The sequence below is a fragment of the Xenopus tropicalis genome, chromosome 4 (assembly GCF_000004195.4).
Source record: "Xenopus tropicalis strain Nigerian chromosome 4, UCB_Xtro_10.0, whole genome shotgun sequence".
In the NCBI taxonomy this organism is placed as follows: Eukaryota; Metazoa; Chordata; class Amphibia; order Anura; family Pipidae; genus Xenopus; species Xenopus tropicalis.
This window is the reverse complement of record NC_030680.2, coordinates 118,006,125-118,234,332: the sequence shown is the minus strand read 5'-3', so window position 1 is coordinate 118,234,332 and position 228,208 is coordinate 118,006,125. Positions and strand designations below refer to the sequence as shown.

Sequence of the window (228,208 nt, the reverse complement as noted above, 5' to 3'; positions counted from 1 at the left end):
ATCCACAGACCAGCAACCCAAGCAATACCACCAGGAAAACACATAATGCGAGAAACATTATTTGTAAATGACTTGCATCCTTCACACCAAGAACAAACCTACTAATGCATCAGTGAACACATTTGTACAATGTTTATTCTGGCTACGTTTCTCATGGAGGGCTTATGTGGTCCTACAAAGCACAGGCTGAAAGAAACAGTATAAAGTTTTGACTCTTCTTTAAATGAACGGCTGTAGACTTTTTGGGAATCACTCACTTTGGTCGGCATTTGTTCTTTCAAAATTCCTTGGGGCAGTTTGGGAAAGAGGGACACAGCTTTGTGTACATTTTTTCGTTTGAAGAAAAATTGAAAGAGTGGGAAAAGTCTATATTGGGCACATATTTTACACATGAGCGGAGTGTGTTCTCAGAGTCCTCACTGGGTCTGACCCTATGTGAACAATATGTTTGGATAACAGCGGGAGAGCTTTCAAAGACGTAATTTGAAACATATGCACGGTGTATGATGGTTTGGGAATCGCTCGCTGGTTCTGTACGGGAACACAAAAAAAAAACCTTTAAAGAGTTAAAAGGAAAATTATTTCATCAGCTCTTCTTCGTTACTCCTAAACTGGAATTACTTCTATTATAGCCATAAGTCTGCATTTTTCCTTCATTTTTATTCTTCTCTTGAAAAGTTGGCCTTAGGTTTATTTGCCTTTCTCTTGATCAAACAGAAGTTTGGTAGGATTTATTTGCGCAAAAGGCTGAACTTGGTAGATGTGAAGTGAGTCTATTTGAATTTCAACTACAAGGTAACAATAAAATCTGTCTGGGTGAAAATGCTTGAAAAATGCTTACAATTTTATTAAAAATATACAGTTTGGGACATTTTGGCCTAATCAAAGCCTAAATCACTGAAAGTACATTTCTGGCATGATAGAGTAAAACACCCATTTCTGGCATGATAGAGTAAAACACCCATTTCTGGCATGATAGAGTAAAACACCCATTTCTGGCATGATAGAGTAAAACACCCATTTCTGGCATGATAGAGTAAAACACCCATTTCTGGCATGATAGAGTAAAACACCCATTTCTGGCATGATAGAGTAAAACACCCATTTCTGGCATGATAGAGTAGAAATAAATTCCCTTTAAAAATAGGAAACATCTTCTATTGATTTTCTAAGTGAATAGACTGTTTTTAGGATCGGTGCTTTTATCTTTGATCCGCACATTCTGTCCTGCTCATGAACCGATCAGTTCCACCACTGGATTTAGTCTCAAGTATCCCATGGTGAGCTGGGGGTATTTTCTTTTTCATGCGCTTTTTTGTTTACCACATAGGCACCTGAGGACTCCCCCTGAAGCTGCTGTCCTAGGCAATGGACCTTGCTGACCTGTATGGTAAATACAGCCCCGGTAGGGATGGAATGGCATATGTGCACGCATTAAGGTGGCGATACACAGGCAGATAACAGCTATTGACATGGCAGCTTATTGGCCCCTGTATGGGGCCCTCAGAAGGGCATTCCATCTGGCGGATCAGATCAGCCCCATATCACCTACGTTAATGTGGCCAGCTTTAGCCGCATATTACAGCAAATGGGTTGTAATGTCTACTAGAAAGGAGGCTCAAAGCAATGAATGGTGGTCCAGCCTCACCCTGAGTTAGGTTGAGATTTGGGTTAACTGCTTATTTGATCTTCTAAAAATTTCTGTATTCCCGAAAGATTAGTTTCAAAGCCAGTTAGAGTGAGATTTGAAGTTGGACATGTATTGCTCTTCTGAGCATGCGGCCCGCAGGCCACCAGTTGGATGACTCTGCTATAGAGGATATTTCCATGATCTTAAAAGCTTCACATAAGTTCTACTACATTATTAATTGACAGAATGTGTAGGTTCATGTAGTGCAAGAACCTGATCATCAAAGTAACCACTACAGTTTTAAAATAGTTTTATTACAGTTTATTAATTATTTACCATTTAAGAGACGCACAGTAATAATGTAAAACCCTTTAATAGATAAAGTACTCTGTACGAATTTTACTCAATACCCAAGGAGTTAAAGATTACTCCATGTTTTATCACTGAATTTTCAGGAAAAACTACATTAGCCCTAATAATCTATTTTGTCTGCTGGATGGGTGACAGTTCTGTGCATTCCAACACTCTGCAGTATCTGTGCCACTTTACATCTAAAAGTGCAATGAGATGGTTTGGCTGAAGACTCGGAAACCTGATCCCAGAGCAAGTGTTCTTTGCTCTTTGTATTTCATCTGTTGACTTCAGTCATGAAACATCCATTCTCTTCAGAAATATGCACAGTGTGTAGTAGGAATGTATAATCTATGCACAATTTGTTTGGAGTTGTTGCCTATTTCTGGCTCAAAGTGCAGTTTTGGTTATTGCCCTCCTCATATTTTTCTTACTGTAAATATTAAGCCAAAAAGCCAGAAATCCCCCTCCTTTGGTCCCTGGGAACATTGTGTGAAGAAAAGCAATTGCCACCTAAAAACACGCTGAAATCACTCTGTGAGCCATTGCCCTGGCCTGGAGCAGTGCCAAGGGGGCTCAGACTGAAGGCCAGTTTTGATGAGTTTTGGGGAGAAATCGTACAGTATTTGCTCTACCACAAACACTTGAAAGTCCAGGCTGAAGGTCAAGTAAGGGGAGTTCTGGGACAAACATTCATTTACTGCCCTGGATATTCTTTGGTAAAGGTGGGCAATATTCATGACAATGCATGAAAATCTGGCCTAAGGGGCCAAGACAAGGTATTTATTTTTTAAATCCTTTAGCCACAGTCTATTATCCACACTGCTACTATAGGCATGATCTCTTCCTACTATACCTGTTATTCCACAGCCTTTCCCAGAGGCTATTATCCCGCTGCTACTATAGGCACCATCTCTCCCTACTATACCTGTTATCCCACAGCCACAGTCCCTTCCCAGAGGCTATTATCCCCCCACTGCTACTATAGGAACCATCTCTCCCTACTATACCTGCTATCCCACAGCCACAGTCCCTTCCCAGAGGCTATTATCCCCCCACTGCTACTATAGGCACCATCTCTCCCTACTATACCTGCTATCCCACAGCCACAGTCCCTTCCCAGAGGCTATTATCCCCCCCACTGTTACTATAGGCACCATCTCTCCCTACTATACCTGCTATTCCACAGCCACAGTCCCTTCCCAGAGGCTATTATCCCTCCACTCCTACTATAGGCACCATCTCTCTCTACTATACCTGCTATCCCACAGCCCCAGTCCCTTCCCAGAGGCTATTATCCCACTGCTACTATAGGCACCATCTCTCCCTACTATACCTGCTATCCCACAGCCCCAGTCCCTTCCCAGAGGCTATTATCCCACTGCTACTATAGGCACCATCTCTCCCTACTATACCTGCTATCCCACAGCCCCAGTCCCTTCCCAGAGGCTATTATCCCACTGCTACTATAGGCACCATCTTTCCCTACTATACCTGCTATCCCACAGCCACAGTCCCTTCCCAGAGGCTATTATCCCCCCACTGCTACTATAGGCACCATCTCTCCCTATTATACCTGCTATCCCACAGCCACAGTCCCTTCCCAGAGGCTATTATCCCCCCACTGCTACTATAGGCACCATCTTTCCCTACTATACCTGCTATTCCACAGCCACAGTCCCTTCCCAGAGTCTATTATCCCCCCACTGCTACTATAGGTACCATCTCTCCCTACTATACCTGCTATCCCACAGGCACAGTCCCTTTTCTGAGGCTTTTATCCCCCCACTGCTACTATAGGCACCATCTCTCCCTACTATACCTGCTATCCCACAGCCCCAGTCCCTTCCCAGAGGCTATTATCCCCCCACTGCTACTATAGGTATCATCTCTCCCTACTATACCTGCTACAGGCATTATCTCATCTGCTCAGGTATTCTACAGGCATTATCTCACCCTACTATACCGCTGAATCAGTTTGATAGTTCTTACTTATAGATTATTATCTCTACAGAGACAGCACATCATATTCTGTTATGATACAATTCTTTCCCAGAGGGTATTAACCCTGACATGTCATCCTACTATTGGTACCCCTACAGTCTCACGTATGCTTTTCATAGACACTGCTATGCTGGCAGCACAATCAAGATGTATGGTGCATTATTATTTGAGCTTTCTAACAGTCTCACCTACAACTGCTGCTCTGTGTGGTTCTGCTCGCACCCCCTAAAGACAACACTGCTTGTACTTAACAATCATCTTCTGTTGTAAATCACTGAAACTGTATAAAGGCATAATGCAATTCAACTGTTTACGAGACCTAATTAAAAGGGAAAAAAAAGATCATAAATAAATGATGTCTGCACTTTAAGATCCATAATGTCAGCCTGCACTTTAATCATTAAATCAGGGCAGGGAAACAGTCCAACAACTCAGCAGTTCCAAGATAGAGTTTCTGTTGTGGGCAGATCATTTTTTTTTACTTGGGAAACAATGACTTTCCATTCAAACACTTGCCAAGGGGATCTTAGTCTCCAGACATGGCAGCTTGGAATGAACATCTCTCGCAGATATGTCTTTAATTTGCCTTTTTCTGGCACATTTCCTCTGGCCAAAGTATCCCCATTACAGCTGCGTTGGAAGGAAAGCAGCTGTTGATTGGAAATAGGAGCTGGGACGTTTATTTTTTCTAATCATGGCATGGGCGAAAGTGATAAACTGAAGATAAAATATCTGTTGAAAGAGAACTGTAGCCCCACTTAGCTTAATACTCGATTGTAAATGGGTTTGGGTTAGAACAAGACAAATTCGATATCCATCATTGCTGCTATTATCTAATTAGTTGGACATTTTCTGACTGTGTAAACAAAGTGGAAGGCTTTTGATTCTGACAATGACATTTAGGCAGTAACTATTTCTATATCTCAGTTGATTACATTAAGCTCGGACAAAACATTGCTCTTAAAATAATATACAGTAATATCTTGTTAGGACTCTGAATTTAGACCAGATTATAGTGAATACATTACCAAAAAATGCATTCTTGAATGTAGATATGCATACCCAAGCAGCAGGGTTCCCCAAGGACCAAACAAAATAAAAGCTGGACACCCCACTTTGCAGTGACAAACTGAATATAGGAAGAAGGGGTTCAACCAGTGGTGGAATTTGGGAGGGATGCTCAGAGATGCCCTCCCTTCACTTCTGTATTTCTGTGAAATATTATCCCCTCAGGGGAATCCTGGAACTTTTTTTTGTAATACTGGAACTTTCTTTTGCTCCTCTTTACTTCTGTAAGCAAATAAAATTGAGAGGTGAAGAAGTGCATGGAAAAAGAACGTATTTACATACCTTCCAACTGTCCAGATTTTTGTGGGACAATCCAGATTTTAACAGCACAATCCGCAGTCTGTGATTCTTACTGAAAAGTCCCTTATTTCTCATTGATCTCCTGCACTGAACACTAAAAAAGATACAAAGTTTCTCAAACTTAATTAGATAAGTAGCTTTCGGCAGAAAGGCCAGAAAACTTAACAAGCTACACCTGCACTTAGATGCAATTGTAACTAATAAGCTAAAGCTAAACAGGTCTCTATTTGGCTATCAATGTGCCTATTTGGCTCAATATGTGGATTTGAAGTAGGGATGCACTGAACCAATAATATTAGGATATGTCCAAATACCAAATCTTCTACAAAGATTTGGTTGAATCCCTAACAGAATCAGACTTCCCATAGGGAACAACTAGAAGAAACTCAGCGCTGATGCTCAGGTACCCTGGGTACTGACACCCTTTGCAAATAAATGTGTCTGACTGCTCAAGGAGGCTAAACACATTCAGAAAAACTGACCCTTCAGTGGACTCTGCCCAAAGTGTCAAATTGTTAACACTTTCCTGACAGTTAATATTTTCCTGTCAGTAAAATTTTCAGGACAGTGTTGTTAGATAAGTAAGTAAAGTATACCCCCTATTGTAAAATATAAGGCAGTTGATGTAAGTGATATAGCACCAAGGAGATCCATGATTATATAAAGGAGTAAGGCTAAAGGCCAAGTGCTGTTTTACAGGTCATGAAACTTCGAAGTGATGCCTAAAGCTGGCTATACAAACAAAGTTTCTTACGATTTTCAGACCATATGTGGGCTCCACATAATCGCCCCAACAATTTTCACACCATGGCAATTGGACAGTTTAGAAAAAGCAGATCATGATAATATCTTTGTACAGTATGTATTGCCTGACTATATCCATGGGTGACCTATGTTGTATAAACAAAACGCACACACCCACAGCGCGTTCGTTTATATAAACACGTACAATATGCTTAGACAAGAACGTCATTCCCGGGATGATGGGTTTCATTACAGCACTACTATTTCCTGGACATAACTTTCATTCAATTTTTGTCTGTCAATTAAAGGCCACATCATTGCCCGAGCTTTTATTTTTCGAACTTTAATGCTCCAATTTTAATCTGAATGTTAGTTTTAGATTGTTACATTTAAACATTCAATCTATAGATGATCATTCGTCATACGACGACTAAAATCTGAACGTGCATGGCAAGCTTAACATTCTCATATTTTACAAAAGGAGGTACATTATTTATTATAATACACAAGTTTCAGTGAGTCATGTGACAGAAATTACATTACTGAGAATCAATTATAGCTGATCACATCACCAACCACCTTTTATAAGGATATAGTATACAGGATATTCATGGGTCTTGTGTATTATATCTTTATTATTGATATTATCACTCAGTTATTGTCAGGTGCTGTCTGTATTTTTCTATGTAGTGGGGTACTTGTACATCATATTTATGGGCCAGAAATCTATAAAACATCATATCAGTTGTACTGGCTGTACATTATATAGCTTCAAGAAGGGATTGGATGGCTTTTTAGCAAGTGAGGGAATGCAGGGTTATGGGAGATAGCTCTCAGTACAAGTGAGGGAATACAGGGTTATGGGAGATAGCTCTCAGTACAAGTGAGGGAATACAGGGGTATGGGAGATAGCTCTCAGTACAAGTGAGGGAATACAGGGTTATGGGGGATAGCTCTCAGTACAAGTGAGGGAATACAGGGTTATGGGAGATAGCTCTCAGTACAAGTGAGGGAATACAGGGTTATGGGAGATAGCTCTCAGTACAAGTGAGGGAATACAGGGTTATGGGAGATAGCTCTCAGTACAAGTGAGGGAATACAGGGTTATGGGAGATAGCTCTCAGTACAAGTGAGGGAATACAGGGTTATGGGAGATAGCTCTCAGTACAAGTGAGGGAATACAGGGTTATGGGAGATAGCTCTCAGTACAAGTGAGGGAATACAGGGTTATGGGAGATAGCTCTCAGTACAAGTGAGGGAATACAGGGTTATGGGAGATAGCTCTCAGTACAAGTGAGGGAATGCAGGGTTATGGGAGATAGCTCTTAGTACAATCTGATCCAGGGACTGGATTCAGATGGGTTTTTTTTCCTTCCTCTGGATCAACTAGTAGTTAGGCAGGTTATATATATATAGGCATTATGGTTGAACGTGATGGACGTATGCCTTTTTTCAATCCAACTAACTATGTTACCATGTAAAAAGACTGAAGAGTGGGGCAATAAAAGCCAAACAAATGCCAAATACCTGCTTTAATGGTCCTAGGTAGGGGTAATATGAACCAAAATCTGTCCATAAGAAATATTTACAGGATTCCACATATCATTAATACAGTGTTTATCTCATTGTAAATTAGAGCTATACAGTAGGCTCACTTGCAAATAAGTAAAAACACAATTTTTATAGCTAAGGGCTCTGGCACACGGGGGAGATTAGTCGCCCGCGATAAAACTCCCTGTTCGCGGGCGACTAATCTCCCCGAGTTGCCTACCCCTGCCATCCCACCGGCGAACATGTAAGTCGCCGGCGGGATGGCAGACGCGGCGGGGCGATTTCCGGAAATCGCCGAAAAAGACTCGCAAGTCTTTTTCGCCGATTTGCGCGAAATCGCGCCGCCGCGTCTGCCATCCCGCCGGCGACTTACATGTTCGCCGGTGGGATGGCAGGGGTAGGCAACTCGGGGAGATTAGTCGCCCGCGAACAGGGAGTTAATCGCGGGCGACTAATCTCCCCCGTGTGCCAGAGCCCTAAAAATACGTTTTCATCACTAACTGGCTCTTTTTGATCACTATCACACTGACTCCCCCAGAACAAATACAGTCACAACCATTTACAGTACAGGTATCGGACCCCTTATCCGGAAACCCGTTATCCAGAAAGCTCCGAATTACGGAAAGCCCGTCTCCCATAGACTCCATTTTAATTAAATAATTCAGAATTTTAAAACTGATTTCCTTTTTCTATGTAGAAATAAAACAGTACCTTGTAATTGATCCAAACTAAGATAGAAATAATCCTTATTGGATGCAAAAGATTCCTATTGGGTTTAATTAATGTTTTATTGATTTTTTAGTAGACTTAAGGTGTGAAGATCCAAATTACGGAAAGATCCCTTATCCGGAATGCCCTTGGTCCTGAGCATTCTGGATAATGGGTCCTATACCTGTATATGAATTCATTAAATGCCTTACCTTGTATAACCAAACAAATGCTGAAATCATGTCTTTAGGTTTAGGTTGGAAATACACTCTAGTTTTCTTTTTCTTTTGATGTGCGCGGCACAAAGCAGTGTATGGGGCATATAAACTTCATTGGAGCATGTTGTGGAAATCAAGGCAAACTAACCCCTTCACTTGGCCCTGGCACAAGACATGGCTCCCTATGAAACTGTGTTCTAAGGAAAGAATTTCCAGCGCAGCATGAATATCCTATCTTATAAATTACACAGTGATTATTCTGACAGTATGTGATTTATGTATAAAAAATAAAATCATATTTTTATCATTGTTAATGGTGTTTTTTTTCTAAAACTAAAATCCATACCAAAGTCTGTTTTTTGTTAAAATGCTTGTAACTGGTATACACATGGCACAATGTGTCAAACTGAATTTGATATCACACACGGTGCTTTGTACATTTAGAACTATGTTTTGGTTTCTTGATTTCTAAAGGATAAACATACAGCGAGTGGGAAAGAGACAGCAAGGCCAGTATGTCGGGGTGTGCTCCTCATTCTCCCTCAATAGCTCAGCAAATCCACTAACAGCTCGCTTAGTAACAAAGCAAGGAAACTGATATGGTATGTCGACCACAACCTCAAATAAACCATATTTATTAAACTCCAGATATGGGCAAAAAAATCTAAAACTAATTTCACTTCTTCTTTTCTGATTTCTACTGCATCTTGGGAGGAGTTATTTGATTTTATCATAGATTCATTTACATTTTTTGCTTTATTCTGATATATTTATATTTTTGGAGTACCAAAAGCCATTATGGTGAACACCCAACATATCCATGTTTTAGCCTGTTTATGAATTTCTGTCCTTGCATGGAATATCATACATCACTGAAGAACTTCTGCCGGTAGTTTGTGGTTATCAAACAGTCACTTTTAAAACTAAATATGAAAAGTATAGAAATTAAGCTCATAGAGATCAATTTTTTATTAAATGAAATAGTCTATGCTTGTCACTGCAGTTTTCTTACTGTACCTAAAGTGCATCTTATTGTACCTAAAGTGCATCTTATTGTACCTAAAGTGCATCTTATTGTACCTAAAGTGCATCTTATTGTACCTAAAGTGCAGGCAAATCTGCACTTTCCCTGCTCAACCATCAAATAATCTTCTTACATGCATTTATTTTTGTCATGATGACAAAATGATGACTTCAGTGAAGTGTATTAATAGTGTATGCTGATCAGATTCCCAACTACAGACCGGTTTCGCCATTCTTGGGGGCTCATCAGTGTAGTGTAGGGTTTTCTGATCAGCTTAGGTAGAGTCACCATGAGGCAGTCTCCTCAACCTAATTTATTTGTTTGTAGAACCACATGGTGACTCTACCTAAGCTGATCAGAAAACCCTACACTACACTGATGAGCTCCCAATAAGGGCGAAACCGGTCTGTAGTTGGGAATCTGATCAGCTATTGTCCTGGCTTCAGCTTCAAACCCAGTGGGTGAGCTGTAGCCTATAGGATAAACCCATGTAAATGGGATTTTTTTAAGAGTTTGGAATTCACTCTCAGAATTCCTTTTGTTTGCTTTTGTCTGTATGAGGCAGTCTCCTCAACCTAATTTATTTGTTTAGTAAAATATACATAAAAAGCTGCATTGTACAGGCTTGGCCATAGAAGACAAGTTGGCAATATAGATACTATGACTATGACTTTAGGCATTGACATCATACATTCTCCAAGGGATGACTAGTTTTGTACAGTGTTTCAAAGCCACAATAAAAACAGCTGAAACTCTCTGGGGCTACATGCTAGAGATAAACACCGGCTCTCAGACACCTGGAGAGAATTATTATGCCTTTTACTGAATGCATGGAAACCAAACAAACAACTATTTACATGGAACGGGACATTGAATATGGATTTCCTCTCAAAATCAAGGCAACGCCAAAAATTATAGTACAAAGATTGGATCATCACAGACTAAGATGTATTTCCAAGTTTGTGGTCCGGATTGGACAAGAAAGGTTACTCTGGGTAGTTGGCACAGCTACAAAAGGGCAATGAATTGGAATTACTGCTCAGCCGCAACATTCTGTAGTCACCGGTTAGAGAAAATGTAACATTTCAAAACAATTTTCCGGTCGTGAATTAACCAAGAATTTCGGCTCAGTCTAAACATGGTTTGGATACTCTTTGAAGAACAGAAAGGGACATGGTGGGGGGGGGGGGGGGCAAAAAACAAAAATCTAATGCCTTTGCAGCCTTATAAATTGACATTCCTTAACAGAAATGTAGGAAACACTATAATGATTGTAATATCTCCCTGTTTCACAAACTCAAAATGATTCATTTTTTAATGGATGTGCTAATTTTCTACCAAATCCTCAGTTTCAGATGTTATTCCCTACCCCCCCCCCCCATTACTTCACTTAGCTTGCTTCATCTTTTCAGCATGTGGCGCCTAATGCTTCATTAGTCCCCTGAGGGAAAGGTTTGTTAGTAGGAGGGCCTCCCAAATTCTTGTTATGCCACTGCAAGTACCTTAATGAATTGTATCAATAAGCAGTCTCCATTGCATCCATTTTGGAGCACCTGCACTTGTGGGTGCATTTGTAAATGACCCCTTTAAATAGCAGCAGTTGTGCTGGGTTAGTAAGTGAATGTCCCTAGTGTAAGACAAAATATTCAAAGGAAATGCAGTTGATGCAATCGCTGTGCACATTGACGCCATTCATTAAAGGTACTTACATCCAAACATGCTTCTTGCACTTCCGCATAGCTGCTCTTGGTGCCAGTGTGCCCACCCAAACTGTTTGCAATTGTAACACGGGGAACCCGTCAGCTACTGCTATAGAGCGAGTGTTCTGATTCCTGCTCAGCTTCCTGTGGATGCCTTTTGCCAGCCTTGTGTGTCCCCTGTGTGAGGACAGGTATTGATCATAAGACTGCTACATGGGACCATCTACTTTATCCAAGGGGAGGTACTTTGGGGCGCTTCTTAGGGTGTTAAAGAGCTCTTGGGGAAGGGACACATTGACAGGGACAGAACTGCACAAAATGCACTGTTCATCTAGAGTGGATTGTGGTACTGTGGCACTTGTGAGACTAGATTTAGACAGACCCCATGTGTCCCCAGTGCAGGGTTTATATTGTTTATAGTTGCATTTAAGATTTACTGCTTATTTCCCCATGAGTTATACTCCTTATGCCCACTAGGTGGAGGCACTGCTCTGTAAATCCCAGTTCCCAGTATCTTTCATAAGCAAAGAGGTTCAGGGCTGCTGGATTGTCATTGGTAACAGCGATTGCAAGTGATTGTGATCCTGTTCTATGGGGGTGTGCCAAGAAAGGGTTGCATTTCTATTAAACATAATAAACCACAACTCCTGAACGACAAAACCCATGATGTTAATGATCTTTAAGGGAAGAGTAAATTAGAGAAATATCAGCTTGCAAATCAGAGTACTCAAATAATATCATTGTTCAAGTTAAACTGTACTTTTCTATAGATATATAGAGAAGTATAAAACAGCTGCTCATCCATCTAGGATGTGTTCTATACCATGTAAACTGAATGGCAGTATATCATACTATAACCTTAAGTTCACAATGGTCTGTATTATTTCTGCTGCATCCATTGGTGCTTCACAGGTAACACAATACTTCCTTAGTCTCCTATCTACAAATCGTAGGGAACGGACTCCCTTTAATACATCATACAGAACCCAGCCACAATAATCAGACCTTATAACTTTTTGTTATTTTAATATTTTTAAACATCCAATCTAAAACTTCAGTAGAATACAAGGGGGCACCCTTGAAAATCCCAACTCCCCTATTTGGATACTATTTTTTACACAAGTAACACATAAAAACAGTTATTAACCATTACTTCTGATCAGCAGATGCCACAAATGTATAGCTAGGTTCCTCCAAGTATAACTGGTACAACCCCCAGGTTATATACAGTGTAGACTTTCAGTAATTTAAATGAAATGACTAAGCATGCTTTTCTTGGCCTGCATAACCTGGCAGTAAATAAACTATAATAGCACACATGTTCATGAACATAGATATTCAAATAAAGCCAAAAGAGGAAAAGCGATCACGTTGAGGGATCTCACCCAGCTTCTCTAAGCCTACAAAACAGAATAAGTGAAATTTACTATAAATACATGGCACCTATACAAGGTTTGTTGAGCCGTTACTCCAGCGGGCTTGTATAAGATACCTAACACTGCACACTTGGATATTGGACAATAAAGAGACCCTGTTGTTGTTGGCATTTCCCCGTTTTATTCTTGAAAAGACAGTTCTTTATTTTTGAGGCGTATATTCTCTGAAATAATGACACCATAGGGGGAAGGGAGGAACACAAATTTTGCATTTATTGGTGCCATTCATTAAAGGCACATTAGTCCAAACCTTAAGGGCACATGAGTCCAAAAATGGTCTTTGCACCCCACATAGTTGTACCACTGTATCATTGTGTCTGCCCTGCCTCTTTTGCAAAATCGTGCACAGGTGTGCCTACTGACACTGAGGAACCATGGAGCTGCTACCATCCTTAATGTGACAATAATGCCACATGTGGTTTTCTAATACCGGCTGGTCCAATAGGTGCCCAAAGAACCACAAATGTCATTTTAATGGCAAGCATAGGAAGTTACATCCCATTTCACTATGCCAACATAACTCCATGTTGATGGCAAAATAAATAGCATTAAATCATGGTGTACCACATGAAGGAAATATATCTTATATGTAAAATATATATGGAAAATTCAGTTCTAAACATTCTCGAGAACAGCAACAAAAACTAGGATTTTTTAAACAGAGATTTATCCAAAGTGACAAGGAATCTCAGAAGTATAAGGACACATTTAGCTGAGTGTAGAAGTATTAAAAATACACCTGTTATATTGCTGCTATAATTCTAATAATGCTGCAAGAGTCCCACCCTTCTAAGTGCTTATGAGTTACACTTGCTTAGTACCCTACTTTATGTGTTAAGCACAATCCTAACACCCTGTTGAATGTATTTTGGCTTTATCCACTATAAGACTCAATAAATGACATGTGGCTGCCAGAATGGTTGCTTCTTCTGGTGTCTGTGATTTTTTTTTCCAGTAAAAGCATTTTGAGAAGCTTGTAAAGGCTGCCGTACACCTCTTCTCCTGCTACTGGATACGACTGTGAGTGGTCATCATTTGTATGACTTTGGTCATTAGAATTAATGGGCACCCATACTGTATAATTTGACTCGACTAGAGAGACTGGCAACTAAAATAGACAATGCTGATCATTTACTGATAATTGTCTCTATGTGTGTTTTAGCAGAGGCAATTCTCATGTCTATGGCAGGGTATTCTCTGGAGTTTATTAGCCGTGAAAAAATAGCTGCAACTAGTAGCCAGCGTGTCTTCACCCAAACAAGTAAGAATCTGATGCAAATGTTGACCAATAAGGGCTCTGGCACACGGGAAGATTAGTCGGCCGCGACAAATCTCCCTGTTCGCGAGGCAACTTCTGCGATTTGCCGAAATTGCCTGTGCAGCGTGTGCCATCCCACCGGCAACTTACATTTTCGCTGGTGGGATGGCAATTCGGGGAGATTAGTCGCCCGTGAACAGGGAGATTTGTCGCGGGCGACTAATCTCCCCGTGTGCCAGAGCCCTAAAGGAACCGAGCTTGATGCCTGATTGCTGATTGAGAGACTGTCAAAAGACCATATATGAGCCTTGGCCTAAGATGTATTTTGGGTTTCAAGTACAACAAAGTATGTGACAATATGGGTCAAATTTATCAAAATGTGGGATTAGAGCTCAGTACAGAAAACCTTACCCATTTTCTATTCATTCCTAAGTGATTTTTACAAGCATATTTAACAAATGGTGATCTTTCACCCATTGATAAATATGTTTTTAAAATCCCCTATAGAAATAAAGTGGGTGAATTTTACTGTGGTGGGCTCTTGTCTCACATTTTAATACATTTGCCCCTTTAGGTCTGGTTTAATACAGTTTTAGAGATAAATGTCCTAGTACCAAGGGTTCTCCTGTGTAGGCTCCTCTCCATCCCAGCTCTGCTTTCACATTGTCTGAGAGAATTGCCTGCAAGGCCTGTGAGAACCACAAGTCTCTCTACGTTACAATCCTCTGGAGAGACGCCTTGCTGATGCCATTTGACTTTGTGAAACATTTTAGGTTTTACTGGTTTTCATTAATAAAACCAAAAAGAATGTCTGTGTTGTTGTGCTGAACATTTTGTGATCCATTTTTATATGCTCTGCTTCTGATTACCCGGCGTTCGCTTTGCCAATTTCTCTGGACCAGGGCATGAAGTCGAATGGATGTATAAAGCAGGCAATCATTTCACATATTTATAAATGAAATAGCCATTAAAATGTACAATGTGGTTCTTACAGTGAATATTAGCCTTCCAGACATGGTTAGGTGCAGTTGGGCATTTTGTGTGGTCCCATATGTTAAAAAAAAAATCATATAATCATGTGGCTTTATTAGGAAAGTATTATTCATAGACTGAATGTCTCCGTGGTGCCCTGAGATTGCAGTGGGAAGGCTATGGCACATTTGGGCATTTGGTAGATGCTTTTAGTAGAATGGCAGATACTCATCACACATAGGTCATTATCATAAAAAAGACATAACGAGACTCTCCGTGGTAAACAAGAAAACAAATATACATTGTTCATTGAGGGGTGTTATAAATTCTACATTGAGGGGTGTGATAAATCCACCATCTGCAGTGAAATCATGCCTGGCTAGCTCCTATGTACACATTACTGATTACAAGCTGACTTCTTTTTCAAACTTTTGTCACACTAGAGAGGTATGGCCTTTCACACATGTTGTCCTTGAATTGGTGGAACACATGGGTCAGAGCACTAGAGATAATAGGCAATAAGCATGACATATATGATTGTCTTATTTTGCATGAAGGTTAATATCTTATTTTAATGTACCATATATATTCGAGTATAAGCCGATCCGAATATAAGCCGAGGTACTTAATTTTACCTAAGAAAACTGGAAAAACTTATTGACTCAACTATAAGCCTAGGGTGGGAAATTATTTTACTATGGGGCTAGGTTAAATACATAAACAGCATGGAGTTGGAGAGAGAAAAGTTTGCCTCATAGTTTTCATTGTTTAACCTTTTATTATTTTTTTTTTTTTTAACTGTCAGTTTGGGAAGGCTAAGGAAGCTGCCATACTGAGTATCAAGTACTTGCCATGCTATGTGATATTTAAGTGAACAATGCCCACTTTTTACGTACAGCAAGAGAAGCAACAGTGTGCAGATCTATAAACCTGTTTTCTATGCATAACAGGTTCTTCAATAAAAGTGAACTGTATGGGATAACTAAAACTTTAAAAAAAGAAATGTCAAAATAAAAACATGTACCCAAACTGAATGTTTAATAAACTCAGTTACATACAGTCTTTATATTTTTTTCCTATCTTTTACTTATTTTTATTGTTGTTCTAATGCAAAATGATGGGGCATTCCAATTGGTGAATTATGCTGTAATAAACAATTTAGTCCAAGAAAGATAGCTGCAGCAAAATGAAGGTTTGGTTGCTCTTCCCAAAGATGATTACAACAGATATATTGACCTTGTTTGTTGATCAGAAGCTGGAGGAGAACTAGTAACTGCCTTCTTTTCTTTCTTTCACGTCTGAAAACGTGTAAGCGTCAATCCAACGCTGCTCCCTTTGTATGCAGACGTGCAAGCACGCACGTCCGCGGGGGGGGGGGGGGTGTAGTGCGCGTGCTTGCTGATGGATTTTTCTAGGTTTCAGCTAAACTTCAAAGTACCGTATATACTCGAGTATAAGCCGAGGGTGATTTTTTTCAGCACATTTTTGGTGCTGAAAAACTCGGGTTATACTCGAGTATATACGGTATATGTTCTGCCATCTCAGGGTTTCTGTCCCTGCGTTATGGCCCCGCTATTGACCAGAGGCTGCATGAAGCTGCTTGCGTGTCCACTGTACAAGACGCAATGTACTGTATGTCAGAAACTGACCAACTGCAGCTGTTAGCAGAATTTCCTACTTAGGTGAGTCTAAGACACAATCCCCGTAGGATTGAATGAAATGAGTTTTCCATACGGAAAAATGCAGAACAAGCAAGCGAATATGAGAGTGCAAGTTGAAAACTCACATGAAATAGAACAGAAGTTGACAGTTGCTGGGATCAGTTTTTAGCCTCTAAACTAGTGCTGTCAAAGTGGAGGCTTACAGCATCATCCAAGTGGCTATCCAAGTTATTTTTATGGACCCCAGCCTTCTCATCGGCTTCACAGACTGCTTTATGTTACATAGTTATTTAGGTTGAAATAAGACACATGTCCTTCAGGTTCAACCTTTTATGTCTATATGAAACCTGCCTAACCACTAGTTGACCCAAAGGAAGGAGAAAAAAAATTTCTTCCTGACTTCAAAATGGCAGTGGGACCAGTCCCTGGTTTAAGTTGTACTAAGAGCTTTCAGTAATTGTGTATTATTTTACTTGTTAAAAAGCCATGCACACTTTCTTAAAGCTATATAATGTATCTGCAAGTACAGCTGATTCAGGGAGAAAACTAACTCTTACTGTACAAAGCCCTTTCCTAATATTAAGATGGAACCTCCCTTCTTCTAATCAGAATGGGTGCCCTTGTGTCTGCTGGAAGGGCCTACTGGTAAATAAAGCATTAGACAGATTATTATATGATCCCCTTATATTTATACATAGTTGTCATATATCTCCTTAAGCACGATTTTCCATAAACCAACTTGTAAAGGGTTAAAATAAATAATTTATTTTATTAATGTAAATAATAATAATAATAATAATAAAGTCATGTGCAGGGCCAGCCAGAAGGTGGCATCAAGTCCACCAGAGAGCCTATATACTGTAAGGCACAGACTTGCACATTCTTTCTTCAGTTTATGTCATAACTGAGACTTTCTATATCTTTTACCAGCTTAGTTGCCCTTCTTTGTACCCTCTCTAACTCAATAATATCCAGATTGAGCACTAGAGACCAAAACTGCACAGCACATGTGACATCATTATTTTAATCTAGCCATTGAGCATGTGTCCAAAAAAGGGACCACTACATGGACGTTTTTGGACAGTGCTGCCTAAACCATCATTAAAGAGATACTGTCATGATTTTTATGGGGTACTTTTTATTTTTAAATTATCCTGTTTCCATAGCAAATACTTCACTCTACCATTTAAATTTTATTCTTGAACCAACAAATGTATTTTTTTAGCTGTAATAGTGGTGTGTAGGCGCCATCTCAGTGCTCAGTCTGAGCTTTCAGAAGGAGCCAGCGCTACACATTAGAACTGCTTTCAGGTAACATATTGTTTCTCCTACTCCCATGTAACTGGAGGAGTCCCAAGCCGGACTTGGATTTCTTACTATTGAGTGCTATTCTGATATGTACTTGGAGCTACTATCTTGTCCTATTGTTCTACTGATCGGCTGCTGGATGGGGCGGATATCACTCCAACTTGCAGCTCAACAGTAAAGTGTGACTGAAGTTTATCCGAGCACAGGTCACATGGCTGTGGCACCCTGGGAAATGAAGAATATGGCTGGCCCCATGTGACGGTTTAAAATTAAATATAAAAAAATCTGTTTGCTGTTTTGAAAAACAGATATCCATGCAGGATTCTACTGGAGAAGCTCTATTAACTGATGTGTTTTGAAAAAAACATGTTTTCCCATGACAGTATTACTTTAATTGTCCACCATTTTTATTATCACCCCAGAAAAAAACATAATAGAATAATGTAAAAAAAAAAGATTCTGCTTTCCTTTTATAGAACCATTCTGACTTTGTGTATCTCTTTACCCTCTCCCAAACCCAATACAGGGGTATGGCCGGCCAATTTAAAGGGATGGCCAGAACCGAATGACCCAGTATTAGTAAATATCAGACAAAGAAAATACCAACCACTCCAATTTTTTATTTTATTGTATTCACCTTCATAAAGAGTTGTTCAGCTAATGACCATACTGGAATTTTAATATAAGGAATTAATTCAGATTTTTACCTTTGTTAGAGTCTTCATGTTACACACATTTTAATGAAGAAAAAATAGTAAATGTTAAAAATGTATAAAGTAGTACAGTTACACAATAATAGATATGAGCAAGGCATCCATACTTTCATAATATCCTGTATTTATAAATGTTCCTACACACTGGCTGCTGCCTTATATTCCTGCACAGATAACTGGAGGAGAATTACCATTCACTTGCATTAGAAACAATGGAATGTAATATGCACACACATTAGTTTAGAGGGTGGGGTATAAGCTACTGTCGAACATACTGTACTATATTCTTTATTGGTGGTGCCTCCTTTTAATTCAGCTACAACTTTATCTAGTTTTGGAAACATGTATAGAGGTGGAAGAATAAGGAAGCTGCCACCACTGTTTCATAATCATAGAAAAACCACGCAAAGGGCTGATCACATATTGACTAATATATATACGTATATTAATGTTCATATTTTGGGTCTGGGCAATGTGAAGAAAAAGTGCACAAAATATTTTAATCTTGGAGTTTTCTTGCATCGATTGCTTTTCTCCCCCCAAGGTTTTAGAAGCATAGGGTATGTAATACACCTAGGGGCTGATTTACTTACCCACGAACGGGTCGAAATGAGTCAGATTGCGTTTTTTTCGTAATGATCGGTATTTTGCGATTTTTTCGTATTTTTTGCGATTTTTTCGGCTTCTTTACGAATTTTTCGTTACCAATACGATTTTTGCGTAAAAACGCAAGTTTTTCGTAGCCATTACGAAAGTTGCGTAAAATCTGGCGATTTTTCGTAGCGTTAAAACTTGCGCAAAAAGTTGCGCTTTTTTCGTAGCGTTAAAACTTACGCGAAACTTTGCACCTTTTAAGTTTTAACGCTACGAAAAAAGCGCAACTTTTTACGCAACTTTCGTAATGGCTACGAAAAACTCGCGTTTTTACGCAAAAATCGTATTGGTAACGAAAAATTCGTAAAGAAGCCGAAAAAATCACAACAAATACGAAAAAGTCGCAAAATGTTCGTTTTCAAGTCGGAACTTTTCCAATTCGGGTCGGATTCGTGGGTTAGTAAATCAGCCCCTTAGTCAAGTCACCGCAGTAGAATCCCATGATATTTATCTAATTGGCTTTGACCAATCTGAGGCAAATCCCAGTTGTATACAACACAATATACTCTCAGTTTTAGTTGAGTGGAACCCCCACCTTACTAATGCACAGGTAAGATTTACATGCAATTCAAGATTACATGCAATTGGCCTACATGTAAACGAGCAGGTCCATAGGTTTTGACTTGACCTACTCCATCATTAATTCCTATCCTATTTAACTGATGTCTTCCCCACCACTACCATCATGTCTTTAGTTCAGGGATTTGTAGCCTTGTGAATGGTATAAATTACAATTTCCAGCATTCCCTGACAGCCCTGCTTTAAATCTTGAGCATTCACCTTATTTTGTCTAGCTTTTGGCAATGACTAATATGTAGAATGAACTGCAGACAGATTTTTGGTGTACGTTTGATGTGCTTGGCACAGAGATGCTCATGGTATGCACCTACTTCATTGGAAAAAGTGTGGGGAAACAAACTGATGATAGTTTGTCAAATGTGTCCCCTCACTTTGCCTTGGCATGTAGCTTGGTACATAGTAGAGCTCAGAGAAATGTTTATATAATGTAATGTAAAATTCTACTCTCGTGCATGTTGCTATATTTATTTTGCAACTGCTTTTTTTCTGACTGATCTGTTGGTTTTAATCTGCTGGAAATAATACCTTACCTAAGGCCAGTAACCATCTTGCTCTGACAGTAAATGGCTATTCTCAAGCTCTTTCCTGCACGGATCCCCGACCCCTTCAATGTTGCTCCCAGCGGCCACAAAGCAGGTGCTTATTTTTTAATTCCTGGCTTGGAGGTATGTTCAGCTGTTCTGACAAACAGAACCTCTTGTAGGCTGCCAGTCCACATAGGGGCTACCAAATAGCCAATAACAGCCCTTATTTGACACCCCCAGAAACTTTTTTCATGCTTGTGTTGCTCCCCAACCCTTTTTAAACTTGAATGTGGCACACAGGTAAAAAAGGGTAGGGACCCCTGCTTAACTGTATATAGGATATAAACAAGAGATTGTGGCAGTCATGCTCAGGACACCATTCATATCACTGCTAGTCAGTGAACCATTTTCATATACGCTGATGGGACTGGTTATTTAGAAGTCAAACTGCGTAGCCTGCAGTATTTCCAATGATTTAATTTTTTATCTTTAAGCACCACTGGCAAAGTTGAATAACCCATAGCTACAAATAAATCCATTGCATTAAACATTCTAACTGCCCAGGACCAATCTGCACTAATAACTCTCTGACTACTGGACTTGGGCAAACTTTCCCCATATCTCTACATTAGCCTGTGTGTGTATTAAGATCAATTTCATTCAACTTGGGGCCCAGCCTTTTGTGAAAGCAGATACAAACTGTTTTGTTCATTTCTCTGCCAAAATAACCTTCCCCGGCACATTACTCCAGCATTCTGTTGTTTCACTGTGATGAACCTTTTCCACTGCAGATGTGAATCCCCCCTTCCTTGTCTTTTATCTTCAAATGTCTGTAAATATACAAATAAACAGCAATCTTTTCTCTATGTTTATTGACCTGTGAATACGGATCCAAGTCTGACACTTTAAGGGGCAGATCTATAAAGATGTGAGTTTAGAGCTCAATACATAAAAACTCCCCTACATTCTATTCATTCCTATGGCATTTTTAGAAGCGTATTTAGCAAATACACTTCTAAAAATCCCATAGAAATAAATGGAACATGGGTTAGTTTATATGTATTGAGCTCTAAACTTACATTTAGTAAATCTGCCCCTATGTTTTAAAAAATCACACCTAACCTTATTCATGTAGTTGTTTTTCAGGGTTTGGCAAACTTTTATAAAGAAGTGAAATTCTGATTCAGTGCTTAAGGCCAATGACACACAAGGAGATTAGTTGCCTTGCATGGAAACTTCAGAAAGCCAAAGCCACACGTATCTTCTCCTACCAGCGATTTACACTCTCGCCAGTAGGAAAGCATTCGAGGAGATTAGTCACAACCACTAGAGGAGATTAATTGTGGGGCGACTAATCTCATTGTGTCACAGCCCTTAGACCAGCGATCCCCAGCCAGTGGCTCATGAGAAACATGTTGCTCCCAGTGGACTTAAAGCAGGTGCTCATTTATAAATTTCTGACTTGGAGGCAAGTTTTGGAAGTATAAAGACCATGTGTACTGCCAAACAGAGTCTGCCAGTCCACATTGGGCTTTCTAATAGCCAATCACATCTCTAATTGGTCACCCCTAGGAAATGTTTTCATGCTAGTGTTGATCCCCAACTTTATATATTCAAATGTTGCACATAATTATTATTATTAATATTTATTTATAAAGCGCCAATATATTCCGCAGCGCTGTACAAAAAGGACATGGGTAAAAAAGGTTAGATTATTTCTCTCTTTCTCTTTTATTCATAATAACAAATTGTTGGCTTTTACTACCAATGACCCTAAGGGCAATAACAGACAGGGCACTTTGTTGGCCACTGGAAATTTCCTCTCCTTTTTTGAGCTTTTGCAGCTTTCTGCTGCGAAACCAACAAGGCACCTACATAGCCAAAAGTCAGGCTAAAACCATAAAGTAGCAATCGGTACAACAAATTAGGTGGGATCTAAACTGAGTAATATATTAGAGGCATGAAAGCTACCCTGTGTTATTGCTCAGACACCCCCTGATTTAATGATACATATCCCCACATAATGATGCTACTGTAAAATGTGTGTGACAGTGTTGTTGAATTATCCCAAAATGATACACTGTACAAGAACTTAAGCCCCTCCCTCTGACTGGTAAGAGCCGCTGTGCTGGCATACATGCTAGGTTACATTAGCCATGAATGGACTGAGCTGTGTCCTTTACTCCTACAATACTTCTTGATACAGTAAAACATATTTTTGTTGCACATTCCAGGTATTTTGTGGCCAAGCAAGCAGAAACCCATAAAATGGTGTCTCAAAGTAAAAGATGTACATTAAGGGGCTGATTTACTAACCCACGAATCCGACCCGAATTGGAAAAGTTCCGACTTGAAAACGAATATTTTGCGACTTTTTCGTATGTTTTGCGATTTTTTCGGATTCTGTACGAATTTTTCGGATCCAATACGATTTTTGCGTAAAAACGCGAGTTTTTCGTATCCATTACGAAAGTTGCGTAAAAAGTTGCGCATTTTGCGTAGCGTTAAAACTTACGCGAAAAGTTGCGCATTTTTCGTAGCGCTAAAACTTAACGCTACGAAAAATGCGCAACTTTTCGCGTAAGTTTTAACGCTACGCAAAATGCGCAACTTTTTACGCAACTTTCGTAATGGATAGGAAAACTCGCGTTTATACACAAAAATCGTATTGGATCCGAAAAATTCGTAAAGAATCCGAAAAAATCGCAAAACATACGAAAAAATCGCAAAGTACCGATCATTACGAAAAAAACGCAATCGGACTCCATTCGACCCGTTCGTGGGTAAGTAAATCAGCCCCTTAGCGTCTGTCTTTTTAAAGCTAGAATTCAAAAGCCTCAAATGAGATGTTATTGTACCTTCATAATTAACTATAAACAAATGTCTCTTTTATTGCTAAGCATTTACACAAACTCTTCAGTTGCTAATCTGGGACATTTTGAGAAATAACTTCCAGAAACATGGTGAGGCAATGTCTCTGAATCACTCTTTATACAATAAATGCTGGTATATTTCCCCAGAGAAGTTTGCAATTGGAAAGACTTTAAGAATGTTGAAAACTGTTAGCATGGAAATGAACATAGCCAAAATTCCCGTACTACTAGCTAAAATATGCCATTTCCCATGCCCTTAGAAGCATTTAGTAACCCTCACTGCAATGCCCTTTGGTCGTGTTCAAGTCAAGTGCAAAGGTACCATACAAGGTGTCTACAATTCCCATTCAGACCAGAATGGCTAAATTGCTGTTATATGAAAATAAAGCACTGCAGAAACACTGCTCAGGCATCTCTGTGTAAGTTATTGGAATGTTCTACAGTATATGCCTTCAAGATATAGGCAAAGCTCCATATATCTGTTCATTACTTGTGCACTCACGTATTCCAGCTTTTGTACAGATCAGTATCCCATGATGGATTGGCAAAGCCCCACTTCATATTACTGGTACAGTCCCATATGCCAAAATCTTATTGGCACAGTGCCACAATAAATCAAATTATTTCTGCAGTTCCAGAGTGCCAACATGTTAGTAGGGAGTCTTACATCCAGTCTTACATCAGAACAGTTTATTGCCTCAGTACCCTATCCAAACAACCAAGTAAGTTACTGGTGTGCTTATACATCCGAAGACATTATTGGCAAAGTACAAAGACACATCTAGTCAAGTTCTAGTGCAGTCCCAAAGCACAAGAAATCATTAATACAAACCCACATACAAAGCAAGTTATACTGCAGGGGTAATGATTTATTCCAGAAAGATAATGATGCATATGCAGAAGTTATTAGAGCCGTTCCATATCCCATGAAGTATTTAGTGCAGTCTAACATCCAAACAAGTTACCTGCCTATTCCCTTTGCACAACAAAATGAATGGTACTGTCCTATATTACGACATGCTATTGCTAGTCTGGTCTGCCAACGTAGGAAGTCCTACACCTCAACAAGTCATTGGTGCAGTCCAGTACTACATCAAGCTGTTGACGTAGCGCCTTATGACATATTGAGTGAGTTATATCTGTCCCGCACCTTAAAAATTTAATTGTACCTTCCTATATCTCAACAAGTTAAAGATGCAGTTTCATAGTGTAACTTCATATTGACGCTGTCCCAGTGAGTTATGGATGATGTCAAATATCCCAGAAAGTAGTTCCCTATCTCAAGAAGACATTGGTGTAGCCTCATATCCAAACAAGTTACTAGAGTAGCCTCCAGGTCTCTGCAAGTTAATGTTAAAGAAAAGAATATGTGCTACTATTAGTTTCTTTGTAAAAGGGTAAAGAAGCTAAGGATTTTAGACAGGTTCCTTCTAGAACAGAAGCTTTTTTTTTCCTGAGCTGACTATGAAAACCATGTAATAGATGGTATTTAAATCCCAATGCATATTTCTTTAATTATACCTCGTTTAGGCTGTTTCCACTGTAAGCAATTGAACGGTATCTGTTTCTACTTTTTGATAATATTAGAAACAGACAAGTCCTGAAATAGATTAAAGCTATAATTAGATAACATATTTCAGATACGGTCTTTCAGTGGTTTTTCTAAACATTGGATGCTGTGTGTGTTTTATAAGGAGCAGTTTATTGATCACGTAATAAAAGCGTGTAACGGCCCTTTCTCTGACAATGTAACAAAGACAGATGCAGCATCCTTATTCCCATGATACCATATTGTATCTCTGGCTGTTGTATTGTTGGGTCAGTTTAAACAAAACAAAAACAGATAATGTATACCTTTATAAATAACCTTTCAAAGAAATGTATCAAACTTGTATACATTTATCAGCAAATATTGCCATTTTTATATTACAGTTCTGTGATGTCCTGTATCACCTAACAGGAGAAATTGCAGGTTCTAACTTTAACAGGAAGTTGGAGTCGATGACACAGCTCTGTCCATTCATTGGCTGATGTGGCCTAGCATGTATGTGTGCTCTTGGTTTGTGTATGAGCACAAACCCCGCTATAAACACCTATAATAGCAGGGAAAACATGAAAAACATTACATTATCAACTTCCCAGAATTGTGGATGTAAAATCTCCCATTACAGAATATCATTATGGTTCCCTCCAGAGGTGCCCACTGCAGTTGTACAGGGAGGGCAGCCTGACATTTGTGGGATAATGTTTATTTACTAATATCTCTAGAAAAATAGCAGTGTGACTGATACACCCATGTTTTTAAAAATCTGTTATGAGATATTGTCAGCCTGATTAAATCTTGCCTCCTAAAGGGTTGCCTGAGCACATAACACATGAAGACCATCAATGTAAGCTGTTTATGCTGAGGTAATACTTACCCATGACCTCTATACTACAAGGGGGAACTGATCTATCAGTAGCTTGATACCCCATGTAAAAACTAAAATGACAAAATATGTGTAAATTGCAAGGAGTAAATTGGTAACTCCAGAATAGTAATGCCCTCAATCCTTGCTTCATCCTGAAAAATACATGAAATATAAAATCCATTACCTTAGGATAAATAGGAGATTTTGTAATGTGAATCTCGGGGACCTTTCCCATGGCCTCTTATAATTAGTGGATATATGCAAGTGTCTGACCAGAGGCAAGATAATAAAGCCAAATCCCATATATTGTTCAATAGAATAAAAGTTCTTTACAAGAACTGACTGTTACTTGGCTCCCAGGCTTTAGAATTTGGAATCTACACGCCATGGTGTATAAGCAGCTTCTCTATATATTTTGTTATCCTCATCCCCATCATCATAAAGCACTTGCAGATGCTACATGTCAGCAACACATGGGCTGGTACCTGTGCTTTGCTGCCTAGGTGTTTACAGGCCCGGATTTGTGGCGAGGCCACAAAGGCCCGGGCCTAGGGCGGCAAAAATTTAGGGGCGGCATGCCGCCCCGCCGCAATAAAATGTGTAAGTTTGCCTCCCTTACGGAGCAACGGGGACCTCTCCCCACTGCTCCGTATCGGACTTTAAATGCTTGCGCATGCGCGCTCGCAACCAGGGGGTGGTGGTTCAGAGTTTGCGCATGCGCACACGGGGCGGTGGTTCCGCGTTCGCGCATGCGCACATGGGGGCGGTGGTTCCGCATTCGCGCATGCGCACACGGGGGGGGGGGGGCTTAGGGGCGACCAACGGGGGTGGCCTAGGGGCGCCGAAAGGACGAATCCGGCGCTGGGTGTTTACATGTAAATAACTGGGGCCTGCTGAGGTGGAGGATCATTTGAGCATCCTTTTTAGGGTATTTCATTATGTATATACTTATTGAGTGAATTATTATGAAAATAATAGGTTTTTGGAAATTACTCTTATAAACCGCAAATTAATGTACCAGAGCTGCTCTAATAACTGGGCAAAAGGGGCATTTACCCAGGGCCCACCATCAGCCGTTAGGACTATCACTACAATTCATGTACAGTATCTGAGGCCGAGACACTAGGATCCTCCAGATGTTACAGATGGGATAATTTTAAGCAGGTTTCTATTTGAATCTCATTATTTTTAATGCATGTTGTTTGAATTGCTAGCCTTCCAAATTAGGGAAGCACCGGGATTTGGCTCGGGATTCGGCTAAGATTCAGATCCAGCCTCACCGAACCAAATTCTTCAAATCACGTGACTTTTTGTTCCTCTGTGGCCTAATTTGCAAAGGATTCAGGGTTCAGCCCTATTCCAAACAAGAGCCCGACTGTGTAGCTTTCATTTTATAATTATTTTTATTATTGATCCTGTTTCTTTTCGGGCCCTGTGCTTTTCATTTTCCATTTTGATTCCAGAACTGGCCCCTGGTTACTGGTGTCATTAACACCTTGCAATCGACTAGGTTTTAACCTTAAAGCCTTAAAGTTGAAAAAGAAAAATAGAAATAATTTAATAACCACAAATTCACTAATATCAGGGGAGGCTGGAAACATGTGAGGTGTGCTATTCATTTGTTCATAGGCAAAAAAGCAAAACCAACTACTTGTTCAATTGTGAGCAGTTTGGGGTTGGAAAATATAAATAAAACAGAATACATTTCTCTAAAGAGAACATATGTAAGTAAACACAATACAAAAAAGCCATTTATTATTTACTATGCGCATTTCTGGTTTGTCAGGAAGTTATTTAAAGAAATTATTCAGTTTGCCACAATCAAAAAATTTTGATTTGGACTGACTCAGGGGCTCTTTATTAACGATGGCTACTTGGTTTCTAATGTAAAATTGTCCAAATCCTTAATCTCCACTTGCAGTTTGCTAACGCTGCCACTGAGCTCTAACACCCATAAGAGCTAAAAGGTGTTTGACAGCTCAAAGCAGCAGAACATATTCTGCCAAATGGACACCAACCTACTTTGATAAATGGAACTGTGATTGGCTATTGGTAGCCCCTATGTGAACTGGCAGCCTACAGGAGGTTCTGTTTGGCAGAACACCTGTTTTTTAAGTCTTCCAAACTTGCCTCCAAACCAGGAATTCAAAAATAAGCACCTGCTTTGAGGCCACAGAACAACATCCAAGGGGTTGGGGAGCAACATTACTCGCGAGCCACTGCATTGATGCATATTAATGAACTGCCCACTACCATTTTAAGAAAACAAAATATGTGACTGTTTAAAGTGAAATATCATGCTTCATAGAAATTAGAGAATGTAACCTTTAGAAGGTTTACGTTATAGGGATCAAGCCTAATTGCAGCTGTAAATGAGCGGAGTGGCACATTTTAGTTGTGTAAGGCAGAAAATGGAATTTCCAATTAACAACTTTCCAATCTACAGGTACATTAATTTAACATTTTCTGTGGTTTTATAGTTACTTGTAATTGCTATTGAAACCATCTGTCCCTTTCTATTCTTTGCACTACTGCTTCTGACTCTTGAAACAATATAACATAAGCTAGCTTATTAACAGACCCGTGAAGAAGTATATAAATCAGGATAAAAACTGGAGTTTTAGCTTGAGGAGAGATAAGTGTGTTTAGGAGTCTGGGCCAGCAATGCTGGAATGGTCAAACGAATGCTGCTCTTTGTTGCAGTGTCCAATGTCTAAGGAATCCGTGGCTCAAAGCCAAGGAAGCCCTCTCCTCTATATTTTATGGTCATTTGGCCACTGGCTGTCACTTAAATTGATACCAGATTTTTGCAGCAACATGCCAGTATCCCTTTAACATAAGCATTTGAGTATTTATTGTATACCTCTGTTAGAGTATTTATATTTGTTAGAAAAAGAAGGAGGCAGTGGAATGGTGTTGTACATTGTACAGTAATTAGTTATATATAACATGGCCCAAGAGCTTTAAAAGGAGTGAGGGTGACTCCCCCATTACTGTACAGCACTACATACTAAATGGTACCCAGCAAATTTGCATTGGGGGTTCAGATACAGCTATATCACACTGATGGTTCAGAAATCAACAAGTTTGTAAAACTTGTAAAATATCCAATTCTATTTAAAATATCTTCCATGATGCACTGGTTTTAGCTCGGAACCATTGGTTGGTACATCACCTTGCATTCTCTTTATTAGAAATTGGATTAGAAAAAAGTTAAATGTTTCAAAATAATGTGCCCAACAATATACTTTTTAAAATGTTATGTGGCAGTGCCCCCTACTGCTCACAGTAAGTAGTCATTGTGCCTACACACAGTCATTTGTATAGGCACTTTCACTAAACGTCACTAATAGACAAATAGGCAAGAAAACCAGCGCCAATACTTTTGTGTTTGGGGATTATTATCTTATATATTCAAACTCATGAGAAACAATGTGGATGGTTAGTAACCCTGGTATCCCCCACTATTCAAACCTGCACTGCAAACATTGCTGAATATGAGCATTTTTCAGCAGGATTTGGCTGAATTCAAGTGCCTGGCCAAACCAAATCTTAAACTTTAAAATCATGTAATGTTAGGTTGCATGATTAGAATTGCAAATTGTTTTTACTTCCTTTCCATAATTTTCATATGCAAAAAGGGTTCAGGTTTGGCAACTTCTGTGCATTCCTAGTAAGTAATATTAATTAATAGTTACTAGAAACTGTGTAGTCATTGCTAATGCCCCATAATAAAGTTTGTGTTGCAAAATAAAGGATAATAATTATAAGAACAATGGCAAAAGAGAAATGTGCTGAAGGAGGGAAAAATAAAAATCCCTACACACTTTACTTTGAAAGTTTTACTAAAGTGTGTTCTATAAGCGCCCCCTAGTGGCACCAACGTGTATTTGTTTCAACTGCAGTCATTCATTCTAGGTAATAAAAATGTGCCACTTAAATCACCCCAAATCACCCAAGGTCAACCTGTGTACCATTACCTTAGAAGGGACCCTAACATTCAGGTAACAGTTTAAATCCCAGAGATTTAGAACAAAAAACTCCCCCTTTGTGAATTTATTACATGAAGACCAGTTGCAAGTTGTCTTAAAATTTCACAGTCTTAGGGCTAAACTCCTCAGGAGATTTTGTAGGACAGTGTCAGATCAACAAAGTGTATCCTACAAGTCCGATGTAGTCCCATGGGTTAAAATATAATGGGACTGATGTGTGAACTACATGAAAGATTTGCTATCTGGCATGATGAGCCTGTAGGAAGAGAACGCTACATGCTGCATCTTCATCCAACAAGATAAAATCTGATGGTGTCTGACAGACTTTTTTTTCTCACTGAAATACACTGATGGAGATGCAGGGACATAACATACCATCAGACTTTACATTACACCTGTTGGGAATCAGATTTTGTAGGATTTTACAAAATCTTGTGCTGCTAGGTGGTGTTGCATGGGAAGATTAGATAAAATCTGACCCACAAAATCTGTTCAAACTGTGGAGTTTAGCCCTTAGTGTAGCCACCTCACCCCTTTAATACTGGCCACATATTGAATCCACATCCTGCAGATTGGCTGTCAGGCAGGGAGGTGGGGTGTCACGTCACTGGGTGGGGCCTTGATGTCAGGGACGGCCACTGCCATCATGGGGGGGCTAAGACACAGCAAGTGGCGATTGCCCAATCACCTCATCGGTCTTCGAGGATCCTGGGAAAAAACAAATAGGGAAAACCGGCAGGCAATTTTGACCAGGTCAGCTCTACTGAAAACCGGGCTGTCTGGGTCAAAACCGGCAGGTAGCAACCCTACCTCAGGAGCCTCTCAGATGTTGGGGGCCCAGGGTAAATTACCAGAGAGCCATAGCCTCATACTATTTCTAGGTATATTTGCAAACTCACCCGTGTATGGAAACTTCTACACAGATCTCTGTAAAAACTAGATGTATCACAATATTATCTTTCATGTAAGGGGAGCAGTTATTTGGCCACTAAAATAATTAACTAAGAACAGATTATAACAAATATGGAAAAACAAACTCCAAACAGCATTTTTTAATTTTTCTTTTATTACAGGTCCACCATAAAGGAGAAAAATAATATTTTTTGCCATTTTTTTTCTCATTTTAATTAATAATCTTCCCACAATGTTTGGGAGGCAGGCACTTGCATCAATACATAATAAACTGCTAGGTATTGTCAGAGCTGTCTATACACATCACTTCCACACCATGTATTTACAGATATACACATAATGTACATATACCACTGGGCAGATTTACTAACCCACTCCCCCCCCCCCCAAGGTTCAGTAACATACAGATACATCTAGGTGTATTTTTACATCAAAACTCACCTTTAACACTGGTGAAATGGGTATGTCACCCCTATCAAAAAAAACCCGTAAATCTTGGAGCTGGGATGGGATCCCTTATGGCAAGAAATACTACTAAACTTGAACAAAACTACATGTTGCCTTTCAGTGTGGGGCCCATGGCAAGCAGTCAGTCAGGGGAGAAATGCTTGTCACAGTCTCAAGTACAAACTATCGGCCCAAAATCTGCCAGTGCCGTTCACTTTAATGGCAGACTGGGCTAATGTCAGGTATTTCTTTGCTGGCAGAACAAATGCCTGGTGTGCCATGGGCTTAATGGTCCAAGCCTCTAAACCAAGAGTATAAGGCTTACCTAGTGATTTGGGGTGTTTTCTCAACAATCTTTTTACCTAACTCTATTAGCAGTAGCAAAATTCCCCTAATTGCCCACAAGTATATTTGTTAGGTAGAAGCAGACAATTCCATAATTTTCTCATAATTCTACATTAAACACTATTCTGGGCATGAAAAAAATGTTGTTTCCTGCAACAATACATGTGCCATTAGCCTAATACTATCCCAGAAGAAAGGAACTATGTTCTTGGATTCGGCCATTACAACTGATCTACAGGTTTTACCCCAGAAGACATAGCTGAAGCCACCAGTAGCCCATGTAGTGTGATGCTTACATGGCTTCATACAAAGCTTCCATGCCTTATGGTGATACAGACAAGTCTGCAGGGCTCTGAACACTGAGGCAACAGGCTGGACAGATGATGTGTTCTGAGCCCAATGGGAGCACACAAAAGTATGACTTTCCCACTGTACTGAGAAGTATATGTTCTGAGAGCCAGAGCTATAAGGACATAGAATGTCAGCCAGCTCTACTTCTTAAGTTTTATGGTGCCTGGATAATGAATCCACTAATATTAGGAATTTTAGTGTAGAAATGCACCTAGATATATTTCAAGCTACTGAACCCAAATAATCTGGCACCAAATTCTTTCCTGGCATTAATGTTTCCTCCACAATACTGTCTATGAAGTACGGAGGAAGCCGTTTCATGATGCAACACTGCTGGCAAACTCAGGGGTACGAAAAAAAATTGTGTTATAAAGGAAAACAGCCAATAATGTAATTTCCCAAAATATTACTACTCCATAAATTAAACTAAAGCTGCTTATAAAAGATACTGTACACTCCGCAAATAAAATATGGCACACGGTCTAAATGTATTCATTAGCATTAGCAGCTGAGCCCTCCTGTCTCCAACTGCAGGGCTATCATACATAACTTAACAGCAAGAAAAAACAGCTAACACAACAAGCAAATAAAGGCATAAAATATACAAGTGCATCTGTTTGAAGGGAAGGAGGTATATATTAATTTACATAATAAAACGATGTAAGGCTTTTGCCCATTACATCACAGGTCATTTTACTTGAACATTTTGTAGATGTTTTCAGTCGTCGATTGTCACCCTGTGGCTTTCCACACGGGGCATTAACCCATCTCCCATTCTCTTTAGCCATTTGTTAAGCAGCCAAAGAGGCCGGTAGGTGCTATTACACTAAACCTGAAGAGCTGTAGGTTTGCTATCATTGTTTTAGAAATACGGAAGCAGCTAAACTTGTCTTGAATTGCAGGGTTAACTGAAAAATATCTTGAGCTTTTGTAGGTCAGTACCTTAAAAACTGCATTGGTAAGCCAAGAGCTAGCTGCTGTATTCCTTATGAATACTGCTGGCCTTTAGCCAAATAATGACTACTAATGACTCCCTAGTACCATAAGTAAACTTTGTTGGGTTCTTTATGGGTGTCAGGCAGACTCACTGTTCCCTGTAGAATATATTAATAAGCAAGAGAATAACTTCTATATTTTCTGCAGAGATAACAATGAAAAACCAACCCAGACATCCTAAATTGGATAGGAAAAACACTGCTAAATCCCATGTTGACTCTGCATGATGGAACTTCTTTCTGTATTGTGCAACTCTTCATATTCACAAGCCTTAAGAGGCTCTGATGTAGAGATAACATTTGCAGGAATCCATTTCATTAGGCTTACTAAACCTGCTCTGTGCTGGTTGGTGGTGCCAGTCCCATATATCCAGTGTTATAATCAAATCTGCTACTGGTTAGTTGGATTTCTAGAAGAAATACAACTAACCCTCCTTAACTCTCTGCAAGTCCATGTTTGCATAGTTTCAGTGATTTGTAAAAGTTCTGTAGAACATTCTGAACAATGCTAAAAAATATTTGTGTACTGTACAACCACTCCTGCTACGCTGTAATCATCAACTCAAGTCCATAGGAGCATTCTGTTGCAGGGAATTGTTTGAGCTTCTTCTGGACACACATGTACACATGGAAACCAGTTCCTCTCACCCACTGACACTGGAGGTTTATAAGTATCACATTTACTGATGCAGGTTGCTCAACCTGTTATAGTCTTAAGCTGGTCATTGTTGGTGTTACTTTGAGTGTCCATATACGCACAAATACGACTGCTGTAATTAAGAATTTATCCGGATGTCTCTTGAATAAAATAGATTTTTGAGTCCCATCATATTGCTACAAAATATTTGGATTTTCTCGTGAGGATTGTCCTGGAAGACATCTGCTCTGAAAATGATCTGTTACACGGGTAGATGGAGGATCATTCTAAAATGATCATTTTGTGGTAGTTATATCCATGTATAGTCCCATTGTGTTCACTTCTATTTTCAGCTGATAATTAACTCCCAATTCTGTTATCTGTAACCTCCATCATATTCTGTTATTATTTTGGTATTTGGTTCAAACAATGGCAGTCGTAGTGCTAAAGTCGTGAAAACAGAGCATTGGCTTTCTAATATTGCATCTTGTTATATAAAATCTACTCAATCACAGCAAAATCAGTAAAATCAGAGCCTTAGTAAAGGTTACTACCTGGCTGCTGGCTGATGGAGAACACCTTGACCCCGAGGTCCTCAGATTTTTTTGTTCGGCTTCCCATTTTTTGGATGAAATTTGGGAAGACCGCATTTGGTAGGGGGTTCCCCTGTTTGGTTGGGAAGACCCCATGATATGGATACATGGTCATAATGGTCACTTTCATTGTTGCAGGGATAACAAGCAGTGAAGAAACAATCACTGCTAAAACACTTGGGCCACCCCACCATTTTTACTGCATAGGAAGCTAGTCAGTCCAAAACGTTTGCAAACAAATGCATGCATCCATTCATATGAAATAGTTTTGACATAAATTCGGCATATTAGCAATCCTGCCAGAACAAAAACATTAATGCAATGTATCAGTAAACAGTACATAGGGACTATGGGCCTTTTGTGTTCTAGATTATTTCTTCTATTCTTCCAACCAGCACCCAGGGTGTAACCTTTAATGACTGACAGCCTCCTTCTGCACAAGGCTGCATTGTTACTGAGTAGCTTGGATCAATCTGTGGCAAGCCCAGTGATCCGGGCACTTTATGGATTTCAGCTGAGGTTTCTTTCGAGGAGGTTCTTGGAAGACGTCCATTACATGGCTTTGAAACTTTGCTGATCTCTGTTGCACCGGACCTGTAGTAGGGTAGGAGTACATTCAGAGAATTCTGGGAAGAGAGCTAGTGGCAAGAGAGTGATCTAAATGCAACTCATTGTATAATGTCAGTAAATTATGAATCTTTCTGCTAGTTCTCAAAGCTTATTTAGTCTCTGACAAACAAGCAAATAAGGAGGTTGCAATTAACAATTTAGGCTAATAGTAACATGCTTGCAAAGGAGCAATCATTGTCAAATGGCTTTGTTGTAAACTTAAAATGAATATAGGGTGAGGCATTCTGTGTAGCAGGGATGTCAGTAATAATGTCTTAAAATGTTTCATAATAATGACACTGTATATTATGCAACAAAACTGTTTAATCATACATGCTAACATTCTTTTAGTTGCAGACATTAGCCCCCAGCAGAAGCCATATCTGCACTGTGACAGAGACCGCCCGCACTTCCTCCATCTAATCCCACAACTGGAATTTGAAAATGGTACATTCATTCATTTATAGTTGGCTGAAGCCAAATCGAAGACTTAAAATGCTTCAAGAAAGTCTCTTAAAAAGAATATCCAGATCAGTAAGGTGCTTATGCCCATTGCTTGGCTTGAGCCAGTACTGGGCATTAACTGGAAAGGCAAGAAGTGGCACCATTATATCTAACTAGATAGACAAGGCAGCCAGTTAGGTCTAGCAGTGCAGCCTATTACAGTGGGCTCTTCTGGGACATCAGCAGGGGCAATTGGTTATATGGTATTCTATGTTTCTTATTTATTTATTTGTAGGGCCTTTGTTTACAACAATAGACCTGACTGAGGAGGAAGTACGCTCTCAAACAAAAGCCGGGGTCTCAGGATTGGGGGCTGATATCTAGACACACAAAGAAAGTCACACTTAAAGCACATGGATATTAATACATAATGGAAAGCTATGTTGAGAACCCGTCGGTAGAGAGTTGCCCATACAGCAGAGGCAGGCTGGCCATCTGTTACCTTTGCAAAGAGACTTTCCAGAAGAAACCTTGACACTATTCTTCTGAAGAGGCTCAGGAAATAAAAAAAGTACATCGATGAAACAAGGGCAAGTCAAAAATGTGCATTGTAAAAGATTTTATTAACTTTGAAATCACTGACTAATGAATCTGTTTCATTGCTTTGCTGGACAGACTTGTGGAAAGTCAGAATACTGTACCAGCAATCAGAATGAGCTGATCCAATGTCTTGTGCAACCCAGGACTCAGTCTGCCAAAGAGCTATTCATGGAATAGGCTTTAATACAGTTCAACAAGTAGATCCATCCTGCTAGTTGGATCTAACGCAATGCACTGTGGGTTATAATATACAAATGGTGTTTTAAACTAACATGGTCAGACTCACATGGCTGGAACAACATTCAGTGTTCAGCTGTTCTAGCTGGCACATATGGAAAGAGCCCTAAAGCAAAGATGGTCAAAGTGTGGCTACATGGTTGTTGCTGACCTACTACTCTTACCAAGGCAATCATCCTTAAGCTGGCCATACACGCATCGATAATATCGTACGAAACCTCGTTTCGTACGATATTCGGTGCGGGTATGGCAAGTTGGCGAGTCGACCGATATCGCAGGAGGCTGCTGATATCGGTCAACTCGCCGATCGGCTAGGTTAAAAGATTTTGATCGGGCGCCATAGAAGGCGCCTGATCAAAATCTGCCTTCAGGGCTGAAGCGGCAGAAGGAGGTAGAAATCCTATTGTTTTCCAAGGAGGTAGAAATCCTATTGTTGAATGTTAGTGGCCGATTGAACGATCTTTCGTGCGACCGATGGTCGCACGAAAGATCGGAAATCGCCACGTGTTGCCACCTTTAGAATGCCAGAGATATATCAGGATAAAGAACTCTGAAAAACAGTTGTAACTAATAATCTACTGCAAACATGAATTCAGACTGCTTTCCACTAAAAGGTCTACAGATATTTACATGCAGGGGCTGGAGTTTGCTCATCTTTTTTGTATTAAGTCTGAACGTATCTCTTACCTCTAAATTTGACCTTGTTTTCTTCAGCACATCATGTGTTCTGGTTACTGAAATGAGAAGATATATTCACTTGTACAACTAACATGAATATGCCCCATTCAGACCACATCAATCCAGTATCATCACAGACAGTGTTTAGAAGAGTTTTAAAGGGATAAAGATGCTAAAATGCAAGGGGCTCCTACACAGATGAACATTTTTCTCACAGCAAGAAAAAAAATGAGGACACTGTAATATAAGCTGTGCTGCAAGTGTCAGAACTGCATCAACAAGATCAGCTTCATGTGTATATAAATATGACAAATATATATATACTCCAACAAATAAACATACAGATAGAGGGAAACAGTGGAACTTGTTCTGTTGTTGAACTACTGCACATCCACATTATCCCAGCATGCCTAGCAGTTCATTAGAGTACTCGCCAGCCCATTGATTATATTGTGAGATAATTTTCCTTACTACTATATGAAAGCTTCTGCCTTTGGTTCTAGAACAACATTCCAAGTACTGTGCAGGGCCTGTGCACTACTAAGTAAATACATACGTTGGCTAACAATGAAGTGCTCCATGCTTTCCTTTGCACGGTTTGTGCTTTTCAGATGCTCCTTAGCCTCTTGTAATGCCACCTCCTGCTCCTTTAACTTGTTTTTCAGCTGACAAATTTCCTCTTTCATAGCCTGCTCCTGCCAAGCAAAGAAAAAAAAATCTGAATTAAAAAAGTATCCATTACCTAACTGGAGCAATAATAATTCCTCTAGATGGCATTTTTAGGGGAGTGGTGCATAATGACATGATTTGCAATACTCTTACCTCTTTCTTTTGCTGTGTGGCACTTTGTGTATTGGGAAGAGCTGCTCTCCAAAACATACCCAGCAGGGAAGCCGACTCCTTGAGAATTTGGTGTAAGGTGCTGGTAGTAGAGAAAAGTCTTTTGATGCTTCCATAATCCAGTGCCTGACAGAAAACAGGACAAAGCTATAGATATTATATGGGCATTATACTGCAATAATCCATTATTAAACCTAAGTTACTGCGGCCATACTTTGGCTGACCTTGATCATATAGGACCGACTGGCTTGTGGGTGGAATAGATCTATGATGTGTGACTTGGCCAAATAAAAATGTTTCATTTGTTTTGAGCTGACTGTTCATATGAGCAGATCACATAATGGTCTGTCAAGACTGTCTTCCCAAGGAGCCATACCTGCCTAGATGGTCAGGCAAAATAAATAAAGGCAAATAAAGTGCTGTCTTGTATAAAAAAGGGCATTGACTCAAGGGATGAGGACATATTTTTGCCGCTTTATAGGTCCCTGGTAAGGCCTCACCTTGAGTATGCGGTGCAGTTTTGGGCTCCAGTCCTTAAGAAGGATATTAATGAGCTGGAGAGAGTGCAGAGACGTGCAACTAAACTGGTAAAGGGGATGGAAGATTTAAGCTATGAGGTTAGACTGTCGAGGTTGGGGTTGTTTTCTCTGGAAAAGAGGCGCTTGCGAGGGGACATGATTACTCTGTACAAGTACATTAGAGGGGATTATAGGCAGTTGGGGGATGTTCTTTTTTCCCATAAAAACAATCAGCGCACCAGAGGTCACCCCTATAGATTAGAGGAAAGGAGCTTCCATTTGAAGCAGCGTAGGTGGTTTTTCACGGTGAGGGCAGTGAGGTTGGGGAATGCCCTTCCTAGAGATGTGGTAATGGCAGACTCTGTTAATGCCTTTAAGAGGGGCCTGGATGAGTTTTTGAACAAGCAGAATATCCAAGGCTATTGTGATACTAATATCTACAGTTAGTATTACTGGTTGTATATATATAGTTTATGTATGTGAGTGTATAGATTGGTTAGTATAGGTTGTGTGCTGGGTTTACTCGGATGGGTTGAACTTGATGGACAATGGTCTTTTTTCAACCCTATGTAACTATGTAACTATGTAACCTTTAGGCTCTATCCCCACAGCTGATTACATGAATCCATTCAAATTGATGGGAACTTGTTACCTTAGTCCCATGAATTTCTAGGAAGGCTATGTTTAAAGATGATTGCATGATTGTCTCCATCTTCTGAATTAACATCTTTCCTTCCAGTATTTGTTGCTTCAAGGCAGTAAAATCATCAATGTGACCAATGACATGACGTCCATTTTTGTTGGCAAAGGACCCATCGGGTGCATCACCTTCGAGCTTTTCCGACTTGCTCTCCCCTGATGCAGAATTGCAACTTGCTTCTAAAAATACAGTATTATATATGGATTAAAAAATTAAATAAGTATTATATAATACCCAAGTGTTGCTTAAAATATTTCTATCACAAAAGTGGTAAATAATAACATTTGAAGCACAACTGACCCATTAATGCTCTGGAGGCAGCTGAAGGAATCTTCACATCCAAAGCAAGCTGCATTTTGTGCTACTGCCCCTTTAATGCAAGCCAAATATATATATAATGATCTAACTTAGTTCTTTCTACAAAGAACATAAGCAGTACCTTAAGTAAATAACTAGAAGATCCCTTTTAATGGGCATATACAAGCATATATATATATATATATATATATATATATATATATATATATATATATATATATATATATATATATATATATATATATATATATATATATATATATATATATATATATATATATATATATATATATATATATATATATATATATATATTGGTTTTCATAAACTGACTGGCTGAAATCATGTATATTTCCAAAATGGTATGTAAGAGTGGGCTCATTAACAATAAAAGTTGGTTAAATAATTGACTGGTTTTGATGCATCTGGTGCCAAAGTGACAAATTAAGTAAAGGTATAAGGGCTAACTGGATGAGAGACCTAAGGTGCACATTAGGACAAGAGCCATAAAGAACCCACCGTTATTTAATATATACAAGGACACAAACATATACACAGATATATACTGTATATATATATATATATGTGTGTGTGTGTGTACAAACATATATATATATGTATTTACACCTATGGTGCGCTTGCAAATGCTACAGTATTGTAGAGTACAATACAGCCCCTTTAAAGTTCAGGTTATTAACTGAAATTTAACAACAAGTATACCCTCCCCAGTTAATTCTAGGCAGAAGAACCTGTGGTAATAGTGTAATTTATGAATGAGTTAAGCCTCAGCAACCTGTCCACTTCTAGGACGAGCAATATCTATCATGTATCCAAGCTCTGCCAAGTTCTATGGGAGAACTGAAGGACTGCTATCTTCAGGTTATAAAGTCAACAGACACAGATGTAAGGACACTCCTCATTCAGCTCTTTACATGCAGAATGCACACAGTCTTTTGGGTTAGTCAATAAAACAAACATGCACACAATAACGAGCTGGGAACTTCTGTAAAAACAGAAGTCAGCCAACAGTTGCATTCCCCTGAGTATGGCATCCCTGAATCAGCCACTATTCAGTATTATCAGTATTATTGTCTTATTTCCCTTCTGGTTAAGTCTGAACTCCTTGCTTAGAAGTCCATGATGCATTTACCTTGTGCCTTGTTGAGAAGGGACAGATCTAGGACTGGTGCTGTATGGGATGCATTAAGGAAAGAGCTTGAAGGGAAGAAGGTAGACGGGGAGTGCATGCCAACATCTCGCACAGGAGGAGAAGGGATCGGATCTACAAACCCAAGCAACCATTCAGTCATCTGTTATTTATTTAGCGACAACACAGCAAATACATTACACATATATGTGTTAGGCAATGTTTGGCTCTCCTGGTATTGGTGAAATAGAGCTCTCATCACCCTGATAGAAGACATCTCATAGAAGACAGGAATGTACCAATGTTTTTATTTACCTTGGGCAATATATCTACAGTCTCTTAAAAATAGGTTTGAGACATTTTGTGCGTTAGAATTCCAAGACCCCATGCCAGACCCATATGATGAGTAAATATAATACACACATAGTTCCTCTATGGAGATAGTTACAGAAATATTGATAGCTTCTTAATTCTTGGTCTAGGCACCCTTACAGTTTATTTGGTTTCTCATGGTATGGTTCCCTACATAAAATAAACTGTCAGTTCTAAACGTTCTACCTTGGAAAAGCTGCTTCTTTGCAGTGTGCTCACAAAGAGGAAAGATGTTGATGGATGAGGGCCGCATCTCATTTGCCCCAAAGCTTCCTTCTAGCTGTTTCTCTAAATTATGCCGTATAGAGGTGTTGACCTGAATGCTTTTCTCCATCTGGGACCTGAGACTCCGTACCTCTGATAGAAGTTCGCTAAAGTCATAGTTGGCTGGGAGGCTGTGATATGTTTCACCACTGAAAGCTGCACTCCAAAAAACACAAACAAAAAAATCATGGATTTATAAGAACCAAATAATATCTGTTGCCCTGTATAAAAGAAATGCACACTATGGCTAAACAGACACATCTGGCCACAGCAGCTTTGGCATTTGAGGCAAGATGTACCCCCCTCTATCATGTGGGCTTTATCTGGGCTTTATGATGCAACAGGGTCTATCAACAACACATACCTGAGAGTACGAGCTTGGAAGAACCATATAGCCTTTCATACACCTGCAGCTCAGATTGCATGCTGTTGACCAGTTGACAGTTTTCATTCAATTGCTGCTCCAGTAAAGTGGCTTGGTGCTGTAACCTTTATAAGTAAAGATATACTCCAGTCAATATAAAAAAAAATGGCAGATAATGTGTTTGATTACAAATTCAGATTTTCTGTTTTTTTATATTTTGTTTAATTTGTTTGCCCACTGAGTGATTTTCCATAGTTTTGTACATATAAAATGTATATAGCATTTCAGCACACTATCTTCCCTTACCTGTTACTCTTCTCCTGATTTGACTGTCGCTCCTTCTGAAGATGGAGAATCTCCTGTTGCTTTTGATCAAGTTCCTCTTGAAGTTTTTTGCTTTCCTGTGTCTTCTGCTCTAGATCTGTTTCAACATTCTTCAGCTGTGCCCTTGAAGAGCTTAACAATTTCTGCAAATTCTCCAGCTCCTTAAAGTAGTCTGCCAAGGACAGAGTGGGAGAAATAAGGATATGAAACAACAAATCTCTCAGGAAAATATCAAGACCAAGGCTTCTACTTTATACCTGCACAATTGTGCTGTTGTGCTCCATTATGCACACCTATTAAGAGACTGATATTTAGGGACGTTAAACTATATGTGCCCTAATGACAGTATTTAAATATAATGCTCTGATTCAGAATATATGTTGTTGTACCTACAGTTAGGGTACACAGCCGATACTCTGTATCAGCATAAATGTGCCTGCTACTATTGCTTTCATTTTTATTTTTCAAAGGATGTTGCCAGTTGTCCCCCCAAACACACAGGAAATCCCTTACCTCTGGAGATCTGATTGATTCGGACTTGTAAACTGAGGTTCTCTTCCCTGAGTGCTCTGTTCTCATTGGACAGTTGGGGCAGTGACTCCAAACCATGGATGTAAATATTAGTGGGGGGACCTGGAACATAAACAAAAGATTATGATGGAATGCAGGGGAAAATGCAGTTGTTTCTAATAAAAACCCTATCCACAACATGTAGCAAATGTGAATATATTGAAATAGAGTTAAAATTGGTTTATATTGTGCATATTCCTTTTTCAGCAGTTACTATTCAATTACAGGGGAGGTGTATTATATACTCCTATCTTCTGGAGCACTGTGCAGCCTCTAATTCACTCTTATACTCTAGCGGGAATCCCCAACCTTTTTCTTCGTTAGCCACATTAAAATGTAAATATTGGGGAGCAACACAAACATGAAAAATGTTCCTGGGGGTGCTAAATAAGGGCTGTGATTGGCTATTTGGTGGCCCCTATGAAGTCTGGCAGCCTACAGGAGGCTCTGTTTGGCAGTGTACCTATTTTTTAATGCAACCAAAATCCTCCTCCAAGCAAGGAAATCAAAAATAAGAACCTGCTTTGAGGCCACTGGGAGCAACATCCAAGGGGTTGGTGAGCAACATGTTGCTCCTGAGCCACTGGTTGGGGATGACTGCTTTAGAGTATTTAGAAAGCATATCAGCATAGCTATTGCATCCCGACTGAGATACATATAAGCCTCACAGCACACATGCAGTAACTGGGACACATATCATACAATTTGCCAAACATCACAGAATGTTTCCCTAGCAGAGACACAAGTGCTGTCTTCTCATTTCTTCCTTACCACTCCCTTTAGTTGCAGCTGTGAGCTTGTCTTCTAGCTGTGCCCTCAGGCGATCATTCATGTGGATGGATTCCTCCAGGCTTTGACGGAGGTTTCGGATTTCAGCAAGATGTTCCTCCAATAGATCCGAGCCTATTATCACCCAAAGAAGATGAGGAAATTTGGAAAATCAGCCATGTAAACTTACTACATAAGCATTGCTATCTTGATATATTTTCCTCGAAAGATTGTTAGCTTTATAATGAATCAGCTTTAAACAGGAATTAAAGGAAAACTATACCCCCAAAATGAATACTTAATTTTATATTGTGATAAGTGACCTATTAAAGAATCTCACCAAACTGGAATATAAATATATCAGTAAATAGTGCCCTTTTACATCCTTTCCTTGATCCACCATTTTGTGATGGGCTGTGTGTTCCCTCAGAGATCACATCACCAGAAATAACGCAGCTCTGACTGTAACAGGAAGAAGTGTGGGAGCAAAAGGCAGAACTCTGTCCATTCATTGGCTGATGGGGCCTAGCATGTATGTGTGCCTTGGCTTGTTTGTGTGCACTGTGAATCCTATGATCCCAGGAGGGGCCCTTAATTCCTAAAATGGCAATTTTCAATTTAGGATAACCCAATAGCACATGCTACTAAAAATTTATATTTTTCTGAAAATGGTTTATTTAGATGAAGCAGGGTTGTACATATGAGCTTGTTTATGCAATATATTTTTATAGAGACCTATATTGTTTGGTGGTATAGATTTCCTTTAAATCCCTGTGGACCCTGTTTGTTTTGTGGAGATAACTGTATATGAAGAATGATCAGAGAAAGCAACCAATCACATGTGCCATTACCTGTGAGTTTGCTAGCAGACTGGTACCCAGAAGATCCAGAGGAAGCATCTCCATGGACATTTCCATTCACAGGTCTGACCAAATGTTGCATGTCCCACAACCCACTGCTGTTTGAGAATCCTGTCTCTGCTGCCCTGAAACCTGGGGCATTCTGTGTTGCTGTTGTACTGGGTATGTCATGCAAAGGTTGGGGAAAATAAGATGGGAACACGGAGGAGGTGGTTGTGTCAAAAAAACTAGTAGAAGCATGGGCTGGTCTTATAGCTGATGATGCCATAGGCATACCTGCAGGGGGAAATGTAGATTATATCAATTTTACACTGATGAATTCTGAATATTTTTTTTAAGAATTCCTTTAAATCTGCAAACATATTAATCATTAATATATAACAGGTTAATATGCAACTCATCCCTGTAGATGTCTGTGTTATACATAGCACTGTTAATTCTTACCTTGCATGACCACTCTCAATAATTAATAGCCCTAGTCATGTTCTCATTTTCCATACTTAAGCATAAAATAGCCACAAATGATTTCATTACAAGCTGAAATAAAAATCATACTGGCCCTGTATTTAAGAAAATGACTCTTTACACTAAATACGTGTAAAACGCTATATATTACTGTCAGTAGTAGTTAGAAGGAGATTTTCCAGGCAGAGAACTATCACTAAAATTATGTTTCTATTTAAAAGGGCTGTTTACCTTTAAATTAACATTTAGTATGATGTAACAATAATATTCTGAGACAGTTTGCAATCTGTCTTCGTATTTATTTTTTCTTTAGCTTTAATTTCACACCTCTTCAGTTTGGTATTATAGCACCTTTCTGGTTGCTAGGGTCTTATTTTCCATAGCAACAGGGCAGTGGTTTAAAAAGAGATAATAGTATAATAGAGGGACTGAATAGGTAAGTAAATATATTCCTACTCAAACAATATGCATTTTTAATACAATCTGAGCCTGCCTTGTTATTGCTGTTATATTCTAGAAGCAAAAAGATAGTGAACAAACGGCTCATATACAAGAAAAAAGATAAAAAAAAACAAGCCAACACCATTTTAAGAACACATGTTAATACGTACAAAGTTAAGGCGTTAACTGACACAAAGCAGCAGACACAAACATTGGCAGCACTCCATGCTCCATACGGTATACATCATGCAGGTTTCCCAAACTTCTAAACACCTTAGGATGCCAGAGATGTCCCTCAAATCAGTAAAAGCTGTGGGAGGCTGGCTAAAGCTGCTGATTTGTGAATGATACAGTTGCGTGTGGTAGGGCAGATTCAGTTGTTTGCCATGGGTGTTGTCCGGTCAGTGTTGCTGACCCAATGCTTATTTGCGATTAGACACAGGGAGAACTGTGCTTCTAAAAATACCATACACCATGTACGTGATCCTACAGTTATACTAGCATTTTGGACCAATTTGCTCACCTTTGCTGCTGGAGGCATAAGCCTAACACTAGTGCAAGGGAGTCCATGTATTACTCACGTGCCACCTCTACCCTCACAGGCGCAACTTGAGCCCATATATGGCAGTTTACTATCTGGTGCTAATATCTGCCTATATGCAAGTGCACAGGAATTCTGGGAAGAGTCTTGGACTTGGTACACACTCAACAAGAAATATTTGGGAAACCTGTGTGAGATGTGTTGAGACTTAGTGATCTTCTAGCCATGCAAAAGCCAAGTGACAAAAACATGGTAGAATATGGCTCTCACTTTCTGCCAGCTGCTTTTGCAGTATGTGGAGTTCTTGCTGTACTTCTGCCAGAGAGAAGACTGGTGGGCCACTGACCATGGGAGGATGAGCACCAAAGGGTGGAAAAGGTGCACTGGGTGGAAGGGCAGCACTCAGCACATTAACTGAGCTAGGTGGAGGGATAAAATGTCCTGGAAGTGAAAGAAAGGGCAAGGCCGGACAATGTTGACATTGAAAGAAGAAACTAAAACAAAATGATATTTGGATACATATGAATCAATGTTGGCAGGCATGTGTAAAAAATTTCTCTCACATCCCAAAACTTTTTAAAATGTGTTCAGATAATGGTTTCAGACACTGCTCCTCATATCTGCCACAACATAAAGTAGCATGTTCCAGTCAGAGAGGAATCTGCACTATTCCCTTTGCGAGAGGAAAATGACACACCCGGGTATGATATAGTAATACACAATTGATCCCCGTACCTTGCAGAGTTTCTGCAGAGTGAGGCTGCGCTGATTTTACATGGAGCTTGGGCTGTTGCTGAACTTCATGAGAAGTGGAAAGTGATGGTTTTGCGGGGTGAGAAGCCACGTTATCGATATGAATGGCATCTATGGAAAGCAGATGGCAAATGAAAGATGACCATGATGGAGTTCAAGTGTCCCAAACAATCCACAAAATACTTATTGTCTTTAAGTTAGTTTGTAGGTTTAATGTATACTCTGCACACACACACATACTGTATATATATATACTATGTGTGTGTGTTTGTATTTATGCATATAAAGACTGTATCTTCAGTACAGTTCCTTACAGACCTAGCATCTTCCCTGAACTGTGCCATCTAAATCTATACAGGATATTACCTGCGACGTGGGTGCTTCTGGTATAGTCGCTGGCTGTGGCCACCTCTGAGCAGCCATCTAAATCATCATTGTTGGAAAGCTGGTCATCGGACACAAAAGAGGTCCTGTCAGATTGATCTGACTCAGAGATAGCATGGCTGCTGGATGGAGTAAGGGAATGGCCTTCGAGCTTGGACTGAAGAGACTCTATGATTTTGTCCTTTTGTTGAAGCTCTTTGCTAAGCCTGTCAAAAACCAAAGTGTAAGTCATGTAAGGAATGTGAATATGCACTAAATTGCTGAATTTGAATGGTTAAATAGATTTTCAGGACAGAGAGCATACAGGGAAAGGAAGCATGGAGCACATATTCCATATGGAAAGAAATGCAAAGGGTGTGCCAAAAAAGTAACAATGACTACCAAGGGTAGGACATTTGATTGTACAAGGTGAGAGTGACTGAACCATCTGATTAATAAGTCCATGCATGGCCCGGTGTGTGTGTGTGACTCGTGGCCACGCTGTGTGACATTATTGAAGGGGGCCCCAGAGTACAATATACAGTCAGTTGTGACAATTACCTGATGGCCAACAGCTCATGTCTGGATTTATCATCGACATCTGAACGTTCTTCTGAAAAAAGGGGAAAAAGAAAATATTAATTTTCAGCAGCTAAAATGTAATCATCGTAGGGAATCTACTTCCAATGAAACATACACCGGGAAGTGATCTCTTATTAAAAATCAAATTGGCAAATCCAGTGCTATGGGCAAATATGACAAAGCTGATAGGGTCCAAACTCGAAGTAATGACTTATACAGTACAACATATAGTTTAACAATTTAAACTACAAATGTGCATGAATCAAGTTGAAAAATTTAACAAATATTCATGGGCAATGTGTACTAATGAATCCATTACTGGCACTTATTCTTCTAAGTATAAAAAAAGGCTTACTGCTGTTGAGTTTATTGTTCAGTCTCTCTGCTAGCTGGGTCCCTTGAGTCAACTGTTCACGAAAGCCCTGGCCCATGTAATAGTCTATATCGTTGGCACGAAGAAGCTCCTCAAAGGATTTAATGGTGTCCCCTAGATGTTGAGTGAGTATATGGCAGACACTTCGGCCTTCTCGCAGTTTCTGCCTTAGAAGTGACAGCTCTCTAGCCTGAGCTTGAATTAGGGAGTCGTATTTCCTGTAAGGATGGACATATGTGTAACTAATTGGGATTTAAAAAAAAAAAAAACATGCAAAATATCATTATTGCAGACATTAGTGATTTTAGGCCCCTGACTTTTGCTTCATAAAAAAAAAAAAAAGCACGGCAGTTGGGGCCCGCTGGTCACCGTACAAGTCCTCCCCCGCCCCCAACCTCCAATGCCAGCTTCCCCTGTTGTTACACCCTAGTCTTAGATATTTTGTTTGTGCTAATGATCCACCTAGAACGCATCACAATAAAAATTTCAATCAGGTACTTTAATGTTCCAGCAGTCTGATAAAGTGAATATAAAACAAAGTGCAGTACAAAAAGTACCCATTTTTTAATCACATTTATTGTTGTGGAATGATAACTTACCCAGGCCATGTTGCAGATTTAATCTGATCCTGAGCACCAACATCTCTATGTGACTGATGGAGCTGAGCTTCTAGCATAGACACCCTTTGGACAAGCTGCTCTAAGTCTTTGGTAGAGTTAACACCAACTGTATCTGACTGCCAGCCTTCATCTTCATCTGTAATGCTGTGTGATGTGGAGCCATGAAAAGAGACGCTGTGCTTCAAGCGATGGTGGTTAGCATAGTCACTAGAAGCAGAGAATGAGCGTGCTCGGCTTTGTAGGTTACTTATCACCTTCTGTGCCTTCTGTAATTGTACTTTAAGGTTCTTGACATGTTGCTGAAGGACTGTGACATCCTCTGATTTCTCCCAGTCTAATGTCCAGTCATTCTGCCCACATTCATTGTTTTTCAAAGGTGAGCTAGTTACTAAGGGTGACCAGCCTTTATACGGAGAACTCGGCTCTTCCATAAGGCTGTTCTCACTAAACAATTCTTCATGCTCTTCATATTCTGCAGGCAAGAGACCAATTAGAAGGTTACAACATTAGAATGATGTGTAGATTTTATTTTTATAAAGTATTTCCTAACTCCTGAATTGTGTGGCATGGGATTATCAAAGGTTGGATGTATGTCCACTGATACCCAAGCAGCCTGCTTTTTCTTAAGCAAGTATTTGCTATAAAGTTGGCCTGCAAGCCCATAAGTAGACATGACCATTATGCTGGCTTAAGATTTAGGCTAAATGTAGAAGTTTAGTTCCTGACATTATTGTGCTATAAACACAATACAGAAATGCAGTAAAATAAACCTCCTGTGGGTGGAAAAATGTATGAAAATAATGACACAAAGAATTGTGCAATAACTACCATTATAATTTTGTTTGGAACAAGAAGGTTTCTGTTTACTTCTATCTCAAACAGGACTTTATAAATCATCAGAAAAACATACCTGGGCTGGTGCTTTCTTCCCGATCAACCTCATTCTCACTTCTTCCACATGTCTCATAGCCCAGATCCTGGAAGTCAACTTGTACTTGTTTGCTATCTTGTTCTACCAATGATTCATCTGAACGGAGAAAGAACACCCGGTGGATATCATTCTTTTGAACTTTGGGTTGAAAGAGGTCTGTCTTGAAGGCAAATTCTTTGATAATCCTGGTGGAACCAGTTTGTTTTTCCCCATGTCATATTTTATATAATGAACTTATTGAACCAGCCTAAAGGTTCAATATCTCTATAGTAGTAATGATCCAGTCCTTTAAAGTTGTCACAGGGGGTGACCATACTGGATACCTCTGTTAGAAGTGTCTGCGACACTCACATGCTCAGTGCGCTCTGAGCAGCTGTTGAGAAGATAAGCTTAGGGGTTGTCGGAAATTATCAAGCAAATAAAGTGATGTTTGTCTGTCATATAAGGCTCATGAACAGGCTGATGATTAAAGTATGATGCTAATATAGCCTTGTATTGTGACATTTATATCGTATATATAGTATATTGTGAGTGGGGCCCTAAGCTCAGGGAAGTGCCAGCAGCACAGAGCATGTGCAGTGAACCAGAAGAAAAGAAGATTGGGAGCTACTGGGGGTATCAGATCTTCATTGCTAAAGGGCTGGGGTTGCCTTGGGCTGGTACAAAAGCAGAAAACATAATGTACAACATTTCCAGCCTACGTCTTTAATTAAGCTTTAGCTCTCCTTTAAAATGAAACTGGAAAGCTTCCTTGTAAATGAGATGACTTTATTAAAAGTAGATTCTCTATCACTCTGCACACAAACCACTTACTAAGCAGGCCTCTGTATTGCTTCAGCTGATCAGTCTGTGCATGCACAGTGGCTTCTGACTTCACTAATTTGTCCTGTAGCTCCTGGTTTTGACGCACTCTTTGAGCAAGTTCCGAACGCAGTTGCATGGTCTGGACCTCCAGATTGGCTTCGTTTTCCTGCCAGTCACTGCCTAGCTCCTTTAATACACATTGGGAAGCAAAACAATGTTAAACACATCTTTGCACAAAATATATATGTTGTAAGGAGGAAATACTCTTTACACAGACAGCAAACCCTTTTTGCCACTATATCAGGGGTAGGGAACCTAAGGCTCGGGAGCCAGATGTAGCTCTTTTGATGGCTGCATCTGGCTCACTGCCAAATCTTAATAAAAAAATAACGGGGGCGTGGCCTGCGCTCGGCGGATAGAAGACGTGTTCTAAGGCATAGAACACGTCTTCTTTCGGCCGAGCGCAGGCCACACCCTCCTCTGCATCACATCCGGCAACCTTGGGACCCATCCTACCTTGCCCTGCAGCATCCCCGGCCGAACAGGCCTGAAGCCGCATCATCCTCCACAGGCAGTCGCAAATCGAGGCCCCGGCTTAAACATGTTGTATGGCTCTCATGGAATTACATTTCAAAATATGTGGTGTTTATGGCTCTCTCAGCCAAAAGTTTCCCGACCCCCTGCACTATATAACAGCTCAAAAGTACAAATGGGAGCTCTTGAGTCCATTTTGAGGGTTTGAGAACCCATCTCTGCTCAAGAAAACATCTGGGACATTGTTGTTTACACCTGCCTAAAGTGGTTACAGGGGTTCTTGATAAAGTCACCAAGCTGGGCTTCATTGAGCAAAACATTTGGCAACTTGTCCACAAGTTTAAGCATTTTTTTTAGTTGTTAATGACCCATTTGCATTACCTAGCCAAAAGACAAAAATTCACCTTTTGCACAACATGTGGCTTCTGTTTTGTGCCATGTTTTTCAGGTTCTCCAACATCCCCTGACGAATTCCAGTTGCAATGTCTCTTAGATGTTTCCTCCTCAGGCTGCTCATTTACCACAGCTGAACGTTTCATAGTGGCTGAAGCCTTCTCCGTCTTTAGGCGTTCTATTTCCACTGCCATACTGACAATGAGGTCTGGGTTAAATGTCCCCGCTCCATCTTGTGAATTCAGTGCCAACTGTTCCTTTAAATGCTTTATCACAGTCTCGGCCTGCCTCATCTTTCCTTGTAGCTTTCTCAGCTCCACTCTTAGGCCCTTATCTACTGATAAGCCCTCTTCCTCCATCTTTTCATCCTCCCATTGTCCTAACTTTTCACTTTCCATCTCCACATTCCATTCATTCCTTTTTTGGCATAAAATCTGTAGTGCATTTCTAAAATAAAGTGGAAGGGGTGAAAAATAGATTCCTATACAAATAGAATTAATAATGTCAGTTGAAACCAACTATAGGTAAATACAGCCCTTACAATAAAATATAATAAATTGCATTCATTATTTATACTCCCATATAGTGTTAACATAGTAACAAATTGAGCCCAACCTTTTATGTCTATATGAACCCTGCCTAACTGCAAGTTGATCCAAGGGAAAAAAAATGAAAAAAAAACCCTTCAAAAACCTTTCCAATTTGCCTCAGAGAAAGAAAAACAACTCCTTCCTGACTCCAAGATGGCAATTGGACCAGTCCCTGGATAAACTTTTTTTTAATATAATTTGTATGTTCAATACCAATACAAAAATTCCAACCAAAGAGTTTTGGAAGGATAATTTTATCACATAAGAGTGTTTGATAAAATGTATGAAGCTGGAGAAGCTACCTGAAATCTGCAGCATCGGATATTCCTGCCTCTTCCAATCTGGACTTCAGAATTCTAAGCTCCTCTTCTGTTTTAGTCTTTACTTCCATCACTTGTTGGAGTTCATTTCTTACACTGAGAAGTTCATTCTGCAGGTCCTTGTCCCCATTTGCAACAATTGGGGCTGAGTCCATTGAATCTGCCTACACAGATAAACAGAAAATACCTCATGCTTTGATTTAATAGGATACCTTTTAGGCAGAATGCATCATAAATGTAAGGCTAGCGTGTCAGCAACATATCCATCACTTTAGTGTTAAGCATGCCTAAATGAATGGAGAGGGAGATCTGCTTAGCTAATATTTATCAAATGTATGCCACACAAGAATGCTCATAGTTATAAACTAGAATTGAATTTACCTGTGGTTTTGGCCCTTGCCCATTACTCTGATAATCGGTGTCATCTTCTATGCTATCACTGAACTGTGAGCTGGAATCCTCATCCACATCATTATCCTCTTTTAGACCTGAAGAAGAAATGTTCATTTTCTCAGCATAAAAACTAGATCTTCCTCTGCAATTCTTTCTGAACAAATCAAGCACGTAAAAAGTCATGCAAGGAAAGGCTGCCAAGGTTCATTTATATTAGACTCACTTTTAGACAGGAAAGTCAACCAGAGAGGCCTACAGGGATGCTTGTTAAAGGGACATTGAACCCCCCTTATCAAAATTAGTTCAATGAATTGGGCTTGTGCTGAACATGCTACTGCCTTTTGTCATAATTAACAAAAATAACAAATTAACTAAACAAGGCAAAAACTAAAACTGAAAGTAACATTCCAACTTCCTGGGTGTTTATAACAAATTATCAGTCCACTGAGAAGCCCCTTGTATAAACAACTGCATTTCTTTCCCTTGCTGCAGCCTTTGGTAGGCTCAGAGATAAGGAGCAGCTTATTTCTTAATTAAAACACAGGTTTTAAACTCATGTTTAAGAGCATGGTATGTGGCCTCTTTAAGTCATCAGCATCCCTGGTCCCTATACAATTTTTAAGCAAAAAGTACATATATGTTTGATATGCCACCATACAGTGCTATATCTTTAGAGCGTTTCTCATCCCTTGCACAGTTTGCTGGTCTATACATGGTATGGTTTCATCATTTTGTAAAGCTTGTATAAAGATAGAAAAACCCTGCTTTTTAAAACTCCAGCACATTTCAGACTACACATTGGCTGTTTTGCCCAACATTCTAGGCATCCTTAATATGACAGGTTCCTAATTGGTTTTCCCAAGCATATACAGGATGAGCAGTTTGACTTGACTCTTCTCAGACAGGCAGACTTATTATTATTCCACCCCATGCCTATTCATCTGCGCTGACTCTTCTTACTGATTTCAACCATAAAAAATACGCAGATATGTGCATATGTGTAAAATTGGAATACATATTAAGAATTGGTTTGCATGGCCCATCAATCATTCTTCTTAAAAGAACCTGATTTACTGATCCCCTTAGAAAAGCTGGCGTGGGCGTTCTATTCTATAATGCCTCGGCTGTTCAGCGCTGGGCCATTGTCTCCTCTCTAGGTCACGTGCTACTCACTCATCTTGCAGTGCAGGGAAGGAGTACTTCAATAGGATTCTGTCTCTGCTTTGATCATTTTGTGAACAAACTCTAATATTAAATGCTTTAAATAAAGTGCCATAAAGCCCTTTGTTTGACAAATAAGCAGCTAATTTTTGCATGGTTTGATGCCGAGCTTATAATCTGTATCTATGATTAAATGTAAGCTTAGTGTTCCTGAGTTCTTGCAGGCGAATTACTGATAAAGCTTTCAGTATAAAGAAGCAGGTACACCTAGCATAGTCTGTAATATAGATGAAATAGCTATCTGTACACATATATCTATAGATATTCAGAAAGATAAGGCTCAAAACAAATCTAAATACCCTGTAGCATACAATGACTTGCCACTATTTTAGTTTTGTTAGAGCCCAATTCTCTAAGTGCTATTGCTTTCACAAACTTGGCCAAACACTAGAAGTTATTGTATCCAACTTCTACAAGTGTGCAAGGAATGCCTGGTGTGTGCATCTTATCTGATTTATATTGAATACAGTTATGCTGAACAGGAATATATGGGAGCGTGAGAAGTGATCAGCAACTTGGAGCACTTTGTACTCAGTTTCTCGCAAATGAATAGGGAACCTATAACCTAAACCTATTTGCTAGTTGCTGTCCAAACTTACTTATGTCAGCATAATGCTCAAATGTTGATAGGGAACAAGGCTCTGACAGCTGGACACACATAGGCCAATCACTGAGCTATTGAACACAACTAAACCAGTTTTTGCTGCAAGGAATTATTTAACACTTGATCACAAGAAAAGTGCTGTGGTTTCCATATCCAGGATGGGTAATCAACTATTAATTGGGTCAACATGGTTATGAGGCCAGCCTGAATTGCCATTTTGAGCAATTTCATCTTATGTGACTATTTTACAAAATGTACAACGGTTTTACAGAACTGTCATATGTGGTCCCTAAGTAAGAAGCAATGGATGGCCAATTTGATGGAAAGTGACTAAACTGTTTGATCACCATATGTATGGTATGTGTGTGGCTTCCTAGCCATCAGCCTACCAAATAGATCAGTATAAATTGTGACACATTAAGTCCCGATGCTTATGTTAACTACAAAAATAAAATTATTTCAAGCAGTACAGATCTGTAAGGGACTGCAGTTCAGTTAAGAAAAACCTTAGAGGAGTCGGTATTTGGGCAAATGAGGCAAGTGTAGCATTGGTGCATTCAATTTGTAATCTTGTATTTTATTCTTATGCCATGTAATGCTCATGGGAAATAGTTGGTTGTAAGAACGAATTTATGCTGCTTGGGTTAATAATCAATGTATTTTCCCATTAAATGTTCACTAAATCATATTGCTGCAGATGATTCGTTACAGGAGTCTTATATCTCAAAACATGGGAGCAGCTATGGTTGTCCTTGTAAAGATACAATCATTAAAGAGCCCTTAAGAAAACACATCCACAAGTAGCTGGTGTGGCCACCATTCTGTTGTCCCAAACATTTATGCAGAGTGCACAAAAAAAAAGAAAAGCAGGAAGCTGCACCTCCTTTTTACTTCCTTAACTGCACCATGAATATTGCTCGGGATTGGAAGACTAGATTACAAGCACAGTTGTGTTCATACGGGTTACTACACTGGAGTACAGCTGCACCTGTTTAAAGAACATCTGCTATCTGCTGTACAGCAGCTTGCACTCTATACTCAAATGCAGATATGCTTTCTAAGAAAGAACAGGGAATTTTGTGATTTGCACATAATATTACTATGCTGCATTATTGGGAAAGAGATTGAAATAATTTGGGAAAGGGCATCCCTGGAGGCAAAATCAGTAAGATACCCATTTATATGTTAAAAAATGATCTTCAAAAAATACCTCTCTGGCCTCAATGACAAACTGACTGGAGCTGTACTGTGCAGCACCAGGGTCACCAAGGGACATAAAAGAAGAAAAAAGTTATTGCAGAAAAGACTAATGGGAAAAATGTTTTGAGCGTGAGCTGGCGTACCCCCTTCTTACCTTCAATCCACAGGGATGCAAAATAATACGAGAACACCCCCTAAGTTAATAAAACCATTTTAGGAATACTAGCAGGTTGATGCGATTAAATGCCAAGAAACCATTGTATGACTCAAACAAAAATGTCATAGGCAGATAAAACAAACTGCACAAATGATGAGAAACGCAGAACAAAAAGGAATTGAAATAACAGGGATTTTTTAATGGGAGAGAATGCTGACTGTTTCCTTCTGTGCGTGCTGCTAAACCAACTAATTGTGATTTAACATCTCACAGAGAAATTATGAAAATATTGTTATATATATTGTATAAATATATAGTACATGGGGGAAAGTCTTCTTTACCCATAAAATCCACCAAGGCACGCGCACACACAAACACACAGATTCATGCAGTTTAAACACAATATCCGGACAATAAGAAATAATATGAGGAGGTAAAATAACTTTATTTGGCCTACGATGAAGGGAATGATAGGAAATAAATAAAAAGGAGGTGGATGGAATGTATCGATACAATATTTCACCTGTGGAATACAAAGAACAAGCAAAGATGTAGTGCAATCATATATCTAATGATCATCCGTCAGTTCTACAACTGCAGGGAAACTCTACTCCCGCCTCTCACACCCCACACCAACCGTTAGCAAGCAATTCTTGTTAGTGACAGCGCTCCTGGAAAAGTAACGTCTGTACCCCCACATCAAGGGGCTAGGCAGTGTTTGATTACCCTCCACAGTTCAGATTAGAAGGCATGCGTGTGCATGTGAGGAACGCTCAAACTCCCCCACTCCCCACCTCCAAAGGTGATGGCCGTCAGCCCCCGCTCTGAATCCAGCTGCCGAAGGCGCTCTGTTGCCATTTCTAGGGTGTCTTCCAATTGGCACGTCAATGTCTGTGCAGTTAGAAGTTCTTCCTGAAGTGCTGATGTGCGTTTTATGCTAAATAGATTTGTGCAGATAAAGGCAATTTGTTGTTAATATAAAAATCTACAGCACACACTCAACATACAGTAATGGATGTTCCTTATTCTTTCATTAAATACAGAATGGCTTTTTCCAGCTGTCTAGCAGATTTGGAAACCAATATTTTTATCAAAGAACACGCTCGTGTCATGTTTATTAAGTATTTCAGATAAGGAGTGCTCTTCACACTTGTACAGACAGCTTGAAGCCTATGAATAAAAGGACGCAGAATGAAAATGACCCCTTATGCAACTAGAAATAGTGGCCATGGGACTACCATTGCACACGTGCAGTTGCCGATAATCTAGAAGTTACTTTAATAGATTGATTCATTGGTGGATGCAAGGAAAATGACATGTAAGGGCTACTGTTTGTCTCCTGTGTATACAAACAGCATATATAGGTTTTGTTTAATTTTTTAAAAATGTCTGAAACCATAAAACAATGTCACATGAAACAATGTCAGCACCAAGTTTTAGTGCTTGGAAATAAAAATATGCTTGCTATGAATATGCAAAGGCATTAGTAAATATATAGTATACATATACATATAATATACATAACCCAACCAAATGGAATGAATAGTCAGCGCATCCTGCTGCACATTATACAAGACACACAATGAATTATGCATCAGAAGGAACTCTGCTCACCTGTCTGGGTCAGAGTGAAACTGCACCAGGCTGCTGTAAAGCTGTTTCTCTGCATGTAATGCATCATTCAGCCTGCTTCTGTCAGCAACAAGCTCCTCCAATAGCTTTGATAACTACAATAGGCAACAGAACAAAAGGGCATTGTATAACGCATGGCTTATTTGAAACCTGGAACACACAGCTCTACAAATAATGTTAATGTAAGAAAGCTGGCTAATACATTCACGGATGAATGCTGTACAATTCCCATATTTATGAAATCCGTTACACTGCTTTTAGAAAGTCTGAAATAGCACAACAGCTTTACATTATTACTACTGCGTCCTGCAATGTTGATTAAAAACACTTTTAAGCTTGCAGCATGGAACAACTTTTAGCTGATGGGGAACAGGGTGCACTGCAATTCTAAGATTAGCCTCTGTGAAATTATTATTGACATACTGGCAAAAGCCCTAATTGCTGTGTCTCAGTGTGGCTTGCAAGTGGTTGCTAAAAAGCAAGAAGACTAAGATACCTTCTGGTAATGATCTATTCCATGCTCTGGTTCTGGCACACCTGATATAGCCAATTTCTCCTTCAAGCTTAGGACTTCTTGGGTAAGATGCTCCACTGTAGGTACCTCCTCTGGATCTACCAATTGCATCTGCAGATCCTAAACACCCAAGACAAGTGGATCAGGCATTTGTAATATTCAACCATGCCAAAGAGAATGGGAACTATAGTAATATATAGGTACAGAAAGAGGATTAAACTTATTCTACCTCACAATGCAGGAAAACCTTACTATCTATATTACAACTGCCAACAGCTGATGTCCGTGTCCTTACAATTAACCTCCTTGTTAAGAAAGCATCATCAGATAAAGTGAATTAGCTCTCTAATGTTCATATAAAATTGACGACAAACACAGTTCATAAAAGCAAAGACAACAATAGTAAGGCATGCCTGCTTGTGAGTGGTTATTGGGATCAAAACAGAGACGCACATTTCCCTAGCATCTCTAGTTAAAAGCTAGTACTGGGTCAAATGAAAGGCTACAAAAGGTAAGGCAACACTTGTCATTTCTTGTTTCTCATGCACAGTTCACCTTGATTAGATCCTCTTTTATCTGAATACTCCTGTTCAAAGCATCCATGTCTGCTGCTTGCTCCTGCAGCTGCTCACTTTGCTCTCTGATAACAGACTGCAGAGCTGACACTTCAATCTGTTAACAAAAACAGATGAATTTACATCTCTGGCTTCAAGAAAATAGCAAAAATTATGGAGACTAAATGACAATAGTGGATAAGAGGGTAGCATTGAAAAGTCTCACTTGCAGCCTAGGATCCCTCAATAGGGTACATGGTATATTTCATGTCTGCTCAGGGGCTGATTATTTGACAAAAGGGATACATTTTCAGTTTAGGGTTCTATAAGTAATTTTCCTAAAGGAAAGACTATAGAGGCTTTATTCATGGAGAATTATATTTTAGCTAGCAATAAAACAATGTAAACATTTTATACATATATATATATATATATATATATACCTGATTTTCTCTTTCCTTTCTCAGAACAAGCTGCAGATCATCTTTGGCTTTGGCAAGTTCACTCTCCAATGCTTCAGTTTGGTTACTCTGTGCAACTGCTAAAGAAAAGTCAGCAATCATTAAATGCACCATGTCTTTCAGGTAATGCTTAACTGATAGGCCTTCTGAGAAAATATCTACTTCTATTGTAAAATAAGAAACTGTGTCCCAAATAAACAAATGCATTGCCACTACAAAAAAACATAATGGTTACTCATTCTAATGCAGTATGGTTACGAATGGTTAATCTTCCATGATTTGCTTGCCCATTATGCATATCTAATTACTGCAATGGATTTATGGACTTGCACCTATTTAATGCTATTTAATGGTACATAAGGGGGTGCAAATCAGTACTTTCAATTCAGTGGGAGATTTAAGGATGTTATTTCCCTCCAACTCACCTGGATCTTTCAGATCTGCAGACAAAGAAGTCACACATACTGAGATTGGATGATCAGAAAGTGGCTTGGCTTTCGCTAACTGCTGAAAACAATAATACATGTAAATGAATTATATTAGACATTAAAAGTCTAGAAACTGGTTGCTGATGATAATGGGTACAGCAGAAAGGTAGAGAGCAGTGTGTTTTAGTCATGATCCAGTGCCCTGTTCGTGCCAATAGGAGAGCTTTATTTTTTGTTGATCCTGTGTCCCCCAGAAGTTGCAATGAGGTAAAATATACACTTTCAATGTAACATACTTTGGCATAAAATTTATTGTGTACATATTTATGTGTAAAACTTTCCTGCCTCCTGGACGGTGAAGCATAATCCCCATTCGTTCCCTGTACCCCCTGATGTGAGAAAACTTGATTTGTGGTATACATCAGACAACTAGAACTACCTTATCAGTATATTGCAAATCCTAAATTAAATTATTTCTTGGATTTAAAACAAAAGACTCTGGTATAACCTTTTCAAATGCAGCAAGAGGAGCCCCACAAAGCAAAGGTATCGTCTGTGAATTTTGATGGCTTACGGCAGCCACACAAGGGCCAATTCTATGGCACATTGACAAACTGGACTAAGGGGTGTGTCTGCACGGGGGCGGATTCAATGCTTCCAGGTGCAGGCACAATGAGAAGAGTTTTCAGGCTTATGAGCAGATACTACTAAATCTGGTCATTTGGCATTGATTAGACCAGGAATGTCCAATAAAAAAAAAAAACACAGGTTTACCTTAACTGTTTTCTGGCATGCTGGAGACTGATCCATCTCTGAATTCTGTTTTTCTTTTAGAGCACAACTTTTACAGACAAACCACTGACCCATTTTTTCTGATGCCATCTATAATAATAAAATGAAAATAGAGTTAAAGCTAGAATTTTACTTTCATTATATTAATTAGAATGATATTGTAATTAATGTTAAAATCCTTAAAAAATCGCATTGCTGAAAAGTGCCCTTCCCTTATTCTTTTCAACCCATTGTTGACAAACAGCAATACCTTGGAGCAGATTGCCTCAAAAGTTATTTTAGGGCTGTGGCACACGGGGGAGTTTAGTCGCCTGCAACAAATCTCCCTTGTCACAGGCAACTAATCTCCCCGAAATGCCATCCCACCACCAGTGGGATGGCATACGCAGAGTCGCGATTTCCTGAAATCACGGAAGTTGCTTTGAGAGTAAACTTCCGCAATTTCAGGAAATCTTTTACAGATTATGCCGGTGGGATGGAATTTCGGGAAGATTAGTCGCCCGCGACAAGGGAGATTTGTCGTGGGCGACTAATCTCCCTGTGTGTCTGTGTGTCTTAAGGTTTGATCTGGACACAGGAAAATACAATTAAGACCTGCTGTGTTTACAAACAGCTGAGCAATTACATGGGAAAGCCCCCTGTAGTTTGAACATTCCTGTTTTCTAAGGCTCTCACACTGCACAACATGTAAGCAGGACACTTAGATAAGGAAGCATAGTGAGGGTTTCTCAAGCTGAAAACCGACCTCGGCTTTATGTGCCAGCTGTACTTTTAAGTACAGATCAACGGTGCTGGGAATGGAGCAGTTCCACTTTTCTCAGCCTCAAATAAATGCAGGCTGTGAGCAGTGGAGCCAACCCTCCTACAACTGCTGTTACACCAACCTCCCATAATCTTCCAGGAGACACTGACCTGTGGTTTGCCAGCTGTTCCTAAGCTACGATACCGAACAGCCTAAAGTTTCAATACATAGGAAATATTTGCAAGACAATTCATATCATAAGGACATGAATCTCCAACTCCAATCCCTCATTACTAATGTCTTCTCAAAAAATCTTTCCACCTCCATAAAATGCACTCTGTTGAGTGTGTATACCTGAAGCAGCAAAGTCAAAACAAGCCTACAAATGAAGAGTTGCTAGTTTACTTACGCTGGTAAGAAGTTCCTCCAATTCTCTCATGTGTTCATCAGCCTGTTGGCTTCTATTATGAAGAGCCTCCTGCAGCATTTTTTCCTTACATTCCAGACATGCTTGTAGTTCTTGTATCAAGTCAAAACTGCCCATCTCAGACTTCTGTAGGAAGGTTGCCATCATGTCCTGTAATATATATATATATATTATTGTCAATGCTAAATGGGTTATTTACAGTGTCAGCTACTACAGTAAATATTCAGATGCATTAAAGATGCATATGTTCATTAAAACCCCGCCACATGAACCTTAGGTGCCTTAGGTCGCAATGGGACAACGTGTTTGATGCTGGTGCTTTGCCACAACATACTTTGTTTTAGGTCTGGAAGGCCTCTGCAATACTTGCTCACCTGAATTTCTTTGCTCCGATCTTGCAGAGCTTGTTGCAGTTGCTGGATAATCGAGTCTCTCTCTTTCAGAGAACGTTGATTTTTCTCTTCCATTTCCTGTTTCAGCCATTCTAGGTTCTTATATGCTGCTGAAATGTGTTCCAACTCCAAGTCTTTAGACTTCATAAGGTTATCCAAGCTCTTAAATAGAAGTATTTTGATTATGAATATCATGATTTAAGAACATAGGTGCTAGAATGAACAAGTGCAGTTTTCAATAGCAACCAATCAGATCTTTGCTTTCATTTTCTAACTCTAAGGATAGCCCCCTCAAACCAGAAGTACACTAGATACAACTACATGCCTTTAACGGCTTTGAGAAGCACATTCAATATTTGTTATGTACAGTGAAATTAGAGATGAATGTAGGACCTTTAGGAATCAATAGATAATGAAAAACACACTGGGGGATTCAATTGGTACAGAAGAACAGATTTTCTGTACTGCTCACCCTCTGACTTTTATTCAGAGGCAAGGAATATGGGACAGAACAACTAAAATAGTGGCAACATTCTCTGCAGCTCTGACCCCAGGCCAGTGTGTTTTTTAATGAAGACTACCAGCCAAGGGTCCCAGATTAAAGATCAGAATCACTCGTGAGTGCCTTGGCAATTGGCAAGCCCACTGAAGTTGGGTCTCATTCCCCTATAAGTATACTTAGGAAATTTCTGACAGAAACAAAGTAGCTTATCTTGAGCAGCCTTTTCTTTTGAATCAGTTACTGCCAAATCTATATATAATCACTTACTGACATTACAGAGTACAGAGCAAATGCACTTATTCATAGATCTTACAGAACAAGTACGTTTGGGCTCTCAAAGACTGAGACAGACATGGGGTCCTTAACAAATAACAATACATGAAATTAGATTCCAGATCCAATTCCATAAAGGAACTAGGTAAAAACCTACATTTATGGTTTCCTCATTGCCAGAAAGAACACTTTGCAGACGTTCTAAGTCACGCTGTTTTTCTCGTATTATCATTTTTAACTGTTGGATCTCCTTTTCTTTCTCTTCCAGTGCACAGAATTTATCATCCACCGCTTGCTGGTGAAAAGGAGAAGCAACTTTATTAGGCATATGGAGTAGTAAGTAAGCCTGAAAATTCTGAAATTCTGAAACCTGAAATTCTGTACACTAATTAATGTTTGCATTCATCACATGACCATACAGATAGCAATGCAAACTGCTGTGTAGCTTTTAGCATATATTAAACCCATCTCTAATAAATACTTCACAAATCGGTCATTCTACATACTTCTAAAGCAGCATCTCTGTCCTTGATCCTCTGGCGTAATTTGTCCAGCATGTGCTCACTGCCTCCTGGGTGTTTCCCCAAGCTCTGTTGGTATTTCAAAAGGTCCATATACTCCTGTGGAAGAAAAATCATAGGGTATATTAACCTAAATGATCCAATAATAATCATATGTATTTTTACACTCAGGATAACATCAGAAATGCTCCCAGCTAATAACTTTGGCTTGAGCCAGATGAGAGACTTTTATGCAGCCAGCCAGATGGGTGGCAGAAGAAAAAACGCATAAAAAATTATGCTGTCCTTTAGGCAGTGAAGTTTACTGAACTATAACTCCAAAATATAGTCAAGCCATGCTGGACATTAGCTGTTCTGACACACAACTCCCTCTAGGTAGTGTTCTTGGAAGAAGATAATGAGCAGGAGCTGTTTAATGGCTATGACAGGTACTACAGTCATTCTAAATAATGCTTCCCGTTTATAGCAGACGTACCACACCCAGTGCACAATGCTCCACCAAATGACTTCATTGATACAAAAGCTCAAAAACAGATTAATAAGCCGCAAAAGCAAGGACTGAGCTCAGGCTACCCTGGGGTGCATTTAGTTATAGCGCATTAAAAGCTATGACTATATCTCATGGGTCAGTGTGACATTAAAAGTAGCAAATATTTTACCTAAGCTACATTAGTGTTCATTTCTTACCTGCTGCAGTTGCTCCTTCTGCGCCAAGGTTTGCTGAAGCTTCTGGATACAGTTCTCCTGGGCACGCAACTTTGTGCATTTCTCCTCTTCTGAGTTCTGAAGGAGCTGGCTTTTCTCCTGCAGCTCGGTCTGTAGCTTGTGCAGTACTCCATGCAACTCCTAACAACACATCACACAAGAAGTTTTCATTCCAGATTTAGCTTTATTTAATTTTACTGGTTTCTAATGGCAATAGAAATACCTTGTAGTTGACACTAATATAATCCAGGACTATATGCTTCTATAGGACACTGATCTGATTACATGCAATCTGGAACCCCCAAAATCATAAAATTAGACAATGTGCATGATCCTAATGCCTCACCATGTTTCATCTATGGCTTAAAGCAGTGTAGTTTTGTATGAAACTATATTGCCTGTAATTTACTTCTCACCTCACTTGATTATAAAAAGGAATTAGACACGATTATAAACAGCACTTCAACAAACAATCAAAGAAAGAATGATACATTTGCGACACAAAATGTTACGTCAAGCGCACCAGGCTTTGTACACCTGAAACCTGCATGTATATAGCACTGCTAAGCCATAACTGAAAGGATAATTTGATTTCTTGTAGAACATATAACCGCACTAGATCTAAAATTACCTGGTTGTGCTTCCAAGTAGTCTCCTTCTGCTGCTGTCCCTCAAGTAAATCAGCTTCCAGCAATCTCTGAGATTGCTCCAAGTCTGTGAGTTGACGCTCCTTCTGTCGGAGGGTCCTCTGTTGCTTCTGCAGTTCCCTCTGTGTACAGAACAAAGTGTTCTGGAGATCCAACAGCTGCAGCTGCTGCTGGGACGGGGTCACCTGGGAAGCCTGCAAAATCCATTCCCCATTTATTATATTACTACATTTCTTTCTAATGACCCAGGAGTCACTTTCACAAACTGATCTCTTGCCAATACTGCCTGTGTATAACAATTCATACCAATTGAAGGGGTGTCAATTTATGAAAAAGGGCAACATAAATTCATGATATATGTACTTTTACTTGGAGTTTTCAAGTGCATTCACCTGGCAACAGATACTTATGGTGCTATAAAAGAGACCGGTAGAAAGAGTGAGTTATGTATATGATGTTGTTTTATACTTAAAATGGAAGGTAGGTGTCTCTCCTTTCTATGCAACCTCATCCATAGTAACATAAGAGGTTCTACAAGTGAAAAATGATACAGCTACTTATCTATTCATAAACTACTCACCCACAGTAGCACAGAACATGTGAGCATTCTGAAATGAGTTAACCATTGTCCTGCGGTTAAATGCACACATAAGAAGTGTCCAGCCTGACCTATTTACAGAGTGTGGCATCTAACCATGTAGGTCCCCAAAAAAAACACCAAACTAGGCATTAATAATAACAAAAAATCATGTGAGATAATCAATTAGGTAACTCAGTTAAGAAGACATGTATATTTAAAGCACTTATGAATTTAGACATTTTAAAGGAGACATATCCTATAAAAATTATGAATGTGCCAGTGAATTATACTCCTCTAGATATAGAAGGATTGGGCTTAAAAAGTAGTGTTTCTGACTGATTTATTGAGAAATTCCGCAAAAACCCCACTAGCCCGGCCCACCTGTTCCACTTCCTGCTGGCTGAATTCTCTGGATGAGCTGGGGAGCCGGTGGCCCTCCATACCCTGCACTGTAGGATAGGAACCAATCAGCAGCTAGGCTGACCTGATAGGGAACTGAAGCCTGTCTGTGCTTGTGTGAGTGCAGGGCAGTGATTGGCTCTCCCCCTCCTACTGTACTTCTGGCAGGGACCGTTAGGACACGCCCACTCTTCATTTCAAACTGGGACAGAGAAGTGATAGGAGGATCTATAGGGAGCTCCAACAAAGGGGCCATTTTTACAAATAGGATTAATTTTAAGCACAAAGGGAAACCAGCACCGTATATTATTCATAATTGCCTACAAAATTAAGGTTTTTCCCATTTATCCAATATGTCTCCTTTAATTTATTTATTAGTAAGCTATGCTTCCTTATCTGAGAATAACAGAGGTACAGGTATGGGATCCCTTATCCGGAAACCCGTTATCCAGAAAGTTCCGAATTATGGAAAGTCCGTCTACCATAGACTCCATTATAAGCAAATAATTCTAATTTTAAAAAATGGTTTCCTTTTTCTCTGTTATAATAAAACTGTACCTTGTACTTGCTCCCAACTAAGATATAATTAATCCTTATTGGATTCAAAACAAGCCTATTGGGTTTATTTAATATTTAAATGATTTTTAGCAGACTTAAGTAACGGAGATCCAAATTATGGAAAGATCCCTTATCCAGAAAACCCCAGGTCCCAAGCATTCTGGATAACAGGTCCCATACCTGTATTTATAGTATGCTGGAAACCAGTGGCATAACTTGGTATCAGCAGGTTACAGGGGAAACTGAGGAAAGAGGGGCCGTGTAAGGATCCAGATCCCATCCACACACCTGACTTTACTGTGATACAGAATAAAGCAAAAACCAAATACTGTATATACTCGAGTATAAGCCTAGTTTTTCAGCACCCAAAATGTGCTGAAAAAGTCACCCTCGGCTTATACTCGAGTCGGGTCCCATGGGTCCCTCCAGACTAGCACCCCTCTCCTTTGTGTGCAAATTAGGCCCCCCGCAACCAGACCCTCCAGTGCCCTGGCCCGCTCTCAAATTCATCTTCATCTACCATCCTCACCTGTCCCATTCTGCAATAGACATTGCACTTTATTTTCTATATAAACTATATATAGTTTTGAAGGATTTTAACTCTTTGTGTTTTAGCTTGGTTGCTGATTGAGCTAAGTTATCATTGTTGATACCATATTGTTTTTGTTGACCCTCTTCTCCACATACAGAGCTTATTTACTGTTTTTCTTTGAATTAAATATTTAGTGTAATTTTATTGGTATTTATTTTGATTATTGAAACTTAGCAGTAGCTGCTGCTTTTCCCACCCTAGGCTTATACTCGAGTTAATAAGTTTTTCCAGTTTTCTTAGGTAAAATTAGGTACCTCGGCTTATATTCGGATCGGCTTATACTCGAGTATATACGGTATGTTGTTACCTGTAATTGTTCAGTTTGGCTTTTCTGTAGCATATTTTGAAGTTTCACTATGGTATCATTGTGTCCTTCAACTATATGGTACAAATCCGCAACCTAAAAGAAAACAAAAATGAATATGTTGATTGGCTAAAGCATACTACCTCTAAAAGACATTTATCGATACAGAGTCCTAATTAGATATTGGTTGTCAATGCAGTTGTTTTGACACCATACATGGGCCCGTAAGCTGCTGTCAAGAGTGGAGTATTATCATTTCAGTAAAAAATGTTATGATTATAATATGGCTTAATTTCTAGATAACATTGGTTATATACACATCCACAGTTGTCCAGATTTGAAGCTTATTGCTGATTGGTTGCTTTGGATTACTGTGCTCAGGGCCCAAAGTTCTTTCATTTGTTCACTGTTTCTGTCTGGGTACTTCAAGCTAAATAAAGTACATCTATTTGACCCATTATCCAGATTGCTCAGGGGATGTGGTTTTATATTATCTGGAGCGTCATGCCTTAAGGATACTAAATCATATATGAACATTGCAAAAAATCTAGTTTGATTGTTTTGTCATCATTCTGAATTCATTATTACAGAAAAAAACAATTACAAGTGAAAAATGTAAAACATATAATGTTAGAATATAGTGCAGAATTTCTATGATAAAAAGACAGATGTAGCCAGCTGTCAATGCCTTACCTCACTGTCTCTGCTCTGCAGAGTTTCTCTTAGGCTTTGGATAATGCGCTCTTGATTGCAAGATAGTTCTCGTGCAGAGTTCAACTCTGCTGTCACCTGATGCAAACTCTCCTGCAGCATCTAGTGTAATTGCAGACATGTCAGACACCCACGCTATGGTAATATGGGACAAACCATTTTTTGCTTAAAGGACAAGGAAAGGCTAAGTCACTTGGGGGTGCCAAAATCTTAGGCACCCCCAATTGACGTTAATCGCTTACCTTGTACCCCGGGCTGGTGCCCCTGTTAGGAGAAAACAGCACCAGCTGGGGGTACCTGTAGCGAGCGCTTCCTCCTTCCTGCATTGTTTTGCCGGGACCCCACCACAGGCACATGCGCAGTAGAGTGAAAAGCCGACTTCTCTGTTAAAGTTCAGCTTTTTCACTCGACTGCGCATGCGCGCACGTGCAGGAAGGAGGAAGCACTGCAGCTACCCCAGGCTGGTGCTGTTCTCTCCGAACAGGGGCACCAGCCCGGGGTAAAAGGTAAGCGATTTAAGTCACTTGGGGGTGCCTAACATTTTGGCAACCCCAAGTGACTTTGCCTTTCCTTCTCCTTTAAAGGGGTTATTCACCTTTAAAACAAACTGTTATTATTATAGAGAAAATTTGCAATTAGTCTTTATTTTTTATTGCTTGCGATTTCTACAGCTATCAGGTTGCTAAGGTCCAATTTAACTTTACAACCAGGCACTGGTTTGAAAGACAGACAAAAATATAAATAGAGTAGGACCTAAATACAAAACATAAGTAATATATAAGTACGAATAACAATAAAACTGTAGCCTCACAGGGCAACAGTTTTTTGGCTGGTGGGGTCATTTAAAGGCTTCAAAGAGTCAGACGAGGAAGGCAAACATTCAAAAACTATATAAAAAAAACAAAAAAACTAAATACCAGTTGAAAAGTTGCTTAGCAGAGGACATTCTAAAACATACTAAAAATTAACCTGAAGCTGAACCACCCCTTTAAAAAAATCACTATTCTAAACTATGTGGCTTCTTGGTGCAGCACCATAAATGTACAGTACCTTGCACTAAATGGTTCTGATTTGTTTTTATTGCAATTAACTCGAAATCTGGATGTATTTGTTATAGGGGATAAATGAAAATTTTAATTTGGAAAAGACTGAAGGTTAACATTGCTGTTTCTGTGTTTAGAAAAAAGACTGTATTCCAATAGATACATAATATAACTTAGAATGTCCCATGTAATGGATACCTTATTGGAGGCCTCTGTTTCCTGGAGTCTTCCTTGGAGGGTCTGCAGGTCTGACACATGCTGAGCAGATAATGCCTCATACTGAGATACATTCTGATGTTGCTTCTCAAGCAAATTCTGCAAAAGGTAACAACATATTTAACATGTGCACTACCTACAGAATGTAACAGCATGCAATATAGGGCAGCCACTCCATGTTAAAAGATACATTTTGTTTATTAGTTACTTATGTTTATATGCGTGACTCAACTAGTGTTGATTGCATAAAACCAGTGTAAAGCCGAACAGAGTCTTCTAAATGCTGCCAGTCTGCATAGGGGCTACCAAATAGCCAATTATAGCTCTTATTTCACCCCCAGGAACTTTGTCCATGCTTGTGTTGCTCCCTGACACTTTTTCCCTTTGAATGTGGCTCACACAAATAAAAGGTTGGGGATCCCTGCCCTACCCTATGCCTACAAACTACCTCCAATGTTAAAACTGGCTGCTCCTCTTGTTTTTCTACATAATAATTCTAAATAATCCTAAACCAATCTTCAAAGTATTCATATAGCTATTCATTATGCATCCTTACACTAATGAAAGAACACATTTGTTGAAAAGAAGGTTTTGAAAGTTGGTTTAAATCAGAAAATGGTACTGATTGGCTATTCTGGGCAAACAACCAACAGTAACAAAAATATTTTAAAGTTTCAGGAGCTGCTGCGCTTTTAGACTGCACAATGTCTGCCTTGTAATGAGTCAGGGGTGTGACGAAAGGCCTCTTTATTATGATCTCCCTGGGGGCATGGTGTACTGCCTAGGAGACCGAATGCTGTTTTCCAGCAATGTTAATGGGGAATTAAATGATGCAACATATTTCTTAGAATGCTTTTTGGTAATGGAGAAACTGAAGTAAACATAAGGGATCCTAATATTACCCACAAAAACAGACGGCCATCACTATTGCAAAGGTGTAGCTCAGTGGAAAGTGAGTGGCACAGCCTTTGTTACACAAACAGGAGTTGATTTGATACAAACACTAGCCAACAAAATCTTTGTTAATTAAGAATTTGCCATATTCCATTCACTTCTAACAAAAACTTCCCATTACAGCCTAAATAGCAATACAAAAAAAGAAGAGAACCTGATGATATGCTGGCTTTGAAAGTTTTATGGGTCAGTCCTTTTCATTCACAAAACGATATTACCTAATTAAAATGCCTATATACAGGAGTTTGGTTGAGAGGTGTTTGGTAAGGGAAGTTGTGTGTTTCTTTATAGAGGCCATTCAGAACTGCTTGAAGCTAAATGCTTTTTTACCTGTTATATAATACAGAGCAGTGGGTCTCCATGGGGCCCTATAGAATCTGCTACAGACAGGCCAGAACAAGGTAATCCAAGACTCTGTGATTTTAAACAGTCTAAGGGCAATGGCTCACAAAGAGATTCATCAAGGAAAAGAGTTGAACCAAATAATGCTAACAAATAGTAGAAATCTTTTTTAGGGTAAGGGCTCTGGCACATGGGAGATTAGTTGCCTGGTGGCATGATTTCAGTGAAATCGCGGAAGTTTCCTCTCAAGGCAACTTCCACGATTTCACTGAAATCGCGCCGCCGCATATGCCATCCCACCGGCGATTTACATTTTCGCCAGTGGGATGGCATTTCGGGGAGATTAGTCGCCTGCGAACAGGGAGATTTGTCACGGGCGACTAATCTCCCCGTGTGCCAGAACCCTAAGGCAGATGACAGATGAGAAAATTAGTCGCCCCATGATTACTCTCCTCTAGGAGTGGCGACTAATCTTCTCTAATGCTTTCCTATTAACAAAAATGTAAGTGGCAATGTAAATCGCTCATTGTTGCATTTTATTGATCAACATCTACATTCCTTACTTGCTAATAAGCGCAGCTCTTGTGTAATTGCAGTTCATTTGCAACATCAAAGGCAAAAATGTTGTGTTGTAAAGCTTAAAGTACTGGTAAGCTTTTTGCCTTGTTATTTTTGTTGCAAATTTACTTAACGTTCACATACAAGCAATATTTGTCTTTAAATAGGGCAACAAATAAAAAATATCTTTTGCAAAACTGTTATCTATTTATGAAGCTGAGGCCAAGTGCTTTTATGGTAGATGACATACAATTCCTAAAGAGAGTGACAACATCTGTGATGTCACTGTTATCTGATTTCCAGGACGTTAGGCCACTAGGAATTGGTGTATTCATGTTGTGGCTGATTTCTGCAAAGTTTAGGATGTAGCCAATATACATATGCTCAAAGGGGACGCCAAAATGTAAAAAGTGATTTGTGGGCCACAAAATGGGCAGGGTTTGTGTAGGAGTGGCAAGATTTGGCTGGATTGTGGGTGGGCTTTGCCATAGCTAGGAAGTGGCCATGGATGTCGCTGTTCATGCAAGGGGCATATTTTTTACCTTGGGGCTCCATTTTTCTTGTTGGCAGGGCACAAATCCCAGGGGGCCAAGGTAGACAGTGGGTTAATAACTGGGGCGCCGTAGGGAAACGACCTGCTAATTTAGTAGTATGGGAACTCATAATTACCAATAGCAGATCCTAGTGAGTTTAGGATGCAGCCAATGTACACACAGCAATCTAAATACTAGTGGGAACATAGCAAGGCATGTAAGTAAGCCTGTTATGCTTAAAAAGTTGGACTCTATTGGGAAGAAGGATAAAGCCAAGTAAAGTAAATTTAGGATAGAATTCAGCCTAACCATTACCCTAATAATAAACCCAATGCTGCTTTATAATATATATTATATTATATATATATATTATATATATATATATAGAATCAGAATCTAGCCCGTTATGACAGACCTCTAGTAAGGATATATTAATCTTAAATGGATATATTAATGCATAAATAATGCATATAACTGTCTGGTGTAGAAATTGTTCTACGAGAAGGTGCTTGGGAAGGAAAAGCGGAGGACTTCAGTGGACTGCAGGAGCATGACATACTTTCAGGCAGCTGAAGGGCCTAAATGAGAGTTTCAGGCTGATCAAACTGAGGCGATCCTCCACTGATGAGAAAAAATGCCTGTGACCACCGAAACGAACCCTGCAACTTACTGCAATTGTCTGTCCCCATGCACATGGGGCAGATTTTGGACAAAAAAAAGGAACATTTGAAACAGATATCTGGCTATAGAACAGGAGCTTTACAATTTTGCACATTTGCCAGTATATATACCTGTGTGTGAAGCGGTATATACTCTTCATAGACATCTTGCCATAGGTCTTGCACATCATAAAGTTCAGGCACAAAGTCCTGAGCATTACTGGGAGGGGATTCTGCAATGATGCCCAGGAACCCAAGCCCAGGCGAGGGGGTGGCAGACAGGCCACTGGCCACCATGATGTTTGGTTTGAAGTCATGTAGCCTAGACTTTACAGGTATCCTGCAACCACGAGGGATTTGTACAGGCTTGTAGTTAAACACTTTAGCCAAAAGAAAGGCAAATTCACTTCTACTACCATTGACGGGGGAGTGGGCAACATGATTAATGGAGCAGTAGTCACATTTAGCATCATCCCCAGGAGGCTTGCAGGGTTCCTCCTCTTTGTGAGAGGGAGTAGCAGCAGCATCCATGTGAGTAGCCAGGGATTCAGCAGAGGAACCAGAGGACAATCTGAGCCCATCTCCCTCTGGTGGTGCCTTGGCCTCTGGCAGTGGCTGAGGTGGCGGCTGGGTGACCATGGTCTCCTCAGTGCAAAAGCTGGCAGAGCCCTTGGTTGAAGGGCCACATGAGGGGCTCCGGGCCACTTTCCTGGGTACCTTACAGACTGCTTCATAGTCAGAATCTGCCACTCTCAGGCCGGAGCAGCCACGGCAGCGCCTGGGTCGGACTCCCCCGGTGTCAGTGTGCTGGCAGTGCTGCGGCTCCTGGCTCTGCTGGTCCAGCTCTGCCCAGTACTCATAGCCAGAATAGGCGAAGTCCTCCTGGAGCAGAGCCGAGTAGCGCACATCTGGCAGCTCGGATATGTCCACTGTGCCGCCCTCTGCCGCTGGTCTGCTGTCTGGCCCGGTGTCTGGCCCATCCTCCTCGCTGTTATGCTTCCTGTAGAGGCCGGCCAGGCAGTGCTTGAGGCGCTCCTTCTCGGAAATCAGCTTGTGCAGCCGCTCAATGGATAACGCCTCGATGCGGGCGATGACAGTGTCAAAGCGGCACATCCGCTCCAGCATGAAAGCGCACTTACTGCAGGCGAACTCGGCTCTGCCATCGCGGGGCACCTCCCTGCCCAGGACGTGACACAGCAGCACCTGCAGGTTGAGCTTCGAGGCGGTGTGAAAGATCCAGCGGCGCTGATTCCCGCACAGCTCCCGGCCGCAGATCCGGCAGGACTCCTTCATTATTACTCCGGCCTTTCCCACATGAACTCACTCACAGCCAGCCTGCCATTCCTGCAGCATGTACCGAGCCTGCGCAGCCAGCACTGTTGCCAGAGCAGCACCTAGCTGCCTCCATGTATAATGAATGGGGCAGTGCGGGGAGGGCACGGCAGCCAGGTTACATAGAGCTGTCACTGACGTGGCTCTTTACCAGCTGTTATTCCTGGGATTCCCGGGCTAGCGCTATCCCGAAGCCTTTCAGCCAAACACCCGCACAGAGAGCGCCTTCATTCCTCCCTGCCGAGCTGTCATCAGCCGCAGCATCTCAGGTCCCCACCCATCTGGTACCGCTAGCCGGCTAGAGCTGCTTCCCTGTCTCACTCGCAGGCAAGATGGAGGCTGCTACCCGCGCAAGGGGGGCCGGGAGATGTAGTTGTGAGGGGATCCAAATGCCGGGCATGCGCAGTGCCATTAGCACAGTTTCCCTTTTCCCCTAGTTATTTCATTAAAGCTGTGCGCCTTGACAGCGTATCTTACTTGCCCAGAAAAAATAGAATTATTTCATCAGACTAAATGACAAAGCTAAATGAAGTCTGGTAAAAAAACAAAACATTCTGTGCTATAAATCATGCCATATCCTTGTCTTGACTGCTAAGGTAACTCCAAAATGGAGAACTGCGGAACAAAAATTGAAACAATTGAAAAAAACTAAGATTATAAAAAATGAAGACCAATTGAAAATTGTCTCAGGATATTACTCTCTACATCATACAAAAAAGTTAACTCAGAGGTGAACAATACCATACCACCCCAAACTTTGGCATGGCCAGTCTTGTCCATGTGAGGGTCCCTGAGCAATGTGACCTATCAAACCTTGCAGAGGTTGTACAAAGATTGGGCAGGCTTGATAATGTAGGAATTAGTAAAACCAATCAAAACCCAAATTGCTTATAGAAGAAAAAACACAATTCATATCATGGTTCCACTAAAGTGAAATCATATAGAATTTAAGGTTGTTGTAAATACAAAAAAGCCCAAGGCCGGGTGGGGGGGGATTCATTTAATAGAGGCCTCTGTATTGTAATTTAACAGCATATTATCTACTGCTAAAAAGTACTTTTGTCCTAGTTCACAGGCGGGTGCATTTGATTTCTTTTTACATAAAGATATTTTTGTCTTTCCCAAGCGCTCAGTAAATGCCCTGAGAGGCTCTCATAAGCACTCATTCAGTGAACACCCTGAATTTGATTTTCTCTATGCAGGAATCTGGTTGGCACCAATTGTAAAGATGCAGTGCACCATGGCTGTGTTTAAAGATAAGTAGGTAAACCCACACAGTATCTAAAGTCTGCATTAGAGAATGTAGCTGGCTGCTTATGGCAATCACAACCACATGCAGCAGTCCGTAATACCACACACCCTTGCCCCTGGCAGAATAAGCTTTTATTAACAAATGTAGCAGAATGTAATGTTAGCTGTGCTTTAATCCTCTTAAATAACACACAGGGTCAAAAAAGGATAAGAAAGAAAAAATATACACTTTTAGCATGAAGGTTATTTGTGTTGGAAGCCCCACACACCACCAAATTGTATATCCAATAAACTGCTTTCTGGGATACTAATGTTCAAAAATATTATAACAACCACCAAAATACAAATATTAAGGGATTTTTGAAAAATGAAATAGAAGCCAATGTAATGTCCCTTTGATTGCAAGCTAGAAAAGCATATAGATTATTTCCTTGCTTATATAACATGCAGAAGAAAACATGCAGAAGATAACATGCAGAAGAAAAGCAATGTTCGCCTTCAAGGCGCAAGTGAATGGTGCCTCTGAGAGCAGCTGAGAATACAAAATAAGGGATTAAAAAAAAAAAAATCTAGACAATTTTTGTTGGACAAGCAGGATATTCATTGTCACAATGATACAGTAGTTGTGACAGAATACTGATCCACACTGACATCTAATTGTTATTTAGGGCACGGGGGGATGGTGACGGGGGATGTGTATGAAACTTAATGGGAACATATAGCCTAAAGCAGTGCTGTCCAACTTCTACGGTGCCGAGGGCCGGAATTTCTCTAGCATACATGGTGGAGGGCCGCTAATGGAAGCCAGTTTTGACCACTCCCCCTTTTGAAACCACACCCACTTCAAACCACACCTATTTTATCACAATGGTGGTAGCACAGCAAAATCCCAAATGCTTGGTCCTTACTGTGTGGATATCAACCATCATTCATATGTGAAAGAATTATGTCATATTAAGATATACCCTTAAATTCCATATGCCTCCTCCTCCCCTGTGGATAGCAGAGCAACCCCCAGTACATAATTACACACCTTAGGGACCATTTAATGGCTATTTCCAACTGCTAACAAACTCCCACAACAACCCCCTGCCAGGTTCACCTCCCACAAGCAGCATAGGGCAAGCAGAGTATGGCACACACAGGCAGCACTCTGCCTGTCCTATGCTGTCTGTGTGTGCCATACTCTGCCTGTCCTACCCTGCCTGGGTGTGCCATACTCTGCCTTCCCTATGCTGCCTCTGTGTGCCATACTCTGCCTGCCCTACCCTGCCTGTGTGTGCCATACTCTGCCTGCCCTACCCTGACTGTGTGCCATACTCTGCCTGCCCTACCCTTCCTGTGTGTGCCATACCCTCCCTGACCTATGCTGCCTGTGTGTGCCATACTCTACCTGCCCTATGCTGGCTGTATGTGCCATACTCTGCCTACAGTACCTATGTCTGAGGTGTGAAGAAGTGAACAATGGGAGTGATTACAGTCTGAGCCTGAGGTGTGAACACTGCAGGGGGTGAACAATGCAGAGATAAAAGGTGTGAAAAACACAGGGGATTACATGATTAAACAATACAGGAGGATTACAGCCTGAATCTGAGGTGAGAACCATGTAGGGGGGCAGTTAATCTCAATACTGATACCATTTAATGCTTACTCAAAGGTAAGCCATCAAAGCAGCCAGACAGGTGGGGGGCCACACAGAGGGGGGTCGCGGGCCGCATGCGGCCCGCGGGCCGCCAGTTGGACAGCACTGGCCTAAAGCATAACTGCTCTTAGGGCCGTGACAGACAGGGAGATTAGTCACCGCGCAACAAATCTCCCTTGTCTCCCCAAAATGCCATGAGAGGAAACTTCAACGACTTCGGTGCTGTGTATGCCATCCCACCGTCAATTTACATTATGGGCAACTATGCTATTTACATTATTATTATCTTACAGTGCTATTTGTAACCAGATCGCCCCCTGTGGTTTGTTCTGAGCAAGGGCTGAGCAGAAAAACAAAAAAGTTCATTTAATTGAAGTGGGAAGCTTCTCCTGACAATATCTGATCATTTTTAAAGCTCAAAGTTATAGGAGCAACAGAAAAAACCTGATATAAGCATCAAAAGATGCTTTGTTTTTCAGTGAAATTAGCTTTTGTGGTCCTTCCCAGCTGAACAGCAGAGGGCACTCAGGTTATGTTTCAGCTATTTTTTATTAAGTTCTAGTTATATGTGTGCTAGCATTTGTGCCTTGTTTAACTATATATTAGTACCTTGAGCAGCAGATCAATAAGGAAAGGATGCCAACCAATCATTACCTGCAGTTCCTGCTGAGCCTGCGTTTTCTCATCTTGTAGTTGCTGGAATAGGAAATGAACAAGGTATAAGGAATCCTGTGCTTGGTTATACTCGGCACCTAGTGTAGTGAAGGTTGCATTGTCCATTCCCTCACTGTGTGGCAATTCTCTGCAACATTTATTTTGAATCTGACAGAATAGGTTACATCTAGCAAACAGTTGCTTCTAGGGTTGCAGCCATGCAGCCTTCACAGTTTAATGAAAGAAAATGGGCACATATAAAAAAGATTTGCTAAACAATAAGCTGTAATTGCTATAGTAATAAGGGGGAGAGTAATATGGTTTTCATTTTGGTTTCATTTTTGGTTTTCATCAAGAAGTGAAACTGAAAGTTAGGCTCCTGAGCGTTTTGTTCTTTAGTTGGATCCATCTGTACAGTCATAATCCATAGATCTGGGAGCAGATTTACTAAAACCCCAAATGGGGAATCATAAAGGTTACCCAGCCATTGTCTGTTGCTAAAAACTTTCCTGACAACAGCACACAGCATTGCATTAAATTCAACACAATTCAAATGAATGGGGGGATTCTTAAATCAGTTCCAGTTCATATTATGAATGAAAACATCCTGTTCATAATATTAGCAGAAAGTTCCATATTCACCCTTGCTATGGTTGCACTGATTCAATGGCTGCTATGCTGTTGGGCAGCACCAGGTGGCATTACAGAATCATTTTCCTGCACATCTGCCCTGATTTTTTTTTTTACAAAGCACAAGGCCAGATCAATGGCAGCAGTTACTATATATGCAGGGAAAGAAGAGCATGGTGTGCTAGGCATGATATTTAACTTGCCTAAAAAGCATTCAGAACACGGGCAAATATAGTAAATAGTGCAATAAATATGAAATCATGGATTACAGTGGTGTGGCTGCAGTATATTGCCAGGTAATCAGCACATAAGGATCTCCACATATATTCATCCCAGTTCTGTCTAAGCCAGTTCTCCTCTCCCCACCAAAGCTAACTGACAAACATTTCACATTTTCTTTATCAAAATATGTTTAATCCTCCCATGCCCGAGACTCCTATACGTACCTTAAACTCACAATCCTTATGCTGCAAAGAAGCTTTTAGGTCCTGTACAGCCTGTTGTAGGCTTGGGTCCTGCTGATTCATTAGGCTGTCATTCTCTTCTTTAAGTTGGTTTATTAGGGAATCTTTGCTGTCGAGCAACAGTGTCAGCTGCTGGATCATCCTACAAAGGGACAATAAAGTCAATTGCAAGTGGTCCAAGATTCACAAAAGAAGAATCAGTCATCACACATATGAACTAAAAATCAGTTTTGTGGTTAAAAACAGATATTTAAAACAACTGGTTCTAATTGTGCCTGATGACTGTAACACTTAATTCACCCTGCTTTTCAATAAACGATCCCTCTTCTCTCATAGGCTATTCTTTCATATAATGATTATTGTCTTGATGTTGTTGCCTGTAATATGATTTCTGCATTTATTTTCGAAAATGCTTGACCTTTTTCCGATTCACTTTGCAGACTGTTTAGGAATTCATTGATTGATAGACAGTAAGCAAGTTCATATCTACCTGTCCTTCTCAGCCAGTGTGGTGCAGTAATTCTTTTGCAAGACCCTGGCTTCTTGCATCTCCATGGTGAATTCTTTTAAGGTAATCCTTAACTCCAGACATTTCTCCTTCTCAGCTTCGACCAAGGTTGACATTCGATCTGCTTCATTTTTTGCAAGTCTGGCTTCCTGGAGTTAGTAAAAATATATATCCATAAAATCACAACTAGGTGAAGCGATGGAAAATTAATATTTTTCTCTGTAAATCATATTAATCTGCATATTTGAGAGCTGCCACCTGGGTGTTCTAATGTGCATATTTGAAGCCTTGTCCATATCCTGTAATACAATAGTCCACTAGCTATGTGACTGGCCCAGCAAAACCAAGAAAAGTTGGTCAGTGCCCAGAGTGAAGGCCAGTTAAGGTGTGATTTGGGGTGAATGCCTATTTACTCCTGAAAATCTAACTTAATATTTATAGTAACTTTTAGGCTGAAAACCTTTTTTGTTTTAGATATTCATGGAATTGTAGCTGCAAGGGTAATGTTTTGAAATATCTGCCTGTTATATACCATGGGGGCCCTGATCAAATGTTGTCCCTCAAAGGTGGGCTGGAGTGGAAAGAGTCTGACAACTGCTGCTGTAATTAAACGGTGCCACTTGAATCTAAAATGTCCCACCTCTTGAAGAAGCTGGATCTTGTTCTCCAGGAGTTCCTGGACTTGCTCGGTCTCCTCTTGCTTCTGCTCATACTGCCGCCTCAACTCGGCTTCATTGTAGCTGGTCAAGTTTTCTGCAGCAGCCCTAAGAAGATACAAAGCAAGAGCATCAATATACCTTGTCCCATACCCTGGCTACAATCAGCTTGATTTGCCTGGGTGCAAGCTTTTTACCAGTCACCTTCTACCAAAAGACTCCTCTTAGGATTTGCTGTGGATTGCCCATGATGCTTAATTTATTGTTATCAAAAATCCATGGTTTTATGGATCACACAAACATTTTAATGGAAAACTTATTTATATAACATTATTATATAAACAGGAGCTATCACTAACCGCCTCTTTCTGAATTGATGTTAATGGTAATTTGGGTGCAGGCAGAAACACAGAATCTTCAATTCCCACAGCTTCATGATCTAATCAAAACTATAAATAGCAGAGCACTTGCGACCACCTAGTCTTTTATAGTTCCCACAAGCTTTAATAAGGCTTAACATTCCTGTTTCTGGGAAAACAACCTGATGGCATGAAGCTTTCCACTAGACTATTGCAGATAATCTGCTAGTGCTGTTCCATTACTGAGGTTGAAACTAGAGCCATTATTCATATAGGGAAATATAATATGTAGCTGGCATTGCATTTACTCTCCTTTAAAGCAGAAGGAAAGTCATAGTCACTAGGAGTTCACAAATGTATTTACTGGGGCGTCTAACAAATTGGTACCCCAAAATGACTATGAATTTCCTACTCCTTTAACCAATTATTATGGCATGGGAAGCTGTGCAAACACAATGCATCCTTCCATTTATTTATATTCATACATAAAATATGAGCTGACAAACTATCTTCCTCAGCTGGGATATTCTCTATAGACTACAAAAAAACCTCCACCTATATGTGACCTTCAGTCCCACTTTTGAAACTTTAAAAGAGTAGTCTACCTTTAAAAAAACATAATTTTTCAAACAGGAAATCACAAATAATGATGTTTTTTTCAATTGCTTTTAATGTGTAAACTTTTAAAACAACTGAATGTAAAATTGTTCTGAGTGCTTTTGAATGATTTTAGTTTTCAAGATAATAGCAGTTTTTAACATTTCTAAAAACTTTGGGCGACTTAGTGATGCATATACCTTCCCACTGACTGTTCACATTATTGCCAGAGGGAAGATATTTTGGGGAGATTTTTTTCCCCATGGTAGCAGAGATTTATAGCGGGCCACTAATCTCCCCATGGAACATTAGCCTTACAACTTGAAATTCATTTCTCGCATTTCTGTAGTGGAGCTGAGCAATGTGTTAAAGAGGTTGATCACCTTTAAATGAATTTTTGTATGATGTAGAGAGTGCTATTCTGAGACAATTTGCAGTTGGTCTTTATTTTTTTATTGGGTTATTTTTTTGTTTTTTAAATTATTTAGATTTTTGTTCAGCCGCTCTCCAGTTTGTAATTTCAGAAGCTTACCGGTTGCTAAGGTCCAATTTAACCTAGCAATCATGCAGTGGTTTGAAGAGACAAGAATATGAATATAGGATGGCTTAAATAGAAAGAGAAGTAATAAAAAGTAACAATAATAATAACATTGTAGCCTCACAGAGCAATATAAAAAACAAGGAACAATTTAAAATTTTCTAATAGAAAATACTATTCTATAACATACTAACGGTTAACCTAAAGGCTTTCTTAAAAAAAAAAGTAAAATACAAAAAGCCATTAAATAATTCATATGTTTGTGCTCTACAATTAAAAATACATTTTTTTAAGTGAAGAGTCCCAGGGGTATGTCTGAGGTTGTCTAGCATCAACAGGGTTGATGAACTTGTCCAACACAAACCACACCAAGGGCATAAGAAATGCTACAGAACACCAAAAGAATAACAAAGCATATCTGGGGGCTACAATAGGTATGTGCTATAAAACAGCTACCCTGCACTTACATCTTATCTGATCATTTACCCTAAGGTTTAAGCAGATGGAGGTGAGACCCATAATACTTCGCTCCTATCCTATTTCAAAAAATGGTTTTAATTCACCCCCTTTTATATAGCATTGCCCCCAAACATGTGTGTAAGGGCCAAATAGGGTTAATTGTCATACCAGAAGCTTGGCTAATAGTCTCCCAGTAAGTCATCTGATCCTTCTAAATATCAGCTCATGTGTTTCTCTTCTAACACATTTCCATGCTGGGCTTCCCCTCTCCTCTCACGTATTGCTGTAATCTGAGAGGATGCCAGGACAGTATTTTTAGACCAGTTACACCTTGGGTGCACCAGATAAACCAGTGGCACATAGCTGGAAAACTCAAACAACTCATGCTTGTTTGTGTGACTACAGATATACCATTGCAGATTGCAGAACTTCAAACTATGTATGAAAACAGTTTTCCAAAATACAAACATTCCATGAGCAAACTGTTACCTAATATTATAGCTGGTTGATTTGTTATAATACTCCAGAAAAAGGTTAACTTACTGTGTTTTTTATTTTTTGTTGTGTGATACATGACAATGATTTAGCTGACTGACTGGCACAGATAGATGAAGTTATTACCATTAGCCATCTTGGCCACACAAGTATTAGAGTGGATTTCAGGCAGAAGACTCCATTAATAAATAACTTACATCCAAGTAAAGGGAGCATGATCTGCACTGGAGCATGAGCTAGAGCAAAATTCTCTATATTCCAATATTTATTTTACAAATCTAAGCAAGGGTCAGTGCATCTTTCTACGATTAGAAATAATTTCTTAGGTGCATGACAGTCAGCTGAAGATTGGCAGAGCATAACTCATATCCACAACTAAAGGTTATCCTTTTTGCCAGTTTGTTACTGGCCTTACCAAGAAAAAGTTTGGCCTGCTGACAACCATACAAGAGAAATAAATACAGTATGTTCAGATAAGAGCAAAGGCAGGAGCCCAGATTCACATGCAGAGAAAACGTACCAGGTTTTATCCAGGAACTGCTGCTTCTCAAGAAGCTCTCGTTTTAGGCTTTCAACCTCCACCTTAAGTTCAATATTCTGTGGATAAAAAGAAAATTAGTGTTAATAAAACAACTTATAAAAGGCCTAATTATCATTGAGCAGCTACAAAGCTTTCTCTAGTCAAAACTCTAATTTTGCTATTTCATATCCTATAGTTTGTCAGCAGAAGCTTTCCTAAACTTTCAGCACAGTTGCAGCTGGGAGGAAGCATGTTTGGATGCAAAAGGCTCTAAATGTGTCCATTTTAGTGCAACTGCACTTGCACTTGTGGTTGTAAATGAGGCATTAAAACACTCAACATCCCTCCAATAGCCAGGTAGAATTGGGGTGCTTTCAGTTGTAGTCTAAAAACATCTATAAAGTTGCCCACCCAGACTCTTGGTACTTCTGATGAACCAGTTTTTTAATTATTGATCTAATTAGGTGTCCTCGCCATCCACCTTTTTTTTTACTTTTATCTAGTTTTTACATAAAATAAAGCCATAAAAATGTAGGGATCCATAGGGTTAAAATGCCCCTATGGCTTTAAACTCTACCACTTCCTAGTTTATGCTGTTACTGGGCAAAGACCCATGTGTCTAGTTTATAGTTTTGCATATGTGCCATATTGGTTTACAGGTTGACTCCACACTTTGCACTCCAATATAGTGTTTAGCAAACGGGTGGGTCTTCCTTTTTGGCTGCCTCAGATGTCTCAGGTGGAAGGTCCACTGAGCCTGAGATCAGAATAGGCCCCAGAGAATTACCATCCACCCTAGAGAAGTCGGGGACAGGGACCCCGGTATCGGTATCGGACCACTTATGCGGAGACCCATTAGCCAGAAAGTTCCAAATTACGGAAAGGTTATCTCCCATAGACTCCATTTTAATCAAATAATTCACATTTTTAAAAATGGTTTTCCTTTTTCTTTGTAATAATAAAACAGTACCTTGTACTTGATCCTTATTGGAGCTAAAACAATCCTATTGGGTTTAATTACTGTCTAAATAATTTTTTTTAACAGACTTAAGGTAGGAGATCCAAATTACAGAAAGACCCCTTATCCAGAAAACCCCAGCATTCTGGATAATGGGTCCTATACCTGTACTATGCTGTGCAGGCATAAAACTGATAAAGAACACTACGTCCTGTTCCCCTGCATTAATAAATACTGTATATCCTGAAAAGAGTATGGTAGCATGCACATTTACATGGCCGAAAACTCTTGTTTTCTAGGTCTTCACATTTTAAAGAAGTGACAGACGTCTGCCATTTGTTCTCCAGGCAGGCCGGGAGTTAGTCCAGCAGATGGGTCTATTACCCTCAGCTCACTGCACTCATTATTCTTATACAGAATTCAGAAAGCAGTGCCAGCACAGTACAAACGGTTCCTGTTTCACACAGACTTCTTATCATTCTAGAATGTCTTATATATTCACATTGCCAAAGATTTGTGCCACTAATGGCAACACAGTTACAAGTAGCTGATACTAAAAAAGGACCATTAAATCTTTTACTCAAATAATTTCTATTAAGATTGTGGTTAGCAGTAATGTTAGCTAATGTTAACCCACAGCCCTGCCCCTTCCCCCTGGCTCATACGTCTCATGGAAGGATCAGGAGAATCAGAATTACACAAGGCACATTGATGCTACTTTCCCTGGGCCCCTATCCCAAGAAGAGGCTCCTAAAAATAAATCATCCTTTGTATTATAGAACTGTCTAATAACTGTTAGACATTCAACACTACATACACTATCATTATTTATTAATATATATAATTGCTGCCCTCTAATGTGTGGTGAACTATAACTTACAACATCCCCTCCTACAGAAAAAGGAGGATTTTTGAGGCTGAATTTTAAAAAAAAGTATGAGGGTCATGGTCACAAGATGCCTGATCTGCAACACTTTTTATCAGAAGATGGGAGCTGAAATATCCTCCCCTTAAATATGTAAATAGTAAACCCTTTAGGATATGCAATGAGGGAAACAGTGAATGCAGTTTCTCCTCAGTAACTGTGCTAATTATATCAGTATGGAGCCCCACTCGGCCTTCTTACTGGCTGCACATAAGGGATCCTGTCTGCACTGCTTGTCACTCACTGTATAGATATGGGAGCAGCTGTCAGCATGTTCATCACTGTCACTCTCAGGCAGAGGGATCACACATTTGCTAAAATGCTGCTACCAATTCAGCACCTTTTGGTGTGACCATGCACAGGCTGCAGAGACATCAATAAACCTTGTTTTTTCACCACGGACCTAAGAGAAAGTAGACAGCAGGTGCCACCACATGTGTAAGGTTGCCACCCAGCCAGTATTTGACTGGCCTAACCGGCAAATTGCCAGTCACAATATATCCGCTGGTACATTTGCAAGGGAGGCAACCTTACCTGTAATCCCCTCCATGACAGATCACCTCCTTTTATATAGAGCCCAACCTCTACCTGCCCATTTCCCCTTCCCACCTGCCCATTCCTTCACCCCATCCACCCATTTCTCTATACCATCCACCAATTCCCCTACCAAGCATGCCGATTTCCCGCCCCCAAGTGACATCACTGCCCCCCCCCCAACTTAAAAACCAGTATTAAAAACAAAAAAGGGTGGCAAATGCTAGAGGGACTGCTGTAAGATGCCATATAGAAAGTCACTATTAAGTGGGCCTGTGGAGGAGCTGATTGGGCCTGTGGAGGAGCTACTATTTTGGCCTCTGCAGGGTCGGACTGGATGTTCGGGGCTGCAGCCTGGGCCCCCCCAACCTAGTGGCAAGAACCTACCGGCAGAGCGAGTGGGCCTGAGTCACCGGGGGATACAGTTTTTTTCCCCATGCCCTACCAGCCCCATCTGACCTTGGGCCTCTACGTACTTAAAATGCCAGGGCCTAATTTGAGTCCCAGAACAAACGTGAGGCAGTCACTTTGATCTTAGTTGTCCACTATACACAATTTTTTTTATAAATCACTCACACTTTCAAACCTGTATATGCCCCTATTGATGGTATCTGCCTAGTGTCTGCCGAGCTGTCAATTTTCAAATAACGATATAAGCGTGCTGCTAGAAGTGACGTTAGTGTTTGCACAAATGCCACATTGAAGCTGAAAACTGTTTCCCGCACATGTGCAACCGCTTCTGATGATGTCACTGAATGCTTCCTGTGCATACGCGAATTTAACGAGGAATACAGGAAATGGATATCTATTGTCCATTTTTGATTCTTTGCTTAATGTCCCTCAAGGATAAGAGGGGAGCAAGTCGCACACTATAATGGTGCAATCTCATATGTTCTATCATCTTGATTTTCATGTGACACTTGGCCTAGAAGTAAAGAAGATGGCCTGGGCAGACTGCCAGTGGTCTGGGTATATTGGGATGTGGCCTTGTTTAATCTGGGTCTTGGCGCATATTTCTCATTTTCTATGCTCACAACAATAAGAAGTGTGTCATGTTCTCTGATCAAGACAAAAGGACAGTTTCTGAATTTATTAAGATAATGCCAGATTGTGGGGAAAGTGATTGTCCTCAGATTGTTCCTCAGATTTATTTGGAGAGCAAAAATATTTGAATGCTTCCCCAAACCAAATGTTCCCATCCTGGAAGCTCTCGTGAGCATGGCGCGTATTCCTATTGTTTCTTCAATTATCATCAGCATTGTAATTGCTATAATTACATTTATGTACGCCTAATGCATTATTTAGAAAGATTTCAACATTTGCTCCAATTCTGTCTTCAGAAATAAGATACATTTATCATTCTCAGCACTGCTTAACATACAAACATGACATTGCGGCTTTCAAATGTCAGAATTAGTAGTGTTCTGTTTAGTAACATGGAGTGTTATTTCTCTGGCTAATGCTTTATCTCAGTTTTGTTCTATTGCAGAAACTACTGCAAGTGACAAGTACATTGTACCAGGTTTCAAGGAAACAGTTATGTATATCTGTGATATTTATTGTCAATGGAACATTTCAATGGAACGTAAAGAGTATTTTTATAATAGATAGATGTCTCAATCAAATACCTCCAGTCTCCACACTAATGTGGTACCAACCATTACTGGGAGGCCACTGTCAAATATAGTAAATATATATATACTGTATATATATATATATATATATACATACACACACACACACAAAACTGGGCACTAAGACAAGTATGAACAAGGTTACCTTGAGGCTTGGAATATGGCCCCGTTATTGTGCACTATTAATAGATTGCAACATCCAGTTTGTGGACTTTTCAAGAACACATTTAGAATGACTACCTGTTGCAGAGGGATTTTACATCTTATAACACTGCCAGCTAAACAGTGATTAAACTATTTTTAGCTTCTTGGTAATCCCAGACCATTTGTAAGGTTTAATATGTTGGCAATAATATAGTAATCTTATCCAAGTACAGTTGGTGTGAACTGCTAAGATGTATATCCACTGATCAGTTTCAATGGTCTAATTTTAAACTGATTTCACTTGTTGGGCCAAGGTGTAACAATATGGGTAGCAGACCCTGCAGCTGCTGGGGGTGAAATGTAAGGGACCCTGTTAGGGCCACATCTGATGCTAAATTGAAATATATGGACTATATGTAATAAAGAAAATTTTAGTAATATTCATTGCATTTTGATATGTTATCCCCTTCTTGGATGTCTATGTAGCAGAACAGAATTAAAAGGTACACCCCACCTAAAAATGATCTTAAGCTCTTTAACCTAGAGTTATGGACCTTTATTAAAATGTAGATTTACTGAGGCTTTTTAACAGGGTGTCTCCACCCACATATTTGTATATCTGGTATCAGATCCTTACCCCAGTGTACAAAAGTGGGGTGACTTGGGAGAAACATCTGGTAGGAGATCCAAGATCAACTGTGTATAAAAGAGAGCTCACAGTGGCTACCATATATAAATCATTAATAATTGTATTGTATCTGTTGCTATGTCCTGCATCTCTGCAATACTCTCTTACACAAAAGCATTGGCTTGAACCTTTATTGTACTGCATGTGTAAATGCACCTAACAGAACAAACTTCCACTTATCGCACAAGTATTCTGATTCCACTACACTGATTTATTTCAGGCTTACAGGCCTCATGTTATACGCAGCAATTCACAGCCCTTCTATTAACCCTATTGATGCCTATAAACACAATGCACACTGCAAGCTTTGCCGGGGCTAAATGCCCTACAGCACCTTTTTGCTTTAATGAAAAATGACATCCCTGAGAAAAGATAGAGGCCACGTCTGCAGGAATAAATCCAGCTATCAAAAATACAATCGCTCTGAAGTCTCCATAAACGTGCACAAACCTAACTGTCCCACTATTCAGGTTTACTCAGCATCAGAGGAGGCACATTAGAATATGCGTTCTACATGCTGTATTGTACCCAAGTAATGGACAGATAGATGTTACATTTTTCTACATTTTCTTATGTAAATTATATACTATATTGGTAACTCTCCATAACACCATTCACAGTTTATATGTATTTAAACTATGCAAATATTTTGATGGCAAAGATATTTGGGATATTCAAAATGGTTTGGTGCAAGTGCAAAAAGCAGAGAGCTGTACCACGTTAGTCATAGTTCGGAAAGAGGGTCTATTCTAATAAACAGATGCAGTTTATTGGCTAATTTATTTTAAAAAAAAACATTTGCCAGCTTGAGATTTTAAAGCAAAAGTGACATTGTTTTCTCAGGCACAATATGTTAATAAGGCTGAAATACAAACAAAGAGACAAAGTACATATATATCATAGTGCATATACATCAAAGTAGCATTATTACACTACAGGTGGCCATACACAGGAAGAGTCGCTTGTTTGGCAAGGTCGCTAAACAAGAGGATCTTCTTCTGGTATACCGACCTATGCGTAATATAGGGCTAATCCGATCGTTTAGCCCTAGGGCGGGCATAGGCGTCATTGGACCGAGAACCGCATCCCCAATCTGATGTTAAATCAAACAATCAAGATCTGGCCAATTTTAGGCCAGATATTGGTTGGGCAGGCCTGTCAGGGGTGGCCATACATGGGCAGATAAGCATGCCAAATCTGAAGGACTAGAATCAGCAGCTGAAATCTACCTGTGTATGGCCACCTTAATTTAAGATGGTGATACACTGTAAAGGTGGCCATACACATAGCAATCTGGTCTTTTGTTCTCACCCTCCGTGCATGGCTGGCTTTAGATCCACTCTTGCTAATTGTTTCGCCCTAGGCCCAATTATAATTACAGGAATAGGAGCCATCAAAGCAAGGACTACATCAATGAGCTGATGTGGTCCTCGATGCGATGGGAATATCAAATCTGCCCGATCAACATCTGGCCGATTTTCACCCAGGTATCAGATAACGTAGGACCATAAGAGGGTCTATACATGGGCAGATAATCTGCCAAATTGGTCTGAAGGCCCATGTGTGGCTGCCTTTATGAAATGAAAAGTAGATAACAGAAAATGGAATAAGGTTGAGCTAAGGATCTGTTAATGTCCTTAAAGCTTAAACCCCAAACACAAAAACCCCTCAACTGTTTATAGCAAAGGTAAAAGATAGAGCAATTTCTGTTTTGAAAACACAGAAAGAAGCATAAACCATATTCAAGTAAACTTTTAACCAGGGATACAGAGCCAAGTCAGAACAACCAACCTGCATTCCCAGCGCTAACCTTCTGAATTACAAGGAGAGACAAAGGGATAGATTTGTACTCTTAGTGGCAGGGCCATATTAATATAAAGGCACCCAAGGGCGTGTTCTTAGTGTGACAGCTTTTGGGGGACGCCTATATGTAAGAATTTTATTTTTATTTTTTAATAAAAATATATACTCCCCCAGCCTCTGCCACAGAATTCCTAAGGAAATGGAGCTGGGGGGTGAGTGGCATCAGCTGCCACCAGAAGAGACATCACACGGATGCTGCGTGTTACATCAGTTCCTCAACGTATGGGGCGCATTTAGGTCCAGTGCCTAGGTTCCAAAAAACATTACAAAGGAGTTGCAACCAAGTCTCTATAAAGATGAGATTGTAAAATCTATTCTCAGACCTGCCCATGCTCATACAAACAACCCCCAAATATTTATCAGCTTATTGTGTAAAGTTCACTGTAAACCCCAAATGATTGTGATCCTTGTCGGCACATTGCCAGAACTGTACCCCCATACAGATACCACATTCCCAGGGTACAGATACCATATTCCCAAATGGAACACTGAATACAGGGTGCATCCTCTTGTCATTTGAATCTAAGTATGTCTCACTAACTGTTAGGAAAACATAATTTATGCTTCAGGAGAGAATGGAAAGTGAAGATTCACTGTAACCATCAGGAGAACAGAATGTCCTCTGGGAGCATATGTATCATCAACAACCACAGTATGAGTGACCTGCACTCATGGAAATAGAGAAGTGTGGGGATATAAATTCAGAGAAAGTAGCAAAACAGAAATAAAAGTTTCTTGTGCAATTATGAGCTATAGCCCTCCAGGCTTTATGTATCCTAGTTATATCGCTTTCACGAAAACCATAGTCATTGCCAAGCCTAGCCAGCCACCTTGCATGCAAAATGACAACACAGCAGGGGACAAGCATCACTAATGAGCAGCCAGTGGGGGGAAGAGGGCCTGGAGCAGGGGTAGGAAGACAGAAGAGCTATATGCCTGACCCCCCTATAATTGCGCTCTAGGCACATGCCTCTTCTACCTACAGCTAGTTCCAGCCCTGCATACAGTACTGTAGGGCACGGATACCCAAACAGCCTGACAGAATTAAATGTCTCTTCACTGTGCCTACTTAATATTCATACTGCTTGTATCAGTACAACCAACAAATACTTATCCTTTGTTTTGTGTTATGTACTTTTCAGTAGACGTGTCCAGGTCAAGTTGCTCCTTTGAGGTAAATTGCTTTCTACTGTGTGTCTGTGTGTTTTCATAAGTAACATGCCTAATGAAGAGATGTTATTCCAAATCTTATAAGCTTGCATTTTCTTTTTTAGAATCAGTTAGAAATCAGTATTTTTAGGTGGACATTACCTTTATAGGATAATTAAAGTTAACATTACAAATATCCCCAAAGTGTATTTACCCTATCTCTTGAAATGCTGTTTTATATTTTATATAGGCACCTTTATAGCGCCTTAAGAAATTATGCCAAATATGCCAATTTAATGACCTAATGACATCTTATTTAATCTTATTTCAATTTTATTTAATGTAATCTTATTTAATTAATTGCATTTATTTCATTATTTAAGTTAATCTTATTTAATGACATCTTCCCTTGTTGTGCACCTCAGTAATAATTCCACCATGACCTGACCATCACAACTTGCATTATACAGCATTTATTTCAAAGGCAATTACAAATGCATATCTGATAGCCATATATTGAAGTTTTTAAGGAGACAGCGGAAAGAGGAAACTGACAGGGCATGGTCTTTTAATTTTGTAATAAGACAATGAAAACACACTTTTCCGAATCCTTGTTTCAGGCAATCTACATCAACTGGGACACAAACCTTGTAACATATACTAAAGGGAAATTTGCAGTTAAAAGGAGACTGACATCTTTTCAGTATATGTCACTGTCTCTTTCTTTGGATTTCACCTTCCTGTAAGGTGTGTGCAGGTTAATATCTCACTTCAGGAGTGAGAGATAGGATCAGGTTAGTTAGTGATCACCCTGACGCTCCACCAAGAAGATTAGAAGCATTAGAGTCCTGTACCACCCACAGAGTAGGGATTCAAGTGTACAGACTTAGGGCACTGCCACACAGGAGGACTTGCTCACGTACGCAGTTTCATGCTGAAATCTGCTCCAAGTGCCTCCACTCGAGCCGATGCAATAGCTCCAGGTACAGGCACATCAGATTTTTAGAGCGTAGGGGTGGATCCTCAGCCTCAATTTATCCTCAGGCCGAGAACCCACCCCATGTTGCAGTGCTCTTACGGACGACTGTAGCTCAGCTAGGATTCACTTGAAGAGCCTGATACTTGGGGGCACATTTACTAACCCACGAACGGGCCGATTACGTTTTTTTCGTAATGATCGGTAATTTTGCGATTTTTTTCGGCGTCTTTACGATTTTTGCGTAAAAACACAAGTTTTTCGGCGTCTTTACGATTTTTGCGTAAAAACGCGAGTTTTTCGGCGTCATTACGAAAGTTACGCGATTTTTTTGTAGCGTTAAAACTTACGCGAAACGTCGCGCCTTTTAAGTTTTAACACTACGAAAAAGGCGCGACTTTGCGCAACTTTCGTAATGACGCCGAAAAACTCGCGTTTTTACACAAAAATCGTAAAGACGCCGAAAAACTCGCGTTTTTACGCAAAAATCGTAAAGATGCCGAAAAAATCGCAAAAAATACAAAAAAGTCGCAAAATGTTCCAATCGAAATTTTTCCAATTCGGATTCGAAATCGTGTCTTAGTAAATCAGCCCCTTGGAATGGACACCTTTTAGATAACTAAATCCACTTTAATTACTGACCCCTAATGGGTAAAGCACTGGCTGTGCATGTAGGTTACTGCTGAATATATACTATCCTTCTGGAGGTTGTGCTACATTTCTGTCATTAAAAAGTTATAAGAACGACTGATGCTGAATTTATTTGTTCAACCCGAGGGTTGTAGTTCTGTGATACCTTTCCTCCATCAATATACAAGAGCCCATATCCAAAGATATAGAGTCACATGTTCATTGATTTTTGTGGTACAGCTAGTTTTCTGGATCAAAGCACCTCCATTTAACTATCATGTTACAACTGTTTGGCCCAGTAAGCTGAAAGGAGGCCCGTAAAGCTTACAGTAATATCAAAACTTTGCAGTTTACTGGCAGACAAGGCAGGAGTGGGAGAAAGTATCCATCTCACTGAGGGAAGTGGTAACCTGAGATTCAACCTGAAGACCCAACCAAAGCCTAAAGATTATTTCTGACCTTGGTAAGTGCTGACCCACTCTGATTCCCATCAGGACCTATCCATTGGAGCCACAGGGGAAATTATTAATTAAACAGCATGTAGTCCATATGAAAATCTCTAGGGATCTCTAAAGATGATTTTGATGTCAGGAAGCATATTGGCAGCTGCCAAATGGACAGACATACAGTAGTTTTCTTTAATACATATAGTTTAAGCCTGCAATTATTTGACCAACTGGCAAGCATGTAATACACATTTTTTTAAAGCGTCATTTGAATCACTTGATATAAGAGTGCTTTAAACTGGTTTGCATTTCTACCCTATATCAAAAACATGATAGGTATCCCTTACAGGGCTTGATGGTGCTAATCGGCCTTTCTCCTGACTGTGTTGCAACTGTGCAGGTTCTGTAGACATTTCCACCAACAGATCCTCCCTGGCAGGTTTAATGGAATTCATACGTGACAGCTGCTGTAGAAATCCATAATCTGGAATGTGAGCAGTGCCTGAGCAACTGGTAAGGTGCTGACCACAGAGAAGGGACATGGCACAGGTGCACATTACTGAGGCTCAGAGCTACTATACTGTACTGTAACTCTGTATAAATACTCTATTATATGTTCATGTCTCCATGCTATCAATAAAAAAATCAAAACTTTGATATAAAAGGAGAAGTCAAGCAATTCTTAGGTGCACCTTAATTAAAAAAACATGTATGAGTTTGTGCTTTATGTGCACACGCTAAAACTGTGGGGGTAATTTAAAATGTTGTTATAACTACTTATATTTATGAGTATTTATATACGGGGTAGGTCACCTACTGTATAATGTAGGCAATATTCTAAGTCAATTTCCAAGTAGTCTTTATTTTTTTGTGTTTTTTTTTTAAATATTTCCATTTTAATTCTGCAAATTTCAGGCTGGTAATTTCAACTATCTGGTTGCTAAAGCTTATTTACCCTAGCAACCAGGCAGCAGTATGGAAGTTACAATGTAAGATCAATAGGAGACAAAAAAACAATAATAATAAATGAATTTTGCATTTTCAGGTGCTAAATTAAATATGTAAATAGGGTAGGACATGAAAATCTCAAATTTTTCTGAGTTTACAAAAAAATGAAAAAAAAAAAAAAACAAAGGAACCTCTAAAACCATGAAATAAGCCAGGGGGCTCAAACTCAATTTACCTGGGGGCCGCAGGAGGCAAAGTCAGGATGAGGCTGGGCCGCATAAGGGATTTCACAAAAAATTGGCTTTCAAGGGATAATGCAAGGCACGGCGGGCGGGAGCTGCTGATTGCGGAAATGACGTTATGCCATCATAACAGTTATTATGGGAAGACGTTCTGTGTGCACAATTAGCTCCTTAGCAGCTAATTGTGCACACAGAACGTCTTCCCACAATAACTGTTATGATGGCATAACGTCATTTCCGCAATCAGCAGCTCCCGCCCGCCGTGCCTTGCATTATCCCTTGAATCGCAATAAAAATCGCGATCCATTCATTGCTTTTGAGAAGGCGTTGGTGCGGGCCACAAAATATTGTACCGAGGGCCGCAAATGGCCCGCGGGCCGCGAGTTTGAGACCCCTGAAATAAGCAAAGATTGTTACAATTTGCCTTGGACAACTTCCATTGACTTCTACATGACCTTGACAGGTTTTAAATGGCATATTTTTACTTTTGGATTTGCCAGTTTTGACACATATAATAAAACAATAAATGGCGAAAAAAATATATTTGGTGAAACATTTGAGTTTTAGAGCAAAAATAAAATGCACTCTTAATAATTAAAAAAACACATAAAAAATATATAGGTCTATAAAGATTTTTATTCATCTAAAGCAGGAGTCGGGAACCTTTTTGGCTGAGAGAGCCATAAACACCACATATTTTAAAATGTAATTACATGAGAGCCATACAATATGTTTGGCCGCGGATTATGCGGGGCAAGGTAGGGTGGGTCCCAAGTGGAGGAGGGCGTGGCCTGCGCTCGGCAGATAGAAGACGTGTTCTAAGGCTTAGAATATGTCTTCTATCCGCCGAGCACAGGGGCAAGGTAGGGTGGGTCCCAAGGATGCCGGATGCGGAGGAGGGCGTGGCCTGCGCTCGGCGGATAGAAGACGTGTTCTAAGGCTTAGAACACGTCTTCTATCCATCAAGCGCAGGGGCAAGGTAGGGTGGGTGCCGAGGATGTGATGCAGAGGAGGGCGTGGCCTGCGCGCCACGGATAGAAGATGTGTTATAAGGCTTAGAACATGTCTTCTATCCGCCGAGCGAAGGGGCAAGGTAGGGTGGGTGCCGAGGATGCCAGATGCAATGCGGAGGAGGGCGTGGCCTGCGCTCGGCGGATAAAAGACGTGTTCTAAGGCTTAGAACGCGTCTTCTATCCGCCGAGCGCAGGGGCAAGGTAGGGTGGGTGCCAAGGATGCCGGATGCGATGCGGAGGAGGGCGTGGCCTGCGCTCGGCGAATAGAAGACGTGTTCTAAGGCTTAGAACATGTCTTCTATCTGCCGAGTGCAGGGCACACCCCCCATTTTTATTTTTTTATTAAAGATTTGGCAGCGAGCCAGATGCAGCCATCAAAAGAGCCACATCTGGCTCCCGAGCCATAGGTTCCCTACCCCTGAACTAAAGCAACTAGACTGAGTTCTCCTACTTTCAGGGTTCACTGTAAATATTTGTGATCATGGATAGAATCTCACCTATATAAGCACTGATTTTAGCTAATATCCCACAAGCTCTGCTAAGGACCTTTTTATATTAGCAGGAAGCCAATATCCCAAGAGTGTTTATAGATTTCACAGGCAGTTATTTGCAGTCTAACAAATCCACATCATGTGATGACACGAATAACACATCAACAAAAATACTGCTGGTAGTAATTACCAGGATATGCATCAGACACAGCTAGTCACCCACCCTCGCTAGTGAGAACTATTTCCAAAAATGTACCCTGTACCTCACTTATACCCTTTCAGTATTGCTCTCTGTCACGGATCCAGCTTCTATTGTTAGAGAAAGTGGAACAACATGTACTGTCTGTTCTGCATAAATTCCAGTTTGAATTCTCCTTGGTCAGGATTGGGCATCCTAGCACTTTCAAAGGCACAAAGTTTGGCCATATAAACTGGTATATACTATCTGCTAACTGGTTGCTATTAGTTACTAGACCCATAGCAAACTTTTATAATATCAAACCAGATCAATTTCAGATAGGCATGCACCTATAAAGGTATGGGACCTGCTATCCAGGGTGTTAGGGACCTGTGGTTTTCCAGATAACACTTTCTGTTATTAGGAACTCCATACCTTAATCAAATAAAAAATAATTAAAACATTAATTAAACCTAGTGGGATTATTTTGGCCCCAATAAGAACTAATTATGTCTTAGTTGGCACGTTTTATTGTTACAAAGAAAAAGAATAAAAATTTCATTAAAATGGAGTCTATGGGTGATGGACGGGTTTTAACAGATCTTGTACTAGGTGATGGCTGGCACTTGGGCAGGCAACTGCTAAGACACAATGGGTTTAGGATATCAGGAGCCAAGTATGCCAATGCCTTTTCCAATCTTATTTGTCCCAATTATTGAGGGGGTGCTAATAAGCAATATTAAATACTGGTCAGTATAACACGAACTCTAAATTTTATAATTGTACTGGGGCCCCAATCGAAAGGTTGGGTTTCTGATAATAGCCCTGATCACAAGCACAAAAAAGAATATATTAAGAATAGCAGAAGAGAACAACATGTCCTGCTCTGAACAGATTAGCCCATGTAGATATGACTTGGCTTTCTCATGTCAAACAAGGTGATCTCATGGCCATGGCATGCTCCGTTAGTTAAAAGTGGATGGGAGACACAGCGTTTAACAGTAAAGCGACATTATGGGCGAAGGGACATCTTTGGAAATAAATGAGGTAATAGAGATAAATGTCTGCTCAGGGGGCTTGCAGCATCTCCTATATATGATTATATATATATATACACTGCATATTCACCAAAGAAAAGTGTCACTGCTGTTTTCTTGCAGGATGTTTTTGCCAATATCATATATCTTTATATTGCACCATCACATTACAATAATAATATAAAATGCAGGGCACCTGAAATAAATTAATAAGGTTTACAGAGCAAGACAGAGTGTTTAGCACACTGTGTTAAAGAGCTTATTATCTAAATGGATAGGGAACAACTGCACAAAACGTTGCTGAACGGAAATGCTTGATGATACTTTATGATATGCTGATTTCTGATCATTTATGGTGCAACAAATGCCCTAATCAGATGGGTCTGTAACAACCATTTATAAATATGGCCCCTACATTTATTATTTCTCTTGTGCTTGACTAATCCAAGCTAACTAGTTAATATGGATTACTACACTTGAACAAATTAATTCATATTTGTACTAGTACAGCAACCAATAACAACCAATGAAAAATCTGCTTTATTTAAGATGTTTTGTATTAAGCCCAGCTAAATGTAGTTGCTCATAGGTTACTAATGATCACCATAGTAGTAACTGGAACCTAGGGGATCACTTACTAACATTGGGAATATCAGCAGCAGGTGGGGCCCACGGGGTCTTTCCCGGTGTACTGCCAGCCCAGTCCAGCCCTGACGCAAGCGCCTAGGGTAGCACAATTTTGGGGGCGGCAATTCTTTGTTTCAACTCCCAGAGCACTGGGCAAACAGGGGAATTTCACAATTGTGTAAACCACCTGCGCACCCTGTCCTCCAGGTGTCAGTAGAAAAAAATAATTAAGCAATAGTGCGTTTATATGCCCCCCTGTACTGGAAATCTGGCAAACGTTGTGGTCCTCTTGATATATTCTTGCAAAGGGTACAATTGTGCATAACACTTTTACGGCTACTTGGTTAAATAAAGTGAAAGTACATGGCCCACAGACACAATGGAGCCCCAAGTGGGTAACACTTACAAGGTTTCATTTGCTATGGGTTACTGCTGCTGGGCACACGTAGTGCAATTTATTACATAACCATTTATGAACTGCATGCCAACATTGTCGCTGGTGCTTCCAGCATCATCACGTGGGAAATGATATAATTTGCACCCACACCGAAGTCAGCAAAGCACGTAACTTGCACATATTTTACCCAAGCAGATGCACTACATCTATAGGCAGTCATTGTGGGAGTTGTGGGAAATAATGCTACATTGAGGGTACAAAATCATGGCATTTGCATCTGTTAGAGTGTTACACTCATGTAAATAAATGAGCCCAAGAAAATTGCTCAGAAACAGAACATGCAGATTAATATAGCTAGTGCAGTTTGTTTTTCTGGCCTCAGATATAGATGTAGTCATGCACTTACCCTTTTGTAGACATCCTCACTGCTGTCATCGTACTTCTGCTGGATACGCTCCTCCAGGAAGTAGATTCGCAGCTTGAGGCTGAAGTTCTCCTTTTTCAAGTCATTGAGGTGCTGTGACAAAGTTCGGTAGCCGTTAGACATGATATGTGGTCCATAGGGGCGCTTGCACCCCTGACTTGTTCACACCCACAACATAATATACAAATAAAAAAAAGCTATAAAAAAAATCAACTAATCTACAAAAACACACTACAAAAAGTGCACATCAACGACTATGAAATCATTGTTTTGTTAGTGGGGGAAAGTTGTCAGCTCACAGAGAGCTGAGACTTTCCTACACTCTTCCTCAGTCGATACGACCGGAGTGTGGCGAGATAGCTCAAAAGCTTTTCTTTTTTTACCCCTGGAGATATTTGTGGAATCTCCAGCAGACGACTGTCCCAACTCCATGACAGGCACAAGTGCTGTAAGCTGACACCATGGCCACAGCAAGGGCTGTTAGACCTACATTGGCATTTAGTGGATCAGCTGTTCTGCACAAGTGAACGTTCCATTAACAACAAGTGCTGGTCATGCAGGAAAGCCTTAGTTGCCTGTCCCTTGTCTGATATTGATGGCTTCAGTGTGAACATTCTCATTTTCATGCTCATATTATATGGAACTTTCAAAGGTAGCAACAAAAACATTACTGGTTTTACTACTGTGTGTGTTTTATGCTTAACTCAGGGTTCCTTAACAACTTTTGAATGAGACCCAAATTAATTCTGTGATTGCACCTCTGTACCCAAAATTCAGTGTAAAATGAATTACAGGTATAGGACCCGTTATCTAGAATGCTCGGGACCAGGGGTATTCTGGATAAGGGGCCTTTCTGTAATTTGGATCACCATACCTTAAGTCTACAAAAAAATCAATAAAACATTAATTTAACCCAATAGGATTGTTTTGCATTCAACAAGGATTATTTATATCTTATTTGGGATCAATTACAAGGTACCGTTTTATTACAACAGAGAAAAAGGAAATCAGTTTTAAAAATCTGTACTATTTGATTAAAATGGAGTCTATGGGAGACAGGCTTTCTGTAATTCGGAGCTTTCTGGATAATGGGTTTCCGGATAAGGGATCCCATACCTTTATCTATCACCACTGAACTACTATTGCGTTTGAATTACTGCAGAAGAAATTGTCACTCCCTATAATAAAGAATGCCCATACCTGGTGCATTTTTACCTTCCAGTTTGTGCCTGTATGTTACCCAACCACTTAGATTGTAAGCTCTACGGGGCAGGGACCTCCTTCCTACTGTGTCTCATACCACATGGCACTTATATATATATACATATATATATATTTATTGTATTTATTTATTATATCACTTGTCCTCCCTGTGTGTAATTTTGTATTCTGTAAGATTGTACAGCGCTGTGTACCCTTGTGGCGCTTTATAAATAAAGTAAAATTTAAAAATAAAAAAAGTAAATTAAACAGTTTTAAGTATTGATTCTTAGGTTTCCCTAGCAATTTGACCATGAATGAGAACCTGGAGGGTGAATAGAAAGGGGCTGGAAGAGAGCGATAAAGCAATAAAACCTAACCTGACCCTGTGAGCACACAGTGTTTGGAAATACAGGGTAGAGAAAACAGGACAGAATGCTGATTATCTATATCATATCAAGGTGAACTTCACCATGACTTATTTAGAATCTTTCTGTTTTTTACATGAGAGGTGCATCATTGTTTTAGATTTTAATTTTGGGTGGATGTTGGCATTATTCCTATCTAACGTAATTTTCATAGGTTTGATTTTTAGACATTCTATATAAAATTAGCTGCAGTTTGTAATAATTACAACCATTACAAGTACTGACCATTAAAATGGACAAAAAGCTGTGTGTATATTCCCACCATTCATAAAATATACCTCCTGGTCTAATAACTTGTGCACAAGTGCATTCACTGACACCAGGGGACCCTGAAATTACCACCACCCTAGCAGTAAGCTCAAGGCTCCCAAAGCAGGTTGTGTCAATAGCCATAAAAGACTTGTGCCATGGGGATCCCACAATGAATGCTGTTATTATTGGCACACACGTCGGTGCACTGAAAGTGAGTTGTGTCTTAAAAATTGCACTGCAGTTGAAAATGAAGCTTCGGAAGTCACATTGCTATGATCATAAAAGTAAAAGTAACACAAGAAAATTAAAGTATTTTAAATGAATTAAAATATAATGTGCTGTTGCCCTACACTGGTAAAGACTGCTATAGTTTATATAAATAAGCTTCTGTGTAGCCATGTGGTAGGCATTCAAGCTGGAAAAAATGAGAAAAAGCCCAGGTTGTATTGCTGATAACAAATAAGTTTTGCAGAATACAATGGTGCTCTATAGAGCTTATCTGCTATGTAACCTGTGTAGCCCTACAATTTGAATAGCTACCCCCATGGCTACACAACAGCTTTGCTTATATAAAATATTATAGTGTCTCTGAAGCAAACAGACCAGTTTTATCAAAGCAGGGCAATACTATATTATATTGTAATTCATTTGATTAATTTTTTGGTGTTTATGTGCCTTTAATAAAAGCTCCTGAGACCGTATGCACAATGTATTCCATTGGGTGAGTGAAATGATGCAGATTGAGACTGAAATAGTATATCCAAAATTGAGCAGCAGTGGTGCAAGGCTCAATGCCATCCGCAGGGATTATCTGCAAGGATTTTGTATGTTCTTCTGTTGCTTACGTGGGTTTCCTTCAGGTACTCAGGTTTCTGCCCACACTCGAACAAACTGGAAGGTTAACTGGCTCCTGACCATAACGAATGCAATAGGGACATGAGATTGTATGCTCCATTGGGACAGGGAATTATTTATAATATCTGTGGAATAAGTTGGTGCAATATCAATAAAAATAATAATATTGCAGTTTTTTTTTTAGCTCCATCCCCTTACAGTGTGAAGGCCAGAGGGCATGTGTTAAGATGCAAACATAACCTAGAGCTACATTATAGACAGGCTGATGACTGGGTGTTTATACTCTCACAGATTGCAAACAGAAAGCTGCACTCACTATATCCTTATATTGTATACATATATTGTATATATTTCTGCAATGATTACGTTTTTAAAGGGTAACTTTGCCACACAGATGCCACCAGATGTATCAGATAAACAATATATGCAGAAAATGTTTCCTCGGTGATGTATCATCACCTCTAGGATCACCTAAGGATTGTTGCTAATCAACTAAGACATACTGGCAAATGCCTTTACGTTCAGTTAAGACCGCAAATTGGTCACACTAAAACAGACAGAAATGTTGCATGTATTGAAACCATTAATTAATGGCACTTGCATCCCAACATGCTACTTGCACTTCCATATAATTGCTCTGTGCATTCTGCAACTGTTTTGCCTCTTTTGATGAATTATGTGCAAGTGTGCCTATTGACACTAGGGAACTCTGGAGCTTCTGTCACCCTGGACATGGCGGTAGTTTCAGGGTCCCTACAGAATATTGCTTTAATAGGTGCACTTGACCTGCACTCCATGAATAAAACGCTAATGCAGGCATAAATGCCTGCTCCATAAGTGACACAATACACACTCTGAAGACTCTGAAAACATGCAACCTTCTAAATTGCAAATATGTTGAAATTCTAGGGAAAAAAACAACACAGCCGTTTGTATTAACTTGAATTTTGTACACTGTGTCTAATAATTCCCCTTCCTGTGTTTACCATTCTACCCCTGGAAATTTGTATCCCTGACATTTCCCTGGTTTTCAAACTCACCACCTGCAAAATGATATATGTTTTCTCTATGTTCTTACTCTCTAAGAATTAGTTCTGTAAAATGACACTATATTATGAAGCAAATATGATACAAGTACGGAATCCCTTATCCAAAAACCTGTTATCCAGAAACCTCTGAATTATGGGAAGGCCATCTCCCATAGACTCCATTTTAAGCAAATAATTCTATTTTTAAAAATTATTTCCTTTTTCTTTGTAATAAACAGTACCTTGTACTAGTTGGTTCTAACTATGCTACATGAATTCATATTGGAGGCAAAACAGTCCTAATGGGTTTATTTAATGTTTAAATTTTTTTAAGCAGGCTTAAAGGAGAAGGAAAGTTACAATCACTGGGGGTGCCAACGTTAGGCACCCCAAGTTATTGTAATCACTTAGCTGATACCCCGGGCCAGTGCAGTTTTCTGCTAAAAGGTGCACCGGCCCAGGGTATCAGGTAAGCAATTAAAATCACTGGGGGGTACCTAACATTTTGGAACCCCTCAGATGTAACTTTCTTTCTCCTTTAAGGAGATCCAAATTATGGAAAGATACCTTACCCAGAAAAATCCAGGTCCCAAGCATTCTAGATAAGAGATCTTATACCTGTATATTAAAACCCGTCAGTATATTTAAAACAAAACAAATTACATAAATACAAATAGTATCACATCTCATGATTTCTCTAGTCTGTGCCATCTTCTTAAAATCAGTCCTAAAGAATTAAAAGGTTTTTTCCTTCCCGGAACACTATCCTCTGAGATTAAGGGAGCTGGGATTAGTTTTCACTGCATCCCGCTGGGATCCTCTGCAGGATCTGTACAGTAACCATGTTTTATTAATGAATGAGGTCACTGGCAGATCTGAAAACCTCAGCTTTCTCTCACTCATAAATATCATTTTTCAGTCAACATGTTTCATTGACGCCATATGGGAAGGAAGTGGTATTAATGTAATAATAATTAGAGATAACTAATGCATACCCATCGGAGAGTAACAGACAGGATCAGCTTGTATTGTTCCATTAGCTTATATTGATTTTATCACTGAGCCTATTTTTTTATTTAAAATAAACCTTTATATATATTTTCAGAACAAGAACTGGTTAGCAACTGGGTCTGAATGGCCACAGCCATTGCTGAAGTCTGAAAGTCTTGCCTCACATGATGCCCTGATTGGTACCCAGTAAAACCATTTGTGCTGGTGATCCAGCATACTCTGGTAGCGGTCAGACTGGGGGTAGTTTACATTTCATAAACTGGTATATAATACTCATATAAAACTGTACACAGGGTGACTTATGCTATTGGAAGCGCCACAGTACACAACTTACTGCTATTAGTCCATACTTCCCAGTGGTCTAGTTTAGATTTTTACAATGGTCTTTCCATTTACAATGTTCTCTCCCAGAAAAAAAAAATTGCTGGGTGGGAAGAAATTGGGCAGGGTAGGAGACAAATAATTAAAAAATTCCCCAACCTCTCCTGCTGTACAATAGTTTTTACAAATTCCATTAGGATTGTGGACTTCAGCAAATAAAACGCACTGTCCAAATTGCTTATATATAAAAATGTCTCTTCGGCACGTGATGTGGGGGCGGAGCTGGAACTGCTTTTAATATCTTATGTTGTCCTTATGTCAATGTCTAGGGAAGACATTGATCCTTTTTGGGTTAATGCAGAAAAGATGCATAAACACTTGCTAAACTTTCAAAAATACATATAAATGTATTTTATTTTACACATATGCCTGATTTCACAGACTGAAGAAAGTGATTTTATTTTGATGGGCTGACAGTGTAATGAGACCCCTCCCTTTAACTGTTTCACTGTGAAGTCCTTCTTTTATACTGGGTGGTAGTCTCTCGAAAGCAGAGGGACTTCAAGTCCCAGAATCAATCACTTCCCAATGGAACAAGGCAAGGAAGGGGTTGGAACACTCTGTGAGTCAAGGGGAACATTTCTCATGGCAATGCTTTCTGATATACCTAGTACAGCTCCACCTCTGGGACTCCCCTATTTCTGGCTCTGTACACATGCTGGTAATAAAAGTTTTATTCCACCTTCACAAACGGAAGAGCAAGTCTGATGGCTCTTTGGTCAGCGTTAGGGGAGAGGCAAAGTGGTGTAGCTCTCCTGCTCTGAGGCCACTCACCCTAACAATGTGACCTCGGGAGGCTCTCTAGACTCAGCACTGGCTGTCCTGTGCAGGGAGTTTCCATTTTGGCCCATTTGTTGGATATGCAACAAAGCTAGATAGTTAAGGAAACGTATTTAACATTAGTCTAAAACAAAGTGTAAAAGTGTTTTAAAAATACAGGTATAGGACCCATTATCCAGAATGCTCGGGACCAAGGGTATTCCGGATAAGGGGTCTTTCCGTAATTTGGATCTCAATACCTTAAGTCTACTAAAAAATCAATAAAACATTAATTAAACCCAATAGGATTGTTTTGCATCCAATAAGGATTACTTATATCTTAGTTGGAATCAGTTACAAGGTACTGTTTTATTTCTACATAGAAAAAGGAAATCAGTTTTAAAATTCTGAATTATTTGATTAAAATGGAGTCTATGGGAGACAGGCATTCCGTAATTCGGAGCTTTCTGGATAACGGGTTTCCGGATAAGGGATCCCATACCTGTATATATATATATATATCTAAAGCCTTTAAAAGGGAACTTCAGCTTCAATACCAAATGTTAAATACACATAGTAATACCTATCATAGTAATCTGTTCTTTCGAAAATTATGAATAAATATAATTTTTATATGCTGAAATCCAGCTGCAAAACAGTTCTGCTCTTTCTGCATTATTTGAAATCCTGGTAGGGGAGGAGGGACTAAAACACTGATGTTACAGTTTGTAACAACTGCTCTACAGCTTGCAGAAAGCATGCAGGAACTACATAACCCATAATGCACTGCACTGTAATATTACTTTCCTTATTGACATTACGTGTGCAGGGGATAGTAAGTAGACAGCAGGAGAAAAGCTGAAGTCATAAGCTGAAGTCCTTTATTCAAATGGATGTGATTAGACTTTTCTTTCCTTTATACTTAATGCATATTGGGTAATTTCTCTGCTCACACTGAAGCTGTGCCTTTTATGCAGCTGTCACCCAAATAATAGTGTGTGACTATTGCGCACAGACATAATTGTGCCTCTCAGAGAACTGACACATGAAGCAGACTGCATCTGGGGATGGGGACAATAGGGAAATCACGATGTGAATCAGCAGCACGTTAGGGCGTTCTCTTGCAAAGAAAACATTTTTTTAAGCAGGCGTCTGTTAAAACAAGCAGGGCCCACCTCAGCTTGCTGCTCACAATAGATCAAAAAAACATTTGATAGATTCAGTTGAAGCAACCAAGCGGAATTTTTTCTTTTCAGGAAAGGAGGTCTCATTAGTAACATATTTTGGAACAAAGATATGATGGTAAAAATGCTCTCACGTATTTCATGGTCATAATAAAGGAAATGTTAAAAAAAAAGGGAAACAAAGAGTCGCTTTAAGTAACATTTGGGGCTGTGGAGACAGTGCCAATGGGGATGTGATTCCAACCTTGTGAGCGGTTTCAGAGAGAAGCAGTCACATAAGGACGGTATGAGTCTAACATAGGATATGATTTAATTCTATTTTGGAGAATATCTGTAAAACCCTGCTTATGTAAAATGTTAATCAGGGACAATACAGGGGTAAAACACCCAATAAGGTACAATATTAGAAGCTCCTTAACAATGCAGTCATGCCAAGAACTACAGATAACAGATAACTATCTCTTAAAATACCCAAGTGTCAGTTTTAGACATAATTAACTGAATATGTTTTGGTAATAGTTCTCTGTGTTTTAATTAACATGTAGGCCTGGGACTGGATGTCTTTAGGCACTTTTTTATATAAGGAACCTCTCCAGTTATTGATAAACCAACTAAAAACATCCCAGGCTGCCTTCACTGTACTTAAATGGAAAATATAATCATATGAACACATTCAGCTGGGTTTTACGAAATAAATTCAATGTACTTTTTAACACACAGACATACATGATTCCACAGATTAAAAGAAAACCATTATAGTCTCTCTGCGTTCACTGGGACCAGTTCCCCACACCCATAGGCTCACAGTGTAATGTACCTCCCACTATGGAAAGCAGAGGGATTTCAAGTCCCAGAATCCATCACTTTACAATGGAACAAAATGAGGGAGGGGTTGCATTACACTATGCTGAGGAGGGTGGGTAGGGTTGTCATCTAGCAGGTGTCATTTAAAAATGATACTTAATGCCAATGTTTCTAGTAGGGAAGATAGAGATGAATATAGGAATGACCCACTAGGCAAACATATGGGTGGGGGGAAATAAATTAACTGTTACAGATTTATGGGCATATTTATTATGCTGTGTAAAAAACGGCGAGAAAATTCACCACACATCGCCGGGCTTCGCCGTGTAAAAACGGCGTAATTTTTTTAAGTGTTTTTTCTTCCACCGGAACTTATGGAAAATAATGGCGTAATATCCGCCGTTCAGACGGCGATCTTTTCCATTTATTTTACACAGCTTTTTACTCCGTTTTTTCGGTGAATTCATTTTACACAGCATTATAAATACGCCCCTTAGTTTGAAATTATAAGAAGGCTATTCATGATCACTACTGACCAAATTGGCAGTCTAATGGCCATACATGGGCCTCTCTAAGTATACTTTGGTTATCTGACCTCTTGTTCCCCAGCAACAAGATCACAGGAAGGTCTGTAAATGTTGTCCCCAGTGGTACCCACTGCAGCAGTGAGGCTGGAATGATGGAATCTGCTCAGACATATCAGTCATTTTCTTTTGGAAGGGAGTGGTTTTCACTACTTGCCTTTTTAGCTGAGGTCAATCTAGCATTAAAAGTATTATCTGATTGCACCCTAGCAACCAGCCATTGCCTAATGCAAGATGAACATTGATGAGTCTGCACAGACACATGTTTCATAATAAAAAGGAAAAGGGCCAGGGCACTTGTATAAGTCTTTGTTAGATTTTACTGCCACAATAACCACAAAAATAAAACATAAAGACCACCAGTTACTGGACAACTGGAGCAGCATACCTTCTCAAAGTCCCTCAGGGTATGAGCCTGTAATGGAGGTCCCTTTTCTTTGGTGTCAGTGAGAAAAGCTATAAAGGGAAGATAGATCACATATTAAACATTCTTCTCCTTTTGTGAGTAGAGAGGTTTTACTTGTGATTATTCTGCTGTTTGTTTTACTATGGCCTCACAACAAGAAGACAGAAGCAGTCTCCAAATCACTTAGATGGTGATGTTTTAAAGAGGTCTATATGCCTCAGAGCAGAAAATTGCCCTTCTCATGTATGAACTATAAAAACGAAGGTATAAAGACAGGGCATAATAGGTGGTAGTGCTGATTTAGGGGCTAAATTGTATCAGTGCAGTTACCAGTAGCAACCAATCTGAAATCAGCCCACTAAAAATTAGAATATTAAACCAAAGATGATATTATTGCTAAGGGTAAATGCAACAGTGGCATGTAGCACCTGTGTTAGTAAATCAGCCCTGGTATGTACAAAATAAACTATACAAACAATAGAAGATAAACTAAGTGTCAGCCTTTAGTGTTATGAATGCATATGGATTAGCGCTAGATATGCTGCAATTGCAAAGAAACAAAGCTTATGAATTACCTGCCATGTGACTGCTTCCCTGCAAATACAGGTTACCCTTTTCCCGACAGCTCCTGCAATATAAATGAGACAAGGCATATCATGAGTGCAGTCTGCATAACTACCGTGATGTTTTCTTAACTGTCTCAATGCAAAACAATGACAAGTCGCTGGTGTAACAAAGAAAGTTAAATCTTATACTGTGTATATGTGTAGGTGTAAAACCAGATTTGGTCAAAGTAATAATTAAAGAGCTTGTTCATCTTTAACATTTAGGGGCACATTTACTATGGGTCGAATCCGAGTCCGAATTGGAAAAATCCGATTTGAAAACGAACATTTTGCGACTTTTTCGTATTTTTTGCGATTTTTTCGGCACCTTTACGACTTTTCGGAAATTATCGCGACTTTTTCGTTACCAATACGATTTTTGCAAAAAAACTCGAGTTTTTCGTAGCCATTCCGAAAGTTGCGATTTTTTCGTAGCGTTAAAACTTGCGCAAAAAGTTGTGATTTTTTCGTAGTGTTAAAACTTGCGCGAAGCATCGCGCCTTTTAAGTTTTAACGCTACGAAAAAAGCGCAACTTTTCGCGCAAGTTTTAACGCTACGAAAAAATCGCAACTTTCGGAATGGCTACGAAAAACTCGCGTTTTTTCGCAAAAATCGTATTGGTAACGAAAAAGTCACGTCAATTTTCCGAAAAAATCGCAAAATACCGATCATTACGAAAAAAACGCAATCGGACGCATTCGGCCCGTTCGTGGCTTAGTAAATGTGCCCCTTAGTTTGATGCAGAGAGTGCTATTCTGAGACAAATTGAAATTGAACTTCATTTATTATTATTTGCAGATTGGAATTTCAGCAGCTATCTGGGTACTAGGGTCCAGGAAAGGGAGGAGACAGGAATATGAATAGAGGAGGGCCTATATAGAAAGATAATTACTTAAAAGTAACAATTACATTAACATTTTAGCCTCACAGAGCAATAGTTTTTGGCTGTTGGGATAAGTCACCCCTCTTTAAAAGCTGGAAAGAATCAAAAGAGGAAGGCAAATCATTTCAAAACTATAGAAAAATAAAGATGAACTGAAAAGTTGCCAAGAACAGCTTTTTTTTGCAGCATGAATTTTTGGGAAGGCACCCATTAAAGCTCATGTACGATTGTAAGTGGCCAGTGCTTGTTTGAATGCCAAATTTACTGAGCTTTGATGTTATTTTGAAAAGTACTTGCCTCCACACATGCAAGCGCCAATGTGTACCTTCAACCAGCTCTAAGCAGTTACTCTTAAGGTCCCCATACAAGGGCCGATTCTAGCTGCTGATATCGGTCCCTTAGACCGATTCGGCAGCTCATCGGCCCACTACCGACAGGCCTGCCTGACCAATATCTGTCCTGAAATCGGCCAGATCTCGATCGGGCATGTTAAAAAATCTAGTCGGATCAACGAGCCGATGCGGTCCCCGAACCGACTTTGCCTATACCCAGGGCCAAACGATCGAATTAGCCTCCTTTGGCGGTGTATGGGCACCTTAAGACATGGCCATTTGCATCTGAATTGTGCATTGTGTTATAAATAAGGCCTCACCAGAAGTATGGCGATTGTACAAAAAGGCAGAAAGCATTTCCTACATACCCTCTTTGTTGGAGTTATGGTGAACATAGGTGTATATTTCCCCATTAAACCTTTGGCTTTCAACCCTGGCTCTAAGTGAGCATCTCTTTAAAGACTAAGCAATAATATGGACAGTTGGACTGACTAGTACTAATCATTCAGTTACTGGTTTCCAAAAGAGTGCACTGTGGATTATGGGGACCAAGTTATAAAATGCACTTTTGGTCATCACATGGTGCAAAAATGCCTTAAAAACCTTATTAACTACAGGAAGCATAATGAATGAAATAGCAGCCCAACAAATGATATCACTTCTGTTTAAGGGTAGAAAAGACATAAGGAAGGAGCCAGTGTTTCCTTTAATGAAACTGTAGGTTTATTGAAGATCCCAAGGGACAAAGTGAGTGCCTTACAGTGATCAAGCACCAGCTGCCACTTGTCTCAGTACTATGACAGCATTGCTCCATTGTATAAAGTGCTAACTGCCATTCATTGATAACCTTTTACTGGAGACCAGCAGTGGCGGCTGAATCAGTCTGTAACACACCCAACAGCAATAAATTCCTCTGACTGTATAAATTACCTAAATAAATGTTTAAAATGGGAAGAGTATCTAAACTGAGGCCACAGTCTGCATTACAGGAAATCTTGAAGCTCCATCATGTACAGCTCACAGAGTGATAGGCTGATAAACTGATCTTTTATTTATATGGCAGGAAACAATTTTTGCATTTTCATGCAAGCAATATCTGAAAGAAGTGTGGGCTGCCCATCATATTGCCAACATATTAATGCTAGCAAAGCCTAGGCCAGGGCCCGTTCTACAAAGTTACTGTCAAGTAAGTCAATGATAAATTTGTTATCGCTAATCTTTCTACCCCTCTGATTTGCCTCAATCCCTTCATTCAGATAACCTCTGTCCCATAGACGCCTATAAAACAAAGAGCTCAAAACAAAGAGCCAGCAGGATTGGTGGGTATAGACCAGATCTATGATATGGCCTGAATGATGCCATTTTCCAACTGGAAATATTAACTTAACATTTGCAGTTGAAATAAATGGTATAATAAAGGCTATGTCATAGATATGGCCCAGGAGCATAAACTCTCTAGAGGAAATTACAATACCCATAAAATACATACAAACACAGTTACAGCATAAAATCTCTATGCAAAGAGCTCATCACAAAGTGAATTCTTGTTTCAGTGCATCCACATGGGCCTTGCAATGAGAGGCTGCCACTAGCAGCTAGTGATTTCAGGGTCCCCTGTGTAGGCGCTGATATGTTCAACAATAATTTTAGGGTTCTTCATTCAGGTAGCTGGAAATGCAGATATAGGGGATCATTTATGAAGCAAGTGCATAATGCAAAATCTGCACACAATCCGCTATGTTTTTCCAGGATTCCAATTATAAAGAAGCATGTCTGAGAGCGGTAAACTGTATGCAGGTGTCATTTGCATTTGCTTACATCAGTAGGGATTTAAATGGATTCATTTATGAGCATTCCACTTCTGTGGATTAGTGCACAATTTATCATGTGCAAGTCAGTTGTCTGTGTAGGCAGTGCCAGTGTTAATTCCAGAGCTACATTGCATCATGCCCCTATACCTACTTTGATCTTGCACTTCAGTCAGGTGCAACTGTTAGTGCAATGCACAAATATAGAAGAACTTGTACTGACACATGCACCATTGTGAACAGCACTCCTCTCCTTAAGAACGCATGTTATAAAGTTTTTTTCAGAACATAAGCTCTTTCAAAGATGGAAATAGATTAATTCCAAAGGGCATGAAGGAATAAACATTTATCGCTCTTTGAAACGACTTTTTTTAAATTTAAAAAAAATGCATGAAATTAAGTTTTGCTTTAATTCAACACAATAGCAAATTACAGCAAATACAATACTGTGACACAATCAGTCTTTGTCTATAGACATTTTGGCTCTGCTGGTGCTAAGTATTCCCAGAGTGCAATATATCTGCCTGGCTGCTGTCTCCTTGACCTTGTATCCGTTCACAAATTGTTCATTAAAATTTAATTAAACCATATGGAGTGATCTTGCGCAAACTGTATACTCTGCATTAGGCAAATGTCCAGTAATCACTTTGGGCCAAGAGGAAATGCAATTCTCCCCACTGGTGGCCTTGGGCAAGTCCCTTAACCTTTGAGTGCCTCAGGCACAAATCTAAGCTGCAAGCTAGCCAAAGTAGGGACTCACTGTGCCAAATTATCTCAGTACAGCTCTGTGTATTAGTTATGGTTTATTTACAATAAACTGTATCATAATCATTTGTATTTTACAGATGCAGTCTCATGTGTACATGTGAAATCACCCACGGAGCATCAAAAATTTAATAATTAATAGTTCATCTGTCACAATTGCTTTCCCCAAATGAAGGCGAGTTATTTATTTTGTGTTATTTATATAGCGCAGACACATTTCATTTCTGCGGCATTTTACAGAGATAATTCATATCAGTCCCTGCCCCAGAGGAGCTTACAATCTAAGGTCCCTATCACATTCACACATACTATGGTCAATTTAGTCAGAAGCCAATTAACCTGCCTGTATGTTTTTGGAGTGTTGGAGGAAACCAGAGTACCTAGAGAAACTCAGGCACAGGGAGAACATACAACTCCTTGCAGATAGTGCCCTGGCTGGGATTGAACCTAGGCCACCAGCGCTCCAAGGCAGAAGTGCTATCCAGTACTTTAAATAAACCTCCAGGGGACAACCATAGGCCCAGTGAGGTAACTAACAAACATAAGACAGGCATCCATTATGAATGGGGATTATCTGTACACTGGGTTTATAATTATCTAACTCACAAGAATACAACATGAAGTAGCTTCAATTTCCATTAAAATAAAAAAATAAAACCCATAGATTTTGTTTCATTAAAACAACAGGCAAAAATAATAATATAAGCCCTATTCATAGAATTTATGCTGAACAAGGGGATATATTGTGCCTTTAACTAATGCTGAAAGTGGTTATTAGTGTGTTTTTTTAAGACATTTTACCACTTGCCTGCTATAGATCATACTGGAACCTGACTGAGGACACACTAGGTTTTCCATTTCTGGGTTGTAATTTAATCTAAACCTGCGGAGTCTACAAACCCAAAAGGCAAGGGGTTGGAACTTTCAACCAAACTGGACTGGTTCATATTCAGTCTGTGTTTTTCTGCGGTGGACTTTAAACACCTTTTAAAATGTAAAGCCAGTCGCAGGATGAATAAGTACTGAGCTTGTGATTGGCTGCAGGAAAACCCTAACTCTGACTCACTTCACTGTTCAACATTACACGGGAGATAGGATTGTTTAATATACATGTATATTGGTGAACTGACCCTTTTGTGCAAAGCTGCAATACTGAGAAATCAAAGAAGGACAGAGGCAGCTCTCAGCAAGGATAGAATGAGTCATTAGAAGATTTACATCTGAAAATGAAAATGTGACGCACTTATGTACAATTCCACAGATGTATGTACAACTGTCTAGAGAAGAAGCTGACTTCTTCCCTTCTTCTGTTTATTTATTATTCTTCTGTTTTATTTATCAGCTCATTTTTATATAGTAACAATGTTTCCAAAACTCTGTCGTTAAAAAAATAAATAATCACACCTATTCCTATGCCTGTGGATACTCTCCAGTGGTCCCCAACCTCTTACAGCTGGATGGAGGGTAACCAGAAAGGATTCAGTTCTGTTTAGGAAACATAATGCAGGGTGACAGACACACAGACACGGTTGTTCCACTTTGTGAGTTGACACATACAGAATGCTGCCAGCACAGTGTGCTATTACTCTCAGTACTGGCAAGTATTAATGCCATGTGAACACACAGCGTTGCTATAAAGAAGATATTTGTGCTCCCACCTAGCTTGTTCCGAAAACCACTGACGTGGCTGCTCCAGCTGAGGAAAGGGAAGGGCTGGAAGTTATACTGATTGCCTTGTCAAATGTCTGCAGCACCATTTTTCCACTGCCTGAGGCATTCTGGGCAGTGACACATGGGTAAAGGCAAATGGGCAATCTAAACCCCCACAAACGTTGCTGAACTACAAATTCCATCACCCCTAATAGCCTTCAGCTAGCTGTGCATATCTGGGAGCTATAGGATAAGAGGGATTCCAGTCACCCCTTTTGTGGGTAAATGATGGAAGATAAAAATGATGCTAATGAGGAGCAGAGAGCACAGTGCAGAATGCTCACAGAGAAACTTTCCTGTATCTTCAGAACCAGTAAAAATCATTATATATATAATAATTCATTACCATTAATAGAAAGTACCAGAGCAATTTATAGTTTACCTTGTTATTTGTCATATTGGAAATATTGTGGAACATGACTTATATACAGCTGATGCACAGTTATTATAGTTATACATTATGAGAATATTAGTGTAATGCACATATAAGGCCACAGGTGTTGGAGTGCAGGGAAGGGTAGCCCATATATGTTTGTGTCAGCCAATAATAATAATCATCTAAAGGACACATACACACATTATAGATGTGAAATAATACAAACACATATAATAATATACAGGAATGAGACCTTTTATCCAGAAACTCATTATCCAAAAAGCTCCAAATGATGGGAAGGCCATCTCCCATAGACTTCATTTTTCCTTATCTGAAAAATCCCAGGTTCCGAGTATTCTGAATAACAGGTCTGATACCTGTAATAACATGAGTGCCAGTTACAAACGACCTCACCCTATACTCGGGTTCACCCTGCAGCTAAATGTAGCAATTACCCTGTGTAATATATTGGGAGTGTATTTAGATCACATGCTGGATAATGTTTCCGTGCCTATGGTCCATAATAGCTGACATCGATATCAGTATATACCAAGGTGAGGGTCCCAGTGTCCTCCAGTTCCTTTATCTAAATCCATTAAATTTAAGAGTTATTTCTCATTCCAAATACTATTTTTCAGTCAAAATATTATTAAATACTACACCAAGAAAAGTTCAGTGAAGCTGCTACTGTTACAAAATGTATAAAATAATGTTATAAATTATCAACCAAACCACTAGAGACACCCCCCCCTACTGAACTGCTCCTAGGACAAAAATACAAAACAAAAAGCAGTTGAAAAAGGTTATTGTTTCTGGCGTAGTATTGGCCACAAAGTACTAATAGAACTCAAGAACCTAAATTATATATTCTGTTCATACCTTCCAGGGTTTAAATCAATATTACTTGATTCAAAGCACAAGCATAGTGAAATTATTAAGTACAGGTATGAGAATAAATGAAAACTCAATTTTAATCAAATAATTTAATTTTTTAAAAATATTTTCTTTACCACTGTAATAATAAAACAGTACAAATTACAGAAAGACTCCTTATCCTGAAAACTCCAGGTCCCAAGCATTCTGGATAACAGGGCCATAGCAGTATTAAGTGTTTTTCCAACCCTGCTCATAATATCCCCCCTTTACCTGGGGTCACTTAATAAAGAAGCACTCTCAGAATGAGTACAGAATGTCCAAATATAACCAACATTTCTAACTGGCTTTCCAGCAACAATAAGTCCCTGTGTCAATTCCCACCCCCCCCCAAGTAATGTTCCGTGTTGCAGTTCATATGTACTGTATGTGTCAGCCGTGTTCTTCTTCATTAATCCTTAATTTATCAAGAAACTGAAGTGAATCCGAAGCCTTCTGCCAATAATATGCCTCATAGTATGAGCCTGGAGATTGTTAACATGTACAAGTGTGATTATTATAGCTTATTATAGATGAATCTGCCCTTGTCTGCGCTTACTAAAAGCAATGTAAATTTTACTTCTCCCTACACCCATTTACACTAACAAAAGTGCATTTGTACTCACTTACCGAGTCTGCTCTGTATGAAAAGGTTGTTTGAACTGGACACGTAAAGGAGCCCAGCAATCCTGCAGGTCCAGCGTCTGAGTGAAAAGGAGGTGAACTGTTTCCCTGCGCAGGAGGATCAGACACAGCCACAGCCAAGGTGGAGCAGTGATGAAACAACACAGACAGAAAAATCCAGCCTGTGATCATCTAAACATGCTGGGACCTGCGTGCCCATAATACTGAATGATCCATGTACAGGTACTCCACTGGTTTGTGTCTCCGTTACTTTAAACCAAACAAGCAAACACCCTATTCCTATCACTGGAAAGATACAGAATACTAACTGTAAAGCTAAATATCTGCACTCAGCTATGTTTTTTCCCCAGTGTCAGTGATCTTTCCTCACAAAATTCCAGTCTTGTTGCTCCTGCTAAAAAATTCTGAAAAATACTGATGTGCCAATATAAGACTCAACTTTTGTGCCCTCTGTCAGCTCCTCTGCCCACCATAGCACCTAATGCTAGCCAGTGAAAAGCCTGCTACAGCATCTGTAACAGCATCTGGGAGCCAAAGGTCCTGTCGCTGCTTCCTGCACATCTGACACGACACTTTCCATTCACTACTATTAGAAACAATAACAGATAGGTAGGGGTGTTTTCTACTTTTGGCACAAGTAAGACAAATACCCTGTGTGATATAGCCCTAAAGGTTACAAAGGCATCTGATCAAATTAAAAGTGAAAATGTAGCTTTTTTATGTTTTTTTACATTTTATTAAAGGGGTTGTTCACCTTTAAATTAACTTTTAGTAAGATGTAGAGAGTAATATTCTGAGATCATTTGAAATTGGTCTTTTTTTTATTATTTATGGTTATGTCTTTTTTTTATTATTTATGGTTATGTAGCTTTTGGTTTAGGCGCTCTCTAGTTTGGGATTTCCAAATTACTATAGCTACCAAGGCAAGTGGTTTGAATTAGAGACTAGGATATTAACAGGAAAGAAAAGTAATTAAAAATGACAAAAACAATACAATTGTAGCCTCAGGGAACTGTTGTTTATGGGGTGCTGGGGTCAGTGATCCCCATTTGAGTCAAAAAGCAAGAGGCCAATAACTGAAAGATTATAACAAAAAAATGAAGACAAATTGAAAAGTTTCTAAGAATTGGCCATTCTATGACATACTAAAAGTTAACTTGAAAGTCAACTACCCCTTTAAGCTCCCAAACATTTATCTGAAAGTCAGAATGTATTATGAATAGAAAGTGGGTTAAAGGGCAAGGAAAGACAAAGTCACTTGGGGGTTCCAAAATGTTAGGCACCCCCAAGTGACTTTAATCGCTTACCTTGTACCCCGGGGTGGTGCCCCTGTTAGGAGAAAACAGCACCAGCCCGGGGTACTTGTAGCGGAGCGCTTCTTCCTTCCGGCTTCGTTCTTGGAACGACTAAGGACAGGCGCATGCGCAGTAGAGTGAAAGCCGACTTCTCTGTTAAAGTTCAGCTTTTCACTCTACTGCGCATGCGCGAGCGAACCCGGAAAGGAGGAAGCGCTACAGGTGCCCTGGGCTGGTGCTGTTCTCTCCTAACAGGGGCACCAGCCCAGGGTAAAAGGTAGGCGATTTAAGTCACTTGGGGGTGCCTAACATTTTGGCACCCCAAGTGACTTTGCCTTTCCTTCTCCTTTAAAGAAAGTATTAAAATAACCACAACACTACATTTCTAGCCCTACAGTCCTTCTGCTGTCCTGTTCCTAGTGTCACTACCCCTTGCAAAAGGAAAGTAAGGTCAAATATAATATATATATATATATATATAATATATATTCATATATTAGCATTTGCTATGTGTTGCTGCCTGATGATGGTGGCATTAGCAGTAATTAAGACGCTAACGCCCCAAATGATGATGCACTATTTGCACAATATATAAAGAAGAGCACAAATGCAATGCAGTGTGAATTCAGGTTATTTCAGCATAAAAAGCCTGCAAGCATATAAAGAGAATGTCCAAGAATGTTTAGCATGTAAGAGCAGAAAATATTTGACTATTGACTCATTCTCACCGGTTATGTGCTAGGTTCACGGAAGAGGGACTTGCACTGAGATACTGCTATGGATCTGTAATGCTTTCTTTTCAGTGGAAATGTCACACCGATGTGACAGAATCTGCACCATTACTGTAAGGAACCAGTTTTATCAAGTGGACAGAAACCTCCCTGCCCCCCAAAAAATATAAGTACCTCAAGCCCTCCTTATCTCTATATTGTAAAGGGTGAGGGCACAGCTCAATCCACAGGTCTGCATTAATATATATAGAGGAGCTGCCACATTGATTGCTGTGGCATATGTATATTCTACAGAAGCAACATCATTTTGTCTTTTGAGAAAAAAAAAGTGAAAGAGGAACTTTGGAAAGTGTACTGGAGGAAACCAGATGCCAAAATGCACCCCCCCAGTGATTGTAATCCCTTACCTTATACCCCGGACTGGTGTTTTGGCATATGGTTTAGAACAGTTACCTAAGCCTGGCTCCCTGTTCTACTGCTGATCTGGCTGACTACTTTGAGACTCAAAAAAAAAAACAGTAACAGTAGTCGCCTGTCTTCAGCCTGCCTTTTCAGCCTGCATCCTCCAATACCAAAATTCCCTACACACGTGATGTCAATAAGTAAAGGAACAGTGCAGTGTATTGTGGGTTATGTAGTTCCTGCATGCTGTTTGTAAGCTGTGGAGAAGTTGTTGCAATTTGTAACATCAATGTTTTAGTCTCTCCTCCCCTGCCAGGATTTCAAATGATGCAGAAAGAGAAGAAATGTTTTGCAGCTGGGTTTCAGCATATAGAAATGGTATTTATTCATACTTTTTGAAGGAACAGATTACAGTGATATTATATTGGGAGTTTCTGTGTTGTGTAGGGCTCCTTAAAAAATTTTGATTTGAAAGCCGGAGTTCCCCTTTAATATTATTCTCTTTCTGAGAATAAACGCCTAAACCTAAACATCACCTTTTATTTTTTTTTAAAAACAGCTGTTGTTGTCCCATTCATGTGGGATGCTGTTCACATGCCCTTTTGGATGGCAGTGGATAGTTATTTATGTTTGCTGCAATACTGTACTCTCTAATGTGTGCAGAGATGGCAAACTGGAAGTTTTATATATTGGGTTTTTTGGGTGATTAGTGGCTACGCAAACAGCAGTAGCTTTGCCCACAGCTGCCTGCTTCAAAGGATTTTCAGATACTTTTTTTCAATGTCAATGTTAATAAAAGTATATTGTAAAGTCGATTAGAATTTACATTTTCTTTGATCTGAAGAAACTTTATTTTTGGGTTTACATTCCCTTTAAGGTAAAGAGATTTTGGAAACTATTCTCAAGTTTCAAACAATGCTGTTCACCCAATACCAATTTATTATTGGGCCTTTAGCATTCAGGCGTCAAGAGGGGGAGGGGGGGTTCAACAAAACCAAAGTTTCCAGTGACATCCCAGCACCCCACAAAGCCATTATAAATGCACAACCAAGTAGAGGAGCAAGAGAGTGAAACAACCATATCATTGTATTTCAGTGGCCAGAGAACATTAGTGGGCAGTATTGCATGTTCTGTACATGGCAGTTTAATAACCCTTAGGGCAAAGCTTTATGCCAGCACCCCAGCAGTGGGCTGATTACATGTTTTGAAGGGCAGTATTGGTAGTGTACAGCAGCTCTAGTACCCAGTGACTAAAATATTCACATTACAGTGCACAGTGCATTTCTCACAAGAAATACATTTGTCACTTGTAAACGCCTGTCTTGAAGTCCACTGACTTAAATATACTTTAATGTTCTATCCGTGCTGCTGGGGGCACATGCTTCACATAACCTGTATGCCTGGCCACCCATGCAATGAACAGAGCCATCCTCTATGGGTATTGTTTATAGCAATACTAGCAACTAGAACATTCACAAATATTTGACCCCTCCTATATATACTGTTTCTATATGTACAGCATTGCTTGTCATTTACACTTATTTGCAGATTCCCATGTTTGGTCAAATGCTTTAATAGGGTGTTACTGTACTGTCCACAGATCAGAGCATGTCCATAGACTAGCAAAATGTACCAATGATCCAATGTTATATGTTCTATAATTTTGGATTTTATTGGACCCTATGGGAAAAATGCCTTGCCTTGTACCACAATTCCAGCCCTTTTTACTGGAGCCAGCACTTAATGGGATAATAATTGACGGTACCAATTTAAACCACTGAAACGCCATACTGACACTTTTTAGTTTTATTACAGTATCCCTTTTAAAACTTCTCAGCCAATCAGAAGCCTGAAAATTAGTTTGGTAGCTGGGTTTTATCTCAGTCCATTCCAGAGTCAAGCCCAGGTAAACCTGGGTGGTTGACAGCCCTGGCTAATTATTTAAATGCAGCTTCCACACATGATAGGACAGGACTTGAAGATCAAAAATATTCATCTCTGAATATCAGAGCTGGGCCAAGGCATAAGGGCACCCAAAGCAAGCCCAAAGCACCACCCAACCCCCCCCCCCCCCATAGCCCCTCTCTCTTGGCAACTAATTCTTCCCTGACCCCCCATGCTCACTGCTCTGCAATTCTCCAACCCCTAATCCATTCTGCCCCTTACAGCCTTTCTTCTGCCGCCGCTTCCCCTGTCCCCTTTGCGATCCCCAAATAAGGGTTGGAGCTAGAAACAGAAGGGGCACATACCTAGGGTCCCAGTACCCCATGCTGTTAAGTCCTAGGCACAAGCCTCTTCTGCAATTTCCTAGTTCCAGCCCTGCTGCATATTAATATCTGAAGTTAGAAGTGAGAGCTGCCAGACTGCTAATTTTAACCTAAGAAAAGATTAATATTCTACCTGGGAATTATTCTTTTTTTTTTTTTTTTTTTAAACCATTACCAGTTAAGTGTTTCAGGCAGAACAAACAAGTTTACCAAGATAATGCATTTTTTTTTTCCAAAAATAATTTTGCCAGGTTGAGGCTTTCAAACTACAAAGATACAGCAGCCACTTTAGCACCTTGTTATTTACGCCAGTGCTGTCCAACTTATTACATGTAGTGGGCCAATTATTTCTCATATAGCATTTTCGAGTGCCCGATTTAATGAAAATGATGTCATACAATGAAGTCTATGGGCCCTTAAAGCAGACAAGAGACCATAAAAATCCTTTGGAGGGCCACATCCAGCCTGCAGGCCTCCAGTTGGACACATGACCTCCAAGCTAATATCCCATATACATCATTGATCAAACATCACTAGGGAATGTCACAAAGTAGTTGGTTTTATTACTGGCTTAACTTACAAAAATTGTAGTATTTAGCCCGGAGGCAGCTGGCAAGTGAATTTGAACTAGAAGTACCAGCTGACCTACAGCTCCCAGCATCCTTAGTAAGGCTACACACTCCGGTATTCCAGATTTCTGTGCCATTTAGGTGGAGAATTAGGAAGGTACAATCAGTTAGAGCTGTCAAGACTTTGGCAACTTGAAGTGGAGCAGCCGACTGGGTCACTGTGTACAAGAGCAGCACAATGAGCTATGGACAAAAATGGGCATGTCTGGCACAGAGGCCTGCCTGGCGCTAGTGCTTACTTATGTTGCTAAATACAATGTACACAAGTGACACATCAGGAAGGGTACTGTGAAGGATAAACATAATGGGACGGTTACATGCACTACCTCTGCTGAAACTTTATTGGGCAATATACAGAAATCACATTTCATGGAATGTATTGTGTATCTTTTTCTACCAGTTTCTAAAACAACAATAATATTTATTGAATTACATTACATTTATTGAAATATATATATATAGGTGTGCAAATAATTACCCCCAGTTCATATTCTTACCCATTATTACACATTAGATGTTACATCCACCGATAAGAACAGTAATGATTCCAAGGCCCTCAAATATGCCAAGTGCTCTAAGTGCCATCATTAATAAACGGTGTTACGGTGGGATTATGTTCATACTGACACATATACAGACAGATACAATTCTCCCATATATACACAATCCAGTATAACTGGGATGAATTTCAGCACTAAATGCACTTGGCCTACACATATATATATGTGTGTGTGTGTACAGGCCACACATACACACATAAAGCCTTACATAATTCTAGGGATAACCTGCTATATATCTCAATTGCAGAGTAACTGTATGTATCTGGAAGATAAATCTGTGCATGCTGTTCTGCCATTGCTCACATACTAATGGCAGCAGCAGTACCCACCTTACTGAATCCCTGTCCATGTCCCAGTTAGATATGAAGGTAGGTGCAGTAGCCGCTCCATGCCACCCTAGCTGTGCCCACACACACACACACCGTGCCCTGGGCTGTCACAACCCGATGCTGCGGCTGATGAACGCGTCTCCCATGGCTGAAGCGCTGCGTCTGGCCTGGGACACTGAGGCAATGGAGAAGCCTAGGCAGGGGGAGCCGGTGTTTATTCTGCTGTTTCAGTGATATGCCAGGAATGTATGGCTGCCCTTGTATCCATAGGGTCGCACAGCGCTGCTGCCTGACAGTCAGAGAGAGGGAGGCAGCCTGCCCTGTGTGTGTCAGGAACGCTGCGATGCCTCTTGTGCCGGCAGCTGCTACTGCAAACAATACCCGGGCAGGGAGGGACAGGAGGGGGGGGCTACTCACTGCTGGGGGCACCGTCCTGTACTGACAGAGCAGTAGGGCCAAGAGTTAGGACCCCCTCAGGCCTGAGATTTAACCCCTCTGTGCCAAACAAGCAATGACATCTCCATGTAAATGATAGAACCAGAGACAATCAGGGCACATCTATTAAACTGATTTCCATTAGCTGAAATGGTAGGGCACCCTGTATATATAAATAAAGACATTTTATTTCATTAAGGAATATCTACTGTTCTTATTCATTTATAAAGAGTGCATATTCCACAACAGAAGGCACTATACCATTTATTTACATATACTGTGTATCAAACATGCATTTTATTTGCCATGCAGCCTGGCACTGAGTAATCAGCATTAATGAAAGTGTAGGGACAGTTTAGTTTATTGGGGAAAATGTATTATTTATTTATTAAGCCAGAGCAGATAATTACAACAGAAGACACTATACCACTTAGTTGCATGTACTATGTATAAAACTTGAATATTTGCTGCTGGCCACATAAGTGACCACATGGCACATTTCGTAAGAAGCATAGATCAGCAGTTACACAGCAAGTCCCTATAGAGCAAAGGCTCTGAAGAAGAATGGCAGGAGGTGGTTGTACATCAATACTCACACAGCATTGTCAGCTCTTCTAGGCACCCAAAGCAATTCTGGCAGATAGATATGTGCATACATATGGTGCCATATTTAAGGTGCCGTTCCCCCTCTGCCAAATAAATTAATCTCATGTACACTGGGGTTTGTATTGCAAGCTTGAGTTAAGTCAGGCCTAACTTGCATCAAACTAAATCAGAATCATGCCTAGTAATATTATTCTTCATATACAGTATAGACCCAATTCACTTTTTTTTACACTTTAGGCAGTTCAGATAGTATTTATGTACCTTTTTTTCCATAAGCCTAATTAAATGAGTTTGGGTCAAAAGTAGGGTCGCCACCTGGCCAGTATTTTACCAGCCTGACCAATACAATTTAAAGGGATTCTGTCATGATTTTTATGGGGTACTTTTAATTTCTTAATTACACTGTTTACATAGCAAATAATTCACTCTACCAAAATGTTAAAATTTTATTCTAGAACCAACAAAGGTTTTTTGTTTAGCTGTAATATTGGTGTGTAGGCGCCATCTCAGTGCATTGTGCCTGAGTCTGAGCTTTCAGAAGGAGCCAGCGCCACATATTAGAACTGCTTTCAGGTAACCTATTGTTTCTCCTACTCCCATGTAACTGGAGGAGTCCCAAGCCAGACTTGGATTTCTTACTATTGAGTGCTATTCTGATACCCACTGGGAGCTGCTATCTTGCTACCTTCCCATTGTTCTGATTGGCTGCTGGGGGGGGGGTGACATCGCTCCAACTTGCAGCTCAGCAGTAAAGTGTGACTGAAGTTTATCAGAGCACAGGTCACATGGCTGTGGCACCCTGGGAAATGAAGAATATGGCTAGCTCCATGTGAAATTTCAAAATGAAATATTAAAAAATCTGTTTAAAAAACGGATTTCAATGCAGGATTCTGCTGGAAAAGCTCTAATAACTGATGTTTTTTTTTTAAAAAAAAAACATGCTTTCTCATGACAGTATTCCTTTAAGCTTGATTCCAATGTTATTAATAGAAGAAATTGATAAATATATAGGAAGACTGGTATTTTTTTCCAGAAAAACCTCTAGTGAAAAGGGGGGTACTTCTATTTTTTAATAACAACAATATGAAAATATTGTTTAAGCAGTAAGAGGGCTGAAGCAAAGATAATGGAAAGCGCAGTTTGTAATGACAGCCAATACCCTGAGGGTCAGAGAGCTGGAATGTAGTTAGTATTCCTTTTACAGAGAGAGAAAAATGGATAAGTTTAAATATGAGATACATACGTGGGGGGATGTTGTGTACCAAACAATATGCCTGTTTGTAAGGCAGGACTGGACCCACTATAATATACACAGGATTGTTAGAATTTCCATGGAAAGGTGACCAACCTGTTATTCCTTTGTATTGCTTGGAGAACAGAGGGCTATTAGTTGGGATTTTAGAATTCTGTAAAAAACCATTTTGGCAATTAGCCCTAAGTAACCAACACGGATGGACGACCCTCCTTGTTATTGCGACCCCATTAACCATTCGATTTCCAAGCCATCTGCTCTTCTGTTCCCAAAAGACGTAACAGGAGCCTGCCCAAAAAGCATGTACGTGATAAATCAACAGACTTCCCTCTACGGTTATTTATTTACTTATGTGTTTATTTTGATTAGCAAAATTACATTGCATAACTTGCCTGATGCCAAACCATGAAGCAGAAAGCAAATGTAGGGTAAACAAGGGAGACAAATGTTAAAAGCTGTAAAAGGAGATATAGAGGGGCTGCTGGTGTCCTCATATTACACAGGCAAACAGAGACATATGGGAAAAGGTCCTGTTGTTGGCCAAGAGGTCTCAGGATTTATTCTTTAACGCTGAGCTTTATTAACATTCTCACTTTTTTAAAGCAAGACTTGAATATTTATTCTCCTAGAAGAAAAGTCTTAAGGTGGCCATACACGTAGCAATTATGATCCATTGGTCACAGGAAAGATTGTTCGTTTCCTCCACTGACGTTCGGGCTGAATCGTCAGATATGGAGGTAGAGACAATATGAAATCTACCGCCATCTGTCGATTAAGCCCTTAACATAGATTTTGCTCTGGCGCCATTGATCAAAATCTTTTAACCCACCCGATCCGCAGCCATTGCGATACTGGCCGTCTTGTCAATCTGCCATACACACACTGAATATCGTACAAAACGAGGTTTTGTATGATACTATGGGTGTATGTATGGCCAGAAATGGCCCAGCAACATAGGAGTGTTGATTTGAACTTTTTTGATGTATGAACATGGACCACATGGACTCATATTAGTTATCTGACATGGCTGCTTGTCATCCTTGATCAGCTTTCCTTTTATAATGCAATGGATTCAGAAATGCCCATAGAACTGAAAGTAAACCTATGTGTCCCTTTCCCAACACAAATGATATGGCAGAGCTACTTCCCAGAAACAAACGGTAAGCAAGGGCAGTGTGCAGAAAGGAGCACACAAGCCAAGTGGCAAAAGTACAGAATTTTAATTAAAAAATCACCCTGTGTTCATTTTCCTACATATTGAAAGTTTTATGGTTGAAGAGGAAAAAGAAAGCTTTGACTTGGCTCTGTTAAACATAGGCTGAATCTGTTACAGCTTGGACAACCATAATCTTGTCTTAACTGGGTCTCTTTATTGCCCAGGTTATACATACCAAGATACTGGCTCTGTATAATTAAAATACTTTTAGGCCCATACCATTGATATTACCATTGCACAATGTTTCTGAAATGATGCCTAAAATTGTGCGTCAATCATTCGCTTGTCAAAGCCCCTCTGATAGCTGCTCGATGGCAGAGCATTGTATTTAAAGTACCATTTTGCTTGCCCTAATTTTAATATATTATGCATTAAGACGCAGTTGTCACATTAGGCTTCCCCAGTATCATCTCATCATTCAGAAGGAGGTTAGGAGGAAATAGATAATTATGCATGTTATGCAAAGCTGCTGCCCTAAGTATGAATGTGATGCATTAGTTAGTGTCAGACTCCTTGTTCTATGACTTGTTGCTGCCTGATCCCTCTGAAATTCCAACTATTTGCATTTTTTGTCTTCCTAAGGCCTTAAATGAATAGTAACACCAAAATATGAAAGTTTCAAAGTAGTTAACATTTAAAGGAGAAGGAAAGGCTAAGTCACTTAGGGGTGCCAAAATATCACCTGGGCTGGTGCCCCTGTTAGGAGAAAACTGCACCAGCCCGGAGTACCTGCGAGCAAGCGTCTCCTCTTCCTTCTGCCGTCTTTGAGTGAAAAGCAGAACTTTAACAAAAAAGTCGGCTTTTTGTGCATGCAGTAGAGTGAAAACAGAAGAAATAAGGAAGAGGAAACACTCATTGCAGCTACCCCGGGCTGGTGCGGTTTTCTCCTAACAAGGGCACCAGCCCGGGGTAAAAGACTGAGGGGTGCCTAACATTTTGGCATCCCCAAGTGACTTAGCCTTTCCTTCTCCTTTAGTGTGCTGTTGTCCTGCATTTGTAAAAGTGATGTGTTTTATACACTACTATAGTTAATATAAATAGTCTGCCGTGTAGCAATAGAGACAATTTGGCACAGGTTAAATAGCAGATAACAGATAATCTCTGTAGAACATCATTATATTCTACATAGCTTATCTACTATCTGTTATGTAACCTGAGCCTTTTCTACTTTTAATGGCTGTCCCCATGGCAGCATTTTTTTGGTGTTACTGAGCGAGATTAAATTTGGGGAGAAACATTGTTTTTCCTAATTCAGTTCCAGTTTTTTTCTATAGACTTCAATAGAGTTTGGCTATACGTTTTTCTCATTGAATTGCATCTAGCTTTATGGGAAAATTTGGAATTGTGTTAGGAGATAAGCTTTTCTCATCTATCTGAATTTGTCCCAATATCTGCATTAGTGGACCCAAAATAACTTTTATTTTATATATGCTTACAAGTATTTCTGAGTATTTTCTGTCCGATTCATTAAAGAACTAAAGTACTTTTGTACCCCTTCTACTTCTGCCTGGGGCGTATAGTAAGTGCCCCTCATTATGTTGTGTGCTTTTATACCAGTCAAATCCAACCATTTTAAACAGTGCCACTGTTGCTCAGGATATATACCCCAAACAATGTAGAGCTTACATATAATTGTATAAAACAGCTCATAAATAAAACTCTGCTACAGCTAAATAAACTGTATTTATAAAAAAAAAAAATACGTTTCTAGTAGTATGTGCAACTGGGTAATCGGAGTAATCCTAAATAAAAAATTGCCATTTTGAGTTCTAATCTGGCCCTTGGATCGTACAATTCACAGTGCACACAAACAAACCAAGGGCACACATACATACTAGGCCACATCAGCCAGACAGTTCTGTCTTTGGCTACCACACTTCTTCCTGTTACAGTCAGAGCTGCATTATTTCCTATCAGGTAATCTCTGAGGGAGCACACAGCCCATCACAAAATGGCGGTTCAGGGGAAAAGCCAATATTTGATGATATATCTGTTGGTTAAAGGGGTTGTTCACCTTTGAGTTAACTTTTAGTATGATGTATAGAGTGATATACTGAGACATGTTGCAATTTTGTATTCATTTTTTATTATTCATGGTTTTTAATTATCTTTTTGTCCCCTATGTACCAACTATATACAATCTGCCAAAACGAACAGCAGGTGGCGCTGTTGCTTAATTTTCATTATATATGAGCAGCGTAACAACTGTGCACATCTCGAAAATGTAAAATAAAAAATGTAAATCATATAAATAGGTATGTGCAGAGTCACTCAAACATGGCCTCTCAAGATCCAAATCATTTTTAAAGGGATACTGTCACAGGAAAAAATTTTTTTGAATGCATGAATTAATAGTGCCCCTCCAACATTTTTCAAAAGAACAGATTTTTTATATTTAATTTTGATATTTTAAATGGTAGAGTGAGTTATTTTTAAAGTGAACAGTGTACAGTAATAATAACTATGCCATAAAAATCCCATTTGTTTTTCCCATTTTTTTCCCAGTCATGCTGTTTGTTTCACCCAAGTAATGGTACTAGATCACTTGGAAATTCAGGGACACCTCTAATAAATGCAAGTTGCAGGACTGCACTGATTGCATGTAAATGGGATTGCAATCTGTGCACCCTTCCAGCTGGATTATGTAGACATGTCCAGGAGTTTTCATGTGATCTGATAACCCAAAGTCATAGTTTTTGCAGTAAAGTAACACTGATTTATTTTCATATGCGGCAGCCCAGAGGGGCAGTGAGTAAGAGTGATAAGGAATACTGTGCACTAAAGTTACAAAGATAAAATTAGAAGTGACATGTTTCTTGGAGGGATCCCATGTTCAGTAAACAACTATCAGGCTACAAGGGAAAGGTATTTGTTTTCCATTCAGCTGTTCTTTGTGCTTTAGTTTTGGGGCTTTCTCATCTGTCCTCCTCATCCTCAAGTTCCTCTGCCTTCCAAGCTAGATAGGTCCCTCCTACTTTTTCTCTTTTCTCATTTTTCTTTTTCTTCCCTCTTTTTTCTGATTCCTTCTTTTTCACTTTTTTGGGCAGCTTGCCAGAAGATGGACCATGCAGAAAATGTAAGGCCAAAGCAAAGACTTTGTCTTCTCGAGAATGTGTGGGCTGCTTTAATATTCCACTTTTGGAAGTTTGTGGCTCTTGCTGGAGGAAGTTTTGCAAGGCTTCTACTGGTCTCCTGGTCTTCAGAAGAGCCTGAAGTTTCTTTAGTTGGCAGTACCCAGGTTCTGGGAGAAGCTTGAGAAACATCTGAGGATTCCTTCGATGAAGATTGTCTATCCCCTACTACGCCCCCTGAGGGTCTTTTGGATTCGGATGAAGAGTCAGAAAGAACCAGGGATTAATTTGATCTATTCCTGATCTCTCCTTTGATCAAGGCAATTAAGCATGCTCTTGGAGTGGAACAAGAGGCAGATGGTGCAAAAACCCTCAAGGTTTTGCCTATTCCAACCAGGAGTCATGAAGCTTTTCCACTTTTTCAAGAGGTTTCAGATCTCATCAAAGCTGAATGGCAAAAAGCTGCTAAAAGGTTTCATTTCTTTCTCAAGGGACAAGTTTCCCCAAACTTTAGCCTTTCAGAGATGCAGAGATTAAGGACTGGACTACTGTCCCTGCAGTTGATCCTGCCATTATGCATCTGGCCAAGAAGACTGCCCTTCCTATGATGATTGTTCCGCCCTCAAAGACCCCATTGTCTGGCTAGTGGAGTCAGACCTGAGAAAGTGCTTTTTATTGGAAGGGGGAGCATGTAAGCCCCCAGTAACCTTGATATCAGTGGCCAAAGCCATGTCTTTCTGGATTGGTGGGCTTTGGCAGAAGGAGCAGATGTTAAAGAAATCTCTTTGAGCCTGGCAAAATTAAAGTTGGCCCAAGGTTTTGTCTCAGAGGGTGCTGTAGACTTTACGAGGATGGCAGCTTGGTCTATGGCCATTTTAGTATCTGCACAAGATGAGCCTTTGTACTCCTCAGAGTGTCAGACTTGGGAGTGCAGGGCCCACAACGCCACCGCCACCCACCCGACCCCCCTCCCTGAGTGTGCATCAATATAACTTACCTTCAGCGCATCGGAGGAGGGAGATGAGTGGACTGGGCTTTTTTCCTGATATTACACCAGCCAAATCCGAGCCTAGTACTCTTCCTTTTTAAAGGTCTTCTTCACTTTGGCCCTAAGATAGATGCTGTGATTGCTAAGGCTTTAGGAGGAAACGTGCTATTTTTGGCTCAAGAAAAGAAAAAGCAAAAATCCATGCAATTTAGGCCTTTCAATGTTCATAGCTCAGGAAGAGTTAGATCTTCTGACTAATCTTCTAGTTAAACAGGTGAGGGTTTTAAAGGGACAGTAACACCAAAAAATGAAAGTGTATAAAAGTAATTACTATATAATGTAATGCTGCCCTGCACTGGTACAACTGGTGTGTTTTCCTTAGAAAGACAACTATAGTTTTTATAAGTAAAGCTTCTGTGTAGCCACGGGGGCAGCCATTTACAGGAGAAAAGGCACAGGTTACTTAGCAGATAACAGATAAAACCCCATTATATTCTACAAAGCTTATCTGTTATCTGCGATGTGCCTGTGCCTTTTCTCCTTTTTCCCAGCTTCAATGGCTGCCCCCGTGTTGACATAGCAGCTCATTTATATAAACTATAGTAGCGTTTCTGTAGCAAACTTACCAGTTTTACCAGCGCAGGGCAACAGTACATTACATTTTAATTACTTGAAAACACTTTCATTTTTTGGTGTTACTGTTCCTTTAAGCCCTTTGCATGGTCACTTTCCATATCAGCATTTAACACCCTATTGTAGTCTGGAACTTGGTACTAGACAAAGTAGGTGGGCATCTGTAGGTGGAAAGATTTTGAGGGGTAGGGACAGTCTGGTCTGTGGGCGGGGGTGGGAGGACCCTCTCCAGTGTAATGCTGATATGGAGAGTGACCAGGAAAAGAGAATTTAGTAAGTATGAAAACAGTTCTTATTTGTCTCCAAGAGGAATAGCACCCCCTAATGGTGGTACCGACTTGCAGCTCATGATGTTGAAGAACCTATAGCATTCATAAATGTATTATTATCCTTTATTTATATAGGGCCAACATATTCCATAATGCTGTACTGACATTACCCATTATACACATCAATCACTGCCCCAGTGGAGCTGATAGTTAGGGTTAATGTTATTAAAGAATGTGTTGAAGTTGAGTGAAAATTTGGCTCCCTGCTTTGCGAACAACAAAGCAGGAAGAAGGATCGCTAGCTCACATACACCCCGGCCGGTGCAGTTTTCTCCTAACAGAAGAACCGGACTGGGGTTTTAGGTTTACTGGGGGGAAGCAACATTTTGACATCCCCCCCCCAATATATTATTTAGTCAGATCTTGCATATTCACACATTTATTTTTTTTTTGGTTTCTGACCCATTATGTTTGGTGCACTGAGCATATCATTATATTAAACATTGTTGCTTCAAACATTTGTAATTGAAATGACCTCTTGTGGACATTCTAGGTTAGTACACCCCAACCTCTTGCTATTTTTCAGTTAATATACTGTACCAGTGTCGTAATAGCATATTTTCACTCCCACAAAATAAACCAAACCAGTCCTGTACTATGTCTGACAAACATAGGAGTTCTATTGCAACTGTGTGATCTTAAGGGGTGCCAGCAAAAAGCACAGTACACAATGATGTGCAGTACTATTAAGGATAATAGAGCTTAGTAGGAAAGGTAAAAACTAAGTAAGCTTTATCGGAAAGGTCTATGTAAATACAGCCATAAGCACTCTGAGTTCTCTGTCAAAAGAAACAGAATTTCTTGTCTCTTTGTTTTCCTGTGCCAGAGACTGTACAGCTTTCTCCTCTCTCCTGCTTCCCCCTCCCACAAAAATGCTACGAAATCCCTCCCTCCCCTTAGGAATGTGTGATCTGAGCCATACAGCAGGAAGCTTCCTCATAGTCTTACACACTGAGCATGTACAGGCGTCTTGGTCTTGGTGCACCAGCGTGGCATTATGGGAATTTTCTTTACACAGCTCAGCGTTTTTTTCCTATGAGGTTTCTGATCATCTGAACAGGAGAAATATGGGGAGACTTAAGGGAACTATTGGGAGAACTGAAGGTATGCCTGCAACTTGTGATTAACTTTTTATTAGCCTTCTCTTTCCTTCGCCTTTAACAGGGCCATCATAATACAGAATGCATTTTGCATCCATTTTTTTTTTAAAGCTCAAGTACAACATTCTGGCACTGGACAAAGCTAAACATATAATTTATAGATTGCAAGCTATTCAGGGCAGGAACCAACAGTGTGCTTTTCCTATACTGGTGTGTGCTGAGGTCACAGAACATTTTTTGTTGGCAGACAATGCTGCCCTGAGCTTGGAGCACAGTTTAATGCTAAGCTGGACTATTCTCAGTATAAATTGCTGTTTTATGCTGTAGCTTTCTGGAAGTCACAGGGATGCTACATACTGGGGTTGTTAAGAGACAGTGCTCCTGATTGGAGTGCAACAAATTGTACATTTCTTTATATGCATTGGTGGCACGTGCTGCAGGCTCAAAATGTTGGACATAATGGAGTACCCTGGCACACACTCTATTTTTGTATAATGCACAAAGGGGATCCAAGCATTTCAGAGTCCTGTACTAAATAACTGGTGAGAAGAACAGATGGGTATTACATATAAGGCTCCCTTGCGCCTCTAAGCACTACACTCCTGTACTGGATCTGCAGTTTAGCACAAGGTGCAGAGTGTAGCCAGCATTTGCTGTGGGAAGGGGCAGAAGTACAATGTGTATGGACTTTAAAATGGTAAAACTTGGAAGTCCAGGCCAGCTCTTGGGCTTCTGTAAGCAAGTTTGTTAAAGAAAGAATTGCCAGAGAATCAGCTATATATTAAATATAATGATACATTTGGAAATGAAACAGAATGACAGGAGGATTAGATTAAAACCATTTGCACTGCAGATACTGAAATATAATCTTTGTCTACTTTATTCAATTATTGGGTGAATGAATGGACTTAGAACTCATTGTAGAACACTGGAAAAGAATAAAGTCCCAATCACTCCTTATTAGTCTTGTTAAGAGCTAAACTACACAGAAGATTTTGACAATCCTGCAAAGGTTTGTGCTGTTGTGTGGCAAGATTTTGACAATATCTGATCAAAATCTCCTATGTAGTTTAGCCCTAAGGGTAATCGGACACAGGGCTACTCGGTCATTGTGTTTTTTGGAACCTGAAAATGTGGTGCCATAATACTCCAGACAAGCCCCTAAATACTTCAATAGAAATCACCTGACAATTGCTCCTATCAAAGATTGCTGGTAATAGGACCTTGAAGATACTTACATTCAAATCCTGCACTCATCAGTTTTCTACACAATAGGTTTCAGATAGGAACTTGGCCACTGAGCTTTAAATGATCTTGCACAGAGGGTACAAGGTAAGTGATCTACTATTGACCTAGCAAGAAATACACTTACAACAGAAATACAACACAACAGGCAATAAATAAATATACTTGTGGTTTAATATTGCATTGAACAAGTTCACAGTTTTGCTCTCTTTTAACAAATCTACTTCTAAAGTAAAGTGCATACACAGCTAGAGTTCTGAAACATATTCGCACACAAGCCTCTAGTAAAGTGACGTTCTTTGGGAGTACCTTTGTGTACACAGTACCATATCCCAGTCTTCATCTAGCCCTCTAGGGTCTTAAAGGGGAGATGTCTTAGTAATCAACATGCACCCAAAGTGTAATAGATGTTTAATAAATCTGTTTCCTTAATTTTCTGCTAGCTCTCTTTCCTGCTCTGAATATCTATCATTCTGTTTGGCATTTGGCTATTCCAAATAATAATTCTGAGACTCAAAGCAGGAGATAGCTATTAGCAGCAGGAAAAAATGTTAGGGCGGGGAACCTACAAATAAAAAATAATTAAAGATTAAATATCTAAAATATTATAATATAAAATAAATATTTGTGAAGATTATTTAAACAAGGACTTGCTGTATATTTTTTAATCCTAATGACAGTTCCCCTTTAAAACACTAACCTCACAGATAAGTTATTAAAAACATGAATAACTCATTATCTCACCTGGATATATTTATTGTTGGTATTTAAAGGCCCCTAAGGCCTGGAGTTGAACAGGGCAGCAAAAGCAATATCATCTTATTATTCTTTGTTTTTTAATTACAAAATGACTATTCCATATAAATAATCCCCCAGATGTTAAATATACAATAAAACACTTATTAATATGATAAAACAATGAAACAGAATTTTGAACCCTTTCTGGTTACTTGTATCCATTGAACTTACAATTGTAAAAATTTGAGCTCTGTTTTTGGCAGACATATCTAAATACATTATGTGTAAGAGTTTCTTACCCTAATATTTGTCTATGTTAGCTTACCGTCTGCCAGGAGGCACTCGGTAACAATTTTATCAGTAGATAATGGACAAAACAGGGAGTTGTCTCCCATGGTTCCACTTAAATGTGTAAATACCCAATCATTATTTAGAAATTGTTTTACATTGTAACACAATCCAATGGTAACATTAAACCTTACAAAGCAACACCTTCCAACTCTTCTTCATTAAACACTGATTACAAGTTATAAACAACAGCATAACAACGTGCAAAGAGAAATGTAACATGGGATAACAGGACAGAAGGAGCAGGACAAGTGCCACAATGTATACTAATGACACAGGTACAATTTTGTGGCTAAGGGCACTTTTAACACCATGAAATCAAGTGACAGTATTAAGAATGTTAGGTTTATAACCAGCCATTCACAGAACTGTACATGAAAGAACACTGTAGAGGTAAATACATTCTCAGATACAGACACATTTAATTAGGCGCACAACATGCTCATCTGAGTGGTGTTTGTTCTACTTTGCAAAGATACCATAACACTATGTGAGAATTAACACTTTAACTATATAAGAGACGGTTATAGGGCATTTGTAAATGTTACTTGGGGTTTTTATGTATAATTTGGTTCAAGACAGCAATGGAAGGCAACAAAATAATGTGCCATTCACCATTCCAGGACAGGTTTCAGCCAACCTTGCCATCATTTTAATCCTTTATTTAACATACTCATCAGCTTCTAGTTTTGCTAGTTCTAAAAAGTATTTGCATTTAAAGTTAAAGAGTCAGTGGTGCATAATATTGGGTGTTTGCTTATTGCATCACAGGAAGGAGTACAGACTGTGAAAATACCACTTCTTCCTGTTTAAGTCCACCTTATTTAATAAATGGACCATGAACATATAATTTTTAGCAACACTTCCCATGTGCCAACCGTACCAAGTTAGGTTTAGAACAAGTATAAAACACTGGTTCAACCTGCTCATCCATAAGGTATGTATCCGACCAATTTTATGCCACACACATAGATAGACTGACAACTGCGCCTAATCTAAATTGGCTTGTACAGTAAAGTGGTGACATACTTCTTCTTGTAGCGATGAGTCGCACTAAGAACCATTACTCCATCCTGAAAAACAAAAATCGATACATCACAGAAGGTTGGTACATTAAGTGCGTTGTGGGTCCCCAACATTTATAAGGGGAAACTATTCAGTCAGCTTAGCTTGTGATGACTATCAAATATTATTGATCAGTTACAAGATTTAAGATTAGTTTAAGATAAAAACTATAAACTGAAATATAAAAATGTATACTGCATTATTCTTGTACAGTTAACACATCCCCCATTGCATTTAACTAAGTAGTAATTCTATGAATTTGCACTTTCAAGCAATTCTGAGAATTCATGCGCTGGCTTGTAAGGCAAAAAAATCTTCCACCCGCCCGTGTCCACTACTTCCCAGCCACTTATGTTGAATAGGTAAAAGAGCGGCTGGGGAGGGAAGCAGACCCCCTGCGACCGCTGCAATCTGGGCCCCCTGCAACCGCGGGGACTGCTTCCATTATAGTGTCCAGCAGGAGTGGAGTGTGGGACTGTGTCCTGGAAGAGACTGTGCCGGGATTTGGCTTAACCACACAGGTTTTCCAGAGCAGGCTTTATTCATATTTTAGCACTACTTTGACCCACACTCTTTCGTTTATGCAACCAGCATGCATGAAATCCTATTTCTTGTGAGTTACTGTCCCAGTTTTTTTTAATAAAGGAGCAGGTAAATCACATGAAGGGGCATATTTATGAAAGTGTAAAATTAGAGCTCACCACTGTAAAATACTCCACTCTGTTTCTTCATGTGGTATTTTTAGAGGAGTATTTATCAAATGGTACATTCTAACTTTCACCTATTGATAAATACGTCTCTAAAAATCCCAATGGAATGAACAGAGAGTGGGTGAATTTTACTGTGGTAAGGTCTAATCTCACAATATTAGATTGTTAACGATATTCATGATGCTGGCAGCTAAGCTGTATGGTAGTCCTTTATACTTTTCTGCATTACTAGGGTCTGAAATATTTCCTTTAACCCCTTATTAACAGAAAACTTTACCTTTATTGACAAAGCATACAGATGGTTTAGCATGACGTGATTGGGTTCTGGAAGGAGGGCAGGATCACACTAAAATAAACATACATGTGTTAGAGAAGGTTTTAACATAACTTCATATTCAAACTTTTCATGTGTTGCAAGTCATGTCTGTACACTTAAAACACAAAATGTGTTACCAGTAGGAGCAAATGATTGTCCTCTGCTAATACTAAGAAGAATGTTAGGAATTTTAAGTAAAGAGATAAAAGAAGGGTTGAAGTGTTGTGTAACCACATACTGACCTATGGGAAATGCCAGCATTAAACATGGATTTTGTATTAAGATGTGCCCACAAAAACTGTTCTACACATTTCTCTCTTTATACTGTGGGGGCAATATAGGTGTATTGATTCTTTCAAATCTACTTTTTCAAATTTATCAGCTTAAGGGCGAGGTCAGATGAAGCTTCTCTCAGCCCTGCGCTTTTCTGCCAGGCTGAGAGAATCGGATCTGCTTCCGTAAGTTCCTCAGAGCTGAGCGGATCAGTGGTTGGTCTGGAAAATGTTGCGAAGCTGCATGCTGCCTGGCCATTATGAACACTATAAAGCATTTCTAGAGACTTTTATATGTAGCCCCATTAAAGGAAAAGTAACACTAAACATTTTTAAGTAAAAAATCTATTCTACCCTGCCCCAATAATTGCCCTATCCTGCACACCATTTATTATTTTGAATGCTTTATTAAAAAATACCTGCTAAAACTTGGCTTGCCTGCTCCTGGATTAAGGGCAATAGAAAAAATACATATTTGGATCTTAATTTCTCCAGGTAAAAGAACATTAACAAAAGCATAAAGAGCTTCTTCAAATATATAATGCTTTAAACTCACAGAGATGTTGGTGTCTTTGTTAAGTATAACTTGGAGAAGATGGGGAGGAAGGATAGGAGGTGATTTATAGCGTTCCTCTGGCTTGTAAGCATATAGTTCTTGGCCATAAAGTCCAGGAGGGGAACTTGATAAGTCTATCAAGAAACAAAATGAAAAATAATAGGTGAAAAGGGCAACAAGTCTGCATCAGATCATTATATGTAATACATTTATCTTCAGATCCACTGACAGCAAATACAGGCACTAAATCTTAATACAAAAATATTTAGAATTCTGTGTGAAATGGAATAATTTCTTCCTAAATGGACTGAGTGAAATTAAATAATTTCTCCCTAAAATATTACACCCCTTGATAATCATAGAAGGAAAGGCTAATAAAGAGTTAATCTCAAGCTGCAGGCATACCTTCAGCTCTCTCAATAGTGCCATTAAGTCTCCCCATATTTCTCCCGATCAGAAGCCAAACAGGAAGAAAAAACGCTGAGCTGTGTAAAAAAAAGTTCCCATAATGCCTCACTCCTGCACCCAGACCCAGACCGGTGTACATGCTCAGTTTGTAAGACTATGAGGAAGCTTCCTGCTGATTGGCTCAGATCCACATTCCTATGGTGGGGGAGGGAGTTCTTAGCATTCTTGAGGGAGGGGGGAGCAGGACAGGGGAGAGAGGAGAGAGCTGCATGTCTCTAGCAGAGGAAAACAGACACAAGAAATCTTTTGACAGAGAACTCAGTGCAGCGTTTCTGTGAGTGTTCATGGCTGTATTTACTAGATAGTAAGTGACCACATAGTTTATTGCTTGCAGAACATTCCTTCATTGTATATAGGCTGCCATGCTGATTGCTTCAGTTGGGTAACTAGCAACAATGCAATTGAAAGCACCAGATTACCAATGTAGAATAACAGGTTGTATTACAAACTAACAAATGAATGCCAGTTCCTACCTCTAGCTGATGTGTCAGAACTCTCCATTGAATCTAATTTTAAAGCATCAAATACTTCAAAATCCGACTTCTTAACATGGATCAAGTTGTTGATTGTACCAAGCTGGCTGGTAACCACAGGCTGAAGAGAGAATGAGACTTGCAGTGAAGCCACTGGTATAATCCTATCACTTTAACAGTCAGAACATTCTCCATATATTAGGAAAGCCTAAGAGTATGATTTAGCACTTACAAGCACTAGCTCTGTTCAAGTTGTGTAAATGGATGTGTATAATGCATAAATTTGAAACATATCTTGTTGTCTACTTTCTGTCATACAGAAAGTATCCAACAAGAGGGCACAAGCATGATTTAATTTTACCACAACAAGGCCAAGGTTAAAATGTGCAAATATATACTAGTTGTGATCAGTTCTGTATTAAAGTGATACTGACACCAGAAATTAAAACTTTTTTACATCTTTCATAACATTGTCTTTGCATGAGCTTTATAATTTTGCCATAAACATATTTCCTGAGGCTTTTACATTACCTATCTAATCCCCCATGTTTCTCTATGAGGGGGCGGCAATATTTGTGCAGCAGGAGTCTGTTAGCATTAGAAGCTATAACTGACAGGCTGAGAAGGGACAGTCAGGTTAGCAAAACAGTCGGGTTTAGGAACTTCAAGTAACAATTACTCACAAAAGCAGCCCTATCAGTGAAAAATGATCAACATGACCTATAGGTAACTTTTTATGTAGATTCATATTTTAAAAAGTAGTTTTTTCGTGTCAGTATCGCTTTAAAGGAGAAGGAAAGGCTAAGTCACTTGGGGGTGCTGAAATGTTAGGCACCCCCAAGTGACTTAGATCGCTTACCTTTTACCCCGGGCTGGTGCCCCTGTACGGAGAGAACAGCACCAGCCCGAGGTAGCAGCGAGCGCTTCCACTTCCTATTCGCTTGCGTGCGCATGCGCAGTAGAGTGAAAAGCCGAACTGAAACAAGAAAGTCGGCTTTTCACTCTACTGCGCATGCGCCGGCCCACGGATTTCGCTGGCAGAAGAAAAAGGAAGAAGGAAGCGCTTCCTGCAGGTACCCTGGGCTGGTGCTTTTTTCTCCTAACAGGGGCACCAGCCCAGGGTACAAGGTAAGCGATCTAAGTCACTTGGGGGTGCCTAACATTTTGGCACCCCCAAGTGACTTAGCCTTTCCTTCTCCTTTAAGCAGATACAGTTATGTGCAATGACACTGGGAATCATAACACACAAACTCATCATAACACAGCCAAATAAACAGTCATTCTCCCCTGTAAGCTTCTCATGTGTGGAATTTTGAGATTTAGTGTGAATGGATAGCCTTTCTAAACAAGCTACAGCTCTCCCCCGATTTACCTCAGAAGGGTCATGTACCCATTGGCCATCCACAAAAAACTTGTACTGATGCTCTCCCTCTGGAAGGTCCAAAATGGCAACAAAGTCATTGTGGCTACAAGACAAATTTAAAAATGAGAAGTTTAAACCGACAGAATGAATAACATGTAGTGAATAAAAAACCAAGTGCTTTTATACAAGTCGTGGAACTCAGTGACTATTAATATTCTTATATTTTACAACAGGGGTTACTATATTTAAGAAATTACACAAGTTTCAGCAACTTCTGTGACAGACATTACATTACTAAGCACTGATTATAACTGACAACATCAATAAGCACCATTTATAAGGATATAATACAGAAGAGCCACAAATTTCCTGTAAATTATATACTTAGAAATGGTGCTTAGTGATGTCATCAGTTAAAATCAGTGCTTAGTGATGGAGTTCCATGACCTGAATAAAAGCATGTGTCCTTGGGCCTTGTGCTTTTATGTAGTCATGGAACTCCTTGGTGACTTTTAATATCCTTATATTTTACAATAGGGGTACATTATTTACTTTATAATGTATAGTATATTCATGGCTCTTCTGTATTATAAACAAATATACACAAAAGTGCTAAGCTACAGTCTTATACAACTAAGATTTGTCTCTTAAAATGAGTATTTATTGATTATAGCTCTACAAGTCACTTATTTTCTTAGCAAGATTCAAACAAATATTTGTAGATGAAAGAGCGCACTATAGTATTAAAAGATCACATTCCCACTCCAGTCTCATATAGCTTTTAAGTTAATAAATATTTCTATAGGTATACATGCCCCTGGGCTGCTTTCATTTAAACAGGTGCCACTGTGCAAATAAAAAAGCTACCTGTTGTTAGGGAAAAAAATATTAAGCCTTCCCTGATATGTTTAAAAAGTATGACTTCTGCCCAGCTAGAGAGTTACAGGTAAGACAATCATGTAAACTAAAAAATACAAAACCAATATATGCCTATTTTTATGTAAGTTGTACTACCTTTTAATCAGTGGAATTTTGGCAGTCCAGTTGTTAAATGACCCAGATATGAAGACTTCTTTGCCACCTTCTGTCCAACGGATTACAGTGGGACGACCTTGCTGAGCTGATTTTCCAGGATCCTCTGATTCCTGGGGCCACGTTGAGTCACCAGGGTGCTGCATTGCCAAAATGTAAATTAGAAATAGATTTATAGCTCGGGAAACAATAACTTGTGGGTCTCCAGCTATTGTTGCTATCTACCTTTTGTGTCAAGGGATTTCTCAGAAATGTAGTTCAACAGCAGGAGGTCCACATATAATAAACTCTTTAGAAGAAGCACTATGGAATGTATTTTTGCATCCCTTCTAACACTAGCATTCGGGTCATAGTAAATGACCCCTATGGCATTAAAAGATCACATTCCCACTCCAGTCTCATATAGCTTTTCAGTTCATTGGAATACCTTAGATTCTTGAGTACTAAAGATATTTGGGTCGTCTGTGCTTCCAACCATGATTTTGTTTTCCTCATGCTCCTTAGTAGAGTGTCCCCCAGTTGCTCCATCTGCACGGTGGGACTTGCCATGCCGATCTCCAGATAAGCGATCACTTGCTGTGTTACCCATATTTGGCTCAGGCCACTGCAAAGCAAACAAGTTGTGGTGTAAAGTGTATTTTATATGAAGGGGAAATATGTAAGAGAGCCAAAAGTACAACTAATAAATAGGGTTAATATGGCTCAGGCTATTGTTTTAATTTTGAATCATATATCTTATTTAAGCTATGCAAAGAAAGCATGGTTTATCTTTACACAGCTTCTGTGTCTAGAAATGTGCAATGCAAGTCAATGCAAGGAGAGACAATGACCTCAGTATGATATATATCAGCCTCAGAGTGCCTGGAGTTTAAGAAATAAAAAAGAAAAATAAGCAATGGGTAACTGTAACACTCATTCTCACTCCTTTACTGGAATGAATGAAGGGCTCTATCACATGGGATCTGTATGTTCTTTCCATGCTTGTGTTATTTCCTCCAGGTACCCCAGTTTCCTTTCACACTCCAAAAATATGAACTGGCTACTGATATCATTGATAGGAACTTAGACTGTAAGCTCAACTGGGGCAGGGACCGGGTAGTAATAATAATAATAAAAAATATAAATAATAATAAGGCTATTCACTACAGATTCACTACAGTTTTTTGTCTTTTATCATTTACAAAAAATGGGAAATATTCTTAGACTGTAAGCTCACACAGGAATGGCCCTTCCCTTATTGCCTCCTACCAATAAGCAATTGTATATGTGTATTGTATCCCTAATCCATACTAGCTTTGCATGCCTTGTATATTAATTTTTTCCTTATTTTTTTGCTTTATATCATTACATAGTTTTTTTCTATATGTAGCTGGCTCTTTGGTTCATGAGATCAAGGACAGTGACATCTGATCTCAAGATGGAGACCTATTCATGTATCCCAGCATTAGATCCTTGTGACCTTGCTGCTCCAGTTATTGCACCCAAACAGAGCTGCCATAACTTTGGAGATGTACTTTGTATCCCCAGAAAAAAGCAGCTCTATAAATCCAGTTCCATTCTATTTGTTGAATGGGATCTCCACAGGAACTAAAGGTTGAGGCAATCTCACGTCAGTAGCAAGGCTTGGGCTCAGTTCTCTGCACAGGATAACAGCATATTGGTAATAGGTTTTAGTGAGTGTGGCCGAAATTGCTGCGTCTGAGCACGTGTTGGAGCTTGTGTTTTAAAGGAAATGTGAACCCAAATATACGAATCTTCCATAATGAAACAAAATGTACTAAGTAACTTTCAAATATACAGTAATAACCTCTTCACTATTCTGGGACATAAAATCGCAGTGTCTGTAAATCCGACACCTGGCAGGAAGCCTAATGGGAAACAGGACACAGTAATTAGCAGTAATTTACTGGCCAGCAGCATCTCTAGAGAGTGACAGGCACAACACAAGGACTAGAATATGGGGTTTAGTTATATACAAACACAGCAGCTACCACATATTACCCAGAGCTCCTTAGAGCAAAGCACTGCAGTTCATTTAGCAGCTTGTGTATAATAACTATGGCAACAGCAGTGCCATGATACAGAATTACTTTGCCCTCTAACTCCATTCCGCTTACCACAAAGGCTACTTTATTCCATTGCTCCTTTTATTAGTACAATACATATATCAATAGGCATCACCCAGGACTTATTTAATATTAACACATCAGAAGGACCTGTATATTATAGAGCAGTTACCTAGGAACTACATGAGAGTGAATAGAAATATAAAGCAAGGAAGCCAGGAGGGAAACAACAACAACTTGACAAGGAAATATTCCCATAATGCCCTGCGCCCAGCGCTGGCATCTAATGTCATTTGCTGAGTAATAATTACACAGAACGATGTACCCTATTTACTAACAGACATGTAGTGTAGGATGCTAAGGAAACTTACCCCGTTTGCTGCAGGTCCCTCTCCCTTGGAGTGAGCGGGGTAGCCCCTGTGCAATGCCGGGAATAGCTCTCAGCTGTGCTCTAACCGTGACACATTGCACAGCCGCTTGTCACACGCAGCAAATAGATTGTGTGGCAGACGAGCCGGGCAAATCAGCACCACTTGCAACAGGCCTGCATCAGCGATTCATCTCTCTGCCATCTAGTGGAGGGAAGCTGAGGGGAAAGTAGGGCTTGTGGCACGGGTAACCCTATAAGCACTGGATCAAAAATCCCCCAAGGCGATTTAGTTTTCGTTTCCAACGTGCTATATAACAATTATATAAATCATCTTTTAATACATACGCCTAGTTGTGCAAGTCATTGTTTCCGGTTCAAGTGGGTTGTTCTGAGTATTTAGGGTTATGTTAACCCATTATAACCTGCTCTGCACAGAAACAGGGCCTTATTGTTTGTATGTAGGTATATCTTTATTTACAAAGCACTACTTATGTACGTAGCACTGTACAGTAGAATATATTAATACAAACAGGGGGTTAAGTTAATAGATAAATACAATGTATAACATATTATTGTGTCCGGGAAATGCCCTCCCCGCTATACGCAATAGCGAGTGTACAAAAATATTGTGAAAATGACTCTCTGTCGGTTGGTGCTAGAGTATAAGCAGCCAGTGCAGTTGGTCACACTACATACCACTAATGGAGTAGGTATGTAAAGAAAAAAGCGTTCAGTTTACAACATAAATAAACAGTAGCACTAAAGTAAATATTTGTATGTATGTATGTATGTATGTATATCTTTATTTATAAAGCGCTACTTATGTACGCAGCGCTGTACAGTAGAATACATTAATACAAACTGGGGTTATTAAGATAATCGATAAATACAAAGTATAACAATAAATACAAGATAAATACAGTTGCAATAAGTTAAGAGTCAAAGACACAAGAGGATGGAGGTCCCTGCCCCGTAGAGCTTACAGTCTATATATTTGAAATTCTCCAATGAGCTTTTTGGAAATCTCTGATGTAAATATCTAAAACAACTGCTGTAATATGTCCTGTGTGATTGTATCTATCTTTTGCCCCTGGAAAGCTGGGGAGGTAGGTTAAAGCGAAACATCTACGCTACCATAAAACTAGCAATGCCACTTAATATGGCAAGCCTCCACATAAAGTACTGTAACTGACACCAGCAAAGCTGACCATATACATACTGATAAAACCATATATGAAATGATTTTCAGTGTGCGCAGATGGTGGCCCAGTTATGGATGGGTAGGTTTAAAAAACAAAGCAGCTGATGCACCATGGTGTATGGTGCATCAGTAAATGAAGAAGTGGAAATGTCAGGGCTACCATCAGGGGGAGTAATAAAGGTATGAACCTTTAGGCTAAGGACCCATGGAGCGAGTTAGTTGCCAGTGAAAAGGCATTTCGGAGCAGTTAGTCCCCGCAATAGCAGAGATTTGGGCTTCTCTACTAGCCTGAGACAACCACAGTCTTTTGGCAGGGAAGATATGTGCCTCCAAAAATACCCCAGTTGGTCCCCATCTTCTTCTCTGCTGATTCACTGCCCATATTCTGCTGCTGCTGTCAGTTATTGAGCTTAGGGACGATTAGTAATTTATTCAGATTCACATTACATGGCAGCTTTGAAACCAGTGCAATTAGCATCAGAATTTATTAATCAGCCATGTGGCATCAGCGTATATGACAATTAAACCTAATTTTTGGCTTGATAATTTTCAACAACCCCTAAGCTTTGCTTCCCAACAGTTGCCCAGGGCACACTGAGCATATGCAGTGTCACTAACACTCCTAGCAACATCCAAGATGGGAAGCTTCTGTGATAACTGTAAGGACCTGGATAATTATTACTATAGAGATGCTGAAACTTTAGGCTGCTGCATCAAGTTTAGTATGTAAAATTTGGCATTTCTAGCCATATTGATTTTTTGAGTTTAATTCTCCATAAAGAGCTTTATACCTCTTCAGTCATGTCTAATTTAAATAAGTTGTGTATAAGCGGCTATTGTCTGCCTGCTGTATGCTTGTTTATTTGCTGGCTAACAATACCCATGTTTCTTATGTAACAATAAAAAATGTCTATTTTTACTATATATGTTTACCCAGCAACAAGTACACTGGACTCCCCTTATCTTCACAATAGTTCCCTAAAATGTGCTGAATTATTTATTGACTAAACCTAAATGATATATCAAAGCAGAAATATATATTATAAATCAAGTAACTCAATAATGTACTACAGGGGGTTACAATGGTTCTGCAGTCAGGGGTCCCTCTCTTTGCACCCCTTCTATGCACCTAAGCCCTGCCTACTTACCAAATCTGACCCACTTCATCCATTTAAGGCCCCACACATCACAACTTCACCCTCCTGGTACCTACTCAACCCCTTATGTCATTGGCAAATATGGCCAAGAAGTAAAAGTGAACCCTGTCTTTGCACAACATCAAGCATCATTTTTACCAGCCAGGCCAGTAAAACCCTGGGCAGGCGGCAACTGTATGTGCTGAAGGTAGGTGGGCCAGAACATGAACTGAGTTTTAATGGATTAAGGCAAAAAGGGGTAAGATGCCTCATATGCAATTGGGGTGAAGCAGGGCTTCAGTTGCCATTTATGACCTGGCCCATGCAAAACCATTAATTGTTCCAGCAGCAGCTCAGAAATTAGGGGAAACCTTAAAGTATTAAGATGCCAAGATATCACGTCTCTAGAAAAAGATTTCCCTTCTTTTCTTACTCATTATTTTGCCTAGCATCGATTTATAAAAGACAATACTGGCAGATTCCAAATAAAAGATGGCGAATCCACAGCACAAATGCCTAGGCGCCGTAACTTTCATTTTCCTTCCCTAGGAACTTTCGTACCCCGGAACCTTTGTTGAGACAGACAGGGGGGCGGTACTACAGTGTGAACCCTGTCACTGCCAGCGGAGCAGGGGGGTGGAGAGCAACGTTTCCGGCCAGCTCATCCTGATCTCTAGCCCTGTTGTGTGTGTGTGCGTCTGTCTCCCCCGGTCAACATGGTCCTGCTAACGATGATCGCCCGAGTGGCTGACGGACTCCCGCTGGCTGCCTCCATGCAGGAGGACGAACAGGTGAAATGTTCATATACAGGTCAAACATGTCTTCAACTCGAGAGAGCCCACCTGTTGGGGAGTGCATAGTAATAGCTATAGGGAACCAGATGTAGCTGAGGGCATGTTGGAGTGATGTTTAGAAGCAAAACCTTGGGCTACATAGCTCAGGGGCAGTTGTACTGGGGTGTATATTCACTGTATCCATTCAAGCGAGGGTGTTATTGTGCTGGGTGCGTTATTATAAGCAGTGCCCTGCTTGTGTGTGTTTATGCGCTATGGGAATACAGGTAAGCTGTGTATCTGAGTGCTAGCTGTTTGTTTACACTGTGATGAGATATGAATAATGTGTTTGTGTATATGTGTGAGCGTACATTGTATATATAAAGAAGTGTAGTGTATGTGTAGGGTTGACTACTGTATATGCACACACAGGTAGCCTGTCAACTTCATTTTGGGACACCTATAAAATACATTGTTAGACATACATTTCTATCATAACTGGCTGCATTGTCTCTGTTCCGTTGATTGGGCAGGTCTGGCCAGCAAGTATGTACCTGGCTATTATGCACAGCTCCGCTACAGGCACGGCCTATGTAAGCTGTTGTGGGCATATTTATTGTGCCATATAGGTGAGGGATATTTGTATGTATGTATGTATATCTTTATTTATAAAGCGCTACTTATGTACGCAGCGCTGTACAGTAGAATACATTAATACAAACAGGGTGTTAATAAGATAATAATAGATAAATACAAAGTATAACAATAAATAAATACAGCTGCAATAAGTTAAGAGTCGAGGACACAAGAGGAAGGAGGTCCCTGCCCCGTAGAGCTTACAATCTATATTTATAAAGAAAGCAGTGCGGATACATTTAGACCATACAGATGTTAGATATGTATGACTTTAACTGTGTGCGGAATGTAGAGCTGTTTGTGGTTATGTATAGTGACCATACCTGTGTCCATGCAGGTGTGAATTAGCTATTCTATTGTGTGTTTATACTGATTAGCCAGAAAGGTGAAGGCTGTGCGTAGTGTTGTATATTAGTTGTGCCACTATTAATGAACATTATATGTAGTGTTCCATGTATTTAGCCTGTACAGGTGAGGGTTATAGGTAGCTTTGGTTTTGTCCAAAAAGGTGTACATGTGGGACATGCCTAGGTCTATGCTTATGATTTATCGGTGCTTCTATAGAGTGGTGGGAGGGTGTGCATAACTGTGACGGTAAGTACTTAAATAGTACCCTGTGCATGTAGATAAGATGCCTTATTAAAGATTATATCACAGGACTGACCAGCCATAGACCGTATGTGGCCCTCTAAGGGATGTATAAGGTCACAGGTTGTGTTGGCAATCTGAGCAGAAGCTGCCTGATTGTGTCCAAGTGAAAAGGCACTGTTGCACTATTAGTAAAAATAGCCTCTAGACCTTTATCCTTCTGTTCAGGAGGTATGACCACCTCTTCTATGTTGCAAGGCTTGTGCAAGAGTTTCTTAAAAAAGTGTGCGTAAAGTTACGGAGTAGAAAGGTCATAGGGTAGAAGCGCATGGGTTCAGATTGGGAGCATTATTGAATACAGTGCAGCTCTAATTACCCAACAAAACACAGATATTCCAGAGCTACTTATTGATTTGTTGCACTTTTATAGCAACTTGTTTCTGTTCTTCCTTTATCAATGTGCTACAGTAATGTACATGGTGTGTAACTGGAAAAGCTGCTACTGTTCCCTTGTATGCAAAGGACTGTTTGCCATTATTTCAGTGCCTAAGGGTTACTGTATGAGAGGAGGATATGTAGTGCTGTAATTAGCTCCTATGGCAATGCAGGAGCTATACATAAAATGTGTTTACATGAAGATTGAGGATTGTATTGCTGTCTGCAGGTTAGCAAGTGAGCTGTAATTACTGCTCTCCCTCGAGTTATAATGAAACCTTCCCTCATTGGTCTAATTTTCATATAAAGCTCTTTGTGTATCAGGCTAAGGTAAAGTGGAAACCCACAAGGATAGCCACGTAATAAGAACTATACGAGGAGCATAGATACAGAATAATCATGCAAATATAGGAGCAGGCAAAATAAATATATTTACCCATGTGTAATCTGCATAGAATATACCGTTGCTTATTTAGGCACTTACCCCAGGACATCCTGCATGGAACCAGTCCAGAACTTTGCAGTGCCGTTGACATCACACTTTACCCTTTCTCAGTAAACATGTTGGTTGGCAGATTATTATTTGCTGAATGATTTAATGTCAGTGGTTTTTGCCACAATGGGCATCAGGGACCAGTTAGTGAAATGGCGGTTAACACTAAAAATTGTTCATATGCACCTCCCACACCTAATTATATATCTCAGAGGAACAGAGGCTGTTGAGCATGGGGGTTAAATTATAACAGTGAAAGAAATGTGGCCAGAGTAAAACCCCATTCATTAGTGCAACCATCATTCAAAACATTGACTAAAATAATGATGTGCACCTAAATAGTCATATACATAGTCATATGACTGGTCAGTAAATATTAATTACTGGTCATATCATAATTTGAAGATATGGGTTAAGTACACAAGGAGAAGGGCTTTAAAGGGCAATTAGCAAATGGTCTTCATTTTTTATGGTTTTTCAGTTATTTATTTTTGTGTTCAGCAGCTCTCCATTTTATAGCGGCTACCTGGTTGCTAGGGTATTTTTTACCCTAGTAACTTGGCAGTGGTAGAGGGCCTGCACAGAAAGATGAGTAATAAAAATGTACCCTCACTGGGCAATAGTTTTTGGCTGCCGGCGTTAGTGACCCCCATTTGAAAGTTGGAAAGTGGCAGCAGAGAAAAGCAAATAATTAAAAACTTAAAAAAATGAATAGTGAAAACCAGTTGTAAGGATTAGGGCATTCAATAACATACTAAAAGTTATCGTAAAGGTGAAGGAATTAATAATAAGGCTAAAGCCTGAGGTAGAACCTTGTGCCGATTATAAGGCAACAGGCAAGTAAATTGCAGGACTGTTACATCCAAGTTTAGTACTTAAAGATCATTGCTTCATTTTATAGATTGGGGTGATACCTTAATAATTATTAAAAAATATCAATATTTTTGTTACAGGGTACTGTGAAAAAAAGCAAATATACTTAATGATTTCCTCCCCTCTTCTCTATAAACTATTAAGGAGCCAGTGTAACCAGATTTACAGTGTAGAAGCAAAGAAGGTTTCTTGACACAGAACATGGGACAGGTGCCCAAATGCAATAACACCCTCAAAGTTTGCCCAGATGCAGTAACCCTTAGCAGCTAATTACATGGTTTCTTTAATACATATGCCCACTAAATACTTTATTTTAATTGGTTGCTGCAGGTGATTTCATGGTATATGTCATCAGAACCAGCAGAGTCAGACCATCACAGGGCTGTTGCAATAAAGAATAAATAAGGGAGGCTTATAATAATAATAAGCAATAAATAAAAAAAAAATCTACTTTCACTGTCATTCTGCTTTCTCGTTGCCAAGGCCACTGCCCCCAAACAATAAGATTATTATTAATATTTTTACTTTTGTGAGAGAGGCAGAAAAAAAAGGTAATTAAATCAAAATCTCACGCAACACACACTTTCTGTTAAAGATATAGCAGTGTATATGTGTAATGCTAAATCATGGCTTATTATCCTCCTACAGTCAGGCAGGGACCTGCAGCAGTACCAGAACCAGGCCAAGCAGTTGTTCCGCAAGCTGAATGAACAGTCTCCAACGCGGTGCACCCTGGAGGCAGGAGCCATGACCTTCCAGTGAGTAAAGGAAGCTGCAACACTGAGCTCTTGTCACTGTCATTATAATTGCACAGCAGAGCAGCTCCTAATAGTCCTCAGTGTTATTGCTTCAGTCTTTTCACAGTAGCCTGTTCTTGACAAAAGCTGAGTCTGTGGTGAACTGCACTTTATCCTTAGCCAGCAATTGCTTGCTTCTGGATGTATTACTGCTGCAGCCAGAGATCAGCAACTTTCCATAACCAATATTGGCCCTCTCTGCTTTATAAGCAGTGCCAGGAATATCCCCTCTCTGAGTACTAAGACTTCTCTCCCTCTGCTCATTATGTGCCCTTTTCTCCCTTCAGCGTTAAAAATGGCATGCTCCTGTTACACTTATATACTTATAATACATATCACTGAATACTTACATATGATTGAATACTTTTCCCTGTTCTTGGCTTCAGCTATCTGATTGAGAAAGGTGTTTGTTATCTGGTTCTCTGTGAAGCTGCTTTCCCCAAGAAGCTGGCCTTTGCTTATCTGGAAGATCTGTTTTCTGAATTTGACGAACAACATGGGAAGAAAGTGCCCACCGTGTCACGGCCATACTCCTTTATAGAGTTCGGTAAGGCTGCCTTGGTCTGCATAAAACTGAAAAGAAAACCATCACAGTTAGGGCTAAAAGAAGCCGAAGAGCCCTTCAGAATGTATGACAAGCAGTGTATCGCTTGTACAAATGGGTCTGTGTTCTTTTACCCCTGCAGCTACTGCCAAACTACACAGACAAAGACCACTTAGGTACAATGAACCAAAACTGCATCATATATAATTGTTGCTTATAGCAACCAATCGGCAATTTGAATTGAACATTCACCTACAAGTTAGAAGACAAAAGCAAATATCTGATTGGTTGCTATGGGCAATATCACCAGTGATGTTGGCTTACACACTATAATAAAGATGCCCCTTAGATTTTCTGCAGAATTCTGTATGGTACAAAATGATACAAGTGCTGAATGGAGGCTTACATAAGCCAGATTAACACCTTTTGTAGAATCTTGAGAAAACAAGGCAATAAATTGATTATACATTTAATTATTATAATTTGCATTTGATAACTAGAAAGGTAATATAAAATGAATTAATGATGGCCCTTAAAAGGATCAGTATACCTGTACTTTTCCTAAGGCCTATTCCTAGGGTCCTTCCCTTTCCTATTTGCACCAGAATGTCCCTGCTCTGCAGAACTTGAACTAAAGAGAAGAGCTGGGCAGTTGGGTTGGCAGCTGGCATGCCAGCCCACTTACTTTCTGGCGCTAATGGCAGAACATGATCATGCACACTGGAAGCCAGTTTGTTCCTTCCAGTACACATGCTTCTTCATTGATCGATCGATTGATACTCCTTGTTTAATGGGACACATTGTCATGTTACACTTCTAAGAAATCCCTGACAGGAAAAATGTTTCTTTAACCGAAACCTGACCCAGATAACATAATGTATCCCAACATCTCTGGAGTTGTTTCTGTACAAGGGCTGTGCATGTTACATAATGCCCATGTCTTTAGGCATGTCCCTGCAACTTAGGTTCAAAGGTGCAATGATCTGAGAATGAAAAAAGTGCAGCACAATAAAGAATTCACTGTGATATTTATTAATGATATCCAGTATTTAAACTGTTCTGATCTAAACCCGCTTACAAGTTGCGTAATATGTGTCTTTAGCTAAACATTCCTATAGGTTCCTGCATGAGCGAGATGCAACATTTTTTTCCTATTATATGCTTATACATTGCAGTGTCTCACTCACAACCTTCTGCCTCTATTGAGAGAATCACAAGCTATGAATTGAATCAGCCCGGTTGTCAACCAGCATCTTAAACAACAAAATGTTGCCAAAAGTAAAACCCCTAAATGGTTAACTATCTCCTGCCTTTATAGTCATTAACTTTCAATCTATAAATATAGGTGGCCATACATGGGCCAATAGAGGCTGCCAACAGACCGAGATGATGTGGTCCTCACACCAATAGCCTACATCCCAACAATGTGATTTGATGTTTTGGGCCTTGGGCCAAACGATTAGATCAGTCGAATATCACCTACCTCAAACTGATGTCAGGGAAAGATCTGCTTGTTTGCCGACATTGCCAAATGAGCAGATCTTTCAGTGTATGGCCACCTTAAAGGGATTATGTCATGATTTTTATGTTATACTATATATTTCTAAATGATACTGTTTACTTAGCTAATATTTTACTCTACCATTTAACATTTTATTCTTAAAACAACAAATGTATTTTTTTGTTGTTGTAATATTGTTGTGTAGGCGCCATCTCAGTGCATTGTGCCTGAGTCTGAGCTTTCAGAAGGAGCCAGTGCTACACATTAGAACTGCTTTTAGGTAACCTAATGTTTCTCCTACTCCCATGTAACTGGAGGAGTCCCAAGCCAGACTTGTTTGCGACTTTAAAAAAGAGATTTTAATGCAGGATTCTGCTGGAGAAGCTCTATTAACTGATGGGTTATGAAAAAACATGACAGTATTCCTTTAAGTTTGTCTTAGCAATACACTGTTCCCCAGATCATCTTATGTACCTACCCTATGTATTACTTTTTCAGGCTTGTTTATTTATACTTTTATAGTCATTTCTAGAATTGTGTGTTTTTCAGTTGTTCTGTTTTATAAATGACATCAACCTGTATACTGGTTACTCTTGTTTCTGGCCCATGCAGATAACTACATCCAGAAGACAAAGAAGTCATACATCGACAGCCGAGCCAGAAGAAATCTTAGTTCTGTTAACACTGAGCTGCAGGATGTGCAGAGAATCATGGTTGCTAATATTGAAGAAGTTTTGCTTCGGGGAGAAGCACTTTCAGGTTGGTTGTGTGCTTGATATATGAAATGTAAATATAAATAAACATAAGTATTTACCCTTTAACTGTGGGGTAGTGGCAGACAGGGTGGGAAGAGTACAAAACCCTTAACCATGCTGCATTTTCAAATGATACATACGTGTCCCTGGACAAGGCTTGTGCAGGTGACTCTGATTCACTGAATGATTTTGAGTGTTTTATCCCCTCCCCATGGATCTACAGAGTGTTCTGGTGCAAAATGCCTAGAGGGTGCTGTGAGGAAGGGCTGATACACAGCTGTAGCTGCTGCTTATGCCGTGATGTCTCTTGTTTTTCTACAATTGAGTACCAGTCACTACGAAAGCTTTGTGTAAAGCTCACTGCCTATCCAACTTAAAAATACTTGCTGTCATGATAGCACCCTTAATATATCACTCTACAATTGTCTTTTAAAAAAAATGCACTGGTTTAATGTTTGTGCTCTCCTGCATAGCACTGGCCAGACTTCTGTTGCATTTATTTCTAGTCTTTGTACATATTTTTAAGTGACTGATACCTCTAAATATTTAGCACCATTGTGTTCCTCTATGAGAGATGCCTATATTTATATAGTAGTGTCTTACCATAAACTTCAGCTACAGGGCAAACTCTTCTCTGGTTTCAATTAGGTTGCTATAGGAATTCTGGGAAAGCAACTAATTCTTTCACACACTATGTAATTGTTCTCACAACCCTTCCCCAGCTAAAGTACCTCTAGATGGGCAGACTGCATTCCTCAGTATTTCCTTTCCTGAAGCACTTATTTTTCTGGCCACAGCTGAACAGACACCAGAGAGGGTCCCCCATAGCTGGAGTTTGGAAGGAACAAACAAACAAAAAAATGCTGTTAGACAGTCTCCTGCTTTTGGTGTGGGCTCTAGTGGGAGACCTGCTGGTCACAAGTCAGTGATTTCACTTCTGGACCTGAATGACATGGTTCCCTTATGGTGGCTGATATCCATGTGGTCCCCTAAGTGAGAACAGAACCTGCTGGACTAAGGTTTCCATAGTGTCTTACATAGGATCAGCCACATGAGCCATGATATTTTAATACATAATATAATTGTTTCTTTGTGAGTATATTTTTAAAATAGTATTACTTTGCCACCTTTAATGCACACACCCTTTTATGGCACATACCCTTTTGTTTTATATACAAGCACAACATTCAGTCAAAGAGCTATATGATGGTGGACGGTAATTGGTCCAAGGTGTTTTCTGGCAGAGAATAGTGGTGGCTAGTAGGGCTCATTTACGTCTGCAAGTGCAATTGTGATCCAAAACTGCACTTGGCGCACTGAACTTGCAGATGTAAATGAGCCCATATAGGAAAGAGGGACAGACATAGGTTGTTCTTTATATTTTCAGAGTGGGGAGCATGTTAGAGTTAGGCTAGGTTATGTACATGCCTTGTGAGAGACAGCAGCAGTCTGTGTGCAGAACATTAAACATTTCATAGTTTGTCACTTATCTGATAAACATTTATATTTGGCAGCTTTGGATTCGAAGGCCAGCAACCTGTCAACCTTGTCAAAGAAGTACCGCCAAGATGCAAAGTACCTGAACATGCGCTCCACTTACGCCAAGCTGGCCGCCGTAGCAGTCTTCTCCGTCATGCTCATTGTGTATATCCGATTCTGGTGGTTGTGAAGCGAGGAAGACGGAGATAAAATACTGTGAAGATGAGAGAGGGTTGGGGGAGTGTTTGCCAAGGTCTTAACCCTCTCACTGCTAGTGGCCATCTCTGCAGTGATGCGGTTAATGGATTTTGCACATAACAGTGTGCGTAGAGATCACTGATGCTCTGGCCTCACAGCTGGCTTGTAGGGAACATAAACATTAAAAGTAGTGCTCCTTTTCCAATGGCCAGCTAGGAGTAAGAATGCACATGGCTTAGTTCCTTTATCTTGTCATCTCTGCACAGCCACCCTGGACTGGTTCCTAGGAACCCTCCCTTGCTATCTGACAGCGTATTCTTGGTTGCTCTCCTATCCCTTTTAGGCTACTAATATAATAAGCAGGTTTCTACTACTCCAGAAGAAGCCACTTTGCTCCCAGTGTCTGCTCCACAGGCCTTGTAGGGGATAAACAGATCCATTTCAATGGGATAAATATCAGAAGAAACAAGCTTGCATACTAGGATATTGCAGCTCACCAAGAACACACAGGATCTGGGGAAACCAAGTAGTTATATAATTATACTGCAAGTTGCCAATTATTAAAGGGATTTTACATGTAATAAAACTGACACTGCTGTTTCATAGCAGGGTGTGGGGGGGGGGGGGGAGGTAGAACTTTAAAGACTTGCCCAAGTATCGCACTGAGCTGCATTCAGCAGGAAGAAAACAGTTGTCTCAGTCTAATAAATGATACATATTATCTACCATTATCTTCTGTCAAAGTACAGCAAGTTTTTCATATCTACATATATGTGGAAATGGTGCTTTTATTTTAGGTTGATTCTTGAGCAGTACTGGACTTTAAAGGGGATGTTCAGCCCAAAACAGTTGTTTTGCATGAAGAAAAAAAAGTAATTCCAATATACATACATATATATACATGCTCAGTGGTTTAAGAGTTATTTGTAATTGTTATTGAAAGCCATCTGTGGCTGTTTTTTATTCTCTGCCATGCTGTTTCTGACTTCTGAAACAATATAGCATCAGGCGGCTGATTTACAGACTTAAAGGAAAATAGGCTTCTGCTTTCAAGAGTCAGACCCCAAAGGACAGAAAGAGACAAACAAATGCTGCTTTCAGTTGCAGTAACTAGAAACTTAAATAACCATTGAATATTTGTATGACTGTATATTGGACAGTGCATTTTCCTTTTTTTGGTGGAATTCCCCTTTAAAAGCCACAATCCATGCTGTATATGTATTACAGCCTCATACCTATATTTAATATACAGTACTCCTTCCATTTGTCTCTGCCCATGAATAGAAGGGTCGGTTTCTTGGTTAGATACATTACGGGTCATTTACTAACAATGTGGCAGAGTGCAACAGGTGCAAGCCACCATGATTTTGCACCTCAGCCAGCACCTCTGGGTGCAGGGACATGTGTTTCCCCTATGGTTACAGTGCTACTTGCATTGGCAGTGCTATATTAAAATGGGATGGGTGGGAAGTGTGTTATCCTTACTGGCATGTCCAGGGGCACTGGTGGGCACAGACTGCAACAGGGGCTGAGTGCTAAGGCCAGGGCTCCCTTGCACCCAGCATACATACTGGAGCATGTACTTTTTAGGATGCACAGGAATATCACCATCTTCTGATGGATTAGTTCTATTAAAACCTATATAGAACCTGAAGAGAGGAAATCAGCATTGAAGCTTTCACCTATATAAATAATATGCATAGTGCAAATGCTCTGTGCCCACAATCACACCGTACGACATGTATGTTGGCCAGTAACTTTCTGCGGGTAAACTCCCTGCTTAAATACACTTGGATGTAATCATTAATATTGGAGACAAACATCACCGGTGATGTTGCTCATAACAAGCAATTAGCAATGGTCACCTACAAGTTAGAAAATAAAAGTAGAGAACTGATTGGTTGCTATGGGCAACATCACCAGTGAGGTGACATGGGAATACTTGGCCAGGCCTGGACTTCCAATCTATGGGTTCTGATAAATGCCAGAGGGGCTGCTGTAAGATGCCATAGACAGTCACTATTTATTAGTCATGTGGGGGGCTGTTAGGGCCTCTGTGCACTTGAAATGCCAGGGCCTATTTAAACCCCAGTGTGAGGCTGTACTTGTCCCACATTATATAAAATCTTGGACAGAACCCACACGATGGGGGTAATTTTAAATGGGAGGCTCTAGGTTTTAACTCATAAAACAAAGAAGCAGGAATATGATTTCTTTCAGCCAAGACTCCATCTCTCACATACAAAAGAGAGGGGATTGATCAATGCACATTCTCAGGTACCCTGTTTCACTAGTCATTTAGTATCTATGCTAGTGAATGTATTTTACAAAAATGAGGTTTTTATTTATAAAGTTATGACCATAAAATTGACAAACCACCATTTCTCACATCTTTTGCCATCTTCATTCCAGGCTGGTTTCTGCTACATTCTGTCAGAATCCGCAGGGAAAAAAAATAGCCAGGGACAGACCGTGCTTTCAATAGCAATTATATTTACAAATCACTAGAAAATTGTAATAAATACTGGAAAGCTGCTTAGAATGCCACACACAAGCACAAAGAACTGGCTGTGTGACGTTTGTATCAGCAGCACTTTGTATGTGATAATGGTTCCCCCTTTAGGCACATTGTGTTGATACACGGTTCAGTTTTGGGCAGCTACAGAGTAAGGGTATAGGGTGCATTTGGAATCAGGAAGCCTTTATGAAACGTCCTGGTGGTGAGAAGATTTAATGAAATAATGAAATAGTAGCAGGGATCAACAGGGAGCCTGGGCTGTGGCAGTACTGCAGCTTCCCCAGCAGGTGGAGCCTAAAGGCAACAATTCTGCAAACTAAAGCATTGGTAAGCAACTCACAAATATTGTGGGATCTCTCATTTGCTTCCTGACTGCACAAAAGGGCCGCACATATTGTGACACTGGTGGGTGAGAATTACAATTACATTTTAAGGAACAGTAACACCCAAAAATGAAAGGGTATCAAAGTAATTAATATATGATGTACTATTGCCCTGCACTGGTAAAAATTGAGCGTTTGCTTCATAAACCCTACTGCAGTACAGGTGTCAGACCCCTTATCCGGAAACCCATTATCCAGAAAGTTCCAAATTACGGAAAGGCCATCTCCCATAGACTCCATTTTAATCAAAAAATCCACATTTTTCTCTGTAATAATGAAACAGTCGCCTGTAAGACTGAGATATAATTAATTAAGATATAATTAATGGCCCAATGGCTTAAGGGCTCTGGCACACGGGGAGATTAGTCGCCCGCGGCAAAACTCCCTGTTCGCGGGCGACTAATCTCCCCGTGTGCCAGAGCCCTAAAGGGTGCCTGATCCTCTCAGCACTTTTTCTAATCAATATCTGATATTAGTGGGTTCCGAGATATTTGCAGTTATAGAATGGTAACGGTGTGCTGATTTTAAATGGATTAATAAAGATTGAGTTTTAAGTGAACCTTTACTTTACTTTGGAGTCTTCTTGTCTACATACAACGGTAGGCTTTTAGCTCAACTGCAGTCTCTGAAGGTCTGAGCAACCTGGGGGTGAACTGAATGTGAAATTGTGTGAAATATACTGTACATCTCAAGGCAGCTTTTTATCAAATTCGTGTGGTCATGAGAAAACGGTGAGAAAGGCTGTCCTCTAGCGTGAGGCTCATTTTATTGAGTTTATTAGAGCCATAAAAAGAATGGTGATGAATACTCAGTACATAAGCACTTCGATAAGTTCTAAGCACAAACAAAACAACAATATAAATCATTTGGCCCTAGATAAGCAAGATGTTATTATCCTACTGATGAACAGGTATGGGATCTGTTATCCGGAAAACCATTATCCAGAAAGCTCAGAATTATGGAAAGCCTGTCTCCCATAGACTCCATTGTGAGCAAATAATTTAGATTTTTAAAACTGATTTTCTTTTTCTCTGTAATAAAATAATGCATTGTACTTGATCCCAACTAAGATATAATTATTCCTTATTGGAGGCAAAACAATCCTATTGGGTTTTATTAATTTTTTTTTCTTTGTTGTCTCAGGGGACACAGGGAACCCATGGGGTTAAGCTCCACCATCCAGGAACTATACCCCCGGACGCAAAAAGCCCCCTTAACTATCACTTCCTAGACCCCACTCACCTCTCCCTTATCACATAGTTTTAAAGTTCCCACTCTGTCCCTATCGCTAACCGCTAGCTAAAAATGCAGAGAAGCACAGTTGTGTACTTCGCCAACATCTTCTTACCAACTAAGACTCTTCAGGTCTCACCGCCGACACCTAACCTGCTGTGATAGTTAAGGGTGCTTTTTGTGCCCAGGGGTATAGTTCTCCTTTAAGGGTAAGTGCCATATCCACTGGCTTTACCCTGCACTGTACTGAAACAGCGCTAAAACTAAATTTAGTCTGGCATTTAAAGTTGACACCGGGTTAAAACACGGGAAACAGGGCTGCCTGATTACCATTGGTTAGCCCCCTACGTTGGGATAAAACTCCTAGCCTCATCTGGGCAACACTACCACCCAGACACTTCCTACATCCTTGAATGGAAGGCAAACGGTCTGGCTGGCGAGACATTGGAGCAAGTAGGTACGGCAAGGACAAGGCAGTTTTGCGCATGGTCCCATCCTTCCTACTGAAAGTGGTTTCTCCATTCCATGTCAACCAGGAGATTGGGGTACCATCCCTGTGCCCAGAACCCAGGACTGAGAAGGAACAACGTCTGCATAAGCTAGATATCATCCGAGCCCTTCGCAAGTACCTGGAGAGGTCTAAATCCTTTTGTCGTTCTCAGTCCCTCCCTCTTGTGCCCTCCAGTCCACAAAGGGGCCAGGCAGCTTCCAAAACTTCCATTGCCAGATGGCTGAGGGAGCCCATTCGGCACGCCTACCTCTTAAAGGGAAAACCACTGCCACAAGGAGTTCAAGCCCCCTTAATTTGTCATTTAAGTGCCCTGCCTCCTGGAGGGTGGAGCTTAACCCCATGTATTCCCTGTGTTCCCCTTTCAACTACAGAGAAACAGATTTAATGGTAAGTTACAAAAGTCCTCTTATTGATTTTTTTAGTAGACGAAGTATGAAGATCCAAATTATGGAAAGTCTCCTTTTCCATTGGTCCCAAGCATTCTGGATAATGGGTCCTATACCTGTACTTATGGATTTGGACAAAGCCTTCCTATATACAGATTAATTTGCCCTTTAGTAAGGACAATGAGATAGAGAGAGAGATGCTTATTTGCGGCACAGACCGGTTTATTATGCTAGCGAATTGATTCTCTAACCAATTGTAACCTAAGATGCCTATGCACTGTGTATTACATATAATGTGGAATAAGACAGTTGTTATTATAGGTGTGCCAGCGAATCCACTCTGTGCCAAGTCCAAACTGCCCCTTGCATCTCCAGTGCCCTGAACTGGATGTGTCCTCACAGGGAAAACACAAAGTTTATGTCTATTATTAAGCCCACAGTCTCCAGCATGACATCAGCCTTTTGGGAAAACTTCTTAAAATCAATTTCCTTCTCTAAATGGTGCAACTGCCAGCTCCACGCAGTCTAAACATTAACACATTCAATGGGGTTGAATGTCTGTGTGGTTAAATCAGATTTTATTTAGAAAGAAGCCTACACATTCACAATCCAGGCTAATTTGGTAGCAAATTTGAAAGTTCAGTTTTATCTAAAAAGAGTTTAATGGAAATGAACAAGCTGTCTGCTAAACAGGAAGTACAAACAAAACCAGTTTTATAAAAGTGGTACACACATGGCTGGTGCAACCTCCCTTTCCCATGGTGAGTATCAGCAGGAGTCAGGCCCAGACTGGCAATCTGTGGATTCTGGGGGGCTGCTGTAAGGCACCATAGACAGTCACTATTTAGTGGGCTGGTGGGGGGCTGTTTGAGCCTGTTTTGACTCCCAGAAGGCAGCACAAAGGCTGTATGAATGGCTGAAGCACAGTATGTTTTGTTAATGCCTTGTCCACAGGACCTATAAGACAAGGTCATTTTACCCTCCATTAAGTACATGACCAGTACACCCAGTTTCATGTACCCATTTCCCACCAGAGGCGTTGGCAGGCCACACTGAGAAACAGATTGGGGATTGGAGTCCATACTATAAAATTTACATTTGTCAGTCTTTTGGTTGGCTGCTTGCATTGGGAACACCAAGTATCAGTTGTTCTTGTAGCCACGTACAGCGATGCCTCAGGGGACAGGATGATGGAAGGTTCTAGACACCAAGGTCAAAATCATCTCTCTAAGGAGAAAAAGAAAATAAGGTAATGTTAATAAAAACCAGAAGCAGGGCCATATGGGCGGCAAGTAATGTGTCAGCCTGAGGCTCTACAGAAAACTTGTCCCATCAGTGGTTTAACACTGCCCTTGGTACAGCTGGCACCGATAGAGACCGTGGGCACAGTGCCAGGGCTCAGACTATAATCACTTGCTTTACCTCTTCATTGTATTCCATCACATGCTTCTTAATCTTGGAGGAATCCACCCAGGTCACAAAATCCTCCATATTTCTGCAAAACATAAAGGAAAAATTAAAAATTGAGACAAACATGCGGTATTGGTCAGTATCATAATGACATCAAAAACAGCACCAAAAAACAAGCTGACTTCAAACTAACACACCGGTCTGACTTACATGAGATTAAAGGAAAAGTAAAGGCACTTTTATACAAGAGGGCCCCTGCTAAGCCCATACTCTACAACTAAGGTTGGCAGTTGTCCTTGTTTGTCAGTGTCACATCAGCGAGCAGGAGCATTGAAACCCTGGAGCGTGTGGGAGAGACCCACCGGGCCACCATCTCAGGGGCCCCCAACTGCACGTTCATCCACCACCAGCACCCCCATGTGTGTACCTTATACTTTGCCACAATTGGAGGAGGCAGAAGGGCGAATTTAAGATGCCAGTGGGCCTAGGGCAAAGATCTCATTGGCAGGCCCTCTATGGCCATCCCAATACATTTCCGATAGTGTTACCCTCAGGCAGGTGAACTAGGATATATTGAGGTGGCAATATATTAAGGGCAATAAAGCAGAATTGAGGTCCAGGTCCAGGTCCAGGGGAGTGAGTAAGCCATTACTAAAAAATGGGAAAAAAAAAAACTGATTATGGGATTATAAACAGTTGAGCTCTCCCACTGGATTAAAACAAGTGGTCTGCTATTTCAGGGCAGTGCCGCACGGGGAGATTAGTCACCCCGCAATGCCATCCCACCAGCTAGAATATAAATTGCCAGTGGGATGGCATACATGTCGTTGTGATGTCCTGAAGTCGCCCACAGTTGTCTTGGGAGGAAACTTCGGGCACCTTCAGGACGTTGCTGCGACAATGAAGATTTATCGCTGTGCCACTGCCCTCAGGGGGGATACATCAATGAAATGTTATAGCAGATGAAAGGTCTGATAGTAGGCCCCTATCCTGGTGCCCCTTTAGCCCAATTAGTAAAACAGCCCTGGGAGGGGGAGCAACGGCAGAGGGGGATCAGATGGGGATCAGGCCATGTCCAACCCCGTGCATCTAAAAAATAGCCATGAAACACAAACACAATAAAACATAACTCTGAAAGCTCATGTGTACAACCAGGCAGAATGTAATGGAATCAAATATAGATGATATAGTTAGACGCACTTAAACCTGCATCTAAAATACATACAGAAAAAAAAAAATGCCTGCATGTAAGAGCCCTTAACGGAATAGTTTGGTGGTTACCTGGTTGCCCAGTCTAAGGGAGGCAAGCAAAATGATACCACTGAAGTTACTATAGCAACCACTCACATTTGCATTCTTTACCTGCTGATTGGTTGTTATGGGGTTACTTCATTGTTAGTACATTTGGAGTTTACTCCACCTAAGAATATTCTCTCAATTACATTTGGCTGTGCATACAGTTTTGTTTGGACACACTCAATCACCCCCTCTGTGCTAAAGCTGCCTAGATTGTCTGGTCTATGACTTGAAGCTTTCCAAAATACAATTATTTAACACTTTATCATGTCTGCTTGTTCAGACTGTGTAGCGCTGAAACTGTATGGCAGTAGTTAGCTCTTCAACAGCGAGGAAGGGCAGAGAAATGCTCAAAGCCAATGCTGCAGAACTGTGACATCAACAGCAACTGTACACATGGGGTAGATTTGTGTATTTTCTCCCCATACAGTTACATACAATTATACTAGAGATGTACCCAATCTATTATTTCTGCATACTACCAAATAACAAATTATCTGCAAAAAATATGGCTGAACACAAACCCAAATCAATAAACTAATTAACATAACATTCTAGATTCAGTGCCCCCCATACTCTATGCCTATTTTTTGTGTTTTTAAGGTACAGATGAATATAGCACACAGTATATATAGTACACAATGGTCTATTATTATAATTATTAACATTTATTTATAAAGTGCCAACATATTCCGCAGCGCTGTACAATAAGTGAGTTTTATACATTGGACATACAGAGCAACATATAAAGCAATCAGTTACCGATACAAGAGGTGAAGAGAGCCCTGCCCAAAAGAGCTTACAATCTACAAGGCTATTTTATGATTACTGACATGAAACTGCACCGAGCTAGAACTTGAAAAACACAACTTGGATGGATGGATATGTGTATGCAAAGCTCCACTGGCAGTAAAGGCAGACGATGATCTTTATAAATTTTAACAAAAATAATGCAATTAAAGACTTCCACCAGCAGAGAGTGCAGTTTACCAACACATTTCTTTAAGCTCCCCTTCCCAGACAAGTTTTGCTGCCAGAAAATAGCACACAGCCTCCCTAAAATCATCTCCTGAATGAACCCTAACATTACATTTAATTACACAGTTCTCTTATAACACTCAATTACAATTCATTTACCGTGGTTATTTACAACTACTATCAGCATTTTAGGCAAACTTCCCCTTTAATAACTATAGGTAATTCATCCCATTAGTGGTCAGGAGAGTCAAGTGCTCCAACTACTTCTACTGAACATTGTTCAAGTAGCCTCCCAGCACTAATAGAGCCTCACCCAGACTTGAACAAGCACACCCACTCGACTTCATTATATATATATATATATATATATATATATATATATATATATATATATATAAAGCTCCTCTCAGGCCCTCAATCCAAAACTGACAACACTGCAAAACTGTAATGTCTCTAGTCATGACCATTTTTTATCTAGTGACAGCACTAAGCACCACAAAGGCTGAATCACTGGATGAAGTATGAAGCTTTGTAGGTCTACTACCGGCAAGGAAGGCTTGTGGAAGAAGAACAACTGAACAGTGGGGCCAAGTAAAAGGACACCTCTACATGGAAAAACGGTTAATACCATTGAATCTTCTTGTATCTGTATGATCATTTGCATTTTTAGCTTAGAGGGGCTATAAACACAAACAATGTTTTGCATAACAAAAGCAAATTTAATTTCAAGCAACTTTTATTACTTTACGGTCGTTTTTGTTTCCTGCACTGCTAGTTCTGATTGTGTGTACTACTGAAACAATGTTGCAGTCGATCGCTAAATATGTCTAAATCACTGTTTCTTGGCATCCAATATTGATTTGGCTTTAAACATACCCTGATATGTGGCCAGTTGTGCTCTACTGGAATCCCAGTAAATGCTGTTGATCAGAAATGACAATAAACATGAGTGGGTGACTCCACTTCTAGGTGAGGGTGCGCTGATTGAGAGTGACAGTGCCCAGGCAGGCATGAAGTCAGGGTAATGAGGTGAGGATTCATACACAGGCAGTGAAAAGAAAGGGTTATGCTAGTCAAATTCCACCTCTCGCGCCTGAAGCCAAACAAGTCTCTTCCCAGGGATAGCGGGGTCTTTTGCAGAGACAGATTCCCCTCGGGCTGTTTGGGCATGTGCAAAAGTGCCATTCAAATTCCAGTAAAAAGAAAGGAAAACACACGGGCCTTTGAAGTACAAAGACTGCTCAGTGTGCATTCACGTGAATGGATTTCGGAAAACTACTGGCCTACTACTGGATTATACCTGCCAGCAAGCTGACCCCACATAAGGACTGAGATAGGACAGGCCACTGTACTGCACATGGGCCTCCAATGCCAATGGATTGGTGCCTTCAGGTGACCACATAAGAACAAAATATTTTTTTATCACTGGCATGCACCTGTGCCTACATATAAAGCCTTCTCCAACTCAAATGGAACAACAATCTCCATGTGCTTCTATCTACAGCAGGGATCCCCAAACCTTTCCACTCGTGAGCCACGCTCAGATGTAAAAAGTGTTGGTGAGCCAAAAAGAATGAAAAAAAATGAAAGCTGATTGGCTATTTGGTAGCCCCATGTCGACTGCTGGCCTGCAGGAGGCTCTGCTTGGAGTAAAACTGTGTCTACTCTGTGTTCCAAAACTTGTGCACCTACTTTGAGGCCACTGGAAGCAACATCAAAGGGGTTGGGTTGGGAGAGCAACATGTCGCTCACAAGCCACTGGTTGGAGATCACTGATCACAGGATAGCCCAAACCTAGACTAGCAAGTCACTTCTAAGCATGGTAATTTGTATTTAGGCTTCAGTTCATTTGCAGGGCTTGTGGGTGGGAACCCTCCTCTATATTCTAGTCCAGCGCTGTCCAACTCTTTGCATACAGTGGGCCAGTTAGTTGACAAACTACATGTTTGTGTACACAGCAGTCTACGGAGCCAAAAAAAACCTTGGAAGGCCACATGAAGCCTGTGGGCCTCCAGATGGACCGCCCTGCTGTCTATAGAAGCATCCAGTACAATGATAAGGGGCAAACTATAATGCAAAAACAGTTGCCTAACCAAGTTCAGTTCTGATGCATCCTGTTGGCTCATTATCTGAAGTGGAGCCTGAAGCTAATAATGGGCAGGAGCTTTATCCTAAAGGAGTGATAGCACTCAGTGATGGCAGATTGATGTATCTGATGTCTTCTCACACAATGGGCTCCCTGATCTCTCACTGGCACCGAGGCTGCTGTATGACATGCACAAAAAAAGCAATGCGTGGCTTAAGGTTAAAAGTTAATGGAAAAATATCAGCCTGAAATTGGAATGTGATGATATCTTTTACACTTTTCTGTTTTAAAAGATAAATTATGAACCACCCCAGGGTTTGAGGAAAAATGTGTAGATATGTTAACATGACTAAAGGGGAACTAACCCTCATTGTTTTTCTTACCTGCTAGTCCCCCTAAGCCAGCAGTTCTCAACCTGTGGGTCGGGACCCCTTTGGGGGTCGCCTAAGACCATCAGAAAACACATATTTCCGATGGTCTTAGGTACCAAGACACTGCTCCTCTATGGTTGGGGGTCACCACAACATGAGGAACTGTATTAAAGGGTCGCGGCATTAGGAAGGTTGAGAACCACTGCCCTAAGCCAACTGCATTAACCCCATTACCAAAACAAGGCAGCTACCAACAGCTTTGGCACCATGTATAGGGCATTGTTTGAGTTTCTGGCAGAAGAGCTAAAACAGTACACAGGGATTGTGCAGTAGGGCTAGCAAATAAACAACGCGGTGAGTTAGTTCCACTTTAACACATCAAATACTTAAAATATCAAAATAAATATTGTTTGAATTTCTCTACAGGATTACTAAAGGACATCTCCTAAGGGGTATCTTCACTACCCAGACATACATGCATCAGCCCCATGCTGCAAAAACACATCAAGAGTACTAACCCACTACACTCTTTCCTGTGGTTACTGCTCATTTGTGGGGGTCCCTCACCCTAATTTGGGCTTTCACAGAGGCCTTTGGTGCCTACCCTAGCTGAGTCTCTGATGCACCCTCATCAATGAGAGGAATCCAAGAGAAAGGAATTACTAATACTGTTATTACTTATCCTGCCACATATATATGAGCCCTCTTCTCAATATGGGGAACCAAAACACAACAAGCACTACATACAGCATGGGTGGCTAAACACTAATCCTCAGTCCCCATCTCCTAAGTCCCCATTCAGGTTCCAACACATAGGGGTATATTTATAATGCCATGTAAAAAGTGGAGTAAAACATTACCGGTGATGTTGCTCATTACAGCAGATGCTTTGCTTTGGTTTACTGTTGAAATCTAATTGCTGATTGGTTGCCCTGGATGACATCACCGGTAATGCTAAATGATAAATATACCCCTTAGTCAATGCTACAATTACGTAAAAAACATGCTTTTTATAGAAGTTTATAAAAAGTTCCAAAAGTGCTGGAGACAAAGATGCTATATTAATATCTACTGTTTTCACCACGATTGTCACCTTAGCCAGTGTCTTGGCCATATCTTATTATACCTCAACCACACCCCTTAGCCATGACCCCAAGCTCTGCCCAACACCTGCCTGTACCTGTGGTCATTTTGGAGGGTTTCTGTGCCTTTTATAACTGCAGGGTTAAGATTAATACATTGCAAATTATGGGCAACAGGAGACTGGACTGTTACTGTAGAAAATTAGAGGGTGGGCAAACACAAGGAGACGTTCAAAAATATAAAGATGTCTGTAGCTAGAAAGCCCCAGGTACGTTCAGGCAGCACATGTATTCCAGCCTTACAGATAGAGGGTAATTAACACTGCTCTGATCCTGAGCATTTTTCTATAGCCCCTGCATCATGCATATGGAACCAGATTGTGTGAATTCTAATGCAGGCATGCTCCACCAATGCCATGCCAACAGCACTTAGCTCTGGCAAGCAAAGGGTAGACGGAGGAGGACAAGGCGAGGTAAAGAGCAGGGGGTGGAGTGTTTGCACATCCCAGAGCCAAAGCTGTTTTCACTTACTTGTTATGTGGTTAACCAATCAAGGTATAAATATAACCTTGTGGGGATGCACTGCATTACTGCTTCTAAAATTAGTTAAAGTACACAAGAGTAAAATACATGTTATGCTTACATTAATATGCAGGCGACACCAATAGAGTCTATATATAAAGTAAAGTAAATTAGCCAGGTTTCACATTTTCCAAAATGATCCCTGAACCCAAACCCAAAGACCTATAGCATGCAGCTTGATTTTGGATATGTTGTGAATTGTGGATCATGCTGCAACCCATTGATCTAAAAAGTAAGACGTCTGCTTGCTATTAGTGTTAGTGTGCTGGTTGGCAAGTTTTGAACCTTGGTTGAGTCTAGGGTGGGAAAGAGAGGCTCAGGGCCAACCATGGCACGCCATTCTCCTACCCCAGACCCATCCTAGCCTGCCATTCCACTATGATATTTAAACCCCCATATGACTGACCACAAATGATGCCACTGAAGCTGGCAGGGCACACTCTAAAGTCAACATGACATGAATTTTATGCCATTTCCAAAGAAAGTTGGAACAGGGGGAGCAACCCCAGAGGGGCTGGGTCGGAGGGAGAGTATGTCCTTCACCGCCCACTACTCGCTGTAGAAGTAATTCATCAATCAGAAATTGCCCAACCAACTGATGTCCCCCCGCCCAAAGTCACTGACTGACTAAGAGGTTAGAGAGCTGAAAGCAGAACGTAGAGTTCTGTCTATCATGTTAGACAGCCTTTATAGATTTTTGCCTAACTATATTAGAAATATTTTTTTTTTTTTTACCCAGGTTCATGTTTACACTGAACTGTTCCTTCAAGGTACAACTATGAAGATTTTCATTGACCGAGGTCATGGTATATCTAGTATAAGTAAATCTAGAGCCACTGGACTTGTTGAGTAATCATTGCAGACATTTTACTACTTATCCGAGCAGCCTGAAAGCTTTCTAAGATTGAACTGAAGAAGTTGCTAAGATGAGTAGTGAAACTTCTTCAATGATTACTCAGAAAGTCCAGCTTCTCTAAATGTACTTATTCTAGATTCTCTTTAGGTAGAAATGATCATATAATGTTCATAAAGGCTCATACCACAAACTATGCAATGTCTTTATGGGCACAAAAGGGTTCTTTACAGGGGTATTTTGAAGCTGTATTTTTGAAGCTGAACTCCCTCCCCTAAGCAGTTGTATTGGCAGATACCTTAGAAAAAGTGTCAAAACACAAGGCAACTAATATTAATAGGCCAATGACAATTGGAATTTCTCATAAAGGTAGAGAAATGCCAGTCTGTTCCTTACCATGCCAACATCCACCACATGTGCACACTCAAAGGCAGATGTTGTTTCTGTCAGTGCTACTAACCACGGGGCTGTATTGGCCAAAAACCACACAAGCCAAGTGTGCCGTCAGCCTATTAATATGAGTTGCCTAGTCATTTGCTAAAAAGTGGTCAAGTCCATGCCACTAAGTAATGTATCTGCCAATACTTGTATCTGCTAAGAGCTATAGGGAAAAGATTCCATATTCAGTCAAGAAACTCTTGCTGCTGTTTTGGAGACACAAATGAATTTTGTTTCCTTGAGCCTTCAGCTACAGGAGTAAAATTTAGAAGGGTAATAAATTACCAGAATGAGAAAGTATACTTGGGCAAATGATTGTATATGATGGATGTATGGTTAACGGCTGTATGTTGTGAAAAACCTTTGCTACAGTTCTGTGCAGCAAAAATTCACACATTGAGCTGGGTGTGAAGAGCACTGCTGCATGCTGCTCTGCTATGTGACAATAGCTGAAATCTATTCTTATGCCGGCGTTTGAATTCTGTGTCATTCCAGCCACAAGATGGCAGCACAGGTTTTGTGTTTTTTTGTTTTGGTTTTTTTTTTTTTTAGTTTAAGTTGAACACAGAAGAAGAAGAAAAGCAAACTATGTTAAAAGCTCCGGTGATAGTATGTTTTATTATTTATATAGTAATTGTTGCACATCAAAACATAGAACTGAAAATCCAAATATGCCCCAGTAGCTCCCCATCTTCTTTTCTTCTGATTCATTGCACCTTATCTGTGCTGCTGTCACTTACCTGAGCTCAGGGAGCAACTCACAATATTTTGTACATATAGAATATAAATGTCACAATGCTGACTGGTAATAAATTGAAATGTTTGTTATATGGCTTCAGAATTTAATAATAACAATAATAATAATAATAATGTCTGTAGCACTAGCTTCTATGACATTCAAGCCTCATTTTCTGCTGGATGGTTTGTGACAACCCCTAAGCTTAGCTTCTCAACAGCTTCCCAGAGCACAATGAGCATGTGCAGTGTCACTGACATTTCTAAAAGATGGGGAGTTCCTGTGACAGCTTTAAAGGCCTGGATCATAACTGTTATAGAGATTCTCAAACTTAAGACTGTTTGTGTTTGCACTTACAGACTACCTCATGGACTTCTCTCATTTTAAGCAAACAGAAGCAACATTCTGATCCAGGTAGAACATCTGCTTGCCATTATCCCCATTCATGCTGCAAAGGTGCTTTTTATTGTTTTTCCCCTTAATCAATTTTCACAAAACATAAAGGGTCTATTATAACATACATGTCACAATTTACTTTCAAAATAACTTCAGTCAGAGCAGTGAGCGATGGACCTGTTCATGGTGACATGACTATAAAACACCTGAACTGCATTTAATCCTAGCCTGTGCTGCTGAGGCCTGTACTACTGCTTGCAAGAGAGAATGGTATATTGCGCTCTGAGCTTTATGAGAAGCCAGAAGGACAGAAATAGCTGATAATAACACAGGAAGTGACTGGTTTAAAACCTCTGCCACAAAATGGGGAAGGGAAGGGCACACACTGTGGTGTTAGTATAGAAGCAGTAATTCTGCATTTTCTGATGAGCTAGGCAGAAATAAAAATGTAAAGTATTCAGAAATGCAGAACTAGAGTCCTCTGTCACTCTATTGTGTTTGTTTCTTTATTATCTGGGTTAAAGTATGAAGAATCCTTGAACATGGGGGTATACCTGTGAGCTTAAACATGGCCCACATGCCTCTTTCCAATTCAGTACAGGGATCATAATTTCTCATACAGTAATGCCTTGCCAACATATGCATTTAAAGGAAAACTATACCCCCCAGAATGAATCAGTAAATATTGCCTTTTTGCATCCTTTCCCTTGATCCACCATTTAGTGATGGGCTGTGTGCTCCCTCAGAGATCAGCTGACCAGAATTAATGCAGCTCTCCAAAACCAGAGTTGGCGCTCTCACAAAACAAATCACCAAGTGTTTAAAGTTAATTCAAATAATTTCTATTTATTGTGAATAAAAACATATACACATAATTAAATCTAACAATAAAAATCTGAATAAAAAACAACAATACATAAGATAGTCCAAAGTTCATCCAAGATACTGATATAAGTTATTGATAACAGACCTATTAGTTCATAGGTTAAAAAATGACCATATAAATATAGAAAAAGGATTATAAAATACAGCTTAATATACAGAGGGAGATAATGTGGAAAATTGCACAAATGCCCTATCCGGAGTTACATAGTATTAACAGCTCCAGCTGTATCAATTAAATGCAATACATTAATGCAGCTCTGACTGTAACAGGAAGTAGTGTGGAAGCAAAAGGCTGAACTTTTATAGAGACCTACATTGTTTGGGGGTATAGTTTTCCTTTAATTAACCCAGGCACTAATGATGTGAGGGACTACTCTAAGAAGTCCGAACAAGTCTCTCCTTCTCTGACCATATTAACACCACTGTCAAAACTCATCACTTTTTCTTACACAATATTGACAAAATTCGTCCCTTTCTTTCTACTGCAACAGCTAGGCTGCTCATGCATGCTCTCATCCTATCCCGACTTGCCTACTGTAACCTGCTACTAACCGGCCTCCCTAACTCCCATCTTTCCCACTACAGTCTATATTAAACACCGCTGCCAGAATTCTCCTCCTCTCATCCAGGAGAGTTCAGGCCCTTCCCCTGCTAAAGTCCTTACCGTGGCTTCCTATTAAACAAAGAATATCTTACAAACTCCTTCTCTTAACCTTCAAAGCCCTCCATTCCTCTGCTCCTCACTACATCTCTTCTCTTGTGTCTCCGTATGTTCCTGGCCGACTCCTTCGTTCCTCACAGAGTAATCACTTGGCTGCGCACCCCACTACTACTGCTGTTTCCCACCTCAAACCTTTCTGCCTTGCTGCCCCTTACATTTGGAATGCCCTCCCTGATTTCATGCGGAGAGAATCCTCCCTCAGTCTTTAAAAACTAAACTTAAAGACTGCCTCTTGGAGCACTCACCCAGCACCTGATCTGGAAACCAGCACTTATATTGCAGTGTCACCCACTGTGACCTACAGCACTTATATTTGCCTATTTGTGTCTGTAAGTTATCCTCCCATATAGATTGTAAGCTCTACGGGGCAGGGACCTCCATCCTCTTGTGTCTTTGACTCTTAACTTATTGCAACTGTATCTTGTATTTATTGCTATACTTTGTATTTATCTATTACTATTTAATAACCCTGTTTGTATTAATGTATTCTACTGTACAGCGCTGTGTACATAAGTAGCGATTTATAAATAAAGATATACATACAATGAGCAGGCATCTGGCTTTGAGGTCCTTTGCTATGGAGTTGGCTTTACTTTTCATAACACAGAGAAAGGACATTTATATAAAAATAAAAATCAATATATGTGATCAAGGTGTTAAATCCCCAGATAAATATTTTATGATTGCTCATTGGTAGTGCAGAAATTATTTTTATTGGCAGTATCTACGCACCATGGAAACCAACTAGAATCTCTCTAGGCGGTAGGTCATCTCAAAGGTGTTTCATGCAGCTTCTCACAAGCTCACATGGTACAGGAATGTATGGAATCACCGCAAACTGGATATCCAGAAATTACTGGCCATCTGCCATAAAGTCATGCGGGTGGCAAAATACATAAACATAAAATACATTAAATACATTTTTTAGTAGACTTAAGGAAAAGATCACAGGTCCCAAGCATTCCAGATGTTAAGCTCCAGCAAAACGTGAGGTCTCATCAAGTTACCTGTCTAATGTGGGGCTGCTGTGCTAGAAAGTAAAAAGTGGTGTCTTGGAAGCGGGTAAGCAACTCTAGCCCTGGGGCATACTGGTTTCATTCTTACAATGGTCATGTGGCAGATCTGAAAAACCATGTGACACTGAGATAGAAGAAATGCATAAACACATGAAATTCATGATTTTAGTGACATGTTTGAATGTAATTCGACCATATGAATAATACGGCCTCCGATATTACTCTGCATTCCCTTCCAACATGCAGCATCTTTGCCAAACATGCAAATGAAAACACAATCTTTCTGCCACTGTTGCCACTTAAATGAAACGATCTATTGCAAGGTTATTGGAATCACAGTATAATCCAAAGACTAGGCCATTGGTTCACTAAGGACCTTTTTCTTACAGCTGCTTGGACCTTTAAAATCTTGATTTTATACTAACTTGAGTGGCTAATTTTCTTAACAACAAAACATCATGTAATTACCAGTGGCTAAATATCTAAATAGCATTTTTTCATATACAGGATCATATTGCTCAATCTACTTTTTTTTGCAGAACCAGAAACCTTTCCCAAGCGTTTTTCACATTTCTTTCTGTATGAGATTCTATCTGCGGTATGTTAGTAACAGAATGAGCTGTAGAAGAATGCAGACAGCACTTGCACTTCTGCCCTTACAATGCTTCAGACACAATGAAGGCAAAAGAAACTGTTGTACCTTAGCCTACCTCCAGAGACCCACACATTCCTGGCATACTTTTTCCCTGGGCTCGGACACACTACCTAAGTAAAGTATGGGTATCGAAACTAATGCAAAAGAGCATTATACAACTTTATCAATTTAGAAATAGCTGAAAATTTAGGAATATTTATTTTTAGGACACTGACATTTCACAAATTAAGATTAAATAAAGTAAAGAGCTGTTGGGGCAAAAAATGCATTGCATTTTATACTGGAAACCTGAAGTAAAGAGAACAACTGGAAACTGGAGGGATGGAAAGTGAAGGGCAGAGGGGAGGGATGGAAAGTGATGGGCAGAGGGGAAGGATAGAGAGTGATGGGCAGAGGGGAAGGATAGAGAGTGATGGGCAGAGGGGAAGGATAGAGAGTGATGGGCAGAGGGGAAGGATAGAGAGTGATGGGCAGAGGGGAAGGATAGAGAGTGAAGGGCAGAGGGGAAGGATAGAGAGTAAAGGGCAGAGGAGTAGAATAGAAAATTAAGGACAGAGGGGCAGAATAAAGAGTGAAGGGCAGTTATCCTGCCTTTCAGCTTTTGTACAACTCATCTACCCCTCGACTAGAAAGGGCCAGCCACAATGTTTGGGAACCTGTACTCAATTCTAGGCAATCTAACTTGTCATATCTGCATGTACACAATAAATAGTATTCATGATGTAACATAATGATTTCCATACCAAATATCAGCATGTACTGGATATTTTGACTTCCAATAGCAAAGCTTGCCTCAGCAGTGTGCCAGAACTGACCGTGCAGCCAGCCATAGGATATATTACCAGGGCATGGAACAAGACAGGCTACACTATCCTTTGGCAAATTCTGGTACAAGATATTTTTACAGCAAGGTGAAGAAAGAGCACATTAAGAAAACCAGTGAGAAACAGTCTAACGATTGTGCAAAAGAAGAGTAAGCCCATGGTTGCTAAAAACAAAACAAAGTGAAGCCAAGATAAACTCTCAGAGGTTAGACAGTTGTGTCTGAAAAGTAAATGATCAGTGTATTATTCCACTGGTGAACAAAGAAGCCCTTTCCAAGCCGCTCTGGCCAGCCTAGCTCATAGCAAGGTTCTCATGGGATTTTGGGAACATGACAATGTCTTTGTTTTGGGCTTGGGAATATTGATATTGGTTTGTGTTATATTCACTCCAGGTGTTACAAGTTGTAACGTTAAATATTTCATCCTCAACAGGCTGAACATCCAAACAAGATGATCAGTGTTTAAAAACTAAGACAAAAACACAAGAGGAAAAAAGGTACATTCACACAGAGACTTACTGATCAACCCAGACATAAACAGGGTAACCGAGTAAGAAAACACACAAGAGTGAACTCTACCTATATCATTAGTGTTTTCTCTACCAGTTTAATAATACAAACATCACAGCTCAGACTGCACAGGCAAACCCTTCTGCCACCACAATTCAACAGCTTTTGTGAGGAGGAACTAAAGTTTAAAAAGAACTTATTGAGCCTTAGTTATCTTGGGCTGAACCCTGTAAAACCCTTTCTGGTGGTCATTAATAGTAAAAAAATAAAAGCATATGCTTCTCCTTTTCTGAGCTTAATGCATATGATGGTTTTTGTTTTCCACCCAGCTCTCAGAGGCCCTGTTGCACGCATGGTAACGTTGCAGGACGCTGTGGTTATGCACAGGAAGAGCTGAACACAGAACAAGTGAGGGAAAGTTCAGCAGCTGCCAACCACAGTATCACAAGAAGGACCTTTTTTGACCAGCGTCACAGGACAGACTTAAGAGAAAAATGATTGGAATTAAGGCCTAAGGGTGTAGACACATGGAGCTACTTAGTAGCAGCTACTTGTCACGGCTACTAAATGCCAGAATATACCCTGCCATAGACAATACTGGGAATTGCCTCTGCGAAAACACACCCAGATACAGTTATCAGTAATTGATCAGCATTGTCTATCTTGGTAGCAATGACAAGTAGCTGCTACTAATAGCTCCGTGTGTCTTCGCCCTAGAACTCTTTCTAACCCAGCGTGCTAAGCAAAAAATGTAAATATATGCGTACAGATTTAAAGGACCTTAAAGTTATTTGCATTGCATCTTAATTATCAATATAGTGATGATCCAAGTCACATTCACACAACACATTACAGTAAGTGCAATGAGGAACTTATCAATCAGCCTGTGTGAAACCCACACAGACATGGGAAAGTAGAAACACTGCAGACTGTGCTCCGGCTGGAATGTATCTATTTGCGTGGGGGCTTCTATAATAAACCCTTACCAGAGAAGTCATCTCATCCATAGACAGTAATGAAACTGAGACATCTGGAGGCCAATTCTCATTAAAACAGTTCAGAACTTAATTTTACTGAGCAATTACATTTGTTTGCACAATCAGCATTTTCGAGAAGATCAAATGTAGCAGCTGCCCATACATGTGAAAAGCCATCTAAAAGGCACGTCAGGATTTTGTGTCTTAATATAAACAAATATTTATTAAATAAATACTGAGGAACTCTGTGCCCATTTCTGAAAGCAAACAATTACAATCTGCAATGATGCAAATTAAAACACACTTTAAACACACCAATCCCTCCCCACTACCTGCCCAACTTATTTAACCCCGTTGGGTACTGGACACATTTACGAAGTAGCAATAAGCCACATTTAATCCCCAAAGTATAAATCCGAGAACACAAGGGTATGAGGGTTCTTTGGATTAAACACTTTTTAATAACAGTGCAGTTATTTCCTGGATCTGCATTTCACACAAAAGGTCCCCATACATGCTAAGATCCGCTCGCTTGGCGAGATCGCCAAGCGAGCGGATCTGCACCTGATATCCCCACCTACGGGTGGGCGATATCGGGGAGCGTGTAGTTAAAAAAAAAATAATAATTCGATCGTTTGGCCCTGGGGCAAGGGGCAGTCGGTTCGGGGACAGCATCAACGAGCCGATGCGGTCCCCGATCCGACAGAATTTTCTAACCTGGCCGATCAAGATCTGGCCAATTTCAGGCCAGATATCGGTCAGCCAGGCCCCTTTTTTCTGCCCCTACACAGGCAGATAAGCTGCCGCATCGGTCCAAGGGACCGATATCGGCAGCTACAATCTGCCCGTGTATGGGGACCTTTACTTCCCTGCGAACAAATAAGTACAAACCCTCATATATTGAGAAATTTCATTAGAAGAGTTGCAATTCTAACATCTATTAGTTGAACAAAGAAGTTCAAAACAAGGTGCCCATGATATGGCTCTGCTCTCTATCAGGAAAGGTTTAGACTGTAATTCAACAGTAGCTGGAAGGCTACAGGTTTAATAGCCTATAAAACAGTGCAAACCATGCAACAGGTCTAATTGCCTATAACAACTAATCAGCAGGTTGCATTTACTGGTCACCTGTTTAAAAGCAAACATATTATTGGTTTCTTTGGGTTACTGCACGGAAAAAGAATGCCTTGTATTACATATGGGGTTTAGTTTATGAAGTAACTTCTATGTAAGATGGGCTACATGAATGTCAAAATGATGTACTTGTTATGTGCCTATAGAATGCATACTTCAGAATAATTATATCTATTTATAAAACGTATAGGATATACTATATTGATCGCTCAGGGACCTGGTGTATTCCCAGATATGGGATATGTCATGCCAGAGCAGTATTGCACTGGAATTATAGGGGTTAACACTGGAAATATTTGGTCTCAGGCCCACAGAGAGACTCTTATTTACATATTCCAGCAGGAGGGTTTAGAAAGGTGTCACATTTATTGGCGTATAGGACTATTCAGCCAGGCCACTTGGGCAAGGAAGCTGGGACAATTGGTTTCTTTGATTTGTGGGTCAAAATAAATAAATAAATAAAGGAAAGAGAAAAGAAGCTGTAAACCTAAAGCTGCAGGAAGGAACGGCTATGAGAAAATATGGATCATAGGAAAGAATCCATATCCCCTCTGCTATAGGGTTCGAATCCTCATAAATCACATATTGGTTATGAGGAGATCACATGCTTCCTAATGATACCAAACAGGGACAGTCTATACCCATCAATTAGAAAGGGTAGTTTCAGGGGGCTGGAACATGAGACTCCTCTCATGTTTGGTATCATTCTAATCCTCCACATATGGATCACCACCTGCCCCTAATATCATTATAATATTCCGTACTAGCAAGTATCAATATTATTTTTGCAAAAAAAACGGCCTGAAACCAAAAATCAATGACATTCGCCCCTTGGTAATAAAAAAAAAGTCACAGCAGGGGATAAAAGGGCAAACAATCCAATAACTATAGCTTATACCTGAGGACCCAATTCTGTTAGGGGTATGTGCCTAGGTTTCCAACTCTTACCTCAGGAGGACACAAAGAAAATTCCTAACTTTGTAACGTACCTAGGGTTTCTCTGTGTTTTATTCCCTTTTAATTTTATTTTGTTTGTAAATTTATGGCTCTTCTTTGTAACATCTTTTTGTTTCTGTAAATGCACTGTTTTTTTTTTTGTAATATTGAATATAAAATGTAATAAGTTTTGTCCTTTTGCTGTAAAAGAACTCATCACCTGTAAAAAAAATAAAAAAAAAAAGCTAAATGTGTTATCCTCTTGTTTGTGTGTAAATGGAAAGTTATCTGTGACTATAAGTGACTGTAATTTAACCCTTTGTCTAGCTAGCTGTGAGTAAAATTAGAAGCTAACCCTAACTACAGTGAGAGTGTGTGTGATACATTTGTCTATTGTGAAATATTACCTGTTGTAGAGAACAGGGAAATATTCATATGGTGCTGGCAGCGAATAGATTTTCTGGGTGTTTTTATGCTTGGGGCATCTGATGTTAGTCTAACCTGTGTGTGAGGTGTAACCCCTTGTAGCCACATCGCAGAGTCACGTGCGGCTGAGTCGTGGCTGGGTCATTCTCATTGGGGGTCATTTATCAACACTGGGCATATTTGCCCATGGGCAGTAACCCATGGCAACCAAACTGTTGCATTCATTGTTCTACCTGCAGCTGGCTGAAAAAACCTGATTGGTTGCTATGGGTTACTTCCCATGGCCAAATTTGCCCAGTTTTAGGGAGCTGCGCCAGGAGGACAGGGGCACTTTGGGTACCACAGCCATTAAGGCTACTAAAACACTTGAACATTAAGAAAACAATATCACACATTTATCAACAATAAGGATTTATGCTGTGTTCTAGAGCTTTCAGAATAGGGGTGCTAACAGATCTCATACTGATTTAAGATTCTGTCTCTTTTCCTTATTTGCGTCATGTTCAGATGTAATGTATTCTTCTTGTTTGAACTACAACTGTATTAAAAACAAAACAAGAAACCCTTACCTTGTAACCAGGAAAGCTGGGTCGGTTATCACCTCAGGCCCCACACGGATATCTGATAGATGCTGTTAAGGTTATATAGCAATATAGTATTTGTCATTTCCAAGTCTTTGTATAGCGCTAACACACTAAAACATGGTTTAATCAAATCTAAAACAACATAAATATAGTTGTGTGCCAACTATAAATATGAAATGTCGCATCACAAACAGAAAATCTAAAAATATCTGTAATATTAGGTAAAAATTCAATATCATTTTATTGAAGGAGAATGAAAGGTGAAATCACCCCTACAGTGATTAACATCACTTACATTATACTCCAGCCTACTGCTCCTATTAGAAGAAAACCACACCAACCCGGGGTATATGCAGTGAGCAATTCTCTTCCTTTCTTCTCCATTCGCTGTGATCCTAGTCAAAAAGCCATTTTTTTGCTTTTCACTCTGCATGCCCAGCTGGTGCAAAGGAAAAAAATAGAAGAGGATCACTGGCCTGCATGTACCCCAGCCCGGTGCAGTTTCTGCTAACATGAGCACCAGCCCAGGGTATCAGGTAAGAGAATACAATTACATGGGGGTACCTAAAATGTTGGCACCTCCCAGTGATTCCACCTTTTCTCCTCCTTTAATGGTACCATGGCTATGTCCATATTTAAGAAACTATTGACAAACAACAAATGGCAGAAAACCCCAAGTACATGAATTTAATGGACCGAAGAGTAATGAGTCCTGGAAACCTATAGCATTGAAATGAAAATTATATTTATATAGTTTTGCATTGGGCAAGTCAGTCAGTCTGCTGAAGTTTTAAGTTGGCATGTTTGGCTACATAAGGTGGTAGCAATTGCATGGTCATTCATAAGGCATGCATTACATTTGCCAGGCAAACACTGGCGATGGGCACCAGTGATTAGGAAAAAACATTGCAAGCTTTTAGGGGAACTCTAGCAAGAAATGAAGATGGCATGTAATGAGCACCAGCCCCTAGTTCCAAACCCATTAGGTGCAGCAATGTAGAGAGAAGCCTGCAGATTAAGTGTTTACATCCTTTATGGAATGTTGGTGCAGCGCTTGTGTTGACTTTGCTGGAGAGCTTGGTGTCTGAGATCTGTCTGTGAGTTTCCTGACTCTGATCTGCTTTATGCCAGCCACACATTTCACACGGACTTGGAAGAAATCACATGTATGTCTTGACATCTAGGAGGCTATACTACTCTACATTATGTTCCTAGAGGACCCATTTTAATAAAACTCTATCCTAACCACCTTTTACCTGTTTCACAACATGGTGGTGCTGTGCCAAATGAAGCTAGTGCATAGCTTTAAATTACATTTTAATGGGAACCTTTACATACAGAGGGCCAAATTCATTTCAGTGAGAAAAAGTTCTCATAGTATATTACAATGAGATTCAGTTTGAGATGCAATTCAATTCAGAAAAACCTATTTCACTGTTAATCATGTTAAAACTTTATTGAAGTCTATGGAAAAAACATTTCTTCTTATAAAATTGAAACTCTATCTCTTATTGAACTGAACCTCAATAAGATTTGTTGTGATAAACCATGAGATAACTTTTTCTCACTGAATTCAATCAGGCTTTATTTAATGAGCATGTGTCTGCTTTGTTAGTGTTATGATGATGAATGATAATGAATAATGTAGCTCCCCTTCAGCCTGTACTTGCCAGCCACTGAAATTCTTGTATTAAGTCATGAAATTTTGGCCAGTCTAGAAATCCATAGCATCCAACCAGATGTTTATTTCCAAATACCTGACCAGTAAATGCCATTTCATCCATTGGCTTAGTTTTTAAAGCCAAAATTAGCCATACACACAGCAAAGAGCCCAGTTCTTCTAGTTGTGCTCATATGGCAAACAGATGATAACAGAAGCAGCCTCTGTTACTGTTGGATCTTCCTACACCACCTCCATGCACAAATAGTTGGCATCAGCTAACCAAATTTACTGTCAGTACAAATCAACCACGGTCCAGTGAGATTGGTTGGTCTGTTGATATGCCTCTCATCTTCTTTATCCTATTAACATAGGGAACTAGAATTTATTTTAGCAAAGGCTTAGCAAATAGTACCAAAAAAAAGTCTTCCACTAGTAGCACATTGCAGTATCATCTACTCAAAAATATATATTCTGACAAAGTAACACAGCACAGGTCTCTGCTGCAAAGGAAATATGTAATACTAGACTGAGCATATGGCTTGACTCTGGGGACATTTTAGTCGGAGAAATCTAAATAATAAATTTCCCTGTTTGTTGACAGCAGCTACAGAAAGACAGTGAAACATGTTCCAAGTGAAATACAGAAATTCTTTGACTTATGTTTAAAACAAACTTTCCATCCCCCTCTAGTGGTTTCTCACTGCCCCCTGGACTGTGACTTCTCAAGTAGTGGCTATATTAACTATTAAATAACTGTACATGAAATATGTCTAACTGCATGTATAGCGAATAAATACCCCCTTTTGTAAAAAAATAAAAGGATATTTTAAGTCACCAAGTTGCCACAACTATATTAAAGCACAAGGCTGAAGGCAACAGGACCCCCCTGTGCCCATAAGAGCTGCACTGTTCTCCCTGCACTCGAATGCTAGGGCAATTTGCCCCCCTTGGTTCATCAGCATTTGTGCCTGCCCATTAGCAAACAAGCCTTCACAAGGAGAAATGTAGTTAAAGGTTTCTCCTTCCAAGGGGGTGGGAAAAGTCTACAATGAATCTGTTTTCTAACTGCTCTGTTCTGCACTGTTTATTATAGCAAAAAAACAAAACAACTATAGATTGGTTTTAATTAACACAATAGACAGAAAGCTCTATTCATTAGGCTCATGCTGAACAAATTTGAAAACTGAATTACATATGGCACATTGCACGAACATTTGCTAAATTATTAACTTTATATAGTAGCAACATACTCTGGAAAACTTTACAGAGATTAGATTTTATTACATCAGTCTTGAAACAGTGGGGCTTACAATTCAATTTCCTTATCACACTCACTGGTCAATTTTCACAGAAATCAAATATCCCTCCAGTGTTTTTGGAGTGTAGGATTGTGCTTTGACTGGAATTGAACCTAGGATTGCACCATTGCGATGACCTTGGAGTAAAAGTCACCATCCTGAAAAGTCACCATTGCCACTTTACACAAAGCTCTGAATCCTGCCTGTCCAATAACGTATCCAAATCCCACTTTAGGGTGGAGCACTTGCTGGGGCTTGTTTGTAAAGTACAAGTAGGTTTTGAAATATTTAAGGTAAAACAATGCCAATGGTCCAGAAACTGCTCTGATGCATTTTCTTCTACCCTTTCAGGGAAACCTACAAGGCACAGGGAACAATTTCTCAAAATAATCTGACTTTGGTTAGCAGTTCATTGCAAGCCTTTTAAACAGTGCCAAATAAGACTGCATGCATCCTCAGCAGTACGAATGGGGTAATGTAATAAAGTTTTTAATTTGCTACTTGTCTGGTAACCCATCAGCGGGTAACATTTACTGGTCAGCTGTTTGAAAACAAACATCTGATTGGTTGCATAGGATATTAGATGTGAGCAATTTTTAGGCTTTTTATTCACAGTAACCTGTTGGAATCCTATTTTTTACCTCTGCTATACATTCTTGCAGTTTATTGGACATTGTGCTTTGTTATTAAGAAGTCAGTTTTAATCCTCATAAATGGAAGAACCAAGGAAGTTTTTTTTAGTTGCCTGGATCTCTGTTAAGGCATCATACAGGGATAGCTCAGCCAAAGAAAATGGAGGAGCTAGAGTTGCTCACTTCCAAGGTGTCACAATTTTGGAACTCTGCAATCTCAAAATGATCAGCAGCTGTTGAGGGTTTTTTTTTTTTTTTTTTTAGAGTTGCTTAGAGTTGCAAAGTCTGTTATCCACAATGACGCCCAAGTCCTTCTCATTAAGAGAGGTTCCCAACACTATTCAATTTGGTATGTAATTACCATTTATTTTGTTTATGCCCAAATGTAAAGTAGAACCTCATTTCCAGTTAGCTAGTCATTCTCTAAATGTATTCTGATTACTCTGCAAAGTGGAAACATTCTGCATGGAAACTATTTTTTTGCACAATATCCTCAGCAGAGACACTTCTTACAATGCCAAACTTGGTCATTTATGAGTTTTTTTTATATGCACAATAACAAACTGTTACTTTTCAGCCTTGATCAGTTGTGGTTGTAATAACCTACTCCTTGCATGAGAGGACTACCCCATAAACCCCCACATGTAATAAAAGACACAACGTTTGTCCAAGAGCAGTAACCCATAGCAACCAATAAGATTCTTGCTTTTAAACAGGTGACCAGTAAATGCTACCTGCTGATTGGTTGCTACAGGTGATAAGAAGCATAGCAAACTTTAGTCCTGATATAAAATAACCCCAAAAGGCTTTAGAGTCACACAAGGACCCATACTTGAATCACAGACAATTGAGGCTTAGAAGTAAATGTATAAAGGAGTAAGAAGGATGTCATGCCCAGTAATAAACCACAGCACCCAGAAAACACTGAGCACATATAAAGCCACCCTTACAAAGCAGAGGGCACACATGCACGGATAGCTAGGGTGTTGCTGGCAAATATAGACTCCTGTAAATATCAGTTTTCTATCTGTGGTCATCTTCATAATGATTAATTGAAACAGAGCCGGGCTGCTAGCCAATTATGAATTGCTTTTCAGAAAAGTTATGAAGGAACTCTAAATTACAAGAAAGGTCAGCTATACTTTGTGTAAATGGTGCTAGTCCAGTTCCAGAACACACTAGTTATAATACAGGCCACGGAAAAATTAGACACTTTCTGTGACTGTGTTCTGCTTTATATACACAAGAGCAGTAAAATCACTGTCAAACAGTACCTACAAATAAGGTTACGGCAATCTTTCTCACAAAGCTAGAATATAAATAATCAGTGAAAAAATCAATAGAAGTTCTTAGTTCCTCTTAGCACTGCTGAAGAGAGGCAGATTGAATTAGCTCTTAGAACACATTTTATTGATATTGCAGTGGAAGAGTGTGGTACACATATTTTTCATTAGAATTTAATAAACACTTAAAGAATTTAAAATGTTCCTTCACCCCACACTTATCATTCTTCCCATGGATTCAAGGATTACAGTCCCTAACAAGCTTCAGCTTCCTGTTTCCCACCAAACATAATGCAATGACACCAGTTTCCCACCATTCCAGCCTCCAAAGATATGATTATTAAACAGGACACAGCATCTATTTACATTCCCTGCCATGGTGGGTTTCAGCTGATTAAGCTTGTTTGGAGCTTGAAAAACACACTGACATAACACCGTAACTAGGAATAAATTCTACCATATAAAGCCATCAGATTGCAGAATTTTAAACTATATATGAGGGTTTGCTTGGACTCTATAGTGCACATGCAAAATGCAGTTCACTAAAATGAAATTCAAATGTCCCTTGGTTCAAAGATTTTGTTGTCTTTCCTAGGCATAATATATAAATGATTGGACTGCACAATCTTATCTGAAGAGAGGTTTTAAAATACAACTGAATATTTCTTACAGACTCACCTGAAGGGTCCACAAGTGACCCTTCTGACTCTCTGTTACAAAGCTTATGATGGAGTCTAGATAGCATTCTAACATTCAGAGATGTGGCTATGCGCTACCAGTGCTCGTGCACACGAGTGTTTGGTACAGTAAAGAAAATTAAAAAAATATTAAGAACTACTGCAATCTGTTAGTAGCAACATACACACGGTTGGCAGTATTTACTCTTAGTGCCATTTCAGTTATTTTAAGGCACACCAGAATATCCTCTACCCTATATTTTGGGTCGCTAGGCTGGCAAAAATATCGAGGGAACTATCCCCACTTCTAGCCGAGTGCTATGCTACTGAAGTTTTGGACTACTAAAGAATTCAAGCCCCACCACTGGCTTGTCCTCACTCATATGTCCCACTTCCTGCATTTAAATCTTTACTGAAGGAAGTATGGGGGGGGGGGGGTGCCACATTACATTGACATAAGTGCGGCTGCCCTAATTCCCTGGCTACTTACACCCAAGAGAAACATTCACCTGAAAGGTTTGGCTCTCAATAGGGAACTCACAGAAGATACATAGTACGTAGGGAGTGCACATGAATTTTAAAGAGTTAAACTCTTGTTGTATTACTATTCTTACCAGATCGTAATTACATTGCTACTTGAGCATGGGGCCCAGTTTTACATTCTAGAGTAGAGGTTAACAGACATCACCAATGTAGGTTCTAACTTTAGAGAAGCCTATGACTAAGTGCCTGCAGTTGGCACTAAATTAAAAGTGTAAGGGTTGTGTGCATGAAACATGTAAGGCTATTGTGCTGGTCCACTCTTGAGTCCAAGAGATGGCCATAAAGGCAGGGTTTTGTGGCTCCCCTGCCAGGCTAAAATCACGCGAATGGCAGCATGCTGGAAATAGGCCCATGTGCCACTGACCTTGACTGGAAACCATGCTCAAACCAAGCATCAGTTGCATGACACATGCTAAAAGTAAATTACACAGCAGGTCTGCCAGAGAAATGAAGAAAATATATATATGGTTTATTTCTATTTTAAAGGCTATTCATTTGTGGCAGCTTTGAAAACACAGAACTGTTTGGCTTCAGCATGAGCCATTCCCTCCCACTTTGTCATCTCTGTCATCTCTGCTCCATAAGAGTAATAAGTGGCCTCAGCTACTGTCTGTAAAAGATATAATTGCGCACACTGCTCCTTTGAAGTACACCATGTGAGCCATAAATGTGCAGCCGCTGCCTCTGATCCAAAGGTCAGCACCTGAATGAGAAAGTGGCACATAAAAATAATGATTCCTTGTGCAGCACTTCTTCGGTGCTCTGTCATATTCAGCTGTGGAATGTTTGTTTAATGGAGCATAATGGCGAGATGGATTCACTGTCATGCAGCTCTACCCATTACAGAGATGTCTTCAGCCTGTAATTAGAATATATATTTCTCTGCCCATCCCCTTAATGCAGCTAGCAGACAGGCCGTTTTACTCATGTAGTTGTTGGTTTCTGACATATGCCAGCTGTCCAGCCGATGAGAACATACGTAGCCCAGGTGTTACCGGCGCTATCTGGCCAGGTATATTTACAGTAACTCCATGCAGACCACCTGCCTCATGCCATAAAACTATGCAAGCCGAAAGACTCCTCCAAAGCTATTCCGCATTTATGAATGTTCAACATTGCATTAACCACTTACCTGCTGTAGATCAGAGCGTCCACCTGGCATGATACTTAAATACCTGACTGCCAGAACTAAGTTTCTCTTTTCCATATTGTTCTGTTGGTATTGGATACTGCTAGAAACACACAATCCAAATTGTGGGGAAACAGAGTGAAAGCTTGCATGGCAATAAAATGGTAAGGCCGACTCACTACATGTTGACAAATTCTTCCACAAAGTGTGCAATGAAGACAGTCTAAGGGCAGCGGCACACAGGGAGATTAGTCGCCCCGAGACAAATCTTTGTTGCCGTGGGCGACTAATCTCCCCACACTGCCATCCCACCGGCAAGAATGTAAATCGCCAGAGGGTTGGCATACGCTTCGCTACAATTTACCGAAGTCATCCAATTTTTACTGGTTGCCATGAGGATATTCTTTGCATTGGCAGCAACTATTGATAGGCTACAGGCAAAACTAATGATCTTTAAAATACATTATTAATCTGTAACCATATACCTCCAAAAACGTCAAACCCTGTTTTTAAGGATAACCCCACAAAATTCCAATGTTTAGGAATAAGGAGACATTTCTCATTTAACTCTTGATTGTACAATCCCCCTTAGGTCAAACAGGGTGAACTGCTTGATTGCTATGGAAACAGTGCAAGTACTAGAGAGCTTAGGGGACCAATATTGCACTCCTTAGTGCCCATGCAGTAAGAATCTTATACCAGATTATACAGGCACACAATTCCTACATTTACGGAGTTTTTACATTTTATATAGAGAGACATAAAAGAAATGTATCATTGGCGCACTACTGGAATGTACTTATCTCTGGCTCCTCTGTCAACAAGTGAGTTATATTTTCCTTTCAAACACAGCAGAGGAGCTGCAGATCTGGAGGTTCTCACTGTTAGGAAGAGGAAGTGCCTTTAGTAACAGGGACAGTGTGCTTCAAACATGGTGTATTTCAAGCAAATATATATATATATATATATATATATATATACATACATACATACATACTTCTAACACCAGGTACTGCTACCCTATGGCAAAACACAGGGTGCGTTTCTAAGGAACTGAAAGTAGCACAAATGAGGGTTCATGTGTAAGAGACTAAACACCCCAACTGCACAAATAGGGATAACAAGTTAGTAAACACTGTAGGAGGAAGTGAACATTTTGTAATGCTACCTCCCTTTAAGCATGGGTTGTCCTTTAAAAATGTAGCAAAGTCAGTTGTACACCAATGCTTTTCAGTTGCTATTATATTCACAGATAACATTCAACCACTAAAACTTGTTAATTAATGTTTATTTGAAAGTTTATTGGAATTGCATTTTGGTGGAGGAACCCTCTAAAGGGGATAGATAGCATTACTAATAACCTTGAAGGCGATAATGAATATATGTTGGCTCTGGGCTAAAAATGATGGTTCAAGAGGGGTGGGCGTGTCCTAATGTTCTCATCCAGAAGCACAGTAGGAGGGGGATAGCCAATCACAGTCTAGAATTCACAGGCTTTAGTCACTTATCAGGTCCTTAAAATTGCTAATTGGTTCCTATCCTACAGTTCAGGGAGCTAAGTGCCACTGGCTCCCCTGCACATCCAGGGAAAGGAGGCAGCAGGAATAGGAATAGATTGGTGGGTTAGAAGGGTTTTTGGAGACTTTTTCAATAAATCAGCCTGAAATACAACTTTTTTAAAGGGGACATATAGGATAAATGGGCAAACCCTAATTTTGTAGGCAAATATGAATAATATACAGTGCTGGTTTCACTTTGTGCTAAAAATTAATCCTCTCTGTAAAAATGGCCCCTTTATTGGAGCTCCCTATAGATCATATCACTTCTCTGTCCCAGTTTGAAATGAAGAGTGGGCGTGTCCTAACGGTCCCTGCCAGAAGCACAGTAGGAGGGGGAGAGCCAATCACAGCCCTGCACTCACACAAGCAAAGACAGGCTTCAGTTCCCTATCAGGCCAGCCTAGCTGCTGATTGGTTCCCATCCTACAGTGCAGTGTATGGAGGGCCGCCGGCTCCCCAGCTCATCCAGAGAATTCAGCCAGCAGGAAGTGGAACAGATGGGCGGGGCTAGTGGGGTTTTTGTGGAATTTCTCAATAAATCAGTCAGAAACACAACTTTAAGCCCAATCCTTCTATATCTAGAGGAGTATAATTCACTGGTACATTCTTAATTTTTATAGGATATGTCTCCTTTAAGCATAGCCCTTACATATTTAGAGGAGTATAGCTTGTCTTCAATGTTCCTTCCAAAGAAGCTCTCTTTCTCCTGATGTAGTAAAGCAAATCTCAGCAGCTTATCACCCCCAGGTAGTACAGTAAGGGCCCATATTTATTCAAGTTTAGTGGGGATTTAAGCTTCCCTTTAAGAAAAACAGCAACAGTGGAGCCGGAAAGGGAGATTGTGATCTATCAACCTAGTGAGCAACGCTTGCTGCATGTACTGTATTTTCTCTAACTCTAATAATGTTTATTTTTGCAGGGTACTCTACATTAGAGAACAGCTTCTTCCTAATTTGCTGTCTTAAAATATTTTACAAATTTCTTCAAAACAATGCTAAGAGTTCTTTCAGTATCTGTTTCTAGTTCCTTCCAAAGTGCTGACATATCTGTTGGTGTCGTCTGAGGCTCTGTAATTGGGCTCTCATTTCTCTCTTTAAAACACACTCCCCATGCCGAACTTAATTGCTTCTTTTGCTTGGAATACAGTCTGTGTGCAACTCTATCTCTTTGCACTTGACCTCGCACTTTCAGAGCACACATAAGAATTATGGTTCTGTGGCAGTTCCATTATGTAAAGCTGAGAGGTGCCTCCAACACAACATGTCAAACACTGTGCTGCATATATTGCCTGCTAAATCAACCACAGGATTCTTTAGTTACCAACAACAGGGTAGCATAGCCCTTGGAGGGCAGCTCTAAAATATGCTTGTTCAATTGTGCTTCATAAAAGAAATGCCAATTCTAGACACAGTTTCAAATAATAGTCTAATAAAAGCTAGACCACAAGCACAAAGATGTTTTGAGAACAAGTTCAAATTGAACCATTATTGTGGTCTTGTGAAGTTGCTTTATTTTTTATAGGTATTGGATCCGTAATCCAGAAAGCTCAGAAATATAATCCATCTCTCTGTGACTCTGTTATAAACAATGAATTCTAGTTTTTAAATATGATTTCCTTTTGGAGGCAAAATAATCCCTTTGGGTTAAATTAATGTTTAAATGATTTTTTTTTGTAGATTTATGGTATTGAAATCCAAATTACAGAAAGACCCTTAACCTGAAAACCCCAGGTCCCGAGCATTCTGGATAATGGGTCCCATACCTGTATAAGGTTCTTTACTTATATGAGACTGACATATCTGTCCTACAGAGAAGGTTACAATCTAACGTCATTCACACAAATGGAATGGCTAATTAAAATATCCCTGTAAATAGCATATTCCATAGCAGTGCTAATTCCAAGTGTGATTACAGCCTGTAGTTATATACAATAAAAAATAATAATTAAATTGAATATATAAGCCTAGCTATTCCCCTGTAATAATCACGATTCAGAAGGAATATCTAAGGATACAATTTAATTGACTCATACATTATACGGAGTCTAAAAGAACCATTTCAGTCAATATAATTTGTCCTGTGAAAAGCATTCCAAATAAGTCTGAACTATCAGAGGAAATAACCAACTGAGCTTCATTTAAAACAGAAAATAGCTCTATGAACTTGCAATGCACGGGTTCTAAAAGCATGCATCAATAAGGAATTGTAATTATTTTTCGCACTCGATTGAGTTTAATAAATATCGAATGTTTATTAAGTGCAAAAAACTTGAAAACTCAAATGTGAAAATTTACCATCTAAAAAGCTTGTGAGTTTCTACAGAAGTCTATGGGAGTTGACCTAGGCAAAGTCAAGCAATATTTGCAACTCAATAAATAAGTGAGCATTTGATATGCGAGTTTATTCGATTTAGAAGAACAAATGAATTCACAAACTCAAAAACTGAATAAACCCACTAAAGTCTTCTATACAAAGTGCATACTCAATATACACTGCTCAAAAAAATAAAGGGAACACAAAAATAAGACATCCTAGATCTGAATGAATTAAATATTCTTATTAAATACTTCATTCTTTACATAGTTGAATGTGTTGACAACAAAATCACACTAAAATTATCAACCCATGGAGGTCTGGATTTGGAGTCACACTTGAAATTAAAGTGGAAAAAAACACTACAGGCACGTGGAGGCCACACACACTACTGAGCCTCATTTTGACTTGTTTTAAGGACATTACATCAAAGTTGGATCAGCCTATAGTGTATTTTTCCACTTTAATTTTGAGTGTGACTCCAAATCCAGACCTCTATGGGTTGATAAATTTGATTTCCATTGATTTTTGTGTGATTTTGTTGTCAGCACATTCAACTATGTAAAGAACAAAGTATTTAATACTTGAGCAGTGTATTTGATGGCCCTGTACAAAAAATATGGAAGCATTAATTTGTTTGTCTGTGCCTATAAACTCCAACACCCAGCTAGGCTGACATTGTATTAAGCACACATTTTCTCTTCCCAAATATCTACCGGTTCACAGAATACAGAGGGTAACTTTACCTAATGTAAGCAAATACATTATGAACTAAGAAAGGGATATGTGGAGGAGCTGTGTGAACTTCTAGCTGGAAGCTGGACAAATGGCTAATGAACTCTCCCTCGTTATCAGATTACATACTCCCTATCCGGTAATCTAACTATGAAGGCAGCCTATCCAAAAATTATAAAACAAAGAGGAATTTAAAAGGAAGAGTTTGCTTCCTACAATAAAATGTAATTGCCATTTTCATTCCAATCATTTTACAAAAGATTTGCATGCAACACAATATGTAATTACCAGGGCGTCTAAATATATTAAATATAAATATACACACACTTCACAAAACAATTTTCAAATATGATATCATAAATAATAATTTTTCTTTCAGTTTCTTTACATTTTTCAAACCATTTTTCTAAAACGTAATTACTTTTGTAGTTACTCTGTAAGCCAGGATTTCTACTCTGTAAACTGTTAAAATTTGATGCATAAAGTCGATCTCTTCACCTCTTGTATCGGTGATTGCTTTATGAAAACCCACTTATTGTACAGCGCTGCGGAATATGTTGGCGCTTTATAAATAAATGTTAATAATAATACACATCTCAATAACAGCTTCAGCAGTTACTGAGCATGCTGTGATTTACTAAAGTCTGCTCTTCAAACTCACCCACCCTTTACAGCTGAGGCATAAGAAACCTAAATTGCATAATATACTAAAGTGTTATTATAATTTTCAAGCCACAGAATGGCCTTGTGCCTTAGTTATAACAAAACTTGTGTATAGCAGAAATCACAAATACAACTGGACTGTTATCATTGGAAAGCCATGGGCATCAACATCTACATAGAGAGAGCCCATCTTTTAGCCTTAGAAGCTCATGCTTTACAGGAGCCAAATATAGTCCATTCCATTATTGCTTAGTTAATCATAATGTAAGGCTATTTCAGTCCTTTATATGCTCCTGCATGAACTACTTAAATTGATACTGACACCAGAAATTAAACCTTTTTTACATCTTTCATGTCTTTGTCTTTGCATGAGCTTTATAATTTTGCCATAAACATATTTCCTGAGGCTTTTACATTTCCTAGCTGATCCCCCATGTTTCTCTATGAGGAGGCTCATATTTGTGCAGCAGGAGTCTGTTAGCATTAGAAGCTATAACTTAAAGGCTGAGAAGGAACAGTCAGGTTGGCAAAACAGTCAGGTTTAGGAACTTCAAGTAACAATTACTCACAAAAGCAGCCCTATCAGTGAAAAATGATCAACATGACCTAAAGGTAACTTTTTATGTAGATTCATATTTTAAAAAGTAGTTTTTTCGTGTCAGTATCACTAACAAGGAATTCAGAAAAAGACCCAATAACTGGCTGGGAAACCTTTCCTCAGTCTCTGATACAGACTTACTTACCTGCCTTAAAAACTTCTAATACACCACTGAAAGCAAGAATAATAGTTTCCCTCTGGGTATGTAGGACCATATAATATTGCACTTACTTCCACTTCAGCTATGTCTGGAAGTACTAAAATGTCCAACTTCATGGTAAGTAATTTTTGATACTAACTCTCCTTACATAGACTTTATTATTAAAGAGACACTTGTTACCTGGAACATGAGAGAAAAAATAACCTCCTATATGCACATATGGGGTGGGGTGTATGGACAGACAGAGATCACTCTGGTGGGAAGTGATTCTTGGCTCTTTCGTGTCTTTGCAGACCTAAAAATGTTTAAATCATGGGTAATAGTTCTTTGACAGAGAGGGAAGTAATGTTTTCAGGGAGTTCCACTCTAGTTACTTCAGGGGACGACATTCAAACTATGAGATCTCCTGTGTGACCCTCATTTTAAATGCTCATTATAACGGTTACAAAAAAAACACCATTTAGACTAAGTGTTAGTGTAAAGACTAGGAAAGAAATGCACATTTTCTAAAGTAACTTATTCTGAATCCAATTTAGGTGCAAAATATGGCGAGGTCCTATATATGAAATCTCAACCAACAAATCAATCATTAGCTGGGGCTTTGGCTGCTCAGTGTACAATTTAGAGGGAACTTTTGGCTCTCTGAATTACTATCTTTCAGATTTTCCAGAACCACAATGCTAATTATGTTGGAGATTTATTTTAAAAGTTGGCACATGATCTGTGTTATTAAAAGCTCTGTAGCACTGACCTTTCTACTAAGTAATGTAAGGTCTTCCTCTAACAACTTCAAAGGCAGAACGATTTGGAGACAAACCAGTAAAGCCCCTGTATCTGAAGCAATTTCTTTTTATGGAGAAAAAAAGGCAAACATGTGGCTAATGAGTAAGTTCAATCTTCAACTGAGTATCTCAATGTTAATGAATATGGCTGCCATCCATGCAGCAAAACATCTGCTAATAGGAAAAATTGCTTTCTAACGAGTGAGGCTCTACTTTCTAATTAGCAAGGCCGCAATACTAACAATGTCACATAGTGCTTTTTGCTTAGAGGAAAGGCAAAGGGTTTTAATGGTACAGCTCCGGCTGTAATGGTTTTATTCTAAACACTAATTATGGCAGAAAATTTGAAAGTAAACAAAAAGCTCAAAGGAAGAATAAAAAGGCTTTATATGTTTACCTTTCATTAAATGCAGCTTGCACACCACCGGTAATAAATATTTGACATTTTTGTAAATAACAACTAAAGCTGGGTACATGCAAGCACTAAGCTAGTTTGACCAAATGCCCAAAAATGCCATTTGTTAGTAAAGGTAGCCATCATGAGATGCAGAGGCCCTGATTTGGTGGCCCATTATGCTATTCAACCAGTTATCAAACTTACCCTTCAATAAAATCATCACCTGAATGGCTCTGCACAATTCTAAGAAAATTTGGAAATCAGGTCTCCTGCTCACTTATCTGTATGTAGCCATCTTTAAAAATGGTAAATATTGCATGGGTCTATGGCCATTACCTTAAAGGAACAGTAACACCAAAAAATAAAAGAGCTTTAAAGTAATATAAATATAATGCACTGTTGCCCTGCAATGGTAAAATTGGTGTTTGCTACAGTAACCCTACTATAATTTATATAATAAGCTGCTGTGTAGCCACGGGGGCAGCCATTCAAGCTGGAAAAAAGGAGAAAAGGCACAGGTTACATAGAAGATAACAGATACGTTCTGTAGAATACAATAGTGTTTTATCTGTTATCTGCTATGTGCCTGTGCCTTTTCTCCTTTGAATGGCTGCCCCCATGGCTACACAGCAGCTTATTTATATACATTATAGTGACTTTCTGAAGTAAACACACAACTTTTACCAGTGCAGGGCAGCAGCACATTATATTTTAGTTAGTTTTATACACTTTCATTTTTTGGTGTTACTGTTCCTTAAAAATAACAAATGTAATTTATCTAAGGTGCAACTATCTTTCTTTGAAATTGAATTGACTTTTCATGATAAAGCAATGACTTCTTTTAAGTGAATAAGCAGATCCTTAGCTGATTTAATCATCCAGGTGCTGGGCCAAATTTGACTAATCTATGTATGTGATCCTGGGGGACTATGATCAGAACACAAAAAATTGAGAAAAATAAGTCTTAGGTAGCTGGATTTTCTACACATTACAATTTGAACAAGATATTGACCAGGAAATGGTCAAAATGGGTCTGGCGGGTTAGTCCGCAAGCAACTGAACCTTGAGTCATTATTGGTGTGTATAGGTGACCTTTAAAGTTAGACTGATGAAAAATGTATGTTCCCATTCAGATGGTACGGTAATAACTGCTCACTTTAGGTTTACTGTACTTGCAGCCTCAATCCCCTTTTTTGTGGATGTACAAATCCACATACATTTAACACATTTATCACAATGATAATTAAGATTTACAGTCAAGCTTCGCTCAAAGTCACTATGGTGAGAACATTCAGTCTATGCCACGTGCACTGATTAACACTATCATTTCAGTTGGGGGCCAAGAGTTTTAGGTGTACACGTTCTGTCCTAAAGGGGAAGGAATGTCAAAAATAAAAGTCTGCCTAGTGAAAGAAAATATTATTCTAAGCAACTTTTCAGTATATATACATTACAATATATTCATTATTAAAGGCAGCATCTATTTCCTTTTTAAGTACAATTTCAATATGGGATTACAGCCCCTTTAAAATAAGATTGTGATGTGTTGCTAAGTATGTAATACTAGTGTACAGAATAGTGCCACAGAACAGTACAGTATGATTATTTAATGTTACAATGTTGGCTAAACATATGTTATGTAATATACACAGTTTACATTTAAGGTTTACCAGCATAACTTTGCACTGATTGATGCAAAGCATTTTTACTTTTCTCCCATAAGACAACAGGTCATGGCTCCTATGTTTATTTTACTAGCTCTTTGTAAATGAGACCATGGATTTAGGTAAAACACAGGCAATACAAGTAGTATTCCCTAATTTGTGGAGAAAAGGTGCACACATGGGAATGGCAGCTGGCATTATATCCCAGCCACCTTGCCCTTTCTCCTATAAAATGTTCAACATTCACAGGAACAATTTATCACTATCCTATGGTTAATCAGCCTGGGGACTGCCATGTCAGTACCGTCAGACTTACCCCATTTATACTCACTTTTCATCAACTACCAATCATGCAAGAAGGTTATTAAACAGACTGCTGAAATTATATTCATTTCAAGACATGAAAGCTTTAATAAATGAGGCAGGTACTCGGAGCATACAATAAAGGATTAGTAATAACCTTGGCCAAGTCGCCTGGCACCATCCTACACACTGATATTTCATTTTGGATGTCTCGCTAATAATTCATCTCCAGACGGTTTATTGTAACCAGTTATCCAGAACAACTGCAACTCAGGTGACACTATCTTAACCCTTTTCAGTCAGAAGCAATGCCAGCCCCTATGATGATAAATGGGCTTCCCTTTCCAGAGTGGCAATGTGTGTATTAACTCATTAAGGCTTTGAAAATGCACTTAAAATCCAGTTAAAGAAACAGTTCAGAGTAAAAATTAAATTGGGTAAAATAGACTGACTGTACCAAATAAAAAATGTTTTTAAAACAGTTAGTTAGGTAAAAATATAATCTAAAAGGGCTGGAGTAGGCAGATGTCTAACATAATAGCCAGAACACTACTTCCTGTTTTACAGCTCTCGAAGCTGTTAGCAGTCACCAGCCAATCAGTGACTTGAGAGGGGGCATATGGGACATAACTGCTCAGTTAGTTTGCATTTGAATCTGACCTGTGTGCTCACAAACTAACTGAACAGTTATGGTCCATGTCTCTCCCCCCCCCCCCCCCCCCAAAAGTCACTGATTAGCAAAGAGGTTAGAGAGCTGAAAGCAGGAAGTAGAGTTCTGGCTATTGTGTTAGACATCTGCCCTCTCCGGCCTTCATAGATTACAATTTTGGCTAACTAACTATATTACAAATATTTTTTATTTTGCACAGTCTATATTACCCAGTTTCATTTTTACACTTAATTATTCCTTTAAAGGGATTGTTTAACTTTAAGTAAGCATTTAGTATGTTATAGAATGGCCTATTCTTAGCAACTTTTTTCTTTTTTTTTTTTTTACAGTGTCTGAAATATTTGCCTTCCTTTTCTGCCTCTTTCCATATTTCAAATAGGGGTCACTGACCCAAAGCACCTGAAAAATAATTGTTCTCTGAGGTTACAATTGTATGGTTATCTTTGTATTCAGGCCCCCTACTACTTATATTCCAGTGTTTCTGTGAGCCACTATTTGGTTACTATGGTAAAATGGACTCTAGCAACCAGATAAGTTGCTGAAATTTTAAACTCTGGAGCTGCTGAAGAAAAAGTTAAATAATTAAAAAAAAAAACACCCAAACTGTTTCAGAATATCACTAGCTACCTCATACTAAATGATAATGTCAAACTACCCCTTTAAAGCCCAAATCTAAATCAGGCCATGTATTATTTATTTACTATTTATTTCCTACAAAATTTCTAAAATTGACATATGTCTCCTTAAGTTAAAGATGACAATTTGCCTAAAATATTATTTCAAAAACGATTTCTATATAACATACCACAAGTGTAGAATATTTTTTAATGATCTGACAGCGCCTCTAGTTTCCTCCTGTGTTCTCCCCAAGTAACTAGCAAATGTGAATAGCATTATAATTATACAATAAGCTGTGCAATCAGACTAAACATTAGTCTCTGGTGTAAAACTGCAGTCATCAATTATTGCTGACCTTTCTGTCATACAAGGGGTTAACAAGGTCAGAAATACACAGCTAATTAGATTCAACTAAACAAACACTGTATAACAGAAACAAGCAGACGGTCCCAGTGGGAAGTTATGAACTAACGCTCAGAGCAAGTGGCATCCAAAGGAACTCCCACTAAATCCCAGTGTTAATCCCGGCAAGTCAAAGGCCACCCTTCCATGCGTGCGCCTAAAACACAAAATACTGTGCCTGATTGCACCATCCCACCATTTAATATTTCACAAAAGAGGGTCACACTAGGGGGCACATTTACTAATCCACGAATCCGAATCACGAATGGGAAAAAATCGGATTGGAAACGAAAATTTCTGAAGATCGCAAATTTCACGAAAATGCTTACGAAAAAAACGTATTAGTCACGAAAATATCGTATTGGCGATCCGAAAGTCACGAAATTTTCGTACAGAACAATTGTAAACAGTGGTAAAACCTTTCCGATTTTTTCGTGCAAGCGTCCGAAAAAGTCGTGCGGCATACGAAAAAGTCGTCCGGACGCCCCAAAAAATCGCGAAAATACGCTCGGAGCGTTCGCATGAACGCTCGAGCATTCGTGCCTTTGTAAATGTGCCCCTATGTTCTACTATATAACAGCTTTTATAGCTTAACCCCTTGGGGGTCCATCTCTTTGTGCCTCTTTGTACTATGTTTTCTGATTACAGGTATGGGACCTGTTATCCAGAATGCTCGGGACCTGCAGTTTTTCGGATAAGGGATCTTTCCGTAATTTGGATATTTGGATATAGTTATTGCATATGCATACAGAGGTATCGGACCCCTTATCCGAAAACCCATTATTCAGAAAGTTCCGAATTAAGGAATGGCCATCTCCCATAGACACCATTTTAATCAAATTATTCACATATTTAAAAATGGTTTCCTTTTTCTCTCTAATAAAACAGTACCTTGAACTTGATCCCAACTAAGATATAATAAATCTTTATTGCAGCCAAAACAATCCTTTTGGGTTTAATTACTGTTTAACCCTTTAAGTGCCAGCCGAATTCGTCATTTCAGTTCCCCCCAGTGCCAGACGTTTTGTGAACATTCTGTGCTCTCTCAATGTAGGGGCTTTTACTGGGGGCAGGGTTAAGTTTAGGTAGGCAAACTATATATTGTTTTTTTCAGGAGAACCTGAGCTTTCCAAATCTACCTGAGTTTTTGTGTATTTCCACTTCTGGAACAAGATTTAGAGCTTGAAATACAAAAAAAAAAAGAAAAAATGCTATTTTTCATGATATAAGGATTTCTACCAGAAACACATTTTATTTTATGGACAAAAATTCAACTGATTTGGAAAGCCTCATGTCTTCCGAACGTGCCAATACCTGATATGTATAGTTTTATTGAGATTTCTGACTTCTATAGATCAAAAACTCCCAGCAGTAAATTACTAAATTTTCAAAGCATTACAGCAGAATACGGCATACTTTACATTCCAAAGCCAAAAATCCTGGAACATTAGGTTTACCCCAGGAAACCATACATTTTTGAAAACTACACATTCTGACGAATCCGAAATGGGTAACTATGTCTTCCAACTCCTAAGTACCAAACGGCAATGCTTTACTGAATTTAGCATTTTCTATAAAAAATTATGAAAATTCTAAAAAATCACCTCAAATCTTCCATTTTCAAGCACCTTATCTCCCACATAACATTAGGTACGAAGAAAACACACCCTAAATATGAAAGCCAGGGGTCCACTGAACAGTTTGATGCCCATTGTGCATAGGATCCCCGATGTATCTGGAATTTAGAGACCCCAAAAGGAAGTTAGTACATACAAATTGCCCAGGAGATCTCTTTAGCTACTGAAAATTCAACACATTTACTGCATTTTCTGTGGGGTAAAAACACAAAAAAATACATTGACCCCCAAAAATCATATATTTTTGGAAAGTACACATTCGGACAAATTCAAAATTGGTACCCATGTCTTTCTACTCCAAACTACTGAGTCGCAATTCTTTCCCAAAATTGCCAGTTTTGATGAAATACCTAAAAATCACATCAAATCTTCCACTTTCAAGCACCTTATCTCCCACATAACATTAGGTACCAAAAGAACACACCCTAAATATGAAAGCCAAGGGTCCGCTGAACAGTTTGATGCCCATTGTGCATAGGAACACCAATGTATCTGGCATTTAGAGACCCCATAAGGAAGTTAGTGCGTACAAATTGCCCAGGAGATCTCTTTAGCTACTGAAATATCAATCCGTTTACTGCATTTTCTGTGGGGTAAAAACCCAAAAAAATACATTGACCCCCCAAAACCATATATTTTTGGAAAGTACACATTCGGGCAAATTCAAAATTGGTACCCATGTCTTTCTACTCCAAACTACAGAGTCGCAGTGCTTTCCCAAAATTGCTAGTTTTGGTGAAATACCTGAAAATCACATCAAATCTTCCACTTTCAAGCACCATATCTCCCACATAACATTAGGTACCAAGAAAACACACCCTAAATATGAAAGCCAAGGATCCGCTGAACAGTTTGATGCCCATTGTGCATAGGATCAGCACTGTATCTGGCATTTAGAGACCCCATAAGGACGTCAGTGCATAGAGATTGCCCCAGAGGTCTCTTTAGCTACTGAAAATTCAACACGTTTACTGCATTTTCTGTGGGGTAAAAACACAAAAAAATACATTGACCCCCAAAACCATATATTTTTGGAAAGTACACATTCGGGCGAATTCAAAATTGGTACCCATGTCTTTCTACTCCAAACTACAGAGTCGCAGTGCTTTCCCAAAATTGCTAGTTTTGGTGAAATACCTGAAAAACACATCAAATCTTCCACTTTCAAGCACCTTATCTCCCACATAACATTAGGTACCAAGAAAACACACCCGAAATATGAAAGCCTAGGGTCCGCTGAACAGTTTGATGCCCATTGTGCATAGGATCAGCACTGTATCTGGCATTTAGAGACCCCATAAGGACGTCAGTGCATAGAGATTGCCCCAGAGGTCTCTTTAGCTACTGAAAATTCAACACGTTTACTGCATTTTCTGTGGGGTAAAAACACAAAAAAATACATTGACCCCCCAAAACCATATATTTTTGGAAAGTACACATTCGGGCGAATTCAAAATTGGTACCCATGTCTTTCTACTCCAAACTACAGAGTCGCAGTGCTTTCCCAAAATTGCTAGTTTTGGTGAAATACCTGAAAATCACATCAAATCTTCCACTTTCAAGCACCATATCTCCCACATAACATTAGGTACCAAGAAAACACACCCTAAATATGAAAGCCAAGAGTCCGCTGAACAGTTTGATGCCCATTGTGCATAGGATCAGCTAGTATCTGGCATTTAGAGACCCCATAAGGATGTCAGTGCATAGAGATTGCCCCAGAGGTCTCTTTAGCTACTGAAAATTCAACACGTTTACTGCATTTTCTGTGGGGTAAAAACACAAAAAAATACATTGACCCCCCAAAACCATATATTTTTGGAAAGTACACATTCGGGCGAATTCAAAATTGGTACCCATGTCTTTCTACTCCAAACTACAGAGTTGCAGTGCTTTCCCAAAATTGCTAGTTTTGGTGAAATACCTGAAAAACACATCAAATCTTCCACTTTCAAGCACCTTATCTCCCACATAACATTAGGTACCAAGAAAACACACCCAAAATATGAAAGCCAAGGGTCCGCTGAACAGTTTGATGCCCATTGTGCATAGGATCAGTACTGTATCTGGCATTTAGAGACCCCATAAGGACGTCAGTGCATAGAGATTGCCCCAGAGGTCTCTTTAGCTACTGAAAATTCAACATGTTAACTGCATTTTCTGTGGGGTAAAAACACAAAAAAATACATTGACCCCCCAAAACCATATATTTTTGGAAAGTACACATTCGGGCGAATTCAAAATTGGTACCCATGTCTTTCTACTCCAAACTACAGAGTCGCAGTGCTTTCCCAAAATTGCTAGTTTTGGTGAAATACCTGAAAAACACATCAAATCTTCCACTTTCAAGCACCTTATCTCCCACATAACATTAGGTACCAAGAAAACACACCCGAAATATGAAAGCCTAGGGTCCGCTGAACAGTTTGATGCCCATTGTGCATAGGGTCAGCACTGTATCTGGCATTTAGAGACCCCATAAGGACGTCAGTGCATACAAAGTGTATACACTGCAATATAAGCTACCGGCATGTGCATTATGCGGCATAAGGCCCCCTAACAGTAAGGAGACCCTAGAAAACTATACATTTTCCAAAAGTACACAATCTGACAAAACAAAAATGGGTAAATACATCTTTCTACTGCAAACTACCAAACTACAAAGCTATGCTAAACAGAACGATTTTTTTGACATTTCTGAAAATTGTCACAAAGCTTGCATTTTACCCCATTATGTACCCCCACATTTTGTACCGTATCAACATGAAACATTCTAAATATGAACACCAGGGGTCTACTGAACAGTTTGATGCCCTATATGCATAGATTTACCAAACTATGTGGGGTACAGGGGCACCCAAGTAAAAATAGTGCATATGAATTTTCACATAAGATGCTTCGGCTCATGCAGTTTTTGCACCCGGTATGTGTATTATGTGCCATACGACCACCTAACAGTAAGGAGACCCTAGAAAACCATATATTTTCCGAAAGTACACATTCTGACAAAACAAAAATGGGTAAATACATCTTTCTACTACAAACTACCAAACTACAAAGCTATGCTAAACAGAACGGTTTTTATGACATTTCTGAAAATTGTCACAAAGCTTGCATTTTACTCCATTATGTACCCCCACATTTTGTACCGTATCAACATAAAACATTCTAAATATGAACGCCAGGGGTCTACTGAACAGTTTGATGCCCTATATGCATAGATTTACCAAACTATGTGGGGTACAGGGGCACCCAAGTAAAAATAGTGCATATGAATTTTCACATAAGATGCTTCGGCTCATGCAGTTTTTGCACCCGGTATGTGTATTATGTGCCATACGACCACCTAACAGTAAGGAGACCCTAGAAAACCATATATTTTCCGAAAGTACACATTCTGACAAAACAAAAATGGGTAAATACATCTTTCTACTACAAACTACCAAACTACAAAGCTATGCTAAACAGAACGGTTTTTATGACATTTCTGAAAATTGTCACAAAGCTTGCATTTTACCCCATTATTTACCCCCACATTTTGTACCGTATCAACATAAAACATTCTAAATATGAACGCCAGGGGTCTACTGAACAGTTTGATGCCCTATATGCATAGATTTACCAAACTATGTGGGGTACAGGGGCACCCAAGTAAAAATAGTGCATATGAATTTTCACATAAGATGCTTCGGCTCATGCAGTTTTTGCACCCGGTATGTGTATTATGTGCCATACGACCACCTAACAGTAAGGAGACCCTAGAAAACCATATATTTTCCGAAAGTACACATTCTGACAAAACAAAAATGGGTAAATACATCTTTCTACTACAAACTACCAAACTACAAAGCTATGCTAAACAGAACGGTTTTTATGACATTTCTGAAAATTGTCACAAAGCTTTCATTTTACCCCATTATTTACCCCCACATTTTGTACCGTATCAACATAAAACATTCTAAATATGAACGCCAGGGGTCTACTGAACAGTTTGATGCCCTATATGCATAGATTTACCAAACTATGTGGGGTACAGGGGCACCCAAGTAAAAATAGTGCATATGAATTTTCACATAAGATGCTTCGGCTCATGCAGTTTTTGCACCCGGTATGTGTATTATGTGCCATACGACCACCTAACAGTAAGGAGACCCTAGAAAACCATATATTTTCCGAAAGTACACATTCTGACAAAACAAAAATGGGTAAATACATCTTTCTACTACAAACTACCAAACTACAAAGCTATGCTAAACAGAACGGTTTTTATGACATTTCTGAAAATTGTCACAAAGCTTGCATTTTACCCCATTATGTACCCCCACATTTTGTACCGTATCAACATAAAACATTCTAAATATGAACGCCAGGGGTCTACTGAACAGTTTGATGCCCTATATGCATAGATTTACCAAACTATGTGGGGTACAGGGGCACCCAAGTAAAAATAGTGCATATGAATTTTCACATAAGATGCTTCGGCTCATGCAGTTTTTGCACCCGGTATGTGTATTATGTGCCATACGACCACCTAACAGTAAGGAAACCCTAGAAAACCATATATTTTCCGAAAGTACACATTCTGACAAAACAAAAATGGGTAAATACATCTTTCTACTACAAACTACCAAACTACAAAGCTATGCTAAACAGAACGGTTTTTATGACATTTCTGAAAATTGTCACAAAGCTTGCATTTTACCCCATTATGTACCCCCACATTTAGTAACGTACCAACATAAAACACTCTAAGTATGAACGCCACTAGTCTACTGAACAGTTTGATGCCCTATATGAATAGATTTACCAAACTATGTGGGGTACAGAGGATGCCAAATTGAAATACAGCAGACAAAATGTCCATGTGCAAAGACAAGTAACAAAGAACAATGTAAAAAGCACTAAAATTGATAAAGATAAAAAAAAAATCACTAAAATCATTTTTTTTTTTTTGCCTAATAATATCTGCGGGCAGAATAACAGTTTGAGTATTTTGGCTAGGGCAAATAAGTTTTACAGACAAAGTCAAGCGAACAACAACTATGCATAACTGAAAATGCTATAAAATGGCTAAACATGCAGTAAAATACCCAAAAATCCACCAAAATCACAGAAAATGTAGTAGAAACACCAAAATAATACACAAAAGGTATTGCGCAGTGCGGTTAGCGAATACACTATCCGCAATGGCAATAAAACATTTTTTTCAGGCAAGAATAAAAACGATGCGATTAGAAAAAAAAAAATAATTACAAAATTACATAAGTGTGTAAGTGTGTGTGTACATGTGTGTAAAATGTGTTTTGTGTGCATGTGTGCGAGTGTGCAAGTAAGTGTGAGTTTTCTCTAAGTGCTGTAAGTGATAAATGTTTGAAAACCTCCCAAAAATGCATGTGTGTGTGTGTAAGTGTGAGTATAAGTGTGTATTAGTGTAATAAATGTGTGATTGTGTGTTTGTGTGTGTATTTGCCACTTACTTGGGGTCTAGGTGAGGATCTGCAGGAGAAACTCGATCTGGCCCAGCAACAGCATCAGCTCATGTGAGGGGGCGTGTCAGGAAGCAGGGGGGCCAGAGGGGGAAGCTGCAGAAGGGAGAGGAGCTGCCGGCAAAGCCACGTGGATGGCAGGTGAGTCCCATGGGGCCCCTGGGCAATCGCTACCCAGGGGCCACTCGTTCCCCACCTCTGACTATTGTCTGGAGGCTGGGGAACGAGTGGGGAGCGAAGGAATGGCTTGAAAAGCCGTTCCTCCGCTCCCAAAACCGGAAGTGCAGCAGGACGTAGAATCTACGTTCTGTGGCACTTTGGTCCTTTGATACACAGGACGTAGATTCTACGTCCTGTGGCACTAAAAAGGTTAAATACTTTTATTAGCATTAGAATTACGGAAAGACCCCTTATCCGGAAAACCCCAGGTCCCAAGCATTCTGGATAACGGGTCCCATACCCGTATCCGTTTAAGAACTGAATCAATTGACTATGGTAGTCAAAAATACTGTACCTTTATTCTTTAAAAGCACAAAAAAAGGATACGACCTTGCTCTATAAACGTGATGGCTGTCTTCAGGTTTTGTGCCATTCTCAGTTTGACCACGATGGTGGGAAGTCTTCTCCTGCATTTATAAAAGTGAGGTCAAGCGAAATCCTTATAAAAAGAGCAAAATAACTATTGGAAGTGAAGGACCTTCTAGCAACAGTGAAGTCAACCCATAAACCACATTTCCCAGTATAATATTTAAAGATAATTCTACATCAGCACCCAAATAACCTGTCAGAAAAGATTTAAAGATCACCAACTACAGAAAAAATAACAGGAGGCCAGTGTTGGTTTTAAAAATGCACTGGAAATATATTTGCTGGTAAATTTAGGCTTCCCAGATATTATGACCCACCCTGCTCAGTCACACCCTTTATTCAACCCCATAACAGCCCATGCCTAGAAAGTGCTGGAATGTTTGAAGCAACGGAAATATATGAAAGAAGGTCTTATAGTTAACCAATTTCCTTAAATTAGCAGGACTCCATATGTACGCTATTTTGATTGTGCTTATAACTTACTGGAATAGTTTGTTTACTGCATAATATTACACTGCTGGCAAATCCATGAATTCTCATCAAATCGTGAAAACTGAATTCTATGTACACAAATGTAATTAGCCAGACAGAGAGCTATTGTATGGAATTTAAATGACCAAAATGCATAATAATCTATAAAAATAAAATGCTTTCTTAAAGGCCTAGAAAGAGCAAAAGCAAAATACTACCTAATTCAAAAATCAACACTATGGCAAATGAAATGCACATCTTTGTTCTTTATAACCTAGATCACAAAGAGGCAATCCTGGGCAATCATTAGTACACCTATTTGTTGGTATTCGTTCTTTCTGCACTGTTCAATTAGCCAAGAATGCAACAGTGATTAGTATGTCAAGATCTTGATGAGACCACAACCAGGCTTTGAAAAACAATGGAGGAGGCAAAACGCAAATAAGCAGGTGGTTTTTTGGGTTTGGTCTCAATAGATTCCATTCTTAATTAATCACTTTGATGTTGCAAAGGCCAAAAACATATTACAAACTGCAAGAAGTAACGTAATTCCAACAAGTCTTCTAATAAACGCCTTTCCTAAAGATGGCAAGTTCTCACAGACAGTGGCCTCAGAATCATTTGATGTTACTATTTTGTTTTTGCTTGTTTGTCTAATTGTATTCTGCCCAAATCCACCTGATAGCACTCTATAATTTGCAGCAGCAGCTAAATATCCACTTTTTAACGGGAATCAAGTGGTTGGAATACGTGGCTAGAATCCACAAACTTTTAAGAAGCCATCAGAAAAAAATCATAAAAATCAATTTATGGGAGAAGTAAACAAACATTCAACTGCATATTTCAATTATGATCTTCACCAAAATTTGTATTTTAAAGCAACCCAAGTTTTGATACAACAGTGCAAAACAAAAAATGAATGTATATGTCCCTTAAGTAAGCTAGGACATGATGGAGTTTACCATGAGCATATATATGCTTCCAATGAAGTAGGTAAACATTTATCCTATCTATCCCTAATTATTGAGAATAACTTCAGACTAGAAGAGGGTGGACATTACTGTGTTGAGTTCATGGTAGCTTGAGGCATTCTGGGCAGTTTAGCTAAACATCCAGATTTGAATATTCCAACCAAGAATTCATACCATGATACTAACACAAACTTATTAAGTTTCTCTTTCTATACTAGACAATTTACAAATATGCATTATCTGTAACAACAAGTTCAATATCCCACCTCAGGCAACTGACTTACCTGCAAAATGAAGACGCAGAGACATTTTGGCAAAGCTGAAGATTCTGTTTAGTGGGTATCAGCCCCATGCAATATCTGAAGACAAAGAAAAGAAAATGGAATCTAAATTTTCTGAAATGAAGCAAAAAAAACAAAAAAAACCCACTAAAAATAACATTTAAAAAGTTTATTTCTTGTCTTTAAAAGAATAATAGAATAATAGTATTGATTTTTGCTGACTTCTTAGAGCCAGACATTGGCATCTAAAAAGTCTCAACAAAAGAAAAGACCACTACATGTCCTGTCCGATAAGAATGTTAATGCAGCTATACCCCTTAGTGAGTGCCTAAAGACATTTTCTCATTATGAACATTTTTTGCTCCATTCTGAGTATACTTTTACTACTTCTTTAAAACGGACATAGTGGTCCACCCAAGCAGCTAATTTAAGTAAGGACCCCCCTGCACTAGATTGCTTGTGATCGGACACTACACCAGATACTCTCTCTCACACAGTACTGACAGCGAGTCCAGACTGCTGGACTGTTGGTATAAACAAATAAAAGTTGAAGGGGCATGAAGAAGTGCTTAAGCCGATTTTACTATGTCCCTCCAACTCTTACCTCAACCTCAAATTGAGAGATTACTAGAGGGAGTTAGAAGTAGTCTTATTTAAGAAATAATTATGCAATAGGCTGAACAAATAATGTTAATCTGGAACCTAGAAAGAAAAATTCTCAGGTTCTAGTGACTGGGCAACAGATTTATTTTAATAGAAAACCCTTGTACAAGTTTGCTTGAAGGTGCATTGCTTTTACTTATGTGATTTTCTCATTTCTACTATAAAACAAAAAGGTATTAGTTTCCATGGACTGCCTAAAGTGTACAGATATTTTTAACTGGAGTTCAGGTAGCTATGAAATATCAGTTCTCTACAGACAGAATTTTTTGTAATGGAAAAGGACTGGGGAAGATCCTATCTTTCTATAAATTTTCTCTAGAATATATTGAAAAAGGTTAATGCATGTTAGAGTATATGAGAGATATTAGTAGTGGTTAGTCAGATGAGGTTACTTGTGTCAAAGACTCTAATGAAACAAGAACCTCCAGTGGTCACATAACCTTGGAAAATGGCATATACCCATAAGAGGCTACAATCTACATTTTGGTGCTTGAAGTGCAAGAATATTATGTTTATTTGCAGCTCCTTAGGTCTCTGCAAATGATTCATGAAACATGTCATGACAGAGCAGAATCCTAATTTTAAGCGTTTAACATTTTATAGCCTATTACAAATAAACCTTACCAGCATATACCTAACAGAAATAAATGATACCAGCATATACCTAACAGAAACTCAACTTCCAGATTACTATTCAACAAATTAGGCCACTGTCTGTATCAAGAATAACACTGTTGCCTAGGAAAAAAAACGTAATAAGCTTTGGCAGGATTTAAAACTAATCACTAATTAAAATGGAACAGACCTATATATTCCAGAGTGCTCGTCTAGAAAATAGTTCTTTGTTCAGGCCTCCTATTATATAATTCCTCTGAATTATAGCACAAATAAACTATTTTTATGATAACATTATTCAACCCCTAGCTCATAGCTCTTTCAATGTGCTCATTGTATCCCTCATATTTGAACAGCAATATTCTTGGATTCTCATCAGAGAGCCAATTTCAACAACATTCCCCTTAAACTTGGATTTGACCGTATGGAAAAATCTATGAAACCCACAAAATATCCTCCAGGTGTTCCTAATTTTCCATCTATCATGTGTTTCTTGCATCTGCAGTTTCAGACTTCTGATCTGAATTGAATCAGGCTTTTTAGCTTAGCGAGAGGGAAATGTGCACAAATTCTAATCACAATTAGAGTGATCATGAAAGTCACTTCAAGGTCACAGCTATTACCAAGAGGAATCCGTGTAACGTAACACTAGAGAGGAAAGTAGAAATATAGGACTGAAAGGTTAGCCGTTTCCTCAATTAAAGAAGACATATAGCATAACTGAAAATCTCCCCAATCTTGTAGGCAGCAATGAGTAATATATGGTGCTGGTTTTACTTTGGGCTAAAAATTATCATTATCTTTAAAAATGGCCCCTTTATTGGCAAACCTTATAGATCTACCACAGTTCCTGTCTGTGGTTGAAATGGGAAGTGGATGTGTCCTAACAGTCCCTACCAAAGCACAGTAGGAGAATAGCCAATCACAGCGCTGCAAAGACAGGCTTCACCTCCCTATCAGGTCAACCTAGTCGCTAATTGGTCCTATCCTACATTGCAATGTGCGGAGTGCCAGAGACTCCCTGTACAGCCTGGGGAAGTCTTCGGGGAGGACAGTGCATAGATATGTTATTATCTAAAGGTAGCCAACACACAAAACAAAAAAATACACTCTCAAACTGATTGTCCCATGGGCCAACTAAGAGCATACAAGGGGCTACAAATGGCAAATCTTCCTTTCATTGTTGCAGTCATTTGAGCTGCTACACCTTGTAATTTCCTCATTTGTTGATGCACTATGCACTGGCCAACATGTTTGTTAGCAAATAAAACTTAAATCTGTACAATCTTCAAACTGTTACAAAACACATCAGCTAACAGCATTTCTACAACAGAATCCTGCACTGAAATACTTTTTTGAAAAGAGCTAACACATTTTTTTTTATTATACAGCGAAACCTCAATTTTAAATCCCCTGATTTTAAGTTTTCCTGCATTTTGCACCATTTTTTCTGGTCCCCTGAAAAACTTAAAATTGGGGTTCTACTGTATTTAATTTTGAAATTTGACATTGGGCTAGACATATTCTTAGTTTGCCAGGTTCCTTCAGTCATGTCATTTGTGGTCACACTGTACTGTTGCGCTGCAAGCTGAAGTGATATCACCCCCCTCCTTTTCCACCCCAGCAGCAGAATGTAGCAAGATAACAGCACCCTTACATCTGTATTGCTAGAAATTTTCCCATGCCCCACCTAGGGATAGATATGAGAATAGCACTCAATAGAAAATCCAAGTCCAGCTCAGAGCAGTCATGACTCCTCCAGATACATTGAGTAGGAGAAACAATAGCTTATCTGAATGTAGTTCTAATGTGTAGTGCTGGCTGAAATGAGAATCAAAACTGTCCCTTAAAAAGAAACATTTTTACAGAAATCAGCCTTTACAAGATTAAACAGATAAAACAATTTACTAATTGCAGAAGACTCTGATAAGCAAAACACTATCTAGCATGAAGAAATAACTAAAGCCAGATATCTATTTAAGAGAGTATTGAAAGAAAAACATGGAAAGTAAAATATAAAATGACCGGTGATAAAAAAAATGGACGTGTGGATGAAGGGAAAAATCTGCAGATATTTCTGTATCATAACCCTTCATTTATTAAACATGGTGTCAAGTATGTAATGGCTTTGTCAGGCTTTGTTGTTTCACTTATCTTTATTGAATCCATAACATATTACTGAAGCAATAAAATGACATCACTACTCTACAGAAATATATTGTCTGCTTATATGAAACAAAATGCTTCCAGACTTACTGGTCAGCAGATGTTACAACAAGACAGCAGACTAAATCACAAAACTAATGGATATAATGAAATAAAGAGAGAAAAAAGTACAACTACATGGTAAGCTTCCCTTGAAATTTACTTACAGACAACAGTTCCAGTGCACTCTGTGTTGTCATCATTTGCTTCCTATTTGTGCACTATAATCATACAAATAAAGATATCTGCATTCCTTAGAACAGTAAACACATTTTTGGTCAGGTAGTTTGGCTGATATTGTAAATTGCCTGCCTAGGTGGAAATTCAGTCAGCTGATATCTCCTACATAAGGAGTGCTATGTGCAACATGGAAATGACAAGGGCCTACCATCCCTATTGTTTACTCATTGGACCAATTGGTGAAACTGAAGAATGTCCCTTGACCATCTACGTGTGGTCAAAGCACCTAATACTGTTGGCCATCTGGCCTGCAAAAACTGCCACAGGTTTCTGCATTTAGAGACTTTTTCATTTGGCTCCTGACCCCTGATCTTTGTCCTGATACACATGACCACCTAAATGACAAGATGAAATGCAAATGTCCCATTTTTCCGGAGACCACTGCCCAGAAATAAAGACATTCTGTTTTTTCTTGTCTCGTTCGTCTCCTCATCTAAAATCCAAACTGCTACAGTAAAAAGAAATAACAGCAAGCTTTAGTTTTTGAACAACAGCCAACACTTATGAAAGGTATTAATTTTACTATATTATAATTTGCTTATAAGGCTCCAACATGCAGAAACATGGCTAAAATTACCTTCTAATAATCGTTACATGTTTATATGGCACAAACAATTTAGGCAGCTCAGAGTGCATATTTGTGCCAGACACACCCACTGCCCAGTCTAGCTTTACCATCAGGCTATAAGCTAAAGCGACTTCCGATCTATAGCACAAAGCATAAAACAGACCTCTGTAGCACTGATGCAGTATGTAAATCTCAGGCTACACCTTTGGGCAAACTAGGGTTCCTGCATCAACCTTAGTGGCATCCTTGAGAGAAGTGCACCTCTTACCCCTGTGGCCTGACCGGAATGGCATCACCTCTGGCAAAATGTGAAGCGGAAACCAAACAAGACATAATCTGTAATTCACATCATACAAAACTATTCAGCAAAGCAATGGGAACATCAGATGTTATATAGTTTTCACTCTGGAATAAAACCAGAGCGGGTGACTCAGAGGCTGATGGATAAAATGTTTTACTCAGATTTATTATATTACAGTCTATAACAACACCTGCTTTCCACATTAGCTTGCTGTCTTCAGGTCTGCACAACTGGTTATTCTAGAAATGGAGGCTGTCTTGCCATTACACTAGTTTCAGGTGAAAAACAAAAGGGAAAAAACAGTTTTATTATTTATTCATTTTGTCTTAGTGTGCACAAGCAGGGTCCAAATGGCCATTCAAATACAATTACAGTAACCAGTGACTTAGAAAACGTAGAAAATAGCAAAAGTTTAAAGCCATTATTGGCTATAAATTTAATTCAAAATAGTTTGTCACATGCCCAGGCTGTGTGCAACCATTTACACTATTACACTATTTTGACAAGGCAGTTGGACTGCCAAAGGGCAGGAAGAGTATGGCGCACACACAGGGAGCATAGGGCAGGCAGAGTATGGCACACACACAGGGAGCATAGGGCAGGCGGAGTATGGCACACACAGGCAGCATAGGACAGGCAGAGTATGGCACACGCAGGCAGCATAGGACAGGCAGAGTATGGCACACGCAGGCAGCATAGGACAGGCAGAGTATGGCACACGCAGGCAGCATAGGACAGGCAGAGTATGGCACACGCAGGCAGCATAGGACAGGCAGAGTATGGCACACGCAGGCAGCATAGGACAGGCAGAGTATGGCACACGCAGGCAGCATAGGACAGGCAGAGTATGGCACACGCAGGCAGCATAGGACAGGCAGAGTATGGCACACGCAGGCAGCATAGGACAGGCAGAGTATGGCACACGCAGGCACATAGGACAGGCAGGTTGGCACGCAGGCATAGGACAGGCAGTGGCACACAGGCCAGGACAGGGAGTATGGCACACGCAGGCAGCATAGGACAGGCAGAGTATGGCACACGCAGGCAGCATAGGACAGGCAGAGTATGGCACACGCAGGCAGCATAGGACAGGCAGAGTATGGCACACGCAGGCAGCAATAGGACAGGCAGAGTATGGCACACGCAGGCAGCATAGGACAGGCAGAGTATGGCACAACGCAGGCAGCATAGGACAGGCAGAGTATGGCACACGCAGGCAGCATAGGACAGGCAGAGTATGGCACACGCAGGCAGCATAGGACAGGCAGAGTATGGCACACCGCAGGCAGCATAGGACAGGCAGAGTATGGCACACGCAGGCAGCATAGGACAGGCAGAGTATGGCACACGCAGGCAGCATAGGACAGGCAGAGTATGGCACACGCAGGCAGCATAGGACAGGCAGAGTATGGCACACGCAGGCAGCATAGGACAGGCAGAGTATGGCACACGCAGGCAGCATAGGACAGGCAGAGTATGGCACACGCAGGCAGCATAGGACAGGCAGAGTATGGCACACGCAGGCAGCATAGGACAGGCAGAGTATGGCACACGCAGGCAGCATAGGACAGGCAGAGTATGGCACACGCAGGCAGCATAGGACAGGCAGAGTATGGCACACGCAGGCAGCATAGGACAGGCAGAGTATGGCACACGCAGGCAGCATAGACAGGCAGAGTATGCACACGCAGGCAGCATAGGACAGGCAGAGTATGGCACACGCAGGCAGCATAGGACAGGCAGAGTATGGCACACGCAGGCAGCATAGGACAGGCAGAGTATGGCACACGCAGGCAGCATAGGACAGGCAGAGTATGGCACACGCAGGCAGCATAGGACAGGCAGAGTATGGCACACGCAGGCAGCATAGGGCACACGCAGAGTATGGCACACGCAGGCAGCATAGGGCACACGCAGGCAGCATAGGGCACACGCAGGCAGCATAGGGCACACGCAGGGAGCATAGGGCACACGCAGGGAGCATAGGGCACACGCAGGGAGCATAGGGCACACGCAGGGAGCATAGGGCACACGCAGGGAGCATAGGGCACACGCAGGGAGCATAGGGCACACGCAGGGAGCATAGGGCACACGCAGGGAGCATAGGGCACACGCAGGGAGCATAGGGCACACGCAGGGAGCATAGGGCACACGCAGGGAGCATAGGGCACACGCAGGGAGCATAGGGCACACGCAGGGAGCATAGGGCACACGCAGGGAGCATAGGGCACACGCAGGGAGCATAGGGCACACGCAGGGAGCATAGGGCACACGCAGGGAGCATAGGGCACACGCAGGGAGCATAGGGCACACGCAGGGAGCATAGGGCACACGCAGGGAGCATAGGCACACGCAGGGAGCATAGGGCACACGCAGGGAGCATAGGGCACACGCAGGGAGCATAGGGCACACGCAGGGAGCATAGGGCACACGCAGGGAGCATAGGGCAGGCAGAGTATGGCAGCATAGGGCAGGCAGAGTATGGCAGCATAGGGCAGGCAGAGTATGGCAGCATAGGGCAGGCAGAGTATGGCAGCATAGGGCAGGCAGAGTATGGCAGCATAGGGCAGGCAGAGTATGGCAGCATAGGGCAGGCAGAGTATGGCAGCATAGGGCAGGCAGAGTATGGCAGCATAGGGCAGGCAGAGTATGGCAGCATAGGGCAGGCAGAGTATGGCAGCATAGGGCAGGCAGAGTATGGCAGCATAGGGCAGGCAGAGTATGGCAGCATAGGGCAGGCAGAGCATGGCAGCATAGGGCAGGCAGAGCATGGCAGCATAGGGCAGGCAGAGCATGGCAGCATAGGGCAGGCAGAGTATAGCAGCATAGGGCAGGCAGAGTATAGCAGCATAGGGCAGGCAGAGTATGGCAGGCAGAGTATGGCAGCATAGGGCAGGCAGAGTATGGCAGCATAGGGCAGGCAGAGTATGGCAGCATAGGGCAGGCAGAGTATGGCAGCATAGGGCAGGCAGAGTATGGCAGCATAGGGCAGGCAGAGTATGGCAGCATAGGGCAGGCAGAGTATGGCAGCATAGGGCAGGCAGAGTATGGCAGCATAGGGCAGGCAGAGTATGGCAGCATAGGGCAGGCGGAGTATGGCAGCATAGGGCAGGCGGAGTACGGCACCCAGGCAGCATAGGGCAGGAGTATGGCAAACACAAGCAGCATAGGGCAGGCAAAGTATGGCACACACAAGCAGCATAGGGCAGGCAGAGCATGGCACACACTGGCGGCATAGGGCAGGCAGAGAATGGCACACACAGGCGGCATAGGGCAGGCAGAGAATGGCACACACAGGCGGCATAGGGCAGGCAGAGAATGGCACACACAGGCGGCATAGGGCAGGCAGAGAATGGCACACACAGGCGGCATAGGGCAGGCAGAGCATGGCACACACAGCCAGCATAGGGCAGGCAGAGCATGGCACACACAGGCAGAGTGTGGCACACACAGGCAGCATAGGGCAGGCAGAGTGTGGCACACAGGCAGCATAGGGCAGGCACAGTGTGGCACACACTGGCAGGGCAGGGAGAATAAGGCATCTACAGGCAGGGAAGAGCAGAGCAGGCAGACTAGTGAAAATGACAGGGAAACCTATCATGACTATGCAGGTAACTGATCATGATCACTCCAAAATGAGTGAGCACGCGGTGAGCGGGCCATGTTATTTAGCAAGCATGTGCATAATGATTGAGACTCCCTGCTTGCTCACTATGAACCTGTATGTGATGTAGGAGCAGTGGAGGTGACTCACCCGCCTACATCACACGTGCATAATGAGCGAGTTGTGGCACCTCTGGTGGGGAAAGCAAATTTAGGGTGATAGGTGCCCTTTTAAAGTGTAAACAATGCATGGTCTTAAAAATATATACAGTGGACTACAACCTGAATCTGACGTGTCAACAATGCAGGGGCCAGTTAATCTCAGTACTGATACCATTTAAAGCTTACACAAAGGTAAGAATCACAGCAGTCAGACAGGTGGGGGGAGCCGGCCGTCAGTTGGGCAGCATTGCACTAAAGTATATTAGCCTACTCCCCTATGCTAGGGAAGCCTGACTCCATACCCAATGCTACAAATTTTGCTTCAGGGCTTGTGCTGAACATATTCTTTGCCTACTGTTATTTCTTGAGATACACAATGTAATCAGGGAAATTTAAGCTACTCCATGTTTGGTCCTTGCGAGGTAGATAATTAGATTACCAGTGCACAGATAAACCCCCTGCATAATGGACTCCTTTTAACAAAACAGTCACAACAGAGGGTGAAGGGAAGGGGGGTTGTTTACTGGTAATATAGTTTCAGTTTTTGCAGTTTTTTCCATTTGTTTTGCTGTTATAAAAACTGTACATTTCACACCCAGAACCATGATGTTTAACATGAACTGGGACATAAGAGGGAATTTCATGAATTTATTGCTGTACTTTCCAGAAAACTATGTATTCCTTCCCATTTGCAGTTTTCAGTTTCGAGGGCAAGTTATAAGGCAAGCATTAGTCACACAGACAAAGGGTATGAAAGTTGGCCTCCCACTTTTATAATGCATCTGACTGCTGTGATCATAGCAGTGTTATTTACAAGCTTTCATTTTAGGTGCATCGATATCAAGTTGGTGGAACTTTAAAGCTGACAGCAGATGAATGAAAGTGAACCTGGACTAACAGACTAAATGAAGAAATAGTTGTTCTCTAGTTAAACAAGACTAATAGACTAAATAAAGAAACAGTTTACTCTAGTCAGCTGTACATACAGGTATGGGACCTGTTATCCAAAATATTCAGGACCTCGAGATTTCCAGATAAGGGATCTTTCCGTTATTTGGCACTCCATAGCTTTATTCTACCTATTTAAAACAGTATATATGTAAAAGTATAACAGTAAGCTGAGCAGCTTATTTCCAGTTTATAGCAGGCACTTGCCAAGTCCTATAGCTAAACATAAAGGAAAAAAGCAGGCTGTGGTCTGTGGTGGTCAACATACTGACAGCTAGGGGCAGTCTGACACATACCTGCACATGAAGCACACATAAAAGGAATGTAATTTATTTTCAAGAAAGTGATAGCTATAGGTTTTGCTGCTGCTACCATTACATGCTGCAGTCTAGAAATATAACAATCTGTAATTAAAAAATAAATACAAATGGGAACAAAAGAATTATTAGTTACAGCTTTGGCATCATGTACAGAGATCTAGTAAATGATGTCTTAGCTTGAATATAATTCATTCTTGCTCTCAACACCAGAATGTGAGCAGATATTTATTTGCATAAATTGTGTAAAATTTGTTTTTGTTGACCATAAGGCTCATGACAACAAATATGGTGCTTTGGTATAGTTACGGCTGCTGTATTTTAAGAATATTTTGTGTTTGTACTGACATCATTTTTTCATTTAACAGACAAACTTTTATCTTCAAAGTAATAGAAGCTTCTTTCTTCAAAATGCTTGGAAGTAATAGACTATAACAACCAAGCATTGATTCTCTAACTTTATTCTAGTAAATGAGTCAGATAAAAACAATACTTCCCTACACATACAAAATCATTTTTGGCCACCATTTAAATAAATAAGTGCTTAGACTATAAGCTTTATGGGCCAGGAGTCTCCCTCTTCTTGTTAGCTCTTAATCTTTAATGTAACTGTACTTTGTATTTAGTTATATTTATTATTGTTTTCACCCATGTGTTCTATTAATTTATTGTCCTGTTGTACAGTGCCAAGAACAGAAGCAGCACTAAATAAATAAAAACATACACAAGAAATGTTAGTTGAACAAGTATGAGACCTGTTATCCAGAATGCTTAGGACCTGGGATTTACCGCACATTCATCAAAGTACGCCTTGTCCGAATACACAAAAAAAATTTAATTTTTTTTTTTTTTAAAGGTTACAACTTGTGTGTTTTCTGCGACTTTTTCGTACATTTGCGTGACTTTTTCGTTCTTTGGTACAAAAAGGACAACAAAATCGTATTGTCGCGCCGAGTACGAAAGTTTTGGATTCATTCAAGCTTCAGTATCGTGACTTTCCTTGGGCCAGGTTGGAGCTGCAGAGTGCCACTGAGTCCTATTGAGGCTTCCAAAATCATGCACAGAAGGATCAAAGTCAGAAAGGTTTTCCTGCATTTTACGATCGTTCAGATACGAAAAAAGATCTTACTTTTAGGCCACTATACAATACGATACGGTTTTTTTCGTATTTTCAAATACAAATTTTTCGTACAATGCAAAAAAAACCTATTTGATAATTTTTTTGTATCGTGCTTTTTAAAAGGTACGAAAATCTGCCCCTAGGTCTACTAAAAAAAATGTAAATATTAATTAAACCCATAGGATTGTTTTACTTCCAATAAGGATTAATTATATCTTAGTATGATAAAGTACAAGGATCTTTTTATTATAACAGAAAAACAGGAAATCATTTTTAAAATTTTTAATTATTAGTTTAAAATAGGGTCTATGGGAAATGGCCTGTTAAGAAAGAGGCATTTTTACCGTTACCATGGTTATGTATAATACAAATCAATTAGGAGACCTAAAGGATTTTAATTTGCACTAAAACCAAACTGTGGAATGTGTTTCCTGAGGGGAAGAGCCAAGCAACATGTCCAACCTTGACACAAAGGTGATTCAGTGAGAGGCACAATAAGCTTCTAATGGACTGATAACCAGAGGCCTCTTTTATGACTGCTTGAAGCAGAGAACAATGACACAGATTATCAAGAGTTATTAGAAATGCTCCACAAAGTTATATGTTTTAAAGTCAAAACAGGATATCAGTTTAAAAGGGATGTAAACCTAAATATCTAATTTTGTATGAATTTTTTCAGTGATTTTAAATGTATTTGTTAATGTAATTACAATTTAAAACTTTCTACCTCATCATTATTTATTCCTAAATTGTTATGAAAACCAAGCTCAAGCTACAAATCCATTAGATGACTGAAACAATTATTTTATCTCAGAGTGTGTTTTGTAAGTTTGAATGGAAAGTTAGTTTTTTTTTTAAATTACATTTTTAGCATGTTGCAAATTAAAGTACCCTAAGCAATTTTCCAGTCTTTATTTCTATTGATTTTTTTATTCTCTCCTTTTCTACCCTACCTCCTCCAAAACATAGGGGTCAGTTATCACCATAATCTTTCCTTGCCAGTATCCTTCTACTCCAGTTATATTAATACAGGTATGGGATCCCTTATCCGGAAACCCATTATCCAGAATGTTCCAAATTACAGAAAGGCCATCTGCCATAGACTCCATTATAAGCATATAAATACATTTTTTTAAAATGATTTCCTTTCTCTCTAATAATAAAACAGAACCTTGTACTTGATCCCAACTAAGTTAGAATTAACCCTCATTGGAGGCAAAACAAGCCTATTGGGTTTATTTAATATTTAAATAATTTTTAGCAGACTTAAGTTATGGAGATCCAAATTACAAAAAGATACTTTATCCGGAAAACCCCAGGTCCCAAGCATTCTGGATAACAGGTCCCATACCTGTACTGTATTAAAACAATAAAAATATTTTTCTAGTGGGCAGCTTCTCAGTAAGTAAAGAGAGGTTATCAGCAAGTACGTGTTTAAGGCCCAAGTCAATGCCTATGTACAGGACCTGAAAAAACTGTAAAATCAATGAAAATCAGAAGAAAAGGTATTATGTATTATATATTGGTGTAATATGAGGTAACACTTAAAATCAGAGGATGCAAAATTGAGGCTTCACTATAATTAGAAAAGTGACCCATCTAGGTAAGATTTACCATTAAAAACATATATTGCTTCCCACCCCCGCCACCCATATAAGTATTTGATTTTTTACATAATTAACAACTTGAAGTATTCTAAAATACCTAAGTTTGCTTATTAAATACAAAGGATCCAGTTTTATTTTTAGAGTTCATGGCCTTAGGTAGTATGTCATGTGTTTTTGAAGGAATTATATATAATATATATGTCATATTATACATGGAAGCGACTCACGAATACAAGTCAACAAAGTTTTGAATGGAATTCTAAGTATCTGCTAGCAAAATGCCTAATACAATATTGCCCAAGAACAGAAGCTCTGATGCTATGTCCATATATACACATAAACAAAATATAATATATGTGCACATAATAATAATTAACACATCCTTGTGCAATTTAGAGATTTTCCCATGGCATACTTTGTTTGTGAATGCCAATCCATTCTCGGAGATGACATTTTCATTGGAATGGCCGTATCATGTGTCCTAATCGTGTCCAATTTCCCACGATAAAATAGGGATGTGATTATGTAGGGTAGGACAAGCTTCTGTACAGAAAAGAGTTTTAATGAGTATCCAGACAAGCACCTGAGTTACGATGATCATAAATTAGAAGGTTAGCACAGTGAGTGGGCAGCGCTATTGGCCTTAGGAGATGACATTATAAATCCCTACTGTTTGCTCTGCTAACAGCTGCATATAACAGAAATAAACAGTATGAGGACTGACAGGAATTCGTAGGCTATATCTTATCTTTCTGGAAAGAGGAACAAGTCATCTGGAGTTCATTACCTACATGATCAACAATAGTTATAACCATTTCTAATCGCCTCACTAGGACAGTATAAGCAAGTGGCTATGTACATTTTCAAAGATGAATCAGATGCAAGGTGCCTAGATTTCCACAGTATACTCTATATGCTCACTGCCACCTGCCAAGTATAATACCTCTCTCTGTGTCAACTCTTGATCTTGCACATTTCCACACCTGGTGTCTTATACCATCTTCTCCTTTAAGATTGTAAGCTCTATTGATTAGGCCCTCTTCTCCTCCTGCATTGGTCCTAATGCTGAATTTTGACAACCGTCTATCTGCTATACAAAGAACAAGCTGCCATACATGATAACATTCTAGAATTGGCTCCCAAAACAGACAGAAAGTAACACTGTGTAATTTAGATATTGTATACTAAAGATGATGCACCATGTTGTAGAAACAGACACCAAAGTACTTTCGCAGTGACCCTCTAACAAATGCCAGATAAGGGAACTCTTACACCCAAGCCATACCTACCATCAGGTTGTGTTCCCAAAGAGTTGTGTTGGCCAGTATTGCAACACACAAACCAAAAAAAAGTTCAATGCACAATCCGAATAAATGTCTTAATTATTTAATTATCTTTTGTTTAATTATGTCTTGCCTGTCCTTGAGTGAAGTCTGTCCTTAATAAGAATAAACAATTCCAATTACAACATGTTTTTCAAAAAGAGAGAACATCAAATAAGAGGTAAAACCATGTGGAAGTTTGGCTTATCTTCCTACAGAATACAAGTTTATGGGGGGCACACCAAGAATAAAGGTGAACTAAAACTTAATATTTGAAGATGGCTTTCCCACCCTTGCACATTTTCCTTACCCGTTTTGAAAAAGTGCTGTATTTTTGACCTAGAGCAGCAAGCCAAATACAGATCTGACTGCCCAAGGAGCAACAGAGGTGGGGCTGCTTATTATACCTTATAGGTGCTTACGGTCATCCGACTGCCTAAATCATTCTGTAGGCATTTGGCCTGCATAAAAAAGTGGTCAATACACTCCAAACCGTTGTTCAAGAGCTAAATGCAAGTGCAAATTCAAAATATGTATGGTTCAAAATCTATACTTCATATACCTATTTAATAAAAATGACGCGACAAGATGTAGAGTGCTGGCAGCACCCACACAATGGAAAATAAATACCTATAAATGTATATAAAGGATATATTTAAATTTGCAGCCTATCCATTGGGGCTAATAAAACTTCATTTCATACTTACAGTTTCTCTAGGAGCTTTGCAGTACTTTGGACACGAAATTTATCTTTTTCATCCAGGTCTCTAATTTTTTGGGCAAGTTCTCGGATATTTCTACTGAGTTTGTTGTACCTACAGGACAAATGAATAGCAAGAATAAGTGAACTATTAGACCCCTATAGCCAACACAAAATAGGCACTGCAATAAAGGAAATATAAAGGAACAGTTATGAGCATGTTTCTTTGTTAAAGTTTGATGCAAACCTTGTTCATAAATAAACATGGTGACATTGCATAGAAATGCATACAGAAGACAACACTCTTTTAAGCATTCATGCATTATTTGATTACTAATCAAGCTTGCAGCAAGTACATTTCATATAAACCCACTATTTAAGGGATGAGGTTAACACTTCTAGTCTCTTGCCTGAAAAGTACTACATGCTCTTGATATTTTCCATCATCTAAGATCTCATTAGCACAAAATACTGGAATATGGTTTCTGATAGGATAAAACTTGGAAAGCAAGGTTAGGGTTAGAAGGGCCAAAAGGTCCTCTAAATAAAGAAATGTGGAGAAATGTCTTCTGAAAACAGAAGGTGTTCACATGCCTCACCTCAAGCTATACACGTAGCATTGCTCAAACTGTCAAAAAAGTGTGCATATCAATATGTTGAAAGAATGGCAAGTGCCATTCTGCTGGGCAGTGTGTATTAAATACCAACTTGCCCCATGCTATAGCCCTAAAGCCTAATGACACAAAGGACATTTACTGGGCTTTTGGCATCAAGCATTATTTTTACTGGTCAAGTGGCAAACCTACTTGTGGAAGCAAATGAATAATAGGGATCATGCATCATATAAGGCAGTGGTCCCCAACCAGTAGCTCAAGAACAACATGTTGCTCACCAACCCTTGATTGAAGAAGCTCCCAGGGCCTTAAAGGAGGTTCTTATTTTTTTTAACTCAAGGCTTGGAGTAAGTTTTGGTCTCCATAAAATCCACCTGTAGGCTGCCAGTTCACATAGGAGCAACCAAATAACCAATCACAGCCCTTATTTGGTATGCCCAGGTAAATTTGTCATGCTTGGGTTTCACTTTTTACACCTGAATGTGGCTCACAGGTAACAATGTTGGGGACCCCTGATATAAGATATTAAGTAATGTAAACACATGTCACACAACAGTATGCATCTGGGACCACTGAGATTTCAGTGAAAGTCAACATTTTCAGCCTCTGTAAGCAATGCAATATACCACTGTACAGCAACAGAATTAATCACCCCATCAATATATTTCATCAGCAGTGTTTCAATCTAAGGCACCATCACACTGATATTACTATATAAATATGTTACTATTAGAAAAATAAGGAACCCTTCTAATACAAAAAGCAATTTTCTATCCTTGAAGGATCTTCAATCTATTCTTGTATTTAAACACTGATTGCCATTAGACCAGCCTTGCTAATTACATTTTAAAAAGTGTCTCTGATTTGTCATGTGTTTCGGTCAGCATGTTTAATAAACATAACAAGACTGAGTTCAGCTGTTAACAAGAGCCTCTGCGTTCCCGGAAGTAGGCCATATTGTTGTCATGGTGAAAGTGTCATGGCTGCGCCCGTTTCACACGTGTACGAGAGGTATTTATACACTCTAATCGCCATTCTGTAAACAACATATCGGAATGAAACATAGCTGTAATGATTTCGCTTTGACATAGTTAGGCGACACTTACTTAGTATAGTCTTCTCGCTTATCCAAATGGTATTTTCGCAGCACTTTGACTTCATGGATGTTATTATCCACCTCCCAGTTAATAAAGTCTACCTTTTTCAGCAGCTTCTGCTCGTGATACTTTAACTTGCGAACCATTTCGCGTGAGTTACAAAGGCGAAGGAGAGAAGCAGGGCGGAAAGATACGTTTATGCTGCGGGCCCGGGGTACCGCTTGTTCCCCTCTGTGAGGCAGAAGCAGGGATCGGTACCGGAAAGCTCTGTGAGGTCACGGGTAGAGGGCGGGGCCTCCTTGGACAGCTGAGCGCATGCGTATTGCTGAGGCTTGATGGAGTTACTGTATACGCTGTACCATATCTCATACCGTTACTATTTCCCAGCTGTTAATGACAAGGGGTGGTTAATATCTTTCAACATCATTTCCAAGTACACTGTTGTAATATATGTACTGTTTTGAGCACCTAACAGTATATGACAAACCTAGACGTGCATGCTAAATTTTTTACAGATTTTAACTATATAACTGCATTTATTGCCACATTTTCAGTGACTACAGATGATAGAGTGAAACTATCAGTAAACAGATACTATGAACTAACAATGACTGGTCATAGTGCTGCTGCCCTACAAGCATATAAATAAATATGTGGCAATATACTGAAACACTTTTATTGTTATTAATACTTATTTATATAGCACCAGCATATTCTGCATTGCTGTATAATAGAAGGGCAGGATCAGACTGGAAAAAAACCCAGTGAGCCCTGCTAACCCAGACCCCCTATTGCAGCAAGGTTGCTATGAGGTATACCTGCATAGTGGGGGGGGGGGTTTGGGAGGATGGCAGGGGCCCCTAGAGGGAGTGGTGGGCCCCTGAAGTGGCAGCCCTGGTGGGCCCTGCACATTCCAGTTTGGCCCTGTGGAAGGGTGTGCATACATCTAACATATAGGGGCAGATTTATCAAAAGACGAGTTTCGAATCCCGAATGGGAAAAATTCAGATTGGAAACGCAAATTTCTGAAGATCGCAAATATCACGAAAATGCTTACGAAAAAATCGTATTTGTCACGATAATAACGTATTGGCGATCTGAAAGTCACAAAATTTTCGTACCGAACGATTGTAAACAGCGGGCAAACTGATCTGATTTTTTCGCGCTAAATATAGAAAATAGTCGCGCAAGGTACGAAAAAGTCGCGCAAGGTACGAAAAAGTTGCGGAAAATACAATTGAACGAACGCTCAGAGCATTCGTGGATAAGTAAATGTGCCCCATAGATTACATAAAACAAAAAATATATAACCAATATGAGAAGTAAAGAGATACCTGCTCAATAGAGCTTATGATCTAAAAGAGGAAGGGGGTATGAGAAACCAGGTGAAGGGACTTGTATGCAGTTCGTTAAGTCTACTAAAAAATCAAGAAAACATTTTTTAAACCCAATAGGCTTGTTTTGCATCCAATAAGAATTATTTATATCTTAGTTGGGATCAAGTACAAGGTACTGTTTTATTATTACAGAAAAAAAGGAAATCAGTTTTAAAATTCTGAATTATTTGATTAAAATTGAGTCTATGGGAGTTGGACTTTCCGTAATTTGGAGCTTTCTGGATAACGGGTTTCCAGATAAGGGATCCCATACCTGTACTGTCTATGGAAATTAGGGATATTTAACAACTGTAGTTGTTTTGGATGAGAGTTATCACTGTACTTTAAGTTTTTTAACGGACACCACCTGATTGGGACCAATGAAAATTGCGATTCTAGGATATATGCAAAAAGTATTGGGACATTACAAACTGCTTTGTCTTTCTGAGCTTCAAACACAATATTGAAAGGGTATTGAATCCCCAAAAAACAATTGATGAACACTTACAGCAGTTCTCTGAGCACTTTTGCAAGTTACATTTATTAGCAGTTTGCAGGCTTTTGGCACAGCTGTGCATTCAGCAACCATAGGGTTAACTGGATACATGAAGTACATTTAAAGTGCATAGAAAGGTAGGGTTGGTGTCACTCTGATATATATGTCTAAAAACTGCAAATATAAAAAAAACACAAAAAATAGATTATGTATGTAAATGCAAAAGTGCTCAGGAGATAACTCTGAGCAAATTTACGTTTTATTTAGATTCCTTTTAAATTTATCCTGGTTGAGTCCACTAGTACTGTGCAATTTTCCATTTTCAGCAGCCCATTTCAGATAAAGTTACAGCAACAATGACATCAAAAACTTTCTTCTGTGTTCCTCCAGTCACATCCTATTCCAAGTCTCTGGCACTGAGCATGTTGGTTGCACTTCCCTGGGGTGCTGGGAAGCTGGGCACATGTGGAATACCATGGAGGGTATGGAGGTGAAGGTCCATATTGGAAGAAAAGTTAGGAGTCTCTAACTTAAGCAGCAAGGGACTGTGGCTATAGGAAGTACATTGTAATGTCCTGCTGCAAGGCTATTTAAATGAGCCATATTTTATTTGGGGTTTGGTTGCAGTTTAAAAGCACCAAACACCAACAAGAATTCCACAACTTATTTAGAATTAGAGTCCATTCTCTAGCTCAGGACTGTCCAACTGGAAGCCTGTGGGCTGGATGTGGCCCTGTAAAGGATTGTTATGCTCAAAGGCTCCATAGACTACTGTATGACATAATCATTTTAATTGAAAAACATTTTAATTGAAATTGAAATGTTAGGCAACCCCCAGTGCACGTAATTTGGCACCCCCAGTGATTTTACCTGAGTTTATTGATATTGCAACAGAAGTAACAAAAGGTATAGCACAAGTATGCAAATATGCATGCAGCATTGATGTAATTACAGGGATAATTTATAGTGGAACAATTACGAGTTTGAGCAAGGTTAATACTAATACAGTTCATTATCTATTACAGTCTAAATACCAAGAGCCATACAGGACTAGGAAGGTGTATTACTTTGACATCTGTTGCATTTATTCCTTATAAATAAATTAGTTCACAGGAGCACTTACTGTAACACTTCCAAGTGTGCTAAACGCTTGCCGGTTGCCAAACAGCACAGAAGCTTCCGAGGAAGTGGCGGGAGGCCACGAAATGCATTAACTGTATAGTCCACTACGTTACATGCACTTTTCATTTTAAAATGGCTAAATAAACAGTGATTTTTTTTATATAACACCTATTTTTGAGTGCTCTGTATTTGTCGTTATAGTGCAATTTATTCCATATATCTAGGTATTTTGTATAGTTACCTGTTTTGGTGTATAAACCTTTCTCTATTTTACAGAGGTCACCAACTGTTTTGACCGTAACCCATACCAAACAAGGAGATCGTTGCTTGATCAGCCCCCAGAGTAGTGGGCAAATTAGGCCGGTCTAAAATGTTAACTCTTTGGCCATCATTCACTCTTAGGGAGAAGACACACTGAGCTACTAGTATCAGCTACTTTACTGACAATTGTCTCTATGTGTGTTTAAAGGGGACATATTGGATAAATGGGAAAACCCTAATTTTGTAGGCAATTATGAATAATATACGGTGCTGGTTTCACTTTGTGCTAAAAATGAATCCTGTCTGTAAAAATGGCCCCTTTATTGGAGCTCCCTATAGATCGTATCACTTCTCTGTCCGAGTTTGAAATGGAGAGTGGGCGTGTCCTAACCAGAGCACAGTAGGAGGTGGAGAGCCAATCACAGCCCTGCACTCACACAAGCAAAGACAGGTTTCAGTTCCCTATCAGGTCAGCCTAGCTGCTGATTGGTTCCCATCCTACAGTGCAGTGTACTGAGGGCCACCGGCTCCCCAGCTCATCCAGAGAATTCAGCCAGCAGGAAGTGGAACAGATGGGCGGGACTAGTGGGGTTTTTCTGGAATTTCTCAATAAATCAGTCAGAAACACAACTTTTTAAGCACAATCCTTCTATATCTAGAGGAGTATAATTCACTGGTACATTCATCATTTTTATAGGATATGTCTCCTTTAAGCTGAGGCAATTCTCAGTATTGTCTATGGCAGAGTATTTTTTGGCATTTAGTAGCCGTGACAAGTAGCTGCTATTCAGCAGCTCTCTGTGTCTTCACCTGTACAGAGCTAGTTACATTCCATGGATCAAGCATTTGGTAGTTTCAATGCAGTGAAACTCACCTAAGTGTTCTTTTAGTCTTATGTCACTAGCTATATGAGAAAATGGGGTCCCTGGAAATGCAGAAAGGCTGGGGCTGCCATTTGACAGGGGGAATATGTAAATCACAGATATCCATCCAGCAGCCTTTAGCTTTACCTACAACTTTCAATGCCCTGGTGACAGCCTTTATTTGTATTTTAGATGCTGTTTGCTGCAGGGTTCCATTTAGGACCTCCCTGATGCATGTACAGAAAATTTCTAAAAGTTGTTGCAAAGTATAACATGTTTAGACTATTTTCTATGTTTTTTTCCACCAAATGGCGTCTTGTGCCCTGCCCTAAAACCAGCCCTGTACAATAAACCAGATTGCCCAAAATGTATAACTCAAGTTTTTCATGCTTTTTTTTCTTAGCAATTATAAAATCAGCGTGTCACGAAGTAAACCAGAGTGAGAACATCTAAAGAGGGTAAAGTGGATAATTACTGTAAATTCCAAGACATGCCCTAAAAGTAGGTAAGGATTTTAGAAACATACATTTTTTTACTTCCTTAATGTGTGGGAGGAGTTCTGTGCTCTGGGTGTGCAAATAACCAATGAACTAATATTCTTTGTGGCTAATTGGCTGTATGTACCAAGAAGCACATTTGCACAAGGTTCTCAGGAACAAACAAATTGTGGGCATGTAAGCAACACACAATTGTATCTCATGACCGAAAAAAAAGACATGTAATTTAATTTCTCCTGTGGTAGTGGTAGAATAAATTGTTTATAAACCAGCCTGTGCATTTAATTCATGTATCCCAAGTCACACTGATAAGCACTCAAATTGAACAACATAGGGCACAAAGTTATACAGCAAATCAGGTGTCCAGCCTTTAGTCCCCTAGCTGATTTTAAACTTCAAATTGCAGGATCTCTGAAACATGTATATAAAATGCCAGAAGCTAAAATTTCACAAGAGCTGAGGAACCACATTTGTGTGGCAATCCTAAGGGGCACATTTACTAACCCACGAACGGGCCGGATGCGTCCGATTGCGTTTTTTTCGTAATGATCAGTATTTTGCGATTTTTTCGGAAAATTGTCGCGACTTTTTCGTTACTAATATGATTTGTGCGAAAAAACGCGAGTTTTTCGTAGCCATTCCGAAAGTTGCGCAAAATCTGGCAATTTTTCGTAGCGTTAAAACTTGCGCAAAAAGTTGCGATTTTTTCGTAGCGTTAAAACTTGTGTGAAACGTCGCACCTTTTAAGTTTTAACACTACGAAAAAGGCGCAACTTTTCGCGCAAGTTTTAACGCTACGAAAAAATCGGCAGATTTTGCGCAACTTTCGGAATGGCTACGAAAAACTCGCATTTTTTCGCGCAAATCGTATTGGTAACGGAAAAGTCGCGTCAATTTCCGAAAAGTCGTAAAGACGCCGAAAAAATTGCAAAAAATACGAAAAAGTCGCAAAATGTTCATTTTCAAATCGGAATTTTTCCAATTCGGTTCAGATTCGTGTCTTAGTAAATGTGCCCCTAAGACTCTCTAAATCTGTACTACCAACAAATGTCATTAACTCTGTTTAGTTTAATGTCAGTGCAATTCTATGCACTTAATTCTGTGAAATGCATATGCAAATGCAATATGCAATATATATCCACATGAAAAAATGGAGCACTCAAGGAACTTACGAATGAGTTTGTTAACATTTGTTAACGTTTCTCAAAACATCCCTCTTAACAGAACTGAAATGCTGACAAACTAAAAGAAATTTTTGTACTCATTTGTCCCATGAGTTCTCCCAACTTTTCGGGCCCTTTCAGGATAATAAAGGTACCAAAGGGGACCGAAACATTAGGTAATGCAGTGAAATTCTTCTTCACATATTAGTGTTCTGACTCTTGTTCACAAGTATCTACATTCTTTGGTCAACAGCACCCATTTTTTTGAATTTGGTCTTAGAGTGTGGGAACAGGGATCAGGCCTTGCTCAGAAGAGAATCCAGATGGATCTACAAAGTGGACAATGTGACCCCTAGGGGTCTTTGATTCCTATATGAACTTTTTTTTTAAGACTCCTACAACTAGCAACTGTTATTTTGTGTTATGTGTCAGTATTGCTATACATTTAGCAACTATGTATATGTGTCAATATATGCCAGACTTAGCAACTTTGTTTTCATTGCCCACTCTAAGCGAATGTTGTATTTTGGTTTCCTAGTCCTAGTGCCTTTTTGTAGTCCAGTTTATGCCTTCACATTCCATGGTAAGTCACATGGCAGCGATAAAACACATGGGGCTAGCCTCAGGTCAATGGCAGGACGGCAAGGAAAATGTGTGGCTATTACCAAACCGCTGTGATAAGGAGAGTAGGACTGGGGAGGTTCGACCCTATAGCGATCCACACACATACTTGTTATACACTTTATTATACAGATATACACCTACATTTGTACACATATACATACAAATAATTGTTGACACTACTCAGGCCTTAACAAAAAAGTTATATAAGTTGATTTAAGGCAAGTCCAAGTTGTCCCAACTTTTTTTTCTATTATCTATATTTAAATGTGTGCAGGCAATGTACAAGGCATGTACAGGTAGTTATTATAAATTAGTCAGAGAAAATAACTATATATATGTTTAATTGCTTAGGTGTTTCAGTAAACAGTTGGGAAGAAGTCCCTGTCCTGAAGAGCTTACAATCTATTAAGCACCCAGGCATGTATGTTAGTTTAATTTTTATTTCTTTAACTACCCAAAGATAAGAAATACTGGTTATAAGTGAGGGCAAAGAGCAATTAAACTTCTTTCTAGGTTATAGGCATAATTCTATATGTAACAACATTGCATGTTGCAATAGCTTGGCATATTAACTCCCCACAACAATGTTTTGTGAGAAGTAAATCTTCTACTACTATTCTACCACCTCTTATTCCTCTTTTTTTCAGTAAATGGGCACAAAATCACTGTGCTGTTTTGCTTCTTGTAAAGCCCTAGACTGAATAAGAATTTTCCTGCTGAAAAAGAAACAGAACAATATAGTCACAATAGATCATTATATATGTGGAAAAAACAGAAAGAAAAATACATATCTCCCCTGGGGTATTTTTAATTAAAATGTAATGAAGTTACAGGGTTTAAATGTTTGTGCCAAATTAATTTCAGTAAAAGGTACAAAAGGAAAAGCAACCGAGAGTCTGAGAGGAGTCTTTCATCTGGCACAAGCAGAAAGCTCTGAAGGAATTTAGTGGTTAGAGAAGGAATGTGAGCAGTATAATTTGTGCTACACAGAGGCACAATAATGTTGCAACGGGGCATACAGCCATCGAACAAATGATGGTCGGTTACAGCATTTCTTAGTAATGTAGAATATGACTGATGACCGTCCAGATCCATTTTTATAAAGACAGAGAGAGAGAGACTTGACGAGAGAGCTATATGTGCCTCGGGCCCTGTCAGGGACACAGGAAGTAAAGCAGAAGTGCTGCTTCACAGCCGATGGCAGCCCCCAACGTAATCTTCTTGTGTTCCTCTTAAAATTCCACATGAGATTCATTAGAGGTGCTGACTGCAAAAATATTTTCTTCATTAACTTTGTTTAGTACTGTTTCAATTTGTTTGTTTGTTTCTTTGCTTTGTTTGTTTGCAGTTTACAATAGATTTTTTTTGTGAAGGGCCAGATTAAGTCTAATTAAATTTAGTAATTAAATAACTATTTCAATATAAGTTCTGTACCATTTTAATGAAACTTCAGTAGTGAGGCATGGTGAAAACCTTGCAGCAGGCAGCAGCCTCCCTCAAGTTACCTGAGGGGGTTGCCGCTCCTGGTAAATTTAAGAACTGACTTATTTGCAATTGTACTCTCCGCACTAGCGGTACAGCCCGCCTGGACCCCTTCCAGCACAGAAAAGGTGGGGAGGCTGCTTATGGGCTAGAATCACCCTTGCCCACACTGAACCTTAACCTACAGCCGACTTAAAAAACTAATCATGAGTTTGTTGTAGTGGGTAAATGCACCTGACTGTGACCAAAATTATGGCCTAGGGTATATGTAAAGCCTGCCTGAACCCTTTCATCTGATACTTTCTGACTGTACATGTAATTCAGTCATCCCAGTCCTATAGCTGTAAATTACTGAGCCCCTCAGTAGAACCGTTCAGGGCCATAACTAAATATCTGCTGCTGTACAGTTCAGTAACATTAATCCCCCTCAGCCAAATCAGCCTTGAATAAGAAATGTCCATGTAAAAATTTACAACCAAAACTTTTACTACTGCTGAAATGTTATAGAAAGAGCTAGTGATTTATTTCCCTTATTATGTACCTGCCCAAAACATTACAAAGTTTTATGTTGTCTGTTTCCATTGTAATTAAAAATAATCAAAGAGTCACATTTTCTTGGTTTTGTTAAAACAGCCTGATTTTAATTTATTTTATTTGTCCATTAGAAAAATGTAATAATGTGAGAGGCCTAGTTTTTCTCAGTCCTTTGCTCCCTGCCATTGAGCTCAGTTCTTTAACAATCTGCATGAAATGTCAATTTTAATTCTCAGCTCAAGTCAAGTTTCTGGCAATAGAAATGTTTTCTGAATAAAATGTTGAATCATAAGTATTTCTTTGACCAGAAAGAGTTTTATAGTTTTTCCAAGTCATTTTCGGAAGCTTCCATTGCTCCATTTCCAAATAAAGCATAGGAAACTATAACCAATTTACCAGTTTGCAAAAATGAGCCAAAAACGCTCTCAACTGAAAAATATGCCTTAAAACAGTATTCACCCAGGACATGCTATAGACACAAATATGCCTTAAACAGTATTCACCTACAACATGCTGTAGACATAAATATGCCTTAAAACAGTATTCAAGTGTGCAATGTGCAAACTTTGAATGCAGTAGGGTTTTTTTTTCCATACAATCCCAGCAATTTCACCCAATCACAAGTTCTGTCTATCATTTCCACTTTCGAAGCTTGTGTATAATATGCAATTCAGATCCAATTTAAGCAAGTCTGCTGGGCCTATTGACACAAGCTGCTGTTGGAAACCTGGGGCTGCCACCATGTCCAGGG

General features: G+C 39.8%; 4 protein-coding genes across 15 annotated transcripts; 1 reads left to right on the top strand and 3 right to left on the bottom strand.

Moving 5' to 3' along the window:
• Nucleotides 1-30,726: 30,726 nt before the first annotated feature.
• Nucleotides 30,727-119,817, bottom strand: pde4dip (phosphodiesterase 4D interacting protein). Of its 12 annotated transcripts, none has more exons than XM_031900295.1 (49): nucleotides 119,448-119,817; nucleotides 105,773-105,825; nucleotides 105,180-105,247; nucleotides 96,288-96,398; nucleotides 81,002-81,078; nucleotides 78,018-78,141; nucleotides 77,360-77,526; nucleotides 76,852-77,011; nucleotides 75,776-75,817; nucleotides 67,833-67,949; nucleotides 66,574-66,693; nucleotides 65,884-65,976; nucleotides 63,432-63,641; nucleotides 62,783-62,941; nucleotides 62,081-62,194; nucleotides 61,732-61,869; nucleotides 60,782-60,961; nucleotides 60,390-60,557; nucleotides 59,221-59,328; nucleotides 58,444-58,525; nucleotides 58,001-58,098; nucleotides 57,559-57,675; nucleotides 56,986-57,123; nucleotides 56,472-56,584; nucleotides 55,652-55,794; nucleotides 51,664-51,770; nucleotides 51,265-51,446; nucleotides 50,384-50,819; nucleotides 49,455-49,632; nucleotides 48,621-48,737; nucleotides 47,690-48,182; nucleotides 47,073-47,308; nucleotides 46,697-46,748; nucleotides 46,139-46,362; nucleotides 45,755-45,883; nucleotides 45,290-45,460; nucleotides 43,564-43,848; nucleotides 42,716-42,847; nucleotides 41,888-42,007; nucleotides 41,357-41,546; nucleotides 41,051-41,175; nucleotides 40,609-40,842; nucleotides 40,054-40,185; nucleotides 38,538-38,764; nucleotides 37,350-37,493; nucleotides 37,084-37,222; nucleotides 36,537-36,583; nucleotides 35,515-35,566; nucleotides 30,727-34,553 (listed from the first exon to the last, which is right to left on the bottom strand). In XM_031900295.1, exons 1-49 carry the CDS (start codon nucleotides 119,465-119,467, stop codon nucleotides 34,411-34,413), a joined length of 7,215 nt encoding a protein of 2,404 aa, XP_031756155.1. In that variant the 5' UTR covers nucleotides 119,468-119,817; the 3' UTR covers nucleotides 30,727-34,410.
• Nucleotides 119,818-130,478: 10,661 nt separating this feature from the next.
• On the bottom strand, nucleotides 130,479-140,205 carry prkab2 (protein kinase, AMP-activated, beta 2 non-catalytic subunit). The gene is given in 8 exon segments (NM_001113101.1): nucleotides 130,479-132,481; nucleotides 133,461-133,529; nucleotides 134,328-134,461; nucleotides 135,269-135,389; nucleotides 136,641-136,734; nucleotides 137,646-137,803; nucleotides 138,091-138,267; nucleotides 140,101-140,205. Coding segments are annotated over 7 exon segments (816 nt in total). The 5' UTR covers nucleotides 138,253-138,267; nucleotides 140,101-140,205; the 3' UTR covers nucleotides 130,479-132,403.
• A 2,926-nt stretch (nucleotides 140,206-143,131) lies between these two features.
• On the top strand, nucleotides 143,132-152,239 carry sec22b (uncharacterized LOC394761). Its single transcript, NM_203825.1, is given in 5 exon segments — nucleotides 143,132-143,227; nucleotides 146,883-146,992; nucleotides 147,418-147,578; nucleotides 149,689-149,835; nucleotides 151,346-152,239. Coding segments are annotated over 5 exon segments (648 nt in total). The 5' UTR covers nucleotides 143,132-143,152; the 3' UTR covers nucleotides 151,501-152,239.
• A 4,863-nt stretch (nucleotides 152,240-157,102) lies between these two features.
• Nucleotides 157,103-219,349, bottom strand: imp3 (IMP3, U3 small nucleolar ribonucleoprotein). Its single transcript, NM_001004848.1, is given in 7 exon segments — nucleotides 157,103-157,766; nucleotides 157,962-158,034; nucleotides 175,420-175,471; nucleotides 201,193-201,272; nucleotides 202,961-203,035; nucleotides 217,336-217,443; nucleotides 219,049-219,349. Coding segments are annotated over 7 exon segments (552 nt in total). The 5' UTR covers nucleotides 219,186-219,349; the 3' UTR covers nucleotides 157,103-157,739.
• Between the last annotated feature and the right edge of the window lie 8,859 nt (nucleotides 219,350-228,208).

Excerpts from the sequence above, each read along its gene's own strand:
- pde4dip (XM_031900285.1), bottom strand. The coding sequence starts at position 72,189 with ATGAAGGAGTCCTGCCGGATCTGCGGCCGGGAGCTGTGCGGGAATCAG. Across the intron at positions 55,795-56,471 it reads TTTCACTCTGACCCAGACAG|CATAAAACGCACATCAGCAC; the intron begins GTGAGCAGAGTT and ends AAATCTATTTAG. Across the intron at positions 36,584-37,083 it reads GCACTTCATTGTTAGCCAAC|TAACCAGAACACATGATGTG; the intron begins GTATGTATTTAC and ends TTCTCATTTCAG.